This window comes from Podarcis melisellensis (assembly GCF_964234715.1).
Source record: "Podarcis melisellensis genome assembly, chromosome: 14".
NCBI lineage: Eukaryota > Metazoa > Chordata > Lepidosauria > Squamata > Lacertidae > Podarcis > Podarcis melisellensis.
This window is the reverse complement of record NC_138546.1, coordinates 38,411,157-38,697,832: the sequence shown is the minus strand read 5'-3', so window position 1 is coordinate 38,697,832 and position 286,676 is coordinate 38,411,157. Positions and strand designations below refer to the sequence as shown.

At 42.6% G+C, this 286,676-nt stretch overlaps 5 protein-coding genes and 2 long non-coding RNA genes across 17 annotated transcripts; 4 read left to right on the top strand and 3 right to left on the bottom strand.

The window, feature by feature from the left end:
• The first annotated feature begins 58,857 nt into the window (after positions 1-58,857).
• Positions 58,858-96,066, top strand: SPPL2A (signal peptide peptidase like 2A). Of its 3 annotated transcripts, XR_014162895.1 has the most exons (17): positions 58,858-59,465; positions 65,499-65,618; positions 66,398-66,580; positions 67,462-67,545; positions 70,684-70,817; positions 72,414-72,562; positions 75,283-75,379; positions 78,069-78,170; positions 78,546-78,627; positions 79,942-80,016; positions 81,189-81,245; positions 81,574-81,627; positions 82,039-82,138; positions 82,750-82,827; positions 82,929-83,089; positions 89,704-89,802; positions 93,135-96,066. XR_014162895.1 is itself a non-coding variant. In XM_081888597.1 (16 exons), exons 1-16 carry the CDS (start codon positions 59,412-59,414, stop codon positions 93,207-93,209), a joined length of 1,605 nt encoding a protein of 534 aa, XP_081744723.1. In that variant the 5' UTR covers positions 58,862-59,411; the 3' UTR covers positions 93,210-96,066. The 3 variants fall into 3 exon arrangements, 2 of the variants coding, with proteins under 2 accessions (XP_081744723.1, XP_081744724.1); XM_081888597.1 differs by lacking the exon at positions 89,704-89,802 and having other exon boundaries at positions 58,862-59,465; XM_081888598.1 differs by lacking the exons at positions 81,574-81,627; positions 89,704-89,802 and having other exon boundaries at positions 58,862-59,465.
• A 1,113-nt stretch (positions 96,067-97,179) lies between these two features.
• LOC309356942 lies at positions 97,180-113,145 on the bottom strand. The gene is made up of 5 exons (XR_014162938.1): positions 112,975-113,145; positions 106,083-107,142; positions 100,571-101,840; positions 99,706-99,780; positions 97,180-98,411 (listed from the first exon to the last, which is right to left on the bottom strand). It is a non-coding gene; the product is annotated as an uncharacterized lncRNA (long non-coding RNA).
• A 215-nt stretch (positions 113,146-113,360) lies between these two features.
• On the top strand, positions 113,361-189,562 carry TRPM7 (transient receptor potential cation channel subfamily M member 7). Of its 2 annotated transcripts, none has more exons than XM_081888345.1 (40): positions 113,361-113,589; positions 142,028-142,107; positions 143,681-143,719; positions 144,648-144,846; positions 145,639-145,852; positions 146,665-146,789; positions 148,365-148,536; positions 151,327-151,501; positions 151,754-151,877; positions 153,072-153,144; positions 154,523-154,623; positions 155,338-155,472; positions 157,006-157,059; positions 157,597-157,737; positions 159,161-159,295; positions 159,880-160,160; positions 160,762-160,990; positions 162,141-162,296; positions 162,389-162,532; positions 162,627-162,755; positions 163,399-163,683; positions 165,203-165,377; positions 166,162-166,288; positions 167,146-167,330; positions 169,700-169,832; positions 171,265-172,376; positions 174,306-174,382; positions 175,921-175,980; positions 176,169-176,265; positions 177,503-177,570; positions 178,474-178,511; positions 179,395-179,420; positions 179,805-179,855; positions 179,935-180,000; positions 181,943-182,226; positions 183,422-183,504; positions 183,633-183,838; positions 185,278-185,329; positions 185,776-185,882; positions 187,639-189,562. In XM_081888345.1, the coding sequence occupies exons 1-40, from the start codon at positions 113,587-113,589 to the stop codon at positions 187,767-187,769; spliced, it is 6,072 nt and encodes a 2,023-aa protein (XP_081744471.1). In that variant the 5' UTR covers positions 113,361-113,586; the 3' UTR covers positions 187,770-189,562. The 2 variants fall into 2 exon arrangements, with proteins under 2 accessions (XP_081744471.1, XP_081744472.1); XM_081888346.1 differs by having other exon boundaries at positions 113,367-113,589; positions 171,265-171,968.
• A 2,899-nt stretch (positions 189,563-192,461) lies between these two features.
• On the top strand, positions 192,462-203,646 carry USP50 (ubiquitin specific peptidase 50). The gene is made up of 7 exons (XM_081888723.1): positions 192,462-192,725; positions 194,247-194,447; positions 197,155-197,350; positions 199,754-199,960; positions 201,885-202,027; positions 202,189-202,321; positions 203,172-203,646. Exons 1-7 carry the CDS (start codon positions 192,673-192,675, stop codon positions 203,361-203,363), a joined length of 1,125 nt encoding a protein of 374 aa, XP_081744849.1. The 5' UTR covers positions 192,462-192,672; the 3' UTR covers positions 203,364-203,646.
• Positions 203,647-204,210: 564 nt separating this feature from the next.
• On the bottom strand, positions 204,211-241,008 carry USP8 (ubiquitin specific peptidase 8). 4 transcript variants are annotated; one of them, XM_081888445.1, is made up of 20 exons: positions 240,841-241,008; positions 233,984-234,179; positions 233,454-233,598; positions 232,907-232,992; positions 228,668-228,818; positions 227,332-227,383; positions 225,532-225,676; positions 224,067-224,229; positions 223,093-223,237; positions 220,521-220,753; positions 218,596-219,204; positions 216,595-216,681; positions 216,003-216,083; positions 215,417-215,679; positions 213,916-214,128; positions 211,716-211,926; positions 207,278-207,514; positions 206,983-207,125; positions 205,108-205,240; positions 204,211-204,876 (listed from the first exon to the last, which is right to left on the bottom strand). In XM_081888445.1, exons 2-20 carry the CDS (start codon positions 234,085-234,087, stop codon positions 204,691-204,693), a joined length of 3,387 nt encoding a protein of 1,128 aa, XP_081744571.1. In that variant the 5' UTR covers positions 234,088-234,179; positions 240,841-241,008; the 3' UTR covers positions 204,211-204,690. The 4 variants fall into 4 exon arrangements, with proteins under 4 accessions (XP_081744571.1, XP_081744569.1, XP_081744570.1 ...); XM_081888443.1 differs by having other exon boundaries at positions 216,595-216,684; positions 240,841-241,007; XM_081888444.1 differs by having other exon boundaries at positions 216,595-216,684; positions 233,984-234,183; positions 240,842-241,007.
• Positions 241,009-246,545: 5,537 nt separating this feature from the next.
• On the bottom strand, positions 246,546-248,531 carry LOC309356937. Of its 2 annotated transcripts, none has more exons than XR_014162926.1 (2): positions 247,095-248,531; positions 246,546-246,775 (listed from the first exon to the last, which is right to left on the bottom strand). It is a non-coding gene; the product is annotated as an uncharacterized lncRNA (long non-coding RNA). The 2 variants fall into 2 exon arrangements; XR_014162927.1 differs by having other exon boundaries at positions 247,123-248,531.
• Positions 248,532-248,807: 276 nt separating this feature from the next.
• Positions 248,808-274,131, top strand: GABPB1 (GA binding protein transcription factor subunit beta 1). Of its 4 annotated transcripts, XR_014162901.1 has the most exons (10): positions 252,610-253,118; positions 255,519-255,626; positions 256,750-256,917; positions 257,858-258,052; positions 259,292-259,439; positions 259,830-259,943; positions 262,178-262,363; positions 264,484-264,599; positions 271,091-272,111; positions 272,254-274,131. XR_014162901.1 is itself a non-coding variant. In XM_081888699.1 (9 exons), exons 2-9 carry the CDS (start codon positions 255,519-255,521, stop codon positions 271,241-271,243), a joined length of 1,188 nt encoding a protein of 395 aa, XP_081744825.1. In that variant the 5' UTR covers positions 248,808-248,945; the 3' UTR covers positions 271,244-274,131. The 4 variants fall into 4 exon arrangements, 3 of the variants coding, with proteins under 3 accessions (XP_081744825.1, XP_081744823.1, XP_081744824.1); XM_081888699.1 differs by lacking the exon at positions 252,610-253,118 and adding an exon at positions 248,808-248,945 and having other exon boundaries at positions 271,091-274,131; XM_081888697.1 differs by having other exon boundaries at positions 271,091-274,131.
• The last annotated feature ends 12,545 nt before the right edge of the window (positions 274,132-286,676 follow it).

Sequence of the window (286,676 nt, the reverse complement as noted above, 5' to 3'; positions counted from 1 at the left end):
CCCGGGGCTTAGGGATTTTTTCAAAAAATATTTTTCTTCCGGTTACGTTGTCCATGGCTGATTTTCTGTCCTGTGATAAAAAGCCTTCTGTTTCGACCGCCAAACCTTTCAGGGGAGCAATTGCAACCATTTGGCACTATTTTTGAGTGAATTGCCGGAAATCAGATTTTTGATGAAATGGTGACTAGGGGCTTAGGGATTTTTTCAAAAAAATATTTTTCTGCTGGTTAAGTTGTCCATGGCTGATTTCCTCTCCTGTGATAAAAGGCCTTCTGTTTCGACCGCCAAACCTTTCAGGGGAGCATTTGCAACCGTTTGGCACCATTTCTGAGTGAATTGCAGAAAGTCCGATTTTTGATGAAATTGTGACCCCGGGGCTTAGGGATTTTTTCAAAAAAATCTTTTTCTGCCGGTTAAGTTGTCGAGGGCTGATTTCTTGTCCTGTGATAAAAAGCCTTCTGTTTCGGCAGCCAAACATTTCAGGGGAGTATTTGCAACAGTTTGGCACCATTTCTGAGTGAATTGCCGAAAGTCAGATTTTTGTTGAAATGGTGACCCCGGGGCTTAGGGATTTTTTCAAAAAAATATTTTTCTGCCGGTAAGTTGTTGAGGGCTGATTTCTTCTCCTGTGATAAAAGGTCTTGCGTTTCGACCGCCAAACCTTTCAGAGGAGCAATTGCAACCGTTTGGCACCATTTCTGAGTGAGTTGCCGAAAGTCAGATTTTTGATGAAATTGTGACCCCGAGGCTTAGGGATTTTTTCAAAAAAATCTTTTTCTGCCGGTTAAGTTGTCGAGGGCTGATTTCTTTTCGTGTGATAATAAGCCTTCTGTTTCGACCGCCAAACCTTTCAGGGGAGCAATTGCAACCGTTTGGCACCATTTCTGAGTGAATTGCTGAAAGTCAGATTTTTGATGAAATTTGACCCCGGGGCTTAGGGGTTTTTTCAAAAAAATATTTTTCTGCCGGTTAAGTTGTCCATGGCTGATTTCCTGTCCTGTGATAAAAGGCCTTCTGTTTCGACCGCCAAACCTTTCAGGGGAGCATTTGCAACCGTTTGGCACCATTTCTGAGTGAATTGCCGAAAGTCAGATTTTTGAAGAAATTGTGACCCCGGGGCTTACGGATTTTTTTCAAAAAAATCTTTTTCTGCCGGTTAAGTTGTTGAGGGCTGATTTATTCTGCTGTGTTAAAAGGCCTTCTGTTTCGACCGCCAAACCTTTCAGGGGAGCATTTGCAACCGTTTGGCACCATTTTTGAGTGAGTTGCCGAAAGTCAGATTTTTGAAGAAATTGTGACCAGGGGCTTAGCGATTTTTTCAAAAAAATATTTTTCTGCTGGTTAAGTTGTCCATGGCTGATTTCCTGTCCTGTGATAAAAGGCCTTCTGTTTCGATCGCCAAACCTTTCAGGGGAGCATTTGCAACCGTTTGGCACCATTTCTGAGTGAATTGCCGGAAGTCAGATTTTTGATGAAATTGTGACCCCGGGGCTTAGGGATTTTTTCAAAAAAATCTTTTTCTGCCGGTTAAGTTGTCAAGGGCTGATTTCTTGTCCTGTGATAAAAAACCTTCTGTTTCGACCGCCAAACCTTTCAGAGGAGCAATTGCAACCGTTTGGCACGATGTCTGAGTTAGTTGCCGAAAGTCAGATTTTTGATGAAATTGTGACCCCTAGCCTTAGGGATTTTTCCCAAAAAATATTTTTCTTCCGGTTACGTTTTCCATGGCTGATTTCCTGTCCTGTGAAAGAAAAGCCTTCTGTTTCGACCGCCAAACCTTTCAGGGGAGAAATTGCAACCGTTTGGCACCATTTCTGAGTGAGTTGCCGAAAGTCAGATTTTTGATGAAATTGTGACCCCGGGGCTTAGGGATTTTTTCAAAAAAATCTTTTTCTGCCGGTTAAGTTGTCGAGGGCTGATTTCTTTTCGTGTGATAATAAGCCTTCTGCTTCGACCGCCAAACCTTTCAGGGGAGCAATTGCAACCGTTTGGCACCATTTCTGAGTGAATTGCTGAAAGTCAGATTTTTGATGAAATTTGACCCCGGGGCTTAGGGATTTTTTCAAAAAAATATTTTTCTGCCGGTTAAGTTGTTGAGGGCTGATTTCTTCTCCTGTGTTAAAAGGCCTTCTGATTCGACCGCCAAACCTTTCAGAGGAGCAATTGCAACCGTTTGGCACCATTTCTGAGTGAGTTGCCGAAAGTCAGATTTTTGATGAAATTGTGACCCCGGGGCTTAGGGATTTTTTCAAAAAAATCTTTTTCTGCCGGTTAAGTTGTCGAGGGCTGATTTCTTTTCGTGTGATAATAAGCCTTCTGTTTCGACCGCCAAACCTTTCAGGGGAGCAATTGCAAGCGTTTGGCACCATATTTGAGTGAGTTGCCGAAAGTCAGATTTTTGAGGAAATTGTGACCAGGGGCTTAGGGATATTTTCAAAAAAATATTTTTCTGCTGGTTAAGTTGTCCATGGCTGATTTCCTGTCCTGTGATAAAAGGCCTTCTGTTTCGACCGCCAAACCTTTCAGGGGAGCATTTGCAACCGTTTGGCACCATTTCTGAGTGAATTGCCGAAAGTCAGATTTTTGATGAAATTGTGACCCCGGGGCTTAGGGATTTTTTCAAAAAAATCTTTTTCTGCCGGTAAGTTTTTGAGGGCTCATTTCTTGTCCTGTGATAATAAGCCTTCTGTTTCGACCGCCAAACCTTTCAGGGGAGCAATTGCAAGCGTTTGGCACCATTTTTGAGTGAGTTGCCGAAAGTCAGATTTTTGAGGAAATTGTGACCAGGGGCTTAGGGATATTTTCAAAAAAATATTTTTCTGCTGGTTAAGTTGTCCATGGCTGATTTCCTGTCCTGTGATAAAAGGCCTTCTGTTTCGACCGCCAAACCTTTCAGGGGAGCATTTGCAACCGTTTGGCACCATTTCTGAGTGAATTGCCGGAAGTCCGATTTTTGATGAAATTGTGACCCCGGGGCTTAGGGATTTTTTCAAAAAAATCTTTTTCTGCCGGTTAAGTTGTTGAGGGCTGATTTCTTTTCGTGTGATAATAAGCCTTCTGTTTCGACCGCCAAACCTTTCAGGGGAGCAATTGCAACCGTTTGGCACCATTTCTGAGTGAATTGCTGAAAGTCAGATTTTTGATGAAATTTGAACCCGGGGCTTAGGGGTTTTTTCAAAAAAATATTTTTCTGCCGGTTAAGTTGTCCATGGCTGATTTCCTGTCCTGTGATAAAAGGCCTTCTGTTTCGACCGCCAAACCTTTCAGGGGAGCATTTGCAACCGTTTGGCACCATTTCTGAGTGAATTGCCGAAAGTCAGATTTTTGAAGAAATTGTGACCCCGGGGCTTAGGGATTTTTTCAAAAAAATATTTTTCTGCCGGTAAGTTGTTGAGGGCTGATTTCTTCTCCTGTGATAAAAGGCCTTCTGTTTCGACCGCCAAACCTTTCAGGGGAGCAATTGCAACAGTTTGGCACCATTTCTGAGTGAATTGCCGAAAGTCTGATTTTTGAAGAAATTGTGACCCCGGGCTTAGGGATTTTTTCAAAAAAATATTTTTCTGCCGGTTAAGTTGACGAAGGATGATTTCTTCTCCTGTGATAAAAGGCCTTCTGTTTCGACCGCCAAACCTTTCAGGGGAGCATTTGCAACCGTTTGGCACCATTTCTGAGTGAATTGCCGAAAGTCAGATTTTTGAAGAAATTGTGACCCCGGGGCTTAGGGATTTTTTCAAAAAAATATTTTTCTGCCGGTAAGTTGTGGAGGGCTGATTTCTTCTCCTGTGATAAAAGGCCTTGTGTTTCGACCGCCAAACCTTTCAGGGGACCATTTGCAACCGTTTGGCACCATTTTTGAGTGAGTTGCCGAAAGTCAGATTTTTGAGGAAATTGTGACCCCGGGGCTTAGGGATTTTTTCAAAAAAATCTTTTTCTGCCGGTTAAGTTATCCATGGCTGATTTCCTGTCCTGTGATAAAAGGCCTTCTGTTTCGACCGCCAAACCTTTCAGGGGAGCAATTGCAACCGTTTGGCACCATTTCTGAGTGAATTGCCGAAAGTCAGATTTTTGAAGAAATTGTGACCCCGGGCCCGGCTTAGGGATTTTTTCAAAAAAATATTTTTCTGCCGGTAAGTTGTTGAGGGCTGATTTCTTCTCCTGTGATAAAAGGTCTTGTGTTTCGACCGCCAAACCTTGCAGGGGACCATTTGCAACCGTTTGGCACCATTTCTAAGTGAGTTGCCGAAAGTCAGATTTTTGAAGAAATTGTGACCCCGGGGCTTAGGGATTTTTTCAAAAAAATCTTTTTCTGCCGGTTAAGTGGTCGAGGGCTGATTTCTTTTCGTGTGATAATAAGCCTTCTGTTTCGACCGCCAAACCTTTAAGGGGAGCAATTGCAACCAATTGGCACCATTTTTAAGTGAGTTGCCGAAAGTGAGATTTTTGAGGAAATTGTGACCCCGGGGCTTAGGGATTTTTTTAAAAAAATATTTTTCTGCCGGTTAAGTTGTCCATGGCTGATTTCCTGTCCTGTGATAAAAGGCCTTCTGTTTCGACCGCCAAACCTTTCAAGGGAGCAATTGCAACCGTTTGGCACCATTTCTTAGTTAATTGCCGAAAGTCAGATTTTTGATGAAATTTGACACCGGGGCTTAGGGGTTTCTTCATAAAAATCTTTTTTTGCTGGTTAAGTTGTTGAGGGCTGATTTCCTGTCCTGTGATAAAAGGCCTTCTGTTTCGACCGCCAAACCTTTCAGGGGAGCAATTGCAACCGTTTGGCACCATTTCTGAGTGAATTTCTGAAAGTCAGATTTTTGAAGAAATTGTGACCCCGGGGCTTAGGGATTTTTTCAAAAAAATATTTTTCTGCCGGTTAAGTTGACGAAGGATGATTTCCTGTCCTGTGATAAAAGGCCTTCTGTTTCGACCGCCAAACCTTTCAGGGGACCATTTGCAACCGTTTGGCACCATTTTTGAGTGAGTTGCCGAAAGTCAGATTTTTGAGGAAATTGTGACCCCGGGCCTAGGGATTTTTTCAAAAAAATCTTTTTCTGCCGGTTAAGTTGTCCATGGCTGATTTCCTGTCCTGTGATAAAAGGCCTTCTGTTTCGACCGCCAAACCTTTCAGGGGAGCAATTGCAACCGTTTGGCACCATTTCTGAGTGAATTGCCAAAAGTCAGATTTTTGAAGAAATTGTGACCCCGGGCCCGGCTTAGGGATTTTTTCAAAAAAATATTTTTCTGCCGGTAAGTTGTTGGGGGCTGATTTCTTGTCCTGTGATAAAAAGCCTTCTGTTTTGACCGCCAAACCTTTCAGGGGAGCAATTGCAACCAATTGGCACCATTTTTAAGTGAGTTGCCGAAAGTCAGATTTTTGAGGAAATTGTGACCCCGGGGCTTAGGGATTTTTTCAAAAAAATCTTTTTCTGCCGGTTAAGTGGTCGAGGGCTGATTTCTTTTCGTGTGATAATAAGCCTTCTGTTTCGACCGCCAAACCTTTAAGGGGAGCAATTGCAACCAATTGGCACCATTTTTAAGTGAGTTGCCGAAAGTCAGATTTTTGAGGAAATTGTGACCCCGGGGCTTAGGGATTATTTTAAAAAAATATTTTTCTGCCGGTTAAGTTGTCCATGGCTGATTTCCTGTCCTGTGATAAAAGGCCTTCTGTTTCGACCGCCAAACCTTTCAAGGGAGCAATTGCAACCGTTTGGCACCATTTCTGAGTTAATTGCCGAAAGTCAGATTTTTGATGAAATTTGACCCCGGGGCTTAGGGGTTTCTTCATAAAAATCTTTTTTTGCTGGTTAAGTTGTTGAGGGCTGATTTCCTGTCCTGTGATAAAAGGCCTTCTGTTTCGACCGCCAAACCTTTCAGGGGAGCAATTGCAACCGTTTGGCACCATTTCTGAGTGAATTTCTGAAAGTCAGATTTTTGAAGAAATTGTGACCCCGGGGCTTAGGGATTTTTTCAAAAAAATCTTTTTCTGCCGGTAAGTTGTTGAGGGCTCATTTCTTGTCCTGTGTTAAAACGCCTTCTCTTTCGACCGCCAAACCTTTCAGGGGAGCATTTGGAACCGTTTGGCACCATTTCTGAGTGAATTGCCGAAAGTCAGATTTTTGAGGAAATTGTGACCCCGGGGCTTAGGGATTTTTTCAAAAAAATATTTTTCTGCCGGTTAAGTTGACGAAGGATGATTTCCTGTCCTGTGATAAAAGGCCTTCTGTTTCGACCGCCAAACCTTTCAGGGGACCATTTGCAACCGTTTGGCACCATTTTTGAGTGAGTTGCCGAAAGTCAGATTTTTGAGGAAATTGTGACCCCGGGGCTTAGGGATTTTTTCAAAAAAATCTTTTTCTGCCGGTTAAGTTGTCCATGGCTGATTTCCTGTCCTGTGATAAAAGGCCTTCTGTTTCGACCGCCAAACCTTTCAGGGGAGCAATTGCAACCGTTTGGCACCATTTCTGAGTGAATTGCCGAAAGTCAGATTTTTGAAGAAATTGTGACCCGGGGCCCGGCTTAGGGATTTTTTCAAAAAAATATTTTTCTGCCGGTAAGTTGTTGGGGGCTGATTTCTTGTCCTGTGATAAAAAGCCTTCTGTTTTGACCGCCAAACCTTTCAGGGGAGCAATTGCAACCAATTGGCACCATTTTTAAGTGAGTTACCGAAAGTCAGATTTTTGAGGAAATTGTGACCCCGGGGCTTAGGGATTTTTTAAAAAAAATCTTTTTCTGCCGGTTAAGTTGTCCATGGCTGATTTCCTGTCCTGTGATAAAAGGCCTTCTGTTTCGACCGCCAAACCATTCAGGGGAGCAATTGCAACCGTTTGGCACCATTTCTGAGTTAATTGCCGAAAGTCAGATTTTTGAAGAAATTGTGACCCCGGGGCTTACGGATTTTTTCAAAAAAATATTTTTCTGCCGGTAAGTTGTTGAGGGCTGATTTCTTCTCCTGTGATAAAAGGCCTTGTGTTTCGACCGCCAAACCTTGCAGGGGACCATTTGCAACCGTTTGGCACCATTTCTAAGTGAGTTGCCGAAAGTCAGATTTTTGAAGAAATTGTGACCCCGGGGCTTAGGGATTTTTTCAAAAAAATCTTTTTCTCCCGGTTAAGTGGTCGAGGGCTGATTTCTTTTCGTGTGATAATAAGCCTTCTGTTTCGACCGCCAAACCTTTAAGGGGAGCAATTGCAACCAATTGGCACCATTTTTAAGTGAGTTGCCGAAAGTCAGATTTTTGAGGAAATTGTGACCCCGGGGCTTAGGGATTTTTTTAAAAAAATATTTTTCTGCCGGTTAAGTTGTCCATGGCTGATTTCCTGTCCTGTGATAAAAAGCCTTCTGTTTCGACCGCCAAACCTTTCAGGGGAGCAATTGCAACCGTTTGGCACCATTTCTGAGTGAGTTGCCGAAAGTCAGATTTTTGATGAAATTTGACCCCGGGGCTTAGGGGTTTTTTCATAAAAATCTTTTTTTGCCGGTTAAGTTGTTGAGGGCTGATTTCCTGTCCTGTGATAAAAGGCCTTCTGTTTCGACCGCCAAACCATTCAGGGGAGCAATTGCAACCGTTTGGCACCATTTCTGAGTTAATTGCCGAAAGTCAGATTTTTGAAGAAATTGTGACCCCGGGCCCGGCTTAGGGATTTTTTCAAAAAAATATTTTTCTGCCGGTAAGTTGTTGAGGGCTGATTTCTTGTCCTGTGATAAAAAGCCTTCTGTTTTGACCGCCAAAACTTTCAGGGGAGCAATTGCAACCAATTGGCACCATTTTTAAGTGAGTTGCCGAAAGTCAGATTTTTGAGGAAATTGTGACCCCGGGGCTTAGGGATTTTTTTAAAAAAATCTTTTTCTGCCGGTTAAGTTGTCCATGGCTGATTTCCTGTCCTGTGATAAAAGGCCTTCTGTTTCGACCGCCAAACCATTCAGGGGAGCAATTGCAACCGTTTGGCACCATTTCTGAGTTAATTGCCGAAAGTCAGATTTTTGAAGAAATTGTGACCCCGGGGCTTACGGATTTTTTCAAAAAAATATTTTTCTGCCGGTAAGTTGTTGAGGGCTGATTTCTTTTCCTGTGATAAAAGGACTTGTGTTTCGACCGCCAAACCTTGCAGGGGACCATTTGCAACCGTTTGGCACCATTTCTGAGTGAGTTGCCGAAAGTCAGATTTTTGAAGAAATTGTGACCCCGGGGCTTAGGGATATTTTCAAAAAAATCTTTTTCTGCCGATTAAGTTGTCGAGGGCTGATTTCTTTTCGTGTGATAATAAGCCTTCTGTTTCGACCGCCAAACCTTTAAGGGGAACAATTGCAACCGTTTGGCACCATTTCTGAGTGAATTGCCGAAAGTCAGATTTTTGATGAATTTGTGACCCCGGGGCTTAGAGATTTTTTCAAAAAAATATTTTTCTGCCGGTTAAGTTGTTGAGGGCTGATTTCCTGTCCTGTGATAAAAGGCCTTCTGTTTCGACCGCCAAACCTTTCAGGGGAGCAATTGCAACCGTTTGGCACCATTTCTGAGTGAGTTGCCGAAAGTCAGATTTTTGATGAAATTTGACCCCGGGGCTTACGGGTTTTTTCATAAAAATCTTTTTTTGCCGGTTAAGTTGTTGAGGGCTGATTTCCTGTCCTGTGATAAAAGGCCTTCTGTTTCGACCGCCAAACCTTTCAGGGGAGCAATTGCAACGGTTTGGCACCATTTCTGAGTGAATTTCTGAAAGTCAGATTTTTGAAAAAATTGTGACCCCGGGGCTTAGGGATTTTTTCAAAAAAATATTTTTCTGCCGGTAAGTTGTGGAGGGCTGATTTCTTCTCCTGTGATAAAAGGCCTTGTGTTTCGACCGCCAAACCTTTCAGGGGACCATTTGCAACCATTTGGCACCATTTTTGAGTGAATTGCCGAAAGTCAGATTTTTGAGGAAATTGTGACCCCGGGGCTTAGGGATTTTTTCAAAAAAATCTTTTTCTGCCGGTTAAGTTGTCCATGGCTGATTTCCTGTCCTGTGATAAAAGGCCTTCTGTTTCGACCGCCAAACCTTTCAGGGGAGCAATTGCAACCGTTTGGCACCATTTCTGAGTGAGTTGCCGAAAGTCAGATTTTTGATGAAATTGTGACCCCGGGGCTTAGGGATTTTTTTAAAAAAATCTTTTTCTGCCGGTTAAGTTGTCCATGGCTGATTTCCTGTCCTGTGATAAAAGGCCTTCTGTTTCGACCGCCAAACCATTCAGGGGAGCAATTGCAACCGTTTGGCACCATTTCTGAGTGAATTGCCGAAAGTCAGATTTTTGAAGAAATTGTGACCCCGGGGCTTACGGATTTTTTCAAAAAAATATTTTTCTGCCGGTAAGTTGTTGAGGGCTGATTTCTTGTCCTGTGATAAAAAGCCTTCTGTTTTGACCGCCAAAACTTTCAGGGGAGCAATTGCAACCAATTGGCACCATTTTTAAGTGAGTTGCCGAAAGTCAGATTTTTGAGGAAATTGTGACCCCGGGGCTTAGGGATTTTTTTAAAAAAATCTTTTCTGCCGGTTAAGTTGTCCATGGCTGATTTCCTGTCCTGTGATAAAAGGCCTTCTGTTTCGACCGCCAAACCATTCAGGGGAGCAATTGCAACCGTTTGGCACCATTTCTGAGTTAATTGCCGAAAGTCAGATTTTTGAAGAAATTGTGACCCCGGGGCTTACGGATTTTTTCAAAAAAATATTTTTCTGCCGGTAAGTTGTTGAGGGCTGATTTCTTTTCCTGTGATAAAAGGACTTGTGTTTCGACCGCCAAACCTTGCAGGGGACCATTTGCAACCGTTTGGCACCATTTCTGAGTGAGTTGCCGAAAGTCAGATTTTTGATGAAATTTGACCCCGGGGCTTAGGGGTTTTTTCATAAAAATCTTTTTTTGCCGGTTAAGTTGTTGAGGGCTGATTTCCTGTCCTGTGATAAAAGGCCTTCTGTTTCGAACGCCAAACCTTTCAGGGGAGCAATTGCAACCGTTTGGCACCATTTCTGAGTGAATTGCCGAAAGTCAGATTTTTGAAGAAATTGTGACCCCGGGCCCGGCTTAGGGATTTTTTCAAAAAAATATTTTTCTGCCGGTAAGTTGTTGAGGGCTGATTTCTTGTCCTGTGATAAAAAGCCTTCTGTTTTGACCGCCAAACCTTTCAGGGGAGCAATTGCAACCAATTGGCACCATTTTTAAGTGAGTTGCCGAAAGTCAGATTTTTGAGGAAATTGTGACCCCGGGGCTTAGGGATTTTTTTAAAAAAATCTTTTTCTGCCGGTTAAGTTGTCCATGGCTGATTTCCTGTCCTGTGATAAAAGGCCTTCTGTTTCGACCGCCAAACCATTCAGGGGAGCAATTGCAACCGTTTGGCACCATTTCTGAGTTAATTGCCGAAAGTCAGATTTTTGAAGAAATTGTGACCCCGGGGCTTACGGATTTTTTCAAAAAAATATTTTTCTGCCGGTAAGTTGTTGAGGGCTGATTTCTTCTCCTGTGATAAAAGGCCTTGTGTTTCGACCGCCAAACCTTGCAGGGGACCATTTGCAACCGTTTGGCACCATTTCTGAGTGAGTTGCCGAAAGTCAGATTTTTGAAGAAATCGTGACCCCGGGGCTTAGGGATTTTTTCAAAAAAATCTTTTTCTGCCGATTAAGTTGTCGAGGGCTGATTTCTTTTCGTGTGATAATAAGCCTTCTGTTTCGACCGCCAAACCTTTAAGGGGAGCAATTGCAACCGTTTGGCACCATTTCTGAGTGAATTGCCGAAAGTCAGATTTTTGATGAAATTGTGACCCCGGGGCTTAGAGATTTTTTCAAAAAAATATTTTTCTGCCGGTTAAGTTGTTGAGGGCTGATTTCCTGTCCTGTGATAAAAGGCCTTCTGTTTCGACCGCCAAACCTTTCAGGGGAGCAATTGCAACCGTTTGGCACCATTTCTGAGTGAGTTGCCGAAAGTCAGATTTTTGATGAAATTTGACCCCGGGGCTTACGGGTTTTTTCATAAAAATCTTTTTTTGCCGGTTAAGTTGTTGAGGGCTGATTTCCTGTCCTGTGATAAAAGGCCTTCTGTTTCGACCGCCAAACCTTTCAGGGGAGCAATTGCAACGGTTTGGCACCATTTCTGAGTGAATTTCTGAAAGTCAGATTTTTGAAAAAATTGTGACCCCGGGGCTTAGGGATTTTTTCAAAAAAATCTTTTTCTGCCGGTAAGTTGTTGAGGGCTCATTTCTTGTCCTGTGTTAAAACGCCTTCTCTTTCGACCGCCAAACCTTTCAGGGGAGCTTTTGGAACCGTTTGGCACCATTTCTGAGTGAATTGCCGAAAGTCAGATTTTTGAGGAAATTGTGACCCCGGGGCTTAGGGATTTTTGCAAAAAAATATTTTTCTGCCGGTTAAGTTGACGAAGGATGATTTCTTCTCCTGTGATAAAAGGCCTTCTGTTTCGACCGCCAAACCTTTCAGGGGAGCATTTGCAACCGTTTGGCACCATTTCTGAGTGAATTTCTGAAAGTCAGATTTTTGAAAAAATTGTGACCCCGGGGCTTAGGGATTTTTTCAAAAAAATATTTTTCTGCCGGTAAGTTGTGGAGGGCTGATTTCTTCTCCTGTGATAAAAGGCCTTGTGTTTCGACCGCCAAACCTTTCAGGGGACCATTTGCAACCATTTGGCACCATTTTTGAGTGAGTTGCCGAAAGTCAGATTTTTGAGGAAATTGTGACCCCGGGGCTTAGGGATTTTTTCAAAAATATCTTTTTCTGCCGGTTAAGTTGTCCATGGCTGATTTCCTGTCCTGTGATAAAAGGCCTTCTGTTTCGACCGCCAAACCTTTCAGGGGAGCAATTGCAACCGTTTGGCACCATTTCTGAGTGAGTTGCCGAAAGTCAGATTTTTGATGAAATTGTGACCCCGGGGCTTAGGGATTTTTTCAAAAAAAAAATATTTTTCTGCCGGTAAGTTGTTGAGGGCTGATTTCCTGTCCTGTGATAAAAGGCCTTCTGTTTCGACCGCCAAACCTTTCAGGGGAGCAATTGCAACGGTTTGGCACCATTTCTGAGTGAATTTCTGAAAGTCAGATTTTTGAAAAAATTGTGACCCCGGGGCTTAGGGATTTTTTCAAAAAAATCTTTTTCTGCCGGTAAGTTGTTGATGGCTCATTTCTTGTCCTGTGTTAAAACGCCTTCTCTTTCGACCGCCAAACCTTTCAGGGGAGCATTTGGAACCGTTTGGCACCATTTCTGAGTGAATTGCCGAAAGTCAGATTTTTGAGGAAATTGTGACCCCGGGGCTTAGGGATTTTTTCAAAAAAATCTTTTTCTGCCGGTTAAGTTGTCGATGGCTGATTTCCTGTCCTGTGATAAAAGGCCTTCTGTTTCGACCGCTAAACCTTTCAGGGGAGCAATTGCAACCGTTTGGCACCATTTCTGAGTGAGTTGCCGAAAGTCAGATTTTTGATGAAATTGTGACCCCGGGGCTTAGGGATTTTTTTTAAAAAATCTTTTTCTGCCGGTTAAGTTGTCCATGGCTGATTTCCTGTCCTGTGATAAAAGGCCTTCTGTTTCGACCGCCAAACCATTCAGGGGAGCAATTGCAACCGTTTGGCACCATTTCTGAGTGAATTGCCGAAAGTCAGATTTTTGAAGAAATTGTGACCCCGGGGCTTAGGGATTTTTTCAAAAAAATATTTTTCTGCCGGTAAGTTGTGGAGGGCTGATTTCTTCTCCTGTGATAAAAGGCCTTGTGTTTCGACCGCCAAACCTTTCAGGGGACCATTTGCAACCGTTTGGCACCATTTTTGAGTGAGTTGCCGAAAGTCAGATTTTTGAGGAAATTGTGACCCCGGGGCTTAGGGATTTTTTCAAAAAAATCTTTTTCTGCCGGTTAAGTTGTCCATGGCTGATTTCCTGTCCTGTGATAAAAGGCCTTCTGTTTCGACCGCCAAACCTTTCAGGGGAGCAATTGCAACCGTTTGGCACCATTTCTGAGTGAGTTGCCGAAAGTCAGATTTTTGATGAAATTGTGACCCCGGGGCTTAGGGATTTTTTTTAAAAAAAAATATTTTTCTGCCGGTAAGTTGTTGAGGGCTGATTTGTTGTCCTGTGATAAAAAACCTTCTGTTTTGACCGCCGAACCTTTCAGGGGAGCAATTGCAACCGTTTGGCACCATTTCTGAGTGAGTTGCCGAAAGTCAGATTTTTGAAGAAATTGTGACCCCGGGGCTTAGGGATTTTTTCAAAAAAATCTTTTTCTGCCGGTTAAGTTGTCGGGGGCTGATTTCTTTTCGTGTGATAATAAGCCTTCTGTTTCGACCGCCAAACCTTTCAGGGGAGCAATTGCAACCGTTTGGCACCATTTCTGAGTGAATTGCCGAAAGTCAGATTTTTGATGAAATTGTGACCCCGGGGCTTAGGGATTTTTTCAAAAAAATCTTTTTCTGCCGGTTAAGTTGTCCATGGCTGATTTCCTGTCCTGTGATAAAAGGCCTTCTGTTTCGACCGCCAAACCTTTAGGGGAGCAATTGCAACCGTTTGGCACCATTTCTGAGTGAGTTGCCGAAAGTCAGATTTTTGATGAAATTTGACCCCGGGGCTTAGGGGTTTTTTCAAAAAAATCTTTTTTTGCCGGTTAAGTTGTTGAGGGCTGATTTCCTGTCCTGTGATAAAAGGCCTTCTGTTTCGACCGCCAAACCTTTCAGGGGAGCATTTGCAACAGTTTGGTACCATTTCTGAGTGAATTGCCGAAAGTCAGATTTTTGAAGAAATTGTGACCCCGGGGCTTAGGGATTTTTTCAAAAAAATATTTTTCTGCCGGTAAGTTGTTGAGGGCTGATTTCTTCTCCTGTGATAAAAGCCCTTCTGTTTCGACCGCCAAACCTTTCAGGGGAGCAATTGCAACCGTTTGGCACCATTTCTGAGTGAGTTGCCGAAAGTCAGATTTTTGAGGAAATTGTGACCCCGGGGCTTAGGGATTTTTTCAAAAAAATCTTTTTCTGCCGGTTAAGTTGTCCATGGTTGATTTCCTGTCCTGTGATAAAAGGCCTTCTGTTTCGACCGCCAAACCTTTCAGGGGAGCATTTGCAACCGTTTGGCACCATTTCTGAGTGAATTGCCGAAAGTCAGATTTTTGAAGAAATTGTGACCCCAGGGCTTAAGGATTTTTTCAAAAAAATCTTTTTCTGCCGGTAAGTTGTTGAGGGCTGATTTCTTCTCCTGTGATAAAAGGCCTTCTGTTTCGACCGCCAAACCTTTCAGGGGAGCAATTGCAACGGTTTGGCACCATTTCTGAGTGAGTTGCTGAAAGTCAGATTTTTGATGAAATTTGACCCCGGGGCTTAGGGGTTTTTTCAAAAAAATCTTTTTTTGCCGGTTAAGTTGTTGAGGGCTGATTTCCTGTCCTGTGATAAAAGGCCTTCTGTTTCGACCGCCAAACCTTTCAGGGGAGCAATTGCAACCGTTTGGCACCATTTCTGAGTGAATTTCTGAAAGTCAGATTTTTGAAGAAATTGTGACCCCGGGGCTTAGGGATTTTTTCAAAAAAAATATTTTTCTGCCGGTAAGTTGTTGAGGGCTGATTTCTTCTCCTGTGATAAAAGGCCTTCTGTTTCGACCGCCAAACCTTTCAGGGGAGCAATTGCAACCGTTTGGCACCATTTCTGAGTGAGTTGCCGAAAGTCAGATTTTTGAGGAAATTGTGACCCCGGGGCTTAGGGATTTTTTCAAAAAAATCTTTTTCTGCCGGTTAAGTTGTCCATGGCTGATTTCCTGTCCTGTGATAAAAGGCCTTCTGTTTCGACCGCCAAACCTTTCAGGGGAGCAATTGCAACCGTTTGGCACCATTTCTGAGTGAGTTGCCGAAAGTCAGATTTTTGATGAAATTGTGACCCCGGGGCTTAGGGATTTTTTTTTAAAAAAAATATTTTTCTGCCGGTAAGTTGTTGAGGGCTGATTTGTTGTCCTGTGATAAAAAACCTTCTGTTTTGACCGCCGAACCTTTCAGGGGAGCAATTGCAACCGTTTGGCACCATTTCTGAGTTAGTTGCCGAAAGTCAGATTTTTGAAGAAATTGTGACCCCGGGGCTTAGGGATTTTTTCAAAAAAATCTTTTTCTGCCGGTTAAGTTGTCGAGGGCTGATTTCTTTTCGTGTGATAATAAGCCTTCTGTTTCGACCGCCAAACCTTTCAGGGGAGCAATTGCAACCGTTTGGCACCATTTCTGAGTGAATTGCCGAAAGTCAGATTTTTGATGAAATTGTGACCCCGGGGCTTAGGGATTTTTTCAAAAAAATCTTTTTCTGCCGGTTAAGTTGTCCATGGCTGATTTCCTGTCCTGTGATAAAAGGCCTTCTGTTTCGACCGCCAAACCTTTAGGGGAGCAATTGCAACCGTTTGGCACCATTTCTGAGTGAGTTGCCGAAAGTCAGATTTTTGATGAAATTTGACCCCGGGGCTTAGGGGTTTTTTCAAAAAAATCTTTTTTTGCCGGTTAAGTTGTTGAGGGCTGATTTCCTGTCCTGTGATAAAAGGCCTTCTGTTTCGACCGCCAAACCTTTCAGGGGAGCATTTGCAACAGTTTGGTACCATTTCTGAGTGAATTGCCGAAAGTCAGATTTTTGAAGAAATTGTGACCCCGGGGCTTAGGGATTTTTTCAAAAAAATATTTTTCTGCCGGTAAGTTGTTGAGGGCTGATTTCTTCTCCTGTGATAAAAGCCCTTCTGTTTCGACCGCCAAACCTTTCAGGGGAGCAATTGCAACCGTTTGGCACCATTTCTGAGTGAGTTGCCGAAAGTCAGATTTTTGAGGAAATTGTGACCCCGGGGCTTAGGGATTTTTTCAAAAAAATCTTTTTCTGCCGGTTAAGTTGTCCATGGTTGATTTCCTGTCCTGTGATAAAAGGCCTTCTGTTTCGACCGCCAAACCTTTCAGGGGAGCATTTGCAACCGTTTGGCACCATTTCTGAGTGAATTGCCGAAAGTCAGATTTTTGAAGAAATTGTGACCCCAGGGCTTAAGGATTTTTTCAAAAAAATCTTTTTCTGCCGGTAAGTTGTTGAGGGCTGATTTCTTCTCCTGTGATAAAAGGCCTTCTGTTTCGACCGCCAAACCTTTCAGGGGAGCAATTGCAACGGTTTGGCACCATTTCTGAGTGAGTTGCTGAAAGTCAGATTTTTGATGAAATTTGACCCCGGGGCTTAGGGGTTTTTTCAAAAAAATCTTTTTTTGCCGGTTAAGTTGTTGAGGGCTGATTTCCTGTCCTGTGATAAAAGGCCTTCTGTTTCGACCGCCAAACCTTTCAGGGGAGCAATTGCAACCGTTTGGCACCATTTCTGAGTGAATTTCTGAAAGTCAGATTTTTGAAGAAATTGTGACCCCGGGGCTTAGGGATTTTTTCAAAAAAAATATTTTTCTGCCGGTAAGTTGTTGAGGGCTGATTTCTTCTCCTGTGATAAAAGGCCTTCTGTTTCGACCGCCAAACCTTTCAGGGGAGCAATTGCAACCGTTTGGCACCATTTCTGAGTGAGTTGCCGAAAGTCAGATTTTTGAGGAAATTGTGACCCCGGGGCTTAGGGATTTTTTCAAAAAAATCTTTTTCTGCCGGTTAAGTTGTCGAGGGCTGATTTCTTTTCGTGTGATAATAAGCCTTCTGTTTCGACTGCCAAACCTTTCAGGGGAGCATTTGCAACCGTTTGGCACCATTTCTGAGTGAATTGCCGAAAGTCATATTTCTGATGAAATTGTGACCCCGGGGCTTAGGGATTTTTTCAAAAAAATATTTTTCTGCCGGTTAAGTTGTCGAGGGCTGATTTCTTTTCGTGTGATAATAAGCCTTCTGCTTCGACCGCCAAACCTTTCAGGGGAGCAATTGCAACCGTTTGGCACCATTTCTGAGTGAATTGCCGAAAGTCAGATTTTTGATGAAATTGTGACCCCAGGGCTTAGGGATTTTTTCAAAAAAATATTTTTCTGCCGGTTAAGTTGTCCATGGCTGATTTCCTGTCCTGTGATAAAAGGCCTTCTGTTTCGACCGCCAAACCTTTCAGGGGAGCATTTGCAACCGTTTGGCACCATTTCTGAGTGAATTGCCGAAAGTCAGATTTTTGAAGAAATTGTGACCCCGGGGCTTAGGGATTTTTTCAAAAAAATATTTTTCTGCCGGTAAGTTGTTGAGGGCTGATTTCTTCTCCTGTGATAAAAGGCCTTCTGTTTCGACCGCCAAACCTTTAGGGGAGCAATTGCAACCGTTTGGCACCATTTCTGAGTGAGTTGCCGAAAGTCAGATTTTTGATGAAATTGTGACCCCGGGGCTTAGGGATTTTTTTCAAAAAAATCTTTTTCTGCCGGTAAGTTGTTGAGGGCTCATTTCTTGTCCTGTGTTAAAACGCCTTCTGTTTCGACCGCCAAACCTTTCAGGGGAGCATTTGCAACCGTTTGGCACCATTTCTGAGTGAATTGCCGAAAGTCAGATTTTTGATGAAATTGTGACCCCGGGGCTTAGGGATTTTTTCAAAAAAATCTTTTTCTGCCGGTTAAGTTGTCGAGGGCTGATTTCTTTTCGTGTGATAATAAGCCTTCTGTTTCGACCGCCAAACCTTTCAGGGGAGCATTTGCAACCGTTTGGCACCATTTCTGAGTGAATTGCCGAAAGTCAGATTTTTGAAGAAATTGTGACCCCGGGGCTTAGGGATTTTTTTCAAAAAAATATTTTTCTGCCGGTAAGTTGTTGAGGGCTGATTTCTTCTCCTGTGATAAAAGGCCTTGTGTTTCGACCGCCAAACCTTTCAGGGCACCATTTGCAACCGTTTGGCACCATTTTTGAGTGAGTTGCCGAAAGTCAGATTTTTGAGGAAATTGTGACCCCGGGGCTTAGGGATTTTTTCAAAAAAATATTTTTCTGCCGGTAAGTTGTTGAGGGCTCGTTTCTTGTCCTGTGATAAAAAGCCTTCTGTTTCGACTGCCAAACCTTTCAGGGGAGCAATTGCAACCGATTGGCACCATTTTTAAGTGAGTTGCCGAAAGTCAGATTTTTGAGGAAATTGTGACCCCGGGGCTTAGGGATTTTTTCAAAAAAATCTTTTTCTGCTGGTTAAGTTGTCGAGGGCTGATTTCTTTTCGTGTGATAATAAGCCTTCTGTTTCGACCGCCAAACCTTTCAGGGGAGCAATTGCAACCGTTTGGCACCATTTCTGAGTGGGTTGCCAAAAGTCAGATTTCTGAGGAAATTGTGACCCCGGGGCTTAGGGATTTTTTCAAAAAAATTTTTTTCTGCCGGTAAGTTGTTGAGGGCTGATTTCTTCTCCTGTGTTAAAAGGCCTTCTGTTTCGACCGCCAAACCTTTCAGGGGAGCATTTGCAACCGTTTGGCACCATTTCTGAGTGAATTGCCGAAAGTCAGACTTTTGATGTAACTGTGACCCCCCGGGGCTTATGGATTTTTTCCAAAAAATATTTTTCTGCCGGTTAAGTTGTCAATGGCTGATAATCCTGTCCTGTGATAAAAAGCCTTCTGTTTCGACCGCCAAACCTTTCAGGGGAGCAATTGCAACGGTTTGGCACCATTTTTGAGTGAGTTGCCGAAAGTCAGATTTTTGAAGAAATTGTGACCCCGGGGCTTAGGGATTTTTTCAAAAAAATATTTTTCTGCCGGTTAAGTTGTCCATGGCTGATTTCCTGTCCTGTGATAAAAAGCCTTCTGTTTCGACCGCCAAACCTTTCAGGGGAGCAATTGCAACCATTGGGCACCATTTTTGAGTGAATTACCAAAAGTCAGATTTTTGAAGAAATTGTGACCCCGGGGCTTAGGGATTTTTTCAAAAAAATCTTTTTCTGCCGGTTAAGTTGTCGAGGGCTGATTTCTTTTCCTGTGATAATAAGCCTTCTGTTTCGACCGCCAAAACTTTCAGGGGAGCAATTGCAACCGTTTGGCACCATTTTTGAGTGGATTGGCGAAACTCAGATTTTTGATGAAATTGTGACCCCGGGGCTTAGGGATTTTTTCAAAAAAATATTTTTCTGCCGGTTAAGTTGTCCATGGCTAATTTCCTGTCCTGTGATAAAAAGCCTTCTGTTTCGACAGCCAAACCTTTCAGGGGAGCAATTGCAACCATTTGGCACCATTTTTGAGTGAATTACCGAAAGTCAGATTTTTGAAGAAATTGTGACTTCGGGGCTTAGGGATTTTTTCAAAAAAATATTTTTCTGCTGGTTACGTTGTCGAAGGATGATTTTTTCTCCTGTGATAAAAAACCTTCTGTTTCGACCGCCAAACCTTTCAGAGGAGCAATTGCATCCGTTTGGCACCATTTCTGGGTGAGTTGCCGAAAGTCAGATTTTTGATGAAATTGTGACCCCTGGGCTTAGGGATTTTTTCAAAAAAATATTTTTCTGCCCGTTACGTTGTCCATGGCTGATTTTCTGTCCTGTGATAAAAAGCCTTCTGTTTCGACCGCCAAACCTTTCAGGGGAGCATTTGCACCCGTTTGGCACCATTTTTGAGTGGATTGGCGAAACTCAGATTTTTGATGACATTGTGACCCCGGGGGTTTGGGATTTTTTCAAAAAAATATTTTTCTGCCGGTTAAGTTGTCAATGGCTGATAATCCTGTCCTGTGATAAAAAGCCTTCTGTTTCGACCGCCAAACCTTTCAGGGGAGCAATTGCAACCATTTGGCACCATTTTTGAGTGAATTACGAAAAGTCAGATTTTTGAAGAAATTGTGACCCCGGGGCTTAGGGATTTTTTTCAAAAAAATATTTTTCTTCCGGTTAAGTTGTCGAGGGCTGATTTCTTTTCCTGTGATAATAAGCCTTCTGTTTCGACCGCCAAACATTTCAGGGGAGCATTTGCAACCGTTTGGCACCATTTTTGAGTGAGTTGCCGAAAGTCAGATTTTTGAAGAAATTGTGACCCCGGGGCTTAGGGATTTTTTCAAAAAAATATTTTTTTGCCAGTTAAGTTGTCCATGGCTGATTTCCTGTCCTGTGATAAAAAGCCTTCTGTTTCGACAGCCAAACCTTTCAGGGGAGCAATTGCAACCATTTGGCACCATTTCTGAGTGAGTTGCCGAAAGTCAGATTTTTGATGAAATTGTGACCCCGGGGCTTAGGGATTTTTTCAAAAAAAAAATATTTTTCTGCCGGTAAGTTGTTGAGGGCTGATTTCCTGTCCTGTGATAAAAGGCCTTCTGTTTCGACCGCCAAACCTTTCAGGGGAGCAATTGCAACGGTTTGGCACCATTTCTGAGTGAATTTCTGAAAGTCAGATTTTTGAAAAAATTGTGACCCCGGGGCTTAGGGATTTTTTCAAAAAAATCTTTTTCTGCCGGTAAGTTGTTGAGGGCTCATTTCTTGTCCTGTGTTAAAACGCCTTCTCTTTCGACCGCCAAACCTTTCAGGGGAGCATTTGGAACCGTTTGGCACCATTTCTGAGTGAATTGCCGAAAGTCAGATTTTTGAGGAAATTGTGACCCCGGGGCTTAGGGATTTTTTCAAAAAAATATTTTTCTGCCGGTTAAGTTGACGAAGGATGATTTCTTCTCCTGTGATAAAAGGCCTTCTGTTTCGACCGCCAAACCTTTCAGGGGAGCATTTGCAACCGTTTGGCACCATTTCTGAGTGAGTTGCCGAAAGTCAGATTTTTGAAAAAATTGTGACCCCGGGGCTTAGGGATTTTTTCAAAAAAATCTTTTTCTGCCGGTAAGTTGTTGAGGGCTCATTTCTTGTCCTGTGTTAAAACGCCTTCTCTTTCGACCGCCAAACCTTTCAGGGGAGCATTTGGAACCGTTTGGCACCATTTCTGAGTGAATTGCCGAAAGTCAGATTTTTGAGGAAATTGTGACCCCGGGGCTTAGGGATTTTTTCAAAAAAATATTTTTCGGCCGGTTAAGTTGACGAAGGATGATTTCTTCTCCTGTGATAAAAGGCCTTCTGTTTCGACCGCCAAACCTTTCAGGGGAGCATTTGCAACCGTTTGGCACCATTTCTGAGTGAATTGCCGAAAGTCAGATTTTTGAAGAAATTGTGACCCCGGGGCTTAGGGATTTTTTCAAAAAAATATTTTTCTGCCGGTAAGTTGTGGAGGGCTGATTTCTTCTCCTGTGATAAAAGGCCTTGTGTTTCGACCGCCAAACCTTTCAGGGGACCATTTGCAACCGTTTGGCACCATTTTTGAGTGAGTTGCCGAAAGTCAGATTTTTGAGGAAATTGTGACCCCGGGGCTTAGGGATTTTTTCAAAAAAATATTTTTCTGCCGGTAAGTTGTTGAGGGCTGATTTCTTCTCCTGTGATAAAAGCCCTCCTGTTTCGACCGCCAAACCTTTCAGGGGAGCAATTGCAACCGTTTGGCACCATTTCTGAGTGAGTTGCCGAAAGTCAGATTTTTGAGGAAATTGTGACCCCGGGGCTTAGGGATTTTTTTAAAAAAAAAATATTTTTCTGCCGGTAAGTTGTTGAGGGCTGATTTCTTGTCCTGTGATAAAAAACCTTCTGTTTTGACCGCCGAACCTTTCAGGGGAGCAATTGCAACCGTTTGGCACCATTTCTGAGTGAGTTGCCGAAAGTCAGATTTTTGAAGAAATTGTGACCCCGGGGCTTAGGGATTTTTTCAAAAAAATCTTTTTCTGCCGGTTAAGTTGTCGAGGGCTGATTTCTTTTCGTGTGATAATAAGCCTTCTGTTTCGACCGCCAAACCTTTCAGGGGAGCAATTGCAACCGTTTGGCACCATTTCTGAGTGAATTGCCGAAAGTCAGATTTTTGAAGAAATTGTGAGCCCGGGGCTTAGGGATTTTTTCAAAAAAATATTTTTCTGCCGGTAAGTTGTTGAGGGCTGATTTCTTCTCCTGTGATAAAAGCCCTTCTGTTTCGACCGCCAAACCTTTCAGGGGAGCAATTGCAACCGTTTGGCACCATTTCTGAGTGAGTTGCCGAAAGTCAGATTTTTGAGGAAATTGGGACCCCGGGGCTTAGGGATTTTTTCAAAAAAATCTTTTTCTGCCGGTTAAGTTGTCCATGGCTGATTTCCTGTCCTGTGATAAAAGGCCTTCTGTTTCGACCGCCAAACCTTTCAGGGGAGCATTTGCAACCGTTTGGCACCATTTCTGAGTGAATTGCCGAAAGTCAGATTTTTGAAGAAATTGTGACCCCAGGGCTTAAGGATTTTTTCAAAAAAATATTTTTCTGCCGGTAAGTTGTTGAGGGCTCATTTCTTGTCCTGTGTTAAAACGCCTTATGTTTCGACCGCCAAACCTTTCAGGGGAGCATTTGCAACCGTTTGGCACCATTTCTGAGTGAATTTCTGAAAGTCAGATTTTTGAAAAAATTGTGACCCCGGGGCTTAGGGATTTTTTCAAAAAAATCTTTTTCTGCCGGTAAGTTGTTGAGGGCTCATTTCTTGTCCTGTGTTAAAACGCCTTCTGTTTCGACCGCCAAACCTTTCAGGGGAGCATTTGCAACCGTTTGGCACCATTTCTGAGTGAATTTCTGAAAGTCAGATTTTTGAGGAAATTGTGACCCCGGGGCTTAGGGATTTTTTCAAAAAAATATTTTTCTGCCGGTTAAGTTGACGAAGGATGATTTCTTCTCCTGTGATAAAAGGCCTTCTGTTTCGACCGCCAAACCTTTCAGGGGAGCATTTGCAACCGTTTGGCACCATTTCTGAGTGAATTGCCGAAAGTCAGATTTTTGAAGAAATTGTGACCCCGGGGCTTAGGGATTTTTTCAAAAAAAAAATTTTCTGCCGGTAAGTTGTTGAGGGCTGATTTCTTGTCCTGTGATAAAAAACCTTCTGTTTTGACCGCCGAACCTTTCAGGGGAGCAATTGCAACCGTTTGGCACCATTTCTGAGTGAGTTGCCGAAAGTCAGATTTTTGAAGAAATTGTGACCCCGGGGCTTAGGGATTTTTTCAAAAAAATCTTTTTCTGCCGGTTAAGTTGTCGAGGGCTGATTTCTTTTCGTGTGATAATAAGCCTTCTGTTTCGACCGCCAAACCTTTCAGGGGAGCAATTGCAACCGTTTGGCACCATTTCTGAGTGAATTGCCGAAAGTCAGATTTTTGATGAAATTGTGATCCCGGGGCTTAGGGATTTTTTCAAAAAAATATTTTTCTGCCGGTTAAGTTGTCCATGGCTGATTTCCTGTCCTGTGATAAAAGGCCTTCTGTTTTGACCGCCAAAACTTTCAGGGGAGCATTTGCAACTGTTTGGCACCATTTCTGAGTGAATTGCCGAAAGTCAGATTTTTGAAGAAATTGTGAGCCCGGGGCTTAGGGATTTTTTCAAAAAAATATTTTTCTGCCGGTAAGTTGTTGAGGGCTGATTTCTTCTCCTGTGATAAAAGCCCTTCTGTTTCGACCGCCAAACCTTTCAGGGGAGCAATTGCAACGGTTTGGCACCATTTCTGAGTGAGTTGCCGAAAGTCAGATTTTTGAGGAAATTGTGACCCCGGGGCTTAGGGATTTTTTCAAAAAAATCTTTTTCTGCCGGTTAAGTTGTCCATGGCTGATTTCCTGTCCTGTGATAAAAGGCCTTCTGTTTCGACCGCCAAACCTTTCAGGGGAGCATTTGCAACCGTTTGGCACCATTTCTGAGTGAATTGCCGAAAGTCAGATTTTTGAAGAAATTGTGACCCCAGGGCTTAAGGATTTTTTCAAAAAAATATTTTTCTGCCGGTAAGTTGTTGAGGGCTCATTTCTTGTCCTGTGTTAAAACGCCTTATGTTTCGACCGCCAAACCTTTCAGGGGAGCATTTGCAACCGTTTGGCACCATTTCTGAGTGAATTTCTGAAAGTCAGATTTTTGAAAAAATTGTGACCCCGGGGCTTAGGGATTTTTTCAAAAAAATCTTTTTCTGCCGGTAATTTGTTGAGGGCTCATTTCTTGTCCTGTGTTAAAACGCCTTCTGTTTCGACCGCCAAACCTTTCAGGGGAGCATTTGCAACCGTTTGGCACCATTTCTGAGTGAATTGCCGAAAGTCAGATTTTTGAGGAAATTGTGACCCCGGGGCTTAGGGATTTTTTCAAAAAAATATTTTTCTGCCGGTTAAGTTGACGAAGGATGATTTCTTCTCCTGTGATAAAAGGCCTTCTGTTTCGACCGCCAAACCTTTCAGGGGAGCATTTGCAACCGTTTGGCACCATTTCTGAGTGAATTGCCGAAAGTCAGATTTTTGAAGAAATTGTGACCCCGGGGCTTAGGGATTTTTTCAAAAAAAAAATTTTCTGCCGGTAAGTTGTTGAGGCCTGATTTCTTCTCCTGTGATAAAAGGCCTTCTGTTTCGAGCACCAAACCTTTAGGGGAGCAATTGCAACCGTTTGGCACCATTTCTGAGTGAGTTGCCGAAAGTCAGATTTTTGATGAAATTTGACCCCGGGGCTTAGGGGTTTTTTCAAAAAAATCTTTTTTTGCCGGTTAAGTTGTTGAGGGCTGATTTCCTGTCCTGTGATAAAAGGCCTTCTGTTTCGAACGCCAAACCTTTCAGGGGAGCATTTGCAACAGTTTGGCACCATTTCTGAGTGAATTGCCGAAAGTCAGATTTTTGAATAAATTGTGACCCCGGGGCTTAGGGATTTTTTCAAAAAAAATATTTTTCTGCCGGTAAGTTGTTGAGGGCTGATTTCTTCTCCTGTGATAAAAGGCCTTCTGTTTCGACCGCCAAACCTTTCAGGAGAGCAATTGCAACCGTTTGGCACCATTTCTGAGTGAGTTGCCGAAAGACAGATTTTTGAGGAAATTGTGACCCCGGGGCTTAGGGATTTTTTCAAAAAAATCTTTTTCTGCCGGTTAAGTTGTCGAGGGCTGATTTCTTTTCGTGTGATAATAAGCCTTCTGTTTCGACCGCCAAACCTTTCAGGGGAGCATTTGCAACCGTTTGGCACCATTTCTGAGTGAATTGCCGAAAGTCATATTTTTGATGAAATTGTGACCCCGGGGCTTAGGGATTTTTTCAAAAAAATATTTTTCTGCCGGTTAAGTTGTCGAGGGCTGATTTCTTTTCGTGTGATAATAAGCCTTCTGCTTCGACCGCCAAACCTTTCAGGGGAGCAATTGCAACCGTTTGGCACCATTTCTGAGTGAATTGCCAAAAGTCAGATTTTTGATGAAATTGTGACCCCAGGGCTTAGGGATTTTTTCAAAAAAATATTTTTCTGCCGGTTAAGTTGTCCATGGCTGATTTCTTTTCGTGTGATAATAAGCCTTCTGTTTCGACCGCCAAACCTTTCAGGGGAGCAATTGCAACCGTTTGGCACCATTTCTGAGTGAATTGCCGAAAGTCAGATTTTTGATGAAATTGTGATCCCGGGGCTTAGGGATTTTTTCAAAAAAATATTTTTCTGCCGGTTAAGTTGTCCATGGCTGATTTCCTGTCCTGTGATAAAAGGCCTTCTGTTTTGACCGCCAAAACTTTCAGGGGAGCATTTGCAACTGTTTGGCACCATTTCTGAGTGAATTGCCGAAAGTCAGATTTTTGAAGAAATTGTGAGCCCGGGGCTTAGGGATTTTTTCAAAAAAATATTTTTCTGCCGGTAAGTTGTTGAGGGCTGATTTCTTCTCCTGTGATAAAAGCCCTTCTGTTTCGACCGCCAAACCTTTCAGGGGAGCAATTGCAACCGTTTGGCACCATTTCTGAGTGAGTTGCCGAAAGTCAGATTTTTGAGGAAATTGTGACCCCGGGGCTTAGGGATTTTTTCAAAAAAATCTTTTTCTGCCGGTTAAGTTGTCCATGGCTGATTTCCTGTCCTGTGATAAAAGGCCTTCTGTTTCGACCGCCAAACCTTTCAGGGGAGCATTTGCAACCGTTTGGCACCATTTCTGAGTGAATTGCCGAAAGTCAGATTTTTGAAGAAATTGTGACCCCAGGGCTTAAGGATTTTTTCAAAAAAATATTTTTCTGCCGGTAAGTTGTTGAGGGCTCATTTCTTGTCCTGTGTTAAAACGCCTTATGTTTCGACCGCCAAACCTTTCAGGGGAGCATTTGCAACCGTTTGGCACCATTTCTGAGTGAATTTCTGAAAGTCAGATTTTTGAAAAGATTGTGACCCCGGGGCTTAGGGATTTTTTCAAAAAAATCTTTTTCTGCCGGTAAGTTGTTGAGGGCTCATTTCTTGTCCTGTGTTAAAACGCCTTCTGTTTCGACCGCCAAACCTTTCAGGGGAGCATTTGCAACCGTTTGGCACCATTTCTGAGTGAATTGCCGAAAGTCAGATTTTTGAGGAAATTGTGACCCCGGGGCTTAGGGATTTTTTCAAAAAAATATTTTTCTGCCGGTTAAGTTGACGAAGGATGATTTCTTCTCCTGTGATAAAAGGCCTTCTGTTTCGACCGCCAAACCTTTCAGGGGAGCATTTGCAACCGTTTGGCACCATTTCTGAGTGAATTGCTGAAAGTCAGATTTTTGAAGAAATTGTGACCCCGGGGCTTAGGGATTTTTTCAAAAAAAAAATTTTCTGCCGGTAAGTTGTTGAGGGCTGATTTCTTCTCCTGTGATAAAAGGCCTTCTGTTTCGAGCACCAAACCTTTAGGGGAGCAATTGCAACCGTTTGGCACCATTTCTGAGTGAGTTGCCGAAAGTCAGATTTTTGATGAAATTTGACCCCGGGGCTTAGGGGTTTTTTCAAAAAAATCTTTTTTTGCCGGTTAAGTTGTTGAGGGCTGATTTCCTGTCCTGTGATAAAAGGCCTTCTGTTTCGAACGCCAAACCTTTCAGGGGAGCATTTGCAACAGTTTGGCACCATTTCTGAGTGAATTGCCGAAAGTCAGATTTTTGAAGAAATTGTGACCCCGGGGCTTAGGGATTTTTTCAAAAAAAATATTTTTCTGCCGGTAAGTTGTTGAGGGCTGATTTCTTCTCCTGTGATAAAAGGCCTTCTGTTTCGACCGCCAAACCTTTCAGGAGAGCAATTGCAACCGTTTGGCACCATTTCTGAGTGAGTTGCCGAAAGTCAGATTTTTGAGGAAATTGTGACCCCGGGGCTTAGGGATTTTTTCAAAAAAATCTTTTTCTGCCGGTTAAGTTGTCGAGGGCTGATTTCTTTTCGTGTGATAATAAGCCTTCTGTTTCGACCGCCAAACCTTTCAGGGGAGCATTTGCAACCGTTTGGCACCATTTCTGAGTGAATTGCCGAAAGTCATATTTTTGATGAAATTGTGACCCCGGGGCTTAGGGATTTTTTCAAAAAAATATTTTTCTACCGGTTAAGTTGTCGAGGGCTGATTTCTTTTCGTGTGATAATAAGCCTTCTGCTTCGACCGCCAAACCTTTCAGGGGAGCAATTGCAACCGTTTGGCACCATTTCTGAGTGAATTGCCAAAAGTCAGATTTTTGATGAAATTGTGACCCCAGGGCTTAGGGATTTTTTCAAAAAAATATTTTTCTGCCGGTTAAGTTGTCCATGGCTGATTTCCTGTCCTGTGATAAAAGGCCTTCTGTTTCGACCGCCAAACCTTTCAGGGGAGCATTTGCAACCGTTTGGCACCATTTCTGAGTGAATTGCCAAAAGTCAGATTTTTGAAGAAATTGTGACCCCGGGGCTTAGGGATTTTTTCAAAAAAATATTTTTCTGCCGGTAGGTTGTTGAGGGCTGATTTCTTCTCCTGTGATAAAAGGCCTTCTGTTTCGACCGCCAAACCTTTAGGGGAGCAATTGCAACCGTTTGGCACCATTTCTGAGTGAGTTGCCGAAAGTCAGATTTTTGATGAAATTTGACCCCGGGGCTTAGGGGTTTTTTCAAAAAAATCTTTTTTTGCCGGTTAAGTTGTTGAGGGCTGATTTCCTGTCCTGTGATAAAAGGCCTTCTGTTTCGACCGCCAAACCTTTCAGGGGAGCATTTGCAACCGTTTGGCACCATTTCTGAGTGAATTGCCGAAAGTCAGATTTTTGATGAAATTGTGACCCCAGGGCTTAGGGATTTTTTCAAAAAAATCTTTTTCTGCCGGTTAAGTTGTCGAGGGCTGATTTCTTTTCGTGTGATAATAAGCCTTCTGTTTCGACCGCCAAACCTTTCAGGGGAGCATTTGCAACCGTTTGGCACCATTTCTGAGTGAATTGCCGAAAGTCATATTTTTGAAAAAATTGTGACCCCGGGGCTTAGGGATTTTTTCAAAAAAATATTTTTCTGCCGGTTAAGTTGTCGAGGGCTGATTTCTTTTCGTGTGATAATAAGCCTTCTGCTTCGACCGCCAAACCTTTCAGGGGAGCAATTGCAACCGTTTGGCACCATTTCTGAGTCAATTGCCGAAAGTCAGATTTTTGATGAAATTGTGACCCCAGGGCTTAGGGATTTTTTCAAAAAAATATTTTTCTGCCGGTTAAGTTGTCCATGGCTGATTTCCTGTCCTGTGATAAAAGGCCTTCTGTTTCGACCGCCAAACCTTTCAGGGGAGCATTTGCTACCGTTTGGCACCATTTCTGAGTGAATTGCCGAAAGTCAGATTTTTGAAGAAATTGTGACCCCGGGGCTTAGGGGTTTTTTCAAAAAAATCTTTTTTTGCCGGTTAAGTTGTTGAGGGCTGATTTCCTGTCCTGTGATAAAAGGCCTTCTGTTTCGACCGCCAAACCTTTCAGGGGAGCAATTGCAACGGTTTGGCACTATTTCTGAGTGAATTTCTGAAAGTCAGATTTTTGAAAAAATTGTGACCCCGGGGCTTAGGGATTTTTTCAAAAAAATCTTTTTCTGCCGGTAAGTTGTTGAGGGCTCATTTCTTGTCCTGTGTTAAAACGCCTTCTGTTTCGACCGCCAAACCTTTCAGGGGAGCATTTGCAACCGTTTGGCACCATTTCTGAGTGAATTGCCGAAAGTCAGATTTTTGAGGAAATTGTGACCCCGGGGCTTAGGGATTTTTTCAAAAAAATCTTTTTCTGCCGGTTAAGTTGTCGAGGGCTGATTTCTTTTCGTGTGATAATAAGCCTTCTGTTTCGACCGCCAAACCTTTCAGGGGAGCATTTGCAACCGTTTGGCACCATTTCTGAGTGAATTGCCGAAAGTCATATTTTTGATGAAATTGTGACCCCGGGGCTTAGGGATTTTTTCAAAAAAATATTTTTCTGCCGGTTAAGTTGTCGAGGGCTGATTTCTTTTCGTGTGATAATAAGCCTTCTGCTTCGACCGCCAAACCTTTCAGGGGAGCAATTGCAACCGTTTGGCACCATTTCTAAGTGAATTGCCGAAAGTCAGATTTTTGAAGAAATTGTGACCCCGGGGCTTAGGGATTTTTTCAAAAAAAAAATTTTCTGCCGGTAAGTTGTTGAGGGCTGATTTCTTCTCCTGTGATAAAAGGCCTTCTGTTTCGAGCACCAAACCTTTAGGGGAGCAATTGCAACCGTTTGGCACCATTTCTGAGTGAGTTGCCGAAAGTCAGATTTTTGATGAAATTTGACCCCGGGGCTTAGGGGTTTTTTCAAAAAAATCTTTTTTTGCCGGTTAAGTTGTTGAGGGCTGATTTCCTGTCCTGTGATAAAAGGCCTTCTGTTTCGAATGCCAAACCTTTCAGGGGAGCATTTGCAACAGTTTGGCACCATTTCTGAGTGAATTGCCGAAAGTCAGATTTTTGAAGAAATTGTGACCCCGGGGCTTAGGGATTTTTTCAAAAAAAATATTTTTCTGCCGGTAAGTTGTTGAGGGCTGATTTCTTCTCCTGTGATAAAAGGCCTTCTGTTTCGACCGCCAAACCTTTCAGGAGAGCAATTGCAACCGTTTGGCACCATTTCTGAGTGAGTTGCCGAAAGTCAGATTTTTGAGGAAATTGTGACCCCGGGGCTTAGGGGTTTTTTCAAAAAAATCTTTTTTTGCCGGTTAAGTTGTTGAGGGCTGATTTCCTGTCCTGTGATAAAAGGCCTTCTGTTTCGACCGCCAAACCTTTCAGGGGAGCAATTGCAACGGTTTGGCACTATTTCTGAGTGAATTTCTGAAAGTCAGATTTTTGAAAAAATTGTGACCCCGGGGCTTAGGGATTTTTTCAAAAAAATCTTTTTCTGCCGGTAAGTTGTTGAGGGCTCATTTCTTGTCCTGTGTTAAAACGCCTTCTGTTTCGACCGCCAAACCTTTCAGGGGAGCATTTGCAACCGTTTGGCACCATTTCTGAGTGAATTGCCGAAAGTCAGATTTTTGAGGAAATTGTGACCCCGGGGCTTAGGGATTTTTTCAAAAAAATCTTTTTCTGCCGGTTAAGTTGTCGAGGGCTGATTTCTTTTCGTGTGATAATAAGCCTTCTGTTTCGACCGCCAAACCTTTCAGGGGAGCATTTGCAACCGTTTGGCACCATTTCTGAGTGAATTGCCGAAAGTCATATTTTTGATGAAATTGTGACCCCGGGGCTTAGGGATTTTTTCAAAAAAATATTTTTCTGCCGGTTAAGTTGTCGAGGGCTGATTTCTTTTCGTGTGATAATAAGCCTTCTGCTTCGACCGCCAAACCTTTCAGGGGAGCAATTGCAACCGTTTGGCACCATTTCTAAGTGAATTGCCGAAAGTCAGATTTTTGAAGAAATTGTGACCCCGGGGCTTAGGGATTTTTTCAAAAAAAAAATTTTCTGCCGGTAAGTTGTTGAGGGCTGATTTCTTCTCCTGTGATAAAAGGCCTTCTGTTTCGAGCACCAAACCTTTAGGGGAGCAATTGCAACCGTTTGGCACCATTTCTGAGTGAGTTGCCGAAAGTCAGATTTTTGATGAAATTTGACCCCGGGGCTTAGGGGTTTTTTCAAAAAAATCTTTTTTTGCCGGTTAAGTTGTTGAGGGCTGATTTCCTGTCCTGTGATAAAAGGCCTTCTGTTTCGAATGCCAAACCTTTCAGGGGAGCATTTGCAACAGTTTGGCACCATTTCTGAGTGAATTGCCGAAAGTCAGATTTTTGAAGAAATTGTGACCCCGGGGCTTAGGGATTTTTTCAAAAAAAATATTTTTCTGCCGGTAAGTTGTTGAGGGCTGATTTCTTCTCCTGTGATAAAAGGCCTTCTGTTTCGACCGCCAAACCTTTCAGGAGAGCAATTGCAACCGTTTGGCACCATTTCTGAGTGAGTTGCCGAAAGTCAGATTTTTGAGGAAATTGTGACCCCGGGGCTTAGGGATTTTTTCAAAAAAATCTTTTTCTGCCGGTTAAGTTGTCGAGGGCTGATTTCTTTTCGTGTGATAATAAGCCTTCTGTTTCGACCGCCAAACCTTTCAGGGGAGCATTTGCAACCGTTTGGCACCATTTCTGAGTGAATTGCCGAAAGTCATATTTTTGATGAAATTGTGACCCCGGGGCTTAGGGATTTTTTCAAAAAAATATTTTTCTACCGGTTAAGTTGTCGAGGGCTGATTTCTTTTCGTGTGATAATAAGCCTTCTGCTTCGACCGCCAAACCTTTCAGGGGAGCAATTGCAACCGTTTGGCACCATTTCTGAGTGAATTGCCAAAAGTCAGATTTTTGATGAAATTGTGACCCCAGGGCTTAGGGATTTTTTCAAAAAAATATTTTTCTGCCGGTTAAGTTGTCCATGGCTGATTTCCTGTCCTGTGATAAAAGGCCTTCTGTTTCGACCGCCAAACCTTTCAGGGGAGCATTTGCAACCGTTTGGCACCATTTCTGAGTGAATTGCCAAAAGTCAGATTTTTGAAGAAATTGTGACCCCGGGGCTTAGGGATTTTTTCAAAAAAATATTTTTCTGCCGGTAGGTTGTTGAGGGCTGATTTCTTCTCCTGTGATAAAAGGCCTTCTGTTTCGACCGCCAAACCTTTAGGGGAGCAATTGCAACCGTTTGGCACCATTTCTGAGTGAGTTGCCGAAAGTCAGATTTTTGATGAAATTTGACCCCGGGGCTTAGGGGTTTTTTCAAAAAAATCTTTTTTTGCCGGTTAAGTTGTTGAGGGCTGATTTCCTGTCCTGTGATAAAAGGCCTTCTGTTTCGACCGCCAAACCTTTCAGGGGAGCATTTGCAACCGTTTGGCACCATTTCTGAGTGAATTGCCGAAAGTCAGATTTTTGATGAAATTGTGACCCCAGGGCTTAGGGATTTTTTCAAAAAAATCTTTTTCTGCCGGTTAAGTTGTCGAGGGCTGATTTCTTTTCGTGTGATAATAAGCCTTCTGTTTCGACCGCCAAACCTTTCAGGGGAGCATTTGCAACCGTTTGGCACCATTTCTGAGTGAATTGCCGAAAGTCATATTTTTGAAAAAATTGTGACCCCGGGGCTTAGGGATTTTTTCAAAAAAATATTTTTCTGCCGGTTAAGTTGTCCATGGCTGATTTCCTGTCCTGTGATAAAAGGCCTTCTGTTTCGACCGCCAAACCTTTCAGGGGAGCATTTGCTACCGTTTGGCACCATTTCTGAGTGAATTGCCGAAAGTCAGATTTTTGAAGAAATTGTGACCCCGGGGCTTAGGGATTTTTTCAAAAAAATATTTTTCTGCCGGTAAGTTGTTGAGGGCTGATTTCTTCTCCTGTGATAAAAGGCCTTCTGTTTCGACCGCCAAACATTTAGGGGAGCAATTGCAACCGTTTGGCACCATTTCTGAGTGAGTTGCCGAAAGTCAGATTTTTGATGAAATTTGACCCCGGGGCTTAGGGGTTTTTTCAAAAAAATATTTTTTTGCCGGTTAAGTTGTTGAGGGCTGATTTCCTGTCCTGTGATAAAAGGCCTTCTGTTTCGACCGCCAAACCTTTCAGGGGAGCAATTGCAACGGTTTGGCACTATTTCTGAGTGAATTTCTGAAAGTCAGATTTTTGAAAAAATTGTGACCCCGGGGCTTAGGGATTTTTTCAAAAAAATCTTTTTCTGCCGGTAAGTTGTTGAGGGCTCATTTCTTGTCCTGTGTTAAAACGCCTTCTGTTTCGACCGCCAAACCTTTCAGGGGAGCATTTGCAACCGTTTGGCACCATTTCTGAGTGAATTGCCGAAAGTCAGATTTTTGAGGAAATTGTGACCCCGGGGCTTAGGGATTTTTTCAAAAAAATCTTTTTCTGCCGGTTAAGTTGTCGAGGGCTGATTTCTTTTCGTGTGATAATAAGCCTTCTGTTTCGACCGCCAAACCTTTCAGGGGAGCATTTGCAACCGTTTGGCACCATTTCTGAGTGAATTGCCGAAAGTCATATTTTTGATGAAATTGTGACCCCGGGGCTTAGGGATTTTTTCAAAAAAATATTTTTCTGCCGGTTAAGTTGTCGAGGGCTGATTTCTTTTCGTGTGATAATAAGCCTTCTGCTTCGACCGCCAAACCTTTCAGGGGAGCAATTGCAACCGTTTGGCACCATTTCTAAGTGAATTGCCGAAAGTCAGATTTTTGATGAAATTGTGACCCCAGGGCTTAGGGATTTTTTCAAAAAAATATTTTTCTGCCGGTTAAGTTGTCCATGGCTGATTTCCTGTCCTGTGATAAAAGGCCTTCTGTTTCGACCGCCAAACCTTTCAGGGGAGCATTTGCAACCGTTTGGCACCATTTCTGAGTGAATTGCCGAAAGTCAGATTTTTGAAGAAATTGTGACCCCGGGGCTTAGGGATTTTTTCAAAAAAATATTTTTCTGCCGGTAAGTTGTTGAGGGCTGATTTCTTCTACTGTGATAAAAGGCCTTCTGTTTCGACCGCCAAACCTTTAGGGGAGCAATTGCAACCGTTTGGCACCATTTCTGAGTGAGTTGCCGAAAGTCAGATTTTTGATGAAATTTGACCCCGGGGCTTAGGGGTTTTTTCAAAAAAATATTTTTTTGCCGGTTAAGTTGTTGAGGGCTGATTTCCTGTCCTGTGATAAAAGGTCTTCTGTTTCGACCGCCAAACCTTTCAGGGGAGCAATTGCAACAGTTTGGCACTATTTCTGAGTGAATTTCTGAAAGTCAGATTTTTGAAAAAATTGTGACCCCGGGGCTTAGGGATTTTTTCAAAAAAATCTTTTTCTGCCGGTAAGTTGTTGAGGGCTCATTTCTTGTCCTGTGTTAAAACGCCTTCTGTTTCGACCGCCAAACCTTTCAGGGGAGCATTTGCAACCGTTTGGCACCATTTCTGAGTGAATTGCCGAAAGTCAGATTTTTGATGAAATTGTGACCCCGGGGCTTAGGGATTTTTTCAAAAAAATATTTTTCTGCCGGTTAAGTTGACGAAGGATGATTTCTTCTCCTGTGATAAAAGGCCTTCTGTTTCGACCGCCAAACCTTTCAGGGAAGCATTTGCAACCGTTTGGCACCATTTCTGAGTGACTTGCCAAAAGTCAGATTTCTGAGGAAATTGTGACCCCGGGGCTTAGGGATTTTTTCAAAAAAATATTTTTCTGCCGGTAAGTTGTTGAGGGCTGATTTCTTCTCCTGTGTTAAAAGGCCTTCTGTTTCGACCGCCAAACCTTTCAGGGGAGCAATTGCAACCGATTGGCACCATTTCTGAGTGAGTTGCCAAAAGTCAGATTTTTGAGGAAATTGTGACCCCGGGGCTTAGGGATTTTTTCAAAAAAATCTTTTTCTGCCGGTTAAGTTGTCGAGGGCTGATTTCTTTTCGTGTGATAATAAGCCTTCTGTTTCGACCGCCAAACCTTTCAGGGGAGCAATTGCAACCGTTTGGCACCATTTCTGAGTGAGTTGCCAAAAGTCAGATTTCTGAGGAAATTGTGACCCCGGGGCTTAGGGATTTTTTCAAAAAAATATTTTTCTGCCGGTAAGTTGTTGAGGGCTGATTTCTTCTCCTGTGTTAAAAGGCCTTCTGTTTCGACCGCCAAACCTTTCAGGGGAGCATTTGCAACCGTTTGGCACCATTTCTGAGTGAATTGCCGAAAGTCAGACTTTTGATGTAACTGTGACCCCCCGAGGCTTATGGATTTTTTCCAAAAAATATTTTTCTGCCGGTTAAGTTGTCAATGGCTGATAATCCTGTCCTGTGATAAAAATCCTTCTGTTTCGACAGCCAAACCTTTCAGGGGAGCAATTGCAACCATTTGGCACCATTTTTGAGTGAATTACCAAAAGTCAGATTTTTGATGAAATTGTGACCCCGGGGCTTAGGGATTTTTTTCAAAAAAATATTTTTCTGCCGGTTAAGTTGTCGAGGGCTGATTTCTTTTCCTGTGATAATAAGCCTTCTGTTTCGACCGCCAAACCTTTCAGGGGAGCATTTGCAACCGTTTGGCACCATTTTTGAGTGGATTGGCGAAACTCAGATTTTTGATGAAATTGTGACTTCGGGGCTTAGGGATTTTTTCAAAAAAATATTTTTCTGCCAGTTAAGTTGTCCATGGCTAATTTCCTGTCCTGTGATAAAAAGCCTTCTGTTTCGACAGCCAAACCTTTCAGGGGAGCAATTGCAACCATTTGGCACCATTTTTGAGTGAATTACCGAAAGTCAGATTTTTGAAGAAATTGTGACTTCGGGGCTTAGGGATTTTTTCAAAAAAATCTTTTTCTGCCGGTAAGTTGTTGAGGGCTGATTTCTTGTCCTGTGATAAAAAACCTTCTGTTTCGACCGCCAAACCTTTCAGGGGAGCATTTGCAACCGTTTGGCACCATTTCTGAGTGACTTGCCGAAAGTCAGATTTCTGAGGAAATTGTGACCCCGGGGCTTAGGGATTTTTTCAAAAAAATATTTTTCTGCCGGTAAGTTGTTGAGGGCTGATTTCTTCTCCTGTGTTAAAAGGCCTTCTGTTTCGACCGCCAAACCTTTCAGGGGAGCAATTGCAACCGATTGGCACCATTTCTGAGTGAGTTGCCAAAAGTCAGATTTTTGAGGAAATTGTGACCCCGGGGCTTAGGGATTTTTTCAAAAAAATCTTTTTCTGCCGGTTAAGTTGTCGAGGGCTGATTTCTTTTCGTGTGATAATAAGCCTTCTGTTTCGACCGCCAAACCTTTCAGGGGAGCAATTGCAACCGTTTGGCACCATTTCTGAGTGAGTTGCCAAAAGTCAGATTTCTGAGGAAATTGTGACCCCGGGGCTTAGGGATTTTTTCAAAAAAATATTTTTCTGCCGGTAAGTTGTTGAGGGCTGATTTCTTCTCCTGTGTTAAAAGGCCTTCTGTTTCGACCGCCAAACCTTTCAGGGGAGCATTTGCAACCGTTTGGCACCATTTCTGAGTGAATTGCCGAAAGTCAGACTTTTGATGTAACTGTGACCCCCCGAGGCTTATGGATTTTTTCCAAAAAATATTTTTCTGCCGGTTAAGTTGTCAATGGCTGATAATCCTGTCCTGTGATAAAAATCCTTCTGTTTCGACAGCCAAACCTTTCAGGGGAGCAATTGCAACCATTTGGCACCATTTTTGAGTGAATTACCAAAAGTCAGATTTTTGATGAAATTGTGACCCCGGGGCTTAGGGATTTTTTTCAAAAAAATATTTTTCTGCCGGTTAAGTTGTCGAGGGCTGATTTCTTTTCCTGTGATAATAAGCCTTCTGTTTCGACCGCCAAACCTTTCAGGGGAGCATTTGCAACCGTTTGGCACCATTTTTGAGTGGATTGGCGAAACTCAGATTTTTGATGAAATTGTGACTTCGGGGCTTAGGGATTTTTTCAAAAAAATATTTTTCTGCCAGTTAAGTTGTCCATGGCTAATTTCCTGTCCTGTGATAAAAAGCCTTCTGTTTCGACAGCCAAACCTTTCAGGGGAGCAATTGCAACCATTTGGCACCATTTTTGAGTGAATTACCGAAAGTCAGATTTTTGAAGAAATTGTGACTTCGGGGCTTAGGGATTTTTTCAAAAAAATCTTTTTCTGCCGGTAAGTTGTTGAGGGCTGATTTCTTGTCCTGTGATAAAAAACCTTCTGTTTCGACCGCCAAACCTTTCAGGGCACCATTTGCAACCGTTTGGCACCATTTTTGAGTGAGTTGCCGAAAGTCAGATTTTTGAGGAAATTGTGACCCCGGCGCTTAGGGATTTTTTCAAAAAAATATTTTTCTTCCGGTAAGTTGTTGAGGGCTCATTTCTTGTCCTGTGATAAAAAGCCTTCTGTTTCGACCGCCAAACCTTTCAGGGGAGCAATTGCAACCGATTGACACCATTTTTAAGTGAGTTGCCGAAAGTCAGATTTTTGAGGAAATTGTGACCCCGGGGCTTAGGGATTTTTTCAAAAAAATCTTTTTCTGCCGGTTAAGTTGTCGAGGGCTGATTTCTTTTCGTGTGATAATAAGCCTTCTGTTTCGACCGCCAAACCTTTCAGGGGAGCAATTGCAACCGTTTGGCACCATTTCTGAGTGAGTTGCCGAAAGTCAGATTTCTGAGGAAATTGTGACCCCGGGGGCTTAGGGATTTTTTCAAAAAAATATTTTTCTGCCGGTAAGTTGTTGAGGGCTGATTTCTTCTCCTGTGTTAAAAGGCCTTCTGTTTCGACCGCCAAACCTTTCAGGGGAGCATTTGCAACCGTTTGGCACCATTTCTGAGTGAATTGCCGAAACTCAGACTTTTGATGTAACTGTGACCCCCCGGGGCTTATGGATTTTTTCCAAAAAATATTTTTCTGCCAGTTAAGTTGTCAATGGCTGATAATCCTGTCCTGTGATAAAAATCCTTCTGTTTCGACAGCCAAACCTTTCAGGGGAGCAATTGCAACAGTTTGGCACTATTTCTGAGTGAATTTCTGAAAGTCAGATTTTTGAAAAAATTGTGACCCCGGGGCTTAGGGATTTTTTCAAAAAAATCTTTTTCTGCCGGTAAGTTGTTGAGGGCTCATTTCTTGTCCTGTGTTAAAACGCCTTCTGTTTCGACCGCCAAACCTTTCAGGGGAGCATTTGCAACCGTTTGGCACCATTTCTGAGTGAATTGCCGAAAGTCAGATTTTTGATGAAATTGTGACCCCGGGGCTTAGGGATTTTTTCAAAAAAATATTTTTCTGCCGGTTAAGTTGACGAAGGATGATTTCTTCTCCTGTGATAAAAGGCCTTCTGTTTCGACCGCCAAACCTTTCAGGGAAGCATTTGCAACCGTTTGGCACCATTTCTGAGTGAATTGCCGAAAGTCAGAATTTTGAAGAAATTGTGACCCCGGGGCTTAGGGATTTTTTCAAAAAAATATTTTTCTGCCGGTAAGTTGTTGAGGGCTGATTTCTTCTCCTGTGATAAAAGGCTTTGTGTTTCGACCGCCAAACCTTTCAGGGCACCATTTGCAACCGTTTGGCACCATTTTTGAGTGAGTTGCCGAAAGTCAGATTTTTGAGGAAATTGTGACCCCGGGGCTTAGGGATTTTTTCAAAAAAATATTTTTCTGCCGGTAAGTTGTTGAGGGCTCATTTCTTGTCCTGTGATAAAAAGCCTTCTGTTTCGACCGCCAAACCTTTCAGGGGAGCAATTGCAACCGATTGGCACCATTTTTAAGTGAGTTGCCGAAAGTCAGATTTTTGAGGAAATTGTGACCCCGGGGCTTAGGGATTTTTTCAAAAAAATCTTTTTCTGCCGGTTAAGTTGTCGAGGGCTGATTTCTTTTCGTGTGATAATAAGCCTTCTGTTTCGACCGCCAAACCTTTCAGGGGAGCAATTGCAACCGTTTGGCACCATTTCTGAGTGAGTTGCCAAAAGTCAGATTTCTGAGGAAATTGTGACCCCGGGGCTTAGGGATTTTTTCAAAAAAATATTTTTCTGCCGGTAAGTTGTTGAGGGCTGATTTCTTCTCCTGTGTTAAAGGGCCTTCTGTTTCGACCGCCAAACCTTTCAGGGGAGCATTTGCAACCGTTTGGCACCATTTCTGAGTGAATTGCCGAAAGTCAGACTTTTGATGTAACTGTGACCCCCCGGGGCTTATGGATTTTTTCCAAAAAATATTTTTCTGCCGGTTAAGTTGTCAATGGCTGATAATCCTGTCCTGTGATAAAAATCCTTCTGTTTCGACAGCCAAACCTTTCAGGGGAGCAATTGCAACCATTTGGCACCATTTTTGAGTGAATTACCAAAAGTCAGATTTTTGAAGAAATTGTGACCCCGGGGCTTAGGGATTTTTTTCAAAAAAATATTTTTCTGCCGGTTAAGTTGTCGAGGGCTGATTTCTTTTCCTGTGATAATAAGCCTTCTGTTTCGACCGCCAAACCTTTCAGGGGAGCATTTGCAACCGTTTGGCACCATTTTTGAGTGGATTGGCGAAACTCAGATTTTTGATGAAATTGTGACCCCGCGGCTTAGGGATTTTTTCAAAAAAATATTTTTCTGCCGGTAAGTTGTTGAGGGCTGATTTCTTCTCCTGTGTTAAAAGGCCTTCTGTTTCGACCGCCAAACCTTTCAGGGGAGCATTTGCAACCGTTTGGCACCATTTCTGAGTGAATTGCCGAAAGTCAGACTTTTGATGTAACTGTGACCCCCCGGGGCTTATGGATTTTTTCCAAAAAATATTTTTCTGCCGGTTAAGTTGTCAATGGCTGATAATCCTGTCCTGTGATAAAAAGCCTTCTGTTTCGACAGCCAAACCTTTCAGAGGAGCAATTGCATCCGTTTGGCACCATTTCTGAGTGAGTTGCCGAAAGTCAGATTTTTGATGAAATTGTGACCCCTGGGCTTAGGGATTTTTTCAAAAGAATATTTTTCTGCCGGTTACGTTGTCCATGGCTGATTTTCTGTCCTGTGATAAAAAGCCTTCTGTTTCGACCGCCAAACCTTTCAGGGGAGCATTTGCACCCGTTTGGCACCATTTTTGAGTGGATTGGCGAAACTCAGATTTTTTATGACATTGTGACCCCGGGGGTTTGGGATTTTTTCAAAAAAATATTTTTCTGCCGGTTAAGTTGTCAATGGCTGATAATCCTGTCCTGTGATAAAAAGCCTTCTGTTTCGACCGCCAAACCTTTCAGGGGAGCAATTGCAACCATTTGGCACCATTTTTGAGTGAATTACGAAAAGTCAGATTTTTGAAGAAATTGTGACCCCGGGGCTTAGGGATTTTTTTCAAAAAAATATTTTTCTTCCGGTTAAGTTGTCGAGGGCTGATTTCTTTTCCTGTGATAATAAGCCTTCTGTTTCGACCGCCAAACATTTCAGGGGAGCATTTGCAACCGTTTGGCACCATTTTTGAGTGAGTTGCCGAAAGTCAGATTTTTGAAGAAATTGTGACCCCGGGGCTTAGGGATTTTTTCAAAAAAATATTTTTCTGCCGGTTAAGTTGTCCATGGCTGATTTCCTGTCCTGTGATAAAAAGCCTTCTGTTTCGACAGCCAAACCTTTCAGGGGAGCAATTGCAACCATTTGGCACCATTTTTGAGTGAATTACCAAAAGTCAGATTTTTGAAGAAATTGTGACCCCGGGGCTTAGGGATTTTTTCAAAAAAATATTTTTCTGCCGGTTAAGTTGACGAAGGATGATTTCTTCTCCTGTGAAAAAAGGCCTTCTGTTTCGACCGCCAAACCTTTCAGGGGAGCATTTGCAACCGTTTGGCACCATTTCTGAGTGAATTGCCGAAAGTCAGATTTTTGAAGAAATTGTGACCCCGGGGCTTAGGGATTTTTTCAAAAAAATCTTTTTCTGCCGGTAAGTTGTTGAGGGCTGATTTCTTCTCCTGTGATAAAAGGCCTTGTGTTTCGACCGCCAAACTTTTCAGGGCACCATTTGCAACCGTTTGGCACCATTTTTGAGTGAGTTGCCGAAAGTCAGATTTTTGAGGAAATTGTGACCCCGGGGCTTAGGGATTTTTTCAAAAAAATATTTTTCTGCCGGTAAGTTGTTGAGGGCTCATTTCTTGTCCTGTGATAAAAAGCCTTCTGTTTCGACCGCCAAACCTTTCAGGGGAGCAATTGCAACCGATTGGCACCATTTTTAAGTGAGTTGCCGAAAGTCAGATTTTTGAGGAAATTGTGACCCCGGGGCTTAGGGATTTTTTCAAAAAAATCTTTTTCTGCCGGTTAAGTTGTCGAGGGCTGATTTCTTTTCGTGTGATAATAAGCCTTCTGTTTCGACCGCCAAACCTTTCAGGGGAGCAATTGCAACCGTTTGGCACCATTTCTGAGTGAGTTGCCGAAAGTCAGATTTCTGAGGAAATTGTGACCCCGGGGCTTAGGGATTTTTTCAAAAAAATATTTTTCTGCCGGTAAGTTGTTGAGGGCTGATTTCTTCTCCTGTGTTAAAAGGCCTTCTGTTTCGACCGCTAAACCTTTCAGGGGAGCATTTGCAACCGTTTGGCACCATTTCTGAGTGAATTGCCGAAAGTCAGACTTTTGATGTAACTGTGACCCCCCGGGGCTTATGGATTTTTTCCAAAAAATATTTTTCTGCCGGTTAAGTTGTCAATGGCTGATAATCCTGTCCTGTGATAAAAATCCTTCTGTTTCGACAGCCAAACCTTTCAGGGGAGCAATTGCAACCATTTGGCACCATTTTTGAGTGAATTACCAAAAGTCAGATTTTTGAAGAAATTGTGACCCCGGGGCTTAGGGATTTTTTTCAAAAAAATATTTTTCTGCCGGTTAAGTTGTCGAGGGCTGATTTCTTTTCCTGTGATAATAAGCCTTCTGTTTCGACCGCCAAACCTTTCAGGGGAGCATTTGCAACCGTTTGGCACCATTTTTGAGTGGATTGGCGAAACTCATATTTTTGATGAAATTGTGACCCCGGGGCTTAGGGATTTTTTCAAAAAAATATTTTTCTGCCGGTTAAGTTGTCCATGGCTAATTTCCTGTCCTGTGATAAAAAGCCTTCTGTTTCGACAGCCAAACCTTTCAGGGGAGCAATTGCAACCATTTGGCACCATTTTTGAGTGAATTACCGAAAGTCAGATTTTTGAAGAAATTGTGACTTCGGGGCTTAGGGATTTTTTCAAAAAAATATTTTTCTGCTGGTTACGTTGTCGAGGGCTGATTCTTTCTCCTGTGATAAAAGGCCTTCTGTTTCGACCGCCAAACCTTTCAGGGGAGCATTTGCAACCGTTTGGCACCATTTCTGAGTGAATTGCCGAAATTCAGATTTTTGATGAAATTGTGACCCCGGGGCTTAGGGATTTTTTCAAAAAAATATTTTTCTGCCGGTTAAGTTGTCGAGGGCTGATTTCCTGTCCTGTGATAAAAAGCCTTCTGTTTCGACCGCCAAACCTTTCAGGGGAGCATTTGCAACCGTTTGGCACCATTTCTGAGTGAGTTGCCGAAAGTCAGATTTTTGATGAAATTGTGACCCCTGGGCTTAGGGATTTTTTCAAAAAAATATTTTTCTGCCGGTAGGTTGTTGAGGGCTGATTTCTTGTCCTGTGATAAAAAACCTTCTGTTTCGACCGCCAAACCTTTCAGAGGAGCAATTGCATCCGTTTGGCACCATTTCTGAGTGAGTTGCCGAAAGTCAGATTTTTGATGAAATTGTTACCCCTGGGCTTAGGGATTTTTTCAAAAGAATATTTTTCTGCCGGTTACGTTGTCCATGGCTGATTTTCTGTCCTGTGATAAAAAGCCTTCTGTTTCGACCGCCAAACCTTTCAGGGGAGCATTTGCAACCGTTTGGCACCATTTTTGAGTGGATTGGCGAAACTCAGATTTTTTATGACATTGTGACCCCGGGGGTTTGGGATTTTTTCAAAAAAATATTTTTCTGCCGGTTAAGTTGTCAATGGCTGATAATCCTGTCCTGTGATAAAAAGCCTTCTGTTTCGACCGCCAAACCTTTCAGGGGAGCAATTGCAACCATTTGGCACCATTTTTGAGTGAATTACGAAAAGTCAGATTTTTGAAGAAATTGTGACCCCGGGGCTTAGGGATTTTTTTCAAAAAAATATTTTTCTTCCGGTTAAGTTGTCGAGGGCTGATTTCTTTTCCTGTGATAATAAGCCTTCTGTTTCGACCGCCAAACATTTCAGGGGAGCATTTGCAACCGTTTGGCACCATTTTTGAGTGAGTTGCCGAAAGTCTGATTTTTGAAGAAATTGTGACCCCGGGGCTTAGGGATTTTTTCAAAAAAATATTTTTCTGCCGGTTAAGTTGTCCATGGCTGATTTCCTGTCCTGTGATAAAAAGCCTTCTGTTTCGACAGCCAAACCTTTCAGGGGAGCAATTGCAACCATTTGGCACCATTTTTGAGTGAATTACCAAAAGTCAGATTTTTGAAGAAATTGTGACCCCGGGGCTTAGGGATTTTTTCAAAAAAATATTTTTCTGCCGGTTAAGTTGACGAAGGATGATTTCTTCTCCTGTGAAAAAAGGCCTTCTGTTTCGACCGCCAAACCTTTCAGGGGAGCATTTGCAACCGTTTGGCACCATTTCTGAGTGAATTGCCGAAAGTCAGATTTTTGAAGAAATTGTGACCCCGGGGCTTAGGGATTTTTTCAAAAAAATCTTTTTCTGCCGGTAAGTTGTTGAGGGCTGATTTCTTCTCCTGTGATAAAAGGCCTTGTGTTTCGACCGCCAAACTTTTCAGGGCACCATTTGCAACCGTTTGGCACCATTTTTGAGTGAGTTGCCGAAAGTCAGATTTTTGAGGAAATTGTGACCCCGGGGCTTAGGGATTTTTTCCAAAAAAATATTTTTCTGCCGGTAAGTTGTTGAGGGCTCATTTCTTGTCCTGTGATAAAAAGCCTTCTGTTTCGACCGCCAAACCTTTCAGGGGAGCAATTGCAACCGATTGGCACCATTTTTAAGTGAGTTGCCGAAAGTCAGATTTTTGAGGAAATTGTGACCCCGGGGCTTAGGGATTTTTTCAAAAAAATCTTTTTCTGCCGGTTAAGTTGTCGAGGGCTGATTTCTTTTCGTGTGATAATAAGCCTTCTGTTTCGACCGCCAAACCTTTCAGGGGAGTAATTGCAACCGTTTGGCACCATTTCTGAGTGAGTTGCCGAAAGTCAGATTTCTGAGGAAATTGTGACCCCGGGGCTTAGGGATTTTTTCAAAAAAATATTTTTCTGCCGGTAAGTTGTTGAGGGCTGATTTCTTCTCCTGTGTTAAAAGGCCTTCTGTTTCGACCGCCAAACCTTTCAGGGGAGCATTTGCAACCGTTTGGCACCATTTCTGAGTGAATTGCCGAAAGTCAGACTTTTGATGTAACTGTGACCCCCCGGGGCTTATGGATTTTTTCCAGAAAATATTTTTCTGCCGGTTAAGTTTTCAATGGCTGATAATCCTGTCCTGTGATAAAAATCCTTCTGTTTCGACAGCCAAACCTTTCAGGGGAGCAATTGCAACCATTTGGCACCATTTTTGAGTGAATTACCAAAAGTCAGATTTTTGAAGAAATTGTGACCCCGGGGCTTAGGGATTTTTTTCAAAAAAATATTTTTCTGCCGGTTAAGTTGTCGAGGGCTGATTTCTTTTCCTGTGATAATAAGCCTTCTGTTTCGACCGCCAAACCTTTCAGGGGAGCATTTGCAACCGTTTGGCACCATTTTTGAGTGGATTGGCGAAACTCAGATTTTTGATGAAATTGTGACCCCGGGGGTTTGGGATTTTTTCAAAAAAATATTTTTCTGCCGGTTAAGTTGTCCATGGCTAATTTCCTGTCCTGTGATAAAAAGCCTTCTGTTTCGACAGCCAAACCTTTCAGGGGAGCAATTGCAACCATTTGGCACCATTTTTGAGTGAATTACCGAAAGTCAGATTTTTGAAGAAATTGTGACTTCGGGGCTTAGGGATTTTTTCAAAAAAATATTTTTCTGCTGGTTACGTTGTCGAGGGCTGATTCTTTCTCCTGTGATAAAAGGCCTTCTGTTTCGACCGCCAAACCTTTCAGGGGAGCATTTGCAACCGTTTGGCACCATTTCTGAGTGAGTTGCCGAAAGTCAGATTTTTGATGAAATTGTGACCGCTGGGCTTAGGGATTTTTTCAAAAAAATATTTTTCTGCCGGTAGGTTGTTGAGGGCTGATTTCTTGTCCTGTGATAAAAAACCTTCTGTTTCGACCGCCAAACCTTTCAGAGGAGCAATTGCATCCGTTTGGCACCATTTCTGAGTCAGTTGCCGAAAGTCAGATTTTTGATGAAATTGTGACCCCTGGGCTTAGGGATTTTTTCAAAAAAATATTTTTCTGCCCGTTACGTTGTCCATGGCTGATTTTCTGTCCTGTGATAAAAAGCCTTCTGTTTCGACCGCCAAACCTTTCAGGGGAGCATTTGCACCCGTTTGGCACCATTTTTGAGTGGATTGGCGAAACTCAGATTTTTGATGACATTGTGACCCCGGGGGTTTGGGATTTTTTCAAAAAAATATTTTTCTGCCGGTTAAGTTGTCAATGGCTGATAATCCTGTCCTGTGATAAAAAGCCTTCTGTTTCGACCGCCAAACCTTTCAGGGGAGCAATTGCAACCATTTGGCACCATTTTTGAGTGAATTACGAAAAGTCAGATTTTTGAAGAAATTGTGACCCCGGGGCTTAGGGATTTTTTTCAAAAAAATATTTTTCTTCCGGTTAAGTTGTCGAGGGCTGATTACTTTTCCTGTGATAATAAGCCTTCTGTTTCGACCGCCAAACATTTCAGGGGAGCATTTGCAACCGTTTGGCACCATTTTTGAGTGAGTTGCCGAAAGTCTGATTTTTGATGAAATTGTGACCCCGGGGCTTAGGGATTTTTTCAAAAAAAATTTTTCTGCCGGTTAAGTTGTCCATGGCTGATTTCCTGTCCTGTGATAAAAAGCCTTCTGTTTCGACAGCCAAACCTTTCAGGGGAGCAATTGCAACCATTTGGCACCATTTTTGAGTGAATAACCAAAAGTCAGGTTTTTGAAGAAATTGTGACCCCGGGGCTTAGGGATTTTTTCAAAAAAATATTTTTCTGCCGGTTATGTTGTCGAGGGATGATTTCTTCTCCTGTGATAAAAGGCCTTCTGTTTCGACCGCCAAACCTTTCAGGGGAGCATTTGCAACCGTCTGGTACCATTTCTGAGTGAATTGCCGAATGTCAGACTTTTGATGAAATTGTGACCCCGGGGCTTATGGATTTTTTCAAAAAAATCTTTTTCTGCCGGTTAAGTTGTCAAGGGCTGATTTCCTGTCCTGTGATAAAAAGCCTTCTGTTTCATCCGCCAAACCTTTCAGGGGAGCAATTGCATCCGTTTGGCACCATTTCTGAGTGAGTTGCCAAAGTCAGATTTTTGATGAAATTGTGACCCCTGGGCTTAGGGATTTTTTCAAAAAAATATTTTTCTGCCGGTTACGTTGTCCATGGCTGATTTTCTGTCCTGTGATAAAAAGCCTTCTGTTTCGACCGCCAAACCTTTCAGGGGAGCATTTGCAACCGTTTGGTACCATTTCTGAGTGAATTGCCGAATGTCAGACTTTTGATGAAATTGTGACCCCGGGGCTTATGGATTTTTTCAAAAAAATCTTTTTCTGCCGGTTAAGTTGTCAAGGGCTGATTTCCTGTCCTGTGATAAAAAGCCTTCTGTTTCATCCGCCAAACCTTTTAGGGGAGCATTTGCAACCATTTGGCACCATTTTTGAGTGGATTGGCGAAACTCAGATTTTTGATGAAATTGTGACCCCGGGGCTTAGGGATTTTTTCAAAAAAATCTTTTTCTGCCGGTTAAGTTGTCAATGGCTGATTTCCTGTCCTGTGATATAAAGCCTTCTGTTTCATCCGCCAAACCTTTCAGGGGAGCATTTGCAACCGTTTGGCACCATTTCTCAGTGAGTTGCCGAAAGTCAGATTTTTGGTGAAATTGTGACCCCGGGGGTTTGGGATTTTTTCAAAAAATTATTTTTCTTCCGTTAAGTTGTTGAGGGCTGATTTCTTCTCCTGTGATAAAAGGTCTTGTGTTTCGACCGCCAAACCTTTCAGGGGAGCATTTACAACCGTTTGGCACCATTTCTGAGTGAATTGCCGAAAGTCTGATTTTTTATAAAATTGTGACCCCGGGGCTTAGGGATTTTTTCAAAAAAATATTTTTCTGCCGATAAGTTGTTGAGGGCTGATTTCTTGTCCATTGATAAAAAACCTTTTGTTTCGACCGCCAAACTTTTCAGGGGAGCAATTGCAACCGTTTGGCACCATTTCTGAGTGAGTTGCCGAAAGTCTGATTTTTTTTTTAAATAATCTTTATTAATTTTGAGAAAAAAGAAAATTACATTAAATAAACAAGAAAGCATACAACACACAAAGAAATAGAAAAAAAAGAAAAAATTCACCTCTTCACACTTATTTTCAATAACTTCTTTTCAGAACTTCCCCACGTCTCCTCCTATTGTTTTCTAACTCCATTTTATTTGTTCTAACAGGTTTTTCCCCTGAACATCTTATACCTTATTTTGTTAAGATTACTTAACCCTAATTTAGTTAAATTCGTTTTAGTTATAAAATTATACGTTCGTTCATCATTGTGCTTTAACATTTTGTTAGCATATATCCCTTAACCCTCTATATGGAAATGAAAAAACAGACAGAAATATAAGCTTAGATCTGGAACATGAAAAAAGATAACTTTCCTAAAGGTTGCCCCCATTTCCCTCCCACAGATTCCCCATTCTTATAATGCTAATCTTTATTCTATAAAAAAGAAAAAAAAAGAATTTTCAAACCCCTTTCGGACTGTTAAATCCCACCCTTCTCCCCCCGGTTTCAATCCTTAATCATAATGCATTTAGTCCATCTTTTTAACCTGGTGATCTCACGTCCGAGGCACGCAGGTCTCTCACAATTCCTTTCAGCCGGTTTCTTTGAAAGTCTTTCATGCTTGGATCCCAGGATCGAAGAATTATTTTCTCAATGCTGGCGGTGGTTCTTTCAACTGGGCCTGTTTGCTTGTAGATAATATTCCAGCACTTTTTCCTAGGTCTATATGTCCCAAATAGTCCTATTTTCACCTTGGTCAGTTTAGGTTTCTTCTTAGCAGGTCTCAGTCTCTCTTCTCTCTTATGTAGTGTCTCGGCCTTCACTTCCTTCCGCTCCTTTTGCTTAGCAGGTGTCTTTTCCTCCTCAGTCTTGGGTTCTTTTCCTTGTCCAGCTGCCTGTATTTTGAACAGCGAGTCCCTTTCCAAATCAGTTAGTGTGTTTTCAGATAGCTTCGGGTTTGTGGGGCTCGTAGACAAAACAAGGTCTTTCTCATTCATCTGTGACAATTTTCCCACGAGAGAGATCAGCTCCTTCAAGTCAGCACGTATTTCCTGTATTCCTTGTTTTAGTTCCATTCCTGCAGTGTCCAAGAATCCCCTCTAGAGGGATTCTGGTTACTTAGTGATCTTTCCCTCTCCAATCCAAAAGTCAAATTTGTTTGTAACAATCTTTCCTGATTTGTAATATTTTGTAGCAATTTAGTCAGTTAATGTTTCAATTTCCAATTCTTTCAACTTTGACAGTTAATTTGACAGCTGTCAAAAGTATCTATGTCTCAGCAGGCTCTTAACTCTGTTTACTCCCGGGCTTGAGTAGGGTGGTACTTTATCAAACAAAGTAATCTCTTGTCCTCCAGCCCCTTAGCTTAGTTTTAAAATCCGTGAGGTCTGTATCTTTTATCCAATCACACAGGTTTTCCCCGCAACTTTAGTTGACAGGTCCTTGCTTTGCACTGTTAACAATATGGAGGAGGCGGACTTCCCTTTTTTTTCGGCTCCCCCGTTCGTGCCAAATCCAAATCGAAAAATTTATAATCCAATTTTCAAGTTACTCACGGGTTGTTGCTCTTGCTTTTAAGTCCAAATTTAGTAGGAAGAATTCAGCGCTGACTGAAGAATGGCTTGCGGCTTCGCTCGGCAGGGGGAGCAGAAGACTCACAGCACCACGCCGCACCCTGGCTCCCGATCCTTAGCCTTTAAAAAGGCTCTTTCACGAGTCGGGGGGCGCTTACGATGCCTGCCGAATCACCATGTCCACGTCCTCCGTGTCCGTGGTTTATAAGGGTCCCCGTGTCGCCGGCACGGTAAGACCCGAACCCCTGCTGAGCCGATTCCCTCCGGAGCTCGGAGGGAATCCGCCATTAGACAGTCGCGCCAACCCGGAAGTCCGCCGAAACAGAAGGCTTTTTATCACAGGACAGAAAATCAGCCATGGACAACGTAACCAGCAGAAAAATATTTTTTTGAAAAAATCCCTAAGCCCAGGGGTCACAATTTCATCAAAAATCTGACTTTTGGTAATTCACTCAAAAATGGTGCCAAATGGTTGCAATTGCTCCCCTGAAAGGTTTGGCTGTCGAAACAGAAGGATTTTTTATCACAGGACAGGATTATCAGCCATTGACAACTTAACCGGCAGAAAAATATTTTTTTAAAAAAATCCCAAACCCCCGGGGTCACAATGTCATCAAAAATCTGAGTTTCGCCAATCCACTCAAAAATGGTGCCAAACGGCTGAAAATGCTCCCCTGAAAGGTTTGGCGGTCGAAACAGAAGGCTTTTTATCACAGGACAGAAAATCAGCCATGGACAACGTAACCGGCAGAAAAATATTTTTTTGAAAAAATCCCTAAGCCCCGGGGTCACAATTTCATCAAAAATCTGACTTTCGGCAATTCACTCAGAAATAGTGCCAAACGGTTGCAAATGCTCCCCTGAAAGGTTTGGCGGATGAAACAGAAGGCTTTTTATCACAGGAAATCAGCCCTTGACAACTTAACCGGCAGAAAAAGATTTTTTTGAAAAAATCCATAAGCCCCGGGGTCACAATTTCATCAAAAGTCTGACATTCGGCAATTCACTCAGAAATGGTACCAAACGGTTGCAAATGCTCCCCTGAAAGTTTTGGCGGTCGAAACAGAAGGCCTTTTATCACAGGAGAAGAAATCAGCCCTCAACAACTTACCGGCAGAAAAATAATTTTTTGAAAAAATCCCTAAGCCCCGGGGTCACAATTTCACCAAAAATCTGACTTTCGGCAACTCACTCAGAAATGGTGCCAAACGGTTGCAATTGCTCCCCTGAAAGGTTTGACGGTCGAAACAGAAGGTTTTTTATCACAGGACAAGAAATCAGCCCTCAACAACTTACCGGCAGAAAAATATTTTTTTGAAAAAATCCCAAACCCCCGGGGTCACAATTTCATCAAAAATCTGACTTTCGGCAATTCACTCAGAAATGGTGTCAAACGGTTGCAATTGCTCCCCTGAAAGGTTTGGCGGTTGAAACAGAAGGTTTTTTATCACTGGACAAGAAATCAGCCCTCAACAAATTACCGGCAGAAAAATATTTTTTTGAAAAAATCCCTAAGCCCCGGGGTTTCACAATTTCTTCAAAAATCTGACTTTCGGCAATTCACTCAGAAATGGTGCCAAACGGTTGCAAATGCTCCCCTGAAAGGTTTGGCAGTCGAAATAGAAGGCCTTTTATCACAGGACAGGAAATCAGCCATGGACAACTTAACCGGCAGAAAAATATTTTTTTGAAAAAATCCCTAAGCCCCGGGGGCACAATTTCATCAAAAATCTGACTTTCGGCAATTCACTCAGAAATGGTGCCAAACGGTTGCAATTGCTCCCCTGAAAGGTTTGACGGTCGAAACAGAAGGTTTTTTATCACAGGACAAGAAATCAGCCCTCAACAACTTAACCGGCAGAAAAATATTTTTTTGAAAAAATCCCTAAGCCCCGGGGTCACAATTTCATCAAAAATCTGACTTTCGGCAATTCACTCAGAAATGGTGCCAAACGGTTGCAAATGCTCCCCTGAAAGGTTTGGCAGTGGAAACACAAGACCTTTTATCACAGGAGAAGAAATCAGCCCTCAACAACTTACCGGCAGAAAAATAATTTTTTGAAAAAATCCCTAAGCCCCGGGGTCACAATTTCACCAAAAATCTGACTTTCGGCAACTCACTCAGAAATGGTGCCAAACGGTTGCAATTGCTCCCCTGAAAGGTTTGACGGTCGAAACAGAAGGTTTTTTATCACAGGACAAGAAATCAGCCCTCAACAACTTACCGGCAGAAAAATATTTTTTTGAAAAAATCCCAAACCCCCGGGGTCACAATTTCATCAAAAATCTGACTTTCGGCAATTCACTCAGAAATGGTGTCAAACGGTTGCAATTGCTCCCCTGAAAGGTTTGGCGGTTGAAACAGAAGGTTTTTTATCACTGGACAAGAAATCAGCCCTCAACAAATTACCGGCAGAAAAATATTTTTTTGAAAAAATCCCTAAGCCCCGGGGTTTCACAATTTCTTCAAAAATCTGACTTTCGGCAATTCACTCAGAAATGGTGCCAAACGGTTGCAAATGCTCCCCTGAAAGGTTTGGCAGTCGAAATAGAAGGCCTTTTATCACAGGACAGGAAATCAGCCATGGACAACTTAACCGGCAGAAAAATATTTTTTTGAAAAAATCCCTAAGCCCCGGGGTCACAATTTCTTCAAAAATCTGATTTTCGGCAATTCACTCAAAAATGGGGCCAAATGGTTGCAATTGCTCCCCTGAAAGGTTTGGCTGTCGAAATAGAAGGCTTTTTATCACAGGACAGGAAATCAGCCATGGACAACTTAACCGGCAGAAAAATATTTTTTTGAAAAAATCCCAAACCCCGGGGTCACCATTTCATCAAAAATCTGACTTTCGGCAATTCACTCAGAAATGGTGTCAAACGGTTGCAATTGCTCCCCTGAAAGGTTTGGCGGTCGAAACTGAAGGCTTTTTATCACAGGACAGGAAATTAGCCATGGACAACTTAACCGGCAGAAAAATATTTTTTTGAAAAAATCCCTAAGCCCCGGGGTCACAATTTCATCAAAAATCTGAGTTTCGCCAATCCACTCAAAAATTGTGCCAAACGGTTGCAAATGCTCCCCTGAAAGGTTTGGCGGTCGAAACAGAAGGCTTATTATCACAGGAAAAGAAATCAGCCCTCGACAACTTAACCGGCAGAAAAAGATTTTTTTGAAAAAATCCATAAGCCCCGGGGTCAAAATTTCATCAAAAGTCTGACATTCGGCAATTCACTCAGAAATGGTACCAAACGGTTGCAAATGCTCCCCTGAAAGTTTTGGCGGTCGAAACAGAAGGCCTTTTATCACAGGAGAAGAAATCAGCCCTCAACAACTTAACCGGCAGAAAAATATTTTTTTGAAAAAATCCCTAAGCCCGGTGTCACAATTTCATCAAAAATCTGACTTTCGGCAATTCACTCAGAAATGGTGCCAAACGGTTGCAAATGCTCCCCTGAATGGTTTGGCGGTCGAAACACAAGGCCTTTTATCACAGGAGAAGAAATCAGCCCTCAACAACTTACCGGCAGAAAATTTTTTTTTGAAAAAAACCCTAAGCCCCGGGGTCACCATTTCATAAAAAATCTGACTTTCGGCAATTCACTCAGAAATGGTGCCAAACGGTTGCAAATGCTCCCCTGAAAGGTTTGGCGGTCGAAACACAAGACCTTTTATCACAAGAGGAGAAATCAGCCCTCAACAACTTACCGGCAGAAAAATAATTTTTTGAAAAAATCCCTAAGCCCCGGGGTCACAATTTCACCAAAAATCTGACTTTCGGCAACTCACTCAGAAATGGTGCCAAACGGTTGCAATTGCTCCCCTGAAAGGTTTGACGGTCGAAACAGAAGGTTTTTTATCAAAGGACAAGAAATCAGCCCTCAACAACTTACCGGCAGAAAAATATTTTTTTGAAAAAATCCCTAAGCCCCGGGGTCACAATTTCATCAAAAATCTGACTTTCGGCAATTCACTCAGAAATGGTGCCAAACGGTTGCAAATGCTCCCCTGAAAGGTTTGGCAGTCGAAATAGAAGGCCTTTTATCACAGGACAGGAAATCAGCCATGGACAACTTAACCGGCAGAAAAATATTTTTTTGAAAAAATCCCTAAGCCCCGGGGTCACAATTTCATCAAAAATCTGACTTTCGGCAACTCACTCAGAAATGGTGCCAAACGGTTGCAATTGCTCCCCTGAAAGGTTTGACGGTCGAAACAGAAGGTTTTTTTATCACAGGACAAGAAATCAGCCCTCAACAACTTAACCGGCAGAAAAATATTTTTTTGAAAAAATCCCTAAGCCCCGGGGTCACAATTTCCTCAAAAACCTGACTTTCGGCAACTCACTCAGAAATGGTGCCAAACGGTTGCAATTGCTCCCTTGAAAGGTTTGGCGGTCGAAACAGAAGGTTTTTTATCACTGGACAAGAAATCAGCCCTCAACAACTTATCGGCAGAAAAATATTTTGTCGACGGCTCATTAATTGTCCTGTGATAAAAAGCCTTCTGTTTCGACCGCCAAACCTTTTAGGGGAGCAATCGCAACCGTTTGGCACCATTTCGGAGTGAATTGCCGAAAGTCAGATTTTTGAAGAAATTGTGGCTTAGGGATTTTTTTAAAAAAATATTTTTCTGCCGGTTAAGTTGTCCAGGCTGATTTCCTGTCCTGTGATAAAAGTCCTTCTGTTTCGACCGCCAAACCTTTCAGGGGAGCATTTGCAACCGTTTGGCACCATTTCTGAGTGAATTGCCAAAAGTCAGATTTTTTATGAAATTGTGACCCCGGGGCTTCGGGATTTTTTTAAAAAAATATTTTTCTGCCGGTAAGTTGTTGAGGGCTGATTTCTTGTCCTGTGATAAAAAGCCTTCTGTTTCGACCGCCAAACCTTTTAGGGGAGCAATTGCAACCGTTTGGCACCATTTTTGAGTGAGTTGCAGAAACTCAGATTTTTGATGAAATTGTGCCCCGGGGCTTAGGGATTTTTTCAAAAAAATATTTTTCTGCCGGTTACCTTGTCGAGGGCTGATTTCCTGTCCTGTGATAAAAATATATAAAAAAATATTTCTTGTCCTTGCCTTCTGTTTCGACCACCAAACCTTTCAGGGGAGCAATTGCAACCGTTTGGCACCATTTCTGAGTGAATTGCCGAAAGTCATATTTTTGAAGAAATTGTGACCCCGGGGCTTAGGGATTTTTTCCAAAAAATATTTGTATGCCGGTAAGTTGTCGACAGCTCATTAATTGTCCTGTGATAAAAAGCCTTCTGTTTCGACCGCCAAACCTTCCAGGGGAGCAATCGCAACCGTTTGGCACCATTTCGGAGTGAATTGCCGAAAGTCAGATTTTTGATGAAATTGTGACCCCGGGGCTTAGGGATTTTTTCAAAAAAATATTTTTCTGCCGGTTAGGTTGTTGAGGGCTTATTCTTTTTCCTGTATGCCGGTAAGTTGTCGACAGCTCATTAATTGTCCTGTGATAAAAAGCCTTCTGTTTCGACCGCCAAACCTCTCAGGGTAGTATTTGCAACCATTTGGCACCATTTTTAAGTGAGTTGCCGAAAGTCAGATTTTTGATGAAATTGTGACCCCGGGGCTTAGGGATTTTTTCAAAAAAGTCTTTTTCTGCCGGTTAAGTTGTCGAGGGCTGATTTCCTGTCCTGTGATAAAAAGCCATCTATTTCGACTGCCAAACCTTTCAGGGGAGCATTTACAACCGTTTGGCACCATTTCTGAGTAAATTGCCGAAAGTCCGATTTTTTATGAAACTGTGACTCCGGGGTTTAGGGATTTTTTCAAAAAAAACTTTTTCTGCCGGCTAAGTTGTCGAGGGCTGATTTCTTGTCCTGTGATAAAAAGCCTTCTGTTTCGACCGCCAAACCTTTCAGGGGAGCATTTGCAACGGTTTGGCACCATTTCTGAGTGAATTGCTGAAAGTCAGATTTTTGATGAAATTGTGACGCCGGCGCTTAGGGATTTTTTCAAAAAAATCTTTTTTTGCCGGTTAAGTTGTTGAGGGCTGATTTCCTGTCCTGTGCTAAAAAGCCTTCTGTTTCGACCGCCAAACCTTTCAGGGGAGCATTTGCAACCGTTTGGCACCATTTTTGAGTGAATTGCCGAAAGTCAGATTTTTGATGAAATTGTGACCCCGGGGCTTAGGGATTTTTTCAAAAAAATCTATTTCTGCCAGTTAAGTTGTCGAGCGCTCATTTCTTGTCCTGTGATAAAAAGCCTTTTGTTTCGACTGCCAAACCTTTCAGGGGAGCATTTGTGTCATGACCTGGGATTCCGATTCAGAGGCTGAACCAGAGTTATCCCAGCCTGCACAGGAGTCTCCGCCTCCAGTGCCGGCTGACCTGGGGCAAGGCCTAGATTCTGAGGAGCCTGCACCTGTGTCAGATCCTCAGGAGCAGGCACCAGGTGAAACCATTCTGGCCCCAGAGGTGCTTGAGGACTCAGTGTCTACAGGTGAGCCTCCCCCGGGCCCCAGTAACCCTTCGGCCTTTCCTGAACTGCAGAGGCTTAGAGCAGAGAGGCGAAGGGAACTGGTTGCTCCCAGGAGGAGTGCTCGCCTTAAGGCCAGGGGAGGCAGGGCTCCTGGGGGCCGGGACCACCCCTGGCCTTAGAGAAGATAAAGGTCAGTCAGCCCGGTCCCAGGTTGCGGGAGCAACGTCGTTGTTGAGTACCTGCTCTTACCCGGACCTAGACCTGAACCTCGAGTGTTCCTGTTCCTCGCCCGGCTTCCTTCTTCTGACCTTCCATCGTTCCTGTTCCCGCCCGGCTCCCAGCTTCGGACCTTCCAGTGTTTCTGTTCCTCGCCTGGCTTCCTGCTTCTGACCTTCCAGCGTTCCTGTTCCCGCCCGGCTCCCAGCTTCGGACCTTCCAGTGTTCCTGTTCCCTGGCCGGCCTCCTGCTTCTGGTCTTGGAGAGTTCCTGTCCCCGCCTGGCTCCCTGTTTCGGACCTCGCCTCACATCTTGTGAACTCTGACTACGGTAACAGTACCTTCCCCCCGGGACCAGCACAGTTTGCTCCCGCCACACCCGCACTCCCTCTTTGTTGGGGTGCGTTCAGGAAGAGCCAGAAGCCATGGCCGACCAAGCGGCTACGCTGCTGGCAACAGCCCAGGCGAACCAGGCCTTGACTCACACCGTGCAGCAGCTCAGCAACGCGGTTACGGCACTTCAGCAGCGGTTGGACGCCCTACCGGCTTTTTCTGCCGGTTAAGTTGTCCATGGCTGATTTTCTGTCCTGTGATAAAAAGCCTTCTGTTTTGACCACCAAACCTTTCAGGGGAGCATTTGCAACCGTTTGGCACCATTTCTTAGTGAATTGCCGAAAGTCAGATTTTTGATGAAATTGTGATCCCGGGGCTTAGGGATTTTTTCAAAAAAATCTTTTTCTGCCGGTTAAGTTGTCAAGGGCTGATTTCCTGTCCTGTGATAAAAAGCCTTCTGTTTCGACCGCCAAACCTTTCAGGGGAGCATTTGCAACCATTTGGCACCATTTTTGTGTGTATTGCCGAAAATCAGATTTTTTATAAAATTGTGACCCCGGGGTTTAGGGATTTTTTCAAAAAAATCTTTTTCTGCCGGTTAAGTTGTCCAGGGCTGATTTCTTGTCCTGTGATAAAAAGCCTTCTGTTTCGACCGCCAAACCTTTCAGGGGAGCATTTGCAACCGTTACGCACCATTTCTTATTGAATTGCCGAAAGTCAGATTTTTTATGAAATTGTGACCCCGGGGCTTCGGGATTTTTTCAAAAAAATCTTTTTCTGCCAGTTAAGTTGTCCATGGCTGATTTCTTGTACTGTGAAAAAAAGCCTTCTGTTTCGACCGCCAAACCTTTCAGGGGAGCATTTGCAACCGTTTGGCACCATTTTTTTGCACCGTCTAGGTTTGAATAAATATGCCGATCTCACCTCAATTTCCTTTAAGAAGATGGTGCCATTCATTTAACGATTGATATAAAATGCCTCATTTGTTGCTGTTTTAAACATAATTTTTTATTGAAATGTTTGTACATATGTGTAAATGTACTGCTCAAAGACATCTGCAGAGTTGTGACAAAAGGAAATACTGGTAATACTGTTGAAATCACTGTTCTTGAGTACAGGTGCTGCCACAGTTCTGATGTTCATTAATTATCCAGTGCAGTAGTCTTAAATACTTAAGTTAAAAGGGCTGTAGTTCAGTGGCAGAGCGTCTGCCTTGCAAGCAGAATGTCCCAGGTTTCAATCACTGGCGGCATTAGGTAGGGAGAGATTCTTGCCTGAAATCCTGGAGAGCTGCTGCCAGCCAGTGTAGGCAATACTAAGCTAGATAGACCAATGGTCTGACTTTTATGGCAGCTTCTTATGTTGTTCCCAATGGCTGCATTACTGATTGGGTAGTGTTGTAGATCATTAAATGGCACAGCACAAATGAAATTGTACCGATTTAGATCAAACATGACACACATATAGTCATACCTCAGGTTACAGCCGCTTCAGGTTATGCACCGCCGAAACCTGGAAGTACTAGAACGGGTTACTTCCGAGTTTCGACAGTCACACATGTGCAGAAGCGCTAAATCGCACTTTACGCATGCGCAGAAGCACAGAATCGCAATCCGCACGTGCGCAGACATGGGTTCCGAACGTGCATCCCGCACGGATCACGTTCGCAGCACGAGCGTCCACTGTATACTAAAACATTTTTGTTTTGTTTTTTTTAAAGGTATTTATTAAAGTTTTAAGAGGTACAAAAAGAAAAAGCAAAAAACATCATTTTAAACAAAAAACAATACAACACATCCCAATAGATAAAGAAAAAAGGATAAAATACAAAAGAAAAATAAAAAAGAGAAAAAGCAGAGAATTAAAATCCATTCAGCAAAAAAGAAAAAAACAAAGAAAAATACAGCAAATCTTCCCATTACTTATCTTTCATTAGCTTATTTCCCCGACCTCCTCACACCTCCCTTTTTTGCATTCTAGATCGATTATCCATTTCAGCAAATCCCTTCCCTCTTTTCAAATTTTTGTCCTGTAATTTATCTTAATATTAATATAGCTTTACTTTCCCTCCTTTCACCAATTAACAGTCTGTTTTTTCCTAAACCTTTGTAACATTTCTGCTAAAATCACATAAAATCATTCCAACATCATTCTAACATTCATTAATTTTACAATGTTTCTGTAAATAGTCTTTAAATTTCTTCCAATCTTCCTCCACCGACTCTTCTCCCTGGTCTCGAATTCTGCCAGTCATTTCCGCCAGTTCCATGTAGTCCATCACCTTCATCTGCCATTCTTCCCGGGTGGGTAAATCTTGTGTCTTCCAATATTTTGCAATAAGTATTCTTGCTGCTGTTGTGGCATACATAAAGAATTTTCATTTTTGAAAATTAATTTTTGTTTTAAATGTTAAGGCTGCCTCAGAATGAACAATGGTGTTCCATCAATATTACGGTAGATATATCCATGATTATTACTACAGGTAAAGGTAAAAAGTAAAGGACCCCTGGACGGTTAAGTCCAGTCAAAGGCGACTATGGGGTTGGGGCACTTATCTTGCTTTCAGGCCAAGGGAGCCAACGCTTGTCCACAGACAGCAGTTCAAATCCCCGTGACAGAGTGAGTCCCTGTTGCTCTGTCCCAGCTCCTGCCAACCTTGCAGTTTGAAAGCACGCCAGTGCAAGTAGATAAATAGGTACCGCTCCGGTGGGAAGGTAAACGGCATTTCCGTGCGCTCTGGCTTCTGTCACTGTGTCCCATTGCACCAGAAGCAGTTGCCATGCTGGCCACATGACCTGGAAAGCTATCCGTGGACAAACACCAGCTCCCTCGGCCTGAAAGCGGAGATGAGCGCCACAACCCCATAGTCGCCTTTGACTGGACTTAAACATCCAGGGGTCCTTTACCTTTACACCCAGAATCACCTACACAAACATGGGAAATCATAACATTTCTTCTCCTTCCTGTCTCGAAACTCATGCTTGGAGCAGTGATTTCAAATGTAACATTTGACTGTGTAACCTGAGTACCATATAAATCCACTGGATATTAGTAGATTCCAGTAGGGCAGGACCACACCTGGGGCAAATGACAGGCAACCTGGAATGTCACATGCATCCAAAAAGGGCAACATTGAGCGCATGATTACCAAATATTCTGAGTTTTACTAGCCTCAGCAGAAAATGCATTCCTTCTGTCCAATATAAAGATTTGGCAGGGGGCGGGGAATATTACACTATTAAAACAAAGACCAAAAGACTTGTCCTTGGGCCTTCTGAATAATAATAATAAAAACTCTTTAAAATTTAAAAATCTTATGCCCCACTCATACTCCCCAAAGGGAGCTCAGCTGGGCTTGCAACTTAAGAAAATACGGGGAGGTGGGGGGAAAAAAAGAGAATTTCAAGTGTTTTTAAATTGTGAAATTGCTCTGGAGAGGTTTCATATGGAGCCATACACCCTTGTCTCCTTTACAAAGCGAAAGGGAAGAGACACTTCGCTATTAGGCGTGTGTTGTTTTGGCTTTGGGGCAACTCTGAACAGGCGCAGGAACCCGGCGAGGAATTCTGAATATGCTCAGAGAACCGTCGGCCGCTCAAACTCGCCACATTTCCCTACCCGACAGCCGCCAAGCCCCGGGGCCTCAAAAATAAGCAGCCGTCTCTTTCCCCCCGCTGCCCAAAGGCCACGAGGGCTGCCCGAGAGAGACCTTTGAGACATCTTGGGCTTCCCCTCAGGCGGGCCGCCTCTCCCCGCGGCGAAATCCCGCCCAGAAAAAGGCGACCCGTTTGGGACTCGCCGCTTCAAGACGGCCGGCCGAAACGAAAGGAGAAGCGGAGGAGCTCGGCGGCGAGGAGGAGGGCGGCCGGCCTCGCGGATACGACGAGAGAAACCGGGGCGTGATTTCGTTTGGGTCTGTTTGTGAGTGGCGCGGAGGAGAAAGGCCGCAAGGTGCTGCGAGGGAAGAAGACCCGTTTCCAGACCCGGCGAGGAGTCGAGGAAGGAGGATGGGGGCCGCCCGGCTGCTCCGGGCCGCCCTTTGGGGCCTGCTCCTCCCGCTGGTAAGGGGTTTGCCTGGGCCCGGAAGCGGGCCTCCGAAGCACCGGGCGCCCGTCGTGCTACTCCGGCGTGCCCCGGGGTGGCGGTCGGGGCGGCTTCCTGAGGGAAACCTGGGGAAGCTTCCCTAGCGAGGGGCGTTTCTGAGGCGCAAGGGGCTCGGTCCCGTGTGTGTGTTTGTAATACCGGGTTCTTCTCAAATGCTTTGCCACGTAAACAGAATCACAGCCCGGGACTAACGAAACTATGGCTGTGGGTAGATCTGAGGGGTGGGAAGAAAAAAGAAACCTCCATGGCTATTGGTAGGACGGGGTGAGGAGCAAACCGGGACCGTGGCCATTGCCGGCGCTCCCGGCTTGCCTCCCTCCTCCAGGGGCACCGGATTAGGAACTGAATGTAATTAGATGGAATTAGAACCAGTGGTTCCCAACCCTTTAATTTTTTTTTTTCCATGCCCCACCTCAGCACCTCTAAAATCCTGTTATCTCCCCCTCCCGTGACATATTATTCTTATTATCCAAAAAGCGAGCTCCTGTTTGCGTGGAGGACGCCTAGAAGGCCATTCACTGTTAATACTGTAACTCATTCTTGAATTGCCCCCCTTGAAAATCAAATTGCTCCACTGTGGGGCTTGTGCCCATGTTGGGAACCAGGGAGATCTGATGGGAGATGGTGTGGGTTATTATTATCTTTTATCTGGCTGTTCCTATGAATTCACAAAATGCCTCCAGTTCTAGTAGGTAGGGCTTGGTTATGTCAAAGATTCCAGGAGGTAATGATGGGTCTCTGTGTAGACGTGTGCTGTAGGTATGTACAGTCATACCTCCAATGCTGTAAAGAAAAATATTGCATAGGAACCTGGAATGTAAGAACCATGAACCTGGGTAAGTTGGAGGTGGTCAAAAATGAGATGGCAAGAATAAATATTGACATCCTGGGCATCAGTGAACTAAAATGGACGGGAATGGGTGAATTCAGTTCGGATGACCATCATATCTACTACTGTGGGCAAGAAACCCGTAAAAGAAATGGAGTGGCCCTCATAGTCAACAAAAGATGGTTGGATAGTGTTTTCGAGGTTACCAGCATGAGTCTGACCAAACTGCGGGAGGCAGTGGAGGACAGAGGTGCCTGGCGTTCTCTGGTCCATGGGGTCACGAAGAGTCGGACACGACTGAACGACTAAACAACAACAACCTCGGGTTACAGACGCTTTGGGTTGTGCCTTTTCGGGTTGCGCACCACGCCGAACCCAGAAGTACCAGAACAGGTGACTTCCGGGTTTTGCCCTCGTGCATGCGCAGAAGCGCCAAATTGCAACCTGTGCGTGTGCAGACGTGACGCTGCAGGTGGCAAACGCTGCGGGTTGCGAACGTGCCTCCCGCACGGATCACGTTCGCAACCCGAGCGTCCACCGTGTATGTGTGTGTATGTACACACACCCTGGCATGATCTCATTCAGCGACTGTCGGGATAACCGCAAGGATGCAGGCCAAGTTTTATCCTTGCCCTGCCCCAAATGTCCCCGAGTACAGCACCCCCCCCCCAGCTTTCAATTTTGTGAGGGAAAGTCAAAGGGTGCAATTCACACCATTAGGTTTGGGAGCTAAACTTGCTCCCTGCCTTTGGTATCTGCAGGCAGGCATTGAGAATTATGCCTGAGACTTTATCTGCATCACCCCAACCGAGGTTGTGCTATTAATGTGATGCAATGGCTCTTAGATTGTTACCAGGCCTAAGTTTGTATTTGCAATCACTAATGCGGTTTTAAATAAATGATTTATTTGTTAGTTAGTTAGATTTCTGCAGCACCCTTCAACTGAGGATCGCACTGTGGTTTACAGTGTAAAAACACAAACACACATAAGGTAATAACAATAACACCACATGCACTTTAAGATTACTTAGCCAAAGACCTGGGAAGAAGAATGTATTCACCTGGCATCTAAAGATACGTAATAAAGGTGTCAGGCAAGCCTCCCTGGGGAGAGCATTCTACAAGTCAGGAGCCAACACAGAAAAGGCCCGTTCTCATGTTGCCACCAGCCGGACTTATTGTGCAGCACACGAAGAAGGACCTCAGTTGATGATTGTAGGGTCCAGGTTGGTTCATATGGGGAGGAGTGGTCCTTGATGTATTGTGTCCTGAGTCATTTAATGCTTTCTAGGTCAAAAGTAGCACTTTGATTTGGGCCCGGAAATTGGAAGCCAGCGCAGTTGGGCCAGGATTGGTGTTTTATGCTGAAACTATTGCCACTGAAATTTCAGAACCATCTTCAGAGGCAGCCCCACATACAACAAGTTACAGAAATCTAGCCTAGACATTACTAGAGTATAGACGACAGAAGTTAGGTTATCCCTCTCCGGATAGTGCAGCTTGGGCTACCAGCCAAAGCTGATGGAAGGCACTCCATGCTACCGAGGTCACCTGATCTTCAAGGGATCCTGAAATAACCCCAAGCTATGGACTTGCTTCTGCAGAGGGCGTGCAAACCGATCAAGAGCAAGCCACATCCCATTCAAATGGTCTAGGGAACCCCCTACTAACAGTGCCTCTGTCTTATCTGGAATGAGCTTCAGTTTGTTGGCTGTCATTCAGTCCAGGCAAGAAAACGGTCCAGCACATCCCATGCTACACCTACAGATGTAAAAAAAAAAGAGAGAAGTAAAACATCAGGAAGAACTTTCTGTTAGTAAGAGTTGTTTGACAGTGGAACAGCCTTCCATGAGAGGTGGTGGGTTCTCCTTCCTTGGAGGTTTTTGAGAAGAGGTTGGATGGCCATCTGTCATGTATGTTCTGGTTGAGATTCCTGCTTTGCAGATGGGTTGGACTTGTTTGGGAGTGAGAGGTTAGGGGGGAGTTGCAGGTGAAATGTTTCAGGCGTACTACTCTTCTGTTTCTGAGCTGCAGCTTCTAGTGAAAAGTACAATTGGGAGGAATACATTCTCTGAGAAGCAGCAGTTGTTGCTTTTTTATTACACACATTCTTTATTGTAACATGAAATTCTGTCCTTGGATGAGTGTTAGAAATAGGACTTGATTCTGAAGTATTAAATAAGTGTTTGTTGAAGCTTTTTAAATACTCTGCAAATCTGTATGAGGCAATTGATCCTTGATAAGTATTGTTACTATACTGTTACAATCTGAGAAATCTGAACATCCACAAATACCAGGGGTCAGCAAAATTTTTCAGCAAGGGGCCTGTCCACTGTCCCTCAGACCTTGTGGGCGGCCAAACTATATATATCTTTTTTTGGGGGGGGGGGACAAATTCCTATGCTCCACAAATAACCCAGGGATGCATTTTAAATAAAAACACATTCTACTCATGTAAACACCCACTGATTCCCGGACCATCCGCAGGCCGGATTTAGAAGGCGATTGGGCCAGATCTGGCCCCCGGGCCTTAGTTTGCCTACCCATGACTAATACTGTTGGTACTGTTTTCATTTCATCTCTTGTGCAAACTGTGTTTGGCCTATCAAATCCTTGCTTCTTAAACGAGGGTATGTTCAAGTTCTGTGCACCTTTGCGCAAGCCTGGAAGCTGCAGTTGACCATGGTTTCCTGTTATGTTATGTTTGGACCAGGAAACTATAGTTAATGGCTTCTAAACAAGCCAGGATTTCAAAGCATAGCTTAAAGTTATCTTTGTTTGGAAGCCCTTAACAGTAGTTCCTGGTTTACGCGTAATGGGAAGCTCTGGTTATCCTTGTCTTGCTGGTTGGTTTCTCATCTCACACCAAGGCATAGGTGCTTAATAATCCAGGATTTTATGGTCCCAACAAGGAACTACTGCAATGTACTACTGTATGTTGGGCTGCCTTTGAAAATGGTTCAGAAACCGCAGCTGGTGTAGAAACGGTTCAGAAATTGCAGCTGTCCAGTTGTTGACTGGGGCAGAACAATCTGAACATGTAACACTGATTCTGGAACAAATGCGCTGGGCTACCAGTGCTCAATTCAGAGTACTGGATTTGACCTATAAGGCCTATGCAGCTCAGGACTCCAGTGCTTTTCCCAGGAAGACATGCCTGGCACTATCTTTTTCTATTTTAGGCACTAGGAAAGGACTTTTCTCTTTACCCAGGCTTTTGGCTATTAATTAGAATGGTGGGATGGGATCAGTAAGCCCTGATGTGTTTTATCTGTTGAATTGTGCTTTTTATTTTCATTGGATGTTCTTAAATGGTTTTAATATAAGTCACCTTGGGTCACTGTGAGAAAAACTACTAACAAATATAATACAGTGGTGCCCCGCAAGACGAATGCCTCGCAAGACGAAAAACCCGCAAGACGAAAGGGTTTTTCGGTTTTTGCGACGCTTCGCTAGACGATTTTCCCTATGGGCTTGCATCGCAAGACGAAAGCCCATAGGGAAATCTCGGGGACCTTTTTTTAAATGCTGGCGGTGGGGAGCAAAGCCTTCCCCCCCCCCGGACTTCAGAAGAGGTCCAGGAAGGCCGGCGGGGGCGAAAGGTTTTCCTCCCCAACGCCAGCATTTTAAAAGCGGTCCGGGATAGCAGGGAAGCGCTTCCCGCTATCCCGGACGGCTTTTGAAGGCAGGCAGGGGGGGCAAAGACTTTTGCCCCCCCTGCCTGCCTAACCGGGGGCTTTTAAATCGCCCCGGGACTGTCCGGGGCGATTTAAAAGCCCCCGGACGGCTTTTGAAGCCTCCCCCCGCCGCCCGGCATCGGGGCATCGTCCCGATGCCGGGCGGTGGGGCAGGAACGCCTCCCCCAGCCGCCCGGCTTCGGGGCATCGTCCCGATGCCGGGCGGTGGGGCAGGAACGCCTCCCCCCGCCGCCCGGCATCGGGGCATCGTCCCGATGCCGGGCGGTGGGGCAGGAACGCCTCCCCCAGCCGCCCGGCATCGGAACGATGTCCCGAAGCCGGGCGGCCGGGCGAGAAAGCCTCCCCCCGCCGCCCGGCATCGGAACGATGTCCCGAAGCCGGGCGGCCGGGCGAGAAAGCCTCCCCCCGCCGCCCGGCATCGGAACGATGTCCCGAAGCCGAGCGGCGGGGCGAGAAAGCCTTTGTCCCCCCTGCCTGCCTTCCCAGGGGCTTTTAAATCGCCCCGGACAGCGGAGAAGTCCTCCGCTGTCCCGGGCGATTTTAAAATGCCGCCCGCCAGAAGAGGTCGGGGGAAGGCGTTTTCCATAGGAACGCATTAATTGATTTTCAATGCATTCCTATGGAAAACCGTGCATCGCAAGACAAAAAACTCGCAAGACGAAGAGACTTGCGGAACGAATTAATTTCGTCTTGCGAGGCACCACTGTAACTCAATGAAATTAACGTGTATCAGTTTATCAAGTATAGGGATGTGGATTGTTTCACCCTTTTGTTCCTGTCTTTATTTGTTCATGTAGAAAACTTTTAACCTGCCTTTCAATACACACACACACACAATACAGGGAACAGCAATCAAATCAGCAAAATATCCATAATAAAATAAAGAAGCATATACAGTGGTACCTTGGTTTAAGAACATCTTAGTTTATGAACAACTTGGATTAAGAACACTGCAAACCCGGAAGTAGGTGTTTTGGTTTGTGAACTTTGTCTTGGAAGCAGAACATGTTCCGCTTCCTGTTGAGTGTGTTCCCTTTGTAAATTGAGTCCCCCACTGCTATGGGAAAGCATGCCTTGGTTTAAGAACGGACTTACAGAACGGATTAAGTTCGTAAACCAAGGTACCACTGTATCAGTAAATATGTGTTAGGCTTATGCAAATTTCATAGTGCAAATTTCATAGTTTTTAATATGTTGTAGATCAAGCACATGCCAATGTTAGAGTCCCTTTCCCTCATGTTCTTAACATATTAATCTTTCAGTTTTTTGGGGGGTGGGAATCTGAGCTGTATGAAAATGCTCTGAAAGGCCCTGCTGTATTCCTAGTATTGGGATCCTAGTATTATGCTTTTATAAGAAATGATTTGGCATTGCATAATCTAAAACCCTTTCAAAATGATGCTAGTCAGCATTTTCATTCGTATTTTAAAGTGGTTAATGGAAAAAATCTTTTTCAATTATAGGTCAACGCCAGTCAAGGAATCTTGCATGCAATTCAGATCGATAATCCTCTGTTAACAAAGGACTACTGCATATATTATAACTCTGAGTGGACCTCCCTTCCTAGTGCCTTAAATAACGTTGTAAGTAATTATACTCTTGTATTTCCTAAGAATCAAGTGACTTTTCCTTGGGAAAATATGTCACAATCATTCACATCCTAATGGCACAATCTTTCCATCTAGACTATGCCCTGTATGGTATGGGTGTTCCAGAAAAGGCCCTTGAAGTAAGGCTAGATCTATGTGTGCAACAAAATGTAGTGAGAATGAAGTTGTTTTGAGGCCTGAAAAAGTAGAATGGTTTCAGATAATAGTTGCAAATATTCCCATGGTAAAAGAAACTTGCTGCAAACTGATGACTAGTCTGGATGATGGACTAGAGTTCTACATGCAAGGAGTGTTAACGTGGGGAAAACACGTAGAAACAGTATCCCATGCCAGCAGTCTGAGTGGTACAGTAAATACAATATTAAACTAAACCACTAAGGTGTCTGGAAGTACAGTTTCTTTGCCAGTGTGGTGTAGTGGTTAAGAGCGGTAGTCACGTAATCTGGGAAACCGGGTTCGCGTCTCCGCTCCTCCACATGCAGCTGCTGGGTGACCTTGGGCCAGTCACACTTCTGTGAAGTCTCTCAGCCCCACTCACCTCACAGTAGCCGCTTTGAGACTCCTGAAGGGGAGTGAAAGGCGGGATATCAAATCCAAACTCTTCTTCTTCTTCTTCTAACGACTTTTCAGCTTCATAGTGTCATGATCTTTATTCCATCTGTTTTCAGTAAATAATAAGGCTGTTAGATTAACTGCTTCAGCTATATTACAGAATTCTCTTGCACTTCCAATCTTTTCCTTTTGCATCTTAGACGTATACAAGACTGGAGATCTTGACCCCCAAATTGCTTTGCAGTCCCTCGGATGCCACTCATGAAACTGTCAAGGACAAAGCAATCGTTGTGTCGAGAGGAAACTGCACTTTTGTAGAAAAGGCAGAGATCGCTCAGAAACTCGGTGCTAAAATGCTGCTCATCGCCAGTGACACTGGCATAGTAAGTTCTAATAGACATGGCTGCTTTTGCATGAAAAATGTTTTGCTTAAATTGTGGCGGTTGTTTTTGTCTCTTTACTGTGGATTTCATTAAGGTGGCGGTGTTTTTCCCCTTTTTGAATCCAAGATGGCCATCTGACAGTAATCTAGAACTTGCCCAATTTTATTTGGCTCCTGAAGGCCCTACCAAATCTTAATCTAGGGTTAGGATTGAAGGGGCAAGGCTTCGGTCAGTTGCAAAGCAGTTCTATATTTTGGTGGCCATCATCATAAATACCCTTTCCTTCTTGCTGATATTGACGGTGAGAACTGAAGAGGGAAAATATTATATGGGTGATGGCGACAGATAAAAAGCTGGTGTACAAAATGGCACTCATAAAAAGCACTCCTGGCACTGCCAAGCACTTGTGCCTCTCCAGACAGCAGTGAGTCCAGGACTGACCCCAAGCTGCACACCTGATTTTTCAGATGAGTGCCATCCTGGACTGGTTGCATATAGGGCCGTAGCTAGGGGGTGGCGAGGTGGGCCCCAACCAGGGACACAGGTGATGGTAGGGCACAAAATCGGCTTAAAAATATGTCCATAAATTTAGATATTGAATATTGCCTCATAAGAAATGGTTTTAAATAGAGAGTGAATTGAATGGGGAGGAGAGGCAGAAAGAAGAGCTAATTTGTCTGTGGCTAATTTGTCTGGATTGTTCTGCCAGGGGCGCAAGATCACCTAGCTACAGCTCTGGTTGCATACCATGATCCAGATCTGCCATATTAATCTGCAGTAATATGTAGTATAGGCCTAGGGATAAGACAGAATGTTTTGATAGACTTTTAAGCAGAGATTCGTTCAGTAAAGCAGATGCATTATGAGTGTCCTTTTTCTAGGATACTCCTTATGGTAACAAGACTGCAAACATCACCATCCCAATTACACTTGTAAGCAATGAAGATATAATCAATTTGAAAGAGGTAAGTACTTTTCTGGATTGCTTCGGAAAATGGGAGTTGAAACGGGTTTGGAAATGAGATATTTTGATTTCACTTCTGGGCCTCTGTGGCGATCACACAGGGTCCCTGGACGTTTGACAGTCTATTGACCCTGTGCCACCACTGTGACTGCTTTCTTCGCTGCCACCAACCCGTTTCTCACGGGCACACACGGAGTCCAGACAGTTGTTAACATTAACAAATAATCAAGTTTATTTTTATAAGCATGAAAAAGCTTATGGTTTCAGTTAATTTTTCTTGGCAGTTTCTTAATCTTAGTTTCTTTACTGACCCAATGTTACTAACAACTTCAAACTGATTATCCCAACTAACTATCTGACTCCACCTAACAATTCCTCTCACTCTCTCACAACACAGCTCTACCAACCCACAGACCTCCCTCTTCCTTCTCCAACTCCCAACTCTCAACTGACTTTCACACAACTCCCCCTCTAACCCTAACTCCTCCTATCAGTTTCCACTGGCCAATCACATCATACTCATTTTAACCCTTTCCTTATGACCCACCTAGGAGGCAAACGCCACGTACTCCTTCTTCCCTCTTCTCCCCTCTTTCAGTACTTGGTCAGGTGAAATCCAATCAGATAAATACACTTTTTGCAGCATCTCGTTGTATCTCCTTTGCTCTTTTTTCAATTTCTGATTACTAGGATGGAAATTCCATAGATACTTTGAAGCCTCTGAAAATACCTTGCTATGTTGTCTTGACTTCAGTAACTTGTTTTTTATCTGCTCTGTTATGTTCCTAAAAAGGAAGAGAGATGCTGGATGAAACATCTTTTACCAAAACAAAGCACCTTAATAAAGGGCTGTATTCAACTCATTCCTACGCAGAGTTGAAATCAGAGGTCATGACTCACTCATTTCTTTCAATGAGTCTAGGACTTAGTTGGATACAATGACAATATTTGTGCATTATTTTCTTCTCTGACAGTTACTTGACCAATTTCCTCTTTTTTGTTTGTCTTTGTCAGCATTAATTTTTACCACTGTGTGTTCATTTTTCATTAGAACACTTGCAATCAGAATGAAGGAGCATGATGTACTTGGTTTATTAAATGACCATGGTAGATTATGTTTGCAGCTAAAATCCTCTTTTTTGCATCTTATTTTATTCATTTTGTGTTGCGGCTTTTCATACAGTGGTGATAAAGGTAGGAGGCAGTTTCTTAGAAGAATACAGTGGCCTGGTTTGCACATTGCACTAAGTGACCCATGGCTTAGCACAGAACCCTGGAAAGGAGATTGTGGCTACTCCTCCCAGTCATTTTGCTGTTGTGCTGCACTGAGCTACGTTTATGCATGGCTTAGTTTTTCATACAATAGTGACAAAGCATGGTAAGCCATGTTTAGCATGTTGTCCGAACCCTGGTTCATCAGTTACGGTAGTTCTCTTCACACTAACCACAAACTGCAACCAAGCTTTCTCCTATGATTTATGTCTCATGATTTTGTCGTCTGTGTGTGAAGGAAAAAACTTAAACACATTGCAGAGTTCCCAAAAAATAGACCAGAGGCAATTTCATCCAGCAGAGCTTTACTGAGCTCCCGGTGGAGTACAGGATCAGGTTTAAGGTGCTGGTTTTAACCTTTAAAGCCCTATACGGCCAAGGACCCTCATACCTACAGGACCGCCTCTCCTGGTATGTCCCATGGAGGACAGGGAGGTTAGGCTAGCCTCAACCAGAGCCAGGGCTTTTTTGGCTGTGGCTCCAATCTGGTGGAACGCTCTGTCACAAGAGACGAGGGCCCTGCGGGACTTGACATTTTTCTGCAGGGCCTGCAAGGCAGAGCTGTTCCACCAGGCCCTTTCGCCAGGGCACAGCCTGACCCCCTCCTTTGGCAATCCTCGCAGAACTCTAGCCCAATGGTTGCCATTGATCTGATTTGAACTGATTTTATAATGAAATGATTTTAGAATGTTTTATCATTTTACTGTTGTTAGCCGCTCTGAGCCCAGCTTTGGCTGGGGAGGGCGGGATATAAATAAATTTTTTTACTATTATTATTATTACTGCTACTGAAGGCAAATGAGCATAATGGTCACAAATCCAATACATTCAGGACTGGCACAGTCCATAAGAAATGCAGTCGCAACAGACTTATCTTAAACTTAACAATAATTTATAAGACTAAACCTTAACACTATGGCATACAGAACAGAACACCACATAAGAACAATGACATAGAAAAAGAAAGTGAGTTCAGGCTCCTTCTGGCCTTACCATTATAGTCAGCATAACCTTGACAGAAAGGATAACAGAACCAGTTTAAACCAGTTTAAACCCTAACGTCAGAAACCTCCTGCTTTCACATAGACAAGCTTCAAGAACCCTCTTGAATTAAGCAGAACAGGAAAGATCGCTACACATCAGATTCGTCCAGGAGAGCTGAAGCATGAAGCTGGGTTCAGACGACACACTAAACCAAAGTATGGATTAGCTCAATGCAGCACAGCAGCAAAATGATTGGGGATGAGTGCTAGGCATGCCCTCCGAAAGGTCTGGTGGGGCCTGCTGAGGCTGTGACAGACTCCATTGGGCCCTCCTGCTGCTATGATGGGGAGGGCCCGATGGAGCCCACCTAGCTGCGGAATATTGAGGGGGGCCTGACATGCAAACCAGGCCAATGGGTGAAGATTGAGCTGTGAATAGTTTTATTGCTGCAGTCTTCTACATTCACATCATGAATGAGAATTGCTTCTTGGTGGCCAGTGTTTTTGTACATTGGAAAAGGGTTTATTCTCTTTCCTGATTTTTTTTTTTCATGTTCTCCCTGCTTCTCCACTATGTCCTTTCTACAACCTTGTGAGGTTGGTTAGGCTAGCAGGGCTCAAAGTCATCCAGTGATCTTCAGGGGGGTTTGTACTTTCATCTCCTCATTCAAACCTAGAACCACCCTAGCTGTTTTCGTGTTCTGGCTGTTTGATGTGCTACAGATGACTAAAATATGCACCTGTAAGCAGGTGGGTTGGTAAAGGAAAGTGGACTTCCTTGCCAGGCTATGTTTCGGAATATCCCAGAATCGTGGTCAGATATTGAAATGTAAAGCACCTTCTTTCAACAGACATCTCTAATCCGATGCTTTTATAATTTCCAGGATCTTGGAAAGAACGTCAACGTGACATTATATTCACCACCTCACCCAAAATTTGACTTCAGCATGGTGGCTATCTTTCTAATTGCTGTGGTCTCTGTAGCATTGGGAGGCTACTGGAGCGGAATGGCAGAGCTGTAAGTTTCCTTGGTTTAACCTTAATATATGAAAAGTTCCTGTTACTGGACAACACATTTGCTGCTACAGGGACAATTTTGCTTTGTGTGTTTGTTCTCTCTTTCTCTCAAACAGTTCCACTGGAGATCGCTCTTTCTCTCAATCAGTAAATATGTGGGGATCAAGGTCTTGGTCGATAGGTTGTATGGGAAGAGCAAAAGATGGTGAAAAATCCATTGATTTGCAACTGGGCAATAGACAGTAGTTAGAGCATCTTTCAGGTAGAGCTCAGAAAGACCTCCGTCTGAAACCCTGGAGAACTGCTGCCATCCAATGAACAAGATGGACCACACAGATTTCCCAATAAATCCAGTATCCTGTTCATGGATAATTCCATCTGAGCAGGACAACCAGCTGGATACAACCCGGTGGAGTACAGGATCAGGTTTAAGGTGCTGGTTTTAACCTTTAAAGCCCTATACGGCCTAGGACTCTCGTACCTATGGGACCGCCTCTCCTGGTATGTCCCACAGAGGAACTTACGATCTTCAAACAAAAACATCTTGGAGGTCCCAGGCCACAGAGAGGTTAGGCTGGCCTCAACCAGAGCCAGGGCTTTTTCAGCTGTGGCTCCGATCTGCTGGAACGCTCTGCCACAAGAGACCAGGGCCCTGCGGGACTTGACATCTTTCCGCAGGGCCTACAAGACAGAGCTGTTCCACCAAGCCTTTGGCCAGGGCACAGCCTGACTCCCTCCTTTATCAATCTTCACAGAACTCTAGCCCAATGGTTGCCATCAATCTGATTTGAATTAATTTTATAATGAAATGATTTTAGAATGTTGTATTATTTTATTGTTGTTAGCCGCCCTGAGCCCGGCTTCGGCTGGGGAGGGCGGGATATAAATAAATTATTATAATTATTATTATTATGCCAGAAGCATTCCCATGGAGAAGGCCCAGTTTGATGGTAGACTTGTGTGGCTTTGTTAAGGGCCTCCAAAAAGCATTAGGGTCCACACAGTCTGATTGGACCAAATTAGTAACCCTGCCAAGTGCACTGCTTAGAGATGAGCTGAATACAGAAAGGAATCTCATTAAAGGTGATGTTTATTCAATATAAATATGCATCAAATCTATAACTGATAATTACTTGATTTTTAATTTTGTAGTGTTTTCTCCATGGGGACACTTTTGGCACAATGCCTGGAAAATACTGTTGGCATTGAAAAGCCACATGGACTGTTAAGGAATAGGTTTCCTGGAAAACCTGTGCAGAATTTCAAGTCTGATGCTTCTTATGGGCATTTCTCCACCAGAACAACTAGAAAAAGCATTCCTATAGGGAAGTCCTAAGAGCAGGTGTCTTTTGTGACTGAAACGTATTAAGTTCATATTAATACTAATGAATGGACTAATAAATATTAAGCTCTGCATATGCCATAAGATAAATATATATTCATTCTATGAACCATGATGTAATCTTGCTGAATGTTGCTTAATTGAGAAAAGCCAATCCATCACTAAAGCAGAAAGAAACATCCACATATTGACCTATGTTGAAAATGTTAACAAGATGCAGTGAGAACCTATAACTGCTTCTGTTTACCCTCACAGTGAGAGTCTGAAGCGGTCGTCAAATGATGGAAACAGCGACTCATCAGAAAGTGAAGAAAACGTGGTTTTAACTCCTATGACTGCTGTTTTCTTTGTTGCCATCTGTTGTATTATGCTGGTCTTGATGTACTACTTCTACAAATATCTAGGTAAGGAGACATTTGGATTTATTCTGGTCTGACTTTCTGAACTTGCCATGCCTGCTTCCTGCTGAGGTGGTAGGCTTGGGTCCGGGTTGCAAGTGGGGGCTTGATGATGGAATGCCCCATAAAAAAAGAAAGAAAACATTCTGGCGAGACTTTTTCCTGATACGCTTTGTTTCTTATAGGGAGGGATTTTTTATTATTATTTCTTAGTGTTTCTGGAGGAGTCTGGAGTGGTTCAGCCCCAATTTCAAGCTTACAGACTCAGTGAAAACTGGGGCCCTGCCTGAATTCCACACTGAATTTATATAGCTTTATTTAGTTCTACGTGGGATGCACCTTCTGTTCTCCTTCTGTTTGATTTTATATATGCAAGCATATTCTCTACTTTTGCCCACAAGGAGGCTGTAGCTCAGTGGATATTTTTATAATAAATATCCACTAAGCTACAGCCTCCTGGGGTGGGAGAGAGAGATGATAGATAGATAGATAGATAGATAGATAGATAGATAGATAGATAGATAGAGGTAAAGGGACCCCTGACTTAGTGGCTTAGTCATGCTGGTCACATGACCCGGAAGCTATACGCCGACTCCCTCGGCCAATAAAGCGAGGTGAGCGCCGCAACCCCAGAGTCGGCCACGACTGGACCTAATGGTCAGGGATCCCTTTACCTTTACCTTTTAGATTCCAATGTATAGTTAGCAGAGAAAAAAAAGTTGCAGAATTCCCCAAAAATAGACCAGAGGCAATTGTATTTCATCCAGCACAACTTTACTGCTACTGAAGGCAAATGAGCATAATGGTCACAAATCCAATACATCCAGGATTGGCACTGTCCATAAGAAATCCAGTTGCAGCAGACTTAACTTAAACTTACAATAACTTTGTAAGTCTGAACCTTAACACTAAGCATACTCTATACAGAACACCACAACAGAATGAAGAGAGCCCGTGTGGTGTAGTGGTTAAGAGCGGTAGTCTTGTAATCTGGGGAACCGGGTTCGCATCTCCGCTCCTCCACATGCAGCTGCTGGGTGACCTTGGGCCAGTCACACTTCTCTGAAGTCTCTCAGCCCCACTCACCTCACAGAGTGTTTGTTGTGGGGGAGTAAAGGAAAGGAGAATGTTAGCCGCTTTGAGACTCCTTAAAGGGAGTGAAAGGCGGGATATCAAATCCAAATCCAAAGAGAGATAGAAAGAGAAAGTGGTACCCAGGCTCCTTCTGGCCTTTCTTTTATAGTTAGTATGACCTTGACAGAAGAGATAACAGACCCAGTTTAAGCCAGCTGTACTCAGCTTCTCTGAAGGCATAATCCAAACATCACAAAGCTTCTGCTTGTTTCTTTCACACAAAGAAGCTTCCAGAACCCTCTTGAACTAAGTAGAATAGGAAAGATCTCTACACATCAGATCAGTACAGTGGTACCTCGGGTTATATACGCTTCAGGTTACAGACTCTGCTAACCCAGAAATAGTACCTCGGGTTAAGAACTTTGCTTCAGGATGAGAACAGAAATCGCACGGCGGGAGCGGGAGGCCCCATTAGCTAAAGTGCTTCAGGGTAAGAACAGTTTCAGGTTAAGAACGGACCTCTGGAACAAGTTAAGTTCTTAACCGGAGGTACCACTGTACTTTCTGCACTAAGAAATGGAAACTGACAACAGGAAGGAGATAGCAGTATGAGAGAGAAGGGAAGAAGCAACTGTCAGCCCAAAGCAACACCAACCCAGGACTGGCTTCAGGGCAAAGCATATTTCCTCAGGAAAATGCATGAAGACAACAGTGGCTGCAATCCTAGATATACTTACTAGGAACTGAACTCTGTTGACCTCAGTAGCAGCGTTTACTTCTGAGAGAACATGCTCAGGATATTAGCCAGAGAGTGTTTGCGTATGGTAGAATCATAAATCAAAATAGACGGACATAAAAATGTAATAACATCCCGGAGAAGGCAATGTTACATTTCATACGCTACATTCCATATTGCTAAGAATAAAAAAAACAAAATAGTAAGTGATACAAGGGAGGTGAAGAAAATGAGGCAAAGGGAACTGTAAAAGGAAAGTAACATTTGAAAGAGCACAGGCATGAATTCCAGATTTTCATAGATAACTGCTGAAAACCAGTGTTGTGGACTGGTATTGTTAATATAATTAATGAAATTCCACCAAGCCACATAAGGAGGGCTTTGCCCTGTATAACTCTTACATTCAATGTTACCACAATGCAAGGTCCAAAATTTCTAGGTTTTCCATTTTGAGCAATCGAAAGCTACACAGCCATTGGTAAAAAGATTAGAAGTGCCTTAGCTCTGGTGTTCATATTTATGTCTTCAGACATAATTTGCAGTGGTTCGGTCACAATGGCCGTAATTTCTTTACACTTTGTTCCAAAAAGCATTAGCCAATGGACACTCCCACAATCAGGGGCAGTATGCACCCCTGCAATTGCAACCTGACCAGCACATGGGAGTAAAGTTGGGTGATATTTGTGAGATCTGAACAGGTGTCCTGCACTCGCATTATATTTATTTTAGGATATGTTCCCAAACATGATACAGACTTTGCTGGTCTAGTGGTCCACATAGTCTTCCATTGTGCATCATCAATAATTCCATCCAGTTTGGCATGAGCAATCTTTTTTTTTTTTTTTTTGAAAAATTTGTAATGGCATGCTTCTGGCAGCTTGTATACAATGTATCCTTATTTTCCTTTTTTGTCCAGTGTATGCCGTCATCACAGTTTTCTGCCTTGCATCTGCATCAAGCCTGTTCAACTGTCTTCATGCCATAGTTAGAAAAATACCTTATGGGCAATGCAGGTACAGTCCATAACTCCATATGACTTTCCTAAATAGCTTTGCGGCTAAGAAAAAATATGTTATGTGGTCAGGCTTTTGGCTTGTAAAATGAATGCTTTCCTCTTGTGTCTCACTTGATGAGTCGACTACCCAGTTGTCATCCACTCACATCTCCACTTGCTCACCTGATTCCATATCCTTCTGTTTCCCAACCTGCTGTTATTCCCCTCTTTTTCACACAATTAATCTCTATATCTCCCTATCCAACACCTCTTCCTCCTTTCATCCTGCATGCAAATGTGCCCCTGTCTTCCCTATTCCTCAAAAAACCATCCCTTAACCCACCTTTCCTCTCCAGCTGCTATTCTTCTCCCCTTTGCCTCCAAACTCTGGGAGTGTGCTGCTGTTTTAACTTTCTCTCCTTCTCTGCTTGTGACTTCCTCCAATCCAGTTTACACCCTTTTCAGTCCATTGAAGTTGCCCCCAGAAAAATCACTCCTTGCTGCAAAATCTAATAGTCTCTGTCTTTGTTCACTTCTCATTCTTCTTGTCCTTTCCTCTGCCCTTGATACAGATGGTCTGTTTCCACCCCCTCTCTCCTGCTTGACTCCTTTAAGCCAGAAGCCTCTGTGATGTTGTCCTCACTATGTTCTCTTCCTATCTGTCTAATCATTATTTCAATGTTTATGTAGGTGGAAGCTCATTTCCTGTTTTCCTTCTCTTTGCTGTGACTCAGAGAACTGTTCTTGGCTTTTTGCTCTTTTTTCTTAAAATTCTCATCAGTAGTTCCTACATGCACATGACATTTCTCACTCCAATCCTACACCTCAGTCTTACCAGATTTCTGTTTGCATGTCATTGCCCAAAACTCAATATGCCAAAGACTGGATTTCTCGTCTTTCATCCCAAGCCCTTCTCTCCTTATAACATTGCCAGTGTTACCATATGCCTTGTTGATCAGGCATTCAGCCTAGGCTTTATATTATATTCCTCTCATTTTCTCTCCCTGTTCAGTCCGTTACCAAGATTAATAACTTTTCTCTTTATCCCCTCAGCAGAAACTCTGCTTCATCTTTTGGCTGGCTGTCGCTAGACAATCTGCAACCTTCTCTTTTCTTCTGTGGACTTGTCTTGGTCCCTTTAAGACAGGCTTCCTCAACCTTGGCCCTCCAGATGTTTTGAAACTACAGTTCCCATCATCCCTGACCAGCGGTCCTGCTAGCTAGGGATCATGGGAGTTGTAGGCCAAAAACATCTGAAGGGCCAAGGTTGAGGAAGCCTGCTTTATGCTACTCTACTGCCAAACCATTCACCTTTCATGTTACTTTGATCGCATGATGTTTCTCCTTAGACCCCTTCATTGGCTTCCTTTCAATTCCCAGATCCAACATGAGTTCCTTGCCCTTGCTGTCAGAGCCCTCCACCCCCTTATCTTAAATGTTTGGATCTGCCTGCCAGAACACTTACATAATGCCACCTCTTTCTTCTTCCAATTCCTTCTCGGTATGGCTAGAGACTGAGCTACGAATCAGGAAGTTCCTGTTTCACCTCTGCCATGAGTTCACTAGGTGACCTTAGGAAAGCCATTCCGTCAGTTGCTTCTCTTCCTCCCCTCCACCTCCCACCCAAATCTGCAACAATATTTATCGGGTTGCCATGTGGGTTGCAACTTGATAATACACATGAAGTGCTTTGAACACTCTGCAAGTATTAGAAGTTATTACTAGAGGAAGCTGCAATATACCCGTATTTTTCGCTCTATAAGACGCACCCGACCATAAGATGCACCTAGTTTTAGAGGAGGAGAACAAGAAAAAAAATACATTCTCTTCCTCTCTGTGCAGCGCCTCTCCAGCAAAGAGGGAGGAGAAACGGAAGGGGCCATAGTTATCAGCCTTCCCTTTTTTTGCGGGAAATTCCCTTATTCCAGCGCCATTTCCTGCTGCTATCACGGATTGTTAGATATCCTGTAGACTGTCCCCGGGACAGGTGAGGCTGCTGATCCCTTATTTTTGAGGCTGCTGATCCCTTATCCCTATGGAAGGGGCGCTGCGCAGCTTTCCCTCTCTGCGCAGCGCCTCTCCAGTGAAGTGAAGTCAGAACAGCAAGAGGGATCGCTGCGCAGCGAAAGCAGTAATCCCTCTTGCTGTTCTGGCTTCTGGGATAGCCACTTCAAGCCTCTTCAGGGCAGGGGAAGCGTCCCTCCCGTTGCCCTGAAGAGGCTTCGCGCGGCTATCCTAGAAGTCAGAACAGCAAGAAGGATCGCTGCTTTCACTGCACAATGATCCCTCTTGCTGTTCTGGCTTCTGGGATAGCTGCGCAGCCTGCATTCGCTCCATAAGACGCACACACATTTCCCCTTACTTTTTAGGAGGGAAAAGGTGCGTCTTATAGAGTGAAAAATACGGTAGTGACTGAGTCCACCAGCTCACTGATTGTCCAGGGTTTCGGACAATAATCTCTCCCATTCCTACTTAGAGATTCTGGGGACCAAACCTGGGACTTTCTGCGTGGAAAACAGTTGCTCTGCCTCAGAGCTACGGCCCTTCCCCATACAAAAAATATACTTTGACTGGAATGCAAAACCCCCAGAGAAAATTGCTCTGGATGATGCCTGTAGCTGGCAAGCTGCCCTTGTTGGTATCTGTTGGAGAACTAGATGTATTATTTGCTGTATTTATAACTTATTATTGTCCCACTTTATTTTTAGGTTTCCATGCTGGGACAGATTCCTCGAAGTGAGACTCTTTTTTCTCGCTCTAATATGCATAACGACATCTGTTGTTTGGGCAGTGTTTCGTAATGAAAATAGGTATGTGAATAGTTCTCAGATTCAGAATTGAAATGATGAGAAATGCTAGCTTTGTTGCTTTCTAAATCTGTGTTGCCTTCAAAATATTTAGGCCAGGGTCCAAATCCTGCAGAGTCAGACAGGCTTTTCCATTTTCTCTTTCCATTTTCCCCTTCTGCTCTCCCCCGTCCAGAACCATATGATGCTATTGCACGAGCCTCTTTGAATCTTAGCATTACAGCTCAATCCTATACATTTTTGCATCAAAATTAATTGCACTGTTTTCAATTGGGTTTACTCTGTAATAAGTGAGTTGAGGATTTTAGCTTTCACCTATTTGCAATATTTTGTCCCTGTGTTTTACTGCAACAATTTATTTTTTATTTTTTGTTCTAGCTGGGTATGGATTTTGCAAGATATCCTGGGAATTGCTTTCTGCGTGAACTTTATTAAAACACTCAAATTGCCCAACTTTAAGGTACAGTAAGCTTTCCGTCTAGCTAAAATACACAAAGAACACCAATTTCAGAGAGTGTGTGCTGTGTTGGACTGCAGAAAAGGTTGAGTCAATTTTTGCAGCTTAAGCTATGGTTGGCTAGACTGAGCATCTGATGGAAGTAGGCTGTGTCAAATACAGCTCCCAAACCACATCAATTTCTTTTTAAAGTGCTACTGGCTCAGTTTTTCAAATTGTGGTTTGGAGGGCTGGAAATGACCTTGTAGGCTCATGTGTTTATCCTCTTCCTCAGGCGCCATCACTTTCAGTTTCTTGTTTAGTGCTAACCATAGTTTGCCATGATGTTCAGATTGGCCAAGAATGATTTGTGTTTCCATCCAGGCCATAACGGCAAACTGTGGTTAGCACTAAACAAGAAATTAAAAGTGATGAGGGAAGCAAAAGAGAATGAACGAGCTTGCAGTTAGTTTTCAATCCTCTGGACAATATATGTTAAAGACATACGCTGGATTAAAAATCTAGTGGCAGGGTATGCAATGTACAGTATGTGTGGATGCAATTCAAATAATGGGAATACCAACTACTATTTCAAAAATATTTAGTTCTAAGTTGTAGTCCTAAACATAAGTTTAGGAAGTGAAATAAAAAATGTTTTGAAATTACTTCAGATTTTTATTTTATGGATAAAATAATTCTGTTTTCAAAATGAATTGCTAGTGCATGCTGAATATTGTTTCTTGTATTGAATTGTATTTATCCTTTATACTTAAACTTTCTTTGATAACCACACTAAATGGTGGTTAATTCAAATATCAGTGGAAGCTTCCAATTTCCTCCTTGTGGCATGCTAGAGAAGAGGGATCTTTTTGGAGATGCTTGATGCATTCTCTTAACACTAGCTAAACCATTGTTTAGCACTGTGCCCAAACTAAGCCAAAGTCTCAGTGTTATGGGCACAAGTTTAACGTGCCTGACTGAAGGAAAGGAAAGGACTTCTCTAGTGTTTTAATCTTACTTTCACGGGACCCTGACTATTGTTGGGTACCAACCAAACATGATTTAAAATAATCACCTTTCACTTTTGAAATGGCGGGTTATTGAGCTTTCTTGGCAACTAGCCATGAGTTTCTTCTAGCCATACAGTTCATACATAATGCTAAGCCAGCTTTCACTCAGGTTTGTTCTGGTTGATACACATTGCTTTAAACGATGGTTTAGTGTTACAAGCAAATGTTGCCAATTTATTTAAATAGTATGATGTGATTGTGCTATTTTTGTAAGTGTTAATGACTGCTCATGAGCTTTATAAAAATAACTCTTTTTTCTGTTCTCTAGTCATGTGTTATTCTCCTTGGTCTCCTTCTTGTATACGATGTATTTTTTGTCTTCGTCACACCATACCTTACAAAAGTAAGTATGCAGGTTTATAACTATGTTTTTCATTAAAGCACACCAATATTGTACGTATTAAAGTGTATTTTTTATTTATTTTTAGTTTTTATTTATACTTCTCAGGTTTAGACATTTCATTAGTTTTACAATCAATTTAACATTTCAAAGTTTGACTTCCTTCCCCCTCTTTCTGTGGTTCCTTAAATGTATTTTTTAAAATATCTTTTGCATATCCAAATTCATTTAATTTGCTCATTTAATTATTAATTAAATATATACCAGAAGCAGTATAGAGTGTGCATAGAAGGTTTGTTCCATTTCAAAGATCTGGGTAAAAAGAATTGTTTTTACCTTGTGCCTAAATGAGACCAACATGAGGGATAACTGAGCATCACTTGGTAGTTAAATGCACCTGAAGAGAGACCTGACAAAATAGGAGACAAGTACTGTGAATCACTTGCATTTTAATATTTTAGAAATTAAAAAAACTGGATTCTAATAAGAGTGAATCCTAAGATTATTCTGAGCAGTTCTAAAGTAAGCCATGAAGCCTTGGGTCTTGCAGAGTACAGTCTAGAGCCTTTGAGTGGCACTGTGATACCACAAACTTAGAATAACTTCCCAATGTTGTGTTCTGCATAACTCCTGCAAGATAGGCTACAGGACCCCTAATTCTGATTGCCTTAAAGCAACAACCAAATTGCCTTAGTGGCCTTATTGCCGAAACACAGAGAGTAATGTTTGAAAAGAATACAGAGTTAATATCCACGTTTGAAACTACTTCTTTTAACACACTGAAGTTCAAATTGCCTTTTCCATTGTTGGCGTCTGCTTTTGATTCTTCTGTATCTGGTGAAATTTTATTAAATTTGCACGGTTTCAAGCTTATTTGGAAATTAAACCTGCAGCAGGATTTATACCCAATACTTCTACAGAAGTTGACTTTGGGTTAATTCTGCTTTTCAGAAAATTAGATCTCTTTCATGCTGTTCTGTACACTTGGGTTCATGAACCGATTCTGTTTTCTTTTTGTGCATTCTGTTTCACACGGAGTTGCTGAGGAATGTACTGCCAAAATACATTGTAAGAGGATTACATTAGATTCTGAATGTTTAAGAATATAAACAATTAAACCCATGTACTTGCTAGGTGAAGGATTCAGTATCACAATGCTCCATTTAAAATTTCAGAGTGGAGAAAGTATCATGGTTGAAGTGGCAGCAGGTCCTACGGATAGTGGTGAAAAGGTAAGCATATAATCATTTGATAAATACATAATTTATACTCATGCTATGTAAGGAATTATCATATTGTGTTTTCATAGCTGCTACTGCATTGAGTTTGCACTAACGCAGAATCCGGTTAAAGTTTAGCACTTTGCTATCCTTTTGACTTTCGTTGCGTGCGATAATGAAAGATGTGCTTAACTCTTTCAACCAAAGGGAATCTAAAGTGCTGCACTTGGCCTGAATTTTGCCCTAAATATTTACGTGCAACATGTTCACAGAATATAGCCATTTTTTCCCTACCTTCTTTTAAAGTATTAAATGCTTGTTGACTTGGGTTTGATCCTAGAATGATGGAAGCTTGGTGGAAGCCTCTGCTGGGCGGTCAGCTCCTCATGAGAAAGTAAGGATTGTATTTAAGATCCTCTGAAAAAGAATAGCATTTGGGATTGGTGGGAATCTCGAATCTCTGTCTCTCCCTTTCCAAATTTATTTATCCAGGGCCTGGATATCAGTGTTCCCCAACCACCCTTAAAATCAGCACTGTTTTTCTCATTTCACATGGTGCATTTTCTTAACATTCTTGTGCGTAGTGTCTGTTCGTCATCCATATGCATTGTCCTTTTGGTTTAGATGCTTGGTCATCTTTTATACACTCAGTATCTTGGTTGCTGGTTTCTTAGATCAAGTCCTTTATAATCTGAAGTTCTGTGTAAACTAGATGAGTAAATAGTTCTGCTGAATTTTAACGCTTCCTTTCTTCAGTGCCTTTTGGCGTTGACTTATGTGGGATTTTGAAAACACTCTTTTGCAGTTGCCAGTGGTAATCAGGGTGCCAAGGCTGGCATTCTCTGCAATGACGTTATGTTCAAGACCATTTTCATTACTTGGGTACGGTGACATTGCTTTACCAGGTAAGTGTCTTTTTTTCATCAACTAAGATTAACTCAGCATGATGACCAAATGGAAAAAAACAGAGAGTTAAGAAATAATTATGTTAAAAAAGGCTTCTCAAATACCGTAGAATTGAATGTACCAATTTTTTATAACCGCAAAAGAATTTTTTAAAACCCAAATACCTTGATGAATGAAAAGTAAACAAATAAATAATAAACTGCGTGAAAAAGATAATAGTGACTTTGGAAAAGAATGGGAACCTTTTGTAACATATTTGCAGAAGCAATGTAAAAGTATGGATTCTTTGGCAGGGTTTAAATAAACATATATAATGTGATTTCCTGCCAACCTAGCAGTTCGAAAGCACGAAGTGCAAGTAGATAAATAGGTAATTCTAGGACAAGCACCTCCAGATTTTTGGGACTACAACTCCCATCATCCCTAGCTAACAGGAGCAGTGGTCAGGGATGATGGGAATTGTAGTCCAAAAACATCTGGAGGGCCGAGTTTGGGGATGCCAGTTCTATGATTTCCTATTCATTAGTATAAGAAGAGAGGATAGTGATTTTGCTGGCTTCGTTTACTTCCTGATAAATATTTCTGACCTATAATTTTGTGGTTTTTTTAGGTCTCCTGGTGGCCTATTGTCACAGGTTTGATGTTCAGACAAGCTCTTCCTCTGTGTATTTCATTTCTTCCACGATAGGTAAAGAACTCTAACTCTTAATGGGGCTACATCTACACTGAAGCCATGAACATACTAGGTGTATGTTACTCAACAGCTCCCTTGTTCCTCTCTTTCTACAGCTTATGCTATTGGCATGTTGGTCACATTCGCGGGTCTGGCGCTAATGCAGATGGCACAACCAGCCCTTCTCTATTTAGTGCCGTGCACACTAATTATGGCCACGTTAGTTGCTTTGTATCGCAAAGAGATGAAAAAGTTCTGGAATGGCAACAGCTACCAGGTAGGCACAGTGCATTTTGGTCATTATGTGTTTACTTTGTCCATTAAAAAAAAACATACAGATGGCACACAGATGCTGGCATCACACAAATACTTTTGGTTCATACATTTTTAACAGATGGTTGCTTTTGGAAGATGTAGCTCTTGCGTGTTGCATGATACAAAATAGGGAATTGAGACAGTCTTTTTTTGTTCACGTTAGGGTGTTTGAATTTGCATTTATTTGAACACCTGGCCTTTCCCTAGACTAATAATTGTTTAGTAACAATAACAGCTTGCTTTTGTGTCTCTTTCTTTAGGAGTAATATAGCCAGGTGTAAGGAAAAATAGGAAGCGTTTTCCTTCCCTATAGTGAAATTGACAAAGGCCTAGTTCTTATTGAGGAGATAATAATAATAATAATAATAATAATAATAATAATAATAATAATAATAATAATAATAATAATAAATTATTATTATTATTATTATTATTATTATTATTATTATTATTAATTTATACCCCGCCCTCCCCAGCCAAGGCCGGGCTCAGAGCAGCTTACAAGCAATAATAAAAACAAGATGAATGATTACACTTAACTTAAAAACAAGTTAAAAACAAAAATAAAATACAACATTAAAATTATGGAACATTAAAATATTAAAATGTAGCCTCATCACAGGAGAAGGAAAAGAAAAAAGAGAGGGAGGGAGGGAATCAAATTGGCTCCAAGCCAAAGGCCAGGCGGAACAACCCTGTCTTACAGGCCCTGCGGAAAGAAATCAGATCCTGCAGGGCCTTGGTCTCATGAGGCATGGTCTCATGAGTTGAAAAGGCCCTGGCTCTGGTTGAAGCCAATCTAACTTCCTTAGGGCCCGGGACCACTAGGGTGTTGTTATTTATGGACCTTGAGGCTCTCCGTGGGGCATACCAGGAGAGGCGGTCCCGTAGGTACGAGGGTCCCAGGCCGTGAAGGGCTTTAAAGGTCAAAAGCAGCACCTTAAATCTGACCCTGTACTCCACCGGGAGCCAGTGCAGCTTGAAAAGCACTGGGTGAATATGCTCCCATGGCAGAGACCCTGTGAGGAGCCTCGCTGCAGCATTCTGTACCCGCTGGAGTTTCTGGGACAGCTTCAAGGGCATCTGTGTCTGGTCCGTACCATTGCAGACTGCAGGTGGGGGCTCACATGGCTTGAGTGCTCCTTCATTCAGAAATATTCCCTCCAGATAGAAAGGTAATGTGTTAGGGTTCAGGTTTATATAGGTTTCTTCACGGAGGACTTTCTTTTGCTTTTCTTTATTTCTTCTGTTCTGTACTGCCTAATATTGAAAAGTTTCTAGCCAATTTGAAATGCAAAATCCATAGAATAAAACAGCCATGCAATAAGAGCTTTAGAGTAGCAAATAAAATGACAGTCAAAAGTCAAGGGTTTAAAGGAGCCGGGATGTTTAAAATGACTGGTTTGAATAAAAAGATTTTTGCCTGTTGTCTAGAAGGTGTGTCTGTATCCAGCGCTAGTCCTACTCAGAGCAGATCCCAGGGAGTTTTACCCAGCGTCAGCTTTGCTAGGAAAGGTATTTCACAGTTGAGTCACGATTGCTGCAAACGTCCTTTCTCTAGCTACAACATCGCCCCCTTCCATTTTGAAGTGTAGTTGCAGCAGGGTGTTGGCTGATGACCATAATGTGCAGGCAGGTTGGTGTGGGAAGAGGTGTTCCCTTAAGTATTTTGGTTCCAAGCCATTTATGAGTGTGAAGGTAAGCACCAGGGATGCGGGTGGCGCTGTGGTTTAAACCACTGCGCCACTTGGACTTGCCGATCGGAAGGTCGGTGGTTCGAATCCCCGCGACGGGGTGAGCTCCTGTTGCTCAGTCCCTGCTCCTGCCAACCTAGCAGTTCGAAAGCACACAGTGCAAGTAGATAAATAGGTACCACTCTGGTGGGAAGGTAAACGGCATTACCGTGCACTGCTCTGGCTTCGCCAGAAGCGGCTTAGTCATGCTAGCCACATGACCCGGAAAAACTGTCTGCGGAAGTGGACAAATGCCGGCTCCCTCGGCCTGTAAAGCGAGATGAGCGCTGCAACCCCAGAGTCGTTCACGACTGGACTTAACTGTCAGGGGTACCTTTAGATAAGCATCAGAACTTGGTGGGCTTCGAAGGAAATAGGTAGCCAGTGAATTTAGTCTGAACCCCAAGCTGAGCTGTGCGATTAATCTTAACTATGATTTGTTGGAAACCATCCAACTACAAACCATGGATTGTGGAGCTGCCTTATTTCAACAAAGAATACGTTGAAATGCGATTTAGGAGCTAGTTGTCGTGCTAAGCTGTGGATAATTCACATTGGGAGTAAAAGCTTGCAAACTCCTTCCTGCTTCTTGACCTCAAGCCCAAGGCCCACCTAGGCACGTTCCTATCCCAATAAACTATAGTTTATTGTGGTGTCCAAACGCAGCCAATGAATCATAGAATTGTAGAATTGGAAGGGATTCCCCGGGAGACATCTAGTCTAACCCCCTGCAATGCAGGAACTGAAGCATCCATGACAGGTGGCCATCCAACCTCTGTTTTAAAACCTCAAATGAAGGAGAATCTGCCACCTTTCAAGGGAGTCTGTTCCACTGTTGAACAGCTTACTGCCGGAAGGTTTTTCCTGATACAGATCTTTTTGCTAGGGGATATTAAATCCAGAAGCCTCGTCCTACACCTCTAACTGCTGCTTTTAATGGCTTGGTTGCAGTACTGGTGGCTGCCATGTTCTAGGAACGCACAGTACTAAAATATAAGACCACAACATGCTACTAATCATGATGGCTATGTAACCACCATGTTCAAAGGCAATATGCCTCTGAATGAATGAATATCTGTTTGGTTATTGGTTAGTCGGCTGATGAAGCAGAAAAATTGCAAACTATCTAGTGAAAACTGATCCTTCTTTCCATATTTAGAACGTCAACCAAAGAGGTTCAGCTTCATCCAGTGTGTGCTTTATAGGCCTTTTTAAATACAGCTTTTATGACATCCCGTATGAGTTCTGATTCCCAGAGTCTGTGTGAGTCAAGGAAGCTCTGGTTACTGTCTTTTCAGAGAGTACTCAAGCATAAAATTCTTTGGATTTGAATGATGTTTTTGCCTTTGTTCGCTACCGAAGTTTGCTCTAAATACTTCAGCCCTAGTTCCTAGCTAACAAAAGACCACTCATACCTCAATAAGAAGCTTCATTATTTCGAAGTATTATGTTGCCATAGCGATTGTTTCATATGCTTTTCTCGGCTAGCTCCTTTTTGAAGGATTAAAATTGCTCTGAACTTTGGACCTTTGTGTCAGCTTGACTTCCCTTGGAATGAAAAACGCAGACTTAAAATTTGGGAATCTGAGTGCAGTTCAAATATTGTGCACAGATTAATGAGACCGTTGCTCCGGTCTTGATGCACGCAGCTTGAAGAATTGTTCTCATTATATTGTACTCCATCTATCTTGACCTTCAAAAAAAGTGGTGAGGTATATATATTGATTATGTGGCTCAGCAAGCTTCAACATGCTTTCATTATGTCATGAGACTTAAAGGCATTCATGTACATTTTTTTAAAGGGGAAGAGGGACAGCACTTCAATATTGTTTGTGCTCTCTCCAGATGGATTGTAAAGATACTTAGTCCATTTTTTTATTAGGCATATAGGAAGTGTTATACTGAATCTGACCACTGGTTTATCTCACTCACTCACCAGGAGTGGGGGACTTTTTTGGCTCCACAAGCCAGATCCATATCAGGATCTGCCTCCCGGCTCTAATTTGTTGCTATTCACCTGGCAGCTCAAATAACGTCAGATGGCTTGGTACTTTGAAAACCATTTTGCATTGAACCAGCTGATAAAACGAAGGGGAAAAACCTCAGTCACCTGCAAGGTGCTGTGAAGTCCTGACTTCAGAGTGCAGCAAAACTGAACAGGTTTGAGAGACTTCCCTATGGGGAGCTGTTTTGCATGCCCAAATCAAACTGGATGGGCTTCTGCCCACATCAGCTGTTAACACAGGGATGTTACTCCTGCTCAGCACTAGGTTTGGGTACACAAGCAAGCTCTTAGCAAGGAGCTGTTATGTGTATCCAAATCCAAACCTCATATCAGCTGATTGCACTAACCCAGCACTAAGCAGGGCTGACTTCTCTGCCTATTGGCTGATGTGAGGGAAGCTCAATGCTGCTTGATTATATAATAATATAATAATAATTTATTATTTATACCCCGCCCATCTGGCTGAGCTTCCCCAGCCACTCTGGGCGGCTTTCAGTCAAGTGTTAAAAACAATACAGCATCAAATATTAAAAACTTCCCTAAACAGGGCTGCCTTCAGATGTCTTTTAAAGAGAAGATAGCTGCTTATTTCCTTCACATCTGAAGGGAGGGTGTCCCACAGGGTGGGCACCACTACCAGGAAGGCCCTCTGCCTGGTTCCCTGTAGCTTCACTTCTTGCAGTGAGGGAACCGTCAGAAGGCCCTTGGCGCTGGATCTCAGTGTCCGGGTTGAACAATGGGGGGAGACGCTCCTTCAGATATACTGGACCGAGGCCGTTTAGGGCTTTAAAGTTCAGCACCAACACTTTGAATTGTGCTTGGAAACGTACTGGGAGCCAATGCAGATCTCTCAGGCTGCTCCCAGTCACCAGTCTAGCTGCCGCATTCAGCTCTCTTGTGCATCTGGACTAAGTAAGAGTGACCTACCACATCTCTGCCGATGCATGGGAGTACAGTCCTGCTTTGCACAAAATTTCAGAAGCTCCCGGCAAACAGCTGGCCATTGGGCACTTTGGAAGCTGCACAAGGGGGTGTGACGGGTGCTGCCTATTGGCTGAAAGGGACTTTGCAGATGCTGCCAAGGACTGCTCTTACCTGCACCCTGGCTGACATCAGAAAGGCATTGCAGGTCAAATGAAGAAGCTGGCAGTCCAAATTTGTTCACAACTGACAGTGCATGCTGCCTGGCAGCAGCTCTCAAGGTTTTCAGAGGGGGTCTTTCTTCATCCTACCTGGAGATGATGAATAAGAGTTTGAATTTGATATCCCGCTTTATCACTACCCTAAGGAGTCTCAAAGTGGCTAACAATCTCCTTTTCCCTTCCTCTCCCACAACAAACACTCTGTGAGGTGAGGGAGGCTGAGAGACTTCAGAGAAGTGTGACTGGCCCAAGGTCACCCAGCAGCTGCATATGGAGGAGCAGGGAATCAAACCCAGTTCACCAGATTACGAGTCCACTGCTCTTAACCACTACACCACGCTGGCTCGCATTGAACCTGGGGACCTTCCGGATTCTCCACCCCATTCTAAAAAAAGATCCTGATCGAAGTGAATTATTATCGTTATGTGATAGATTTTATTTTTTTGGTTGAAAAGTAGAATACAAATGGAAATAATAACAGAATGGAAACAGTTCCCCGATCTCAAACTGCTGCACGGCAAACATTCTGTGCCATTCACACTCCCAGCGGTGGCACAGCTGAGGCTCATTTAAGGTTCCTCTGCAAGTTCCCTGCAGGGTTGGATCAGGTCCCAAATGCGCAGTGTAAAATGTGACTGTGCTTGAGTTAATACTCACATGACACAAGCTTTCTAGAGTCAGCTGTCCTTAGAGAGCTTTTTACTTGTTTTGCACTGTTCTTCTTGTGTATTAAAAACAAGTGGCTCTCGCCAAGGCAATGAACTCCTCAAGAATATGTTTGTCACAAGGCATAATAAGCAGTAGTATTGTACCTGAGTAAAACTTAGGCTTCTTCTCCCTCTCCATTATCCCCCCACATCAGTTCATAAAGAGAGGTAGTTAGCACATACTATCCTGAAACCTTTGTAGAAAGGTTTGTGTCAGGAAGACCTTGTTCAAATAAGTGTATTGTTGCTTCTAAAACATTGCATACTCCATTTTTTCCATCAGGGCAGAGGTGTATGGAGGCATGAGACTTTCCTTTCTGACAGGATACAGAAATGAACGTCTGGCCCAGGGCCTTAGTTGCCTGTTGACCTTGACTTTTGTTGGGTTTCTCCAAATCAATGTTATTCAAACCTTTCGAGGCCATATCTAAAGCACTATTATACCACTTTAACAGACACGGCTACCTCTCCCCCAAGAATCCTGGGAACCGTAGTTTGAGTGCTGAGTGCTGTTAGGAGACCCCCGTTTTCCTTACAAAGTTACAATTCCCAGAGTGTCTTCACCAGCACTTCCTCTTCCCAGGGAACTCTGGGAATTGCATCTCTGTGGGGGGAACAGGAGGTGTCTCCTAATAACTCTCACTACCCTTTGCAAATTGCATTCTCCAGGACTCTTTGGGGAAGCCATGACTGTTAAAAAGTATGGTGCAGATATGATCACAATATTTTGCAACTGTCCGATCTTGAGGTTACCAGGAACAGCTATACCTCTTCCGGTAGCAGAATGTGGTCCCATCCTGAACAGGTAATGTCTTCAGTTCCCGGTCCAAGGAACTGCCTGTCCAAATTTCCTCCCGTTTTGCTGGAACTCAGCCTTAGCTTACAGACCCTTATTCAGGCACCGGTCCAGGACCTGCACAGCTTCTTCTGACTAGTGCGGTACAGAGAATCAAGAGATTAAATTGTGCATGATTTATGTTTTATTCTAGACTGAGCCGGCATTAATAACAACGCCTCCAGGCGAGAGGGCAGCCTGATAAGTCAGCCTAAGTGCCAGTGAAGGGACTAGTTGAGGACCGCATTTTGAGGCTTGTATTTAATTTGCACTGTTTTCTGTATTTATATATTTGGATTGAATGCACACCTATAGTTGTTAAGAGTGCCCCGTTACTCGCCTCGACAGCATAAAATAGCTATTCTGAACAGTTTCAGTGATGTAAATCAGAACCTATTCAAGATGTGGACTGGTTAGCTTGCTGCTTTGTTCTGCCTCCTATTCAGCCCTGCCTTAACAATGACACCATCATGTGAATCAGCCCAAGAAAGCATAGAACTGTTCAGAAAGCCTTGTGGGAATGATCTATATTCTTAATGGGTTAAAATCCTGAAATGGAAGTGGAGGTGTTGGCCACACTCCAGTCTCACAGCTAGACTTGAACTCGGTTCTGCAGCATGTATAAATTATGCAGCTTTAACATGTCCTTATTTTATACAATTTACTTCCGCTTGGCATGAAAAAAAAGAAAATATGACTATGAAACTATGACCTCTAGAAATGATACCCACAATCCTCTGTGGTATCTTTGAGAAAAGTCACCAATTACCATTTTTTTCAAGCCTGTGTTGAAATTCCTAGAAGGAATTTTGTAACTCAACATAAAAGCTGGTTCATGGGGTGCTGATTTCAGTTCTCAGTACAGTTCTGCATTCTGTGGTTCTGCAGAACTGGGCAATCCATACACATCTGTAGCTCAGTTAAACAAAACATCCCCACCCGCCAATACTACTTGGGTGTGTTTTGTTGATGTGTTTAAGTTTTAGCCATCATCTGATCATCCTCCAGCCTACCTATGTTTATTTTTGGCTGGAGTTGGCAGCGTGACTTCTCAGTCTGCTTTGTGTTTCAGTCCTGCCAGTACGAGAGTCCAGTGACATTAGATTAGATGTCATTGTGCAGCCAAAAATCTGCTCTTCAAATAAGACCAGTGAAGTGCTTATCTCCATAGGCCTGTTTGTACTATCTTCCAAATATGTATGGTATTAGTTCAGAGGGCTGCAGGTACCCAGGCTTCTCAAGCATGATCTTTCTGCACTGTTCCCTGAGGTATGCAAGCAAATGTTTTCCTTCTGAACAACACTCCTTGGCCATCTGTTTGGTAGCGTTCCTTAAAATTGCCACTGTCGATCCTAACTCCCCTGAAATAGCCTGATTGTAGAAAGGAATTTTGCAGATTGCCATAATTTTGAAAGGTAGAACGAAATCCATGAACCACTTGCTTTTGAATTTCATTTTGACAAGCCCATTGAGTTTTTGATCCATGTTGAATGGTGAGCTTCAACATGGGGAAGTCACTAGAAGTGGGATAGAATTATAATTTTGTGTTATGGAAATGGGGTTTTCTGGTTACTTTCGATGGCATTTTTCTTTCTTTCTCCAGCTTGCCCATTGGAGACAGTGGAGGAATCTAAGTCTTTATGACAGCAATGATTGGGACAGCAGTGTGGTCTCTCCCTTGCAAAAAAATAACAAAATTTTAATTAGTAGCAACCAAGCTAGGAGTTCATGAGTGGGTCTTACTTCGTGTGGGAAATGTGATTGATTTTAGTTTTTAAAAACTAAAGGTTTTAGTTTTTAGTTTAGCCTTAAAGTTAAAGGTAAGCCAACTTGTTCCATATGTGACAAAGAGAAGCCACACAATTACTGGCATAGTCCATACTTTTGCTTCCTAAGGCGGCATCATGTAGAAAGAAGCCTCCCAGTTGTTGTAGTGGCTCTGTTTCTAAGGAGCTGTACCTCTGTTACCTGCTTTCCAGCATTCGCCATGCTTTGGACAAGGAGAGATGTTGTTTACACACCCTCAAGGCTGTGTTGTTTTTCACTCTCCCTTTTTTTTCTGGCGGGAACAAGAAAATGAAAAGGGGACAAACTGTGGTTGCCTCTTAGCTAGTTTTGGACCAGCAGCTGCTCAGATGCTTGTTTCCCCACAATATGTTGTTAAGAGGCAAAAGTATGCACTGGACTGAATATTCAAATCCCTCCCCAGTGGCACATGTCTGGATTCTGAGACGATTCTCCTGCAGGTCAACTGCAGACTGAAACTGCTTCACACTTGGCTCTGACCCAGCGTACAATAAATAGCAAATCCTGGCTCTGAACGGGCAACATGACTCAAGTCCACTCCACTTCCGTACCTTTAAAAAAAGTGTTATGAATTACTGCACATAGGAAAATACTTGACTCATTAAAAACACATGGTTTGCTTGCCGAAGTAATTGATGCAAGGCAATATTGCCTTAAGCTCTTCTCTGTTCTTTATTTGCAATGTGAATGACAACCTATGTCACTCATATCACACAAACATAGCTAACCTAAATGTCTTTTATTTTATATTAACACCCAGCTACCAAGTTGGCCCAAATGTGGGGGGATTTTTTGCCTCTTTTGATTGCAGACTTCCTGGCAGATATATTAATAGATAGTGTAAAAGCCCTTTTTGATGAAATCATTCTTAGTTCTTGTTTTTCCAATAGCAGTAGACAGACATTTGCCCACTGCAAGGAAAATAATGACCCATGCTAACTATTTACTTTCTGGGGAGTCATGGGTTTTCAATTCCTCTTTCCACCCCCTGCCCCTCCAACCCAAAACTCTAAATCATTTGCAAACTTTTTAAACTGGACAGCTTTCCCTCCTTTCAGATTCAGTGTGGAACAGTCAGGGGTTAGCATGACAACAAAGATGCATATCTCATAGCTTAGATGATATATTAGGAATCCATTGTGTGATGTTTCGTAGTTGTAGGGAAATATGAAGATTTGCATCACCCTTTTTCTAATTTATGCAGTTATCTGCTAATTTTCTATATACCCAGTGGCTTTGGACATATGAGTAATATGTCCTTTTCCTTTCTGCTGCCTAGCCAAGTTGGTTTTTCAAACACTTCCAACATTTAGAGGGTTTATCTGCACTATCTTAACTTCTGTAGTCCACTCTTTTAGAATATTCATTCATTCATTCAGCCTTTACTAGCACAATCTTTTAGAATATTGTAGTCTGATGAAGGAGCTGCAAATTTTCTGAAGATTTTCATCAACTCAGTCACTCTCATTGAAATGTACTTCTAGGGCGAAGGAGTAGCCGGTTTCCATCTTTATTGCAGAACCTTCCATCAGCACCCTCCTACAGAACAGGTTTTCAAAAACCTATAGGATAATTTCTAATGTGCACTTGTGGGTACATTAGATTGCAGCCCAGGACATAGGATGCATTCTTTAGCTAGATTTTTTTTTATTTCTTTGTTTGCTGCCCAAGCTTGGTTCAGTTAAATACCCTTGAATCTATTACATAATCATTTTAACAGTTGCTTCGAAAGAGTGCGCAAAGATTTTATTGCTAATAGTGTACTTGCTCTATTATCAGGTGATGGATCCCATGGATTTTGCTACAAATGAAGAAAACTCGACGAGAGCCAACGAACAACGTGAAAGACAGTAACAGGGCACCTAAAATAATGTATTAAGATTTTCTAGTCAAATATAATAAGAGACTGGTCTAATTTTTAAATTGGAATATTTCTTACAATTTATTATGAAAAGAATTGCCTTTTTTTACACTTGCACATATATTTTTGTGAAATGTTTACTGTTGATGATGCTATCACATAAAGCTCTTATTTTTTCAAGTGCCAAACTAGATTCAATAAACCCTGTGCCTTGTTTACTTCAAAAGGTAATTGCCTATGAAACAGATAGTATTTTTTACATATTGTCCAACTTGCTGCTGTGTATAAGACTCTCTGACTTAATACTTCTTTAAAGGTGTCTAGCTGCAGAGTGGCAGAATCTAGAAGCATCTTGCACAGATTCTTTCAGTAGCAGTGAATAAAGAATTATAATTTGGTTGGACCATAGGTAACAGTGCAATTGTAATAAGGCATGGATTGCCACAAACACAGTGTGAAATATGAATGGTTGAGGGTTAAAATGAGATGGTCTCATCATAGCCTTTTAACTTAGTTCTTGTTGAAGATGGGCAGTTCTTCCACTTCTATCACAACTGAGTTTTGACTCAGTTTATATTCTATCTTTTCAAGTGGGTTTATTTTCTCTGCATAGTTGTGTGAACAGCAAAACAGTTTAAAATAATAAACATAGAACCAAGAAAACAGAAATGCTCTCCTTTTATTTTAGAACCTAAATTAATGTTTAAAAAGCTTACTTAGCATGCCAGGGATTCAGGATTCTTTTTGAAAATGCCATTAACCCCTTGTTTCAGTAAGGAAGTAGGTCACCAATAATGATTGTTCATTGGCTATTATTCATAAATGGCTATCCTGCTTTAGAGGAAGAAGATGTATGAAAAGCAAATGTATTGTTCATCCTTATTGTCACTTTGGATTTGGAAAATATTTCACAACTATGACAGCATCTTCAAAATCTTTCTTTTTGAAAGCTGTGATGAAGAAAAAGCTCCAAGTTTGAACAGGCACACATTTTGAAACCAAAGATACTTGGAGGATTCTGCAACAGACTGTTGGCAATGCCTTAGCCGCAGTTCAGAAATAGCCAGAAATCATGAACCTAATGAGGAACTTATTCTCTTTTATGAACCAGAAAAGGAGATGGGGATGTTGTGATTTTAAACTAACCGCGGTTTCCTTTGATATCTGAACTTGAGGAACCGTGGTTTGTATAAACTGTGGTGAGAACAAGCCAGGATCTGAAAGCAGGGTTTGATTCTGGCTTCTTTTCACTAATCATAGTTTAAAGAAGGCGCAGTTCCTCTAGTTCCGATGTCTAAGGAAATAGATTTGGCTAAAATCGGAAGCAGGAGCATTCAAGAGGAGGAGAAGGGGAGGAATTTTTTTCAGGACCAAGACTCGCTATGGCTTGTTAATGCAGCAGAATTCTGTGGCTTCGTCTTACATTTGAAGGCCCTATTCTGCAAAGCGGTTTAAATGTCCTGTCTACCCCTTTTCAAAATGATTCAGTGCTTAGAAGGCCTCCCTCTCAGGTGTTTTCCTCCATGTCGTAGTAATCAAATGGAGGGAGAAAAAGGGGCCTTACCAGCTAGCCTCACTTTTGTAGCCTTGGCCTGCTATGTGTGGCCAGTGGAGCTGCAGGATAAGGGCCATGGCCCTGCGTTCCTCCTCTACTGAATTAAAGAATCTAATTTTCTTAACTGCGGGCACAATCTACCAATACCTTTCTCCTACATAAGCTCCGCAGCAATGAACGGAAGCTTGACAGAACTACCTTTGTAATATTCCTCCTTTACCTCCAGGGCATTCCCAGTAGAGAGAGATCTTTAATGATGGACATTTTTCATTATCCGAAGCTCGCCCACAAAAGGACTAATTGATACAGGAGATGCATTTGAAGTAACCATGGCCACAAAGTGGCTTTCAGATTGGTGATTTACCAATCAGGTTTACAAGCCTGGGAAACTTGAAGCGATAGCCGCCGAGCTGTCTCATCCCATCCCAAAATATGAGCCGTCAGTTTTAAGTTATTGTTTAGTCAACTAATTTGAACACCGGCAGATTTAAGATCTTACGCTGATTGTAGTGAACAACAGAATTAGCCTGAAACATCCAGCTACATTGTGGCCACAGAAGGCATTTCTCCCTTAAAATGGTCTCTGACTTGGAGGGGCCGAGCCCAAATCATAGTTAAAACTAACTAGTTTTATTTTGAGTCATGAATGCATGCAGTGAATATGAGAATTTTCTTAACCTGCCTTAAAAAATTGGGAATATAAGAATCTATGTCTTTTTACATTACTTTGATGCTGTGTAGATGTAAAATTAAGATTGAGAATCTTATCTGTAGAGGAATATCTCATTTAATCATTTCTAAACATTTCTTGGATTATATTCTGCAAGACGTACAGTAAATGAATTTTTGGGCAGGATGCTTATCATCAACATATACTTTTGCTTTTTTTAAGGGGTCTGTTTGCTCAAGTCATGATTAATATTCAAGGGGTTCTCATGTGCTGGAATTGATTTCAGGGTGTTAACAATATTTGCTTGGATTATTTAAAAAAAAAGATAGTTTAGCTATCATCTACTGAATAGGATGCTATTAATCTAGTTAAACAGGACTGGTGTTGGAAGCTTTGACTAGAAACATTAAATGTTTAAAAAATTGGTTGATTTTCTACACTTTATGAGCCTTAATAACAATAACATATTGCTTAAATCATAATGCCATTTACGATAACGATCATTTCTGATAACAACCTTCTTTCTTGCTTTACCTCTGAAACATTGTACATTAATGTTTTGAAGAATGTTGTAATTTAGAATATTTGGTATTTAATAAACTTTTCAAACAGGTTGAGTACCATACCATTCTTGTATTTCTTTCCTGGATTAAACATTAAATTAAGGCCTGGTTCACATAAACCACACAAATAAAGCAGTACCATGTTCCCTATTTAGTTGCTTTTTGTTGTTGAGGACTTTTCTGTTCTGGTCAACTTTTAAAATATGGTTATGTTTTAATATGCTGCTGCTGGCTTTGAATGTTTACTTTAAAAAAAAATGTTTTCCTTTTTTTAATGCCTAACTACATACTCTGGTCACTATTGATTTATTTTAATTTTGTTGCCACGCATTGTCTAGTGTTTCGTAAACAGCTTTCAAGAAGCATGGTTAAAAATAATCTACTAAACAGAATCGGATATAAAACTATGCAGACTGCAAATACAGAATTACATGGCCGGATGCATCCTATATGGGAAGAAATATTGGTGCATGTACAAAACCTGGGAGTTACTGAAATGCAGAACAGATTTTGAGAGATATCCTTTCATTTCCTGTTTGTGTGAGCCAAGCCTAATATTCCAGCAGCAGTCAAGGAGTATATGCATGACTGTGTATACACCCTGCATAGCTTCCCTCCAGAGAATCCTGGGAACGGTAGTTTGTTATGGGTGCTGGGAGTTGTAGCTCTGTGAGAGGTACATTACACTTCCCAGCATTTGGGGGGGGGGAGCCAAGTGCTCTATATGTGCTTTGAATGTATGGTTTGCATGCAGCCAGGAAGACTGAAGCCTTGGAGAAGGTGCATACAAACGTACCATTCTGAAAGCAGCAGGAACACTTTAACTGCTCTATAAACATCTGCTCTGCGACAGTATGCTCTTTATAAAATTGTTCTGCAGACTTGAATGGAGAAGATCAGTCTGCGGTGGGTACCAATTGGTTAGTGCCCGTGACAACAAAAATACAAATTCCTTCTCTGGAACAGTTTCACAGATTTATTTTATACTTACTAAGGGCTGTGCCACTGCTTGCACAGGGCCCTGCCATTCCCCCCCACACTAACCCCCTAGAGCTTCCCTTTCCTGCTCCATGCAACCACTCGGCTTACTTTTCACCTTCCCAACCCTGTTTGCGTGACAAGGCCCTGGGCCCCATAGTTCCCTAATATATAATAAACACACATGGACATGATAATTTAGGTTAATGGGCAAAAATAGGCCACAACTTTATTGGTTACAGATGTGAGTGGTTTGACATTGGGTGGAACCAGACTATATCCTAACTCCTGCCTGTCTGCAGGGAGTCACACTAAGAGTAAACCACCAGCAGGGGGAGCCCTATGATATAGGTCCCCTGTGGGTCCTGGCATGGCCCTAGCCCACCACCAGGCTTCAGACAGGATCCACACTCACCTCTCTGTCGCACTCAGATCACCTCCATTTCCATTCCAGCTTCCAATTTATGGCTTGACTCCGCACACATATTCTGAGAGTAACCAGATTGAGGCACCGTATAAAATCCGCTTCACAGCTTTTGCTGTGTTCACTCATATTGCTGCTGGAACGGATTCACCTCCTTTTGTGAAGGGGAAACAAAATCAAAGTAATGCTCTTACCGTTTTGCCTTTGCTAATTCGTCAAGCACAGTCCAATTGTTGACAGTCATGAAACCAGATCCTGAAATAACTGCAGAAATCAACTTCTTTTAATCTGTGGCTATCCGTGGCCCAGGAATACTTGGCCTTTCTTTTTGAAAACACCATTACCTTTGACTTCACAAAGTTAATAGTTATATTTCCTGCAGTCATCTCCAGTAAGCAGAGCCCTAGCTGGCATTGTGAGATTAAGACAGCATCATCTGTGCATAAGAAAATGTAAACTTTGGCAGTGGTGAGTATAGGAGGGTGTGAAGATGTTGAGCCCAAATATGTGGGAAGATCGGCCAAGTATAAATAAAATCAGCAAGGACACATCCTTCCCTAACTGCACAGGTGGAAAAAAGTATGTCAGTTAAATGACCAGAAAACCCCACACCTCGAGTTCTGAATGTTCTGCAAGGTTGTGTGGCTTGCCATCATTTTCTTCAGCCAGCATAGTAATTCTAGTGCTTCCTTTAATCTTGAGCTATGAAACAACTCCACAAGGTGAAGCTGTGGCAGGAACATTCAACTTGGAACATTTCATTATTTGTCTCCACCCAGGACTTCAAACATTCCAGCTTTTAGCGACAATGTGGAACAAGTTAAAATGGAAAAAAACCCAAACTGGTTTCAATGACCTTGTTATCCTGTGCACCACATTTCATGTTGCTATTAAGACAGGGTTTCGTACATGCACTGACTTAACAGTAACAAGAATTTGTGATTAAAATTCAGGTGCTATTTATGCCTGAGTGGTCTGCCTTCAGTGGGAATAGTGTCTTGAGGGCTGTAATTTAAGGACAATAAGGTCAACTAAGAAACAAGAAATTAATGCTTTACCATCTCTCAAACACAATTAATTTGCAATTTGAAAATGTTCTCCTTTAAAGATGCCCATTAGCTTTAAAGATGGAAGCATAAATAGGCAGTAAAATTGGAGAGCTACACAACGTAAAGGTTATTTTCCCACACTCCCAGCAGGCTACATTAAGGAACCCAGTATTTCTTTCGCCAACAGTGTTGTAAAGATTGAAAAATGAAACACTTGACAAGATTAGTGTAGCTTAAAAAAAAAGTTTCCAAAATATAATAAATGAGGATTACTGCAAGTTTTACAGAATGTTTCAGTAGGCATAGGAAGTTTTAAGGCCTAATTGGACGGTCGTTAATAGATGTGAACTATGGATTTTACTGATGGGTAGAACATTTAAAGTATCAGGCAAGGCAAACATTCCAATCCTACAAAAAGTACTTGGAGAAGACCAAACAAAAAGACAAATTAGGAGTGTAAATGTTGAAGGGGGACTTAGCTGGACAGAATTGTGGGACGGCATCTTACAATATGTCAAGAAGGGGAACCTTTGGCCCATCAGATATTGCTGAACTACAATCCCACTGGGAGGGGATGACAGGAGTTCTAGTTCCACCACTTCTGGAGGGCTGAAGGTTCCCAAGTCCTGCAATATATTTGTAAGATCTGGTTCACTGCAGAGTGCAAACCAGTTTTGGAAAAGGTGAGGCTGAAAAGCCATAAACGCAGACGTCGAGAGAGGAATTTACGTGATTGCAATTGCCCATACTATCTTCCTGATTACTGTCTGATTTACACTTCATAAGCGCACACCCTGTGAATTCTTGTTTGAGGCTTGAGCTTAAAAGTGTTTGGCCTATGGCAGGGGTGCCCAAACTTTTCTCAAAGAGGTCCAGATTTGATGAAGCGAACTTTTGAGCTTTTTTTTAGGAGTGAAGTTGTTGAGCTTTTTTTACAATTTTACCCCAAAGTTGTTGAGGTTGTTTAGGATTGACGTTGTTGAGCTTTTGGGGGGGATTTTACCCCAGGAAATAAACTGCCACAGGGGACAGATTAAACTGACCAGCAGGCCAGATTAGGTCCCGAAACAGACTTTGGACATGCCTATAGGAACAAGCTTTTTAAGAGGCATAGTGGATTTGTTCCATTATTTCTTCGGTGGGAGAAATTTGCTGCAATAACAAAGCCACTGTCCTTGTTTTATATTCCCTGTGATTTGGGTGTAAAACTAGGGCTGTGACATGATCTCAAAAGGGCTCCTGCTCCACACCTTGACAGAATGCAGATGGCAGGAACCAAGTGTATCTCCATCCTCATTTTGATGACTTGGCCGCTCCATCAACCCCTGGGAACAAAAAGTGACAAATAAAGGCATTACTTTTGGCACATGGGATAGTTTTTAACTTTTATGACTCTGAACTTGAGCATCTAAAGTGCTCAGATGCTTTATAAGAATTATTCTGAAAATAAAGCCCCCTTTTCCCAACGTAAAGAAAGAAAACCCTTCTGTGTTTCTGGTAAGATTGCCCCTTGTCCCTGTAACACATTTATTTTAGAGGCTTTTCACCGCCTGCAGTAGTTTTATTGCAGCGAGATCAAGTTACAACCGGTTCAGTGAGCTATCAACCCATGAGATAAGAGGTACCCAGGCCAATTTGGTTGAGATCAAACTGATACCGCATATCACCTTCACGAGTAACAGGAATAGAGCAGTGCACAAAATTGCCCGAGATTATGTCCTAATCAGCACGTTTTTCAAATTTTCTATCTCCGGGGAATCAACCCTCTATTGACTTTTCTGCTGAGAACCTCCAGGCCTCTCCCACAGAAAAACCTTTTGCCTATTCTTTGTGATGCCTATTCTTTGATAGAGAGAGAACATCCCTTAAGTACTGTGTAAAGTGTTTTGTGTTTCAAATCTCCCAAGTTCCTCAAGGAATTCTAGAAATCTTCCCTGGGGAGCTAGCTTTCTTGAAGCGGTCATTCCTTTCATGCTTATCTTGGGACAGAAAGGTGGCATCCTCTTTGTTGTCTGACCCTCACAGTTGTTCGCCCACCACACCCTTCTGGCTGCGTATTGCAGGGGATGATTAGGTCACAGTGGGATAAGAGGTCTTGTAGAAAGGCTTGCTCACTTTTACTGATGTTCTCATTGGACCATAGGATTCCTCTGATGACAGTATGAAAGCTGCTGATTCCTTGGTTCCCATACTCACCCCACCTCTTGGACCATGGACCACTGGAATATTGCAGACCACAGTTGTTTTTCTACACGTTACAGCAGTTGGAATTTTATAGAATTAAATTTCCAATACAATACAATAAAATGCAATGTAATAAATAAAAGAAGGAATAAAATACAATTAATATTTAGTGCAATGGATGCACTAAATGGAGTCTTCCAGTGCTTCCCCCCCAAAAAAAATTCATTTTCCTACTCATATTGAAATACTGCCCATCAATGAGGCCAAACTTAGATTCACAAAATGTTTAGGGCATGGTTAGGCAAAATAAGGCCTGAGGGCTGGATCCGGCCCAATCGCCTTCTAAATCTGGCCCGTGGACGGTCTGGGAATCAGCATGTTTTTTACATGAGTAGAATGAGTCCTTTTATTTAAAATGCATCTCTGAGTTATTTGTGGGGCCTGCCTGGTGTTTTTACATGAGCAGAATGTGTGCTTTTATTTAAAATGCATCTCTGGGTTATTTGTGAGGCATAGGAATTTGTTCATTCAACCCCCCCCCCCCCAATATATAGTCCAGCCCTCCACAAGGTCTGAGGGACAGTGGACCAGCCCCCTGCTGAAAATGTTTGCTGACCCCTGGTTTAGGGGTTTGTATACCCCTGCGTCCCCTCCTCAGAAAAAAAGCACCAGATTCTTTCATCCTTCCTATTCAGGTTTGTTCCCCTGCTTTTAGCTCTTTAGTCATCTCTTTTTACAAATAGGCCATGCACACATTAGCAGCCTACAATGTATATCAAGTCGCATTTGCACATTGCTGTACACACCAGATAGCAGAGTGGGGATGTCTTCGCCCGCTGTGCATTAACGTTTTATCTGCAACCTCGCTTCCTAAACTCCTATTAATGAAGCTGTTATCTGTGCATGCACAATGGCTGTCTCGAATGCACACACATCGGCTCAATTGTGGCTTATGTTTTGAAAGTGGATGGAAATTGCTTTGAGGGGAAACACATCAAACAGCAGAATAAACGGTAATGTGTCCATAGTCCCAGAATGTTAGGGCTGGGCATGGTGGTGGAAGGACTCCAAAAAAACATTTAGTCCAAACTCATGTAACTTTAAGATTACATGCTAATAATATATTCCTTCAGGTTGTCCATATAGCTGAGCTATCTAAAATAAAACTTGTTTCCTTCCTTCTCATTCACAGCTGATAGATCTGGAACAAGAAACATCTGGAAACAAAAGACAGATGTCTAGAGTTAGGCTGCCATTAACACAAACAATAGCAGGAAAATATGTAACAGAGACCTATAAGGGAGTTCTGAACTTATTCAGCACCTGAATTATCTCTGCTGGTATAACTACAAAAGGTGGTTGGGGGGGGGACGACAATGCTGGAAACTTTTTGTTGCTGTGAGTGATTGGCTCCAGTTACTTCAAATCGAGAACTTCGATTCCAAGCATCTCATCTCTGTACAAAACAACTGCTTTCCGTAATGCTGAAGAAGCAGGCGTCTTTGTAAGACCATAAGGAAAAGAAGAGTGCAAATGTGTTTTTAGAGCACTTGAGGCTTTGGGGCAAGGGCTGCAGATCTATGGTAGAGTAGCTTTTGAATGCAGAAGGTCCTAGGTTCAAACCCTGGCATCTCCGGGTAGGGCTGGGAAACCCCGGAGACCTGCTGCCAGTGTAGACGATATTGAGCTCAATGGACATTAGTCTGACTCGGTATAAGGCAGCTTCTTAATATTCTCTGTACTTGCTTGTACATGTTTTTATTCATCTGTTCCAGTGGGTTCAATGGGTCTAACTCATAGACGTGCAGGAATTTCAGCCTCAGGAGCGTATGGACCCTCTGAAGAGCAAACTGCACACAAATCAATAACAGAAGTTCAGAGGGAAAACAAACTATTCCCAGGTGACAGTGTGTAAAGGACAGTTCGACCCTGTTTTTGTTATAATCACATCTTGCTGAATGGTTTGGCGATTGCAAATGTTAATCTTCAGACACACACACAGCGTAAAAAAGGGAGGAGGAGCTGGAACGGTGACACTTTATGACAAATGTATTTACAAAAGCACTATGCCAAGTTGACAGTAATTATGACATTTATGAGTGCAAGGATAATACTGGTTTGGGTTATTATATGTTCAAGAGGTCACATTGACATTTCTTGCAGATCACCTGAATATACTCTTGCACTGGGGTGTTGCTTAGGGATTTTGGGGGGGGGGTTGTTGCCATTATTGATATTTTTTATATATCTTTATTTTAGATATTACTGTGATATATGTTGAAATTGTTCAATTTGGTTGTGTGTTTTTTATGTTTTATTTATTGTATATGACTACATTTGTTTGAACTATGGAAGGGTAGCATACAAATAAAGCTATGTATGTATGTATGTATGTATGTATGTATGTATGAAGAAGAGGGTGGGAAATCTCTGGATAAAAATGGTTTTCAAAGCTGAGTGACAAAACACTCTCCTCTTATGTTGTTTTCAGGAACTGGGAGTTCCAACAGTGCAGGTAGAAAATACGTGGCATCCATATGTCACTGGCCAGGCCTCTCTGAGCTCACGGCTGCCCCATTTCAACTGAGCATGGGATCTCAACACTGGTTTTCAACAGATGGGTCAGAAACCACTACCAAGTCACAGCCTGATCTGCAGCAGCAGCACCACAAATACATAAAATATGGGTCTCCAAATGCATGCTTGGGTTCAAGCTGAGTCTGGGTCTGAAAAGGTGGAAGACTACTGCCCTAAAACAAATCCAGTGATTTCCTGCAACATGGGGAGATTGGTGATGATGGTCAGCAAAGTGCCTTTCAGAGAAGTTTGTCTGTCATTAATATTCTTTCCATAAAACAAAAGCCTCAACATGCTGCTGAGAAAACCTATTCTAGCTGTTAGAAGGGAACTGCAAGTCACACAATGGTTTCTGAGATAAAATTGCAACAGCGTGTTAAGACTAAACTACTAGTAGTATTGCCATCATTTGTCATAAACTCCAAGACGCCGAACAGCTACTAGTCTCATAACAAGACTTGTGAATTAAAGTGGGTTGAGTGATAATGGTTTGTCGAATGCCTCTACATGAGATTCCCTATCAAGTATGAATTTAAGTTCAGTAATGGAAATCTATGGGTTGACACGGGTGGCGCTGTGGGTAAAACCTAAGCGCCTAGGACTTGCCGATCGCATGGTCGGCGGTTCGAATCCCTGCGGTGGGATGCACTCCCATCGTTCGGTCCCAGCGCCTGCCAACCTAGCAGTTCGAAAGCACCCCCGGGTGCAAGTAGATAAATAGGGACCGCTTACCAGCAGGAAGGTAAACGGCGTTCCGTGTGCCGCGCTGGCTCGCCAGATGCAGCTTGTCACACTGGCCACGTGACCCGGAAGTGTCTGCGGACAGCGCTGGCTCCCGGCCTATAGAGTGAGATGAGCACACAACCCTAGAGTCTGGCAAGACAGGCCTGTACGGGCAGGGGTACCTTTACCTGTAATGGAAATCTATACCACGTTGTCTAGTGTTATCCTTAGAGCAACCTGCAAAGGACATTAGATTGCCCTAAGGTTATTCAGGGAATTTTGTAGTTGAAGGGAAGACTTGTTACCAAGTTCTTACAGCCACACAACGCTTTGCCTATTGCACCCAGGGGCAGCCCGCCCTGTTTTGCCACCTGAGGCAAAATGGGAAGGTGTTGCTCCCCTGTTGCTTCCACACACACTCCGTCCTTGAAGCCTCACTGTCTGTGATTGCGTGACTGTGGTGGTGGCTTCTGGTGAGATCTCAAGAGGTCCACAAGATCTCACTGGGAATGTGGAAGCCACTGCCGCTTCTTCTTCTCATTTCTCTGGCAGCGTTGGGGGCAAGAAGGGTGCCCACCACCACAACCATGGGAGAAGTGAGAAGAGGTTGTGGCAGCCATGGTGGCTTCCAGTCAAATCTCGCAAGAGTCCTGTGAGATCTTGCCAGAAGCCAAAGCTGCTTCTCCTCGCTTCTATTGGGATGGGCGAGCCCAAGGCAGTGCTGTAGAAGTGAGAAAAAGCGGTGTTGGTTTCCAGTAAGATACCCAGTGGTGGTGTATTGCTTGTGGCGGCGCTGGAGAAGTGAGGAGTCCTGGCGGCAGCAGTGGCTTCTGGTCTTGCAATAGCCCCGTGAGATCCTGTGGAGCTCTTGTGAGATCTCACCAGAACCAGGGAGTTGCTGCCACTTCTCATTTCTCCAGTGGCAACGGAAGTGAGCTCATGGGGTTCTGAGCGGGTGCCGCACCTTGGATTTCCCCACCAGAGGCAGCTGCCTCAGTCCACCTCATGGACGGGCCGGCCCTGATTGCACTTCAGTGCCTGAGTACGATTCTGTTTGAAACAGGGAGGTAACCTCTATGAGGGACACAGAGACTGCACACCATTAGTTTAGGTGATGTGGGGTGGGGAACCAAGCCAAGCCTGAGACATTTGGGCCCCTGAAGCAAACCGCAAAATGGCACACACCTCCCCACCAGGGAAGAATGAAGACGGGGAATAAAGATCTACATTGGGATCTGCTGCCCTTATGGATCCTGCTACCCAAGGCAGGTGCCTCACCTTGCCTTGTGGGTGGGCCAACCCTGTGGGGAACCTATGGCCCTTGAGATATTGTAGGGCTACAACTCCCATCATCCTTGACTGTTGGCCATACTGGCTAGAGCTGATGAGAGTTACGAGTCTAATAACATCCAGAGGGCCGCAGGTTTATATGGTAGAATACTTGTTTTGTTGTGAAGGACAGCTAATTTTTAAACACATTAGCTGCAAATAAACGATGTTGTGTTCATAATTCAACTATTCTGTTTCCTTTCAAGCTCCTTCCTGTTGGATTGGTACCAGATGCTTAAAACATGACAGGTTTGAAGCTATGTGCATATGGAATTCAACCCCTCCCCACCGGACCCTTGTTTTGCTTCGTTAGGGCCCCAACCTTACCAGCTATGTCTCAGCCTGGTCTCAAGCATGCAAACAGCAATTAAATGATCTACCACAAATCCCTGTGGCTTTACTTTATCATATGGTGTTTTATCTGAAGCTGTAAGTTGTGTATGTGCGGTGGGGAATGCCTCAGTCTAATCCAGTGGCATCAGTAGCAGGTGACTCTACTTCTGCAAAACAGAGCCGAGCATACACTTTTGCTATATTCACAACTGTTCTTTAAAGTGTCTGATAATTAATGCAGCATAACGTGGTATGCTGACATGTAATTTCTAAAGTGGCTCCATGGACAGAATGCAGGATCTGCTCCAGGTATGGTTAGTTCTCTTGGTTCCTAGCCTAGCAAAAATAATGTGATTCTAATTCTAACACAATCCATTGTCTCCATCATGGTGATTAGTCACAGCAGTGCTATCATTTATTAGAACAACTTGCTGCTGAGGGAGGGGGAACATTACTATTTTACTAACTGTGCTTTGTAGACAGAGGCTGTATACACACTCCCATTTACTCCGCACCCAGTGCCCTTCCACTGAGCTTCTTGGGCTTGCCAATCGGAAGGTCGGCGGTTCAAATTCCTGCAACAGAGTGAGTCCCCATTGCTCTGTCCCGTGTGCCCTGGCTTCCGTCACAGTGTCCCATTGCACCAGAAGTGGTTTAGTCCTGCTGGCTACATGACTGGGAAAGCTGTCTGTGGACAAACACTGGCTCCCTTGGCCTGAAATGAGATGAGCGCCATAAGCCCATAGTTGCCTTTGACTGGACTTAACCGTCCAGGGGTCCTTTGCCTTTTTTTTTTCTTTTTTTTTGCATGCGACAGCCACAATTCATATTCAAATTGAGAAACAGAATGACCTAGTTGCGTTTTAAGCTGGCAATGTGCACACAGCCTTAAATTTCCTCAAATCAGCAGATCAGTTACAGTGTACCTGATGGCTTATCTCCTGGGAAAATTCCAGGAAAGGTGTTTGTGCTGTATTGGGCATGTGATTCCCTTTCCTCTCACAGCCACCTCCACTTTTACGTTCCCATACTTACACAGTATCTAATTATTATGGAAGGGAAATGTCTGTTGGTTTGGAAGTATTAATCACCAGGAACTGATACTACACAATTTAGTAGGTATGCATAATGATGTATAATGATGCATAATTTATTTTCAAAGGCACAAATTGTATGGGCTGGGTAAAAGTCAATGACGCTTCTGGTATCATTGATATGCAGGTAGATTCCCTGCTATGTTGGCAGACTAGAGGGCAACCATTAAATTTGTTTTCAAGAGGAGTGGCTGAAATGTGTGGATCCCCCAGTCCCCCACATAGTGTATTATCTCAAGTGTATAGTCTGCATTATTCAAGGATATTAAAATGGAAATATTCTGCTTATTAAACTAGTCATCCTCAAGCTGTTTGCTAGCTGCGAACATGCTGTGAGAAATAAATAAATTAAAATCCTGGTCTTGCCTGCTTCCAATCAGTCTCCACTGGAGAGCATGCTATGGTGCAGTTGGATCAAATATAGTTTTCAAACACAGCCCACACAGACTACAAATAAAACAGAATATCAAGTATGTAAGTTCACTGAAAGGTAGAAACAAATAAAAAGCAAAAAGCAGCAACAGACTGTCAGTCAGGGTTTCTTAAACGTTTTATCCCCAGGGCTGAAAATTACTGAGATCTACCAATGAGAATATGGAGCCAGCCTGGAACCAGCCACCAAAGGGAGTAGATGGAGGCTAATTTCGCATAACTAGCTGGCAATTGTTGACATCCTCTTGATATCTAGTATCGATATCTTATTTTGAAATGGCATAATTTTTTGCTACAGCAATTTCGTTGTTGCCTGGACGTGCACTGTTCTACTTTCCTCCAGCCAAATACAGATACAGTACTGGCTTTAGAAATCTCATAACTAAGGCCATACATTTAAAGCACATGATGTTTAGGTGCCCAATGAAGACATTTTCATTCAGGAAGTTTTTCCTTGAGGTGTAACCCAGTCATATATGGAAGATCAATTTTATTTATGATTTTTTAAATAGTTTGAATGGATGGTTTTATTGCTTTAGAGTTTGGTGAATTTATTTTATTGTTCTTAGAGTTTGCGTTTTTGTCCCCACCCACCATATTTACCCTGTAATCTGCTTTAATGGCTTCATGCCAGGAACTGGTCTATACATATAATAATTAGTGTGGTGAGAGCCAGTGTGGTGTAGTGGTTAAGAGCGGTAGTCTCGTAATCTGGGGAACTGGGTTTGCGTCTCCACTCCTCCACATGCAGCTGCTGGGTGACCTTGGGTCAGTCACACTTCTCTGAAGTCTCTCAGCCCCACTCACCTCACAGAGTTTTTGTTGGGGAGGAAGGGAAAGATTGTTAGCCGCTTTGAGACTCCTGAAGGGGAGTGAAAGGCGGGATATCAAATCCAAACTCTTCTTCTTCTATTAGTCCCCCAAATCTTAAAAAATATTTAAGGTCTTTCTGTCTTCTATGAATTTGGTGGTAGAAATGTATTTGATTTATTTTAAATATCACTGGCTGGCCTTTACTGCACAAATGTATTCTATCTGTAAACTGTGAAGAGTTACAAGTGGATTTGAGTAACCTACTTTTTATTTTTTAAATGAGTAATTCTAACTTAGAATATAAACCAAATGCAACTGATTCATTGATCTGTCTGTTGCTGTGGGATCATGTTATAATTTGACTGAAAATGCTCTCTCTCCTTGTCTCCTTGAAAGAAGCTGGTGACTCAATATTCCAGGCTGAGATTTGGGACAACAGAGATGGCACTGGGTTATTACTTTTATCTGTGGCTCTAGATTAATAGTGTTCCAGCTATTTTCCAAACATGAGAGAAGAGAATGTTCTGATCCTGATAAGTTTAAAATAACAAAACAGGGATGAGAACAAATTAGCTACTCTATAATGTATTTTTTGTTCTGGTTGAGTAAGCTCACAACGAAGGCAGTGAAAATAATCATTACCCATAGCCCAGCACAGAGGTATAATGTGCTAGAAATAATGAACTGGTTTTCAATGCATACTATTTTAAACTCACTTTTGAATATAATTAATGCTATAGCTTAATGCACATTTGGAACATATGGATACACCTGAAGGATGTGATTTATTATTATTATTATTATTATTATTTGCAGGTTTATAAGCTTCTTTACAACCATGTTCATAGCTTGTGAACAATGGCAATAATCTCCTAACTTTGACCTTGTAACCACTTGGCCAGTGTTGAAGTGGCAATTTTTTCAGCTTTTAAGTACGACCACTTTTAGCCTATGGTAAATGGTCATGAGAGGCTTCTGCCAAAAGGCCTGATCATTACTGAACATGCGTTTGCAAATCTTTAAAGTAGGTTGAGAAACAAGGCAGTAAACTAGGATGTAAGCAAATGGGGGAAGCTGCTAGGATTGCTTCACCATGGGCAAAATTTTGGAAATGTCATTCAGATTTATTTTTGCTTTTTTTAAAGTATCCCACCATGGTTGGAATTCAAAGAACTAGTTTTCCATGAGGAGCTTGTAGTTAACCTAATGGAATTATGACCTTGAACAACTGACCCTCTAGTAGTGTTGCAAAATGCTTTTAAAACTACCGGTACTTTCTGTTTCAAACTCCAGCTTGACATGCAATGGGGGGGGGGGGGATTTGCTTATTAGCCTATTTAGACTAATAAAACGAGTTTCATTGATCTTTGGATCCAGCCCTATGTATACCATTCTTCATTTCCTATTCCAATTAAGTTTAATGGATGAACTGAAAAAACATTATTCCAGTTAAACAAGTTTATAAGATGGCAAATCCTTCTGCCCATCAAAAGCTTCCTTATACAGTAATTTTAAACATTTATTTGAACTCCTGTCATGTTGTGCAGAAGCAAATTGCTAAATATTGATGCAAAATATTTCCTGCCCTGAGGGGCCGAGTGTGTGACTTTTATAGTACTCTTAATTTATTTTTGTCCATGGACATGGAATCTGAAATCTGATCTCTCTACTGGCAGTGTAAAAAAGAAAATTAGTGGTAAAAACCTTGCAGACTTTATTGTTTCTGAACAAGGAAGTCTGGAAGAGTTGGGCTTAGTGAGCTTCAACAGTCACTGTTCTGAGCATTTGTTTTGAGCACTGGTGGTTAATAATCTGGGTTTATGAGCCATTTTTTGTAAATAAGGTGAATCCTATACACTGAAATAGTCCACTGAGTTCAGTGGGGGGTTACTCCTAAGTAAGTGTGCAGGTTTGATTTCTAGTCTACAGTTCTCTCTCATGCAATGTAATTCTTATGTCTACAAGCCAAATGGCATACACTCCCGTTTGAGGGACACCTATTTCCTTATTTTGTTGCAATGTTAAAATGTCATCATTCATTTGAAGCACGGCAATTTTGATTGAATAACATTTATTGTTAGGATTGAAGGGGGAGTCCCCTCATCACAGATAAATTGTAAATGACTGGTGTATATGGGGTGTGGCATTCATCTCACTTTCAGGCTGAGGAAGCCCGAGTTTGTCCACAGACAACTTTCCGGGTCATGTGGCTAGCATGACTAAACCGCTTCTGGTGCAACGGGACATTGTGGCAAGTGCCAGAGCACACAGAAACATCATTTACCTTCCCGCTGCAGTGGTACCTATTTATCTACTTGCACTAATACTTCGTATCATATCATATACAGTTGTAACTTGGTTCTCGAACATAATCTGTTCTGGAAGTAAATTTGACTCCCCAAACTGTTTGAAAATCAAGGTGCAGCTTCCAATTGGCTGCAGGAGCTTCAGACTTTCGGCTTCCAAAAAATGTTCAAGAACCAGAACACTTCTGGGTTTTCGGTGTTTGGGAGCCAAAATGTAAGAGTACCAAGGTATTCAAGAACCAGGGTACAACTGTATATGATACGATATGTTATATCATAGATACATATGATATAGGGTATCCCATTTATTTTGAGTTTCAGTGTCACATAAATTTACTTTGGAGTCCAGGGACACTTTAACTTTAGTTCTTTTTAAGTGTATTGTTTCAAACAAATTTTGGAAACTTTTAATCAATGCTGGCATCATACCAATCTTCTATTTTCAGCATTTTGAAGCTGCCTTTTCTCAAAAATATTGACAAGGTGGTTTGCAAAAACCAAACACCATAACAAAATGTAGAAGCATACAATAAATCCATAAACATTGTACAAACTCAGCATTGAAGAGGACATTAAAGCCAGCGGTTAAAAATTCTCATCAAGACATCGGGCCCAAAATAGTAATTATAAGAGTAATCATAATAATAATCTGCTATTTCATGCTGACTTATATTTACATTGCTCGCTAAGCATACAAAGTAGCAAAATTTTAATAAAAAGAAAATGAGGAATTTGTGCCTAATTAAAAATTAAAGCAAACTTAATAATGTTCGAGACTGGATTACTAGAATGTGCTGTGTGGAGTTTTCATTATACTAGGTCTGGAAGCTGCAGGTAGTGTAGAATGCTGCAGCACAATTGCTGACAGGAGTTAGCATAGAACACCTCTGCTTAGGGACCTGCACTAGTGGCAGATGTGCTACAGGGCCAAGTTCAAGGTATTACTATTAGTATTTGAAGCCTATAACAGCTTGGGACCAGCTTGCTTGTGATATTACCTTACCCAATTAATTCCCACTCAACTGCTTTGATCTGTCGAACTGATCCTGTTGCAGGTGTCACTTACCGGTAATTCCTGTTCCACATTTCTAAGAAATTGATTTTTTAATGTGGCTGTACCCACGCATTGGCATTCCCTGCCTACTGACACCAGGCAGGTGCCTTCACTATACTTTTCGGCACCGGCTAAAAACATGTTTGAGTGGAACATGTTTTAATCTGGTTTTTAGCTTACAACTGATTTTACTTAGGTTTTAAATAGTTGGTTTCAAGTTTCTTTACTGATAATTTTACTGTTTCATTCTTTTTGTAAAACACTGCGAGGTTTCATTACAATCAAGCATTTTTAGTGTATAATGCATGAAGCAGGCTAAACAGGATTGCTTTGTACTGGGACAAACAACAGGAGAAAGTGAAGCATCACATTTTAAAGGCTCTAAGGGGGCGGGGTGGGGCGTTGCTCTGTACATGTTGTTAAACACCAGAAACTTCTGTAACTTTATCCTCTGCCTAACAGGCAGGCATTTAGCAGGTGAAACTTTTCCTGGCATGTCTATGAATGAGCGTGTGCCATTTCAAACGTATTCCGCACAATGCATTTTTAAAATGTGACTGTGAACCAGTGGCGTAGCGTGGGGGGTGCAGGGGGGCCCGGCCGCACCATCTGGGGGTTAGGGTTAGGATGCGCAAATCCACGGGTTAGGGGTGCAAATTACTTGCCTTGCCCCGGGTGCTGACAACGCACGCTATGCCACTGCTGTGAACTTGCTTTGAACTGTTTTGTTTTACACTGTGTTTTAATAAAGGTATTATTCTACACAACTTTTAGAAGACATCTGAAGGCAGCCTTGTATCGGGAAGTTTTAAATGTTTAATGTTTTATTATGTTTTTATATGTGTTGGAAGCCGCCCGAGTAGCTGGGGAGACCTGGCAGATGGGTGGGGTATAAATATCATCACCATCATTATTTCATTTAAAAAATTGATTTTTTCAAAGTTTAGAAGCGTCAGGTTAGAAAAAAATAAAACATATATTCCTTTGGCTTCCCTCCTTCCCCTTTTGTGGATCCTTGTGTTATAATTATTCCCCCTGCATCTCTTTTAACATTCCAATTTTTACTAATCCTTATTACATCACCCCTGCTAAGGAATTTAGTTGTTTAAAGTAGTTTTCCAGGTAAATTATATACTTTCCCCATTATTATTATTATTTGTTACATTGACTGTTAATTAAGGTCCTGGGATCTTAGGATGAATGGGAGAATAGTAAGTTGAAATGCAAGAAGAGTGAGAATAATAATAATAATAATAATAATAATAATAATATATTGTTAAGCAAATTACTACTACTAACTTCTAGCTTCACTCCTGCCACCCCATCCTAAAAAATCCCCTCAGTTATCATTATTATTTACGAAGGGCCCTTCTAGCTTCACTCCTGCCACCCCATTCCTCCAAAATCCCGTTATTATATTTAACATTATTATTATTTACGAAGGGTCCTTCTAGCTTTGCTCCTACCACCCCCCAAAAAAATCCCGTTATTATTATCATTATTTACGAAGGGCCCTTCTAGCTTCGCTCCTGCCACCCCCAAAAATCCCGTTATTAACATTATTGTTATTGAAGGGCCCTTCTAGCTTCGCTCCTGCCACCCCACCCCAAAAATCCCGTTTATTTCTTCTTCTTCTTCCTCCTCCTACTACTGTACTACTACTACTACTACTACTACTACTACGGAGGGCCCTTCTAGCTTCGCTTTTGACACCCCCCCCCCCCGCCAAAAAAATTCCCCTCAGCGCCCGACCCCTCCTGCTCCCTCTGAGGCGAGCGCGACCGACGCGCAGCTCGTGAGGGAAACGCAGGCCGAGCCAGGAAAAGGCGGGAGGAAGGCCGGGCGGGGCTGCGCGAGCTGACGCGGCCACGCCGCTGCGCTCGAGCCGGGCCAGTCGCACAATTATGAGAAAGAGCCGCCAGGCCGCTCCTGCCGCTGCTGCCGCCGCCGCTGCTGTTGCTGCCTTCGCCGCCGCCGCCCTCCGCTCTGGATCCGCAGCTAGAGCCTCCTACCCCGAGCCTTCGCCGCTGCTCCGGCCGCCTCCTCAGGCAGGACTCCCCGCGGGCCCAGTTCGGAGCGACCACCTCGCGCGGCGGCCTTCTCTCCTTCTCCTTCTTCCCGCCCGGCCCCGCGCAGCAGCCGCCGCCGAGCTCAGCGCCGATAGATGGAGACAGGCCCCGCCACCGCCGAAGCCGAACCACGAGCAGGAGCAGGAGCCGACGCCGCCCGGCGTGAGGAGAGCCAGAGCCGCCGGCGCCGAGACCCCGTTGCCCGACCCTGAGGAGAATGGTGAGGGTGGGGGAGAAGAAAGGAAAGCGAAATGGGGGCCGCTGGGGGGGGGCTGGGTCTCTCTCTCTCTCTCTCTCTCTTGCCTGGAGCTGAGGAGAGTTTCCCCCGAGGAGGGCGCCATAGCCGTCCTTCCCGGCCATGCGAGGCGGCTCGTGGCTGGGAGTCGGGCTTAGCCCCGGAACCTGCCCCTTCGTGGCTCCAATAAATCCGCCGGGAGCCCTTGGAAGGAGCGAGATGGGGGTCGCCGCGCAAGCAGGTGGCTTGGGGGGGGGGGCAAAAGGCTTCTGGCCCCCTGCGCCACGTTCCTTCTCTTAGAAAGCGGACGATCCGTGGCGCTCACGGCACTTTTAACATGAGTAACGGTAGCAGAGAGAGAGAGAAGAAATTATGGGTTCCTGCCCCGAGGAGCATACAGAAGAAAGCAGGGGTAGCAGCCCCAACGTGGTGCTCTCCATATGTTCTTGGACACCTGGCTCCATGGCTAGTGGTCGAGGTGATGGTGGGAATTGTAGTTTAGAGTATTATTTTCGTTGGCTGGATGGTGCCAAAGGGTGTGAATGGAAGGCACTTAAGGCCCTTAAGGAAATCTTCAAACGCCTCCCTGATCCTACCTCCATGATGGGAATTGTAGTTTAGAATATTATTTTCGTTGGCTGGATGGTGTCAGAGTGTATGAATGGAAGGCACTTAGGGCCCTTAAGGAAATCCACAAATGCCTCACAATCTCAGACAAATCCTGCACCCCAAGGCTTCAGAAAACAGTAGCAAAGGGACATAACAAAAGGTAACAAGGCTGGGGATTCTCCCCCCCCCCCAAATAGTGCAAAAGGATAGGTTGGTCTATCGTGCCCATTAGGCACGATAGCCTTGGTTGGGTTCAGAGGGAGAACGCCATTAAATGCCATTTACTGACCACTCTCTGCCAAACCTACCTCACAGGGTTGTTGTGAAGTTAAAATGGGGAGGAGGAGGAGGAAGAAGAAAAACATTGTGTTAAAAAAAGTTGGTTACTGAGAGGCAAGGGCAGGAGAGTTAGACTTCTTTGGCTTGTCGCTTGGAATGAGATGCTGGACAAGAAGGACCTTTGGTCTGACCTGACAGAGAGTCTCTTATGTTAACAAGTCCCTCCCCTCTTAAAAAAACATTTGATTTTCAAACTGAACGCTTCCCACATTAAGAAGATCTGCATAGCATATTGAGCCATGGGCTCATGGGTATGGGCAGGAGGGGCAGCTGTCTCTGCTCAAGTAAATAAATAAAAATATTTGACTAAAAGTAGAAATTGTAGAAAGATTTTAACAGATTTTTCTGAGCACTTAGGGTCAAAAAGAAAGTAATTTAAAACAGCTGTTGTTCAGACATTTCATTCTGAATATGCTAGACAGAGGGTGTTGACAGGTGGATGTCCCACCCCCCTAACATAAATCCTTGCAACATCCAGGCTATTGTTACTCCTGGGGTTTTCGTTTGTTTTTTAGTTAAGCAGTTCCTGGAAGTGACACCTTACTACAGTATTTCCATAGGATGTGACTCCTATGGTGTCTTAATAAATCAGAAAGAGGCTAGCATGCAGCCTTTTTTGTAATGCCCATAGATAACTATCACAAAACTATGCAAAGCAGATAAGCTTTATCTCACTTCACCATCACTATGCCTGCCAATCCCACAGTCTACCCATTCAGATGCCTCTAGCATGTAAGGTAGCTAATTTGATATGGGGAGGAGAAAGGAGGCCACTGGGCAGGACTTCTTAAATATTGTGTACTGCAGCCCCCTCCCCCCTCGCAGACAGTAGACCACCTTTGCTGTTTGCATGTAATGCTCTTTGATATATCAAGATAACAATTTAAGGTACCATATAAAGCAGGGGTGTGGAATGAGATCTTGTTGGAACCCAACACCCATTAACAATAGCCAGCGTAGCCAAAATCTGAAGGTTCCCCACCCTTGACATAAGGGATGGGGAGAATGATGCTCATAGACACACTCTTAGTTCTGCAGAAGACAAACCTGTAGACATGATACCCATTATTTCCTCAACGAAGTGTTCTCTATCTCCCTGGCTTCCATATTACTCCAGACAGCAGTGACATACTGATCCTCTTACCCCCACAACTTCCTACCGTGTACAGAGATTCATTAAAAACATCTCTTCTGCCACTTCCGCTCCCTTTCACATGTTTGCAGCTGGGCTTCAGCAGGTGTGCATAAAGTGGGAGTGTGGGAGTTGGGTGGATTCTTTGGCATCCCTTTTTCCTGGCACCTGTGATAGCTGTATCCACAACAGTTTGCGGGGGGGGGGGGGAACAGGCACATTTTGAAAAACAAGGCCACCCAGATTCGAACACACACCTAATTGTACATCACAGCTCAAATTAGGATTTCTTGCGAATCTTAATGCACCACAAAATTGCGCATTTGGAATAGTCTTGAATAGCAACTGTGGATACTGGACAGCTCTTGGAGATTCATAAAAATTGATCACCCAGCTTTTGTAGGGTGCCTATCTAGGCCCCTTCACTTATCATCCCATCACTGGAACTAGTACAATCTTAAGGTCCTAAGATCAGCTCTTCATGTGCCAAAATATGTTTCAAATACTACGCTATGTCTTGAAACAAGTTTTGTAAGAGCAGAGGCTAGGGTGTGAATGGCCACACAACTTCTGGCCTTGCTTCCCTAACATTAAAGGATGACTTTCAAACAACATGGAAATGAGCAGTGGTAGACTAAATGCTAACTCTAGGTCTTACCCCACAGCTTTTACTAGGCATGGGCTTTAAACAGGCAGGAAAAACCCCATTAAACAGTGTGTGGTTCAGATTGAACATCAGTCAGATCTAGCCAGATTCCCAGATTTCATCATTAGTGAAACCAGTAGGTATCTCATCACCTCAATGGCATATTTAACTAATTTGAAATACCAAAACAGTGAAGAGCGTTCACTCTGGCTCATTGCCAGGCTCTCCCTTCAGCCGTCCAGGAAGGCCATTTTAGGAAGACGCCTTATGAGGTGAGAAAATGCCCCTGCAGCTCTGAGCACATAGAAACAATTGAACATGTTTTTATCCAGTATTACACAAACATACGTGCTAGGTTTATCCTGCCGATAATACACAAATTTCCAGGACACATAGGACAATTCTATATCTCCTTACTGCTCCCAAGATATAAATCCTGATATAACATATTCAGTTGCCAGGTATTGTGCTGCTATGATTGACATACGTCAGGCAGCAGGTCTAAAACTGAAGGTTTGATTTACATGTTTTACATGTTTTTATCTTATGCTGGTCTACTGTAACTGAGAGTATGAGTACGTGCTGCCCTATTGCCTATCTAGCATGTTTTGTTTATGTATGGAGGTGCTTTTATCTTATGCTGGTCTATGACCATAATAAAAATTTGGGTTGGATATCTGTGACAACAGCTCCAAGCTTATGCTGAAGTGGTGTTTCTGTCCAAGCAGATTGGCTGTGAATATAATGCTTCATGCTTTAAGCAAAACATTTAAGCAATTACTAGCAATATTTTGTAAATACCTATTCTCAGTTGAGCTTGAAAGGAAATTTGGAGGTTTCGTTCACTCCTTGGTAAGTTCAGGCCTCTTTTTATACTTTCCTAGGACTTGTTTACACAGTTAAGGTTTAGAGGTAGTTGGACTGCCTCAGGATTGTCAGCAGAAAGGGCATTTCAGCCGTGTAACCTTTCTGTCAGGTCATTCATAGGTCATTGTGCTTCTCTCTGAAGCTATCACTCCCCCACTAGAAAAAAACAACCTGTCTGTTGCTTTCATGATCACTAACCCTAAGAGGAAAGAGAAATGAAATGAAGAGTCCTTGATGTTACCAGGGGTGGTTTACTCTCTTCAGTCTCTGATTTACCCCTTGAGAGTAAATGTTTATACATGTTTATGGGAAACTTAATTCAATAGGCCTTACTCCCAAAACATGGCGATTGCACTGCAGCCTAGAATAAATGAATAATTTTAAGTAGGGGAGGTTTCTCCGGATTAAGTGACCATGCAAATAGGAGTTGCAAATTATTACTCTCCTTAATTCAGATTTCTGGTTATGTTAAATGATCATGTGTTAACTTGGATAGCTCATTCCTTACCAACGGTTTGTTATCATTCTATTTAGGTGAGTTTATTTAAATGTATGCTAAGACATGTGATACAAAACGTACCTTTAAGCTATGTAAATATTAATTATGTCTTTCTATTGCCAGTAGCTCAAGAAAACAACAATTCTAGAACTAGAAATCATATTCTTATAGATGTCTGCTGCAGTCATATGTGACCTGTAGTAGGTAGTGGATTGTATAATTTTAATTAGGCACTTCAGCAATAAAACTGGCAAACTGAAAATATTGTTTGAGGTGACTTTAAAATGTTACATTTTATTTACATTTATTTATTTATCTGTGGAAATTGAATTTCTTGGGTGTGTTTCTTTAAGAATTTCAGAAAAACGAATCTTGGTTTTTACTGTGCAGATACTAAGATTAGTTACTTGTATTGTGTCAACTATCTGTCAAAGTTAGTACAACTGTTACATAATGCTTCTTTAAGTTTTTGATGCGTATCTTGTTCTGATTCTCAAAACAGTTACAAAGTTACTGTTCTATTTTTAGAGTTTTACAGTCTCTAGTATAGGCAGCAGGTGTTTTAAGTGCATTCAATATGTGCGCAACTGCACGCACACACATTGCGCCAAATCTGGAAGTGACCCCAAAACGGGACAGGGCAGCCTTATGGGGGTCCCCCCTGAGATACGTGGGGGTCTGGAACGTAACCCCCGTGCAAATCAGTCACTGCCTGTAGTTGATTTTTTGTTCTCTGTTCTCATGTTATTGGAAACAAATTAAAAAATAACCTGTTTGTGCTCTGTATAGACAGTTGCTTCTGGTACAGTCTGATAAAAGACTGCGCAGCAGACAGCTTTAACTGTAACTCATTTCAGCTCTTCCTAGTTTACATCAGATGTACTGCACTCTGCTAGGCCTATTTCATATTGTGGAAAGAAATAAGTTATGGGAAAAGTGAAGATTCCTAAAACAAACATAAAGGGTTGTTTGGTTTAAAACAAACCAAATGGTGTTCCTTGGAGTAGTGGCACTTTTAAGATATAACTAAGCAGATACTGTAGTTGCTTTGTTTGTTTTAAAAGGCATCAGCAGGTTTGATTATTGCAGTTTGCATAAAATATCTATGTTTCTATTAAGTTTGTATTGCATGAATGGGTTGTGTTTGCATCAATCCAGGGAGTCGCAAAACCCATAGTAAGCAGTCCACGACTATCTTAAGAGCATGCACATTTCTTCAGTGTGATTACAAGTGTTTAACTTGTAAGTGAGAATTGGACTGAAGCCACTTTTTACAGTTTGTTTGTAAGTTGCTATACTTGGCAAATAACATGTTTCCCTGTTTCCTTAATAGTATTGGGGACAATGCAAGAGAGAGAGAGAGAGACAGCACCTGACGGCCCCCCCCTAAGTACAGTCATGGGAAAAAGAAATTCTTTGAATTCTGTGATTTTACATATGAGAACATAATAACAATCACCTGTTCCTTAACAGGTCTTAAAATTAGGTAAATACAACCTGACATATGACACCGTGTCATGATTTATTTAACAGAAATAAAGCTGAAATGGAGAAGGCATGTGTGAAAAAGCAACTACACCTTGTGATTCAGTAGCTTGTAGAACCACCTTTAGCAGCAATAACTTGAAGTGATCATTTTCCGTATGATTTTCAGTCTCTCACATAGTTGTGGAGGAATTGTGACCCACTCTTCTTTATAGAGTTGCTTCAGTTCGTTGAAGTTTGCTGGCTGTTTATGCACAGCTCTCTTAAGGTCCTGCCACAGCATTTCAATTGGGTCGAGGTTTGGACTTTGACTCGGCCATTGCAATACCTTGATTATTTTCTTTTTTAGCAACTCTGTCATAGATTTGCTGGTGTGCTTGGGATCATTGTCCTGTTGCATAATCCAATTTCAGCCAAGCTTTAGCTGTCAGGTGGATGGCCCTATATTTGCCCCCAGAATACTTTGGTATATGGAAGAGTTAATGGTCGACCCAATGACTGAAAGGTTCCTAGGTCCTGTGGCTGCAAAACAAGCCCAAATAATCACCATCATGCTTAACAGTTGGTATGCGGTGTTTGTTTGTGCTGATAAGCTGTGTTTGGTTTTCACCAAACATGGTGATGTGCATTATGGCCAGCATCTCCACTTTGGTCTTGTCTGTTCAAAGGACATTGTTCCAGAAGTATTGTGGTTTGTTCAAATGCAGTTTTGCAAACCTAAGTCATGCTGCCACGTTCTTTTTAGAGAGAAGAGGCTTTCTCCTGGCAACCCTTCCAAACAAACTACACTTGTTCCATCTTTTTCTAATTGCACTGTCATGAACTTTAACATTCCACATCCTGACTGAGATGTAACTCTTGGGTTTCTTGCAATTTCTCTGAACATTGCACTGTCTGACCTTGGGGTGAATTTGCTGGGATGTCCACTCCTGGGAAGATTGGCAACTGTCTTGAATGCTTTCCATTTCCTCACTGTAGAATGATGAACTTTAAATTGGTTGGAGATGACCTTATTAACCTTACCATGGTTTCATGCGTAGCAACACTTGCTTATCTAAGAGCATTGCTGCTGTCTTTCCTCCTTGGCATTGTGTTAAAACACACCTGAAAGCTCCAGACCAGCAAACTGCTGAAATTTAAGCTTTTATAGAGGTGGGCACACTTGCTGATGATCAATTAAGCAAGGGCATTTGATTAGCTGTACCTGTCTGCTACTTAGCCACTTAATTCTTATGGAAGCAGTAAGGGGATGTACTTAGTTTTTCACCCATGGCTTCCCCATTTTTGTTTTATTTTTGTTAAATAAATCATGACACGGTGTAATATGTCATGCATTGTTGTTCATCTGAGATCGTATAGGTGTTTCCGTGCGCTGCTCTGGTTTGCCAGAAGCGGCTTAGTCATGCAGGCCACATGACTGTATGTTCTATGCTGGCTCCCTCGGCCAGTAATGCGAGATGAGCGCCGCAACCCCAGAGTCGGTCACGACTGGACCTAATTGGTTAGGGGTCCCTTTACCTTTACCTTTTAAGACCTGCTAGGGAACAAATTACTATTATGCCCTCATATGTAAAACTATAGCATTCAAAGAGGGTGTCCTTTCTTTTTCCCACGACAATAGATACAACCCGAAGAAGAGCTTTGTGCAGTTCAAATGTTTCTTTTCAAATTTTCAGATGACATGACTTTGGGAGTGATGGCTAACACAGTCTAGATGAAACAGAATCTAGATGAAAAACCATTTTGACATACTGAAACACTGGGCCAAAAACCGACATGATGAAATTCAACAGGAATAAATGTTAAATATTGCATTTGGGTACCAAATCAGTCAATAAGTTAATTAAAGGATGAGAGAGGCCTGCTTCATAACAGTACATGTGAATAGGATCTATGTCTCTTAGCTGATCACAAACTAACCATTAGCCAGTAGAGTGATATGACTGCAAAAAGAGCTAATGCAGTCTTAAAGGTAAAGGGACCCCTGACTGTTAAGTCCAGTCGTGAATGACTCTCGGGTTGTGGCACTCATCTTGCTTTACTGGTCGAGGGAGCTTCCGGGTCATGTGGGCAGCATGACTAAGGCGCTTCTGGCGAACCAGAGCAGCGCACAGAAATGTCGTTTACCTTCCCGCCAGAACAGTACCTATTTACCTACTTGCACTTTGACGTGCTTTCGAACTGCTAGGTTGGCAGGAGCTGGGACCGAGCAACGGGAGCAACCCCATTGCGGGGATTTGAACCGCCAGCCTTCTGATCGGCAAGCCCTAGGCTCTGTGGTTTAGGTTACATTATTAGAAGCATTGTGTCCAGATCACAAGAAGTAATATTTTCAACTTTTACCATTTTATGTGCTGGTCAAGCTGCATCTGAAGTCTATGTCTGCTTCTGGGAGCCATCTTTTAAGAATAACATTGGCAAATCAGAATGTGTCAAGAGAAGGATGACCTGGATACTGAAGGGTCTGGAAACCAAGTCCTATGAGCAACTGTTGAAAGAGTTGGGTATGCTTAGCCTGGAGGAGAGAGGGTTGTCTGAAGGGTTGCCATTCAGAAGTTGAAGCTGGCTTTGTCTGTGTTGTTCAAGCAGCCTTCTTAATTATTGGGTCCCGTATATTGTTGGACCAACTCTCATTATCCCTTATATTTGTCTAAGTTGGTTGTGGATAATGGGAGTTGTGGTCGAACAACAAATAGGGACCAAAGGTTGAAGAACTCTGTTCTATAAGTCAGGACTATAACTAGTAGGTTGAGATTACAAGGAAGATTTCAGTTAAACATGGAAGTTTCCAAATGATAAGAAGAGCTATTTGGCAGTGGATATTTCTGGCTTGGGAGGTGGTGGGTTCTCCTTTTTCGGAAGGCAGTAGCAGAGGTTGAATGGCCATCTTTCATCAGTGTTAGGAATTCAGATATACAGTGGTACCTCGGGTTAAGTGCTTAATTCGTTCCGGAGGTACGTTCTTAACCTGAAACTGTTCTTAACCTGAAGCACCACTTAAGCTAATGGGGCCTCCTGCTGCTGACGCACTGCCGGAGCACGATTTCTGTTCTCATGCTGAAGCAAAGTTCTTAATCTGAGGTACTATTTCTGGGTTAGTGGAATCTGGTATTTTTCACTCCCTTTGATCCTCCCCCCCCCCCCCCATGGACCAATGTAGATACCTTCTTTTCATCAGGGAGATGTTGAATGTTAATCAGAATTCTTTTTCAAGAGCAGTTGTATGCAGTGGCAAGAGATAAGGAAGTTTAAATATTTTGTTTATGTGAAACTGAGAGTGAGTAGTATTGATTGCCTAGTGTGAAGTGCTGAGTGTTTTGCAAACTTTTCCTTCCAAACAACAGTTCTGTGGGTAGGGCAGTATTATGGTATTTCCTTTGTCCCTCAGATAGGGGCAGTGAGATGGTGCTATGTTCACAGTCACCCTTCAGTGGTTTTGATTCAGCAGAGATTAGAACCTACCTCCTGGTCTGCATGTGTTATTCTGTCCATTAGATCATACTTGCTGTCTGTATTTGATCTACCAAACTATATCTGCTTGGTTTTTTTTGTTTTTTTGGGGGGGAGGGGGGAGTCATTTCTAACTACTTTGGCTGTAGCATATGCATTTTGCTTTGGCTTAATGGAACTAATATTTGGCCTGATGAAGACATTTAATAATGAAAGCAGGCAGTGAAATCGACTCATTGCAGATTAAGTAACAGTCATCACTTAACAACTTCTTCTTGAAAGAGGCTTGAGCTAAGGAGTAGATGTTAGGTTAGAAGTAAAGTTGTGGGTAGCACATTTTAAGAAAGCTGTTGCATGTTTCTAGTCTAGAACAATTAAACTTTAGTATTGCATTTGAACAGTTTTGTCAGTCACTGTTTGGATTTGAAACTGCTTTCTTATTCTGAAAACAAGTCTCTGCAGGTTTCCTAAAGTCCTTTTACTTAGCCCTCATTGTGGGGTGTAGGGAATCAAGCTATAAAAATTGAGCTATGTCACCTTAGTAAATTCACTAAGAGCTTAACTGCAGAGCGTAACAATCCACTTTAGAATAACCAAACAGATTCAAATGTAGAAATGGCAAATGGTTCCTGAATTGTATCACTTACTAGTGTGTTGTGCATTGGGTGGGGTACCGTATGTTGAAATGCTCTGCATTACAAAACAAAGAACACTACGTGCTCATGGATAGCTGTATTCCAGGAAAAAGCATTGGCCCCAACAAAATGTTTTGAATGATGTGAGTAGAAACTAATAATTGTTGCTCTCCTTCTTCCTTTACAATTGCTGAGCTACTGTGCACTGTCTTCTCCCTTCTTCCCCATACTTGTATATCACAGTGTTCAGGGCAAGAAGTACAGCATTTCTAGTTTATTTTTTCATAGACTTGTTGTTGTTGTTGTTGTTGTTGTTTAGTCGTTTAGTCGTGTCCAACTCTTTGTGACCCCATGGACCAGAGCACGCCAGGCATTCCTGTCTTCCACTGCCTCCCGCAGTTTGGTCAGACTCATGTTGGTAGCTTCGAGAACATTGTCCAACCATCTCATCCTCTGTGGTCCCCTTCTCCTTGTGCCCTCCATCTTTCCCAACATCAGGGTCTTTTCCAGGGAGTCTTCTCTTCTATAAGCATGCTTTAGGAAGCCAAGCCTGCCTTCCACCCTCCCTAAATTCCCCCTGTGCCAGGATGTGTCTGCACTAGTGGAAGTTCACACTATTTGTTTCCCACATAAACTGCTTCAACTGTGTTACCTATTTATAATTGCACAAAGGACCAAATTCTTCAGAAATTTATTTTTTTTAAAAAAATCTTTTCCAAGATTGTCAGAAGTCTTTGAACCTGCCCTTAAAAGGAGATGAACTAATTATTTCTTCCTTTCTTCTCAAGCTGGGTTATCAAGTTCACTCCACTGTTTCTCAGAACTCATTCGGAAGGTTTCTGTAATTTACTCAGCACCACACCTTAACTAGGTAAGGTTATACCCAAAGAATTTGACCTAGGCACTTCCTGCAACAACTTTCATACCCAACAAAAGTTTAACCCAGAGTAATTTTTAACCCAAAGTTTAATATTAGGTTTTGTTTTATCATAATTCATAAATACTTTTCATAAATAATACAAAAACCATACATATTATGGCTGCATTCCCTATTCCATGCAATTGGGCAATTTATAACAGAAATATTACTGGACTGTTACCTACTTTATTAGTGTCTGTCAGTGCTTTGTCTCATTAGCTTTTCACTGAAAAGTGCCCCATGATAGCAGTTTCTAACTTTTGTTCAAGTATTAAATTTTGACTAAAATAAGTATGTGTTTCTTTTATTTGAGTCACACAAATTGCTCTCTTTTAAGGAATAATGTGTTGTGCCTAGAATGTATGCAAATTCTAGAGGTTGTGGGTGAGCTCCGTCATGAAGACATGCCGGTATCAGTTATGCCGGATGTGCTGATCTATCTTGCTTTGTTCGTGCTTTCCTTTTTTCACGATGATCTACATACCTGTTGTAGGTAACTCTAATAATATTTAACTTCATGGTAAATTAGTTGATTTATGAATGAATAGGATATTATTTAGGGACGTGGGTGGCTCTGTGGGTAAAACCTCAGTGCCTAGGACTTGCCGATCATATGGTCGGCGGTTTGAATCCCCGTGGCGGGGTGAGCTCCCGTCTTTCGGTCCCAGCTCCTGCCCACCTAGCAGTTTGAAAGCACCCTTAAGCGCAAGTAGATAAATAGGTACCGCTTTATAGCGGGAAGGTAAACGGTGTTTCCATGTGCTGCGCTGGTGCTGTTGCTGGCTCGCCAGAGGAGCTTCGTCACGCTGGCCACGTGACCCGGAAGTGTCTTCAGACAGCGCTGGCTCCTGGCCTCTTAAGTGAGATGAGCGCACAACCCTAGAGTCGGACACGACTGGCCCGTACGGGCAGGGGTACCTTTACCTAGGATATCATTTTAATGGTGATTACTGTTTTACCTCTTCTATATGTTGATATATTGTACAAAACAAACAGTCCATCCGGTCACACTAGCGTTATCATGTCATAGGGAGCTTCTGGACTTTTTTCCTGAGTTCATGTATACCCATGCATACCTAGTGTCAGGACAAGGCCCGGTCTTGACTCAAGACATTCTGCTACTAGAAACATAAAATTGGTGTCCCTTCCTCATTCCACATACAAAAGTCAACTCAGCTGGCAGTGGAATCTTACTTCAACTCTGATGACTTGATATCTATCTTCTGGGATTGCTTGGAAATGTCGCCTTTCACTCCCCTTGCATTTGTTGTCATAACAATATGGGGGGGGGGAGGCTGGTTCATGTCATTGACTTGATTGGAGTGATTTGCCATTGACTACCGTATTTTTCTATGTATAAGACGATGCTTTTTGCTAAAAAAAGTTAGGCACAAATTGGGTGTCGACTAATACACGAATAGTGAATGCAGAGGGGGGGGGAGGTGCGATTAATTGGCAGCAGTGATTGGGCAGGTGATTGGTGGCTGCGGCAAGGCCTGCTGGCAATTGGTGGCTGTGATGAGGCAGGCTGTGGCAAGTGGGCGGGTGGGCTGTTGGTGAGCGGGCAGACAATTGGCAGCTGTGTCGAGGTGTGTGATCGGCAGTGGCTGTGGCATGTGATTGGCAGAAGCAAGCAGGCAGGTGAGTGATTGGCAGAAGTGACCTCCGTCCCCCAAGCTAAACAATTTAATTTCTTAATTTTGGGTTAAAAAAAATAAGGGGCGTCTTGTGCACGGAAAAATACGGTAATTGTTGATGCTGGCATCTGTCTGTCACAGGAGACAATGGAAGAGTTCACCTTTGGGGGTAAAGGCAAACTGTTGGACGGTTACAGCACCTGCTGTGGCTGTAGAGACTGATATGGGAGAGATATTTAATTGCAGGTGGGTCAGATGAAGGTGTCTGGTTTTACTGCTGCGTTTGCAGACATCTTTGTAAGACAGAGTTAGTCTGCCAACAGGCCAAGTGCCTGATAGCACTTTTGCAAGCCAGTTGACTTTTGCTGAGGAGTCCTATAGAAGTGATCATGCATACTCCTTTATTCAAGCTTTGTACTTTGGTTTTAAAAAGTGCTTTTGTGAACTATTTAGTTTACTTTGCATTTGTTTTTGGTGTTTGCCTTTGGCATCTAATCCTGTGCTATATTTCTGTTGTTAATAAAATAATTTAGTTAATAATCTGATTTTAGCCTAGAACAAAGCCCTTCTAAGTCTTAAAGTGGTACCTCGGGTTAAGTACTTAATTCGTTCCGGAGGTCCATTCATAACCTGAAACTGTTCTTAACCTGAAGCACCACTTTAGCTAATGGGGCCTCCTGCCGCCGCCGCACAGTTCTGTTCTTATCCTGAAGCAAAGTTCTTAACCTGAAGCACTATTTCTGGGTTAGCAGAGTCTGTAACCTGAAGTGTATGTAACCTGAAGTGTATGTAACCCGAGGTACCACTGTATTACTAAACTCCTCTCCTAACATGGAAAATTTCATATTTGAGTATTGTAGCCTTTGCTGTTGCTTCATTGTATGCAGCACTCTTCCCTCTCATTTCTAAAAAGCATCTGCTGGGATTGATTTTTCATTTCACATCAGTTCTGGAATTTCCCAATTTTCTTTTCCTAGTGAATCTTTCTAGTGAGCTCACAATTTGCATTTCCTCAAATGCAAACTAATGACATCTCAGTTGAAATCATTGGGGTTTTTGAAGAGCCCTGCTAGATCAGGCTGGCGGTCTACTATCCTGGTTTACACAGTGGTGTGGGAAGCCCGGGTGGCACCCATGACAGACCTTCAACATTCCAAATATTCCCACCAGTGCCTAAAGTTAAAGGTCTGTTGTCTCTATTGTCCTATCTTAATCTCATCATATTGCTGCTCAAAAGTTTTTTCTTGCCTAGTAACTTCACCCCTTTTAGCTTTAATCACCTGTGTTTACCCCACTTTTTTTGTAATGACATCTTCCAAAGTTTGGGGGGGGGGTGGAATCTAAATAGCAGTCCATAAAGTCTTCACGTATCCTCTTGGAAAGTCAGCTGTGCTTTCCTACTTCAAGAAACTGACACATGATGATTGTCCAGTAGGTGGCTGAATTCATGTTTAGTTCACATTTTGTACTATTCCAACCAAGAGAGTACTTTTCTTATCTAACATGTTTATATTGGGAAATGTGCAGTTTTGTAGCAATTGACTTCAAAGTAAACATGCTTCATATTGTACTACTAGACCGTAATCCTAAGTATGTTTATCTGGGAGTAAGTCCTGTTGAATTGCATGAAGCTTTCTTCTGAGTAAATATGCAAAGAATAAGGCTGGAAATTATATAATATGTACACTGTATATTATACAATACTATATGATATATATGTCATATATATATACATGATATATATGTGGGTGGGTGGGTGTGACCACAGAGAGACAATAATTACAAATGTGGGCTAATGTGAAAACAGCTTTTAAAAACACTTTGGAGGACTTTCAAAACAGCCAATACAGTTAGTCAAGCTATTTTAGTCTGCTGGTAATTTACTAGGAAAAATATCACATACTTTTCACCTACCTTGTAGTCTAAGGGTAGAGTTTCATGGTATTTTATCATCCTCATGGCCTGTTTTTATTCTGGCACTGTGAAGCTAACAATAAAAACAAAGCCAGAATAAAAATATCATATACATTTTGTATTGGTTGTGGCAGCAGAACAGGATATATCTCTATCTGTCTGTCTGTCTGTCTGTCTGTCTATCTATCTATGAATATATACGTGAATTACACTCAATTTGAGAAAGTCATTGTCAGGTCTTAGTAATACAGGTCAGATCTGCCTCCTCATCCACAATCAAGTCATGGATGAGCGAGGTCTTATTCCGAGCAAACTGGGTATTCAGCAGCAGTTCCCCAGGTTGGAGGAGGGGTTGACACACAGCACAGTCACCAACTGCCTGTGACATGTGCCCCTTACTTGGCCTGCTCCACCTCACACCTCCCCCTACCCTGAACCACTGTGTTTGCCCACCTCCCAACCGCTCTCCCCAGTTCTCCTCTTCCCAGGCATGTCCCACAAAAACTGAACTTAAAAGCATACCTATGCGCGCATATATATATATATATATATATATATATATATATATATATATATACACACACACACACACACACATATATATATATATATATATACACACACATACATACACACATTCATTTGCACCAGCTGTTTCGTTCTGTCTCTAATGTAGACACACACAGTCTCTCACTGTAACCGCTCGCTCATTGCTATCAGGCTTGGAAAAGACCATAGGAAGCTTTTCCAAAGCTAATTACAGCTCAGGGGCAAGGGACAAGGAGGAGAGACTTTAGGCTTGAATGGGAGACCCCCATGGGCCATATCAGGCCCATAGGCTGCCAGTTCCCTATCCATGATATTTTCTAAACGAGGCATTGCCAGGAATAAAAAACCTCAGGACACAGGCCCATCACCCAAATTTGCGTCTATTTGAATATGCTAATTTGTGGGCCTGGATTCAAATTTAGGCAAACTTTCAGAGGGAGAAAACAGAGTTTTTCTGAGAGTTATGAGGTATGGTACTAGCAGGATTTTCTGGACTCGGTGTGCTGTATGTGGATTGTAGCCCCCCAATCTGTTTGCAAGAACTGATGCTTAAGTACATATTAAAAGTAACTCTAACTCTTTCTGACACAGTCCTTTCTCACCCAAGCTATCCGTTGTGTGTACTTCAAGTCCTCTGTTATCCACACTTGATATGCAGCAACTACAGATCAACAAAACTGGAAAGCAGGAAAATGCCCTATGTGCAGAGTTGATATTCAAGCAAGTTAGACAAGTTACACATGCATATTATATAACTGAGCAATCAAGTATGCAAAAAGCTTCCCAGAAAAATCCTACCATTTTGGAGATGGGAACATAACACTTAAGCCTGAGAGATGAGTAATGTAAAAATTAAAAAATCCACACCTCACTTTTTGAATTCCATATGGTGGTGACAAACATCAGGGGAATGCTATTATCTTTATATCACACATGTAAATTTCCCATATAGGGCAGTTGGATGCTCTTTTATCTGGCCCATTTCTCAAATGAGTTCAGGGTAGTGTTCATGTCCCCCCCTCCACCCCCATGCTCATTTTGTCAACTTTGTTAAAACCCAAGGGGTGAAACTACCTGACCCATGATCGCTCACTAAGTTTCATGGCCCCACAGTAAGCTTCACCATCATCACTGTGCTGCCCTCCCCATCTATACAGTCACTCAACTTCCTCACCCCCCCCCCATGGCTAACAAGTATGGGCTGAGAGGGCCCCCCCCCCCACTTCACTTACAGAGCAGATGGTGCTGCTGGGAAAATTAAGATGTTTCTTAATAAAGGGCAGGAGATCCGGGCTCTTGGGGCTCAAGCCTTTTGGGCTCCCCACTAGCAATGGGTTGCATCCAGCTAAGTACTATAGAAAGTAAGCTTATTGGAATAAACCGAAGTTAGTCATGTTCATCAATTTCAGTGGATCTTCTCTGAGTAGGACTAATGTTGTGTTGAAAAGTGCGTTTTACAAATGTGATACTAGATGGTGATGGTGAACTATGGCAAATTCAATATATATTCCAAAACGTTTTTTTAAAAGCATTTTCAAAACTTTTTTTTATATGTGTCTAGATTTCACCTTAGCCTCTCTCCTGTTTGTTGTATGTAAGAGCTTAGCAGACAACAGTTGAAGCTGTCTGGAGATGGGAAAGAAATGTAGTGACCCTTGCTTTCAAATTTGACACCTGCCAAGATATATGGTGTGGTATGGTAGGGTATGGTAATCTGGGAAATGTGCAGAAATATTTGAAGTTTCTTTTGCTGTCCATTTAGCTGGATGATAAGTCTGTCTTGGTACAGGTGATATAGAATGATAGTTAAAAAGGTATTTGCCCAAACAGAGTTAATTCAGCTGCCTTGTGTCTTCAGCAAATGAACATATTACTTTGTGTGAAGCTGATTTGTTTCAAATAAACAAGAGTTCAATAAAATGAATATCCTACTTTAAAAATGCATGCTTTCCGTTGGTTGCATATTCATTTTAATTCCTGTGTCAGACAAAATGATTCAGAGGTGAGTAGGAAGCAAAGGTATGACTCAGGCTTTTAAAGCTGGTCATGGCTCATTCAGTGAATCAGGAAGATTTTAAAACCCCTTTAGGCCTTTGAAAGAGGATTTGTATTCTTTGAGATGGGAATTCACTACTTGGAATAGAAATTTTTACAGTTGCCATAGCAGTGAGCAAGAGTAAGCAGGAGTAGTAGTATTTCTAAAACTGACACTAATGAGGATTATTTTACTTGAGAGTAAATTACAGCTGATCAAGTCTCAAATTAAATCAACAGTGAAGGATTAATGCCGATGACCTTTTTATGCTAAAGAAGTAAAGATAGCCCTGCTGGCCCATAAGAAAAGTTCCAAAATTTATAGTAGGACAATGGTTGAGATTCAGTTTAATGTTGTCATTGTTGTGCAGGATATTTTTGCTGCACAGGCAGTTAGTACAATCTGAACAGAACAGCACTAAACAGTATGTTCTGCTGCCCAAGGCTGCCCAATGGATTTGACTGCTTCTCTGTGTTAAAAATGTGGTTCCCATCAAATGAATGGCTATTGTACTAGAGGTCTACCACAATTGGATCGCACCCATTACTTTTGTTAGGCCAACCAAAATGTCTCAGAAGTTTTTGCTGTAATGTTAATCAAAATAGTTCTTGAGTGGTAAGAGTTTTCAGGTTTCCAGCAGTTTGCAAAGTTGATTTTTGGCTCTTGGGTTTTGGGAAGTTAGAATTTTTAATTGCTATATCTCAGATACTATTGTTTAAATGTGTAGACGTTTCCTTTTTCCAATTTTTAATTTGTACACCGCCTTCTATATTACAATACACAAGGTGCTTTACAAGTTGAAGAAAGAACAAAAGATATAGCCAAGATCACACACCTTAGAACCATGGGATCCAATACAAAAAAAGTTGTAATAAAAACATAACTTTAAAATAAGCAACTTATATCAAATATAATATATCCATTAGAATATAATAGTACACAATAAAATTAGCCCAAAATATAACTCAAATTATTAAACAGAAATGGACTCTTAACAAACAAATAATTACTAAACTATTATCAATAAATATAACATCAGGTCACAATGCATAAAATTCCACAGTGCATACAAAAACATGTAAAAGGTTCAAATTGAGAAACAAAGACACACAACTTATAAAATTGTTAAATAAATAAATCTGTGAACTCTTTCTCTCTTCCCAGCTACTTCGGCTGTTCTTAAAGTCATGGTCTGGGAGAGGCCATGGTTCAGCTGGACTTGATTGAGGGTGTGGGAAGTGAGGCTCTTTTGCCCTTCACTGCTCTTCATAATACATAAGGTCTGTGGTAGAAAGTAAACAAGACCCATATTTTATTTACCAGACTGATTGAATGAAGGGGTGCTGATTCACTAGCGGCCAAAAAGATTGTGAAAATCTTTAGGAAAAGTTGTATTTCTGAGGTTTGATGGCTCATAACATCAGCCTTTTTAAGAATAAGACCATAAAAAACAATATAATTACCGGTACTTATCATTAGAAAGACAATGTAATGCAGAATAATGCAACAAAGTGTTGAATTATCTTTATTCTATCAAATGTTACAGCCAAATAAAATGAATTCTACACAGAAAACCAAGATAACTTTTCACCATTTCTGTTAGTACTTGGTGTGGAGCTAGTTCATGTTTTATTTCATGGAAATAATAAAAATAAAAATAAAAATCAGAAAAATGTGATAAGGCATCAGATGCAAGCAGGGTTAATAAAGATATGGGACTCTTTAGGAATTAAGAATACTATACTAATATAGTATACTATATATTAATCGGCAGTTTGTTTTTAAATGAAAGGATGCATTATAAAGCCTAATACATAAATTATTTTGTGCAGCTGGTAGAAAAAAGAAGCGCAAGTTAACAGTGGAGACATTGTGTCTAGTAATTCAATTAGTATTTATTCTCATGTGTCTGACAGCAATTCAAGTAACTAAAGAAGCATAGTTATTAACTCTGATTTTTTATTCAGTGAAAACAAGTACAGTATAGTAGCCCTAGGAATGTCCTTGAGCCTGACATATTTAAGCTCAAAGTCCAACTTTGTTATGGACTCATAGTAATATGTTTTGCTTATATGTTGTGTCATATTTTTCTCATCCTCCATTTTCCATTCATAAAATGAAAAGAATATAAAGTCCTGCACAGAGGAGTTGTGGCTAAGAGGATTCTTTCCCTCCACCCCCATTGTTGATTCTTTATGGTAGGGTGAGGGAGAACATACATCAGGCATGGGCAAACTCGGCCCTCCAGATGTTTTGGGCCTACAACTCCCATCATCCTTAGCTAACAGGACCAGTGGTCAGGGGTGATGGGAATTGTAGTCTCAAAACATCTGGAGGGCTGAGTTTGCCCATGCCTGACATAAAAAGGTAAAGGGACCCCTGACTATTAGGTCCAGTCGTGACCGACTCTGAGGTTGCGGCACTCATCTCGCTTTATTGGCCGAGAGAGCTGGTGTACAGCTTCCGGGTCATGTGGCCAGCATGACTAAGCCGCTTCTGGCGAACCAGAGCAGTGCACGGAAACGCCATTTACCCTCCCGCCGGAGCGGTACCTATTTGTCTACTTGCACTTTGACATGCTTTTGAACTGCTAGGTTGGTAGGAGCAGGGACCGAGCAACAGGAGCTCACCCTGTCACGGGGATTTGAACCGCCAACCTTCTGATCGGCAAGTCCTAGGCTCTGTGATTTAACCCACAGCGCCACCCCATGCCTGACATACATACTAATAAAAATAGGACTTCCCTTGTTTGAACAGTGAGGGAGGAGTGCAGACATAGATGTGAGGGGTGAGAAGAATCACCCAAACATAGAATACTTAATTGATACTGTATCAGTTTTGGATTATTAACTCATTGTGTACTTTTAGCTAGCTGTTTATGGGTAATGGTTCTGGGGTAAACTTGGGTAATGGTTCTGGGGTAAACATGCCAGACCTGCTGCTTCAGCTAACCACAGGAAATCATGGGGCAAGCCAATGAAAAAAAAATTGGGGGGGGGGGTATAGTTATAAAAATAAGCTGACTTATTATTGTCAATTTTGTGAAAAAAGTTTAACTGACATTCCCTCTGCGTCTTATTGTGCTTCACAACGTCTTAGATCTTACTGTTTGGAGAAGAGCTTTAAATATAGCATGCTGCATGAGCTGGCTAGCTAGTCCTTCTTTGTCCTGTTTAAGACTTAGTAATTATAGAAATAGGTAACTTTAAAATTGCAATGAGCAAGGGAGTGAGACGTCTGTTGGGGTTTGTTGGAGTCTAAATGTTTAAACAATTCTAGGAAAAAATATAACGTACCTTTATCCTTCCATCATTTTTTGTATTACAAAATGAAGTAAAGCTGTTTTGAAAACAGGACCAATCTTCAATACTCCTTCTAAAGGTGTCCGTTTTAGTTTTAGTTTTTAAATAAAACTGGGAGTTTCTTATGAAACATACTTCTAAAAACGTAAGTTATTCCTGGGAAGCTTGTACATGCAACCTTTCATAAGATAACCTCTCAGATAAGATCTCTTGCATTAAGGGGCAAACTTTTGAGATACCAAAACTCCATTCTGTGAGCAGAACTCTTCTCATGACCATTGAGAGGGACCCAAGCCAATAAGGCATAAGCTAAGTACCGTATTTTTCGCACCATAGGACGCACCGGACAATAGGACGCACCTTGTTTTAGAGGGGGGAGAACAAGGGAAAAAAATTCTTCTGCTCTCTGCCCAGCGCCCCTTCAGCGAAGCGGCAGGAGGCTCTGCGCAGAGAGTGGGAGAATTTTCCCCCTTTTGTTTTCCCGTTCTAAAACAAGGTGCCGTTTAAGGTGCGTTCAGGCGGCTACCTTGGAAGCCTGGAGAGCGAGAGGGGTCGGTGCGCACCGACCCCTCTCGCTCTCCAGGCTTCAGGTTCCTTTCGACCTGCTCTTTGGGGCTGGCGGGGGAAGCCCACCACCAGCCCCAAAGAGCAGGTCAGGGAGCAGCGGCCATAGGCGCGCGTCACCTCTCCAGCCGGGAGAGGGTCGCGGGGGGCTGCTTTAGCCCCGTGCGTGCTCTCCCGGCTGGAGAGGTGACGCGCGCCTATGGAGGCTCCTGCCATAGGCGCGCGTCACCTCTCCAGCCGGGAGAGGGTCGCGGGGGGCTGCTTTAGCCCCGTGCGTGCTCTCCCGGCTGGAGAGGTGACGCGCGCCTATGGAGGCTCCTGCCATAGGCGCGCGTCACCTCTCCAGCCGGGAGCTGCTTTAGCCCCGTGCGTGCTCTCCTGGCTGGAGAGGTGACGCGCGCCTATGGAGGCTCCTGCCATAGGCGCGCGTCACCTCTCCAGCCGGGAGAGGGTCGCGGGGGGCTGCGCGCGTCACCTCTCCAGCCAGGAGAGGGTTGCGGGGGGCTGCTTTAGCCCCGTGCGTGCTCTCCCGGCTGGAGAGGTGACGCGCGCCTATGGAGGCTCCTGCCATAGGCGCGCGTCACTTCTCCAGCTGGGAGAGGGTCGCGGGGGGCTGCTTTAGCCCCGTGCGTGCTCTCCCGGCTGGAGAGGTGACGCGCGCCTATGGAGGCTCCTGCCATAGGCGCGCGTCACCTCTCAGGCCAGGAGAGGGTCGCGGGGGGCTGCTTTAGCCCCGTGCGTGCTCTCCTGGCTGGAGAGGTGACGCGCGCCTATGGAGGCTCCTGCCATAGGCGCGGGTCACTTCTCCAGCTGGGAGAGGGTCGCGGGGGGCTGCTTTAGCCCCGTGCGTGCTCTCCCGGCTGGAGAGGTGACGCGCGCCTATGGCAGGAGCCTCCATAGCCGAGCGTCACCTCTCCAGCCGGGAGAGCACGCGCGGGGCTAAAGCAGCCCCCCGCAACCGTCTCCCGGCTGGAGACGCGGGGCTGGGGCGGGGGAAGCCCGAGCTTCCCCCTCCCCAGAACGGGACCCAGAGCCATGCCGAAGCTGCGCGCAGCTTTGGCATCGCTCTGGGAGCTTTCGGGGCTGGGGGAGGAGGAAGCCCTCCGCCAGCCTCCAAACCAGGTCGGGAGACAGCGGGAGGGCGCGCTGCGCCTCTCCCGCTGTCTCCCAAGTTTGCGGGGCTGGCGACGGGGAGGAGCAGGTTTCTCCCCCCCCGCCAGCCTTCTAGCCAAGTCAGGGGGCAGCGGGAAGGGCGCTCTGCGCCTCTCCCGCTGTCCCCCGAGTTTGCGGGGCTGGCGACGGGGAGAAGCGCTCTTCTCCCCGCGGCCCGCCTGCAGATCAGGTCCGGGGACAGAGGGAGGACGCGCTGCACCTCCCAGCTGTCCCCGGAGCTTGTGGGGCAGGCAGCGGGGAGAAGCGCTCTTCTCCCCGCGGCCCACCTGCCGATCAGGTCCGGGGACAGAGGGAGGACGCGCTGCGCCTCCCAGCTGTCCCTGGAGCTTGCGGGGCAGGCAGTGGGGAGAAGCGCTCTTCTCCCCGTCTCCCGCCTGCAGATCAGGTCCGGGGACAGAGGGAGGACGCGCTGCGCCTCCCAGCTGTCCCCGGAGCTTGCGGGGCAGGCAGCGGGGAGAAGCGCTCTTCTCCCCGTCGCCCGCCTGCAGATCAGGTCCGGGGACAGAGGGAGGACGCGCTGCGCCTCCCAGCTGTCCCCGGAGCTTGCGGGGCAGGCAGCGGGGAGAAGCGCTCTTCTCCCCGTTGCCCGCCTGCAGATCAGGTCCGGGGACAGAGGGAGGACACGCTGCGCCTCCCAGCTGTCCCCGGAGCTTGCGGGGCAGGCGGCGGGGAGAAGTGCTCTTCTCCCCGTCGCCCGCCTGCAGATCAGGTCCGGGGACAGAGGGAGGACGCGCTGCGCCTCCCAGCTGTCCCCGGAGCTTGCGGGGCAGGCAGCGGGGAGAAGCGCTCTTCTCCCCGTCGCCCGCCTGCAGATCAGGTCCGGGGACTGAGGGAGGACGCGCGGCGCCTCCCAGCTGTCCCTGGAGCTTGCGGGGCTGGCGGCCGGGAGAAGCACGCGTCTCCCCGCCGTCAGCCTCCAAACCACATCGGAAGACAGCGGGATGGCGGTGTTCCGCCTCCCCGCTGTCCCCCGACCTTGTGGGACTGGCGCTGCGGCTCTCCTGAAGCCTGGAGAGTGAGAGTGGTCCGTGCGCACCGACCCCTCTCGCTCTCCAGCTTCAGCGAAAGCCTGTATTCGCACCATAGGACGCACACACATTTCCCCTTCATTTTTGGAGGGGAAAAAGTGCGTCCTATGGTGCGAAAAATACGGTAATTCTAAGGCAAACCTTAGCTTTATGGTTAGCTAGGCTTAATGTGGACTGGAGTTCCCTATTAACCACAAAGCTTGTTCCAGAACTCTCGTTAAAAGCAGTTCATGTGCCCTGACATAACCAAGTCAGTTGCTACAGTAGTTTTTACACTGATATATGATACATACATTCTATTTTCAGAAGAATAGCTTTCTGGAGAAAGGTGCACTTTGAATCAGGAGCACAACACACCGGGAGAAGTATGCCTGATAAACATAATGCATTCTTGAGGCATCCTCGTAGGTGTTTTAGGTGTGCCTTTTTATATATTATTCAGATCTAGTTGAGAACAAAAGTAACTTGCAATCAGTGTTGTAAATTTATGTATGGACAGGAAAGAAAGAAAGAAATGCAGCTGGCGGACTAATTTGTATGTGTGAACTTGGTGTGCTATAATGTCTACCCCAGGTGCACAATTTCTAAAATGAGATTCATTGGCTGGAAGTGATGATAGGAAGATAAGGAGAGCTATGCTTGGAATTTTGGCCTTCCAGCTATTGCTCTTGTACTGTGAGGTGTTACAGTCAACTAGGCATGGGTCACAGTTTAGTCCCATGATCACCATGTGCTTGGTTAATAAAAGTATTTCTTTCAAGTGAGTAATTTATTGTAAATAGTCGAAATTTGCGGATTTATAGTAAATGCTTAGTAACAGTTTGTTGTAAAGATCTGTATATCACGATAACTTTTGTAGTTTGTTTTAAAACATTGCAGGCAGAGCTGTTACATATTGTCATGCCATAGTAAGCTTTAAATTAAGAAAATTAACAAAAGATTGTGTCATACTTGCATTGCAGTGCTTTGTATTTTAAATTTCTGTTTTAGATGTACTTACTGGTTGGGTTTGGGATATATGTTTTTTGCCTATAGTACACATAGGAAACAAAGTTAAAACAAAATTTTTATGTGCATATCATATTTATGTTTGTGCATGCCTCCAATAGATGAGGAAATAGCTTTAATATACTGGGAATATTTTCTAGCATGTTTGGGATCTACATTCACATCATACTTTTTAAGGTTCAAGTTGGTGTGGAACTGGAGTAATTTACTGTTGTGTGTCTGAAATACAGTATATGATTGAGACTCAGCTGCAAAGTGCCTGCTCAGTCTGTGTCTTTATGTAAGCCCAATTTTAATCCCACAATGCACCCCTAAACCCTTTTCCCTCTGTGTTTCTGAACAACGACCTCTGAGGTCACAATCCTGTTAATTGGCACCAGAAACGAGGGGTGTGTGAGGAGAAATTGGAAGGAGCTGTTGCATTCAGAGGAACTGGTGAATACAGATGTTGTACTACAGTGCCTTGTATATTCTGGATTGCAGGGTCAAGGAAACCTAAATTCATATAAACATGACATTGCCTCAGTGAACTCACAGTCTCCTCCCCATTGGGAGGAGAATAATTGGAAAGGCAGTGTGAGCTTGAGGCCTGATCCTGTCTTGCCATGTGTAGAGGTTTGGGTGGGGCTCTGTGTGAATGGAAATTAGTGCCTCACCCCTGCTTTGAATCCATGGTGAGAAAAGGAAGTCCAGATAGTGTTTGTTTCTTTTGCAATACTTTGGGTCCTTGTTTTCCTGCAATCACAGCTTCTGTTCATGGGTTCAGGGGAGTAATAAATTCTCTTTTGCGCTTGATGAAGGGTAGTATGGGGATCAGTAATGCTGGCACTTACTAAGTAAGTACAGCGAAGATTTACCGTATTATAGAGTATAGATTTACTCTATAAGACGCACCAGACCATAAGACGCACCTAGTTTTTGGAGGAGGAAAACAATAAAAAAAATTCTGAATCTCAGAAGCCAGAACAGCAAGAGGGATCGCTGTGCAGTGAAAGCAGCAATCCCTCTTGCTGTTCTGGCTTCTGAGATAGCTGCACAGCTTGCATTCGCTCCATAAGACGCACACACATTTCCCCTTATTTTTTAGGAGGAAAAAAGTGAGTCTTATATAGAGCAAAAAATACGGTACTTAGTGGGATTTATTTCTGCATAAACATAATAGGATTTCACTGACTGCAGGAGGAGAGAGAAACTACTTTGCCCAGTGATGCCCTTTTGGTTCTTTCTCTTAAGCATAATCTGGCTACTGGAAACCTCTTGCAGTTACTTCTGCTTTTTTTGCTGAGTTGCCCACTGTTTCGCTACATGTATATAGCAGTAGTCATTGCTGCTCTTCTAACACACAAAAGCAGTGTGCCATCACACAACAGTGGGGACGCGGGTGGCGCTGTGGGTAAAACCTCAGTGCCTAGGACTTGCCGATCACATGGTCAGCGGTTCGAATCCCCGCGGCGGGGTGAGCTCCCGTCTTTCAGTCCCACCTCCTGCCCACCTAGCAGTTTGAAAGCACCCTTAAGTGCAAGTAGATAAATAGGTACCGCTTTATAGCGGGAAGGTAAACGGCGTTTCCTTGTGCTGCGCTGGTGCTGGCTCGCCAGAGCAGCTTCGTCACGCTGGCCATGTGACTCGGAAGTGTCTTCAGACAGCGCTGGCCCCCGGCCTCTTAAGTGAGATGGGCGCATAACCCTAGAGTCGGACACGACTGGCCCGTACGGGCAGGGGTACCTTTACATTTACCTTTATCACACAACAGTGCTTAATATGTGCTACTCAAATTAGTTGGACTTTGTTACAGAAAGTGGAAAGGGCAGTACACTTATGGGAATAGCTTCACCTAAATGCTTCAGGATCAAACATCTACTCAGATTGCACTATTCAATTATTGTCCTACAGCCTGGGTGGGCTCTAGCTGGCTAGCCAGCCATGACAAATCTTCAGTTGCTGTTCTTGGCAGCTACTTTACAGACTCATTAAGTGTCTACCATGATTCATGAATAGTGAATATTTTGGAATGGTTGTACAGTTGTACCTCGGGTTAAGTACTTAATTCGTTCCGGAGGTCCGTACTTAACCTGAAACTGTTCTTAACCTGAAGCACCACTTTAGCTAATGGGGCCTCCTGCTGCTGCCGCGCTGCCGGAACACAATTTCTGTTCTCATCCTGAAGCAAAGTTCTTAACCTGAAGCACTATTTCTGGGTTAGCAGAGTCTGTAACCTGAAGCGTATGTAACCTGAAGCGTATGTAACCCGAGGTACCACTGTATATTAAATATTCAAACACGGCTCACCAGAACATAATACTTTGGTTAAATATGGCAGAATGTGCGTATTAATTTTGATGGATTCTGAAGAATCCCATTTTCTCTTACAGAAGGCTTTCAAATTTCTAAAAGTTTTGGAGGAGAATAGAATACTTGCTTAGAAGAAAAACACCTGAAAACATTCACTTTATTCAAATGTGATAATAGGATGGTACCTGTAATGCTATGTTGAATTATTTTAAGGGCTGATCTCATCCGGCACTTTAGCAGCATATAACCTGTCATCTGCAAAACCTTAAATTAAAGTGAACTGAGCGGTATAAGATTGTTTCTCAAAGGAAACTGCTGGTAGTTGTTCACCATGAATTTCTGCAAAGAAAAAATAAGATGGACCCTGTATCTTGAGCAGGTACTTTTTAAAAAAATCGCTAACTGGTTTTTAAAATTGTAAAATTTTAGCTTAATACAGTTTAAACAAATAAGGTGCCTTTACATAGAACAAAATAATGATAATAAGGGATACAGTTTTATAGACCTTTGTTAGCTGAGTTTGAAATATCAGAAATTATGCTCATTATTTAAATCTACTATTCTAAATAATTTTCTTGAGGAAAATTAACTACTGTAATTGTTTTAAGGACTAATACAAACATATCTTCAATTGCTGATCTACCAAATGTTCTCTACTATTGTATTACATTACCTCTTACTTTAAATGAATTGAAGGCACTGAAGTCCATTTAATGCTTATACTTTTGTTTGTCACCTTCAAATGCTTGAAGTCAGCAGGCATGTATCTATAAAGATAGTTTGAAAAGTCTTTCTTACCATTAACGCTATGGTATATACTTATTACTTGTCTTGTATTACCTAATTAACAATATCTTGCTTTGAAAGTTTGGCCGAAGAGAAAGGAACCTGTCCGAGGCATAGATCAAAAAGAAAAGCATAGATATGAAGAAGAAGGTTCTTGAATAAAACTGCAGTGTTACTGGCTTGAAACTAGTTGTAGCATTACTTGGGTCCAAAAACATCTCATGGAAGACATGTTTTACATCTTGTGTTGGAGTATGGAGGGCATGAAACTAAATCCACAGATTTTCTTTTGCATGTGCAAGAGCTTATAGAAGCAGAATAATGAGAACTGTTCTAGAGCTTGCTTATTATAATATTGGACAAACTCTTAGAATTCATTTGGTTGTACATCTGTTCATTATACACTCCTCAGCGCAAGACTTTCAGGGCAGCTTTTATCTACCCAGAGGTAAAGTTGATAAATTCAATGATGCAGATTATTATTATTATTATTTATTTTAAATTGCAGTTCTAAACTTTGAGTAAGCTCAGGAGATTTTATATGTGGTTGGCATCCACATGTTTCTCTGTTCAAGGATTGGTGGCAACTCTAAAATAGATATTTATGGACCTTATTCTTTGATAGATATTCCAAAAACTATTTTTTCGCATGGTCGCAGCAGCTAAATAGTGTATGTTTGTTGTCCTTTTGTTTATTCCAACTCATAAACAGCTTAATCAAAACTATTTGTTTATACATTTTATGGGGGTGTTGTCTAGAGTTAATGCTGTAATCCTGTACTCACTCACATAGGATATTGAAAAAGATTAATGGAACATGCATTTCATAGAGGATTTGAAAGCAAATAAAGATTTAGCCTGAAAATTCAAAATGAGTAATATTTTCAAGAATACTTACTAAATATTTATTGGAAAGCTGTGCAATTGCACTTTTCCTTTCTGAAGTAAAGCTTAGCCATTTATGTATATTATAAATCCTTTGCTTGCAGGCAGTGTCCCAAACAATTCAGTAGACTTCTTCCAAAATAAAGAAATCACGCCAGCTTTCTCATGAAAGCACTCACACCTGGAGGTTCAATTACTTTATCACTAGGCTGGGAGAATCTTTGATAAACTCATATCTCAGTTCTTTGCCTCTCCTCTACAATGACATTGTCCTTTTATCGTATTTTTCACGGAGGAGTCCCTTATACAGCTGTAGTTGTAAAGTTGGTGAGTTCTGTAATCAAAGCAAGCAGAGCTCTCCTCTCACACTTATGAATAAACCCAGCTTCAAAACCTTATAGCAATATAACTCTATAAGAGAGCAATGAGTTAATTAACATTTTGACTGTGGTTTGATGGGGCTTGATTTCTGTTATCCCAAAGACAGACCTGCATAATGGATAGAATCTAGGTATGTTTGAAAATATATTGGAGGGGGGGAAAGGGAGTCAGGGAGGCGTTGTTTACTGTTAAACATGGGTGGTAGATCCCATGAGAAATAGCTCTCTGCAAACTGTATAATATCTGACATTGTTTTTTGCATGATCCTGAAAATTCCTTGTTTTACAGTCCCAGAAATCTTGGATAGAAAATACTTTCAACAAACGGGAATGTGTCTACATTATACCAAGTTCAAAGGATCCTCACAGGTAAACTAAAAACGATGGAAGCGGAAGGTTTAACTTTCAAGTATAAATTATGTGCTGGGACCATAAGGATCGTGCTCAGAAAACGAATGTTCTGCTCTCCAGTGCAGCCCGCTGCACCTGCCTCAAGCTTCTCTCGAGGAATTGGGGAAAACATGAGCAGAGGAATCTGCAGGTGATTTTTGGGAGGTGCAAGGGACTGCAGTGGAAAGAGGACTGGAGGAGTTGACCTTCAGTTTGTTCTGAATTCAGTACAAATTCTGAGTAAAAGTAAAATTTAGCTTTTAAAGTTTTGTTATAATTGAACAGGAGATAGCTAACCTTTGTTTTTGTTTGTGAAATATGTTGAAATATATATTTTGCATTCTTTGAAGCCAAAGGACTCTGCACAGGTTTTGCTTTGATCAAACTGAAACACATGAAAAATTTGTTGATATCAAGAACATAAACCGGGAATCCGTTTTGTTTTGTTTTTGTTTTTTAATTGATTTACAAATATAACAAAACTAAGAAAACAGCAATAACAATACTTCTGACCCACCCTTGTTAATTTGGGACATTTCCCAAATAACAAACCATTTTGTTTTCTTCATTTGTAGCACATATCCCATCTGGCATGATTATGCTCAGTTGTCTGCTGCCTTACATATATTTTACTGCTGCGGCTGATCTCTGTGTTAAGCAGACCTGGGGTTAAACATAAATTTTTCAAAAATGCATTTCAACACAGTGCAATTTGATGTATCTTCTGAAAGTGCCATTGATATTTTTAACAGTGAGCGCTGGATTGCAGCTTCAAACAACTGGAATCTAGTTATTCTTTTCCCAGGGTTTATAATTATATCTGGGCATTCTTAGTGGCAGTAGTCTCTTCCAAGGAAATCAGGCAGTCCCTCTCTTTACCTAAATTTTGGAAATGCATAAATACTTTTTAAAAAAACAAACAAACAGGCTTTTGGATAATAGTTTTATGAAGATTTTATGCTCTTGTTTGTAACTCTTTTCTGCAATAAGTTATTGTGCTGCTTTAAATTGTGGTTTATTCACTTACATTATTGTGAGCTGCTCTGAGCTCCCTTTGGGGAAGAAGGGCAGGTTATAAATTAAAAATAAAGAATAATTATAACTAAAAAAGGTATTAAACATATTTTAGAAATTATTTTTAATTTTTTCATAGCTGTCAAAAGATCTCCAAGTATTGAGGGATTTGTCCCAACAGTGAATTTCTGTAGACAGTAAAATCTTGCACTTTTATCATATGTGCATCATATCTGTATTCTGTTCTGTGTAACATTACAATGATATATCTTGCGTACAACTATAAGCAGTCATTTTTCTATTATTCTCTAGACCACCTTCATGCAAACAAAATTGCCCTCATAAACAGTTACAGTGCTTTCTTCTTAAGAGGCATATCCCAGAATACATGACAGGACAGTAAATAATTTGTGGTGTGAATTTCAGAAAGTAATGACAAATATATTAAGAATAATCTCAGTCATATTTAGTCATAAATTGGATTTAATAAAAAATACAAGAAAAATTCTAACTTACTTTATTGTATTCTTAATCATAGATGCCTTCCAGGATGTCAGATTTGTCAGCAACTTGTCAGGTATGATTATGTAAGATGAAGCAATTATGTGTTTCTTTTGAAAATACTGTTTTAATTATTTGACATAAGTAAAACATCAGAAAGCTGATGGTTCTGTAATTTGTTTAGAAATGACTGGAAGCAAAAGACAAGTAAAAATGTAAAGAAGATTTAATTAAAACATGGAAGGATGTGGGTAGACAAGGGAAACTGGATATAGGTAGACCTTTCACCAGTGCTGGTAGTGAAAGGTATGTTGACCCTTAGCCATGGCTTTCTAGTTCTTGGGTGTTTTATATTTTCTACATTACTATTATAAGTCATCCTATATACCTTTGCTCTGACTTTTCTTATGTGAACTGCTTATCAGATAATGTCAAAGCCTTCCAGCAACTAAGAAACACACACAAAAATATGACCAAACATTAAGTTTCCCCCGTTCTGCCCCTCTCCCCCTGAAACAGAAGATTAATGTATAAAATTTGCCACAAGCCTATGTGCAAAGCCAGTGGGTGCCAGTAATCAGAGTCTTCTTTTGAATACCATATTTTGATAAAAATTGATATTTTGATAAAAATTCAAGGCATGCACACTTTTTGTCAGTTTTTCAGATAAGACATTTGTCCATACGTTCTGTTGCTGTTTCATTGTGTGAAAATGTGCGAAAAGTGATTAGTTCCTTGTAAAGTAAATTGAGTTGATCTTCTATTTTTCTATGCTCTGGCAATATTTAAAGGATTTAAAGACAACTGGTTCAGAAATTTTGCCAGAATCGTGCAAATCAGCCTGGATAATTCCTTTTAAAAAAAACCACAAAGTGCACAAAACTATTAATAGGTATTTTCATCCTAAATTGATGCATATCCAGTACTGTGAGAATGGACAACAGCTTATGCAATTACCTCTTGTGTGTTTCCCCAATTCCCCAAATTGCGATGATTATCTGCAGGTGCTGTTGTGGTCGCTTGGTCCGCCAACATGCTTGCTTTACTGCCAGCCTTGCCATGAAATATTCAGATGTGAAACTGGGTGAAAATTTTAATCAGGAGGTAGAAGAGTGGTCTGTAGAAAAACATACTGAGCAGAGTTCCACAGATGCTTATGGTATCATAAACTTTCAAGGAGGCTCTCATTCGTATCGAGCTAAGGTCAGTATCAAATGTTCCATATATTGCTTAATGGTAGAGTGGAATAATATTGAAATGAATTTACAAGTGACTATGAAAACATATATCTAAACATGAAGGTAGTAGCATGTAAAGAGATGAGTGAAGTCAAGGTTCCAAATGACTTATTTGCACTTTACATTTTAAATTTATGTTTATGTCCCCCACGCCAAATTGAAGTAATTAGTACATTCTATTATTGTTATTATTAATATTATTATTACAATTTTCACCTTTCATCCAAACACAAAAATACATAACATAATTTTTAAATTAATAAGTTACAGAAAACAAGTTACAGATAGATTATTGAGGTTGCAAAGTTGTTATATCAGTCACATCTTTTAAAACACAATAAAAAGAGAACATTTGTGCTATACCTGTGCTATACTGCTTGATTATTTTTTATGGGAAGATCAAACCAATCAACACACAAATAGCTTAATGTTAATTGGAGTTAAATAATATTGACTAAGACACAAAATATTAACAAAGTGTCTATGTTACAGTGTTCACTATGGAATCACCCTTTTGACAAAATGTTCAATGCTTTTGCAGTGTTTACAAATAAAATAAATCATGTAGTGATTAGGTTTTTAAATTCCATTATTGTGACATATTCAGAATCCTCTGGCAGTTCTCTAATTCCCATTAGAAATTTTCATGCATTTGGAATGACCTGTGAAATGCCTATTTACCCTTGCATAAGTATGGTTATAATTTCCTGGTTGCATTATTAAAAAAGTTTAACCCTTCCCAACTCTTTTTTGTTAGTATGTGCGGTTGTCATATGACACCAGACCTGAAGCCATCCTACAGCTTATGCTTAAAGAATGGCAGATGGAACTGCCCAAGCTTGTTGTTTCAGTTCATGGAGGGATGCAAAAATTTGAGCTTCATCCACGCATCAAACAATTGCTTGGTAAAGGCCTTATTAAAGCTGCAGTGACAACAGGAGCCTGGATTATAACTGGAGGAGTGAATACAGGTGAAGTCTTGACTCTAAATATACTTTCCACTTCACATGCACTTGAGACACCTGGATATCATCTCTATATGACTATTTTGATGTCAAATTGGCATCAGTATGATTGCAGTCAGCATGGCCATGGGGACAGCAGGCTTGGAATCATCAGGTGTCATGTTGGAAATGACATACATCCACATTGCCAGAAACTACCCTATATTTTCTGCCAACTAAAGTGGAGCTGCTTATGCTACAGATTCACAGAGAATAAAGCTACTGAAGGTGGTACCCATAATTGGCTTGGAAACTTGTGCTCCAGCTCAAAAATGTAGGAGTTGAAAAGGTGCCCTTCATGATGATCTGATTGATAATTGAATTTTGGATAAGCAAGCTATCATGTGACACATTGGAACTGTTTCATAAGAAATGCCTTGTTTCAATCCTGCAAGCTTTTGAACTCGGGCATTGTTGAGGGTGTAAAATGCTTACTTTAAGAGTGTGGGTTATAGAAGCACTTGCACACATTGACATCACAGATACACATTATAGGCTCAGTTTCTTTTGGCGAGCCCATTCATGTCATTAGGATTTGTTTGTAATTAGGAAGGCTCAAAACTTAACCTTAATGTTTACACATTTTTACAAGTCTTTCTATAACACAGTGAACATCGGTCTTAAATGTATTTCAGTGCTAGTTGCCTTCTACGTTGAGCAAAGTGGTTCTTGCTTTTTTGCTAAAGCATGATGTGAACTGAGTCATTGGGTTCAGTAGATATTTGCCACCAGTAGAACATACATTTAGTAACACTACAATATTCTTTGATCCTGAACAGGAGTTGCAAAGCATGTTGGTGATGCCCTCAAGGAACATGCCTCTCGATCATCTCGAAAGATTTGCACTATTGGAATAGCTCCATGGGGAGTAATTGAAAACAGAAATGACCTCGTTGGGAGAGATGTAAGTTTGCCCATTTATTATTGTTGTGCTCTCAACTGTTTATGAAAAGAAGAAAATTCGTAAGTACATTAAGGCTTTGATCAGAGTTATTCAATTCATGAAGTAAGGTTGGTTGTGATGCAAATAGGAAACTCTTTTTGTGAAATGGATGTCACTTCGCCATCCCAGAACCATGTACACGCAGGCCCCGCTTTGTGAACACGTTATGTGAAAACTCAACTACCTAAACATGAGGAAATTGTGCCCAAACCTAGCTATATAACTGTACAAACGTATACAAACAGTTGGGTGTGTTCTGAAAGAATCTCAGTGAAATTAAAATAACAGCTTTAAAGAAACTCATTTAGTCCTCTTGTTTGTTTTTTGCTGGTTGAGGACAGCCATTTAGTGTGCCATGTTCCCTGTCTCTTTTCCTCATTTCAGTTCCAGCTACATCTCCCTGCAAGCGGCACCATCTCTTCCCTTCCCTCCTTTGTCTGCAGAGAAGCTTCTTGTGAGGGAGCAGCGCCATGCAGCATCAGATCTCAGTGCTTAACAGCTGTTAAGTGGAAGGATCGGATCCTGCATGGTGCTTCTTCACGAGCAGCTTCCCTTGTGTGCAGAGAACTGTGATCTCCCCGCCAGCCACACCAACTCTCTGCCTTGCCTCTTAAGTTTTTTTGCCGCTGCCTTCCTACCCTAGTGTAGTTCTTACTGTGCTGCTGCTTCATGAGCAGCTTATATGCACACAAGTTAAGGGGAGGATCTGGTCCTACACAATGTGAGGCAAAAAGAAAGAAAAAGGAAGGAAGGAAGGAAGGAAGGAAGGAAGGAAGGAAGGAAGGAAGGAAGGAAGGAAGGAAGGAAGGAGAGAGAAGGGGAGGGCTGGGGGGGCGGGGGGGGGGGAGATGCTGGGCTGAGGAAAGGAGCCAGAATGACTGAACTCAACCAGCAAAAAAACAAGAAAATAGCTAAATGACTTTCTTTAAAGCTGTTACTATATTTTATTTTTGCTGAGATCATTAAGGAAAGTAATTCTCTCAGAGGTGAGGGGGCGGTTATGAGCCATGGATTTTTTTGTCATTTCTTCTTGGTCAGGAAAACACTGGGGTTTTCCTTTTAGGAACAATTGAAATCAGTGGTTTGCTATGTGAATGCTCACCTAATGAACCAATTCTGGAGAGCAGATTGTGTTTGCAAAATGGGACCTGCGTACATAGGCATGCCAGAATCAATGCAGTCTACTTAAAAACAACCCTGTCTGGAAACTTTGAAAACCTCAGTCTTCCAATGAGATATATTAGAGTAAAAACCATCCTAGCAATGATCTTTGGTTGCTTTTTTTCTTGCCGTGCGCTTACCTCATTGTGATTTTAAAGAATAAAGAATCCCAATTATGAATAAGATTAATGTGTTGATACTTCCTGGTATTACAACTTGTTTCATATGGGAATGAAGCAGAAATCTGCAGCTGATGGATAAACAGATCGTTGGCAATTGGCAAATGAAAAGGGAATTTTGAAGCCTGCCACATTTTGGAGGGAGGGAATCAGGTTTATATCCATGCGAAGGTCTTTTTGTTTGTTTTATGTTTAGGTTGTTGCTCCATATCAAACCCTGCTGAATCCTTTGAGCAAACTTAATGTCTTGAATAATCTTCATTCCCATTTCATACTGGTGGATGATGGAACAGTTGGAAAATATGGAGCAGAAGTGAAACTACGAAGAGAACTGGAAAAAACAATTAACCTGCAAAGGATCCATGCACGTATGTGTGGACCATGATTAACTAATTATGTGGTGTTGGCCCTTTTTGTTCTATATGCAGTGTGGGGGTTGGAACTTAAGCTGGTAAAAAGTTGCCTTGACTTGCGTTATTTAGGAAGGGAGCTGGGATTGCAGGTTTCACAGCTTCCCCATATAGAAAATTAACTGCCGCTGGAAAAATAGCAAGTCAGGGAGTGCTGATTTTCTTGTTACCGGGGCTTGGATTATTAAGGATAATTGCAAGAGGCACTCTCCACCCTGCCACTAGAAGTAGTACCTTCCAGGAAAAGCTTTACTACTTCATTTGATTCTCCTGGATGCATTTTTTTATTATTATGATTGACTTCCCATCATTCTGCATTGCCACTATCATGGTAGTTTAATGAAATCTAGAGTAATCCCAATATAACCAATGCTTGAAAAACAGTTAAAAACAGTAGAATAGTGTAAGCATATAGTAGTAAGAAAATAATTTCAACCAATGTAGACTTGGGTAAATAAAAATATATACTTGCCTAGTGCCGAAAAAGGCATAATAGCACCAGATGGGACTCTTGAGAAGAATTCAGGAATTGGAGTTAGACATTGAAGGGGAGTAGGTGATCTTTTAGAAATCTGAGTCTTAAGATAAGATATGTTCCCTCTGGCTTGTTCTGGCCAGTGGTCTATCAGTGGTATTTTTGGCCAGTAATTTTTTTTCAGAAATTCTCAGAGGCAGGCCCCTGAACAATATGTTGCAGTAGTCTTAAGCTGGATATGTCTTGGAAATATATAATTGCTTAGGCCTAGGGGTAGGGAAATATGTGACCTTCCAGATCCCATCAGCCCCAGCCAGCAAGGCCAATGGTCAAGACTGATGGCAGTTTAGTCCAGCAACATCTGGAGAGCCGCAGGTTCTCAATCTGTGGCCTAGACTGTCTTTGCCCAAGAGGAGTCAAAGCTGGTTGACCAGCCTTAACTATTGAAAGAGGCTTCATGCCACAGATGCCATCAAGATTCGGGGCCAGATATAACAACACCTGCAGGCTGTGAGTCTGATCCTTTAGGATGCAGTCTTGTCAGGAATACCCGCCCCCATCCAATGCATCACACACCAATATCTCTGCTTAAACTGTATTTCATTCCTTTTGAGATTGAATCCTCTAATTGGTTTCAGACATAATAAAGGTGCACAGCAAATAATAAGTGTGAGTGATTTGCACTTCTAGTCTTACTTGCACTCTATAACAACAGAAATTCTTCTCTCTTTGGGGGCAAAAGTTATTGTGAGCATGAAACGCTTAGATCTGTGTGTGAATAATATAAGGAAACCCTGACCTTTTTGTACTAATCTGTGTTGCGTCAGTCACAGATTAGCTGTTAAGCATCATTTGTACAAGCTGGCTTCTGGGGAATATAGTACATCTACTCCCAAAATGTTTTTAAAACCAATGATCCTGTTTTGACTAGGAGTTGGTAAAGAGAAGCTTTATAGTGCTTCCGTATTCTGTATTTGTTGTAACTATGGGCTACATTTTTACTGTGTACAGTTATTATGTGTTTACAGCTTCTCTTCCATTTGTGTTTATGCTGACACAGTTGGCTGCAGTTTAATTAGGCCTTTGAAATGTGTAAACCACACTTTAGCCCTTGCGTATGATTAACAGTATTAAAATGTGTGCTACTCAGCCTCTTAACTTGTTTGTGCAATAGAAGGAATAAGGTGAGTCTAATATTATGTTAGAGGGACGTGGGTGGCGCTGTGGGTTAAACCACAGAGCCTAGGACTTGCCGATCAGAAGGTTGGCAGTTCGAATCCCCGCAACGGGGTGAGCTCCCGTTGCTCGGTCCCAGCTCCTGCCAACCTAGCAGTTTGAAAGCACATCAAAGTGAAAGTAGATAAATAGGTACCGCTCTGGTGCGAAGGTAAACGGCGTTTCCGTGCGCTGCTCTGGTTTGCCAGAAGCGGCTTAGTCATGCTGGCCACATGACCCGGAAGCTGTACCCCGGCTCCCTCGGCCAATAAAGCGAGATGAGTGCCGCAACCCCAGAGTTGGTCACAACTGGACCTAATGGTCAGGGGTCCCTTTACCTTTTTAATATTATGTTAGAAATTTTGAGCAGTATTTATGCTTACCGCTGCTGAGGAAGATTAGTTTTTGGTGAAGATTTGTATGCATAGTTAAAATGTATTGCCCTTGTACTGCAGAGAATGACTTTTTTGTATATTTTGTATTCACATTTTTAGTTCCCCAAAAGACCTTTCCAATTCCTTTACTTTGGTAGGGCTGTCAGACCTGAAGCATTTAGTTTCTGCAGTGTGACTGTGTGTGCCTTCAAACCATCACCCTAGGCATATGCTGAACAAATGTTTGATAAAGTGTGGTCAAATGTTTGATGAGTTCTTGGACTCATGGAGAGTTGCTGAATGAGATTTTCACGTGAACAGAGTGAGGAGCTTCAGTGCTTTGTATAGTCCATATCCCCTTCCCATGACTTGGACGAGTAGAAAAACTGTGCAAAACAGTCAAAACCATGAAATAAATTGTATAAAATAACAAATCCTGCAATTCTGCTTAATTTATACAGGCTGCATAATTGAGCCTTTCACTGCAGGGCTTAGCTTAGCATTTTTAAAGAATAACACTTCTGTTCTAGATATACAAAGCCCTGTGAGTAGCTCCAGTTCTTTATAAACATTCTTTGAGTATGTCATTTTTTCTGAGTTGAGTTTTAATGAACTGTGCTGTGCTTATTCTGAAAAAGACATAATGAAAAAAGAACTGCATTTTTTTTTACCTCTTTTGTCTAGGAATTGGCCAGGGTGTCCCTGTGGTTGCACTCATATTTGAAGGTGGCCCTAATGTTATCCTCACAGTTTTGGAATACCTTCAGGAAAACCCACCTGTGCCAGTGGTGGTTTGTGAGGGAACTGGCAGAGCTGCAGACATCCTAGCTTATGTATATAAACAAACAGAAGAGGGAGGGTAAGTATAGGAAGCTGCCTTCTGCTGAGTCAGAACATTGGTCCATGTAGCCCAGTATTGTCTTCTCAAAGTAGATTCTGTCCAAGGTTGTTTTCCCTGCCCCCCTCTTGCTACTTGAGATCTTTTCAACTGGAGTTGCTGGGGATTAAACCTGAAACTTTGCCCTCTAACTCCTGAGTCACACCCCCTCCCCTTGATGGGAAGAATACTTCACATGGTTGCCTGTTTCAATTGATTCTTGTTTCGTCTCAGGAATATCCCTGATGGAGCAGAACCTGAAGTCATTTCAACCATCAAAAAGACATTTAATTTTGGTCAGAGCGAGGCAGTTCATTTGTTCCAGACCTTGCTGGAGTGCATGAAAAAAAGAGAACTTGTGAGTAAATCGCTGCATACTATACCATGACAATAAGGTCATCTTTAGTATTGTACTTTTCTGAATAAATGTTTGATTAATTTACACCAGCTATGAAAAATTAAAATAGACCAGCCTTCCCCATTCCTCCACACCTTCCTCCAGAGTCTGCCATCCTAGGGCCAAGCTCCAAGGTTCCAAAGCAGCAATGACAATAACTTAGTTGGATGCAACCCCACAAGTTGATGCCATGTCTGAGCTGAGCCTCGTTTCTTTCTAAAAAATATGTTTACGCTTTCCTTTTTTCCATTGGGTTGATATTTATTTTTTTCTTTCAGTCAAGATCCAGAGATCTGTGTTGTACCTGCAGATCTTGAATAAGTGTATTATCAAAACCAATGAAGGTTTTCAAAAACCAAACATAATGCCAATCCATTTTGTGATGATAGCATATTGTGAACCCTGGAGTAGGTTTCGGCTTTCAGACTCCCTATTTGTCTTATGTGTTACAATTCCCTCTCTTCTTGGTTTATGAAAAGCTGTCATTTGCTGATACATCTGAATTAGCAAATTAAAATTTGTGCTTGCTGTGCAATTGCTATTTGATTCTGTGATGCTGATTTCTAACACTGGCTTGCAAGGCAAACACAAACCATGTCCTGTGATTCATTTGAAACAGCAAAGTATTGTGTTTTCTTGTTTCAAACAAAGAAAGGATGTCTTTGACTGGACTTAACCATGCAGGGTCTTTTACCTTAAATGCTTGTCAATGTGTGTAAATTTTAATTATATTGATGTGTTGTGAGGCACATGGCATTAACGTGGTGTTTCCTGCTTGGCAGGGGGTTGGACTCGATGGCCCTTGTGGTCTCTTCCAACTCTATGATTCTATGAACTTTTCTTTTAATTGGAATTTGCTAAGCTTTAAATGGTGGTCTCTGAATTACATGTGTAATAGTACTATATTACTAGTACTATTCTGCAGTTGTTAACTGTAGAATAGTACTGCTGGTTATTAACTGCAGTTAATTATTCTGCAGTTTCCTTATATGGTTTTGGAATTCTGTATATACAACAGCAGATTATTTTAATGCATTTTCTTCAGTTTTGTTATGGTCTATGGCTAGACAAATGAACTGTTACAAATCAACCATATGTAAAGGAACTATTATGAGATTGAAAACTGCCCCTCTCCCAATATAATTTTCAAAACAGATCACTGTGTTCCATATTGGATCTGATGAGCATCAAGATATTGATGTTGCAATCCTTACAGCGCTGCTAAAAGGTGAGTTTTTGACTTTAAAAGCATATCATAATTAAGCATGCACTGATTGTTTTTGGGGTGGGGGCGATGGGCTTTCTGATTGGACTGATGGGAGTTGTAATCACTCAGCATCCTTGGAGCACCAGGTTGGCTACCACTGGTTTGCATAGTGTCATCTCATCCTACATAGCCATTTCAGTATAGCTTTGTGATAACTTCATAAACTCTTCCAAAGTGAGTGCATTGCTTTCTGGATCTGAATAGGCAAACACTTTCTCCCCTTTTCACAGTACCATCCAAAATATTACTGGGGACATTGTTGTGGTTATTTATTATTATTATTATTTATTTGATTTATATACCACCATTTATCAGAAGATCTCAGGGCGGTGTGCAACATTAAGAACATATTTTAATGAAGCATAATAATAAAAACACAGTACAAACCATAATAATAGACAGCATGATAATAAAATAATCATAATAACAGTCCTGCCTCACACACACATTTAACAGGCCGTAGTTTATTTAATAGATGAAGGGATGTTTTTGCCTGGCACCTAAAGTCATGTAATGATGGCTGCCGGTGAGCCTCTCTGGGGAGAGTATTCCATAGTTGGGAAGCCACCACAGAAAAGGCCTGTTCTTGTGTTGCCAGCCTCTGAATCTCTCGGGAAGAGGAGGACATAGAGAAAGGCCTTGGTTGACAAGCAGAGTCCAGGTCAGGTAGCATGGTGAGAGGTGGTTCTTAAAGTATTGAGGTCCTGAGCGATTTAAGGCTTTATGGGTCAACACCAGCACTTTGAATTGGGCCCAGAAACTGACTGGCAGCCAGTGCAGTTGGGCCAGGATCAGTGTTGTATCCCCAAAACATTTTGTTCTGGTGAGCAGTCTGGCCACGGAATTTTGCACCAGCTGAAGTTTCCAAACTGTCTTCAGAGGCAGCCCCATGTATTTACTCATTGCAGTAATCCAACCTAGTGGATTTGGCCACAGAAGTTAGACTATTCCTGTTCAGATAGAGGCATCTCTGGCCACCAGCCAAAGTTGACAGAAGGTACTCCACACCACTGGGTGTTACTTCCTCCTTCTTAAGAGGGAGTGTAACTCCTTCAAGAACAGGCAATCCCCTGTCCATCCAGTCTAGGGAGCTACCTACTAACAATTGACATAAGCTTTCACAAATTCTGCCCATTTTCAGCTCTGCTTTAGTAATAAGCCACAATCTGTAGCACTCTAAAAGAGGGCATATCTTTTTTCCAGCAGATATGTTCTGTTTTACCATGAATTGTATAGGCTATGCATTATTTCCCTAGCATAAGGTAAGGCATAAAATCAGCAGAAAACAAGATTTTTATGGTGAACGGGTTTGAATCTGTTTTCTGTGTTTGTTTTCTAGGCACAAATGCTTCTGCGTTTGACCAGCTTGTCCTAACTCTTGCGTGGGACAGAGTTGACATTGCCAAAAATCATGTTTTTGTTTATGGACAGCAGTGGCTGGTATGTAGACATGGTTGTTCATAGCGGTGACTTATTAATAAGATGTTGAATTATTGTTAAGGAATCGTCTGTCAAAACCATAATGCTCTGGTGTAGACAGAAAGCTTCCTGATCACCTAATCATACAGTCTCAGACACTCTTTGCCTTTCCCTCTTCTGTGCAAATTGCCCCCTTTCCCTGTTTGGAGCAAATTATATTTTGCAGACAACTGTACTTAGTGCGAAGATGAGTACTAAGAGCATAATGTGAACCAGCAAGGTGCTCAACAATCACGTTGCAAGGTGATTGAGCAGGTGTGGTTGCCGTGCAACTTCAGACACTCTTGGATCTCACTAGTAATTTAGGCCCATTTCAATCTGGTTTCTGATCTGGATTTGGCACTAACACTGCTTTCGTTGGGGAGAAGAACAAGGAAGTGCAACCCTGTTAGCTCTTCTGGATTTCTCTGTGCTGTTTGTTATGATTAGTAGTGGTATCCATTTAAACTAAGTGTCTGTGGTGGGGATCATGAGCATTTCACTGCAGATACAACTTTCAGACTTCAGTTGGCACAAAATAAAGTTCCTTGCTGCAGAATTTGACTTCAATCTCTTAAGAGGTGTCCAGATGCATAAGGCACAAAACAACTTTCCAAAATATATAGTAGACTTTGGTATACTAGTCTTCTCATTTCTCATATTATTTCAATTTAAGGATTGTCTTTATTTCTTCAGGTTGGGTCTTTGGAACAAGCTATGTTAGATGCCCTTGTGATGGATAGAGTTGCCTTTGTGAAACTTCTTATTGAAAATGGAGTGAGCATGCACAAATTCCTTACAATTCCCAGACTGGAAGAACTTTACAACACTGTAAGTGGATGTTAATTCTTAGTCTTATTATTGTTATTAATTACACCCATTAGTTACTTTTTTGCCATGTCAACAGAGTGATTTGCAGTATTTTAAAAGCAAGAAACCCCATATACATACATTAAAACCAACATTTTTAAAAAACTACAATGACATATCCCACCTACATGAAAAGGCAATAGATAATTAAAAGCCAAGTGCCCAATTAAAAAGGAATTGGTTTTGCCTGGCACCTAAAGATATTTAATGATGGCACCAGATGAGCCTTTCTGGGAAGAACATTCCGCAAGCAGGCAGCCACCTGTTTTCATGTTGCCACCCTCCAGATCTCCATGGAGAGGGCACACAAAGATGATGATCACAGGGTTCAGGTCGGTTTATATGTAGAATAAATATAGCAACAACAATTCTCTTAAGATTCCCAAGTTGTATTTCTATTTCATTTATAATTTTCATATAAAAACATGCATTCAAAGTGAAATACTGTTTGAGATTGGGTAACAATTGAGGGAGGTGTTTAATGGAAGGTTGTCATTTTTATATCAGTAACGGTACAGAATTTTAGGTGTAAAACATGAGCCTTCATTCTGATGATTGTGCAAGCTTTTGGAGCACGCATTGAAGAAAATAATATTATTATCCTGCATTCAAGAGCTGATCTCAACCAGCTTATGATGATGGCATTGAATTTACCTGTGGAAATGGAAATGCCGATTGCATCTTTTGGATATAAATAAGTTTATAGGGAATTTTTAATTACGTCCGCCTCTTGATGCTGTTGAAGCGTATGCTGCTGTTGCTAATTTTGCTGTCTGGTATTTGACCACAATAAAGATTTATTGATTGCATCTTTTGGAAGGGCCAGATAGTTGACATTTCTTTCACAAGGCTAATAAGTGATAAAATCTAGCTCAAGAGAAATGAGTGTGTTTTGAAACAGCAGAGGACTGAGAAATTGGATTCAAGGGATGCTAGACAAATTAAGGAAGGGGCCAGTACTTGCAAACCCTCCTCACACTTTAGATGATTAGCCCCAAAATTATTGAGGAGAAAGGCTAGGAGGGAAATTACAGCTGCTACTAAAGCTTTCCTCTGCCAGTTACTGCCTTATTTTGGGTTACGGATTAAACCCTTAGGGAAGGCTGGGCATCTCTTACTGACTCACAGGATTCTTCTAAGTGAAAAATACAAAACAGCTGTTAATTATCAAAAGATCAGTTTTTATTTTCATGTTTGCAGGGAAGCATAGACTTTATGCCTGGTGAAAGCTTTGGTTAGGTAGAGCTGTTCTAGAAGTATAGCAAATTAAATTGTTATAGTGCTTCTCTTGGTGTGTTTTTAAAACAGCAGTCAAATTATTTAGTCATGTAGAAGATAGTGCTTCTGTTATAATTTTTAAAAATACTGAGTTATGTAGAACCTGGATAATTGAAAAAAACAACAACACAATTTTGCAATCTGTCATTCTACTACTTTGTTTTGTCACATGCCTCAGTGTATCTAAAAGTCTGCATTCTTCTCTTCTACATCAAGAAACAAGGCCCAACAAATCCAGCACTGCTTCATCTTGTTCGAGATGTCAAACAGGTAGGGCTCTTGCTAAAATACACAAAGAAGAAACTATGTTTTAATTCCCCTTCTCATATAGTCATTTTACTAATAACATTTTAAGCACTTACTGTGGTGTGTATAGTGGAGAACTTGCTTTCGGGTAATTTAAGAATTTTAGAACGTCATTTGCAAAAAAATGCACTTTGCTTCATGTTCAAATGGCTGCTTGTCCATAGCTACATATTGCTTCATGTCCTTTCTGTGTTTGAAGGAAACCAAGGACCTCATACACAGAAGGAGGAACGGCATGCATCTGAGCTGCTCCAGATACTCCAGCCATAGTTTGGTGTTGCATCTAAATTGAGATGTGGAGTCACTTTGTTAGTCCATGTTGCCCACCTGGCAGTGAGCCTGCATTAGATGCCCAGGTGTCATTTCCTGGGGGGTGCTTGGGGCTGAACACAGAACCACTTTCATGCAAAACATCCCTCACTCTCTTTTTGCAGAATGACATCATGTGATACAGAGATTGCAGCATGTATTAGTGCTAAGTTAATACTGTCTTGTCCTCAGGGAAACCTTCCTCCCGGATATAAACTCACTTTGATTGATGTGGGGCTTGTTGTGGAATATTTGATGGGAGGAACCTACAGATGCACCTACACACGAAAACGCTTCAGAGTGATATACAACAGTCTCAGTGGCAGCAATCGGGTATGTGGTTTCTTTTTTCTTTTTGAAATAATGCATAAAAGGTAGTACAGTGGTACCTCAGGTTACATACGCTTCAGGTTACAGACTCAGCTAACCCAGAAATAGTACCACGGGTTAAGAACTTTGCTTCAGGATGAGAACAGAAATCGTGCTCCGGCGGCATGGCTGCAGCGGGAGGCCCCATTAGCTAAAGTGGTGCTTCAGGTTAAGAACAGTTTCAGGTTAAGAACGGACCTCCGGAACAAATTAAGTACCCGAGGTACCACTGTATTTAACCTTTTTAAACAATTCAGTTAATGTAAAATAACAGCAGCTCATTTCTTAGACGGGTGTTTCTCCTAAGATCTCTAGAGTGTTTTGTATACTTGGAACTGTACCAATGTATGTATGTTTGCATCTGTCTCGAGACAATGGAGTAGACTGCCTGGGGCTGCAGGTGTACTAAAATGCATAGTAGTTGGTTAGACACAGGAACGGTGGTAGGAACCAGCTTGAGAACCACCAAGGGAAGAAGGCTCAGAATACAGGGAGTGGTGGTGGAACGACGATGAGTGGTCAGAGAGAGAAGACAGTGAAGAGGAGGTGTCGGAAGCTGAAGATGTAACAGGGCTTAGTGAGCTAGGAGAGTCTGTGAAACAGAGAAGTCAGGAATCAGAGGCAGAAGCTGAAGCAGATGAGTGGAAGAAGGGAGGTCAAGAGGCAGAGATGAATCACGCTTGCTAAGAGTCTCGGGTTTCTTCTCCTGCTGCGACAAGCTCCCCCCCCCCCATGACTCCTAGAACCAGGAGAGACATGAAATGGGAGGAGCCCTCGAGAGAAGGAGACATAGATGGCTGTGGGGCGGTAGGGACCTTTAGTCTTGGTAACTGATTTCATGGAATATGACCTACAGCGGAATGAGCTGCTCTGCTCCTTAGGTCTGTTACTCAGCCAAGTCTGTGGAGATAATGTTTTTTTCTAATAAAGAGTTAGCTCTGACTTTGAACTGTGCAATTTACTGGTCTGCTTTCTCTGTGACAGTATCAATAGTAATATACTGGACATGATCCAGCTGCACTTAAGTGCTTCGATTTTTGCTGGATTGTGCCCAAAGCATTTTGCATTATTATCTCAACAAATATTAAAATAATATTGCAAGCTGTGCCACTATCATTCCAACATTGTAGATGGGGACTGAGTCCAAGAGACCTTGAACTGCCCTAGAGGCTTCTAGGAAGCTTGTAATCGACATGAGAGTCGAACTGAGACTCTTCACAGTTTGTATTCTCACCACTATGCAAAAATAAGCTACTTTGTCTTGGCTATATACAAATATTTATGGTTTTGTCCTTCAGATAATGAGTTACTGTGTGTTTCAACGATTTCACATAATTCAGGCACTGTACTACATTATAATCATGTTTTTCTGTTTCCCCACCACCAGCGGTCTGGGCGAAATGCTTCAGGCAGCACCCCTCAATTGCGTAAAAGCCACGAACCTTTTGGTAACAGGGTGGATAAGAAAGAGAAAATGCGGCATAATCACTTCATCAAAACTGCCCAGCCTTACAAACCAAAGGTATGAGGCACACAGCTGCCCTTGAAGGAGATGAAGTTGGAACAGGGCTCTTGTTTTTGTGATGTGATCTTGGCATGTACGGAGGTGTATATAAATAGTGCATTGTACTGTACTTCTTGTAACGGCCTTTAAAGCACACATGCCATAATTGAAATTGGAGTTGCAGAAGTGATACAGATAATCACTATAATTGTAGCAATTCCTTTTCTGACACATGCAAATGATCTGAGAAATTTCGAAAGCTAAATGAAAGTTCCTTATCTCTGATTTTGTGGCCGTGGAACCTTGCTTGTATTTTCCCCTTTTGCTTCGGAGATGCTCGCATAGCATTTCTTTGTAGCAAGGTTCTATCACAGGCTAAAATTATCTTATTTGTGGGTGGAGCTGCTAATTTATGATATATTTACTTCGGTTATTTTGGTGCCTTTCTTTGAACAATTCTCACCTGAAATAATATCTTACTGGCGAGTTTTTAAGAAATATCTGATGTCTGAGTACCACATTTCACTGTTGTATTTTCTCTTTAAACCTTATAATTCTAGCTGCCCTTGTAAAACCTTTAAATTACTACCTTTTTTTTAAAGGCCGATAACACTTCAGAAGAAGGAAAAAAGAAGCAAACCAAAGATGACATAGTAGATATTGATGATCCAGAAACGAGACGCTTTCCTTACCCTCTGAATGAGTTGTTACTGTGGGCAGTACTAATGAAGAGGCAAAAAATGGCTCTTTTTTTCTGGCAACATGGTGAAGAATCCATGGCAAAAGCCTTAGTGGCCTGCAAGCTATATCGTTCAATGGCCTATGAATCAAAACAAAGTGACCTTGTTGACGATACCTCGGAAGAACTGAAACAGTATTCAAAGTAAACATTCTACTTTGTTAAAATCCTTAAGACAAATTTCAGCTTCTTGTTTCATAGTAGTTGCTAGAAGCTAATGCTGAAGATGCAGAAATCGAAGAATGTCAGGTTGGGCTTTTGTAGATGATGGAGTTTAACCACAGTGCCAGATGCATTTTTTTTCTGTTCATTTCCCATAGCTATTATCCACTCGCCCTTTTTGTCTATTCTGGCTGCTTAATTACAATCTCTTACTAGCTTTTCTAAAATTGCAAATCCTTTTTAAAAGCCTGAATTATTTTTGTTCTGGTTAGATGTCACTTCCTGAAATCCAGCAATAGATAACTGGTCCAGGGAAATCTTGGGTATAGATGCAGAAGGATGCATCAGGTACGCCTTTTAACTCACTCAGAGTAACAGGGCAGTGCTGAGATGAAACCAATTTTCTTTTTGGCCATACAGAGTTGTATCCACGGGTGTCTCTCTTACAACAGTACTAAGCAGGTGCTTCCATTCAGTTCAGGAAGTTCAGTGTTTGAAGTCTAGTATGGGTGAAAGAATTGGCATCTTTAATATGTTTGTGCATCTTTAACATTGTATGTCTTGTGATTTTTGCCCCCCACAGTGAGTTTGGGCAGCTGGCAGTTGAGCTATTAGAGCAGTCATTCCGACAAGATGAAACTATGGCTATGAAGTTGCTAACTTACGAGCTAAAAAACTGGAGTAATGCCACCTGCCTTAAACTAGCAGTGTCTTCACGGCTTCGCCCTTTCGTAGCTCATACTTGTACACAAATGTTGTTGTCTGATATGTGGATGGGAAGGCTAAACATGAGGAAGAATTCATGGTACAAGGTAACTATAGATAATACCTTCCTTGGAATCCATTTTTGCTGTTATTTTAGTAATACTTAAGTGAAAGGGATATGTTGAAAGCATAGTCATGCAAAGTTTTCTTCACTGTAATCTTTATGTAGGCTAAGCAAAACAGCTCTTTAACATAATCAAAGTGAGAGGTGATACTGGAATGAACAATAACTTTTTTTTGATGCTTTATTATCTTTTTTAAAAAAGGTACAGAAATGTAGAAGGCAGAAACCAGGCAAGTAGCCCTTAACCAGAGGTGGATACTTAGATCATCATGAGAACTAATCTACTACTAAAAATGTAGTGGTGAAACATTAACAGACTGAAACCCCCTTTTAAAATTGAAATGTCATTATGCTTTCTACGGGTAGTAAAGTAAAATTTGATGTAGAAACTTCATATTTATATTTTAGTAGCTGAAGCTGAGCAAGTGAGAAGGCTTAACAGAATTCAGACAAATCAGCAGGATGTGAGTGGGTGTAACTTTTCAGAATGGCATATGTCAAGTAAGCCATATAGTCTGGATTAACAATAAGAGGTGTGTTTCTCTTTGTATACTGCACTGAAAATTTGCCCCACTACGTTAGAATATAATAAGAAAATGATTATGTAAAAGTACAGTGTTGATACAGACCATCCTCAAGCATCATTTTAAAGTATGATGTGCTGTTGTCTGTCTTGTGTTCCAAGTTGTCATCTCTAACTTGCTTTGCTAGTCAACTAAGAGTAACACTCATTTTATGAAGGTGGGTGGGTGGGTATGCTTCAGAATCTATGATTCTTCAATGGCATCAGGGAGATATGCCTTCTGCAGCCTCTACATAGTCTAATACTGATAAAAGCATTAGGATGAGGGGTAGAAATCTATTTCAGCACATTTTGTCTAACAACTTTTTAGAAATTGCAGATATTTTCCCCTCAAGAATATTATGGAATGTTCTATGTGTATCTGTAGTAGTTAAGTTTTTTTTAAAAACCTAATCATTCTTCTACATCTTTTACTTGCTACCTGACAGATTTTGCTGAAATGTGGGAGGGGGGGAGAGGGGACTTCTGTGTGCTGGATAGTTCTGATTTTTTTATTATTAGAAAAACGGGAAGTACTTTGTCTTAATAACTTGATGTTCACATCTTACAGGTAATATTGAGCATCTTACTTCCCCCTACCATACTAATGCTAGAATACAAAACCAAGGCAGAAATGTCCCATATTCCACAGTCTCAAGATGCACATCAAATGACTATGGAAGACAGTGAAAACAACTTTCAAAACATAGCAGAAGAGATACCAATGGTAATTCTACACACAAACACTAACACGTTTTTAACAACGAAGACTAACTTTACTCTCATACATGATTTTAAAATGTGTTATTTTAATGTTAGGAAGTGTTTAAAGAAGTAAGGGTCTTGGACAGTACAGAAGGAAAGCATGACACAGAGGCAACAGTAAAACCCAAGAGGCTTCCCATTACGCGAAAGTTTTATGCCTTCTATCATGCACCAATAGTGAAATTCTGGTTTAACACGGTGAGTTTTTTGTTTCTATGTTTTGTTAAAAGAACTCTTTTGGAAAAAAACCTACTTTTCTTAATATTTATTTTCAACATTTTACTTTTTATAGTTGGCCTACTTAGGATTTCTGATGCTTTATACATTTGTGATTCTTGTGAAAATGGAAGAGCTGCCCTCAATTCAAGAATGGATTGTCATTGCATATATTTTCACGTTGGCTGTTGAGAAGATTCGTGAGGTATATTTGCATTTGTAATGTGCTCTTTAATGCAGAAGAGGATTTAAATATACTTTCAAGAGTCAGCATAAATATGCTGTGCAAAACTTGTTGTCCTCCAGATGTTTTTGGCCTACAACTCCCATCATCCCCAGCTAACAGGACCAATGGTCAGGGATGATGGGAATTGTAGTCTCAAAACATCTGGAGGGCTGATGTTGACGAAGCCTGTGGTAGGGTATTGATGCAGTACTTGTTTTCTGCAAGTCATACATTGTAAATTGGGGGCTTGCCACAGAAACATGCTCCTTCCTCTTCCATTTTGTTGGATTCAAATTTCTTTCTCCGTTTATTAGCTTTAAGCATGATGAATGCAAGCCAGAGTCCCTCATTACTGTAATTCAGGCATAGGCAAACTCTGTTTGGGACTACAATTCCCATCATCCCTGACCACTGGGTCCTGTTAGCTAGGAATGATGGGAGGGCTGGAGTTTGCCTATGCCTGCTGTAGTTCATGGAACCACTTCCTACCATGGCTTCAGTCTTTGATTTACGTTAAACTTTTTTTGTATCGATGTATGTACATAACTGGTACCTGCTTTTTAATGCCCTTTGATGTAAGACAAAATGAACTGTGCCCAATTTCTCATTATTTTTACAACAGATCTTTATGTCAGAGGCGGGCAAGATCAGTCAAAAGACTAAAGTGTGGTTTAATGATTACTTCAATGTCAGTGATACTGTAGCCATTATCACATTCTTCATTGGTTTTGGACTAAGATTCGGAGCACAGGGAAACTTCAGTGAAGATACTTACAATTCAAATTACGTTTTCGTTGCTGGAAGGCTAACTTACTGCCTGAATATAATCTTTTGGTATGTGAGATTACTGGATTTTTTGGCTGTAAACCAACATGCTGGACCTTACGTCATGATGATTGGGAAAATGGTAAGCTTTTTTCCTACCAAAATTGAAATTGTGGTGTATGGGATGATGATGATGATTATAATTATTTATATTCCACCCGATACTCAGAGGTCTCAGGGTGGCTCACAGAATAAAATCAAAATATAAAACCACAAAATACATAATCAGAATAAAAACAACAACCCAATAAACCCCCTCTCCCCCAAAAACCCATATTTTAAAAGGGCATAGGATATCAATCAGTTCAACCAAAGGCCTGGTTAAAAAGGAATGTTTTTGCCTAGCACCTAAAGGTATATAATGAAGGTGCCAGGCGAACTTCCCTGGGGAAAGCATTCCATAGATGGGGAGCCACTGCAGATAAGGCCCTGTTCTCATGTTGCCACCCTCCAGACCTCTTGAGGAGGAGGCACATAAAGAAGGGCCTCAGAAGATGAACTCAGGGTCCAGGTAGGTTTCATAAGTGTTGTATTTTACAGTCATGTGAAACAGGTATTCCACCAATAAAGATGGACAGCTGTGTATTGGTTTTTCTAAGGTAGTTTGCTGTATGTGTAGAAGGAGGACAAGTGGAGTAAAACAAGAAGCCACAATGTTGGCATGTGGAGTATTTCACACCATATGATCAGTTTGAAATATTGTAGCAGGAAGTTCCACAAGTTCCCCAGTACTCCACTGCTGTAGGCACTCAGAAATTTACACAAAAGTTTCTCTAAGTTTATTGGGAACTTAGCAGTTGAACACTGAAGTCACAGATACATGCTGCTGTTTCAAAGACAGGCCTGTCCCTAGGTGCTTGCAAAAAGGGGGAAATTAGCTGTGCCTCAGAGAAGAGCAGGGATATTGCAGATGCATGCATCCGATTGGCTCAGATTGAAATGCATGCATCTGATTGGGGTGGGATGCTCTTCACAGTCTTGCCCTAATTCTTATGGACGTTACAGTGTATTTCTGAGGAACTCAGAAGGGAAATAAAGTCAAAATGGAAGTTCAGAGTGGCCACTTGCCCTCCCTAAGCCACTCTTCTTGGAATTATTATTTACATTATTATATTATATTATATTATATTATATTATATTATATTATATTATATTATATTATATTATATTATATTATATTTAAAAGTTACCCCTTGGGATGGGTGGAATGTAGAGATTATTGTGATTGGCTGTGCTGATGAATACTTGAGGTTCCCAACCCCTATGGTTGTAATTCATGGGAAGTCATTTAATTTTATCCTGATTCTAATTTTTAAGCTGTATTTTAATCAATTGTTTGATAGTGCTTTAATGTATTTGATATTTGATGTTAGCCACCCTGAGCCCGTTATTGGCCTGGGAGGGCAGGGTATAAATAAAAAATTACTTACTTACTGTCCAAAGGTGATTGACCAGTGGAGATGGACAAAAACAAGTCCAGAGTGCTTCTAAATGTGTTGAATATGAATGTCAACAACAAAGAAGGGACTGGGCTGTAGTTTGGAGGGCTTAAGTGAGGGCTCTCCACTGTTTTAACTGTCTCTTAACTCTGTTTTAAACAGGTGGCCAACATGTTTTACATTGTAGTAATTATGGCACTTGTGCTGCTTAGTTTTGGAGTCCCCAGAAAGGCAATACTTTATCCTAATGAAAAACCATCCTGGGTTTTAGCAAGAGATATTGTCTTTCGGCCTTATTGGATGATCTTTGGTGAAGTTTATGCCTATGAAATTGATGGTAAGATATTTTTATTCCTTCTATTTATTAGCAGGCAAGGGGAACTTTTTCTTGTGTCTAAAGAGCACAGAGATGGGAGGGCTAATCTAGAATCTATATTTAATTCATAATGATTTTATTGCTTTATTGATATATTTTTTAAAGTTTTTGGAGTTCAGCTGTGTTTTATCTAGATTGTTGTATTGTATGCCCCACAGAGTGTGATGAAGTGTTTCATAAACCTTTCTAAATAAATAAAAATGAAAGGATTATTCTAATGTATGTAATATTAAGGTATTATTTTAAACCCGGGGGGGGGGACCTAAAATAAAAAACATGTTACAACAAATTTAAAATCTCTTTTGATTTTTAAAATTTTAGTTTTTCATCTACAGTGATGCATGTATTTGTTCAGAATATGAAAACAAAATTATTTTGGTAAACATGATAATATTATGGAAAAGTGGAATATACATTTAATAAATATGGAGGAATTTTATTTTATTGAAAAGCTTTATTTCTTTTTCATTTTGAAGGGCATGAACTGAAAGACAGCTCTTAACTGATTTAAATAAACTTTCCAGTTGCTGAGGTTGGAAGTTTGGGTATTTAATGCCCACAGACCTGTTTTATTCATAAATTTTCTGTTTAGGGCTAAGCTGTGCAGCAGCTTCTGCAACTTGTGTGTTGAAAAAGTATAGGTGATAATATTTTGTTGATGTGCTATAAAGAGCTTTGCTTCTAAGTAACAAGTAAACTGCTAAATCTTGTCAAAAATTTCCTTTTCTTTTCTTAATCTGCGAAGTATGTGCAAATGATTCCCAAACAATCATACCATGTATTACTGGAGCATGGCTGACACCCTTCCTTCAGGCCGTCTACCTTTTCGTGCAGTACATTATTATGGTCAATCTTCTCATCGCCTTTTTCAAGTATGTTTTTCATATTTTAAGTTGATATTAAATCAGTGCTTTAAAAAGTAACTTGGTGATTATACGGCCATGTGGTACTCACTGCATGCATCTTCATCACCAGAGGACCAAATAGGCTCTGTAGCTAGGAGTACCTTTTACCAGCTTTGTCCAGTTTGCCAGCTGTGGCCATTCCTGTACAGCGATAACTGACTACCATAGTACATACATTGGTAACCTCAAGGTTGGATTACAGCAATATGCTCTTTGTGGTTTGGAAGCTCCCCCAGTGCAAAATATGGAGGCCAAATGGCTGGTGGGGGCACATGACCAATAACATGTGACACCATCGTTAAAACATACACACCAGCTGCCCTTCTATGACCAAGCCTTGTTGAAGGTCCTTGTATTAATTTACAAAGCCCTGAACAACTTTGGTCTACGGTACCATAGGGACAATAGCTGAGATCATTTGCAAGAGTGTCAGAAGAATATGTAATGTTCTGCCAGCAGAAATTTAGCAGGTGCCTCTTTTTTGAACCTTTAAATGCCTGCTGAAATTTTTTTCTCTGCTGAAAGTCTTATGCAGGAAATAAAGAAAACATACTCCCGTAATAGTTAGTTGATGGTCTCTGATTTTTTTAAGAATCCATGTTTTTATTAAATATATATATGTTATAGTAAACTGCTTATTTTATGACATAGTGGTGTATTTTTAATAAATAAAATAAATGTGATAGAAGTTATGCTGTTTGTTTGTTTTGTTTGTACTCTCTTTTAATATTTGTACAGAGCAGAATGTAAGATCATTGCTGCTAGTTTCTAAGATGATCAAACTAAAATGTTTGCCTTCTTTATTCTCTTCTCTTTTTGTTTAGCAATGTATATTTACAGGTGAAAGCAATTTCCAACATTGTATGGAAATACCAGCGTTATCATTTTGTTATGGCATATCACGAGAAGCCTATCCTGCCGCCTCCTCTTATTATTCTTAGTCATATGGCTTCCCTATTCTGCTGTGTATGCAAGCAGAGAAAGAAAGACAAAACTTCTGATGGGCCAAGTAAGAACAAACAAAAATATGCAAAGTTAGGTTGTTCTTTGCATTATGTGAAATCCAGGGATTGATAGGAGCCTGGTTTGTGTGTAGGGCTTATGCAAAATCCCACCCCTCAGTTCACTGTCCCATTAGTGGATGGCAAAGTGGGAGTGGAGGCTCAACAATTTGGGTGTGGGTGTGTGGACAGAACATTTTGCCTTGTTTTCAGGATTGGGGCGAACAGGATGCTTAAGAGAACTTAGGGTGACAGCACATTTTTTTATCTCTGCCCAACCACTGCTACGAAAATGCTTTCATTATACAGTGGTGCCTCGGGTTACAGACACTTCAGGTTACATACACTTCAGGTTACAGACTCCGCTAACCCAGAAATAGTGCTTCAGGTTAAGAACTTTGCTTCAGGATTAGAACAGAAATTGTGCTCCGGTGGCGCAGCGGCAGCAGGAGGCCCCATTAGCTAAAGTGGTGCTTCAGGTTAAGAACAGTTTCAGGTTAAGAACGGACATCCGGAACGAATTAAGTACTTAACCCGAGGTACCACTATAAGTGGAATTCTTAAAAAGCTGAACAAGGACTTGTTCTCACCATCACTGCGGACTTCTTTGATAATTGGGAATGACCTTGCACATCCATGTCAATCGCCTGACAATACCAAAACAAAACCAGCTGCCCCTACAGAGGAAGATCTTTTGCATTTCAACTTTCAATTCAAGCCAGCATTGCAAAGGGACAATTGCACTTATGGCAAGACCCTCTTGCGGGTTTGCTGTAAGTGCAGATCCCAGCACTGTGCAAGTTCCTGATGGGCAACTCTGTAGCGCAGCAGATTTACGCAGAGTTGCTGACAGCACCAGTCTGCTTATTAGCACCAACATCAAAGCTCCCTTGCCAGGAACTATCAGGAACAATTTAAAGATCCCCATTGTTTCCTGGTAGCTGCTTTCCCACTTGTCAGACATCTGATATCACATTGGGACTTGAGCCAGACCTCCTGTGGCCAGAGGATCCCCAGCCTGATTTTGTGAGCCAGTAATAGATATGTGGGGAAGGGGGTTTGAAAGTGGTACCTTGGTTTCCAAACTAAATCTGTTCTAAAACCAAAGCGTTCTAAAACCAAGGTGCACTTTCCAATAGAAAGTAATGCAAAATGGATTAATCCGTTCCAGACTTTTAAAAAGAACCCCTAAAACAGTAAATTAACATGAATTTTACTATCTAACAAAACCGTTTCTGGGTTAGGGTAATTTTAGGATTGGGTTAGTGTTAGGGTAAGGATTAGAATTAGGGTTAAGGTCAGTGTTGTTTTATGTTTTCTTGTGATTTTGATTCATTTGCGGGTGGTTTGCTTTTTTCAATTTGTTGTGTTGCTGCTTTTTCGTGAGTTTTTCAAGTTTGTTGGCTTCTCAGCTGGAGAGGTGCGGGCTCTGTCACACTTTTCCATTGAGGGGTGCATGGCTGCATTCACCTCGAATAGAGAAGTTTAAAGGAGCATCGCGTGGCAATGCGGAGACAGCCATCCCAGGAGCCACCAGCCGCGAACCCCTCAATGGAAAGTGTGACGGAGCCTGCACCTCCCCAGCTGAGCAGCCCAATCTAATTCCTGCTCCTGTGCAAGCAGGAACGGGGGCGGGGATCTCTCAGCTGGGAAACAGAGGCTTCGCGCTCCCTAGTTGAGCTGCCACGATTCAGCTCCTACTCCTGTGCAAGCAGGAGCAGGGGCACTCAAAACCGAAGTGTGGCACTGAAAAAGGAAGTATAACACTCAAAGCGGAACAGTTTGGATTCTGAAAAAAGTTCACAAACCGGAACACCTACTTCCGGGTTTGCGCCGTTCGATTTCCAAGTTGTTCGTTAACTAAGCTGTTCAAAAACCGAGGTACCACTGTACTTTAAAAGTATATGAATAGATGTGTTAGTAACCCAACAAACAACCATTTTTGGAGGTGCATTATAGTCTAGCGTACCTAATTTGGGGGAAGGGAAAAAAAACCCTGATACAGTGGTACCTTGGGTTACAGACACCTTGGGTTACAGACACTTCAGGTTACAGACGCCGCTAACCTGGAAGTAGTACCTCAGGTTGAGAACTTTACCTCAGGATGAAAACAGAAATTGCGGCACAGCGGCAGCGGGAGGCCCCATTAGCTAAAGTGGTACCTCAGGTTAAGAACAGTTTCAGGTTAAGAACAGACCTCCAGAACGAATTATGTTCTTAACCAGAGGTACCACTGTATACTTAAAATCCAACACTCATGATGTGAGGTCCTTGGCTAAGGGAATACTCATTTCCTTGGTTTTTCACTGTTTTTACTTCTTTTCTGCAGTGGTTCATTAGCAAGCTTCTGAAATGGATTGTTTCTTTCATTCTCTAGAACTGTTTCTAACAGAAGAAGATCAAAAGAAGCTTCATGATTTTGAAGAGTTGTGTGTTGAGATGTATTTCAATGAAAAAGATGATAAATTCCATTCTGGAAGTGAAGAGAGAATTAGAGTTACTTCTGAACGGTATGAAATAATAAGGAACGACTGTTTCAACCTTGTTCTTTTCAGTTTTTCCAGGAATGATTGGAACAGCTAATTGAATAGCACATTTTCAGTTACTTTAAAATCAAACTCCAATTTACATTTATCACAGCAGATGTTGACCAACAGCAGCCTGTTTTAACATGTGGACCTTTGATTGGCAGGGTCCATTATATAATTATCTAATTGCAGACCAGTAGCCATTTTAGTCTTTGCATCAAAAGCAACACAGAGGCCACATTTGAACACAAGCTTTCATGAACTAGAGCATACATAATCAGGCACATGAAGCATTATCCTCATTTAGCAGTTCAGTGGCGTAGGGTGGGTTGTCAGCACCCGGGGCAAGGCAAGTAATTTGCGCCCCCTAACCCGTGGATTTGCGCCCCCTAACCCTAACCCCCAGATGTTGCGGCCGGTGCGGCCGGCCCCCCCTGCACCCCTCACGCTACGCCACTGTCTCTGTTGCATACTTACAGTAATCTCCCTGGTCTGGTTCACAGGTCGCTCTAAGCCAAACCACGGGTTGGTACAGAATGCATGAGCTCAGGGAGAGGAAATCACTTCGCTCTTCCCTGGTCATTCTGCTGCTGAGCCAACCCATAGTCAGGCTTAGTATGTTGTCGGGACATGGGCTTGTCGTTTAACTATTCTGGGCAAACTACTGGGCAAACCTTGCTGATTATACAAATTGTCTTCAAGACTGATTCAGTGATCTGATCATGCCTGATGCAGGGACAGAACACAATTTCTTGGTGGGAGTTGATTTGGAAGGATGTAAGGATGGGATGCGGGTGGCGCTGTTGGTTAAACCACAGAGCCTAGGACTTGCCGATCAGAGGGTCGGCAGTTCGAATCCCCACGACGGGGTGAGCTCCCATTCTTCGGTCCCTGCTCCTGCCAACCTAGCAGTTCGAAAGCACATCAAAGTGCAAGTAGATAAATAGGTACCGCTCCAGCGGGAAGGTAAACGGCATTTCCGTGCGCTGCTCTGGTTCGCCAGAAGCGGCTTAGTCATGCTGGCCACATGACCCAGAAGCTGTACGCCGGCTCCCTCGGCCAATAAAGCGAGATGAGCGCCACAACCCCAGAGTCGGCCTCGACTGGACCTAATGGTCAGGGGTCCCTTTACCTTTACTTTAAGACCAGAGCAGAAGACCAGGCCAGTAAGGCAGAAACACAGTACACAACCTTCTGTATGGGTGGGTTGTTACCAAAGAATCATAGAATTGCAGAGTTAGAAGGGACCCTGAGGGTCATCTAGTCCAACCCCTTGTTTTATGCTAACAGACCTGTAATTATTTCACATGGCCTACTTGTGATCTTCGGTGTTTTGAGAATTCCTTGCGTTCAGTGAAAAGTCTGATTCTCCTTTTTCTCTCTCCCCATGGTATCTTCTCCCTTCCCCTTCCAGCGTTGAGCAAATGTGCATCCAAATCAAGGAGGTTAGTGACAGAGTCAACTACATCAAGCGTTCATTGCACTCTCTCGATACACAGATTGGCCACTTGCAAGACCTCTCTGCTCTTACGGTGGACACTTTGAAAACATTAACTGCCCAGAAGGCTTCAGAAGCTAGCAAGGTCCATAATGAAATTACACGAGAACTGAGTATCTCAAAGCATTTGGCACAAAACCCCATTGATGACGGTCCTTTAAGATCTTCCATGTGGAGAAAGCACAGCATTGGCAATGTATTTGGTTCTTCTTTTCCTCAAGGAGGCCTTGAGAGTAATAATGCTTTACTGTGCAACATTTCTATGCAAGATGAAAGAGATTCTGGACATAAGATGACTGGGCCCTCCAAGAGGGATGAATTCAACTTTCCAGAGGCAGGTTCCTCGGGCAGTGCCTTAATTCCAGGAGCTCTATCACCCCCAGAACTTCGTCAAAGAATACAGGGTACAGACTCATCGAAATGCATTCAAAAGAATAAAAAGACGGGCACTTCGCTAAACAGCATGCCACATCTAACATCTTCGACAGCTAAATTTTTCGTTAGCACTCCTTCTCAGCCCAGCTGTAAAAGCCAGTTAGAAAGTACCACAAAGGATGACCAGGTTATAGTCCTTAAGGCTGCTGATGGAGAGAATGCTGTTGAATTTGGGGCATTTGTGGGTAAGTATAACACACCAAAATCTGTACTTCCAAAACTTGCTATTGGTTGCCATGACTCTCCTGCTTCTTGCTCTGTTAGCCTTGCTACCACCTCCCAGCCTTGTATTGAACCTGGAGGATGTGTTAATCATGGATTTATTTGTGATGAAAGTTATACTAGTGCTGAGAGCTACCCAGCCAAATGGAATCCTCAGTCCTCTTTGAAGCTGAAGAAGAAGGACGCCAAAAATAAATTACAGTTGACATCTGCTGATGAGGTCAGAAGTGACCCCAGTAATGATCTGAATGGGACACTGAATACTGAAGAACCTCCTGGAAGCATTCCAGAAACAGCACAAAAGGGTCATGATTTAAGTTCCAACACCACTGTACGTCTTCAGAAACTGTGGATCAAATCTAAATCTCAAGGTTTGATTTATCAAAAATTGTATGGGAACTTTAGCGGAATTTGGTTGCAGGTGGTGCACTTTGCTTTTAACCTCTTCACTTCCGCAAACTATCAAAATGTTTCTTTACTTTGTAAATCAGCACTTAACCATTTTGGTGTAGATTCTGTTGTTTATTCAAGTGGTGTTTTAACTGGAAATTTTTTTGCAAAATGGTGGCAGATTTTCTGTTTGTCAAGACAATGGAAGGAGAGGTGTGCTAACAAAATACTTTGAGTTCAGTTTATTCTGGACCAGGCATGCACAACCTGCAGCCCTTCTGTTGTTTCTGGACTACAACTCCCATCAGTCCCAACCAGCATAGCCAGTGATCAGGGATGATGGGAGGTGTAGTCCAACAACATCTGGAGGGCTGCAGGTTGTGCACACTTGATCTAGACCATTTCTAAGGTAAGAGTTTTTTTGCCTCAGTGGCTCAAAGTGAGCATGAATTTTTTTTTATCTTGCAACATGATTTGTTATGATAACTTTTTAAAGATTACATTTAGTTTAAACTTGTCAATGTTACCAGAAAATTCATTTCAGAGTACTCCAAAAGTGCCTTTAGCCATGTAAAGCCAATTAAATTTGGTAGATTGTGTTCACGCCATCCTGGTTTATTTCTGGGACCCCTGATGTTTGTGCAGTGGAAGCCTTTAAATAGGACCTTAAGCATGTAGACTCCTGATATGCCCCATTGCAATAAGCATGTAAGCCTCTATTCAAATATGAATAGAGGCTTCAGGAAGATCTGAGAATGGGCTATGCATGTGATTAAAATCTTTTACTACAAGTTTGAGTAACATCTGCCTGAGGCCCAGATCTATTCTGAATGGACTTGTAATATTTTTATCTAACTTTTGCTAGTGCTTTTAAGCTACCAGATTTGTGTGTTTAATAGTTGATTCCCCATTCACGTTTTGAAAATGGCTGTAATAATTGTAAATGTATGCTTTTAATTAAAAAATGGGAGTGGGGAGAAGTTAGATACAAAGGCTCAAGATCAGGCTGTTTATATTTACTTCACTAACCACACAGCTGAATAATGGCACTTCTTTTTTTTTTACTGTGGCAAAAGGTTTGGTGCCGGGGTGCCTTCTCGTTTATAATATAATCTTCATCCTTAATGTTCAGTCCTGTAGAATTTTGGAGACAGAGGAGTGATAGCCCTGTGAAGACATTCAGCATATATGTGCAGTGCATGATCTCTATGATCCCCAAGCTCCGTCCTGGCTCTACCTGCCACGCACTCATTGGTTTCACCTTTGCATAATGTTTTACATATGAAATGACAATGTGCATAAACCTGAAATCATGATTTGTGCACCTCAGTTCCATGTAATTTACAGATTCCATGATTCAAGCCTATAGGCTTTGGCCCCCACGTATGTATGTTTCTATGCAAATATAATCTAGTGTAAAAATGGCAGGCAAGGAAAGCTCTGCTCACTACACAGGCATTCTGAATGTTGACATAGGTTAATTATTTTGAATGGGTGTGAGAAAGGGTGAGAAAGAGAACACCATAGGCCATGTCATTGTTGTTTTCTTACATTTTGAGGGTGAAGTTTATATTTTTAAAATCTATTGTGTTGAACTGTGCTTTTTCTACTAATAGCTACATTTTGTAAAAATACCGATATCCACGCTAAATGGTTCTGAAAGCAAATAACACGCTCACGGCTTTGAAACCAGGGTAGTGGTATGAAATATTTCCTCTGAAATTGTTTCGTATGTCATCACTTATATGTAGGAAAAGCAATAGTTCCTCAACCTACCATTAAAAATGTCAACTGTCCTTCTATGTACTTTTCTGATCTCAGCAGTATCCTTAATCAAATTTGCATCTGTTTGGTGCTTCCCCTCTAAAATCTGCCGTTTTATTTCTGTTCATATAATGGTGTCGCCAAAGGTCACAGGGACAGCATGGAATTGCAACGATTTAAAGAGACTGTGGCTAAGAGCAAAGAAAAAAGTGATGATATTGAGGTAAGAGGGAGATTGCTGCGGAAGTTGAGCAGTAGCCCAAGCCAGGGTGAGAAACCTTTTTTCAGCCAAGGGCCACATTCCTCACAGGCAGCCTTATCAGGGCCACGTGTCAGTGGTGGGTGTGGCAAAAGTGTGTCTGGCTAGCCACACAGCATCCAGGCAAGCGAGAGGTACTTATCGTACCCCAAGGGCACATTCCAGCCAGATGAAACAACTAGAGGGAGGCACAGAGCAGGGTTAAGTGAGCTGTGTGGCTTGGGAGGAGGGGAGAATGATCTGGGCGGTGTCCTGAGGTCCTAGTCCTAAGCTGATACAGGGAGTTCACTTAAACTCAAATGTCAAATACATGTGCATTCACTCATGTTACAGGATGGTTTTCAGTGGTGTTAACTAAGCAGGCGCCTGTTCTACTTTGTCATTATAAGTTTGAGCTCCTAGCTGAGTAGTCCCAGGTTCAAAGACTTAGGTGGTGGGGGAATTATATCTCAGAAGTAGTGTATATATCCTGTACAGAGAAGGCCTCAGGGTCTGATCCTGTCACCACCCGTTAAAGAAATCCAAGACTGCCTGAGTAGGTAAAGGTAAAGGGACCCCTGACCATTAGGTCCAGTCGTGACTGACTCTGGGGTTGCGGCGCTCATCTCGCTTTATTGGCTGAGGGAGCCGGCGTACAGCTTCCGGGTCATGTGACCAGCATGACTAAGCCGCTTCTGGCGAACCAGAGCAGTGCATGGAAACGCCGTTTACCTTCCCGCCAGAGCGGTACCTATTTATCTACTTGCTTTGATGTGCTTTCGAGCTGCTAGGTTGGCAGGAGCAGGGACCAAGCAACAGGAGCTCACCCCGTCGCGGGGATTCAAACTGCCGACCTTCTGATTGGCAAGTCCTAGGCTCTCTGGTTTAACCCACAGCGCCACCTGCATCCCAGCCTGAGTAGTCAGAGCTGGGTTAAATGGATATCCCTGAGTAGTCAGGGATGGGTTAGCGCTGGGAAAAGGCAGCTTCCTATGCTTCAAGTTGCTAGGAAGCACAGCATTTTGGAGAGCATCAGTACTGTACTCAGTTTTAACTTCATGATAGATCTGGCCCAGACAGCATGGTGCAATCACAGTGTGTACCCAGAACTCCTAATGTCCTCCCCTGTTCTCTAAAGCATTCTTTTGTGCAGTCTTATAGCACAAAGTACTTGAATGTTTGCTGTAAGCAGCTTTGGGCACAGATCATTGTGGGAAAGTGGCATATAAGTTAACTCAATCAAACAAACATGACAGTGTGCAGAAAACTTTGACTCGTGTGAGCATGCATGGACATCAGAACACAAATATGAAATTTTAGACCAGGACTAAAACCTGCAGATGCCAGGCCTGAAGTGTTTCAGCTTTGAAGTAAGAGCTCTAAAATAACACTTGTAGGAAAACGGTCTCCCCAAACCCTAATTTCTTGTTTCTGGCCCAGAGTTTATGAAAAGTTTGAGACTTATTAAAGCCACTTCACTACTAACCTAAGTTTAAAAAGTCATTTATTGTTACCTTCTACAGGAGCAACAGGAAGATTTCAAAAAAGCAATTTTGGAAGGCATCGAGACAACAAAGCAACAGGTATAACTTTGCCATTTGTATTCCATCTCTTCATTGTTGCATCAAATAGCCAGTAACATTTGAATATTCCTTCAAAAAGCAAGTGTGTCACTTCTTAAGTACTGTATAGCAACTTTCAAGTGGTGACACAAATAAGATTATTTGAGTAGAGTTGTGAATTATAACATTGTTATTTGTTGAATACACAGGGTGGTAGTAATGCAGAAGGCAACCTGAGGCCTGTCAGTTCATGTGGTGGTTTTACCGACTACCATAGAAGCTCATTAGCAGCACTATCAGAGCAAAGTAAGTAAACACATTAGTTTCTGATCTCTGAATTTTCTGAACTAATACTAGCATACAGCATTTTTTCCTTTGTGCCATTTCCTGTATTTTCAAAACTGCTTTATTTTACAAAACACAGCCATTGTGGCTAAAATTTGACTGAGGGAACTGGCATTGGAGAGAGAGGGGCTTCTTGGTTCTTTCTTTCTCATTTCTTTCCCTACTGAAAATTGTCCTCCTACTGACTTTATCCCTTCTGGCTAAAAGCTGCCGCTGCTCATGTTTTTTCCTGCGAGTGCAGCTTGGTGGGAGTGAGTTTTGGTGGGGAAAAGAACAGGGGCGTGAGTGGTTGAGGCCTTATTACCCAGCCGTCAGCGCCTACTTCAGATTGCAGCCTCAGTGATTGGATTCTGTAAACAAGCCATCCCTAAAAATGTGGAATTACATAAATGCATAGTTGCTCCATCATCAGTCAATTAAACTTTGATTGATTGGGGAGCAATGTGAACTGGCAATACTGAGAGGTGAGAGTGGCACCCATCTTTGCTATTTAAAAAACTTGTCTTCCTTCTAACAGTAGCTTTTGACTGATATCCAGACAGCTTCTTTGAGCATGTTAAAGGTTCTAATGTCCACGGCAGATTTTTTTTAAAAAAATTGCGCAACACATAAACTTACGATTCTGTGCCCCAAACAAACCTTTGAAGGTCCTTTAACGCACTCGGGTGGTGCTGTGGGTTAAACCACAGAGCCTAGGACTTGCCGATCAGAAGGTCGGTGGTTTGAATCCCCGCGACGGGGTGAGCTCCTGTTGCTCAGTCCCTGCTCCTGCTAACCTAGCCGTTCAAAAGCACATCAAAGTGCAAGTAGATAAATAGGTGGGAAGGTAAACGGCATTTCCGTGCGCTGCTCTGGTTTGCCAGAAGCGGCTTAGTCATTCTGGCCACATGACCCGGAAGCTGTACACCGGCTCCTTCGGCCAATAAAGCGAGATGAGCACCACAACCCCAGAGTCGGTCACGACTGGACCTAACGGTCAGGGGTCCCTTTACCTTAGTTTCAAATGAGTTTTGCCCTGTGCCCAATATGTGCGTCTGAAGCATAGTCTTATGATTCTCTGTATCCAAGCCCATGTATGTGTATGAAAGCAAGTGTATCTTGCTTTCCCTGCAGGATCTTGGACACATATGTTGAAGAATTGGTAGTATATGTTGACATGTCAAAAGGTGGCCGTTCTAATTGCAAAATCATTTTCCAGTGCACAAGAGCAGAAGACCATCGGTTGAGGAGCCTCATCAGGCAGATTCCAAGGCGGCCTTACTCACAGTGAGTAAAACATAATAACAATGCATACAATGTTTCCCCTGGGTGTCTATGAAAAGAACCCAGGAAATACAAAAATTGAATCATAGTAGCAATTGATAGAACGCAGTACAAGGCAACACAGTTCACTGTCCATCACAATTTAGTGTGACCTGCTATGGTAGTACAGGTAACTCACAACTTATGTGCATTGAACTTGTGCACATTCAGCTTTCTATACTTGGCAGCTAAAAAAAAAAATAGAAACAAAAGGGGACAGGCATTCAGGAAAAGGAGTCTTTGGAAACCCCACCGGCCATTGAACCCAATGTGTTTTGACTATACACGATTTTGACTTTACACCCCATAATCTCCACATAAGTTGAGAGTTCCCTGAGGCCTCTAAAGTGGCAGTTTTTTCTTCTCTTGAAATGTGCTGGGCAAATTTGTCCTCTCTAGCTCTCATGCTTAAGAGTAGGGGTTGGAGGTCGACGAGAGCGAATTGTAATAGGTCTTCAAGGAGAATGTCCATATGGCATTTGATTGCACCTTCACACCACCTTTTTGAGTGCTGGCGGAATGTTCATGCCATTTCTGCCTGCACAGCTAATAGAGCCTGCTCAAGTAAGCAATTTACATCACCAAAATATCTCAAGATCAGGCAGTTAACCTGTCAGGCTATGGCTGCATTTGCTACATAGTTGCATTCCTAGTCTCTTCATCCAGGCACTTCTGCTGAACAGATTGTACAATTTCTTTTGACCAGCAGACTTAGCAATGCTTCAGAAGCATATTGAGGCTGAAAACATCTTCACAATTAATTTTTTTGAGGGAGCCTTGTAGTGCTCTTACAAAAGTCTGATATATTGCTTCTAAAACCATCAATTATGTACGAAATAGGTGCATCTCTCTCTTTTTTTCTTGCAGGATTGGTTACAAGGTCGACCGTCGTATAGCAATCAAATGTAAGTAAAGTCTAAATGGCAATACTCAGAACTGTCCAGGTATCTCCAAACTCCCCAGGAGTTGGGGAGGCATTGAGTGAGCTGCAGTTTTCTCCCTGTGTGCCAGCACACTGCACATTCACTTTTAAGCCTGTCTGATTGTTGCTGGGCAGTTAGACCACGAGAGGAGTCATCTAATCTATCTGCCCACCTGTTCCTAAGCAACCCTGATGACCTGGGCATTTATCTTGTGGTTGTTCTTGAAGGGGTATAATTGAACCTGCTGTGGCCAGTTTGAAACACCTGGCTCGTAGCCTCGTTAAAGAGCACCGCTGCAGCACCCATCGCCTTCACAGTAGTTTTAAGTCTTCAGAGTTGTTTTCTCTCCCCTCCCCTGCTCTGTTTGCTGTTCATTTGTTTTGAAGGCATAGAGGTTGCAGTATTGGGTCTGATGGGTGATTGGGCTTACAAGCAGGGACAGCAGGTGGCGCTGTGGGTTAAACCACAGAGCCTAGGACTTGCCAATCAGAAGGCTGGCGGTTCAAATCCCCGCCATGGGGTGAGCTCCCGTTGCTCGGTCCCTGCTCCTGCCAACCTAGCAGTTCGAAAGCACAAAAGTGCAAGTAGATAAATAGGTACCGCTCTGGCGGGAAGGTAAACGGTGTTTACATGTGCTGCTCTGGTTCACCAGAAGCGGCTTATTCATGCTGGCCACATGACCCGGAAGCTGTACACCGGCTCCCTCGGCCAATAAAGCGAGATGAGCACCGCAACCCCAGAGTCGGTCCTTTTACCTTTACCTATTACAAGCAGAGCAAAGTGACCAGAGCAATGAAGTTGAGTAGTAAAAAAACCAAGAAGTACATACAGAATTTGGGTTGAGTGCAATTTCTGTCTCTTGCAGGTCTTCTGAGGAAGATGCACTGAATGGTAAGCTGCTGATAACTTCGGTTTTGCCATAAATTTAACATGTTGTGGGAAACTAATGTATGGTTGCCAAAGATGATGTTGATGGAGGTTTGTTATGCATTTTAGTGGCAACAGCCCTTATTTATGGTTGTAATCATTACATGACTCAATTTAGGGAAAACCCCCTTGGTGCTTGTGCTCTTCTCCAGTCTTAGAGCATCTCATCATCATTTTCCTCATCTAAAATACCCCACGGTGGGAAGAATCACCATAAATGATCAAGGTCTTTCCTGTGAGCCTAGAGTGCTTTTTGTTCTTTGTCATAACCCTTTTTTAAAAAACCAGGATGCATTAAATCACGAGTTTTATGTAAAAATATAACACTCCCTTCCTTTTTTTCCAAAGGAATTGCCTCTCCTTTTAAACCCATCATGGATACCACCTACTACTATTCAGGTAAGTGTCCAAAACTAGGTTGCAAAATAATAAAAAGTAGAAGCGTCATCTTCTTCAATGAATTTCTCTGTCTTTTCAGCTGTTGAAAGAAATAATTTGATGAGGTTATCGCAAAGCATACCGTTCACTCCTGTGCCTCCAAGAGGTAGGAAAACTTATTGTAGCCTCTGGAATGATTTTCAGATTTTAATAATATTATTCCTTAATCGTCAAGCTTAATAGTGATAGATCTGTTTTTCACAGCACAGGAAAATAGGCAATAGTTCACCATCAAAATTCTGGGGATAGATTGGGGAAATGTATACTGAAGCTGACTCCTAAAAAGCTAGAGTCCCAAGCCTTTGTTGCTAGTTTTTAGCAGTAAATGGAAAAAGGTCTCCAAGTCAACACAGAGGATTCTATTGTATCAAAAGCTTAATACAGTGGTGCCTCGCAAGACGAAATAAATTCGTTCCGCAAGTCTCTTCGTCTTGCGAGTTTTTCGTCTTGCGATGCACGGTTTTCCATAGGAATGCATTGAAAATCAATTAATGCGTTCCTATGGAAACCGCCTTCCCCCGACCTCTTCTGGCGGGTGGCATTTTAAAATCGCCCGGGACAGCGGAGGACTTCTCCGCTGTCCGGGGCGATTTAAAAGCCCCTGGGAAGGCAGGCAGGGGGGACAAAGACTTTTGCCCCCCGCCTGCCTTCAGAAGAGGTCCAGGACAGGCTTCGCGGACCTCTCCGCAAGCAGCGGGAGCGCTCCTTGTGGAGAGTTGCCAGCGCGCCCAGGCTTCGCGGCCCCGCCGCCCGGCTTCGGGACATTGTTCCGAAGCCAGGCGGCGGGGGGAGGCTTTCCCGCCCCGCCGCCCGGCTTCGGGACATCGTTCCGATGCTGGGCGGCGGGGGGAGGTGTTCCTGCCCCGCCGCCCGGCATCGGGACGATGCCCCGAAGCCGGGCGGCGGGGGGAGGCTTTCTCGCCCCGCCGCCCGGCATCGGGGCGATTCCCCGAAGCCGGGCGGCGGGGGGAGGCTTTCCCGCCCCGCCGCCCAGCTTCGGGACATCGTTCCGATGCCGGACGGCGGGGGGAGGCTTTCTCGCCCCGCCGCCCGGCATCGGGACGATGCCCCGAAGCCGGGCGGCGGGGGGAGGCGTTCCTGCCCCGAAGCCGGGCGGCGGGGGGAGGCTTTCCCGCCCCGCCACCCAGCTTCGGGACATCGTCCCGATGCCGGGCGGCGGGGCAAGAAAGCCTCCCCCCGCCGCCCGGCATCGGGACGATGCCCCGATGCCGGGCGGCGGGGGGAGGCTTCAAAAGCCGTCCGGGGGCTTTTAAATCGCCCCGGACAGTCCCGGGGCGATTTAAAAGCCCCCGGTTAGGCTGGCAGGGGGGGCAAAGACTTTTGCCCCCCGCCCGCCTTGGGAAGAGGTCCTGGACCTCTTCCGAAGGCGGGCGGGGGGCAAAAGTCTTTGCTCCCCCCTGCCTGCCTTTCCGGGAGAGCGGAAAAGGCAGCGCTGCCTTCCCGCTCTCCCGGAAAGGCAGGCAGGGGGGAGCAAAGACTTTTGCCCCCTCCCGCCCGCCTTCGGAAGAGGTCCAGGACCTCTTCTGAAGGTGGGCGGGGTTTTGCCCCCCCCTGCCTGCCTTCAAAAGCCGTCCGGGATAGCGGGAAGCGCTTCCCTGCTATCCCAGACCGCTTTTAAAATGCTGGCGGTGGGGAGCAAAGCCTTTCGCCCCCGCCAGCCTTCCTGGACCTCTTCTGAAGTCCGGAGGGGGGGGGAGGCTTTGCTCCCCACCGCCAGCATTTAAAAAAAGGTCCCCGAGATTTCCCTATGGGCTTTCGTCTTGCGATGCAAGCCCATAGGGAAAATCGTCTAGCGAAGCGTCGCAAAAACCGAAAAACCCTTTCGTCTTGCGGGTTTTTCGTCTTGCGAGGCATTCGTCTTGCGGGGCACCACTGTAATTGGTTAGATAATTGATTATGCAAAAGTCTGGCTATATCTTCTCTCCATTGTCCGAAAAAGGTGTTCACCAGTACAGTATAAATAGACATTAAGTCAACGTTACCCCAGGCTTAACTGCATTTCACTTCTTTGTGCTGTGACGTTACAGGTGAACCAGTTACTGTGTATCGTCTTGAAGAAAGCTCTCCCAACATCTTGAACAACAGCATGTCTTCCTGGTCTCAGTTGGGTCTCTGTGCCAAAATAGAATTCCTAAGCAAGGAGGAGATGGGAGGAGGCTTGCGACGAGCCCTCAAGGTGGCCTGCACCTGGTCCGAGTATGATATTCTGAAATCAGGCCACCTTTATATCATCAAATCTTTTCTTCCGGAAGTTGTCAATACTTGGTCAAGCATTTACAAAGAAGACACAGTGTTACATCTCTGTTTAAGAGTAAGTTGTTGTTCTTGCTCATCTAGTTCATATCCACCAGATGCTTAAACATGTTTAGCAGTTGGATACTGTTGGGACAACCAAGATATATCCCTTCTTTCCTTCACTGTCCTCCATTGGCAACACTGCCATCTACCCTCTTGCCCAACTTTTGGTCATTGGCTTTTTTTTTCACTCCTCACTCCATCTCTCTTACTCTGCATATTCAGTTCATCTCCAGTTATGTTGCTTCTCCCTTTAAAAATTTAGAAAAATACATTGGTCACATCAGCAAAACTTCCGGTCATCTGTCACTTTGACTGCTACAACATTCTGCTCTCTAGTTTTCCATTCACACCTTCATCACCTCACTTCTTCCCAGCACTCTGCTGCCAAAACCACCCATCTTTTTATCACTCCTAAACATATGGCACCCTTCCATAAATCCTTACGCTCATCCATAGCCTTGTCACCCCATCTCTTGTTTTTATATTCCAACGCATCCCTGCATACAGCCTTCACTGTCCAAAGGTTGCTGTCCAAAGATTTTCTGCTCACTCCAACAGCGTTGTCCTTTATCCCTTATACATGGGGCTGCATCCCAGAATACTTCCATGATACTACCTCTCTTACTTCTTTAAAAACCCTCCTCCAAATTCACATTTTTCTGTTATGTCTTTGACACTGTCCCTAGTCTCTATATCCCTATGTCACTAAGCCTAACTATGAGTAATTGCAAAAATTACATTTGCTTCACTGTTTTCTCTGCTTCCGTTTGCCTCCCTCTTTCTCCTTTGTGTTGATTTCTAAATTGTAAAGGACCTGTGCTCTCATTCTTTGAAAAGCACTGTGTAGTTTCATCGTACTGTATAAAGCAATAATGGACCACAAAGGTAGGAATTTTCTGCCTATTGTCTTAACTACTTTGTATGAATATAACAACACAAAAATGTACCGTATTTTTTCGTGTATAAGACTAGGTTTTCCCCCTTAAAAATAATGTGAAAAATTTGAGGGGGTGGGTGTCTTATACAAGGATAGTAAAATACACAATATTTTCTTAAATTGGAGTCCCTCAAAATAGGGGGCATCTTATAGACGGAAAAATACGGTAATTAGAAGGGAAAAAATGTAACACAGTTCCTTGTGTTTCTTCTCCATGCTAGAGGTTTATCTTGAGTAAAGTCTTTGGTGTGTCTGTTTTTTAAATCCATAGGAAATTCAGCAACAGAGGGCTGCTCAGAAACTCACGTTTGCATTCAATCAGATGAAGCCAAAATCTATTCCCTATTCTCCAAGGTAGGCATTATTACATCTTCAAATGTAGCATGAAATAATGGAACAAAAAGGAATTTCCACACCAGAGTGCGAGGCTAATGAATCAGTTGTTCACGCAGTGTTCTCGTTCCTATGTGTTTTCTTACAAGGTTCTTGGAAGCATTCCTCTTATATTGTCACTCAGCTGGCCAGTGGTTTGCAGTTGAGGAGTGCATGACAGGAGAATTCAGAAAGTACAACAACAACAATGGAGATGAAATAATTCCAACCAACATGCTAGAGGAGGTCATGTTAGCCTTCAGCCACTGGACATACGAATATACTCGAGGAGAGCTGTTGGTCCTTGACCTGCAAGGTAAATGGATGTGTGTGTGGATGTGACACAGAGGTGTATGCTGTAGTAATTGCACCAGAAGCTTGTGACTTGCACAATATGGATCGTCATCAAATTTCATTGTTGCCACATGAAAAGACTCATTTTTAAAAAATTATTTTTTATTATTAAAATAATTCAGCATTAATACATATTACAAATATACAAACAAACATACATTTCATACAATCCTTAAAAATATTCATACATACCCACACTCAGTCCCACAGATACTTCCTTTTCCCACCACCATCCTTCACCCTTCACCCTCCCTTGTGTTAGACTTTCAATCTACTCAATTGCAATTTCTCTCCATCCATACTCATACTTGCATGTCTCTCTTCAATCTCCTGTAACCAACTCCACTTACCATTTTCTCTCCTGTATTTAGAATACCTTGTTCTTCTTGGGGGGGGGGGCATTCTGCAAACAGTATGATAATGATGATGTATTATTCATTTACTTACTCACTCACCTTTCACCCTAAGGCCCCAGGATAGGTTACATCACTTTAAAATACATCATTAAAAGCAGATTAAAGCAAATTATAATCACAGAAGTAGGGTGAGTACTAAAACTACACATCTCAGATGTAAAAGGCTGGGGTAAAGAGGTAGGTCTTCAGTATTCACCCAAAACTGTACAGTGAAGGTACAGACATAGCTCTGTAGGGAGGGACTTAGGGACTGCCACAGAGAATGCCATCTCCTGGATCACCCCCCCCCCCCGAGATGGTCACCTGTGCTGTTCTTAAGATGCAAGAGGGTCTGTCGGGATGGATGCAGTCTTTCAGATACAGGCATCCCCCCGCTTAACGCACAATCGATTTGCATGTGACTGTGTATACATGCAGCGTTTGGAGATAGATAGATGGCTAGATAGATGGATGGATAGATGATAGATAGATAGATAGATAGATAGATAGATAGATAGATAGATAGATAGAGTGATAGATTCAGACCAGGAAATGTTGGGAGAGAGGTGGCAAGTCCTTGTGGCTCGTGAGGAGACCCTTCACGGAGCCTGAGGAGAACTTCAGTGAGGGAGGAGGGAGCCCCAAAGAGACTAGAGGTTCAGCGATGCTTTGTTTAGGCTGCTCAGCCTCCCTGCCTAACAGCTGATGCATGCAGTCGCACAGCAGCAGCTGCTGCATTTCTGCACATCCTCTAGCCATCCCCAGAACTTCAACTCTAGTTGAAGAGAGAGTTGTCTGGAGAGAGAGCTGGACAGCAGAGGAAAATGGCTTTTTAGAGGATGCTCCCCACTTACACAAGGCACAAAATGTAACCCCCGCGTAAGTAGGGGGCACCTGTATTTCAGCTGTTCAAATTGTTCATCTGCTATAATTTCTCTTTTTATGTTAAAATTACTCTTGTGCTACTTGGCTAACAGGATAATAACTTCCTTTGCTTCTTGTGAAGGTGTTGGAGAAAATTTGACAGATCCTTCTGTGATAAAAGCTGAAGAAAAGAGGTAAGCAGTGCAAAATTCCTTTTTCCTATGGCCACATGTGGCAAGCGTGGAGGGCTGCCCTTCTGCTTTAGGTGTACCAATTAACAGATACCAAGGACAGATTTATGATGAAACTTTAAGTTAGCTTACTGCTGTGATTTTTAAGGACACTATCAGCAGCAAACTTTCTGCTGGGAATTGCCGGTGTGATACTATGGGAGAGCATTCCTATCTTACCTGCATAATTAGGATTGTATTCAGTGCTAGTCCTATTCCGAATAGAACCATTGAAATGAATGAACCTAAGGTTTCCAATGTTCACCAATGTCAGTGGATATACTTTGAGTAGGACCAACAATGGATACAACCCAAAACCTCCCCCATATCTAGCCAGGGGGTGATGACCACACACAAAAAAAATCATGTTTGGCTGTAGGTATTTTTTTAATGTGTGCTTTCTTTTAAAGGTCAAACGATATGGTATTTGGTCCTGCAAATCTGGGAGAAGATGCCATCAAAAATTTCAGAGCTAAGCACCACTGCAACTCATGCTGCAGGAAACTTAAGCTTCCAGGTAAATAGCAGCCCCCGATTTATGAAAGAGAACTTCTCTCTTGTAGCTTCTACCTATGATAAATTGAATTTTACATTGTTATGGGGGTAAGGCATTCTCTCCACATAAAATGGATGAATTGCTGGAACCAAGCTGAGCTTCATTGATCAGTTGGACCTCACTGGCTTGCTCTTGAAACCTCATGAGGAAACACTTATTTTTCTCTCCCAAAAGAAAATCTGCCCCGAAAACTAATTCTTTCACCTTTTCAATGGGCCTGAACTCAATACCTATAACAAATGCCCTAAATATATTGTTGCAAGGAAGAGAAAAAATGGCTTTATTGACCCTTTTTTTGGGGGGGGGGGAGGAACGCCTTCTGCCCTGTCAGCTAGAAGCCTCTGTATGCATCTCAGTGGCTTTTATTAATTCTGTGAACGATCAACTCCAAGAACCCAATTTCCTTTCCATGGATCTGACGAGCCCTAAAAAATTGTGGTAGGTAGTCAGGCACAAATTGTCCTGAAATTACCAACCTAGGCCTAAAGTCACTTGATAGATTGATATCATATGCAAGTTGTGCCACACCCAGAGGCCATAGTTCAGGCTGAACCAGAGCAGAGCAATTTATAATTCAAATATTTATTTTCTTGAAAAAGTTTTGGTACTTGGCAAAGTGACTAATACAGGTCTTTTGAAGAGAGGAACAAACCACACATCAGCAAGGGCTTCTTTTCTGCCACTATATTATTATTATTATTATTGTTGTTGTTGTTGTTGTTGTTGTTGTTGTTGTTGTTGTTGTTGTTGTTGTTATACATATTTATTAAGAGGAATTGCCTTGGAAGTGTGCTTACAAAGGGACCGTTGTTCTCCCCTTTTTCTTTCAACAATGCTGAAGCCTATACACTCTGCTAGAGCAACATTTCCCCAACCTGGTGCCCTCCTGTTACGTTGGGCTGCAGTTCTCATCAGTCCCAACCAGCATATCTGTGTTGGCCAGGACTGATGGGAGCTGGAGTGCAAAAAATTTGGAGAACACCAGATTGGGAAAGCTGCTGTAGACACTTGACCTTCTCTACAGCCTGGATAACTCAGCTGGTCAGAGATGGTGTTGATAATGCCAAAGTTGCAGGTTTGATCCCTGTATGGGACAGCTGCAAATTCCTGCATTGCAGAGGGATGGACTAGATCAGTGTTTCCCAACCTTGTGCCTCCAGATGTTTTTGGCCTACAACTCCCATCATCCCTAGCTAGCAAGACCAGTGGTCAGGGATGATGGGAATTGTAGTTCAAAAACAGCTGGAGGCACAAGGTTGGGAAACACTGGACTAGATGATGAATATAACAACACAAAAATGTCCCTTCCAACTTTACAGTTCTATGATTCTGCCTGTTGGGAAATCTGACTGTGGCCCAGCCAGGCACGAGATGGCCAGCATCATAAGGGCAAGTCTGTGGGACAACCTACCCGCACATCCTTTGATATCAGACACCTTGCCTCCACCACCCAATAATGCCCACTGGACAACTGTGGGCCAGTCTTCAAAGCTCAGAGTTTTGCACTGGGAAGAACCTGAAGGCCTACCTTGCCTGCATAACTCTGGCAGGACATTAATTCGCCTTCTCTCCTTATTTTAGAGAGGAGCTCTAATTTGAATCAGAAGTAAGGCTGCTAATTTGTATATTCTCTCTCCCTCTCCCTCTCCATCTCCCTCTCCCCCTCTTCAACCCAACTGTATCTGTGGGATTTCGGGTGGTTGCTCTTTCCCCGTAGACTTGAAGAGAAACGACTACACACCCGATAAAATCCTACTGCCTCAAGATGATTCTCCAGAACTGACCATTCGGCCTGGGAGCTGCACCAAAGAATCGGACTCTGCCAGTTCCAGTCACCTCATGCTGTAAAGATACGCACAGCTCTCTGGCTCTAACCAAACCCTCGCAGAAGTCACGGGGTTCGTTTGCCCTTCATCAAAACAAAGGCCGCATGAAAAAGGACCAAACTGTTTTGATGACGCTGGTACAGTTAACTGTCCACCGTTGAGTGGCCTAGCATAATGTGGGAATCACCTCTGAAGGAGTAGCTGGCAGCTGCTGGTTTTTTTATATAAAAAAAGGTTGAATGAAATTAAGTATTTATGAAATAGCTTTTTAAAGAGGCGTTTTAGCAGAAGGATAACTTAACATTTTACCTTGGTCCATGAGAGGGGGCCTTTCCTCCCCTTCATCCGGTAGTGCAATATGCCCTTGACCAAATGATGTTTTTCTTTTTGTGCTGATGGTTTTTAAGGCAGATGGTTTGGGGGCTTTGTGGCAGCTGGTTTCTGTCATCTGGCTAGAGAAACGGGAGGGAGCAACCCCCCCCCCCACCTTCCCACAGACACCGAAGGATTCCTTTGACACTTCTCAGGGTGTCTCAGATAATTGCTCTCTCTGCTCAGTGCCATGTATGTTTTATGTGGCTCAATGGAACGAGGCTGCTCCTAAGGATCTGTCCATATTTAGTTAACGCCAGTAAGCTGAGCTGCAGGGAGTGGGAACGCCTGGTTCCAAACAAGAAGTGATGGCTTGTCTCCTGCATCAGGATTCATCCTCAAGTGTGGAGCCAGTTCTCTCGGGATGGATGGGATGGATTGCGCATAGTGAAATCCCTCCCCCTCCTGTGTCGTTGGTTGTTGTTTTTTTTAACGATACATTTCAGTTTTATCTAATCACTGTCCAATAGTAGTAAAGTCGCAAGACAAGTCTGATCACATTTGTATAACAGAACAAAGCAGCTGCTCTTGGGTAAGACGCTGCCTTGTAAAATGAGCAGGTGTGTTGGGGAAGTGGCTATTACTTGTTATATATAATGGCCGCTTCAGAAGTGTTGCCTTCCAAAGATCTCCTAAAACCAGTAAAAGAAAGCTGAATGTATGCATCAACCTTTGGGGGCCTCTTCTGATCTTATCACAGCAGTGTTGGAGCTGCTGCAGTCTGGTACCTTCTCACGCCATTTGGGTAACTTTGGAAGCCCTGGGCCATGGGGCAAGAGTCCTGGTTGGGGCTGCTCATCTTGCCAGCGCTGCCGCGGTTTCCGGCGGGAGCAACGCGGGCGTAGAAGTGAGCTGCAGAGTGGACTTGTCCCCTGGCACCAGTGCTTTCCAACCTCAGCTTTTGCGGTGCTGTAAGGACCAGGCCTGTTGTGGGCTCCACACCACCGCAGGGACGTAAGGAGCAGCCCCTTAGTTGTATTTAATATTGTGTGAAGACACCTTTTAATGTAATATTATATATGGTACTTATTTAAAAGAAAAGGAACTAGGATGAATTTACATTATGTAATGTGTGGGAGATTGCAATGCAAACTTTATGCCAATAAAATGTCATTTTCCTGTCCCAAATTTGTTGAATATTCAACAAGAAGAACCTGTTGTCCAACTGAATTTTCATGCTGCAACTTTTGTTTGTTTGTTACATAGGTACTAATTGTAAATTTTAATTGAACGGCATCATAACGCCCAGTAATTATTCTTTTTTAAAATTCTGTAGTGTATCTTATAGATACAGACATTAAGGCACGAACACAATAGCTGTTTAAATGGTGGTTTATGTTGCTGGGGGAGGAAAGGTATAGTGTATTAAAGATAAAAAACTGTATACATTTTGTATATCAATAAATCTTTAAACAATCCCAAATAAATTTATTCTTGTTTAGACTGGTGAGCTTCTACCTTTATTTGATTTGATTGATCCGGGGAGGGAGGGTCAGAGGGAGGAAAGGAACAGGTAAAAACTAATCTGTTGATTTGAGAATAATTTGGACTGCAAGAATGGCCCACCAATAGAAGTATATTTTAGTAAGTAATGTGCAAGTAGTGTGACTAGCCAGCTGGAGCTACTTTGAGAATCAGGTGGAGGTCAGTGAGTCATCAAGTCTTAATACTACTGAGTAGCTTTTGTTAGACAGCAAAATGACTTGGGTTAGCCTCGCAGAAGCATTGAACTATTGACAAGCTGGAATGTGTGCAGAGGAGGGCAACCATGATGATCAAGGATCTGGAAACCAAGCTGTATGATGAATTGTTGAAGGAATTTGGTATGTTTAGCCTGGGAAAGAGGAGACTGAGAGGAGATAGGCTAGCTATCTTCAGATATCTCAAGGGCTGTCACATGGAAGAGGGAACAAGCTTGTTTTCTCCTGCTCTGGAGGGAAGGGCGCAAACCAATGGATTCAAGTTACAAGAAAGGAGATTCTGATGAAACATCAGGAAGAACGTTCTGACAGTGAGAGCTGTTTGAAAGTGGAATGGTCTCCCTCGGGAGGCTGTGGACTCTCCTTCTTTGGAGGTTTATAAGCAGAGGTTGGATGGCCGGCTGTCATGGATGCTTTAACTGAGATTCCTGCATTGCAGGAGTGTTGGGACTTGGTGAGCCTTGGGGTCCCTTCAAACTATGATTCTATGATAATGTAACCAATACTCTACCAAAATAATCTTCTCTTCGAAGCACCTTCAGTGCACTCTGGAATTTATGACCTGGGAGGCGAACGTGCCAGATATTGGTGCTGTTCTTTTTCTCGATCGATCATTTATTATTGTGATGCTTTTAACTTTCTTTCATGGACTTCTTTTCAAAGACAGAATATCTTTCTGCCTATATTTTTGTCATCTGCTGTGTTCTTGGGTTTAGCCAACTTGACCTGCAGTGGAGCTTAATCCTAAATGAGCATATGGTTTCAATTCCATTCACAACTACTATAGTTTAGCCAAAGAAGACTATGCCTACAAAAAGATAGAAAGGATATGGTGTAGATGTCATTTTGTTTTATTGTAATTTTGATGGAAAGACACCAGTTCCACATTCCCATAAATGTTATCTCAGCTTATTTTTTTCTTGGCTTTATCCCCGTTTCAATTTTTAAAGAGACTCCTCCCTTTTGAGCATCAAAACACTGGGTCACCTCAACTGTAATACTTCTGTTTCTCTATTGCAGGCTTCTTCAACCTCAGCCCTCCAGATGTTTTGAGACTACAATTCCCATCATCCCTGACCACTGGTCCTGCTAGCTAGGGATCATGGGAGTTGTAGGCCAAAAACATCTGGAGAGCTGAGGAGGTTGAGGAAGTCTGCTCTATTGTTTGTTTTCCATTCCAGATTAGTTTCTCTTCCAGCCTATAATAAAGAGGTAAACGTTTAAACCAGTGAGGGGTCCTGGTTTGGAGCTCCTCACCCCAATTTTGGAATCCCACCTTCCATCAACATCTGCCAACATAGCCAATGGCCAGGAGTGACTTGTAGTATTCAGTCAAGCAACATTCTGAAAGAGCATCCTTGCATTAAGCCAAGGGTTCCAAAACAAGCTGTAAAAAGTGCTAAGCAGACACACTGAGCTTGGGTGTGGCAAATTTCACCAGCCGATTTAGGTTTTCAACTTTAAACTGGTTCTTGTCCTTGTGTCTTCCTTCAACATCTGCAAATATTACCCATTGGATCTCTTTGTAGGGTGGGAATAATGAGTTCAAGGGTCTATAGTTTTTGTTTGCCTGTTTTTAACCTGCTCCTCTGCCTTTAACAGCCTTCAGATTTGCTCCTGCTGATCTCTTAACTGCGCCTGATAATTGTTGACCAATCTGCTCTTAAAGGCACAGGTACAAGTAGGCTGTTAATTGTCTGGTCAGTCAGAAAAAACCTGTTTCTGCTCATCAAGGAACTTGGGAGAGTGCTTGCAGGTATTCAAGGAAGAAAATAACTGTCTAGGAAGAGAGCTTACACCAAGCCAGAAATCTAGACCAGGGTGGATATAATTTCAATCAAATCAGTTTAAATCACTAGTAAGTAAGACTTGATTTGAATCAATTTTTTAACAGAAAGACTCATTCTTGCTGGTATAATCTTAATATTTACAACCAGATGCAGATTTCATTTTTGGAATAATAAATTTTCAGAGTAGTTTTTACAGTTACCGGTATATTAAAAATTACTGATTTGGTTATACTATTAGAAATACATAGATAATTATGAAATTATTGTGAGGTTTAATAAGTTAACTGTTTATATTTGGACAACATTTCTGCTGTACTTTATTAGAAGTAGAAAAACAATAATTTTTCTTTTTTTAAAACTTAGACTGAGTTTTAGCACACATGAAAAACTTAAAACAAATCCTTATTTCCTGTTGGATAGCCTTTGGACTATAATGTAATTTAAATAGAAAACGATCTTTAGAAAGATTCGTCCTCCAAAAGCATTTTATTTTTAAAAATCCAATTTAAATTTTAAAAAATGATTTAAATTTTAAAAATCTGATTTTTTAAAATTATTTTTAAAAAATAATTTATTTTTATCCACCCTGAGCTAAACCCAACTTGGTTATGGTCCTGTGCTGTCAAACCTGAGCATCATGAAGAATTAGAAGGCTCTCACAACCCCAAACAACTTCATTAATAAAATCTGTTGCCCAGGTATCCTGCAGGAGCTGACTCACCCTGGGAAGGCAACTGACTAGAGTCCTCTCTGAAGCAGTTTATGGTTCTAGAACCGCTTGGCCCTTCTATCTTGTTAGGAAGGTCCCCAACACAATCCCCTAGCAACAAGGGAGCGTGTATTTATGATGCTGGAAGAATCCGTTTTGGAACACTGGGGAGCAGTGCAAAGAGTCATCAGGATAAGCCCATGTATTTTGGGTCCTCTGAACAGGCGTAAGATGAAGCAACGTGATTGCACAAGGAAGCAGACCATCCAAGTGTCAAAATGAAAAAGGGGTGGTGAACGGGCCGCCAACCCAACTCCATTGAGAGCACCACTTAGTCTTCTTGCAAGCCTGCAAATGGCTTCTAGGTCAACAAAGATGCCTGACAACTTCAATATATACCATCTACTGTGAGTTTCTGTTTTATACAAACCAATTGCTAATTAATTACCATCTAACGACTGGGGAGAAATCCCTGCATTTTCTCCGTTCCTCGGAGAACTGAATGTTGCGACCAGCAAATAAGCTTCAGGACAGGGAAATTGTTTCCCTGTTTTTTATCTAGAAAGTTTGCTTGGACATTAAACATTTACTCATGGTGCTGGAAAGACTCTAACATTGACCTTTGCGATGTGGACCAAGCCTATTTCCAACTTCTTTCCCCACCCAGTGCTTTACTGCTTGAACAGTCCGTCAAAAATGAGCATCATCTGTGAAGATCATGTTCTTGTGTTTTGCTGGGCATATACTCAGGGATGTCCTGACAACTGACACCATTCCAGAGGGTGTACAATCTGACCAAACAGTTGTTGTTGTTGTTGTTTAGTCATTTAGTCATGTCCAACTCTTCATGACCCCATGGACCAGAGCACGCCAGGCATTCCTGTCTTCTACTGCCTCCCACAGTTTGGTCAAACTCATGCTGGTAGCTTCGAGAACACTGTCCAACCATCTCGTCCTCTGTTGTCCCCTTCTCCTTGTGCCCTCCATCTTTCCCAACATCAGGGTCTTTTCCAGGTAGTCTTCTCTTCTCATGAGGTGGCCAAAGTATTGCCGCCTCAGCTTCAGGATCTGTCCTTCCAGTGAGCACTCAGGGCTGATTTCCTTAAGAATGGGTAGGTTTGATCTTCTTGCAGTCCATGGGACTCTCAAGAGTCTCCTCCAGCACCATAATTCAAAAGCATCAATTCTTCGGCGATCAGCCTTCTTTATGGTCCAGCTCTCACTTCCATGCATCACTACTGGGGAAACCATAGCTTTAACTATACGGACCTTTGTCGGCAAGGTGATGTCTCTGCTTTTTAAGATGCTGTCTAGGTTTGTCATTGCTTTTCTCCCAAAAAGCAGGCGTCTTTTAATTTCGTGACTGCTATCACCATCTGCAGTGATCATGGAGCCCAAGAAAGTAAAATCTTTCACTGCCTCCATTTCTTCCCCTTCTATTTGCCAGGAGGTGATGGGACCAGTGGCCATGATCTTAGTTTTTTTGATGTTGAGCTTCAGACTACATTTTACCCTCCAGCCTTTCGCATGATGAATTCTGCATACAGTGGTACCTCGGGTTACATACGCTTCAGGTTACAGACTCCGCTAATCCAGAAATAGTGCTTCAGGTTAAGAACTTTGCTTCAGGATAAGAACAGAAATCGTGCTCTGGTGGCACAGCGGCAGCAGGAGGCCCCATTAGCTAAAGTGGTGCTTCATGTTAAGAACAGTTTCAGGTTAAGAACAGACCTCTGGAACGAATTAAGTACTTAACCTGAGGTACCACTGTATAAGTTAAATTAACAGGGAGACAATGTACAGCACAGAGACATAGTCGGGTATATATGGAAAGCAATGTCTGAATGCACTTGATAAATGTAAAGTCTTTGCTTTTGTCACAATGTGAACGAGGCTTGTTTGACTATAGTTTGGCTTTGGGAATACAGCAAGGGTGCCCTTCCCTTGGAGAGTTCGGACGAGGCAATGGACAGATCCGACGACGAGACAAACCCCCAATACCAAGGACTAACTGGTCTGCGGAACTTGGGCAACACCTGCTACATGAATGCTGTCATACAGTGCCTCTGCAGTGTTTCCCCGCTGGTGGAATATTTCCTCTCTGGAAGGTATACAGCATCGCTAAACAAGTAAGTTAATGGCCTTGCTCTGCTTAATTTTGGTTGTCCGAAGATCAGAGCCTGGACTGGCTCTGGGATTGAAGGGCTTGTTGGCAAGGTGTCTCTGGAGAGCACCCTCCTTTCTGACCCACTTCCACTCTGGGAATTAGGGGGAAGTCTATGGCTACAGCACTTCCTCCTAGAGATGCCTCATTGATTCCTTACTTTATCTCAGTATCGGCATGGGCGTTTTAGTCAGTGAGGACAAGAGTATGTCCCCAGTACTGAAGTATTATTGGGGGCCGTTCTGTGGAGGAGCCCTGCCCTTGGAGGATTTCTAGCTTGTTAGAATCCTAAGTCAGGGGTCAGCAAACCTTTTCAGCAGAGGGCCGGTCCACTGTCCCTCAGACCTTGTGGTGGGCCGAACTATATTTTGGGGAGGAAATATGAACAAAATTTCTATGCCTCACAAATAACCCAGAGATGCATTTTAAATAAAAGCACACATTCTACTCATGTAAAAACACGCTGATTCCCAGACCATATGCGGACCAGATTTAGAAGGTGATTGGGCTGGATCCGGCCTCCAGGCCTAGTTTGCCTACCCATGTCCTAAGTCCTCACTGATATACAGAGTGACACCACCCTTACCTGTCCTATAGAGTTTATGTGCGAAAGTAACTGTGCCCCACTGACTCCTCCCATTTCACCAGGTTTCGGTTATGCATTCTAGACCTACCCTCTTCTCCAAAGAACAAGCACCCCAGCTCACCTATTTTGGCTCAGAAGCTTCTACTGTTGGTATAACATAAAACTGTAGAGTTTGAAGGGACCCCAAGGCTCACCAAGTCCCAACACCCAGGCAATGCAGGAATCTCAGCTAAAGCATCTATGACAGACAGCCTTCCATCCAACCTCTGCTTATAAACCTCCAAGGAAGGAGAGAAAGTCCACAACCTCCCAAGGGAGACTTCCACTTTCAAACAGCTCTTCCTGAATCTCCTTTCTTGTAACTTGAATCCATTGGTTCGAGTCCCACCCTCCAGAGCAGGAGAAAACAAGCTTGTTCCCTCTTTCATGTGACAGCCCTTGAGATATTTGTGTGGGGATGTTTAGGGATGCAGGGGAGGATATATTGTCTAAGATATCCTATCCCAACTTGTCTTTACAAGTTCAACAAAATCAGCAGAGTTAACATTCCCCTTTTTTTGAAACATACACACAGCAGATAGCTTGCTCAGACTGTAAATATTTCCTGGTATTTCCCCTGTTTAATCCCTCCTAAAATAAGACGCTACGCAGTCTTCTGTAAAGTATAAAATGTTGATTCACAAGTAATCATCTGTTCACACAAACGTTCCCAGAAGGCAGACTTAAAAGGTTAGAACATAGTTTAAATGTGGTGACTATCTCCTTGAGGGAGAAAGCCCCTCTATTCTTCTCTTGGCCTGGAGCCAAGGGTGAACCCTTGTTTTTAAGTAGTGCTATTGTTAAGATGGCATCAATAGAGGCAAGAGAGACAAGATGGTAGCCAGCCTGTGGTTCTGGTTCTTTCTACTTCAGGAGAGGCCATGCCCATCTCAAGTTACACATAGGAAGTTTCGTCTCAGTTGGAAAGCAGGAGGTTCTGGCTGGAGGACTGAGACAACCTTCATGTCTACTCTAGCAATGTTGTGTTTGACTGCACCTGATTCTGACATCCCACAATTTGAACATAGCTATCCTATCTCCTCTCAGTCTCCTCTTTCCCAGGCTAAACATACCAAATTCCTTCAACTATTCCTCAAAAGGCTTGGTTTCCAGCCCCTTGATCATCTTGGTTGCCCTCCTCTGCTCACTTTCGTACGCATGGTGTGTCTCCTCCAAATGTCTTTGATACCTCTCTGAAGGCTCATCGATACTTCCATTTGCCCTGCCGCTTCCCTCAGTAAAAGCTCCAACCACATGCCCACAACTTTTCTCCAGCAGGCAGATAGTTGTACCCATGACATTCTGCACTGGAGACTGTATCCTTGCTGGTTTTCTCCCTGCAAATCTCTCATTGTAGGTTATGTTTACTTTTTTTTTTAAGAATATTTATTAAAGTTTTCAATAGTAATACAATAAAATCAAAAAGAAAAAATAACAAAAATACAAAAATGAAAATAATTAAAAACACATAAAGTTTCCATTACTTATTTTCCATTAACTTATTTCCCAGACCTCCTCGTACCTCCCTTTTTTGTATTCCAATTCAAATTGTTAGTTCAGCAAATCCTTATCAATAAATTTTAACCTATTTCTAAACCTTTTTTTCCATATTCTCTTAAAGCATTACAGCTGGAAACCACTTAATTTCTATCCGACATCATTCTAACATTCATTAATTTTGCAATATTTCTAGGTTATGTTTACTTTTAAGCTTGGGCTTCAATAGGTCAAAAAGGGAAGGGGCAGAGCAAAAAAAGGCTTTGCACAGCTTAAAAGCAATAATGAAAAAGACATTTCCCCAATCTAGCAAACAATAGATGGAGGCTGATCAAGGGGAGCTACTACCCAAAGGCAAAGGCTGCATAGACTTCAAGCTTTACTCAGTGTAGCAAGTGAGATGTACACGTTTTGCTAAGATGCTTTGAGCCGTTGGGTTGCCTACTGAATTCTAGGAGCCATTGGGGAATCGTACTTTTTGTCAGTGTTAACCATGATGGATGATTATCTTGTTCAAAATGATCCTGCACTGCCCTGTTAATCTCTTAAGGGAGGATGGAGAGATAGCGACTGCTTTTGCTTATTTGATGAATGATATGTGGCTGGGGGACTTTGACTGCGTGTCCCCAGAGGTGTTCCGATTGGTCATTGGTGAGCGATACCCAGCTTTCATCAAGAAGACCCAGCAGGATGCCCAGGAGTTTCTCATTTATGTCTTGAATGAGCTGCATGAAGCTCTCAAGAAGGTGAGTCATGGAGTCGAATTCAATTAACTGAGGCAAGGAAGAAGGGCTACCCCTATGCTATCCATATAATCAGTTATCAGTAATCAATATATTCATATATGCTCACACATCATCAGGGCTTACAGTATTTTATGATCCATTTTGAATCAAAGAGAAGCTGTGCCTTAGCTAATTGCATACTGCTTGAAACAGCAAAATTAGGACCTTTCCCCTACAAACATTTGTGTACCCTGGACAAGGGGAAGACGTGAATCAGAGATTCTGGTACAAAATCCCCTCCGATACAGGCTAAATTAATCCACAGAACAGGAAGAGCAAAACCACAAAATCTCCAAACTCCCTGTCCTGTCATAACTAGGGGAGAGGTTAGACAGAGCGTCACTGCGAGCATCGGAAAGCAGAACTAGAACTCCGTGCTTGACCAGTGCTTGACCAGGAGCTGGTAGCATGGCAAGAAGCTTGCTAATTGGCTAATTTTCGCTGACAATATCGTGACTGCCTCACGATCTATGATTTGCTGTGATCTGCTCAGGTATAAAGACCTCTGGATTTCTGTCAATCAGGGTCCCAGTTCCTTTTGGAAGAGATTCTAAACTGGGTCCTTTTTGCCTAGCAATAAACTTCACCTTCTTATTCTCCATTGCTGAGTCTGCCTGATCCCTATTTAACACCAAGCGAGTACCTGCTTACGTTCACGTGCTACAAACCAGCCCCACTGGCACCGAAGCCTGTGCAAGGACTTCCACAAGCAGACTAGGGCTTTCCCCCTTTCCCTCCACCTGCACCCCTTAAAATCGGCTCTGGCAGGTCAGGAAAATCCCCAGAACATCACCTGGGGGAAAGGAGATCGTTCCACCTGGCAATGTGAAAAGCTTGCACTGACAGAATGATTGCCAGAGTGCTACGTTGAATTCCTCTCCGTCTTTATAACTTGCCACTCTAGCCGTCCACTGAATTCTCATCTTTTGCAACACCTTGTGGCAATGAGTTCCACAGTCAGATTAAGACGGTGGGAATAGTATTTTTTATTTAAGCAGTTTGTCTTGTACTTCATTTAGAGCTGGTTCACAAATGCTGCTCTGTGTGTGCTTGTCTGCAAATCACCCTCTCAATATCATCCTTTTCAGTGTAACAACTATGAGACGCTAAATGCTCTCAGTCAAGTGTTACATAAGCGTGTGTGAATGTTTCACTGGGTAAACTATGATCTGGGATGCTTTGGATGAGGTTTGAGGAGCCCTGAGCTTTTCCCCTCATGCACCACAATTCCCATATTTACTTCCTGAGTGGGTTGGGATTTTGGGGTTTTTTTGCAACCCAGAGTTTGCCTGTCTCCTCTGAACTAGATGAATATGATTATAAATCCACATTCAATCTTTGGCTTGCAAGCCTGGTTTGTGGACATAACAATTTTTCATTGCATTGCACTTTTAATTTGTATATGGGTGACTCTCGGCTTACGGTTGGGTTGCATTTTGGGGATAGTGTTTAAAGCCAAAATTGTGTATAGTCAAAACACATTAGGTTCAGTGGTGGGTGGGATTGCCAAAGTCTTTTTCTCCACCCCATTTTTAATATTTTTTTTGCCAAGTGCATAAAGCTGAATGCACACAAGTTGAATGCATGTAACTTGCGAGTTAACCCGTACTGCCTATACACACATGCTGAAGAAACAACAGAAATACAACGAAGAGCACACATCTTATAACAATCTGATCCAATATAAGTCATAATAAAAAAAGACTTAAAATAAGCACCTACTATTCAATAAAGCAATAGTCAATAGTTTATTTTATTTATGCCACATTGACTCTTCACTCTCAACAATTGCAAAATAAATAAATAAATAAATTATAATCAATTAAAAAGAGTAGGAAGTCATAAAATGTCAAGAGCCAGGAATTAAATGTTGGGAGGGACCACCCCATAGCCCAGGCTCCTATGGCCTCCTTATGTAATGCCAAATAATTTCCTTCCCTTAAAGAGGAAAAACAATACAGGAATCTATACTCAACATTATTTTGGGATGCAGCCAGAAGCTTAGCAATAAATCATTAAGTTCCAGCTGAGACTTCAATGAGCAAATTTATAGTGGAGACTTTATGCATATAGGAAATGGTAGAGGAGAATGGAGGGAGTAATTACCTGCAGCCAAGCACTTGTTTTTAATGCATATGGGAATAAATGTAATTTAAAAATCTGAGCCATCATTAAAAAAACCCGAAATAAAGGAATCGAGGCCTAGCCCTGAGACTCTGATACGGAATCCAAACGGGATTGTTATGCTTTTAACGGCAATTTCTTGCTGTGACCGAGGATGATTTTGAAGAAGACTTTTAGTTACAATAGCAAGCGGGAGGGTGGAAATATAGTCTGTGACACGGCACATCTCTTCCCTTGCAGACAAGTAGGAGAAGAAACCAGGGGACCTCATCGTCTGCTTGGGAATCCAGGGGCTGCGTCGGCGAGTCCTCCATAATCACCCGGCTTTTTGAAGGACATCTCAGTTATGACATCATGTGTTTGGAATGCCAAACGACGACATACAAAAATGAGATCTTCACCGTATTATCTCTTCCCATCCCTTACGAAACTGAATGCTCGCTAGAGGTATTAGTTTCTCCCTTGCTGAGCAAAGCTGCCCAAGCTTAAGCCCAGCTTAAATTGTTGCTGCAATGTTGATTTTAACCCTCTTTAGGCAACTTGCCTGTAGGGCTGGAAACAGCCAACCTCCATTTGTCAGAATGCAAGCCCATCGGTCCATAGAGAATCTATCTGCCTTGCAAGCAGAAGGTCCCAGATTTAATCCTAGGCATCTGCAAGTAGGGTTGAAATCCTGGAGAGATGCTGTTGGTTAGTGTAGACCAGGGTTTCCCAGACTTGGGTCTTCAGCTGTTTGGGGACTACAACTGCTATCATCCCTAGCTAGCATGACCAGTGGTCAGGAATGATGGAAATTGTAGTAAAACAAACAAACAAAAACAGTTGGAGACCCAAGCTTGGGAAACTTTGGGGGAGACAATGTACCAATGGTCTGACTCAGTACAGTAGACGTTTGGGTTGCGAACGTGATCCGTGCGGGAGGCACGTTCGCAACCCGCTGCGCCATGTCTGCACATGCACGGGTTGCGATTCGATGCTTCTGCGCATGCGCAAAGCGCGATTTAGTGCTTGTGCGCATGTGTGACCACCAAAACTTGGAAGTAACCCATTCCGGTACTTCAGGGTTTTGTTGCATCCGTAACCTAAAAAAACGTAACCTGAAGCGTCTGTAACCCGAGGTATGACTGTATAAGGCAGTTTCCTATGCATAGCTGTCAATTTGCAGATTTGAAAATAAGGGACCAGCAGCCAAAATAAGGGACCTGCAGCCTCACCTGTTCCAGGCACTCCAGTCTTCCTGTCCTTCTGCAGTCTGGTCAAACTCATGCTGGTAGCTTCGAGAACACTGTCCAACCAACTTTGTAACCAGAGGTTCAACTGAATAGAATCTGAATCACATGCACCGCAAGGCCTATGCAGCCTCAACTTAAGATGGCTCCCCGGCCAGATGCACTGCAAAGTTTGCAGCAGCACGTGCAACAACATGGCGCCCAGCATTCAAAAACCCCCTCAGCTTGCATTAACTAGCCACACACGAGGCATGCAAGCTCCACCCCCCAGTCGTTCTTAGACTTATTGGGTGAGCAACACAGCCAAGCAACACAGTTGGAGCCTCCCTCCTCCCTGGCCGGCAGGGAGGGAGGGAGAGGAGCTGCTGCCTTTGAAATTTAAGGGACATTTAAGGGACATCCATCAGTAAGGGACAGCAGCGGGACATGGCCCTGGAATAAGGGACTGTCCCTTCAAATAAGGGACACTTGACAGCTATGTTCCTATGTGTTCTTCCTATGCGTTCTTACATGGTAAACGTGAACATGACTATGGATCATGCTTGTCCTGAGATGTTGATCGCAGGTAGAAGGTCTCTCTCACTGCAGTGATGGGTTGTAGCGTTAAATAGCTCTGCAGCTACACAAAGACAAATCTTTGGGTAGCTAACCTTCACAAGTTAGATAATTTGTATGCCTCTCTTCAGCAAGAGTGACTCACAATCAATCCGTTAACACAAGACAGTCCCTGCCTCCTGACCGGCAATCTGAAAAACATGATGCACAAGCGGAAAGGGACAGGGAGGGGACGGTGGGGGAGAAGCAAACTCAGGTACCAAATCTTAAATGGTAGATCTCATAATGACTAGGTGGCATAGGAACAGCTCAGGGCAAGGAGGTGCCTGATCGAGCTTGGCTTATGATGCAAGTTGGTGGAAGGAACCCAGCTTCCCACCTCTCCTATTGAAGCAGCTTGATGGAATGGCTATTGCCATGTGACAGAGCCTAATGGAGCTAGTCTTTCAGCAGAGCCGATGGAGGAGTTCTGCTTTTCTGCAATTACAGAGTACAGTCTGCAGGTAAGTTAGTTATAGTGGTTTGACATGTTGACTAATAATTCCACCTCTTCCCCCCCAAAAATTCCCCACTTTTGGGGGCCCCAGGAATGCCTCGAATGCTTCTTTCAGCAAGACATCTTGACTTGGAACAACCAAATTAACTGCTCCTGCTGTGGGATAAAGACAGATGCCGCTGTGAAAGCCAGCATAGCGAAGGCGCCCAAAATAGTTATCTTCCATCTAAAGAGGTACCATTCTTCTTATTTACAGCATCTCATGTGCTCTCCAGGTGGCTGTGGTGCAGGTCACAAAGAAACAGTTGCTGAAGATGGGAAAGGGGGAATAATTTGCCAAGTAGATTGGGTAAACTATTTGAAAGTGATTTCTGATTATGATCATTTATTTTCAGGTTTGACTGTCAAGGCAGTTACAAAAAGAAACTGAAAACCGACATCTACTATCCGTTAAATAACCTGGATTTGTCCTCTTACATATATCCACTCTTTCGGAAAAACCCAAAATACAGCTTATTTGCTGTGGTGGTAAGTGACATAGAAGACTCTATTCTAGTGCATATACGTCTGTTGGTCCAACACACTCCTGAATCACAACAAAGCTGGAGAGTGATATGGTAAGAAAAGGTGAGAGGGATAGGAAGATATGGCGATCACACACAGGGCCCCCGGACATTTGACAGTCCATTGACCCTGTGCCGCCACTGCGATTGCTTTTTCCGCTGCCACCACCCCGTATCTCACAGGGACACACAGAGTCCAGTCAGTAGTTAACATTAATAAATAATCAAGTTTATTTTTAAATGCAGGAACAAGCTTATGGTTTCAGTTAGTTTTTCTTGACAGTTTCTTATTCTTAGTTCCTAACAACTCCAAACTGATTATTCCAACTATCTATCTGACTCCACCTAACAATTCCTCTCGCTCTCTCACAATACAACTCTACCAACCCACACCTAAACCTCCCTCTTCCTTCTTCAACTCCCAAACCTCAACTCTCAACTCAACTAGCTTTCAAAACCTCCCACTCTAACTTTTATTCCCCCTTTGCATTCTCACTGGCCAATCACATCACACCTATTTTAACCCTTTCCTTATGACCCATCCTAGAAGGCAGAAGGTGATGACACTGTCTTGGGAAATGGGGGTACTTTGGGCTCTTCAAAACACATCTCTCTAGCCTATGATCAGGGAGACAGGTTGAAATTGCCACCAGCCTGCTGGCTAAGTGACCATAGTCAGATTACAATTTCTTAATGTGCTGGTTGCAGGGGGAAAGGGGTGGTAGTCATGAAACCATGCCTACCAGGCTTAGCTCCTCGGAACAAATGAAATGCTCTTTTGGTTACCTTTTGATTTATTGCCATCATTGTTGCAGAACCATTTTGGAGATCTGGATGGTGGCCACTACACTGCGTACTGCAAACACCCTCCCACCCAAAGCTGGTACAACTTTGACGACTCTCAGATCAGCGAGATCCCAGACCCTTCTGTGCAAACGTCTGCAGCTTATCTGCTGTTTTACAGCAGTCAAACTTTCTCTGTGCCGGTAAAAAACCAAAATGGCTAGGAAACGCACTGAAAACCATCGCGTACATAGGAAGCAGTGGTACTCTTAGCAAACGTTTCCTGACCCGGGCCGGCCAGGTTTCGAGTCATCCTTAAGGAAGAGGAACCACATTTCCTAATGCCTGTGTTCAGGCTGTAAGGTGGTATTTAAAAATGGGATTGTGAACAGCTTCTCCCTTCAGCGAAAAGACAGGTGCCAGACATGAACTCATTTTCAGTAAGCTTTCGGAGAAAGCAACAAACCGCTAGATAAATAAAGTCTTCCTGGGCAGCCAGAGTCTAAAGGAGTGTTGTTTTTTATTATTATTACAGAATCCAAGATGAAATATAATTTTAAATGGATTATATACATATGCATATATGTAGCAGACCTTTGAGACCCAGGGGCACAGATCCACAAGCCTTAAAAGGGGGAACAGACACTCAAGACAAGTTATTAATAAGCTGGACCAGTTATGACCCTGTCAAGAGGAGAACTAATGACAGCAGGCAGTGACCGCCTTTATCCACTCAAGTTGTACCCAGTAAGGCTCACGCAGGGCAACACTGCCTGCCCTCGCATCATAATACCACTCTTTGGGATCTAGATGGGATTATTTTCACAAGGAGTAAGGGAAAGCCGGAAATCCAAACTTGTCAAGTGTCCAAAACAGGCAAATAAGTTCTTTAACAGGCCATTGTATTTTCAAATAATTGCTTCAATAAGTTATTAAAAAGGAAAATAATCAATTCTGTAATATATACATTTTAGGGTGTGCAGATATCAATGCCATAGCTCAAACAAAAAAATACAGCTGTGCTCTTATCTGTAAGAATGAAGATATTCTAGACAAAACAAAAGCAACCCCTTTTCTGTTCTAGTGGTTCTCAAAGGGCCACATACCTTTATTATATACATACTTCGCATGTGCAAGTCTGCAATCAATATGTACACATACATTCCTACCTGTTTACATCATTCTAAGATATTCACAGTAGAATCAAGCTTAAGGTTAGTGTGAAAAGGCATAAATGTGGGAGACGAAAAAAGATATTGTTGGGTTCAGGGGCATTTTAAACCCATATATTAATGACTTTTAAAAAGGGCTAAGCTAGATTTATCATTTTGGAGCATTACTAAAAATAAGTGCTTTCAAAACTAATTGTTCCATATTATTAAACGGCAGAGTTAACAATTTCTGGACTAAGCAATAGCACTAACAGACACCTCAGCTGAGAAACCGCTGCAAACATCTTCTTCCTCAGCAACGGACCTTTTACTCATCACAGCTCAGCTCATTATAGGATGCATTTACAAAAAAAGACACCAATATTCTTCAAATGTTTCTTTATGTGGCTATATCGGCGGTTCGCTGTTCAAAAGAAGTGTAAAGGAGGATATAAGCAGCTGAGGATTTCACAGAGGACGCAGAGATGTCCGAGACTTCATGATCATCAAACTTAAACCATCGCTGTTTGGCAGCATTTTTGCAGTAGGCTGTGTAATGTCCTCCATCCAGCCCTCCGTAATGATTCTAGACAGAACAGGAATGAAATTAGGGGACCCCAAAATGTTATTTGGTCCGAATACTTCCCAGTACTCAAAAATCAAGGCATAAACTACTCCCAAGTGCTACTGAAAAGAATAAAGCCTTCATGGGGGAAATGTTAATAAACAACACTACATTGCACATGGTTGCTTAACAGGTGATGTTATATACAGATTAACTGGCAGGTAAGATTCATAGCTACACAAAATTACTTACAGATACTGCAAACAGGTTATATCTCTTCAAGTTACTCTTTGGGCCAATAACATATTGCGATAAGTCAAGGTTTTCCAATGGGAAGTCCACTGATGACTGAAGCTTTTGTTTCCACCGTCCATCGTAAGAAAACCTAGGCATGAAAAGCATGAAGAATTACATTAAAAGTTGAAAAGATATTATGGAAAAAACTAAAGCAAGGATTTCCACACTGCTATCCATTGCACATGTTATGCCACCATAGTTTCGTTGCTTCTGTTTTGTGTTTTAATCTCGTGAACCGCTCTGAGATCTTCTGATGACGGGCAGTATATAAATCTTATAAATAAAATTAAAATAAAGTAAAATTTCCCAAAGTGTCACCTCACAGACCAATTAGTTGCTTATGTGACCAAATAGCAGGATGGCTTAGGATGAATTGCAATTCTGCAATTCTGGGCTGCATCAATAGGAGTAGAGCATCTAGATCAAGGGAAGTAATAGTGCCACTGTATTCTGCTCTGGTCAGACCTCACCTGGAGTACTGTGTCCAGTTCTGGGCACCACAGTTCAAGAAGGACACTGACAAACTGGAATGTGTCCAGAGGAAGGCAACCAAAATGGTCAAAGGCCTGGAAACGATGCCTTATGAGGAACGGCTAAGGGAGCTGGGCATGTTTAGCCTGGAGAAGAGGAGGTTAAGGGGTGATATGATAGCCATGTTCAAATATATAAAAGGATGTCACATAGAGGAGGGAGAAAGGTTGTTTTCTGCTGCTCCAGAGAAGCGGACACGGAGCAATGGATCCAAACTACAAGAAAGAAGATTCCACCTAAACATTAGGAAGAACTTCCTGACAGTAAGAGCTGTTTGACAGTGGAATTTGCTGCCAAGGAGTGTGGTGGAGTCTCCTTCTTTGGAGGTCTTTAAGCAGAGGCTTGACAACCATATGTCAGGAGTGCTCTGATGGTGTTTCCTGCTTGGCAGGGGGTTGGACTTGATGGCCCTTGTGGTCTCTTCCAACTCTATGATTCTATGAATCTCACATCCTGAAAATCTCTTGCTTTTGTTTAAGGAGTTCCCTGGGTATAATTAAACCTACTCCTTGGTTTAATTAATGTGGTCAGCAGGAAACCAGGCCATATTGCCAATGTAACATGCAAAGCAGGGGCAAGGAATGTTTTCTGGCTGGCAGGCCAAATATTTATCTCCCCACCAGTGCTGGGCGAAATTTGACAAGTGGGTGGAGCTGCCCATCAGTCAATCACCCAACACCACTATGATTCTGTGCATTGAAGCTCCAGTTTACTTTAAAATGTAGACTAGTTGAAAGTCTTTTTGCAAGAAGCCCTGTGGGAGTTTTAAAGAGCAATGCAAAACTGTTTGCAAAAGAGCTTTCAAATAGCCCTGCACTGTGCTTTGGCTGCATGTGCCTGTTCCCAGGAGAGCAGCCAAGACAGAAATCACCCCTGCCCATTAGTTGTCATCACCATAGGAGGGATGTCAGATGACTAGGTGTGGGTTTTGAGAAATGGCATTCTGGGTTGAATTTGACCCCCTGGCAGACAAGACTGGCCTGCGAACCAGAGTTATCCACCAAAATGTAAAATAAGCCCATAAGAGACTCTGAACGCATTACATTTCTCACCTCAAAATACGTATGTTATGCATTCTCCAACACTACCCCATGCAAATATATATTTCAGAGACTACATTTCTGAACATGAAACAGAAGCAGCACCAGGTAGGGCCTGAAATGTCTCTGACATTCCAGAGAGCTGCAACTGAACCAAATGGACAATATGAAGCAGCTTCCTATGTTATATTAAACAAAAAAATCACCTTAGAGCTTTTAGGAAGGCTAAATAATCTGTACAGTTACTTTTGAGTCTTACCGCTTCAAGTGCACTAACAAAACAGGAGGCAGCTTCCAGATTTCTAATTTTTTCAAAGAATCTCTTCGGGTTTTGCAATGACTACAATGAAATCTATTGTTATCCGTCAGTTTTTCTTCTTTGGAGAATAATCTAAGGCATTCCTGGGGGGAGGGGGGGAAGCAAAAACAAAACACAACCTGAATTCAAAGGTTTATAGCAGAGGTGAGGATTTATAGGAACAGTTTTGTTGAAAGAAAAACTGGGAAAGTTAAACATTGTTAACTAGTGACCTAAAGTCACTCATTTGACTAACCTGTAGGGTACATTTACTGGTAGATGCAAGTGGCAAGGACAAATGCATAAAAGCCTCAAAGGTCCGAGACTTTTTGTGACACGTAAGACACTGAACTGTGGATTTGAACTGGCCTTGGAAGAGAGCAACAATAATCGATTCATTGAGCAGTTTGTGTTTGTGCCAGGCAAGTTCTGCCGCTTTGAAGTCATCCAGATTATCATTATTTTCTTCTTTGTAACGTTTTCTGTTGTCAGCCTGGAAAGTTGGGAAGTAAAAAAAAAAAAATGCTTAAAGCATAACTGAAACATATGAAGGTAAGTTTTACAGACAGGAACATCATCAGGTGGAGCTATGGAAAGACAGAAGGAAGGTGATAATGCTAAACATGCAAACATTGAAACAGATTCTTTGAGCACCCTGGCTACGTTGTGCTATTGCATTTTTTCTTGGCCAGAAGAATGGAAACCTTCTGCCGAGAGTCACAGACTGAAAGCAATTATTTGTACATGCGAGAACAGATGGATAGTTTTCTTTGAATCCTTTCGTTTGCTTTTCTTACCACTATTCTCCTTTTCTCTCATGTGTTTGGCTTATTTTGCTACTGTTGTTTTATCATTACAGTACCTAACTATCGAAGCCTTTTCACCAAGGCCAGACTGAATGTCTTCCCCTCTGCAGTGCTGGATGGTAGGTTGAGAGGAGTTCCCTACCAGGACAGACTTTGCTCATGTGCTCAAGACATCGAGTCCATAAATCATATTTTGTTACATTGTGCGAAGTATGAGCAGGCCAGGGCTGAACTGATACTACCCTTGCTGGTGCCTTTCCCGGGAAAGTCAGAGGCTCACTATGTCAGGTTCCTACTGGAAGACCGGACAAAAGCTAGAACTTTGGCAGTGGCAAAGTTTTTATCGGTGGTTGAAAGAACAAATGAGCCCAATATTCCAAACAAAGTGCTTGATTAACCTGGAGGTAGGCTGTATGAACTCTGTATTGATTTGTAATGTTTTGTTGGTCTCTGGACCGTAATAAATTAAAAAAAAAAAAATCATTACAAATATATGCTTTACCTAATGTGTATGTAAACAAAAAACCCCAGCAAATGCATATTTTTAAAAAAGAGTCACATTTCTTTAAGGGCCACATACCAGCAGTGAATAGGACCCTGCTTCCCCTCTTTCTCCTCCCTCCACCCCTAAGGGAGCAGCTGCCAGGCAAGTGACAAGATTGCTCTTGATAGAGATCTGAACAAATAACTTGCAAATACTCTTAACTTTCTCTCCCGTCACTTGTTTGATTCTTGCCCCTTTGCCCTCCTCCTCAACCTCCGACTGCCCTGCCCGCTACAACAAGCCTCCAAGGCTTACAGCGAGCTTTTAAAGCAGGTGAGTACCACCAAACCCCATACTGAAGATGGCATGGAAAGCTAGGGCTGAGCAATTGGGGTTGGGGGTAAAGGCCATCTGGAGAGAACATGGCAAAAGCAAGATTCAAACTGGCGATTCAAATCTGTAGCTCAGCTTTTTAGCTACATTCCACACCAGTTTGTACACTATCTATCTACAGTTGTACCTTGGTAGTCAAACGCCTTGCGACTCGAACGTTTTGGCTCCCCAACGCTGCAAACCCGGAAGTGAGTGTTCTGGTTTGCGAACGTTCTTTGGAACCCAAACGTCCAATGCTGCTTCCGATTGAGTGCAGGAAGCTCCTGCAGCCAATCAGAAGCCGCGCCTTGGTTTTCAAATGTTTTCGGAAGTCGAACGGACTTCCGGAACGGATTCCGTTCAAGAACGAAGGTACGTGTGTGTGTGTGTGTGTGTGTGTGTGTGTGTGTGTGTAAGATCAACTGAATCATGCCATCCCTGCTTGTGATCTAAAGGAAGTTCTCAAGCTTGGGTAGCTACAGGCTTCCTAACTGAAGTTGGGGAAAAGGGAAGATGGAGAATTCAGTTGGCAACATTCTCTTGTGTCTTCTCTAGTCTACGTGCGCAGGGAGGTCCAGCTCAAAAGCTTGCGAAATGTTGAATAGAGTCTACACATACAGCGGAATATGGCAGACTGGACCGTAGCACTTAATTGCTGCTGGGATATCATGTTTCTTAACGATCCCTTTAACACATTTTAAGCAGAATATGAGCCCAAAAGGCAAAGGGATTTCTTATTATACTAACTTTCTATTTGAAGTAAGGTGTTTTTTTTGGGGGGGGTGGTTAAGTGAGGGAGTGCTTCAGAATGGTGTTCCCCCATCTGCAGTCTGAAGTAGCACAGTCCATTCTGCAATTTAATTCTGCTGTTTGTGTAACCTAACTAAGAAATGGTAGTTGCAATGGATTGGAGAAACGAGACACACTCAAATAAGGTTATAACCATAACCTCCTTTTTGCGGAACTTTTGTGTTTTAGGAACAGAACACTGAATAGTTGCAGTGGCATCCAAGAGTGAAATGAAGAACAGGTTTTTTTTTCCTATCACACTCATGACATGGCAAAACAAACAATAAATCTATGTACTAGACAGAAGATGGATAATAAAGTTTTGGTTTACTTACTCTCTAAGAGGACATCATAGTTTTTGTAAAAATAGGAAGGAAAAAAAAGACTGAAAAACAGATCTTGCAAAAAAATATATATCCAGTTATTACATGGCTAATTTCAGGAAAGGTAAGCTAGATGAGGATAACATGATGGACAAACCTTTTAAAACTGAACTTAGTTAATAAGAAAATAAATCCTTCAAATTCAAAAGGAAACTAGTATAGTTGTCTTTGACAGACTGTGCCCAATTCCTTGATCGTTACAAACTGGATATTGCAAAGCAGTTTTATACTAAATTTCTTGGCTATATTTATAGATGCTTTCTCCTAAAGTAATTCTGATTAGAGATCAGTTAAGCTGCACACATCTGCCTCTGCATTAAGAGTTTCTCATTCTTTACGTGGGCATTTTAGCAGAAAGAAACAATGATGAACTCGATGGGGAAAAGAGTGAATATTTTGCTGTAATTAAGGATCTTAGGGCTAGCATCAGTTTGATTAAATAGAAAGGCAACCTTTCTGTTAATCATCTCAACCAGGAGTTCCTAGAATTTGTCCTCATCAGTACATAAAGAATGGTGCTTAAATACCCCTAGTATTTGTCTTCATGCTACTTGGCACATGCAACATAGGAGTGGGGCTACTCTGCACAGTCCCACTTCCTTATTTACATGTTTATTTTACACATAAGTATAATGCCTGAGTAGGGCTACATTCTCTATAAAAAGCATGAACGATCTCGTGATTTCTGCACCAGGTTTCCGCTTTTAGGAAACTGCTTAATGAACACAGACATTGTTCTGCTGCTTCAGGTCAAAAAGTATCATCTGATTTTGTATATTCGCCTATCAACTGTATCCCAGCTAGATAACCCTGTGAAGCTCAAAAGCAAAGCATCCTCCATTGTTTCTTTACAGCACCTGGTTCTAAAGAGCTATATGGAGTCAATATGGCAAACTGTCCCTCCAAGGGGGGGTAAAGACACAAAAGCAGAATCCAGAACAGCCAAACAAGGACTGATCATGCTCAGTGGCTACATAATTTTGAGTGTGTTAAACTATGGCTAGGCAGCAAAACAAGACTTTGTTAGAATGTCGCTGAAGATTAGGTTGGGAAGTCTGTAAAAAAAACCACTGTAAGATAAAATGTATATGGTGCGCTGTTAAAACTGAAAATGCATTGGGGGGGGGAACCAACAACAGAATGTTGAGTGTCTGTTGGAATTAAAAATGGAAAATGGGTGTTTGTAGAATAGAATGGAGCAATCTAAAAGGCAGCTGGTTGGTTGGCATGCTAAAGAAAAGTACTCAGCACTTTGACATCTCGTTGGAGGTCTCACTTGCTCATTGGTCTATGTTAATAAACATCAAAAATCCCATGGCAAATATAATTATGCAATGAGTGAAGAAATACTTATTAAAAATTTACAGCCAAAGCAGTAACAACTGCCCACTTTAGATTTTAGGTCAAACTAAGTGTGATGTTTGTCATGTAGTACTTCCTTACTCTCTTAAACAATATATATCCCATTTTTCACCATCTAGGCAACTTCACATCTGAAGGCAGCCCTGTTTAGGGAAGTTTTTAATATTTTATGGTGTTTTTAATACTCTGCTGTGAGCCGCCAGAGTGGCTGTGGCAACCCAGTCAGATGGGCGGCATACAAATATTATTATTGGTCTCAAAGTGACTTACAACAATAAAACATGCAGAATTAAAAACCTAAAGAATTTAAATTCTATTTAAAAAGCAAAACAAAACCCAAACACTTCAAATAGCTTGTAAAGGCAGAAGTGCAACCCCCCCTTTGCCCTCATGGTTCAAACAAAAGAGTAAATACAAAACCTTTTGGTTGGGGGTCGGGTGGTTAGCATGTTAAATTCTGAAACGAAATGCTTAATTTTCACCAAAAATCAAACTTACTTTATTTAAATCTTCATGTAGACCATCCATTAAGAACAGAAGCAATTCTTGAGAGTCTTGCTGGCTGTACCCTGCAAATTGGTCATTGATCTTCCCAATAGTAAATTTAAAGTCTTTTGGACTGATATATCTGTATTGTCCGGTCCAAAGAGCTTTCACGATAATGCCAAACTCCTCAGCAATTTCACCTTTGTGCCCTAAGAAATTTGACCTGCAAATAACAAGAGAGTTTAATGGCTGACACCATTTTTAGAGACATAATTATCTGAAACAAACAGAATGCTGTCACTTGCATGTTTATCCTTATTCCCCGAGTGGAGCAATATATACATCAATAGTAAAACACTAAGTGAATATATTTTGCCTACTGTATGCTGTATGGCCTCTCGCCTTCAAAGAGGCCGGGCTGGCTGGAACATTGAAGAGGGTATTAAGAACATAAGAAGAGCAGTTCAGTTCAGTTCAACATCCAGCTAGTTCAGAGCTTTGAGGACTTAGTCACTTGATCCAGGGACATATCTATTGGCCTATTGCGACCTCTTTTTCTTAACGGTGTCTGCTCCTGCTCAGGCTGCACAGGAAAAGCAATTTGGTTCCAGAAATTCATTCTGATTGTGCAAATAAAATATGACTGATAGAATTCTACAGGATGGGGTAGAAGGTAAAGGGACCCCTGACCATTAGGTCCAGTTGTGGCTGACTCTGGGGTTGCGACACTCATCTCGCTTTATTGGCCGAGGCAGCCGGCATACAGCTTCCGGGTCATGTGGCCAGCGTGACTAAGCCACTTCTGGTGAACCAGAGCAGCACACGGAAACACTGTTTACCTTCCTGCCGGAGTGGTACCTATTTATCTACTTGCACTTTGAAGTGCTTTCGAACTGCTAGGTTGGCAGGAGCAGGGACCAAGCAACGGGAGCTCACCCTGTTGTAGGGATTCGAACCACCTTCTGATTGGCAAGTCCTAGGCTCTGTGGTTTAACCCACAGCGCCACCTGCGTCCCTACAGGATGGGGTATTAGGGTGCAAAAAACAGTCCAGATCCAATGATCCCCAGATGGTGGAGATGTCAGGTCCCATCCTGGTGCCCAGGCATCTTCACTTGGTCGCAAGCGGCTGAAAGCCAGGTTCAAAATGTGCCTGGGGCCTGGCTAATTTCGAACACTGCTCACACTGATCAAACCGCATGACTACGGAAAGCCCACCACAGAAAGCTCTCTCCTCCCTTGTGACTCCGAGAAACTCTTCTTCTTTGGTGATCACTCGTAGCCAAGTAAGATTGTCTTCCATAAACACAGTTTTAACAATGAGTCCTTAAGTGACTGCGGAGGCCAATTCTGGATCCACACGTCCTTCCACTGTGGGGACATTGGTTTTCAGGCGGGAGTTGGTCACGGTGTGGATTTGCCAAGTGTGCCTTCCTCTTAGCACGTTTCTCCCTTGCATCCTGAGTTCGAGTGTCTTCAAAGCCCATGACACCTTTGGTAATGGCTGTTCTCCAACTGGAGCACTTGCAGGCCAGTGTTTCCCAGTTGTCAGTGTTTATACTACATTTTAAATGATTTGCCTTTAAAGCTCTTTTGTTGACCACCAGCATTATGCTTTCCATTTTTAAGTTCGGAATAGAGTAGCTGCTTTGGAAGACGATCATCAGGCATCCGCACAACATTGCCTCAGGCAGCGGAAGCAGAACAAACCATTCTCCACTACAGGGCCCAAGATGTGGAACTACCTGCCCCATGAGATCTGCTTAGCTATCACTTGGTCACACTGTCCAGAAAAGGGCTTTGCCTTGTTTGGCTGATGTTATTTATTTTTTAGAGCTGATGCACTTTAATCTGCTGTATTCCGTTTGATGTTTTGTTGTTTTCATGTTTTGTTTCGTACTTGCCTTGGCCGCTTTTGAGATAAAAGGAGCAAGGCGGTAGATGTAAGATTAAATAAACCAAACCTAGATTAAAGATAAATCATGTCTATGGCTATTCAGTTCCTGGATGGGAGATGCTCTGGAAAGACTATGCCTACTGCCTTAAGTTCCGAGATAAATGTGCTAAAGAAAATAAACGACACTACGATTTCACTAAAGCAGCATATCTAAACAGATGAAACAAGTTTCGCACTCAGCTGTGTGTTAATGGGAGCAGTCAAACAAACAAGCAAATAAATAAATAAATAAATAAATAAATAAATAAATAAATACCGGTTGATATCATCTTGATACAAGTTCCTGTTGAAATAATCAGCCAGGTGCGGTGCATTACACAGGCACTGTAACACAGAGTTCATATAGCAAGTGTTTCCCAAATTACGGAGGCCGGTCAGAGCTGGTCCCATTCCGCCGAATACAGGGTTGAGATTACGAATCTGAGACGCAGAGAGCCTTGAGATTTCAGTTTTAGGATAGCTTACTGGTCTGTAAGGAAAGAGGTAATATTAAAGAGTGAAATGTATTTTCATGCTTTTTTAAAAAAACTGAGCCGAATCCGTCTCTAAGGTGTCACTAGCATGTCTCTCATGAATCAATGGAACAAAAGTGAGTTTCCAGAAATCTGTAGGAATAGACAAGTATGTGCTATATAATATTAACTGCAGCCTTTTTCATTTTAGTGAAATGGGAATGACATTTTTTTTAAAAAAAGGTTTAAGTGCTTTTGTTACATATGCTACTGCAAAATTTTACTTTGTAGAGTAGAATATTAATACAGATTAATACAGATTTAACCTTCTCTGTCTGCTTGACTCTCTTATGAGACTTTAAAGTGCTTAACTTTGTCTTGATCATGCCCAAACTCATTCAGATTATAAATACTAAAGGATACTTGAGAGTCTTTGTGATACTTTGCTCCTTTCAGATAACAAGGTATCCTTGCCCTAGCAAGCTATAAGTTTTAAAATAGAAACATCAGGCTTTCGAAGGATGGAAATGAAATGCTGAACCAATAGTTTGTGTGTGTGCTAGGACTGAGTGATATCACCAGCTAAACATCACGATATACTGATATACATCACAATGTCTGAAATAACGATGTAACTACGTAGCAACTGCTACTACTTAGGGGTCAAAAACTGATATGTTTTTACTTACTGTTGCCATATTGTTACAACTGTTATTTTATAGTACAGAGCAACAGGGGTGGCAAGAATCAGGAGAGAAGTGATGACTGGCTTTCCCCATATCACAATTTTTTACATAGCGCACACACACACACACACACACCGTGATTCACGATGTATCCCCATGTCAGATATTATGAAACCGATATCATGATGTGGACTTCAAACTTATTCTGGACAATATATTGAAACTACAGCTAGTTGTATGTGGGTGGGCATGTATATGTGTGTGTTCATACACACACTTAAAAGGCTTGCATAAGATTTGTTCTAACAAGCTTTTATGGGAATAAACACGTCTCTGCAATATCCACATTGCGCATGTGTGGGGGAACCTTTGCCCCCCCCCCAGATAAAGAGAAACTCCCATCAGCTCCAACAATCATCGCTAAGGATGATGGGAGTTGTAGATCAGCAACATCTATATAGCCAAAAGTCCCCCACACCGGACATGGTGGAACATAATCACACAAATGGCAAACATTTCTAATCCTTCACATATTTCAGTAACTGTAAAAGACATTTTTAGCAGGTACCCTAGAAAATCAAGTCTTATAACACTGTTTGTGAGTTTCCAGCAGACGTACTTGTTCTCACGGTTGATAGTAGGCTTGACGGTGATTTTCTTTGTCTCTTCCTCTTGAATGGCCTGGGTTATGTCTGGCGAGGAGTAAGAGCGCTTCAATTTGGAATGTTCCCTTTCCCGCTGATCAACAGCCTGAATCTTTGGTTTATGTGTTGGCGGGGTCGATGGTGGAGTGGCTGACTGAGTCATTTCTGGTGGATACATGTGAACTGTATTTGTTGGAGTGTGGTAGTAACGAAAAGTTCCCGTGACTGGCTCCAGAAACTTCACGTGACATGTGCACAAAGAGAAAAGGGAGCAAGTTATATGACAACTGCAAAGATTGCACAGTCACTTTTGAAATTCGTATTTCTTTCCTAGCATAACCCAGATGGAAAAGTATTATAATGGCCTCTAGAGTGACGTAATATTGGCATATTATTGGCTTGTGCCACTCTTCTCAGTCTTACAGGTTTAACTTCTGGGTCCAATTATATGGCAATTACCATATTTTTCTCAACATCCAAACAGCAAATGTAAAAATGGGTTCAGCGCAAGAGTGTTCACAAGCAGAAAAAACCCAGAACATCAGAAGACATTCTACTCACCTTGACCCAACCAAGTGGCAGTCCTGGTATTATCCTCCCCATCTCCTCACTCCGTGCCCTTGTTAGTGGCTCCCGCTGAGACTGAAAAGAACAACACAGATCAAAACTGTGGGTCTTAAAAGATACATACCTACTTTGGCTGTCCTCAGCATTTTGCAGGCTTTCTGCATAAAGGAGATTATGTGCTTTAAAAATTCAAAAAGTTCAAGTTATCAATCAATGTTTCGGGCTAGTGCAAAACACCATCCTGTTGCACATTCAAAAATCCAAGCACAGACATGATGGTTACTTCACACTACGTAAGATACAAGCCACTGTATCTATTGTATTCCACTAAGTCCTACTCAGAGCTGACCAACTGAAATTACTAAACCTAGGTTAGACATGTCCATCAATTTCTATAGGTCTACTCTGAGAAGGACTACCACTGGCTGCAACCCATTATTATTATTTATGAAAAATAAAATGTTGAAATGCATTTTATGAAATGTAACACAAACAGTTACATGACAACGAATGTAAATTGAGGCCATGTTATGACATCGGCACTAGGTTTCAGCGGCTAGACACAGACACCTCACAATGAATTTACTTTATTTTTTTCAGAGTCTTGTTCAGTATCATCTCTAATGGCTTCTGGCTTTTGGGTGTCTCTTTCTGGTTGTCCTGTAACCCCAGTCTGCTGTAAAAGATTTTGAAAGAGAAACTTTCAGTTTTCATTAATTAATTTATCAAGCTCCAAAACGCCTCAATGTTAGTATAACATGACTGCAATACACAACAGAATCACATAAAATAGCACTTTACTCTGGATGAATTGCTACGGAGTACAAAGACACCCAAAACAAAACACTGACGAATGTGAAGATGTATTTCAAAGTGAAAATTGCTAGCTGCGTTGTATACAGTGGTACCTTGGGTTACATACGCTTCAGGTTACAGACTCCGCTAACCCAGAAATAGTGCTTCAAGGTTAAGAACTTTGCTTCAGTATGAGAACAGAAATTGTGCTCCGGCGGTGCGGCAGCAGCAGGAAGCCCCATTAGCTAAAGTGGTGCTTCAGGTTAAGAACAGTTTCAGGTTAAGTACAGACCTACGGAACGAATTAAGTACTTAACCCGAGGTACCACTATATAAGGAATATAACTTTCTAAGACTCACATGCAACTAGCCAAAACTGCCCTGTAAGAAAATTGCTCCAAAACCTCTGGATTCTCAGCCCTTGAAAAACTCTGCTGAACATGCTTGGTATCGCTGCTAGTGAGCAGTTCATGTTTCAGTCAGATATTTGTGGGGGTTTTCTCCCCAACGAACATTATGTCCAAGGAGAACCCTGAACATGCCAGCGCTTGCCAATCTTAGATCTTCTCATCTGAAACACCTCTTAGTTCCTCAGGGATTTTTTCTCTTCCAAGAAAGCAGCAAGTCATGATCAGTAAAAGCGATCAGTAAAAACAGCAACAACAATGGCAAGCCATTTCTATATGTATCTGCTTTTGTGGGGGTGGGGAGGAAGAGCAAAACTCCTTAATCAGCAAATCCTGTAAATGAATTGGTATTCCACCCATGTTTTAGTTTAAGAAAGGGTGGTAAAGCTGTGGCCAGTGGGCCTTACAGCTTCCAGGAGGGTTTTTGTGGCCTGTAGAGACCACCAATGTTTTATTGTGGCAAGGATTAAAAAATAAAACCCTCTGAATCACCACTGCCTTCCTTTTTAAAAAAACAACAACCCCTCTGCTGTGTTTTCAGCATCTGCTGCCTCCTGCTCTACAAAACACCTAGCAATCACTTCTGTGCTACTCTAACCTTATGCAGATGCTTGAAAATGTGGAAAGGTGGGTGGCTTAGTGCCTTTCCAGGAGCCATGAGTGACATGGAAGGTTTACTCACCCCTCTACCACATGCAGCAGAGTAGTGGGGATGGGTGTGTGGGAAGCCCACTCTTCCTGCTGTGTGAAAGGTTCGCAGGAAGGTTTCCTGTGTGAGATAACGGAATCTATGGGAGCTTCATTAAAACCTCTCAAGCCCTTTCCCTATTAAGGTAAAGGTAAAGGGACCCCTGACCATTAGGTCCAGACTCTGGGGTTGCAGCGCTCATCTCGCTTTACTAGCTGAGAGAGCTGGCATACAGCTTCCGGGTCATGTGGCCAGCATGACTAAGCCGCTTCTGGCGAACCAGAGCAGTGCACGGAAACGCCATTTACCTTCCCACCAGGGCGGTACCTATTTATCTACTTACATTTTGACATGCTTTCGAACTGCTAGGTTGGCAGAAGCAGGGACCGAGCAACGGGAGCTCACCCCGTCACGGGGATTCAAACTGCCAACCTTCTGATTGGCAAGCCCTAGGCTCTGTGGTTTAACCCACAGAGCCACCCGCGTCCCTTTCCCTATTAGGAATGTGCAAATTCACTAGTCTGCCTTTCTCCCTCCACGATTCACCTCAGTTGGGAACTTGCCTCCTGATAGGGCTGGAGCTGAAACAGTAAAGGTGCCTCTCTGGCTTTGATAGAATTACTCATTTTCAGGGGGTAAAGGGAAGACTCTTTAGACAAAGCAGGATGCTTGCCTTTTATGCCCATGAATTGCTCACCTTGCCTGAGCCAGAATCCACCCTCATGGACGCCCGGGACTCCTCTGCAAATCTGCGCCTCTGCATTTCTGGTGTCCAGGTAACCTTGTCTTTTTCACCCACAACAATTTTGTCAGTGTCCGGTTTTCTGACTTCAGGGGATTCATTTTCGGTTCTGCTTCCTTTTTTCATGTCTGTGAGCTCCTTGGGCGCATTCTCCACCTCTTGCTTCTCAGCTGCCCCTTTGTTGGCTGGCTGGTCTTTTTCTCCCTTCTCTTTCTCTTTTGCTTTCTGGAGGTGCTCCCTGCCTTCCTTCTCCCTCTGCTCCTCTCTCGCTCTCTGCTCTTCTTCTTGCTTCTCCTGCCTCAGCTTCTCCCTCTGTTCTTCCTGTTGCTTCTCTTGCAGTTCTTTTTCTTGCTTGCTTTTCTCCAACTGGGAAGCCTTTTCCGCTGGTAGGTGGCCTTTCTCCTCCTCTCTCAGACTGGCCTTAGCATCCAAGGGAGGCTTTGTGGAACGATCTGGAACCACTCTGCCATTTGAAATGAGCTGCTTGCCAATGGTTGGGCTTTCAGCTCTTGGCCTGTTATCAGCGTCTGGTATTTTTGCTGAAGGCTTTTTTGTACGATCAATCTGAAAGGGCAAAAAAGTTAAATAGACATATTTTGGTAAGATTTGCAAGCTACGTTCCCTCATAGATCACTCAGTGCCAACATTCTCTACTACTCACTTTTATGGTTTTACAAAGGTATTTCAGTCTGGGCAAAAGTATTTATTTATTCATATCCTGCCTTTTCTCCTGAAGTAACCCAGGGCAGCAAACACGTCAATGATAATATACAATTTATAAAAACAGTTTAAAATTTCTTTAAAAACCCACACGATCAACTACTTTCATAGCTAAGAATTTCAGGGTTGCCAACAACAGATCTTTCAGCCACAAAACGCACTGATAAATAGGAATGTTTTTAGACCCTTCCTAAAAATTAGTAATGAGGGAGAATATGCTACAACCCTAATGCAAACCTGCACACAAGGGGGGGGGGGAGGAATTATGCTTGTATGGCCTAGCCAGTTTTATTTGAACATGGGTTTTCTCCTCATCCTGGGAGATTAAATCCTCAGTTGCCCAGACTCAGGTCTTGCTGTAGTAAGAAAGTGAGAAAGCCCCATCCTCTTCCCAGGGAGAACCTACAGGGGTGGTTAGGTGAGAAATACCTGAACACGTATTTGTAGTTGCGGACCATTTACATTTCTAGGATGAGCAATTCTCCTCCCCTAAATGTTATTCATTAAATTTATTAAATACTTCCTATATAACTCCCCAAAGCAATTTAACAGTAGGAAAAATCCCCATACATAAATTTCAATCCAGCACTGATAAAATCTGAGACAAAAATCTCCACTCAAACAACTTGTCTTCAGCTGTCACTGGTGTGATTTTTATGATCATATGGCTCTGCTGCTTATTATTATTGCTTTTCTGAGTATTTGTTTTACTGTTTTAATGGTCTTGTTATCTGCCTTGGAAGCGATAATGCTGAAAAGAGCATTGGAAATTTCCAAACAGAAGCCAATTTTGAATGCTTCCAAAGTCTCTTGTAGTGCGACTCAAGTATGTTTGCTTTGCCAGTTAAAGACAATCACCCAGCAGGTTACACAGGCCTAAGGTTTATGATTTTTGTCCATGGAGAACAAGGTCTTTTCTTCCCCAACCAGTTACCAGGGTCTTTCCTTCATATTTCTTAGCAAGGCAGCTGGAAACATTTACAGGATAGCTATTTCACCTTGCATTTATTGTATTACAGTGCAGGTCTTTCCTCTCTCTTAGCATTTCAGAAAAAGCAGGCTCATCCTCCCTGTAGCAATTCTATAAAATAAGGCAAAAAGGTGGCCCTGTTATGTCACAGTCCAAGCAGAAAGTTTTTTTCTTGCTAAGAATCACTCACCTGAGGAATAATCTTTACTGCAGACACTGGTTGGACTATGGCAGGTAGGTTTTCAGACTTAGCAGGAGTAGCAATTGATCCACAAGGAGCTGGTGGTTGAAACGTGTCCACTCTCTCCTCTTGATCATTTGCAATATTAGGTCTTTCGGTAACTTCCACCACAGAAGGTTTTACATGGACAACAGGTACTGCAGATGGAGCTGGTTCTTCCAAAGATGGATAAGTAAAATCCACTGAAACATGAAAAGAAGGTTATGTTTTTGTTTTCAGATTTTTTTGTAGGAGAAATAATGTACGTTTAAATGAACTGTTACCCAAATGTGTCTCCTCCTCTGCCACAGTCAATATCCGTTTTGGAGGAGCACTTCTTGGTTCTGCCCTTTTGAGAGATTACACCAGGGATGGAGAAACTCCAGCATGCAAATTTATCCTGGCCCTGCCAAGGGCGTTTCCCAAACTATGCCCGCCTGCTGATGTCACTGGGGATGTCGGTTGATGGGTGGGAAAACAGGGGTTTTCTCTCCCAATAGAGATCAGGATCGCCCAGCCTAGGGAGCAGGATTTCATCTCCACTCATTGTCTGATGAGTGCAGATTAAAGATGGGAGGCAGATTGGTGCAAGATTGGATACTGCCCCTGCGGCGCGATAGAGGTGGAAACCGTCCTGCTACGATGCCGTTTTTACAGGGATATACACTTGGTTTTTATCACCCCTGTTATACAGAAAATTCCAAGTGGGAATTTAAAATCTCTGATAGAGGACAAGGATCCAGAGATCATGTTAAAGGTGCCCAAATTTTGTGCGGTTGCCATAAAACATAGGGAACAAGCTGTGCTATTATAAAAACTAAGGTCTTAGAAGCAAATAATAGATAATATTGTAGAGATTAAGACTTAAACCATATTCTAACTGTGGCCATAATTGTATTGTTTATCGTTACATTGATTCTTAATTTAAATTTAATTTTATTGTTTCTGATTTGTATAGTACGGTATGTGAGTCTAGTCTGGGACCGTAATAAATTCAATTCAAATTCAAGATTGGGTACTTAAAAGGGAAGGGGGAAGGCTTTTACAAATCTCCTCCCTCATCCCATCTTAAGTCCATGATCTCAAGCAAAGACAGTGCTGGAGAAGCCCCCTCACTGCCTTTTTTGCAAAACCCACCTCAAACAACAGAGAAGGGAGAAAAAGAGCCACGTTTCACAAGCAAAGCATACCCTCCAACATTCCCCTGATGAAAATTGGGAGGCAAGAGCACAGCACCAAAAAAGTGCATCTTTTGGGGCTGCACTCTCTCCCAAGTCAGCTGACTTGTGCAAGAGCACGGCACCAACTGCAAGTGCTGGCTCGTCCCCGGGACATTCTGGAATCAAATCAGAAGCCATGGTTTCTGTAAGTCTGGGAATAGCCCGTTAAAATAGGGATGACTAGAGGGGATGGCAAAGGCAGAGTGCTGGAGAAGTTCTCCCCATTGTCTTTGCTTGCGAAACCCATGGGAGGCATTTTGGCAGGTGGATAGCCTCACCCACCTGTCAATTACATGACATCACAATGACGCCATGTGACTGTCAGGTCAGCAGCCCCGCCCACCTGTCAAATTTGGCCTGCAAGGACCTGACGAGGATCTGGCTCCTAAAGCCAAAAAGGTTCCCCAATCGTAGATTAGACAGACAAGTACCCAAGGCAGGACCTTTGTGGTGATGGCAATGAGATTGCTATAAACCCTCCAAAGGAGATCCACCAGGATTTTTTTTAGTTTTTAGATATCTGTCCAGGGCCATTTTTATTCAGCTTGCTTTTAATCTATTGCTTCAGTCATAGCCTGCTGTTTTACATTTTCAGTTTGTTTGGTTTTTTTTTGTAACTTTGCACCTCTATGATTTATTGCTTTCATATTTTTTTTAATCTGGTCAACTGCTATGTATGTTTTCTGGAGGAAAAGCTGAGCAATAAATAATCCCCTTAAAGAGGATTAAAGATATGTCAGTGTAACAACCATTAGGATCTACTATTTAAACTTAATGAAATACCAACTGACCACAGAGTGAAACCAGTTGCAGATTTATCATGTGTTCAATGTGTAATACCGTGGCCGTTTGGTCTTATTTCAATTTGGATTATTTCCTCCAAAAGCTCCAAGTAGGTAGGACATTTAGGCAGCAATTCACTCTCCTACAAGCAATCACCTGAAAGTGATCCATATGAACAATGACAAGCCAAGCCCCCAAGAAGCAGAGCTGTAGTCAGATTATTGATATCCAAATTATGCTAAGTATAATCTTTTCGTCTCTGAAGCAGGTGGCAAGATCATCATAGGTCATGAAATATATTCCCACCCTGACTTTTAAAAGGCAGTTCACCCACAATAACAGTTCTGCGCAATAGTCTGAAGATCTACAAATAAATAGGTAGGCTTAGGAACGCAATCTGTGCAGCTCAATCTTACAGGAGCTTACTTGGGAGCAAGCCCCGCTGATTTCAGTAGGATGTACTCCTGAGTAAGTTGTGGACAGAACTGCAGTATTAGGAAAGCTTTTTCTTTAAATCAGAAAGTGTTTTTAATACATACGAGAGACAGAAACGGCTTCATTCCTGTCATGTTGCGGTGGAGTTACTTTGGCATTTGTTGTATACTGGGGATAGCAAAGGAGCCAGTTCTCATAGCCCCCTTCCAAGACCAAGGGCTCATTCTTCAGTACAGCTTTACTTTCCCACTGGAAGTGAAAGACAAAACATTTTACAATAAGTAACAGAACTTTCAAAGCGAAGCTCGTATTTCTCAAAATCAGGTCATGTGGCTAGATAATGCACTCTGTGAAATGGAAAGAGATGGATTGTCTTTTCCTTGTTTTTACAACAAATATACATTTAACATATAAAAATGGCAGATAAAACTACATTGTTCTGACATTTGTTTATTATGGGGAAGTTTATTCTAAATATTTAGACATTTCAGTACACCACCTCAAAAACCTCAGTATCTCTTTAGAAATTGTATACGTGAAGCCATTTTTGCCCATCTAGATTTATTGCCATAACATTTTGCTTTCTATTTGAGGAAGGCTAAAGTCATGCCTGTCTGTATCTTTCACTTTAGAAAAAGAATATATTATACATTTATTGAAAGAATCATATATCTCACTCTTTCTTAGCAATATAAAACTACGAAATAAATACTAAATGTTTAACTGAGCTCCATCTCCAAAAGGCATGAAAGCTCCTTTGCCAATGTTTTATTGAGCCACAGTTAATTGCCTTAAAAGTACAGGTTCACATTCTGGTTTGTGCTCAATTTTTAATCACTGTTTAGCTATTCAGAGATAACATTTAACTATTGTTAAGGGGGAAAAAACCATCAGCAAATGCTATGTCTACATTGGAAAGTATCACTTATGGAAATTTATGCAGACTTAAGTTAAATAGTAAAAGATTGTGTCTGCTGACAGAGCTACCAAAGCACAGCCCTCTAAGATACAGAATTACATCTACTGGGAATCTCATTTATCAAGGTAACTAGAAAAAAATAAACCCGAGCATGTTCACCTTGAAAAGGGCATCTTTGAGGCTCCGCAGAGGTGTTCCTAATTGCAAGTCTTTGGCTGAACTAAACCAGTCAAGCAGAACAACATAATCAACTTGTCCTCTCTCCTTCCATGGTTCTTTAGATGTATCTGGGAGTTTAGCCTCAATCCTGTTAGCAGTGATTCTAAAGTTTGAAGCAGTAACATAAAAGATAAGGGTGGGGGGGGGGGGAGAAGAAAGGGGAAAGTAATAATTCACAAAGTGCAATCTGTCATTCAACTGAAGGAGGAGCTGTGGCAGCAATCAATTGCCGTCCAGGGGGACAATGGTGACTACACAATAAAATGCAGAGTAGGCCCAGGTCGCCAAGCCTGACATCACTCCATTACATCTTAACAAGCAGGGCCGGCCCTCCCATTAGGCAGAGTGAGGCAGCCATCTCAGGCACTAATTTGGGGTGTCATAAAGAGAAATTAAATGTTTATTTACTGATTTATTGCATTTCTATTCCCAAGGAGAGACATGTGGGATTTTCTGTCTCAGATACAAAAATGTTGGCTATTTTACGTTACTATGTACCTTGATGATTTTTTTTGGCAGGGGGCATATTTGCTGTTATTGCCTCAGGCAGCAAAATGTCTTGGGATGGCCCTGGTAAAGCCTGGAGACTTCAGTTCTGGAAGTGACACTTAGTGCCACCTGGTCTAGTAGGCTTCTCACATAAACCAAGTGTGCAACCAGAAACATGCACATTTCCATTTCACATTGATCTCTGGTGACCAGCTGTTGGATATTTGATTGAATGCAGGGTTCAGCTGAGCTGAGGCAGGCTCTTTCAAACGGTCCAAAAAGCACAGTAGTGAAAACAATAAGGGGAGACAGAGGAGCCCAAGCAGTGACTTGGCACATACTTTCCTCCTCATGGACTGCTTGATGCCAAACTCCCTTCCCTAACACCTACTTATCTTCACAAGCTTATTGCCAACAGTCACTGTCACCATGGCATTATTGCTCCAACCATGCTTAGTACCGTATATTACAGAGGGCTGTAACCAGCTAGGTCCTACTCGGCCCACTGAAATTAATGGACCTCAGTTAGTCATGCCCATTAATCTCAATGGGTCTACTCCGATTAGGAACAGTACTGGATACAACCATTCTCGATTGTCTACTCCTAAGGTTCCAAGACCAAGCCTGAGTATTGCCTCACAACCATTTTATACAAGTGCTGTCAATATTGCTAAGGCCTTTTAAAGGTCCATTAAACTAGGGACCATCAGCATATCCCATGTCCTAAAGTTCCGTAGACCAACTAAGCACCTTTACAAAAAAGAAGTAGTCGTCAAGACTACTGTGTGTACTTTAGGCCTTTTATTGTAGCTGGACAAACAGGTGTTCCATATTTTCTCCATTCTACTCCTGATAAATGGTAAGCGCTTAATCGGTACACAGTCTTAAGACTCTGCAAAGAAAGTTTATTCCATACCCAGGACTGATAGCTTCTTCTGGAACGCAGACCGAGTTTGCAATGCAGGACTCCTGGTAATCCTTCAAGCACCGAGCATCCATAATCATCAACTTAATGCTTTTGTCCATCATCATTTTAAACAATTCCTCTGCTGTGATTGTTCCTTGGGAGAGAGAAATTGTTTTTTTAAAAAGCTGATACAGTGGTGCCCCGCAAGACGAATGCCTCGCAAGACAGAAAACCCGCTAGACGAAAGGGTTTTCCGTTTTGGAGGTACTTCGCAAAACAAATTTCCTATGGGCTTGCTTCGCAAGACGAAAATGTATTGCGAGTTCCTGCGGGATTTCCCCCCCCCCTTTTTCCCAAGCCGCTAAGCCCCTTATCAGCTGATCCGCTAAGCTGCTAATCAGCTGATCCGCTAAGACCGCTAATAGCGCTAATCCGCTAATGGGCTTGCTTTGCAAGACGAAAAAAACGCAAGACGAAGAGACTCGCGGAACGGATTCTTTTCGTCTTGCGAGGCACCACTGTAGATCAGAATACAAACGCTTGTTAAAGTTCTTTTTAAAAAAATAACTCTATTAATGTTTTAAAGAGATGATTCTCACTGAATTATGCTTGTGAACAAGTATAATGCCAGTAGGGACTGCCAGGGAAACAATGCATGAGGAAGTTTGGCAATAACAACAACAACAATAATAATAATAATAATGATGTGGGCGCAACTTTAAAAGCATTGGTTTTGGGAGCATCTGTCATGCTGAGAATCTACTTGAGATTCTTACATTGCAGGGGGTTGGACTGGATGACCTTTGGGGTCCCTTCCAACTCTACAATTCTTTGATTCTATGGATTGGTTTCCCCAATGCACCTGCACCAGGCCAGGTTTTCCGCTGCCTTGTCCCTCACTCTTAGCAAGTGACAGCAATGAGCTGCACTGTGTTAGCCAGGAGAGCAACGCAGCCCCACCATTGCTGCCCTGTCGTCTGCAATCACTTACTTAGTGAAGCCACTTATTTCATATCAAGGGAAATCCGGACAAGAAGGAGCTGAGAAAAATCTATTCCCAGCAAGGCAGTCAAAAGAGCTGCAGGCAGAGCCTTTTTACATCCCTATTGTCACATGACTTGCCTATCCCTACGAGGGGGCGGGGCTTCACTCCTGGTTGTACTGGAGGCCTCCGACACACCTCCAGAGAACAGCTGTTGTTAAAATGGGTGAAGATGCCCATAAAGAAATTGCAGAATGGAGGTGCACAGATTTCTGAGTGGTATCTTACAACTTTCAAGCTTGTTGCTTAGGATCGCCTACAGCCATACCACCTTGAACAAGCCCAATCCCGCCTGATCTCGGTGGTTGGTTAGGAACAACCATGCATTATAGCCCCATTTTCAAATCATAGTATCTTCTTATCGTTACCCTACGGAACACAAACTGCGAACAGGGTGAAGATAGCACATACAGATCTTATGTAAAGTATCCATTGCAAATGCTTAGAAAATTACTTGAACCAAGATAGGGAGGAGCATTCCGGCAGACACTTCACCATGGGGAGCATTTATGAGATATATTTTGCTCTCACCTCTGGGTCAAATTCCATACTTAAGTGATAGAAAGGAATTCCCTCCTAGGTCTATCTAGGCAGCCCCACATGAATGGGAGTAGTTGGTGAGGAGGAACAGCTGCCTTTCTTGTAGTCCCTATGAATTAACTTATTTGAGTCATTTAGACAAGAGTGATCTACAGATAAATTCCTGTTCTGTTTGTAGTCTCTACTATGGAGAGCAGAACTGAGGATAATGGAGAGATGTCACTTACCGGTTTCAGGTTGATTCTTTATTTCTGTTGAACTCTTCTTCTCACCATTGATCTATATTACGTTAGCATTTTAGAAAAAAAGGATTTTCAGCAATTAAAAATGCATTAAAAGCAGCTGTTTTTATATTCTTAATTCACACATACACATCTTTCTGAAGTCAGTAAGGCTGCAGTCCTGTTCCCACTTACCTGAATGTAAGCCCTATTAAATTCAACAGGATTTACACCTGTGATTAAACCAGGCCTTTCTGAAGCAACCACTCTTTGTCAAAATGGCAAAACAGAAGTGGCTGCATAGATTTATGCAGACCAATCATAACATAGTACAAGATAGCCTTCTGCCAGAGTTGAAGTTAGTAAGAATTCCCCCCCCCCCCCCAAATTCAGACTGGGGATTTTTCCTTTCACCTAGCTCTATTTTTTAGTTGCCTGGAGTCGACTGGTCTCCAGGCATGTATACGCACTGCTAAAAATCCATTATCTGAATTAAGTGCCTTAACAGGGACAGGATTTGGTGATCATATGGTATTTTCCAGCCTTTAGCATCAGTCTAAAGAAATTCAATATTAAAGGTCCATCTCAACTTCACAGCTCAAGGTAGGTAAAGGTAAAGGTACCCCTGCCCGTACGGGCCAGTCTTGACAGACTCTGGGGTTGTGCGCCCATCTCACTTAAGAGGCCAGGGGCCAGCGCTGTCCGGAGACACTTCCGGGTCACGTGGCCAGCGTGACATCGCTGCTCTGGCGAGCCAGAGCCGCACACGGAAACGCCGTTTACCTTCCCGCTGGTAAGCGGTCCCTATTTATCTACTTGCACCCGGAGGTGCTTTCGAACTGCTAGGTTGGCAGGCGCTGGGACCGAGCAGCGGGAGCGCACCCCGCCGCAGGGATTCGAACCGCCGACCTTTCAATCGGCAAGTCCTAGGCACTGAGGCTTTAACCCACAGCGCCACCTGCGTCCCATTACAGCTCAAGGTAGACCAATGATATACCCACTTGCAACATGAACAAAGAGCCACACATCAGATCGCTCAGTTTAGCAGTTACAAGCTAGAATGGTGATGGCCTTTTAGGGCCTGAGTAGGATTTAAAATAGACAACCTTCAGAATTATTCAACAGGATAAGCCTGTTGAATATATGAAATATTAAGCACAATGTATTTAATGAACAGTACACTTTAACCCTAAATAACCGCTAAGTTTTATTTTCAAACTTAAATAATCTAATTTTAGGTGCTGCCAGATATAAGCCAACTCCCCCCACCTCCAATATTCTAGACTAGATTTTAAAAATGTTTACAACAGATAACATTTTAAGGATTAAGTGTCCCAATTACCATTTGATTTTTTCCTTTGGGATCTGATGAATCTTCTGAAGAGGTTTTGGTTAAAACTTTTGCATCATCTTTCAATTCCTGCTTTTTCAACTGTTGCTCCTCTTGCCTTTCCTTTTCTTCCAGTTTCTTCCGCACTTCGGCTTCTTCATATCTAGTTTAAAAAAGAATTACAATTTACCATTTGCTTTTTTCATTGCAAGAGATTGTTTTGTTGGCACTTTCTGTTAAGATGCCCGAGTCGCTGGTGGATGAAGAAAGCCAGTCATTGCTGGGTTAATGCCTCCAACAAGCCTAGGCAGGAAACTCATTACGTAACTTGCATGTGTTCCTCATCCTCTTTCCCAGGAGACATCAGTAACACTTTTGACCAAGGCTTTGAAGGTCCTGTTCAGTGACTGGCTCTCTTCATCCACCAAAGAAGGCAAAGTGAACCATTCTCCTGGAGGACTTGGGAGCCAGTCACTGCTGAGACCTACCAGAGCCTGCCTCTAGGTGGGGAAGACTGTAAGTGCTCACTAAACACATCAGCCAAAGCCTGATAATCCTTAAATCTTTACCATCTGATTGCCATTTGGTTTTCTGGACAATAGCCCCAAAACATCATGCATCCTTTTACATGCTTCTTACTCTGATGGATCCAAGAATGGTTTGAAGCCTTAATATTCTACTAGAAATGCAGAGCAAGGGCTATTCTGAAGTCGACAAAAATGTAAGATCTGTATTGTTTTAAATATATTAAACAAACACAAAATCACAGTTTATAGGACGGTTTGGCGGAATAGCGTATGTATGTGAGCATTCCAAATGTGGTGAGTAAACAAATGTGACTAATATTCTCACTTGGCTACAGAACAAGAATAGCATACTAAATTCTAAAAGAAGACTTCAGAAACTGATGTCTGAGTAATGAAAATTCTAAATTTTTTATTTAAAGGAAGTCAGGTAAAAGATTTCATCTGGTTTCATCAAGGCAGAAGTCAACCACTCTTCCTCCTTCTTGTAGATACCATTTAATCACCACCTGCACATTAATTAATTTCTAAATTCAGTTATTAACTGCTCTTGTACCACAGGAGAACAGAAAAAACAAAACATGGTACTACTAGAGCTTGACTTGGAGTCTGTTGTAGAAGCGTCGAAGAAAGAATTTGGATTATTCCCAAAGTATTTAATTCATGAATATCTTGGAAGCATTCCAAATACTTTATCGTACTGTTGCCCTTGAAAAACAAGGGCACCTTGTTTCTTTGGAGGAGTGGGGGACGCCTGACTGATATCTGAGCACTGGATGGTAGTTATGCCACTACATTCGGGGGTCTGGAAAACAGGAAATACTATTAAAAAGATTTCTTAAGGAAAAGCACCACACTATCAAAGGCCCAGATGAAATGCCATAGCTCTCCTACAAAATTGTGTGGGGAACATAAGAAGCTACATGTGTTTTCCTACACATATCAGGTCACATTTTCATCATATTTATAAAAATAAGGAAAAATGCACTCTTACAAGGTTATAGTTGTATTAAAGGATAATGGAATTATTGAGACAAAACGAAACAGAAGTAGTCAATAGTTTGGTATGAGCTGCAGCTTAGTGGTAGAACACATGCTTTGCATCTAGAAGGCCCCTGATTCAACCTACGCCATATCTAGGTGAGAAAGATTTGATTGGAGAGCTGCTGCCAGTCAAGAATACTTAGCGAGATGGGTAATGGTCTGATTCTTGTGTAAAGGCAGCTTCTTACGCTTTTATGGCAAGCATGCTAAAAGTTCTAAATAATATGAGCCTGGATACTTCTCATTTGCACATTTAAGATCTTCCTCTTAGGTCTTCCTCTGTGTGCCCCCTATGTCTGAATTACAATGGTTGGCCACACAGATCAGGATGTTTACCAGGGAAAGAACAAATAGGTTTCTCCAAAGGTTGCTCTACACTAGACCACTGTCTTATACTTATGCACTTGGTTGAAAAATACAGATTCCAAAGGCAATCTAAGATATATGCTGCTTTTGTAGATTTTCGTGGTGCATTCGACTCAATTGACCGCCCAAAGTTGTGGAGGAAACTCGCAGAATTAAAAATTGATCAGCGCTTACTGATTCTAATGCAAAATCTACACTCTTCCAATACCTGTCAAGTCAAACTTAACACCAAAGGTCACCTTTCATCAGACATCCCTAACTCGAAAGGGGTAAAACAAGGGTGTATCCTTGCCCCCTTTCTATTTAATTTATTTCTATCAGACTTGCCAGATTACCTTCAAAAAATAGAATCACATGCCCCTAAACTTAATCAGAAACCAGTTCCTCTCTTATTATACGCAGACGATGCTGTCCTACTATCATTAACGAGCTTGGGTCTGAAACGTCTTATATCTTCACTGATCCTTTACTGCGAATGCAACAAACTCTCTATAAATTATGAGAAGACAAAAATTTTGGTCTTCTCGAATGGTTGGAAATTAGAGAAATGGAAAATAAGAGGGCAAGAAATCCAACAAGTGAAAATCTATAGGTATCTGGGAATCTTATTCCAGAGCAATTTAGGGTGGGCAACCCATCGCACAAACGCCATAAAACAGGCAAAGTGCACCTCATCAGCAGTTGCCCGTTTTTACTATCAGAAAGGTAATCAATTTATTCCTGCGGCCAATCAGATATTTCAAACAAAAGTGCAATCCCAGATATTCTATGGAATCCCGCTATGGGTCCAAGCATATAACAGTGATTTAAAAAAGATTCACTCCAGCTTTCTGAGACGTATTCTTGGACTCCCAGCTATGATCAAATATGAAACAATGTGTGCAGAAATAGGCATACACACAATGGAATATTGGGCATGGTCCACCTCAATAAAGTACTGGTTACGCTGCCATTTTCGCTGCCTTCCATCAAGTCTGCTCGCTGATTTGCTCAATGACTCCTATAAATCAAGATGGTATCAGCACCTCGAAAAAAAGATTGAATCTTTAGGCATCGAGCTGGAGCCCCTGTACAATTCTAATGAGCAATACATTTTCCATAATATCCTAACTAGACTAAAGGATGTCGAGAGACAAAATATTATGGCAGCTGTAAACAAAATTTGCTCCCCCATATTCTATGATTTAAATATCTTAGATAGCAGAGCCAATTACGTCACTAAATTAATAATCCCAGCCCAACGTAGGGCTTTTATGCTGGCCCGTTTGAATGTTTTTCCCTCAGCATTTGCCAGGGGAAGATATCAAAACATTCCTAGAAACAAGAGATTCTGCAGATGCTCTATGAATGTCCCGGACACTGTAGAGCATATTCTCTTTCATTGCCCATTGTACAGTACGCTCCGTCAACGCGTGCTGTCCCCTCTCTCGGGTGGTCTGGAACCCCAGCAAGGTGAATGTGTGGGACTCTACCTATCCGACGTTGACCAAAGGGTAACGGCGGGGGTAGCCGAGTTTTTGGTAGCAGTCCTCCAAGGAGCAGGTTAACAAAGAAAACCATTGACTCTATATGTATATATATATATATATGTATGTAGCCAACTGCTGCTCTTTTATATATATTTCAAGGCCTTTATATGTTATTTTCTCTTTTATGGTTTTATTCGCATAATGCCTAATAAAGGTTTGATAAGTAAGTAAGATCAGGATGTTTTCAACTGCAGCAGCAACGTTGCCAAGCCACTCCTCTAGGGATGCACATCTCCCTTCCTTCCTGTTATTTTTAAGGCAGCTGGCCAAGATTGTCATGTTCCAGAGTGCTTTTGGATTTGTTTAATATTGGATATGGCTTTATATCAATTGCTGCTGCTCATGCTTTCATTATTATTGTGATGAACTGCTGCTGATTATTCCAACTTCCCCAATCTTCACCAATTGCTGGGGGGTGGGGAGAGCGAGAGAGAGAGAGAGAGAGCGAGAGAGAGAGAGTGTGTTTGGGAATAGCATCCTGAATGAGGTGGTCTAGGACTCCAAGTTTCTGCTACGTGTCTAAAAGCCAAGGGCTAAGACTATAGCAAGCCATGAATGCAGCACTGTCATTTATAAAGATAATAGGAGATTCAAGTTCCACTGCAATCGTTCTCTCGTTCACTTACAGAGGTACTCTATGCTGAAACATTTTTAGCCTCTTATTGAGCTCTCAATTAATGGCAAATGTTGCAGGAGGACTGCTTCTCTGTGCTTAATAAGGAAAAATACGGTAGAAGATAACAAAAAACCAAGCACACGTATTAACATTTAATGCTATTTAAGCATACCTGAGTTTAAGGCTTTCTGAAAGTCTTTCAGCTTCTTCAATTGCCTTTTTTATGTTTGTAGGTCCAAGCATTGAATGAAAGTAATCCTGAAATTACAAGAGGCATAAAACCATTTCAATCAGTGTACCATTGTCCAATGTATACAGAAAAAATCCATTAGTCATGATTTTTCTGGCACTATATCATAGATGAATAATTGACAGTTTCAAATGGAGATTGCAATGAGTGGCTGCTCTCCCTCTTGAGATTCCAGGTCTGAATTTATAGGAAATGAGTAGTCTCATTTCTGACATCAGAGCATTATTCTGAATTTACAGATCTTACAGAGCGAAGGAGCAGAGACAACTACACCTCCAATGTCCATCACAATAGTGGATTATTGCCATGCGCTTTGGTGCCTAGTGCCCAATGCAAGTTTTCACCTATGGTGTCCCTGACGGAAGTGTTTTACTTTCTCCAATCAGTTGTTTATTATCTTGAATTTTCAGAGGCAATATTTAACTTTACACCAAAATATACATACAACTACTCATAACTGGATACCTACTTGTTGCTGTTTGAAATCTGTCCTCTTCTTAATAAGATTATACACAGTCACATACTTCATGTAAAGTACATAGGCCTTCTCTTCATCTCTGTCCAACCGGCACTCCTCAGCTGCTTTGAAGATCTTGAGGGCACTCTGTACATAACTTGAAATGGAGGCAAAGAATTCAAAATCACAAAAGTTACTGGATTGTCATGAAAGCAGACTACATAAAAGCAGAACTTCCACCTACAATGATAAGCTGCTTTAAAGAACAAACGTATGAACAAGCAATTTTCTTTCTCAAAAGACAAGTCAGTGTTATTTTATGATCTACCTTTAAATTATTTTCTGCAAAAAGTGCTCAGCTTCCTTAAACATTAACTCACCTCCTGGAACTTTACAACCAGGAAAGTGAATGATACAGCACTCTTTTAAAGTGTGAATGTTGTTTTAGCTATGTGTATGAAGCACAATATCTATTAGAACGTATTTTCCATTAATTCCAAGAAACAAGATGAAGACTAAGTCAACTAAGCAAATATCCATACCTCTTAGTACTTGTTTTATCAGCTTTTACTTCTGTCTTTTTGTTAAGATCTTTCAATGAAGTGCAGAGGTATAGGTCTTTAGGTACAGATGCCACCGCAGGCATGTTAGTATATAGATATGTCTCCTCAGGAGGATGCTAAAGGCTTCAAAGGGATGTTATAGGTCTTTGAATTACTCAGCAACCCTGGCTGTTTCCTGAAAGAAAAAGAAAAAGATTTCAAATGGATCTTATTAACAAATACAAAGACACATCCTTTGACCATTTTATGAATGCTTGCCTACAGAAACTTTAAAAACACGAACACAAGCGTGAAACGACTTTTGAAACAGTTCAAGTAAAACCAGGGCCTTTTGCCCTAGAAAAAGAGGTGTTGGTACTCTAGGGTAATTGAGCACCCCTTGCAAAAAAAACCTCACTGAATAGAACTCTATTCAACCCTACTGCTTTCTCAAAAAACACCAGGTTATCTGTTTCAGCTTCCAGGCATGCATTTCATGTGGTGCAAAATTATCTGTGAGAAAATGTACTCAGACACACACAAAAAAAGGATGAGCAGAAAATACTGGCAACAAGCTCTTTTCTACAACCCTCACTATGAAGACATAGTCCATTTTCACTCCTTCCAGTAATATACATATGTACCTTGTTCAATTAGTCTCAAGCAGGTAATCTTAGCTGTTTTTTCTCCCACTCTGTGGATTACCAATAACAAAGGCTTCATATCCTGGAAACTTGAAGCCTTTTCTAAATATAACTTCAAGGTTCAACACGTCATGTCATTATTTTTTCTCCACCACCTAAGCAACACATTGTGATTAGGTTTTGCTGAGATTCAATGCAGTATTGCATTAGGTATTATCCAAACAGAGAGACAAAACTCTTATAACATTACTATTACTAAAGGCTACCAACATCTGCAAGGTCATAAAAATACAGCCAGCTTGCTCACTGTTGCACAGATAACAGGCACATGAAAACAATTCCCATGGCGACCGTGCATCCAGTGTTCATGGGAAGAGACTTTAAATGAAGACATTGGTAATATCATAAATATCCCCCCCCCAAAAAAAATATAGACAATAGTTGCATTTGAACATCTGCACGTATGTGTGAATTGGGGAAACATATATTTTGTGTTTAACTTCCCCCTTTTAAATTATCAATTTACTTCATGTGAGAGCAAGATGAAGTCATGCACTTAAAAAAGCTTTTTGTTTTCATTTGATTTAATAAGTATATACTAATTACATTCCATTAGTATTCCAGTAACTTTTGTTTTAGATTGTTTTAGTATCTGGATCATATGATTACTTCCACTGACTGCACCAATATTATGTGGAAACCTGATCATAGCCTGTTTTAAGTAACTATCAACAGACAAGTACCATGAACTGGGTCTCAGTAATTGTTCATACAGTGGTACCTCTGGCTGCGAACGCCTCTGGTTGCGTACGCTGTGGGTTATGAGCTCCGGTAACCCGGAAGTAGCTGCTCCGGGTTGCAAACTTAGCCCCAGGATGCGAGTGGAAACTGCATGCCGGAGGTCCGTGCGCAGAGGGAGGCGCACTTTTGCTAATGGCGCCTCAGGTTATGGTTAGTTTTCGGTTACGAACGGACCTCCAGAATGGATTCCGTTCTTAACCAGAGGTACCACTGTATTTGCAAAACAGATATCACAGAATTGTGGAGTTGGGAGGGATTCCAAGGGTCATCTAGTCCAACCCCCTGCAATGCAGGAATCTCAACTAAAGCATCCATGACAGATGGCCATCCAACCTCTGCTTAAAAACCTCCAAGGAAGGAGAAAGTACAACCTTCTGAGGTAGTTGATTCCGCTGTTGAACAGTTCTTACCATCAGCAAGTTCTTCCTGATGTTCAGTCAGAATCTCCTTTCTTGTAACTTAAAGCCATTAGTTTGGGAGGTACTCCCCGGTGCAGGAGGAAAAAAAAACTTGCTCCATCTTCTATTTGACAGTCCTTTAGATCTTTGAAGATGGCTATCATATTTCCTCTCAGTCCCCTTTTTTCCAGGCTAAGCATACCCAATTCCCTCAACTGTTCCTCATAAGGCTTGATTTCCAGACCTTTGATCATCTTGGTTGCCCTTCTCTGCACATGTTCCAGCTTGTCAATATTCTTCTTAAAATGTGGCTCCCAGATCTGGATGTGGTATTCCAGGTATGGTCTGACCAAGGCAGAATAAAGCGGGACTGTTGCTTCCCTTGATCAGGATACTATATTTCTGTTGAGGCAGTCTAGAATAGCATTAGATTTTCTGCTGCCGTATCACACTGTTGACTCATCCTAACCTTGTAGTCTAAATCCCCTAAATCCTTTTCAGATGTACTACTGGCAATCCAGGCGTCCCTCATCTTATATTGGTGTAGCAGGTTCTTCCTGCCCAAGTGCAGAACCAGACATTTGTCCCTATTGAAATTCCTTTTACAGTGGTACCTCGGGTTACATACGCTTCAGGTTACAAACTCCGCTAACCCAGAAATAGTACCTCGGGTAAAGAACTTTGCTTCAGGATGAGAACAGAAATTGTGCTCTGGCGGCGCGACAGCAGCGGGAGGCCCCATTAGCTAAAGTGGTGCTTCAGGTTAAGAACAGTTTCATGTTAAGAACGGACCTCCGGAACAAATTACCGAGGTACCACTGTGTTAGTTTTGGCCCAGTTCTGTCTTCTGCTACACTAGCTAACCCTCCCAGCTTGGTGTCTTCCACAAATTTGATGAGCATCCTCTCAATTCCTTCGTCCAAGTCGTTTAGAAAGATGGTGAACAACAACAGGCCCAGGACAGAACCATGTGGTACACCACTTGTCACTTTTTTCCAGGATGATGAGGAACTATTAGTGAACACTGTCTGGGTTAGGTCAGTCAACCAGCTACAAATCCACCTAATAGCTACCTTGTCCAGCCCACATTTTGCCAGCTTCTCCACGAGAATTTCATGGGACTTTGTCAAAAGCCTTATTGAAATCAACATACATGAAGTCTACAGCATTCCCCTGATCCACCAACTTGTAACTCTATCCAAAAGAAAAAAAGAAAAGAAAAAGAAATGAGATTTGTCTGGCATGACTTATTTTTGAGAAACCCCTGCTAGGTTTTAGTAATCACAGCATCCTTTTCTAAGTGCTCATAGACTGACTGTTGAATTATCTGTTCTAGGGCCTTACCTGGTATCAATGTCAAGCTCAGCTGATCAGTCGGTAGTTACCTGGGTCTTCTTTTTCCTCGTTTTTGAAGATGGGGACATTTGCTTGCCTCCAGTCCACATGTTCTCCAAAAATTCTAAAGCATTATAAACAGAGGCTCTGAGATTGCATCCACAAGCTCCTTTAGTACCCTTGGGTGCAGTTTACCAGGCCCTGGAGATTTGAATTCATTTAAAGTAGCTAAGTGTTCCCTTAGCACCTCTTGTCTTATATTGAGCTGCGGTTCCCTCCTTAAATCATTTATTCTGTTATCACCAGGTTGGGCACTGCTTTCCTTTTGGGTGAAGAGGCAAAGTAGGTGTTGAGCAGTTCTTCCTTCTCTGTCCCCAAATGGCATTTCTCCATCTTCTCCACACACAGGACCTACTACTTGCTTGTTCTTCCTCCTGCTTTGAACATAGCCAAAGAAAGCTTTAAAACACATTTTTAACTTCTCTTGTAAGCCTGGTCCACCTGCCATTTGCCCTGCAACCATTGGCCACCTATGTATACTCTTCCTTTGTGATTTCCCCTTCCATTTCTTATACATGCCCTTCTTAAATCTCAGGTCATCTGTAAGCTCCTTATGCAGCCACACCGGTTTCCTTAGATGCCTCCAACTTTTCTTTCTTGTTGGAATTGTCTGCCTTTGTGACTTCAATGTATCATCTTAGAGAAACGCCCATCCATTTTGGAGTCCCTTCCCTTTGAGTACGTATTTCTGACCATGGTATCACTTAGTTCCTTAAGTTTTTTGAAATCAGTCTTCTTAAAATCCAGAGTGTTTTTACAATTACGCCCAGCTTTCCATTGGTTCTATTTCATGAATCCCAAGAGACCATGATCACTTCCTCTCAAGTTTCCCAGTACTTCCACTTTGTCAAGTTAGTTCCTCCCTGTTAGTGAGGACCAGGTCTAAGTTGTTGCTTCTTCCACCTTCTGGTAAATGAACTGTCAGCGAGGCAATTGAGGAATTTGTTGGACCTTACGTTCTTGGCAGAGTTTGAGTTCCCATAGATATTGGGGTAGTTGAAGCCTCCCATGACTACTGTATCTCTCATTTTTGAATGTCTGGTAATATGCTGTAGGAAGGCATCATCCAAGTCTTCAGTCTGGCTTGGAAGTCTATAGCAAACAGCCACAGTAAGGTCACTGTTGCCTCCCTTTCCTACACTTTTTACCCATATACTCTCAATTGGCCTTCCTTCATTATGCCCTTTCCTTCAAGTGTGTAGAAGCTGGTGTTAAAAGTAATAAGCAGTACTACAATGTTCTTACCATTTATTGCTTGCATTTACACATGAACTGTCATTAACACATAAGCACAGGAAGAGGAAACAAGGATACACTTCCTACATTCCCCACATATATACCGTGTTGTAAGACTGAGGAAGAGTCAGCTAGCAAAACCAATACCTCTACTATAACCAGCCACGAACATAATCAGACAGTCAACAAGGTAGGTAGAGTATCAACCAGTCAACAATCAGCTCTGGCAGAGTATAAATATAACAAATTCAACATCCATCTTTCTCCTGGCTACTTTATCCTTCGGTATTTACACAGTTGCTGATATATATGTTTTAAAGTCCATGATATTCCTATAACTTCACTGACTATAGTCTCCCATGTGAACACACCACCATGTACTCATGCTCCTAGAACCTGTATGTCAGAGCTTTCCAAACTTTTCATGTTGGTGACACACTTTTTAGAAATGCATCATTTCGTGACACAGTCATTCAGTTTTACTAGCAAGGTAAAAGTAAAGGGACCCCTGACCGTTAGGTCCAGTGGCGAATGACTCTAGGGTTGTGGCGCTTATCTTACTTTATTTGCTTAGCATGACCAAGCCGCTTCTGGCGAACCAGAGCAGCGCACGGAAATGTCGTTTACCTTCCTGCTGGAGCAGTACAGTGGTACCTCGGGTTAAGTACTTAATTCGTTCCGGAAGTCCGTTCTTAACCTGAAACTGTTCTTAATCTGAAGCACCACTTTAGCTAATGGGGCCTCCTGCTGCCACCGCACCACCGGAGCCCGATTTCTGTTCTTATCCTGAAGCAAAGTTCTTAACCTGAAGCACTATTTCTGGGTTAGCGGAGTGTGTAACCTGAAGCGTATGTAACCCGAGGTACTACTGTACCTATTTATCTACTTGCACTTGACATGCTTTTGAACTGCTAGATGGGCAGGAGCAGGGCAATGGGAGCTCACCCCGTTGCGGGGATTCGAACCGCTGGCCTTCTGATCGGCAAGCCCTAGGCTCTGCAGTTTAGACCACAGCGCCACCCGCGTCCCATTTTACTAGCAAACCGGAGGTTAAACTACCCATTTTCCAGGCCCGGGAGGAGCACAGGAAGCATTCGCACAACACAGCTACATACGGCAGCTGACACACTTAACGTGTCGCGACATAAAGTTTGGAAAGATCTGCTGTATGTTCTCGTGCTCCTAGAACATGTACAGACATCCCAAGAACGCTCCCTCTTGGCACATCTTATTGGCACAATTATCCAATGGTGTTGGCTTCTGCTTAAATTCAGTCTCAACACATGGAAAGGTTTGGGAGGCGTTACTCACTGTAAATCCACAACACGCAAGTTAAAACTGTGAGCACATACCGCTTACTTCACAGAACGACTTCCGCACTTGAATTTCCATTACTCATGTAAGACAATTCTGCATCACTACAAATGCATGTGAGGAAGAGGAGCCAAATACTGGAACGTGACACACACTCACCTACAGGTCAGATCCTCCATGTGTGAATTTCATCATGGGTAAAGTCACCCCAATGACATTTTGCAGGCTTCCTACTGGCCTTGTTTGATGTTTTATTGTGTTTTTAATATTCTGTTGGGAGCCGCCCAGAGTGGCTGGGGAAACCCAGCCAGATGGGCAGGGTATGTATGTATGTATAAATATTATTATTATTACTATTATTAATAACAATAGTAATAATTATTACTATAGTATTACTATAGTATAATTATTACTATTCTATAGTATTATTATTATTATGTGTACACCCATTTTTGTTTAAGCATATGCTTAGAAGGGCATATATACAGCGTGGATGGGCCAAACCGGCATTTGAAAACACGCCTGTCACATAAAGGCTCCAGGAAAAGGGCCAGGGTTGGCTGCGGTTCCCTGCTGATCACGCGGGGGAGGGGTGTTTTAAACTCGAGTAACGTGTGAATGCAACCTCCCAGGTCACTCACCAAGGTGACATTTTAATGGACATCGGTGTGTGTGGGGGGGGGGAGATGACTCCCGCGGTTCCCCCCTTTATTTCCCCTTTTTCTGCTCAGAATGGACTTTTTCTCAATTCCTTATTCCTTATGCCTCCCGTCATGTCGCGGCCTCCGCCCATTCCCACCTCACAACCCGAGTCTCCCCAACACCGCCACCCCGGGCTCCTCCTTGCGGGCCCACAGAAGGGCCCCTCCACGGCCAACACGGACCCCGCCGTCTCGTGTGAGCCGAGCCCCACAGACGCGTGTCGGGTCTCCCCTCCCCCCGCCAGCAAGCCTCGTTCTCCGGGCTCCAGACCAGCTTGCCCACCCGGGGTCCTTCCTGAGGTAAAAGAGGGCAGGCCGCTCCGCCTCCAGGAGGCCTTTCCCGGCCCTCTCGTCTCCAGCGCACTCACCGCTTCGGGGGTCTCGCAGCAGCCGCAGCCACCACCTCTTCCTCCTCCCTTCGACCCGGCCCAGGCCCATGTCCCAGAGGCGAAACGGCGGAGGGAAGATGGGCTGGAGGACGGCCTTCGCTTCCGAGGCGGAACTGGGCTGAGGCGGCGGAGAGGCGGCCCGTGGGCGGGGATAGGCTCGGGCCCAGCCTCCCTGGCGAAGGGGAATGGCTTACTTACTCGTAAGGGAAGCGTGTGTTGGGGTAGCCGACTGATGAACAGCAGCCACCAAATCTTTATTTTTTATTTTTATTCAGGGTTTCAAGAGCCTTATATATGAGGTGCGGAACTTTTCTCTGAAGAATTCCTCGCCTGCCAAAAATTTAGTCCTCTGGGAAAGCAGAGCTGCTTTCTTTTGTGAATTAGGGACAGGACTATCGGTTTTTATCATATGTGGTGGTCTTGTAATAAGGATCAGTGCCGGATTTACGTAGTATAAGCTAAACAAGCTATAGCTTAGGGCCCCACTTTCTTGGGGGGCCGAAAAAAAATTAAAGGGGAAAAAAACCTAGATGAACATTTCCAAAATATAAAAAACAAAATAAAACCTACATACAGCAACAGTGTTTTGTGTTGTGTAGACTCCGATGATATAAGTAATGGGCCCCGCCTGCTAGCCCGCTCACTAAAATATCACTGGTTTGCTAATTTCTATCTATAGAAATTATGGACTTTGCATTCTGCATGGACTTTTCAACAATTACTTTGATAAAATACATATTTTGTTATGTGCAGATGGCTTTAGATACCTATTAGGTACATAACTTACCATATATAGCATATATTCAACACAAAAAAGCAGCAATTTGTTGTTGACAAAGGACAGCTGGACATATAAAGGGCCCCATTACCTTCAGTAGCTTAGGGCCTCATCAAACCTAAATCCAGCCCTGAGTAAGGTTAAAGCTTACTGGGAAATGATACACAATGAATTGAAAAGGATGTTCAAAATAACATTTGTAAAAAAACAAAACCAACAGCTTTTTGGGGGGAATTATAGGGACAGAATTACCAAAAATGTATAGAAACATATTCTTGTACGCTATTACAGTGGCAAGAATGTTACTCGCCCCAAAATTTTAAGCAGCAGCAAAGAATGGATGCAAAAACTTATGGAATATGCAGAAATGGCAAAACTTGCAGGAAGAATAAGGAATAAAGATAACCAACTCTTTATAAAAGAATGGAAATGGTTTATTGAATATTTACAGATAAATTGTAAACAGATGAGAACACTGGCAGGATTGTTGTAATAATGTGCAGTTTCAGAAGAGCATATATTTTAAAGATGAATAAAGGAGCAAATTAAGGTAACTTGGAGTATGCAGAAGATATTAAAAATACATTTAAGGAACCACAGAAAGGGGGTAGGAAGTCAAGTTTTGAAATGTTAAAATGATTGTAAAATTAGTGAAATGTATAAACCTGAAAAGCATAAAATTTAAAAAGCAGACAGAGCTGCTTCAAGCTGCAAAGGGCAACCATCAGATACAGTGTGATGTACCGTAGGTTTTTTTTGTTTTTATGCTTTTTATGTTGTTGTAAAGCACCCTGATGTTTTATGAGGAAGGTAGATGAGTTCTTTGAGAACTTCTAAAATGTTGCTTTTCGCTTTCCAGTTCTCCAATAATTAAAGCAGTTGCTGGATTCCTGTGAAATAATGAACCCACAAGCTTTTGGTAATGCCCCGTTGGGTGTAGATGGCTGAACTATCCATGCTGTGCAACTTTTAAGGTGGCAAACTTTGTTTCCCCTATTGCAAAATAACAACAAACTCAAAGAGCTGAGCTTCTTGGAAATAACCAATACATTGCATTTTTTCTACTCCAGAAAGTCTGCCCAGTCATTTTGCTAGTGAATCGCCATCTCATAGATGTTGGGAAGAACAGACAAAATAAAACTTATAAAACATTTTGCAAGCCCCAGCATACTTTATAGTTACTGAAGTTAGTTGGACTAGTTTTTGAGCAAACGTATTTAGATTGGAGGCTTACTAATTCTCTTTGGTTCCACAGTAGGCTTCTGCACTCGGGATTGCTCTGTAAAATGGGTGAAAAGGGTTACTTTGAATTGCAAACTCCACAGGAGAACTGGGTGGAGAGGTTGAGTCAACAAGAGGGATATAGTGGAATTTTTAAGTGGAGGTACAAGCTTTGTGCTATTTTGATTATAGGAATTTGCTTTCAGTCTTATCTTTGGGACTACAGTACAATGGTAGGGTGTCCTAAACTCATATTCGCTGCAAAGCTACATAAGCAAAGTCCATAATCTGACCCCAAATAAAAATAGCAGAGAAGTGTTAGGAACAGTTTGGGAATGGAGAAGGCATCCCACATTGAAATTTTATTTGCACCCAGCAACGCTAAGACATCATTAGGGTGAAGCAGTTAGTGGCCCAGAGTTCATCATATGATCCCTCTCATTTAAGAAATTAATACCACTTTACCAGCCTTCTCAAATATTTCCATAATTATTCATACTGTAAAAGTAAAACCTGAACTAGAGAGAAACTACGTTCAGGTTTTATCAGATAAAAACACACCAGTCTTGCTTATACAAGCAGCAGCAGCAAAGCACATTATAGATTCCTTTCTCCTTATGAAATGTTACCACACAGGATGCTCCATGGTATTATAAAACAGCAGTTATAAAACAAGTGATCAATCTGTAGCATGCCTAATATAGATATGGCATGCATAAAGATAAAAAAGGTAAAGGACCCCTGACAGTTAAGTCCAGTCCAGTCGCAGACGACTCTGGGGTTGCGGAGTTCATCTCGCTTTACAGGCCGAGGGAGCCGGCGTTTGTCCGCAGAGTTTTCCCGGGTCATGTGGCCAGCATGATTAAGCTGCTTCTGGTGCAACGGAACACCAAAACCAGAGCAGCACACGGAAACGCCGTTTACCTTCCCGCCAGAGTGGTACCTATTTACCTACTTGCACTTTTGGGCGTGTTTTCGAACTGCTAGGTTGGCGGGAGCTGGGACTCGAACCGCCGACCTTCTGATCTGCAAGCCCAAGAGGCTCAGTGGTTTAGACCACTGCACCACCTGCGTCCCCATGGCATGCATAGTGTTATTCAAATAACTGGCACTCTGCAGCACAGTATAAAAAACTGGATAGCATTATCTAGATTTGGCAAGCTACATCGCAGGTTAAAACAAACAAAAGTGCTCTGTACGTATAAAAATGCTACAGAAATAAATAAAAATAAGTGTAACAATGCTTACCAGTCGCATTCCTAATAAAAATGACTCAAAGCAACTTGCAAACACAACAGAAATACTAAAACCAGGCATAGGCAAACTCGGCCCTCCAGATAATTTAGAACTACAACTCCCATGATCCCTAGCTAACAGGACAAGTGGTCAGGGATGATGGGAACTGTAGTCCCAAAAACATCTGGAGGTCTGAGGTTGCCTATGCCTGACTAAAACCAATTCCAATAAACACCATCAATAAAAACCTGAAAAACGGGATATTTTGCTAACAAGTGTGTTGCCAAAGCTTCAAATTGATGTTATGGGGTTTTGTGCTTGTGCACGTAATGAACTGAATGTGATTTATATAGATCTGTTAATGGAAAAATATATATTTGTTTTTAAATGTGTTGTAATTCATTTGGAGATCTTTGTCGCAAGTGACCAAGAAGTCTAATAAATAATAGAATCAAATGAAAAAATAAATAAATGAGATAAATGGCTGCAAAGATGTTGTTTATCCCTCCCTGACTTTTCAAAAAGCTACCCAAGACTGTCAAGCCCATAGTCTTTAATGTAATCAATCTTTTATAATTTACAGCTAATCTTGTTTAGGAATCAGTAATTCTATTGTCAAGCAGAAGCTCCCTTATTGTACAGTATTAGTTCCATTTGGCCAGGTTAGAAGCACCAGTAATTGGAGAACAAAGCTTCAAACTCCATGAGCAAACATTTTGTCCTGCACTCAACTACCGGTAGTTTCCAATACCAGAAACACTTGTTCCATTTGCAGAAATATCTGTAGGAACAATGAAGTTGAAGAAACAATACTAAACTGTCCCTTCGATGTTTGGCAGGTGTCTGCAAGATCTACACTGCATTTGAAAGAGCTATCTCATCTAGGCAATGAAATCTCTTCCTTGACACTGATGCCCCATGGAACAGCCCCTGCAAATTTACTTATGGCACATTGTTTTGTCATTTCACATTTAATGTGTATATGAAACCAGTTAAGAAATTTACAGCTCTTAGTGTGTGGGTAGAACCTATCTCCTTCCACCTCTCTCTCCAGACCTGCCCTCTCATTTCTTTCACCGCTAATATAATGGATAGTGTCAGACTGAACCCAAATCCTACTTAGCCATGGGCCAAGCCTACCTCACAGGATAAGTGGAGAAGAGAAATATCATGTGAGACCCTGAGCTCCTTGGAAGACAAAAACTGCAATAAAACTTATGGAGAAAGAATGAAATACAGAGTATCATATCAGGTAAAGGTAAAAGTATCCCATGACCATTAGGTCCAGTTGCGGACAATTCTGGGGTTGCTCATCTCGCTTTACTGGCCGAGGGAGCCGGCGTACAGCTTCCGGGTCATGTGGCCAGAATGACTAAGCCGCTTCTGGCGAACCAGAGCAGTGCACGGAAACGCCATTTACCGTATTTTCCGCTCTATAGGGCGCATCGGACCATAGGGCGCACCTAGTTTTTTGGGGGGAGAAATAAATTTTTTTTATTCCCCCCCAGCCCCAAAGAAGCCAAGACAGCCAGCGGGATCCATTCCGCTGGCTGTCTTGGCTTCTGCCAAAGCCACGCGCAGCCTCTCCCGGCTGGAGAGATTTTGCGTGGCTAAAGAGGAAGCCAAGACAGCCAGCGGGATGGATTCCGCTGGCTGTCTTGGCTTCTTTGCTCTTTGGGGCTGGGGGGGGGGGGGCAATAAAAAAATGTCTTTATTTCTCCCCCCCAAAAAACTAGGTGCTTCCCTATGGAAGCAGGAGAGCCTTTTGGATATTTCACAAGTTGGCCAAGGCTTCTTGTCAGGTGTAAAATCTCCCCAAGCTGTCTGGAACTCAACTGAATCCATCAGCTTCTGAGTGCAGACCATCCTGCACATTCATCATTCATCTTGTTTTTTGTTGACAATTGTTAATTTCTTGTGGGAAGACTGATGATAAAATTGCACTGCTGCAACTATGTCCCAGTTACCAACTCACAATACAGTCGTACCTTGGTTTTCGAACAGAATGTGCTCCAGGAGTCCATTCAACACCTGGAACAGTTCGAAAACCAAGGCACAGCTCCCAATTGGCTGCAGGAGCGTCCTGCAGCCAATCAGAAGCCACGCTGGATGTTCAGTTTTCAAAATAATTCGAAAACCGGAACTCACTTTCAGTTTTCAATCGTTTGGGAGCCAAAATATACAAATACCAAGGCATTTGGCAACCAAGGTATGACTGAAGTCAGAATCTCTTTTTTTAGTGCACACTCATTTTTTGGATTGGCTCCTATCTGTACAGCCATTATAAACATAACTTTTTATGTTTCATTTTTCATAACAGAAAACAGAGACAGGTTCATAAACCTCTTGGCCTCCGTAATCACTGCTTCAATCCCAATCACTCAAGCTCTCTTCTGCTTTCAACTCCAGTAACTTCCCCCCAGTGATCATGGCTCTACAACCTCTATGATACAGTAAATCAGGTATTTCCATTATTTCTAATGTGTGTTTTTCTACTGAGCAATGAAGTACATTTTTGCACAGAAGCAGTTTCATCCAAAGTTACTCAGAATTCACAGATTTGTATGCTGACTAGTTGGTTTGCAGACTGTGTCCTTGATGGCCCATGCTGAATGATACACCTTTTTTGTGTGTTGAAGAGAAAGGTGATCTTCAAATTGTTCCATTGTTTTGTTATCTCTAAAGGGAAAAAAGAGTACTAATCAGTAATGTAACCCGTATACTTGGTACAGCCTTATTAATTAATTGCATCAAATAATGCAGCTACATCACCCACTGTAGTGGGTTGGGATAAACAAGCATCTGCATTGTTGTAACTCACATGGATATACTCATGTCAGCCTTAATAAAGATGTTGAATTCAAGATCCCCTACATAGCCTTCAATCTCTGGATCTCTGCCTGAATCCTTGGAAACTGACATTACCATGCCATATCACATAATGGTTTGGGTCTTATCTGAGAACAGCTAAACCTCTGAAAGCAGTCATTATTTTTACCTGCACTAGCTACTGCAACAGAAGATACCATTTGGATTAAAGGTCCATTCCATTCAGTAACCTGTTCATCAAAATGCAGGGTTTCAGACTTAAGGTCCTACACCAGACAGAAATGAGGACCTGGTTTGCAAGTGGAAATGTAGGGGAAGAGAGAACTAGAAGAACAGGACAAATGTGAGGGGGCACAGTTTATGCAGTAAGCACCTGGTTTTTTCACAGAACAGCATCAGGTTAGTTACATTGGATGAACAATGGAAGCACAGCTGTGCTGATGATACTGCAAGAATGACAAAAACATGTTCATAGGCCTGGAATCAAGATACCAACAGATACATTATGAGATCAGAAAGGAGTAGAAAGGCTCCTCATTTCTGGGAGTCTGTCTGCACTTGGCTTGCAGCCTGCATTCACTACTGACCCTGCAGGAATATTCTGTTCAGTTACAAAGCACGGTGGAAGCTGTCATGTGGCCAACATAAAGCACTCTGAATCTTATGGGAAACTTACTAAATACAAATTATATTTTATTAAATTTACAATATATTTTGAAACGTTGTTTTGTTCCGAGATGCCCTGAGCACAATGATTGCAGTGAATTGACAGGGCATGGTTTCTTCATAAAACACACATACAATGCTCCCCACCCCATTCACCAGGCTTGATGAAGACCGCTCATTTTGTGGGGTCCTAGTAATGGTATTGGCCCACTATTCCTTTTTTGGATTTTCCCTAATTACAGAAAGGCTGTGCACACACCATACATCCAAAGTACACTCCAGCCTCTGTCGAAGAATTCTGGCAAGTTATTAAAGGTATTGGGAATTTCAGTGTGTGTGTGTGCGCGCGCGCAAACTTTTCCCATGATTTTTTTTTGGGGGGGGGCGTGCTTTGCTTGAAATGCATGGCTGTGCACACTGCCCAACAGAGCTACCCTACTTATTTTCTAATTTAAGTTTATGAAGTGGCTTTCTTCCACCTACAATCCTATGCAAACCTACTTGCGAGTAAGCCATACTGCACCGAGCAGCATACAGACACAAGCATGCTTTTTTAAAATTTTGCACTCTCATATACGTTGCCCTGGAAACGAAACACACTGAAACATATTGAGGTTTGCACAGGATCACACGGCCCACTCCTACACGTGTCTCCTCAGCAGGAAGACCTACGAAGCTACTCCTAGGTAGGTGGCATGGGACTGCAACCTGAACATTACTACTCCTCGCTGGCACCTCTTGACTTACTATCCTAGAGCTGAAAAAGACCTAATGCCCTCAGTGAAGCCCCTGTTGAGGAGTCTAAACACGCCTCCACTACTGAACCCGTCCCCACCCCCTCCGCCGTTCAGGCGGGAAAAGAAAACCCCCAACGGCAGAAGATGGCGGCTCCCTTTCTCGCCTCGTCTCCCCCTCCCTTCTTCCGGGCTCTGCGCGTGCGCCGTGCGCCTCCTCCGACGGCCGTATCCCTCCGCCGCTTCCCCCCTCTTTTGTCCACCGACCGTTTGTGCGGTAAAATAATCCCGCGCCCCGATGAGGGCGAAAGCGCCCCCTCCGGTTCGCAAGCTCGGGGGCGCGGCCCCCTCCCCGTTTCCACAAGGGGAGGGTGTTCCTCAGGAGAGGCGCCTCAGCGCGGCCAAAGTGGGTCCGCCGCGCTGGCTCCCCCGCCCCCTCGGGCCTCTCCTCCTTCCTCGCTCGCCTCACTCCTCACCAGAGCGGCCGCCTGTGTCCTTCCGCCGAGCGCGCGCGGGGACTTTTTTGTGGGGCTTTTGGGCGCCTATGAGAAGCGGCGGCGGCCTTGGGCGCCCCTGCTCGTCGTGCTCGTGGGCGGCGGCGGCCGGGCGCGGGCAGCACGGTAAGCGAGGCCTGCTCCCTTCCTCTTCCCTTCCTTTCCCCCCACCTCCAATGGCCGGGCCGGCCAAGCTTTTCCAGGTCAGTCTGCGCCTTTTTGTATAGGGCCCTTGTTACCGGATGTGGAAGTTGATCTCTTCTTCGCTGGTAAAAAATAATTCCACTTCCCCCGGAACCCGGCGCTTACCGCGGCTCCCTCCGCTCCCTTCAAGCGCCCAACCCAGCCAGGATTTCCTGTCGGGGAAAAGCGGGGACGGGAGAGGCCTTCCGGGGATCTGGCGCTGAGGGGGGCTCCGCCTGAGGGAAATGGAGCCGGCGGGAAGCCGAGCCTCCCTGCGTGAGGGCAAAGGCAGGAGACGGGGCGAGCTGGCGAGCAAGGCCTTGGCCGAAGCTGAGGCGCGCGAGCGACTGCCCTTCGCGTCCACACTCGCGTTCAGCTGCCGTTCACACGTTCCTTCGAATCCCGACCCGTGTTTATTCTCGAGCATGCGCTGTTCCGCGCGTTTGGGCTAAAGAAGCCTCGGCCCCGGGGAGCTGACTGTGAGCGGGGAGGCCTGCCCTTCCCGCCCGACGCGAGTTGCATTTTGAGGCAGGGTTTGCTCCTGCTGAGAAGGGAGCGCCTCTCTGGGCGGCCCCGTCGTGGCCTCGGGCCCGCCGGTGCGCCTGTTGCTTGGGAACCCGGGCTCGTTAAACACACCCACCCCAGGGAACGTTGGGTTGTGCGTAAGCGTGCGTGAAGTCGGGGCGCGCGCTTACTCGGGAGTAAGACTCTAGTCCTGGGGAGCGAGCCCCATTGAAGGCAGCGGGGGCTCTGTTTGAGTAGATATGCAGTTGGGATCGGGCTGCTCAAGATCCACTCTCTCGTCCTTTGGTCTCCTCTGGAGCAAGCGGGCTTCCCGTTGTGTGACAAAAGTCCTCCCTTGCACCTTTTTGAGTAGTGGATTCAAACACTCCCGAGGGCGAATGGGTGGCTGTTTTTGGGGAATGGCCAACAAAACATAACATCTAGTCGCCTTGGAGTTTCATTTTTTGGACATCCCCCTGGTTCTGCCTCTTAGGATGAATTTGCCTCTGTTCCATGGGGCAAATGGTGTTGATACAGTCAGTGTTTTTTTCTGGGGGTACACATACCCCTGAAGATTTTGTGAATCTATGTTTGGCCTCGTTGAGAGTCAGTATTTCAATATGAGTAGGAAAAAGAGTACTGCTAAACATTTTTTTTTTTAAAAAAAGCATTGTATACATTGACTGCTGCATAAGAAGAGTAGCCTTCCTCTTCCCATTGAGCCCTGCCAGATGCCACCGCTCCCTGAAGTGGTAGGCTTCGCTGTGTAAAAGCATGTAAAATTACCGTTGGATCTTTCCTGTAATTTTGTAGAAATCTCTCATTCTGAAGTGACATGTTTATTTCCGTATCTTGTATCCGAGCTGCGTATTCACTCCATTTGTGCTGATCGCTACGATGAAACACAGCGAACAATGATGTTTTAAACCTGATGTATTCATCTGGAGTAAGGCCAGTGTTTCCTCGGTACTTTGAAACCTTAAAATAAAGTTCTTAATCTGAATTGAAGCTGATGTCTGCTTTTATTAAGGATAACAGGAAAGCAAAGCGAATCCATTCAAGCCTGATGGATAATTTCTGATGAGTTATAACTAGGACAGTTGTAGCTCAGGGAATACCATAGTTGTAATGAATTCCATCTGTTGGCACCGTCTTTTAAGACGCTGCCAAAACAAGAAATATGTATCATCTAAAAGAAAACTTTAAAAATGTGTGCTGATTGTAGCACTTAAGCAATACCAGCCTTATATTTAAGTGCCTGCCTGGTCGCCACGGGAGACAAAGAATTGCATGCAGGTGAGTGCATGAAATTGCACCCAAGTGAATGTGTGGGCTGGCAGAGGCGGCAAAGGAAATTCTGCTCCTCTGTGCCCAGCACAGAAAGCAAGTGGGCTTCCAGAAGAGAAAAGCCAGCTCCTCCACTCCTAGCACAGAAATGCAGCAGGTTGCTGGAGACATGGAGCACCCCAATTCTTTTCTGCTAGTCCCCAACCAGGACCTTCCTGCTTGCAGGTTTGTAGCTTTTGTGCCCTTCCTTACGAGGCCAAAGTAACATGGCTGTTGATGAAAACAAACTATTCTCAAAATAATTGTTCTATTGCCATAGATATCTTAAACAAACAAACAACCAGAGTTGAGATCCAGACAACTTGGCATACAAACAGACCTAGGTTTAACTCTTTGCCTAAGCATTTAAAAGGGTTTCAGGTAGTTTTGCTTAGGTGAGCCTTGCCTCTTGCAGGAGACACAGAAATAGGCTGAAGGGCCAACGGTCCATGCAGGTTCATGCCCATTTATTTTGGGGATGGAAAAGTCCTTGCTTTTTGAAGGAACAAGGCAATGGATTCCATATGCTTTTTAGAATTCCAGGCACATGTTTGGGGAAGGTGCTGTATATCATGAGTTTGGACTCCCCCTCCGCCCCTTCCTCCAAATTCACATACTACATTTTTGTAATTTCCCCATCATATTCTTGTTCCTTGTCTGATATAAAATCCAGTTCCACAGCTTAAGAAATCTTGCATATAGGCTGTGGCTATTTGAAAGCTGCTTTGAATGGCAACAGGTTTCTTATAAGTAGCTCATAGATTGCACATTGCCAAACAGGAAAATAAGTAGTTTCTCATATGCTCTTGATGCTGATGTTACGCTCCTAGATTTAATATTTTCAGTGAGATAAAAGGTTCTGTTTCATATACAGTGGTGCCTCGCAAGACGAAATTAATTCGTCTTGCGAGTTTTTCGTCTTGAGAAGCACGGTTTCCCATAGGAATGCATTGAAAATCAATCAATGCGTTCCTATAGAAACCGCCTTCAGACCAGGTCCGGGGACAGTCTGTCCCCCGACCTCTTCTGAAGGCTGGCGGGGGGGGGGGCAAAAGTCTTTGTCCCCCCTGCCTGCCTTCCCGGGGGCTTTTATATCGTCCCGGGACAGCGGAGAATTCCTCCAGGACCTCTTCTGAAGGCGGGCGGGGGGCAAAAGTCTTTGCTCCCCCCCCCCGCCTGCCTTCAAAAGCCATCTGGGATAGCGGGAAGCGCTTCCCTGCTATCCCGGACTGCTTTTAAAATGCTGGCGGTGGGGAGCAAAGCCTTTCGGCCCCCGCCGGCCTATGGGCGAAGGAAGCCCATAGGGAAATTCGTTTTGCAAAGCGCCTCCAAAACGGAAAACCCTTTCGTCTAGCGGGTTTTTCGTCTTGCGAGGCGTTCGTCTTGCGGGGCACCACTGTACTCTTTTAGTGACAGGAAGTACTGACTTCATTTTGTCAAATTTAGCTTATGAATTCTTTCACATGGGGGAATACGTCCTTGTATTATGCACAAATTATAGGCAAAAACTCTGTAGACTACCTTGTAAGAAGTGCATAGACAGCATTTAAATACATAGAGAAGTCTGTTCCGGTGTATTATGCCTGCTCAGAAGAATGTAAACTAAAGGCTACTTTTGAACTCATACGAATTGTAGATACTAAAAGTTGACATAAATTAATACAGCATACAAATTAAAAGGAGGGACCATATTCTGTGATAAGTCTAAAAGAGCTGTTGAATAAAACAAAATTACTAATCCAATTCCATAGACAAAATCATGTACATTTAAAATGGAACGTTATGGAGGTGAAGAATCTTGTCAGTTGCTATGGTGTTAATATAATATGGTACAGTACGATACAGTTATAACATAATTTGGTAAGGTGGCAGTTCTCCACTAGATGGCCCCAAACCATTTCTTTTGATTGTCTGTAACAAAAGACTAATTCTAATAAAGTCAATTAGAACTTAGTCCCCAATTATTCGCTAGCAAAATCAGATATTAGCTATTGACTACTGTGAGAAGAGGAATCAGGGTTAAGGATTATTGGGATTTCTAGTCTGCTTCCTCTCTGTTGATGTAGGTCACAATTTCAGGGGGGAAATGCATGCATACAATAACAAAGCAAATATATACACAAAAGCATGCCAACCTCTACTGCATTTACAGCTGCTACCCTGGTTATCTAAATCCAGCTCTCAAAGTTAGGCTGTTTTGAAAGAATGCAGGAAAGTCTGCAAGGGAATGAGGTTTCATGGAACGGAATGGTGATTGCCCTGGGATCAAGGACAGGAACCTCTAAAGTACATAGGGCTGAAACCATTCGTGACTTTGTAAATAAATTCACCTTTGTGCTTGGATTATTATAGTGGCTAATGTAGATGTTGGAGGGCCACTGTAACATGCTCCATCACTGCATTTCGTTTCAGCTTAACCTTTCAGACAGTTTTCAAGCACAGTTTCACTAATTGTGGCCTAGCTTTGAGGTATTAAGTAATTTACGACAGCCAATTGATCTGAATTGGAAAGAAAAGGCCTCAAACTTTGCACCCATTAGAATAATAATTTATCATGGTCGTCATTATTTAACCTTCCATACACAGGTTTCAAGGTGATGTACAAAATTTAGTAAAATTGGTGCAAGGCTCTCCTTGTCACTGCAACTGTCTCAATATTCAGGAGCCGAACCGGCACGAGACATTGTTCCACTTGAGATGGGAACCCACCTCCTTCCCAGTTTGCCTTTTGAAATTATGTTGATGCTATGTTAGCAGCGGGATGCAGGTGGCGCTGTGGGTTAAACCACAGAGCCTAGGACTTGCCAATCAGAAGGTTGGCGGTTCGAATTCCCGCGACGGGGTGAGCTCCCGTTGCTCGGTCCCTGCTCCTGCCCACCTAGCAGTTCGAAAGCACGTCAAAGTGCAAGTAGATAAATAGGTACCGCTCCAGCGGGAAGGTAAACGGCGTTTCCATGTGCTGCTCTGGTTTGCCAGGAGCGGCTTAGTCATGCTGGCCACATGACCTGGAAGCTGTACGCCGGCTCCCTCGGCCAATAAAGCGAGATGAGCGCCGCAACCCCAGAGTCGGCCACGACTGGACCTAATGGTCAGGGGTCCCTTTATCTTTACCTATATTAGCAGCAGCAGTGGCAATCTGGGGCTTTGGGGGCTCTGAAGAAGCCTCACCAGCTGCTTTTTTGCACCAGTTGGCTATGGTGATGATGGTAGCAGGTGGCCCTAAAAGCAGTGGCTTGGGTGGGTGCACATGGCTCATGATTAGCACAGTTAAGGAGCATCCCAAACTTCTATGAACCTTAAAGATGAGGTGCCTCTGAATGATCAAGAGCAATGGAAGTTCCTAAAAACTTAGGTGGATTCAGTTGGTTCAACTGGCCTTACTGTTGTTTAATTTTGTACCTGATTGTAAGCTGGACGGTAACTTGAATCTGGTGGAAGGAAAAACAAAAGTTGAGTGCTCTCGGCATAATGATAATTTTGTCAGTGATTAGTGGAAGTTGGGTTTATTTCTGGTATTGCATTAGGACAGGCATAGGCAAACTCGGCCCTCCAGATGTTTTGGGACTACAATTCCCATCATCCCTAGCTAACAGGACCAGTGGTCAGGGATGATGGGAATTGTAGTCTCAAAACATCTGGAGGGCCAAGTTTACCTATGCCTGCATTAGGAGATTTTTTTCTGTTCTTTAAGACAGTGTGTAACCTTCATTCATTCATTTTATGTGTATGCCGCTTTCCCGCAAAAAATCCTGCTCAAAGCAGCTTACAACAGGAATACATTTCAAACAAGCGCTACAAAAACAATTTCACAATAACATAGCCAAACAATAGCAAATATAACAACATACCAAAAACCACATTTCAGTACTATAAATATAACAAGATTACTTAAACATGCAGCGTCCAGTAGAAAAAATAACAAGGGAGCTTCACCATTTTGCCTTAGTCCTAGAAACACCACTCCCATGATTTTGCTCACAGTTATACCGGTAAGTCCTTCCATTTAATTTGCATATGAGAGAGTTTGGAGTAGGCATGCTGCTATTGTTGTTTTTATAGCATTTATGAAGCCAAATACAATGCATATTTACTTGAAAATAAATCTTTTATGAGTTTAGTTGGATTTTGCCCTAAGTAAGTTTAGGATTTCTTTGATATTCTTAGTTAATTTCATCCCTTTGGATCTGATCAATTTTGTTTTAAACCATGTTTTCATTCTAAGCTGCTATGCATGGTTTTTTTAAAAAAAGAAAAGTATATTAAATGTTTTAAACATTTAAAAACTCTTTTTCCAAAAAAAACCTTACCCCAAAACCACTCAAAGCAATTTAGAGTAAAAATATATTAAAAACCCAACAAAGGGATAAAAATAGCAATTAGAATAAACACCTCCCAAAATAGTACGCTAATTAAAAGCCACCATCAACTCACCACAAAACCCGGGTAGAGAGGATCACCCCCTTTCTTCTATAGCTAAAAGATTCCAAGACTCCTTGTCTCAGCTTCTTAAGACAGGATTTGTTTGTGCCAACACAACAGCCACCATCTATTCAGCCTGCACCTCTGTTTTCAAGAATTTTTCAATGATACCTGCCACATTTTTTGATATATGTCCATTTATTTCATAACTGTGGCATGTTGAATGAACCTTACGGTAATTCTTTTTCATCTGAAATCTTTCACCAGATGTCCCTGGTAGATTTAGGAAAGAAGCTTTTAGAAGCTGCACGAGCAGGACAAGATGACGAAGTTCGCATTTTGATGGCCAATGGTGCACCTTTTACTACAGACTGGGTAACGAAAACATCTTTTATTTGTTTGTTTGAATTGCATGTTTTGCTTTTCTGTTGGTCTTTTGTATATATTTCTGAGAGAATCACTGGATGAGTGACATTTGAAATATGTGCGTTACATCTGGATCCAAATGGTGTGACGAGAGCAGGTCCTGCTCAATTTCATGTTGGTATGACATTGAATCCCACCTAAAGGGCGGGATTCAACTAATGAGTCCCACCAGTGGAAACCCATGCAAGGACCTCTGTTTGTGAAACAGGGCTATGCCCTCTCTCCCCACCTCTTCGTGCCCCCTAAAATTGATTTGGGGGGTGGGAATGAGGAGAATCCTGAGAACAGCATACAGGGGGAGGAAGTTCATTCCAAGCTGGAATGAACAAGCTGGAATGTTTGTGCTGACAGAACGTTCAACAGCATACTCTTGAATTCCTCCCAAAGACCCTGAAGTTCCAAACCAGCCCAGGACGGGCAGCCCTCAGTATGAATATTGAACTTCTCCATGACCGCTGTCCTGGAGTTCTCCAACACCAGGGTATCTTGACCAGCTCAGTCAGTAATGATGGTGGTATTAATTGACTGCAATACTACAGCATTATTATTATTATTATTATTATTATTATTATTCCCATTTATTCAAAGCAAGAAAAAAGCACAAATAGTAATTTAGAAAATGTAGTTTTCTGACTGATTGTCTATGTATTGGATTGGATATTTATGAATCATGAAATGTAGGAGAAACTATATGAGTAAGCAGGGCACAGATTAGTCACTTCAACATCAAAAGTTGAGAAGAGCTAACAAATCTGTGTGAGTTTAATGAAAGCAGCCTCTTCCAGCAGCATTTCTATAGGATCGCAGGAACTCGTAGAAAACATTGCCCTTAAAAGTAAATAAATAAATAAGAAAACCTCACCCTAAATCATTTATGCACTTTAAAAATAATAAGAAGTCATGGCACTCAAAATTAAATATGTTAAAGAAGGGATGCCGTTAAATTAGAAGAGTATAAATATCCTGTGTGTTCACAACTAGAAGATAGATGGAAGTTAATTCTTAGCTTGATGTTTGTTTGTTTGTTTGTTTGTTTGTTTGTTTGTTAACTGTGCTATATATTGTGTTGCAGTTGGGAACGTCTCCTCTTCATCTAGCAGCACAATATGGGCACTATTCCACCACTGAAGTGTTGCTTCGAGCGGGTGTAAGTCGGGATGCCAGGACCAAAGTGGACAGAACTCCATTACATATGGCAGCTTCTGAAGGCCATGCAAGCATAGTAGAAGTGTTACTTAAGGTAAATATATAGATATATGCACATTTTGTGATAACTGTTCAGAAGCTGAAAAATGCTCATTTGCTAGTTGATGCGAATATGACTTTTCACTATCAGTGGCATGCAAAGAAGCCTTCTAAAAATATTGCTTGGGCTCAAAGCATGCCACAAAGGTTGTTCTTGTGCAAGCTGGGGTTTTGGAACCTCCACCTTGGAGTTCCTCTCCCCCTGCCCTCCTCCAAAGCCATAGGGTTGGAGGATGTGGTGTACAGACGCAGAGCAAACTGCCTTGCACTAAATCAGGCCATTGGTCCATCTAGCTCACTGACCTGGGCCAAAGTTTCAGTAAGTTTCCCCTGCCCTATCTGGAAAAGCTGGGGATTTAATGCTGCGTTTAAATTCTGTGCTGCGCCATTAAGCTACTTCAGTGGAAAGCATGCACACTGCTTTCCACATATTGCACCCAGCCATAAGCAACAATGGTGCATTGTTTGTACAGAGATGGTACAATTTAGTTAACAAGTGACTATATTTATTGCCATTTTTTAAAAAAGTCCATGTTATGTATGCTTTGCTTGATTGTGACTGACCATGAAATACTGTAGAAGGCTGCAAGACTGGAAATAACTATTAAATGGGCTGTGTCTTTCAGTTTTTCAACTCTTGATGGAAATTTGAAGTAGTTTGGGTGTTATGTACTGAAGTTCTCACCCTGGCCAGCAGGGGGATACTGTAGATAGTTATGCAAATGAAGGATAGAAAGTAACGTTCAGTGATTGGATAGTTTTAGAAAGTTGCTACAGTAACGTTGTACCGGAGCTCTATATAAGCAGGCTGACTGAGCCCTTCAGTTCAGTTCTGTTGTGGCCTCTGAATAAAGAAGAGCTGTTTGAAGAATCGCTGTGTCATCTGATATGTTCACCCACAACTTAACATCGGGGGTTTTCTGTTTTATTTGTAGCATGGCGCTGACGTAAATGCAAAGGACATGCTGAAGATGACTGCTCTTCATTGGGCTACTGAACACAATCACCAAGAAGTAGTGGAACTCTTAGTAAAATATGGAGCAGATGTCCATACGCAGAGTAAATTTTGCAAAACAGCATTTGACATCGCTGTGGACAATGGGTTTGAAGACCTGGCAGAAATATTACAGGTAACTCAAAACCGTCTTCAACAAAGTCTTTCCTGGACCTCTGTAAGACTGTAAGAGCCTGCTAGATCAGGCTAATGGCCCATCTAGTCCAGCATTCTCACAGTGGCCCCCTTAAGTAGGAGCTGAGCATATGAGCATTCTCCTCACTCCCCCCCGTGGCTTTCAGCAGCTGATAATCAGAAGCATTCTTCCCTCCAACCGATCAGTTTGCTGACTGATAGCCACTTCTATCACAGCAGGTGGCACTGTGGGTTAAACCACTGTGCTGCTTAGGCTTGCCAATAAAATGGTCGGCGGTTCGAATCTCCGCAACGGGGTGAGCTCCTATTGTTCCGTCCCAGCTCCTGCCAACCTAGCAGTTCGAAAGCACGACAGTGCAAGTAGATAAATAGGTACCGCTCTGGCGGGAAGGTGAACGGTGATTCCGTGCACTGCTCTGGTTTTGCCAGAAGCGGCTTAGTCATGCTGGCCACATGACCCAGAAGCTGTATGCTGGCTCCCTTGGCCTTTAAAGCGAGATGAGCGCCGCAACCCCAGAGTCGTTCGTGACTGGACTTACTGTATTTTTCGCTCTATATGACGCACCAGACCACAAGACGCACCTAGTTTTTGGAGGAGGAAAACAAGAAAAAAAAATTCTGAATCCCAGAAGCCAGAACAGCAAGAGGGATTGTTGCGCCGCGAAAGCAGCGATCCCTTTTGCTGTTCTGGCTTCTGGGATAGCTGCACAGCCTGCATTCGCTTCATAAGACGTACACACATTTCCCCTTACTTTTTAGGAGGGAAAAAGTGAGTCTTATAGAGCAAAAAATACGGTAATTGTCAGGGGTCCCTTTACCTTTTTAGCCACTTCATCCACTTGGTCACCTTCCTTTACTGACGTTCTCACCATATTGATTCTACCTAACGTTAATCTGGTGCATGTCCACAAAGTTATTTGAATTTACCTGAGTTTAGGTATCAGTTTCATTTCTAAATGTCTCCTTTGTTTGCTGTGAACTATACTGACACCTCCTCCTCCTCCTCCTCTTAATTCATTATCTGCCTTTCATTCTAAGATCCCAGGGCAATTTAAAAGCAGTTCACATTTTCTTTAAAAAAAGAATAAAATATCAAAATACAGTATAAAATAAAATATCAAAATACAGTAGTACAATAACTATACAAAATCTGAGTGTGATGGCTTTCCCCCCTAATGAAGGTGGAAATAAGATGTTCTTGTTGCCTGTTCTGTCATAGATTGCAATGCAGAACCAAATCAACACAAACCCAGAAAGTCCCGACACTGTGACGATACATGCAGCAACGCCTCAGTTCATCATTGGACCTGGCGGGGTAGTGAACCTAACAGGTCTGGTATCTTCTGCAAATACATCATATACATCAGGTATTCAGGTGTACAGGGGGTTGGGAATGATTTGTTCACCATATTAAGCAAAATGCTTAGGAATAAAATGATGGTAAGGTTTCAGCAAGTGCATCATTTGCCCTTTAGTTTTTTCCATCATCCCCCAGTTCAGACTTTTTTAATTGCTTAAAGTTTGGCGTTGGAATCGCCCTCTTTTCTTGTCCCCATTCGTTCCAGTGGAATGTGTACAGGAAACTAAGTCAGCTACTAAAATGGATGGGAAGTTTGCTTGTGTATGAGTTATTCAAGCACATGTCAGGCTCTGGATTTGCAGACAAGATGATGTCTTTGCACATTACATTTGAAAGGAATATTTATGCAACCTGCTGACGTCGTTTGTGGTTTGACTTTTGTATTACCTCCTTGTAGATGATACAGGAGTGTCTGCTGTCCAGTTCGGTAATTCCTCAACTTCAGTACTAGCAACTTTGGCTGCCTTAGCAGAAGCTTCAGCTCCATTGTCCAACTCTTCAGAAACACCAGGTGAGGAAACAATATTTGGATGTTAAAACAGGGATTCACATTGTTATTCATTCATTCATTCATTCATTCATTTATTAAAAAGAAAGAAAACGGACAAAATTTCATCTCCTTCACAAAATCCTGAATTTTTTAAAACATTCTTCTTATAATAATTCCATTTCTATGAAGGCAATAATGGCAGTCACGATTTGAGCAGGAAAATCATTATAAATAGGATTGCAATTAATGGCAAAGATGAAAGCTTCTGACTGCGTCTCCATTGTATTTGATGTCTGATCTTTCTGACATAAATCATGCTCTACAGATTTTGATAGAAAGCCTTCTGGTGTACATCCCATCTTTTGTGAACTTCAAAGCTGATTTTAATATAACTGCTTGAATGTAAATGTAGCTGCTTGAATTGCTGCTATTTGTGGTTCAGCATTGGCTTTTAATGATCTTTCTCCTGTTAAAACCTAAAAAAGGTAGTATGACCAATGTTAGTTTGAGACTAATAAGTACCCAGAAACAGGATTTTGTTTAATTCTGAGTGTTAAAATAATTTCTAAATATTAAAATTTGCATTTCTCAGTATAATAAGGTTACCCATGTATCAAACTCCAACTTTCTACCCATTGAGAAAGTACCTGGAAATGCCAAAACATTTTTATACTAGTAAATCCGCTTTGCTTTATGTCAGGTACTAATATGAAACAGCAAATAAATGTATTTCCTTGTATCAATTGTGCTAGGCATTCAGGTTTAGAAAACTGTAATCTCCATCTTTCGTCTTCGCCCCCCTCTTAGCCCAAATTGCGGTCATTTTTATTATCTTTTGGTACTGACATGATGGGTTTACAAAACTTGGGCATGCCTTGGATATGAAAGAGTGCTTTAGCTGCTCCTGCACTGAAGTTAGCTGTAAGTATAAAGTGTGATGAAGGGGGGAAGCCCCCCAAAGAGCCTTTCTCAGCCTTTTCTTCACACAAAGGTATTGGAGAGAGAGGTTTGGAAGAGAGATATCTTACTCTCTTTTAACTGAGTTAAGCACAATGACACTTGCTCCTAGCACATTAAACCTTGGGTAGATTTGCATCTGCCCTCATCCACCTTTAAATAAATGTTCCCCACAAAAATACTTAGGCTAGAATAAATCACAGACACTTGACTTTCCAAATAATTGAAGATTTTATTTACAGTTTCCAGAAGTTACAACAAACAAGCAAAATAAAGATGAAAAAAGCTTCCAAATGCCATAAAGGAAAGCACTTGGTTTCCTTACAAAAAGGATTGTGCAATTTTTGGGTTAGCAAAGATAAAGGCTATAAAATCTCATTTTTCAGAGACTCAGTTCACTTGGTTTTTCTTGGAGTTGGGAGCCATAGCCACATGGCTCCTTGCTTATTCTAGGAAGCACAAAGAAAAAATGACTGTGAGCAGGGAGCTGAAAACCTGCTAAGCCATACCCACTTGCAACCTGAGCTCAGGTTAACCCTTTCATGCATGCAATTGTAAGTCAGTAACACGGGTGGCACTGTGGTCTAAACCACAGAGCCTAGGACTTGCTGATCAGAAGGTCGGCAGTTTGAATCCCCACGACGGGGTGAGCTCCCGTTGCTCGGTCCCTGCTCCTGCCAACCTAGCAGTTTGAAAGCACGTCAAAGTGCAAGTAGATAAATAGGTACCGCTCTGGCGGGAAGGTAAACGGCGTTTCTGTGCGCTGCTCTGGTTTGCCAGAAGCGGCTTAGTCATGCTGGCCACATGACCCGGAAGCTGTACGCCTGCTCCCTCAGCCTATAAAGCAAGATGAGCGCCATAACCCCAGAGTCGGCCACAACTGGACCTAATGGTCAGGGGTCCCTTTACCTTTAACAGAAGGAACATATTACAACAGAAGGAACATAGGAAGCTGCTTTATATGAGTAAGACCATTGATTCATCTAGCTCAGCATTGTCTACAATCACAGGATTTCTCCAGTGTTTCAGGCAGGAGGCTCTCCCAGGGGATGCTGGGAATTGAACCTGGGAACCTCTACACACAAAGCAGATGTTCTCTCTCAGACCTACAGCCCCTTCCCATAACAACACAGCCATAGTGCAAGTTGTATTTGTAAGAAAGCTAATAGGATTTAATAAATCTAATAAATAATAAAGGCCAGCAGAATGGTTTCTGCAAACGGTAGGTATTTAACTTTTTAAAAGCAAGTTTGTTGATAAACCTCCTGATTACTCTTATCCTTTTTGTTATTTAACAGTTGTGGCTACAGAAGAAGTAGTGACTGCAGAATCTGTGGATGGTGCAATTCAGCAAGTTGTCAGTTCCGGAGGTCAACAGGTTATTACCATAGTAACTGATGGGATTCAGCTTGGAAACCTCCATTCCATTCCAACTAGTGGAATGGGTCAGCCCATTATTGTGACCATGCCAGATGGGCAGCAAGGTGAGCTGAAAGGAAATGTAAAATGAGGACTTCAGATCCTCTTCTGAACAATGCATATAAATATTTTTGTTTAGTTTTTGCATTCAACTCAATAGTCACTCGAGGCCACAATTTATTTTTGAAGGGGCAAAACGGGAATACAAATGGCTCAGGAAAAAAGTAGCTTTTAAGGGAGCAACTAGCAAGTATTTAACATTAGGGGTGTGCTATAAATCAATATATAGTCTGATAACAAATAATAGATCAAATCATGATAACCATTTTTTAAAAAAACGACCTTGCAGTTTATTGCAGATTGTGTGTGTGGTATTTAAAAAAGCACAATATTGTGTGTGCAGCCCTTGCTAACTGTACCTCAGTCAGTTCTTCCCTGCCTCTTGCAGGGGCAAGAAATCGCTACAGTAGGCTGGCTCAAATACAGTGACTTGGTTTTCAAATGTAATCTGTTCCATAAGAACGTTCATATTCCAAAACGTTTGAAAACTCAGTACGGAAGCTTCAAAATGGAAAACTGAATAAGGAAGCCATGTTTCCTGTTTGACTTCCGAGGCGCATTTGAAAACATTTACTTCCGGGTTTACAGCATTTGAAAACCAAAATGTTCGTCAACGGCAGGGGTCAGCAAACTTTTTCTACAGGGGGCCAGTTCACTGTCCCTCAAAATTTGTGGCACACACCTTGCCTCCCTCCCTCAGAGACAGTGCAGCTGAGATACCTCCACTCACTGCGTTCAGACAGAGAGGGCTGGGGAGGGGGCGCCCCACCGGTGCTGGGTCTCAACTTGCGCAGAGGGGGCGCAGCCACCCCGCCAGGAAGGGCCCCTACCCCAGGGTGTCCATGGCCATGCTGCTAATGTGCCACTACCGAGCAGCACAGAAGAGTCTTCCTCCTCTCTCCTCGCAGGCTCTCTGCTCCCGCTTCTTCCTGCGCCTTCGCTTCTTCTCCCTTCTTGGAGCTAGACATCAACAAGGCGCCCTTCCCTGCACCTCGCCCTGATTGGAGCAGCGAGTCCCGGGAAGGGTCGCCATTGGCCGCCGTCTCGCGTCAAACCAGCCAATGGAGGGGTGGCCTGAGGTTGCTAAGGCTTCAGATTGGCCAGTGTTGTGGAAGTCTGAGCAACCTCAGAGCATGCTGGGAGTTGTAGTTTGGGGAGGGGTCACAAAAAATGTCCCCCCAATGGGAAAAATGGTGATCATGCCGATCCAAGCGGCGATTGCAGAACCATTTGCGGGCCAGATCCAGAGGGCAATTGGGCCAGATCCGGCCCTCAGACCGTAGTTTGTCGACCCCAGGTCAATGGAAACATTCGAAAACTGAGGTACAGTGCTACCTCGAGTTACAGATGCTTCGGGTTACAAACTCCGCTAACCAGGAAGTGGTTGCTCCAGGTTAAGAACTTTGCCCCAGGATAAGAACGGAAATCGCATGCCAGCAGTGCAGCGGCAGCAGGAGGCCCCATTAGCGAAAGCACGCTTTGGGTTAAGAACCGTGTCAGGTTAAGAACGGACCTCTGGAACGAATTAAGTTCTTAACCCAAGGTACCACTGTATCTCCAAGCTCTCTGAGAAACAGAGCTCAGAGCACCAGTTAGCCCTCACTGTCAGTCTCTCCTGCAAATAGCTACAAGTCGCTACAGCAAGCTGACTAAAAATCGCCAAGCAGGCTGACTCAAATATGGCCAAGCACATCGCCAAAGAGAGCTTTGAGAAACAGCTCTCCATCTCCCCAGCCGGCTTCCCCCAAGGCTTAAAAGCTCACAAGATGTTTCTTTAGCTCAGTCTGCTCTGCAATGCTTCTCTCTATCTCTATCTCAGAATGAAGGAGTGCTCAAGGAATCACTCAAATCTATTGTGGTTTAGCAAAGCATCTGAATTTAAACGGCATTTCCATGCACTCTGGCACTCGTCACTGTCTTCCATGTGCCAGTAGCGGTTTAGTCATGCTGGCCCCATGACCTGGAAAGCTGTCTGTGGACAAACGCCGGCTCCCTCAGCCTGAAAAGTAGATGAGCACCGCACCCCATAGTTGCCTTTGCCTCAACTTAACCCCCAGGGGTTATTTTACCTGAATGTAGCTTGTGTAATCTCCATATTTCTGATACAAATGTATTTTAATTCAAGTCCTTACAGTACCAGCGACTGACATTGCTGAAGAAACAGTGATCAGTGAAGAGCCTCCAGTCAAGAGACAGTGTATTGAGATAGTTGAAAATCGGGTGGAGTCTGCAGAAATAGAAGTAAGGAATCTGTTAGCTGAGTTGTTTTATTCAAATTTTCTAAACTGAGTGTTTATTTTCATCTTGCTTAATACTTCTTTTGTATTACCACAAAATAAGGTATTTATAACTGCATTATGCGTTTGTCTCTGATATATTTGTAATAAATGTTTAATATAAATGTCCCATTGCATGTGGTTTGATGGTCTTAAATATAATAGCAGTTTTTCAATAACAAACAAAGATTTGGTGTAAATGGAGACGCCAAGAAGAAATATTTTATTTAGATTCCCCCCCCCCCCAAGATGATATTATCCGACCAAACTTAAAATATTTATACTATTATGCATAGTATACTAAAGTTTTGGTATAAAATGTCATAGATTTTCTCCCTGAAATTCTTCTTGTTTACATTTTGTATAAAATGAGGCCACTCTTGAACCCATGTGTACATTTATATCAGCAGCTTTACCTGTTTGTGGTCAAAAGTCTACATACATCACAATTGTGATGATGTTAATGTTAAGTAACTGTATTTTCAAAATTATGTATCATAAAGATTTTGTTCCTTGTATACAGTCTGAAAAGTTGCTTAATGCAAATTCAGTAAATAAGTTTAGTAATCATCTCAATTCCATTATTTCTACTCATATTGTGGTGTCGGATAAAATACCTTCATCGTTCCAAGGTTTGGGCTTTAGTGCAGAATTTTATTGCTTTTCTTTGTGATACAGGCAAAAATGTATTCCTACAATAAAAAACCCATCAACAGTCTATTTCCACATTATCACCCTGATTTTCTTTTCATTAAAAGGTTTCTCACTGAGAATGTATAATGGACTCTGTTGTCATGCTACAGGAATGAATTAGATATTAAGAATACAGCTGTCCATTTAGATTTCATCTGAAAGGTACCGTATTGGCCCGAATATAAGCCACTTTCCCCCCCAAATTCTGTCAGTGAAAAGTTAAAGTGTGGCTTATATTTGTGACCTTATGCCACCAGCGCGCCTCATCCCCCAGAGAGCAGCCCGGGAGGGGGTTTGGGAGCAGTGGGCAGGCTGGGCACCATTGCCCCAGGCTCTCGGGCTGCCCTTGGGGGGGGCGGAACCGCTCCCCTTTGCCAGCGACCTCCCCCCTTCCTTCCTCTTCCCAGCGGCTCAGGAGAGGCTTGGGAGTGGCGGGCAAGCTGCATGCCGTTGCCCCGTTCTGGGGGTGGGGGAGCCGCATTACTTGGATGGCAGCCAACCGCCCCCCCCCCAGCAGTCTGGCAGAACGGGGGAATATCTTTTTTCTCCCACCCCCCTGAATTTTGAAGGTGCAGCTTATTTGTGGGTGCGGCTTATATTCGGGCCAATATGGTACATTTTGACTGTTTAATTGAGGTGGAGCATTCCTAGACTAAGTAAAATAAACCTCTGCTTGTGTGGTGCTCTGCATTGCTACAGGAGAAGATGCCTGCTTTAGAAAATTGTTATTGATTTTCTTCTTGTTCTCCCACTCAAATCATGTGTCCCACTTCACTATGGGAAAAATGGCATTCTGCTTTTAGGTATACATAGCATAGTTTAGTTATACTATTATTTTTAGAGTTATAAGCTACCATCAGTGTACAGGGCACGTTACAGAGTTTTGACAGTGGTGAAGACAATATGGAGAGAGAAGGGATGGCAAAGCAAGGGTCACTTGGAATGGCACTGAGCAGCTCTGCATTTAGGTTTCATTTTAGTGAGGGATGCAGATTAACATATTCAGACAAAGGTTCGCCAGGGAAAGTGAGGACCGAGGAAGGATTTCACCACATATTTGTCCTCAAGGAGGAATGTCTAAGCAAGAACAAATGGGCAGAATTGTTGGAGAGCAAGAGACCTTTGAGCAATCAGAATAATAGGCTGACCAACAGTTATCAGGTACCTGAATTGTACGTTTTTGAGTGCTGGAGCACAACTCAACTGGATGATGCAAAAATTGACAGTAACAGGAAAAGAATTTGGAACACAAACCGTAGGATGGACTTGTGCCTCAGTCCCAAATATATTTACCGGGGACTAAATAAAGTTAAGATTAATGAAGCTTACTTCCCAGAAAGTATGATTGGGATCATTCTGTAAGGGAAAAGGGGATATCATCAGAAGGAAGAAGAGGAAGGTTGTTATTTTTTACCCTGCTATTTTATTTCAACAAAACAGTGTTTACAGATGGACCTTCTTGGTCCCTTTTATATTGTACTACCTAGTGATTAAAGTGGAAACCATGGCTGAAATTAGCTTATTTAAATTTAAAAAAAAACATGGAGTCCTTTAAAGAGGGAGGGAAAGGCTTTTGCTTGTGTACGGATCAGAACAAAGCTATTTCCTAGGCAATTATTCTTAATAATAGAAATGCTGCTTTTGGGCTCATGTAAGATCGCAGCATGTCATGAGCTGGTCATTTGGGTTCACCAAAATTCCAAGCTGCCTATTTTGTAGGATGGAGAAAATGTCTTTTGCTTTTGAGCTCAAGTGCTTTTTCTTGATCATGAAACTGTTCTCTGTCATCAAATGAAAATGGAATAGGTGGGTTGGCTCAACACTTGACTTTGTTGAATTACTTGTCAAATTAAGCAGGGTGGGGGGAGTCAGTCAATCCAGTCACTATTTAAAGAGCAGTACCCTTTGTGGGGGGGGGGGATGGAAACAGCCTTAGAATAGAAGTCCAAAGTAAAAATTCATGACAGATGTGTTCTTCAAGAGAATAAGAATGTTGGCAAGGAATAGCATTATGTTATCCATCTGCACAGAAAACCCTCACATAATAATTGCATTGGGTGACTGCTGTATCATGTTGAAATGGGAAAATAATTTTGCCTTCGGTGGGAAGAGAATCAAGCCTGATTTTTTTTTTTTAGTGCAAACCCCTGCAGCAGTACTATCCTATCGTTTGGCCCCTGTTTTCTGTCTCTCAAATGCCTTGCATAGTGTTCTGGTTCAGGAGGCAGCCCACTTGGTCCATAGAACCTCTGCAGTTAGCCTTCTGAGATATTGGCTTTGCTTCTCCCTGTGTAATTTCATCTCTCTGGTTCTCAGTGGCTGTTGCCAGTCAATTTCCAGGCGCAACATTTCCTTACCCTGCACATGTAATAAAGAAGACGAGGTACCAGCTCTAATTGCTGAGAAAGGCAGATGAGAGCTCCCTGGGGGATGGGGTGGACAGACTGGTACATGGCAGTGAACTCAGTGCAGTTCTGGTACAGTGGTACCTCGGGTTAAGAACTTAATTCGTTTCAGAGGTCTGTTCTTAATCTGAAACGGGTTCTTAACCTGAGGCGCACTTTTCTAATGGGGCCTCCTGCTGCCGCTGCACTGCTGGTGCGCAATTTCCGTTCTTATCCTGGGGCAAAGTTCTTAACCTGGAACAACCACTTCTTGGTTAGTGGAGTTTGTAACCCAAAGCATCTGTAACCCGAGGTACCACTGTACTCAGAGCAAATCCCTAGGCTTGAAATTCTTAAATTGCAAATGTGTGTCTTTTGCATCAGTCGACAGATATGGGGGTTCTAATAAAAAAAACACAGAATTGATCCTGCAATATCCAGGCCTGTCTGCCAAAGCTAGCAACTAGTTTTACTTGTGGGCCACTTTGGAGAAGTCAAGGTATGAAAGGAAGAAGAGCATCTTCCAAGTCAGTCACCCTTAGTTTGCAACCTGGAGAACAAGACTTGGAGTACTTGTCTCATGCCTGGTCTCAGTCTCTCTTCCCACTGCTTTTCCTCTGGAAAGAATGGAGGGAAAGAGGAGGTTTGGGTGAGGGACTGAATAGATAGCACCCTTCGAAATCAAATTCAGGCACTAGTTACCTATTTCATAGTGGTTGTGATAACGGAATGAGAGAACAACATATTTTAACTATCATGTTAGAATAGCCCTTAGATGGTATCATTGGGCAACCAGCTGATGTCATAATGGGGACTCAGCAGGCAGAGGAGTCATGAATTTTCTGGTTGCTGGATATTGCAGTGTAGTAGTGCACAACATCCTTGTGCAAGGCGGTGGGAACTTGGGAGACCTTAGAAATTTAGTCAACTAAATTCTACTCCGAGTAAACCCATTGAAATCAATGTATCTGAGTTAGTTGTGGTCATTAATATCAATGGATCTGAGTAGGACTTGGTTGGATAGAATGTGTAGTGATTTTATGTTATAACCGTCCTAAGACCTATGGGTATAGTGCAGTATACAAATTTAATAATAATAGTAACCCAGGGTTCTGAGTTCCTTCTCCATTCCTACATGAAATGACACAATATATTGTGTGTTCTCCATGGACTTCTTTCATGCAAGTTGTTTGAGTGGTTTTGGAAGGTTGTTGGCCACAAATAAAGGGCATGTGATACAATAGAGTGGAAAGAAATCTAAAGAAGTATAACTTTGAATAAAGAGAGGAAAATGGTGTTTAATTTCTCCTGGTACATTTTAGCATTCTTACGCACTTGCCGCTAAGTTTCAGTGTGCCGGTACAGGTCTGTGGGGTCAGCAAGCTGACGTGAGTGCAAGAATTCAGACTTTTGGTTTGTAGACTGTAGACATCTATCTTAATCCAAAACACGGTGAGATAGCACACACAATTCTAATCATGTGATGGACAGAGGGGATGTTCCTGATCGCTCCATGCTGCCTTTCCCATCACCATCCTTGTTGCCTCCCAGAGATTGGGGGCAAACATCTGCAGCAGGGAGCTTCTTCTGTCAGGGTAGCCTCCCCACATGACTTGTGACTCCAGAAGATCAGGTTTCTCAATTGTACAGGAAGCCTATACACATAAGAAAGTCTCATGGCTAAAGTTATCCCCAAGTTAGCTCAGACCCTTGCCTTATATCCACCAGCAGTCATGCTTTCACTGTTGTGGATCAAAGAGACTAACAATTACCAGACTTTTAGAAGACATCTGAAGGCAGCCCTCTTTAGGGAAGCTTTTAATGTCTGATACATTACAGTATTTTAATATTTTTTTGGAAGCCACCCAGAGTGGCTGGGGAAGCCCAGCCAGATGGGCGGGGTATAAAAAATATTTTATTTTATTATTTTATTTTATTATTTTATGCTACTCTACTCTACTCTACTCCACTCCACTCCACTCCACTCCACTCCACTCCACTCCACTCCACTCCCGCCTGGCTGAGATCAGGCAGGCCACGCTCCCTGTTGAGCTTCTGGCGTTTAATTTTGGCAGGCATTTTAAGTAACCTTTCTAGATTTCAACTGGCTTGACTTTCTTGTATGTTTTGTAACCTTTCTGTACGCAACTACAGACATGTGTTAGAATGCCCGAATAGGACTTGCTAATCCCATTGATTTCACAACATTTCCAGGAATAGAATAGAATAGAATTTACACTTTTCTCCACTCCGTTGTCCTTCTAACACCCATCTCCATTTGCCATGTTACAACATTATTGGAAAATAAAAAGGGAAGGGACATAGGACCAGGCATATGCAGCCCTTAGTTCCTTGGAGAATAGGCATTTAAAGATGTTTTATTCTGTTTGATATTCTGTTGGGAGCTGCCCAGAGGGGCATGGTATAATTAAAAATTAATAATAATAATAATAATAATAATAATAATAATAATAATAATAATTATATACAGTGGTACCTGGTTTCTCAAATTTAATTCATTCTGGGAGTCTGTTCAACGCCTGAAACGGTTCAAAAACGAAGGTGCCGCACTCAATTGAAAGCCGCAGAATCTGTGTCGGATGTTTGGCTTCTGAAAAACGTTCACAAACGTTCACTCACTTCCAGGTTTGCAGCTTTTGGGAGCTTATTTGTTTGGGAGCCAAGCCGTTCCAAAACCAAGGTACCACTGTAGATGTAACAAAATAAATGTGTAGTTTGCTAACTCAGGAGAGAATTGAGGAAGAGGCATAATATTTGGATGATGAAATAATATGCATTTGAAAAGGTTTATAATCAGACACATGGAAGGGAAGGTGGGAAGTCTAGAGATTCAGAGAAATATCCAAATATGGATATGTATTTTGTATTGTCATAACTCTGTACTTGTAAAATCAAATAAAAATTATTTCAAAAAAAGCAGAGCTGTTTGTAGGCAGAATTTGTAACAGAAGAATTAAAAGTAGCTGTTAAAACTATGAAGTGGGAAGCTAGATTAACTTCCTTCTTCTCCAGACCTAAATATTCTGTTGCTAAAATTAATTGCAAGGCTATGTTTGTTAACAGCTAGCCAATTGGTTATATAAGGGATCTTTTAAAATTAGCCTGTTCTGATATTTTATGCCACATACGTCAAATTGTCTGACTTTTTGTGATACCATGATCCCTTATGTAGAATATTTTAAAATTAACTATTTCCCCTCTCCCCCCACTTCAAAGAATAAGCTCAATGAACATGCCGGAATTCCTGTATATTTGTTCTTCAGGTACAATGAAGTGGCGCTTTCAAACAAGTGCAAACCAGCCATTGATTCATTTTTCACACAATTTACCTATACCTTTCTGTGTTCTGTTTTAACAGGAAAGAGAAACTTTACAGAAGCAGCTGGATGAGGCAAATCGGGAAGCGCAGAAGTACCGCCAGCAGCTTCTGAAGAAGGAGCAGGAGGCGGAAGCCTATAGGCAGAAGTTGGAGGCAATGACCCGCCTCCAGACTAACAAAGAAGCTGTCTGAATGGTTGAAGCGAGCATTCTGTCAAGCCAGTTTAAGAAAACAGCAGTACAATCTGGACCTGCGTGTCGCATCAGCCGCAGCCCCGGGATTATATGCTAGAGAAGATGCTACAGGTTTGAAACTGGACTTAAGCCATGAGTTCTGGTGAATTTCTTGTATAATAAGTAAACTCAGAATTTAGACATTTTGTGCAAAAAAGAAAAAAAATATTTAAAAAGAAATACTGTAAATAGTTGTTTTTTTACAGTTCCAAAATTAGTTGCTGAATCTTTTTGAAGGGATCCACAAACATGCAAAGGCAATGTTTTTGAGACCTTTTTGATTTTAGTACAAAACTGCTGAAATACAGAACAGTTTTAAGGGTGATAACTGTTGATTTGAACTGACGGTGTGAAAATGAATTATGTGATGGAACCAGTCCCGAAGGCTAGCAACTTAGACTTCTGAGTTCATACATCTCCTCATGGAAATCCTTTGTACAGCTTTAAGTAGTTGTCCAGAGTCTCTGAACCCTGCCCCTCCCTTTTTTATTTAGAAAAAGTGTAATTTTTTATATTTAATTACTGTTATATTCAAGTAGATTGACATGTATATGAAGCTGATATTTTTTAAACTTTTCAGTTTGTACATATGCTGCATGTTTATATCTATATATATATCTATATATAGGTATATAGATATATAATTTCTACATACAACTTACAGAAGTATTTTTCAGGAAAGAAGAGCGAAAATTATGAGAAAAAATGTCTAATCTATAGGTCATGGGTGGGGAGACAGAAGCAAGCTGGTGGTTTGTTGTTGTTTTATGCGAGTCCCATTTCTTGATGAAATGTAACTTGAGAGAAGAGAAAGAAAACCAAGACAGGTTTGTATGTAAACCAGCCTTCGCGCCAACCTGGTGCCTTCGGATTGTTTTGGGATCACAACTCCTATCACTGCCAGCCAGCTTGACTGTGCTGCTTGGGGCTGATGGGAATTGTAGTTCAGAAACATACTGAGGTCACCAGGTTGGCGCGAAGGCTGATGTAATATATGGATTATTTGAAATGTATTCTACGCGGAGCATGAAATCACATTTCTAGCGTGTCTAGCAAATCTGGGCCACAAATCCACAGGTGGAGACCAAGTTGCAAAGCAGTCCAGTTAACTTTCCCTCTCTTCCTATGCTGCCACCTTAACTTTGCAGGCTCTTCACTTTGCTTCACTTCCAAGCATTACAAAGAAGGTGGCTGCGATTGTTCTTTGTGATGGGTGGAGAGGGGTTGCAGAGTCCACTTTAAAGAACCTATAGGTGAATGACACAGAGCTGTACAGTATAACATGATTCTTATTGACCAAAAGCAAACGCGAACGAGCTGAGCTCATTGAAAACATTTGACGATATCTATGCATGCAGGTGTCTCTATAGCAAAAGGTGGTATCGCATGAGCTGCACAAATTTCCGAAGAGGGTGGAGTTATTTGACAGGAAGGAGTCCAGATTTACAACAGCATATAGCAATTCACTTATTTGTGTGTAACACGGGCACAGAAGGAACTTGGCTCAAGCTGAACTCGAGCTATTGCCTATCTGGTTCAGCAAGAGCATAGAGGTTGCACAGTGGAGGAGAAAAGGTTAAACTGGAACCATAGAAGGAGCTGCTGCCCACACTGCAACCTCTCCTCGCTCCGCTCTCGTCTTTCAGGACCGTGACTTTCTTGTAATAACAGTATAAAGAAATATAGGAACACTGGGTGCAATAGCAGTGCTCTTCTCCTCTGCAAGCCTCTTCAAATTAACGCAAGAATGCAGAAGATGGAACTCTTGAGCAGCTTGGATTCATTTTCCGTAGAAACCACACAGGTGAAGCCCGCAAATTCTTTCATTCCCTCTGCTCCACCACTCTTGCGATCTCTGCTCTTGCTTGTTTCAGTGGAGCTTGCAAAGGGAAACTTTTGAATTTGGATTTCTTCACTTAAGATCTACAGTTGAGCAGCAACATAAATATATACGATGAGTTGATACTGTTGTTGCTTACCGTTGTTTCTGATGGCTAGGATTATGTTTGAATTTGTGCGGTCATCAAAGATAAGATACATAGCACTTCCAGTGTACAACATTGTATCTTTTTGAAGCTTTGTAATATCAAGAAATAGGTGGCAGCCCTAAATCACTATTATGTTTGAGAATATCGGAGTGTTGTCACATCCTGGGGAAGGAGTCAGCACTTGGTCCCAGGAACTGGGATTGAAGGGGAAATAGATGTAATCTCACATACCAAGGACCTCACAACTCAAGTCTGCTTTACACATGCAGCAAGAATGAGAGGTAGAACAGACTGTACCACTTCTGGTTGCAGGTGGAGACTGTCATTTTTAAATGTTCCCTCGTGCTTTTTTTTTTTTTTAAAGAAAACTTGCAAGAAGAAAGCTAGGACATTGGAGGGAATGGTGCTGATCCAGCCTTCTGCCTTGTGTGCTAGTTTTCTACTTGCAGGAGGCTTTTTCAAATTTATTTTTACACAGTGGAATGTTCAGAAACAGGACTGACTTTCTCGGGCAGTACAGCCTTTTCTATCGCGTCGTCCTGCTGCAAGTGTAGAGCCAGCCAGAGTGCTTCAGAACCAAGAGCAACATTCAGATACCTGTGGCTTTTAGACCTTCACTTAGACCATACTGCCTTAAAGATTACTGAGTCTACATTGCGTTACACTTCAAACTACTGTGCAGCTCCTTTATTTCAGAGTATACTTTGTATTTGATTTGTGCTTTGCTGTGTCTGTTTCAGTGCTTTTATGAAAATGTATAACTTTATAAAATCATCTAGATGACCTATACAAAATAATTGCCCTTAAAACTGTACTCTGGCCTACTTTTTCTATTTACAATTAAATATCTTTTCCACAAGTGAAGTGTCAGTTTACTTTTTAAAAAAGAAGAAGACGATGACAACGTTAAAATGACATCCAGTGGTGTTGATGGTTGCACTTTGTTAGGCAAGCATTACCCCCTCAGCTATTCATCAGAGGTCTGGTGTTAGAATTATATAGGTGGCTGTCAACCCCTGACACAGGTAAGCTTTCAAAGCCTGGGAAAATGCTGGGAGGAAGATTTTTAGGATAACGTATGTCACTGGCTACAATGGCTGGAACAAGCTCTAAGATGACTTTGTGAACGTCATTTCTGCAAGGAACAAATGAGGTTTTGCTTATAATTGTGTACTGATGGCACTATACTCTGTTGCAACCATCCCATGTCTCTAGAACAGAGCTTCCCAAGCTTTTCATGTTGGTGACACACTTTTTAGACATGCACCATTTCATGACACAGTAATTCAGTTTTACTAGCAAACTGGAGGTTAAACTAGCCCCGGGAGGAGTGTTCGTATGACACACCTGCACACTGCAGCCAACACACTTAGCGTGTCGCGACACACAGTTTGGAAAGCTGTCTTATCTGTTGGCAAGGTAGGACGAGCAAGAGAAATTATTTTCCCTTGGGGCGGGAATGCTCTCTGATTGCCACCTTTGGAGAAACAACATTTCTTGTAATCAATCAAATAGTATACATTGATTAAGGCTTTACTTCTTTATAAGAACAGAAGGCAGAGAAAGACTCTTGGGGGAAAAAAGGGAACTGACAACACCCCTCGGGTCCTGCTAGTCTTTGTTAGACCCGTTGGCCTCAAGTGAAAGCAGAGTTTCTGTTATTTAGAATTGACTTAGGGAAGTTACAATGGACACTGCAAAATGTGCAATTACTGTATGTTATTCTAGTGATACAAGTTGTATCAGGTGACAGTGAAAATTGCAAGGTTTTTAGCGGGGGCAATTAGAATAAGATCTATTACTTGATTATTGATGTAAACTCCCAAAACGTATTTTCTATAGTTAAGTTTTTACCTCTATCTTCAGTACATTTAATTTTATTTTATTGCTATGGCTAGTGGCTGATGCAAATAAAGATTCTGCTGCTGCTACAAGATGTTGTGATGGGCAATAGCTTTGACATGAGAATTAGACAAAATTCTTGGAGGATGGATTGATGATTACTGCCACTTACCAAAACATAGGACACGGTCTTGCACAAAGTCCATTTAACTCAGGTGTAGGGAACCTTTGGTCCTCCAGGTGTTTCTGAACTACCACTCCCATCAGCTGCAGCAAGCATGGCCAATGGCCAGGGGTGATGGGAGTTGTAGTCTAGCAACAGCTAAAGGACCAAAACTTCTCCATGTCTCATCTAGCTTAATATTATCCACACTGCTCTTCAGGATTTCAGACAAGGACACTGGTCGCTTCCAGGTGACCTATTTATTAAGCATGTGTTCTGATTAGTTTGCAAGGAGGTTTTATGATGCATCGAGCAACTGTTGCCCTACACTTTCCAATGCATTTTCTTGTCACTTTTCTTACTACAAAAGAAAAAAGGGCAGAAGCAGGTTTGCTGTGCAAGATCACTTGTATTTGCTTAACCTGAATGTGGTAGTATGAAATGGAATCCTTCATGAAAATAGCAATCTCAAAGCCCCCTGTTGCCTCTGAATCCCAGTTTCTGGTTGGCAACAGTGCAGTAGAACTATTGCCTTCAAGCCCTGTGTTCTGTCTTTATTTTGCTAAGATACAATATAAAATAATATGTTGAGGTCTGAAAGCCTCCAACCACATAAAATAAAAACCAGCAGAAAAGTGGACAGCTTCATCTCAGAGGAAATCCTTTGGGAGGTATATAACTCACACAATTCTTATGTAGTCATAACGCTTTTGAAGGCAACTAGCATGGGTCTTTCATTGATAGACTTATTTGTATGTTATGAACATCCGCCAACATGCTTAAAACGTCTCTCTCTCTTTTTGCCAATCCAGACACGTTGCTTGAGCTTCAGTGTAAAGTGCATTTCCCAAACCTTCATATATCATTTTTGAAGGCTTATTCCCCTTAAGCCCTTCCAGAATCTGGCGGTTCATGTTCTTCCTCCAGACATTGTATACTAGATCTTAATTATTGTGGTTCGAGGACCCGACCCCTGCAATGTGAAATGAATACACAAGGACACGTGATATAAGGTTAATGGGCAAGGAAAGGCCACAACTTTATTGATTACAGCAGTGAAAAGGTATTGGCTTAGGCAATGGATCTCTAAAACAAGTGGGTTTATTCACCAGTAGGTGGAGCCTGTTGATGCTAATCCAACTATAGGCTCTCCCCTGATGTCACCGAGGGTCGTGCCATGGCCTGCCGCCAAGCAGGCATCGGACAGAATACACGACCGCCAGATTCCTTTAACGGAATACCCAAAAATTAAAGGCATAGGCGATGGCCACACCTAGACCTTCGACACACCACAACACATTATTCCAATGCCTAACCTACCCACCAATACCACAAAAGTTGTGATGATTGCTACGAGGTAGGCGAAAAAACCAAAAGGCCTAATGCCAAATGGAAAAACTCCTACCAGGCCCCCTGGACAACCAGGGCGACCAACCTAAGGTCCATAGCAAGGCCAATGACCTAAGCCCTAACTCAAAGGGAGTGGAGGGTGGGTGACTCGCGACGAGACGACGGCGAAGAATGAGGCCGGGGAGAGGCTGGCGCTGCAGCAAAAGGCTGCTGAGCACGCCCCCTCGGAGGCACCTGGTTGGGTGCCTGCCGAGGGGCGTGGGCACCAGCCAGGAGAGGTGGAGGCAGGGGGCTAATGCCCCCTGCTAGGGGCGGTGCTCGGGCTCCCGCCCACAACCACTCCCCTCTCTTCCAGGGAGGAGAGTCTTTCCCACTAAATAAGTTCAATAGAGCTAGCTTTCATAGTCCCCACCTCCCTGTTTGCCTACTATCTTTGAAATTTCAATGAAAACAGAACCTCAGTGTTTAGAATCTTCTATGTAATCCTACCATGTGGGGGAAAATACCCTTTCTCTCTTCATCCCTATCTGGCAAGTAAGTAAGTAAGTACTTTTTGTCCCTTTGTGCTACATAAATAGGTGTAAAATACAATTTTTTGCTTGATTTTTAAGGATGTTTTTCTAAAGAGTGCTAATGTTGTTTGGGAATTTTTCCTACACAGGCTATTGTTCTTCTTTTGCAAGTCCCTATTAGTTTCCCATATACAAACAATTTCAAACCCATATCCTCTTTAATTAATACGGTGGTTATGAAAAATCCAAGTAAACGTAAAATCATTTCAACTCAGCAAAGCCCAATGAATTACACACAAGACCCAAAGACAGAGGCAACAATGAGCAGCGGAATACCTTTATCTCTGTTGATGGCTTTTTCTGAGAAATGAAATGGAGGTTGATTTATTTTTTTTAAACCAGATCATGACAAAAAATCAGAAATGGAGGGAGCAGATAAAAATTGCAATACATGTTAAAATTGGCCTACAACCGCCAGTGGGCCATCATTGATGTCAGATGACAGTTGTGACTTTTTTGGTCCTTCAGCTTATTTATTTAAAAGCATTTTTAAACCACTTAATGTTTTTAAAAACTCTTAAGCAATGCATGATATAAAGCACTATGCAATACTGTATAAAAAAATACAACAGAGAGCCAGTGAAACAGTTTTTAAAAGCATATAAGATCATATAAAAATTAATAAAAGGAATTTGTGGAGAATACAGAATCACAAAACAGGGCCTGGTCATATGGAGGGCGAAAAACCTGGGCATAAAGATCTGTCTTTACAAGATGTCAGAAGGAAGTGATGGTTGCTTATAAGGTAAAGGTAAAGGACTCCTGGACGGTTAAGTCCAGTCAAAGGCGACTATGAGGTTGCTGTACTCATCTTGCTTTCAAGCCAAGGGAGCTGGCGTTTGTCCACAGACAGCTTTCTGGGTCATGTGGCCAGCAGGACTAAACCGCTTCGGGCGCAACGGGACACTGTGACGGAAACCAGAGTGCACGGAAACGCCATTTAACTTCCCACCGCAGCAGTACCTATTTTTCTACTTGCACTGGAGTGCTTTCAAATGGCTAGTTTGGGAGGAGCTGGGACAGAGCAAAGGGAGCTCACTCCATCGTGGGAATTTGAACCAGCAACCTTCTGATCAGCAAGCCCAAGAGGCTCAGTTGTTTAGACCACAGCGCCACCCTCCAGGAAGCACTGGCCGTTTCTCCTGATACATGTGTATGGCAGCAGGAAGAGCATTCCATGGTACGGCAGCAGGAGCGGAAAATGTCTATTCTGATACCTCAGGTTACATACGCTTCAGGTTACAGACTCCGCTAACCCAGAAATGGTACCTCGGGCAGTGGCGTAGCGTGGGGGGTGCAGGGGGGCCCGGCCGCACCGGGCGCAACATCTGAGGGTTAGGGTTAGGGGGCGCAAATCCACGGGTTAGGGGGCACAAATTGCTCGCCTTGCCCCGGGTGCTGACAACCCACGCTACGCCACTGACCTCGGGTTAAGAACTTTGCTTCAGGATGAAAACAGAAATCGTGGTCTAGCAGCGTGGCAGCAGCAGCGGGAGGCCCCATTAGCGAAAGTGGTGCTTCAGGTTAAGAACAGTTTCAGGTTAAGAACAGATCTCCAGAACGAATTAAGTACTTAACCCGAGGTACCACTGTATTCCTATGGGCAGAATACCATAGACAGAATTTCCCTGGCTGACTGCAACATCGCAACCATTTGACGGTGACTCCAACAGTGTGACTGGTCGGCCACTACCCTTTTTGAAACAAGGCATAAATCGCATCCGGCGTGGTTGGGTTGAAAGGACTAGATCACTGACGGTCTATGCCAGAGGTTTTCAACCTTTTTGTGTTCATGGCTCCCTAGACGAGGGGTCTGCAACCTAAGGGCCATGGGCCAAAAGTGGCCCATGGAAGTCGTTTGACCGGCCCACAAGCCAGCCCCAAACCGAGTTGCCCGCTCACGCGCTGCGCTAAACTGGGCGGGGCAGGTACTCGCTTCCGTGGCGCTGAAAATCGTGTCTGCACACTCACAGACGCTGAAAATCACACACACACACACAATCTGGCCCAGGCAAGATAAACCTTGCCGACCCCTGCCCTAGACCAACCACATTCTTTTTGTGGCACCCCGTGGGGCTCAGGAGCCAAGTTACAGGGAACCAGGCAGAGGGCCTTCTCGGTAGTGGCACCCGCCCTGTGGAACGTCCTCCCAGCAGATATCAAAGAGAGGAACAACTACCAGACTTTTAGAAGACATCTGAAGGCAGCCCTGTTTAGGGAAGCTTTTAATGTTTGACGCACTATTGTATTTTAATACTTTGTTGGAAGCCGCCCAGAGTGGCTTGGGAAACCCAGCCAGATGGGCGGGGTATAAATAATAAATTATTATTATTATTATTATTATTATTATTACTCCTTGCCTGCAGGGCTGGCAGCCCCTCACCCTTTTTCAAACATCCTCCCTCAGCCTCCTCTCTTTTTCCCTCGCCTAGGGAGTCCTCTGGGCAGCTGATGCCGCCGCCCTGGTCTCTGAGCTGTTTCTGGCTCCCACCCCATAGAGAGGCATCATTTGCCTGCAGAGCTTATAGTCAGGGCTGCTGCAATAAACAGCTGTGCAAGCCTTTGGGAGGCAGAGACACATGAGGGCATCAGAGGAGGGAGGGAAGGAAAGAGGGGCAGAGGCCAGTTGCCCGCAGCACCCTTGACCATCATTCAAGGCACCTTGGGGTGCCATGGCACGCTGCTTGAAAACCACCGGTCTATGCTAACAACAGGAAGCCAATCGATTCACAGGCAGAGCGGAAGCCATTCAAGAGCATATGCTAGCTTCCCAAGGCTTTGAGTGCACAAAGCTTCTTAGCAATTAACCAAAAGACTATTTCCATTCATGGAGCTGCCTTTGAGCAAACACGCCCTGAAACCGTAGTTTGCGGCCCATTCCACCCAGAGGCAGGGTAACTATAACAAAACTGTTGCTTGCAGCATGTAATATTTGCCAGGGGTGCATTCTGACCCCCTCATTTCCTTTGTTCCTTTTCTGCTTCTGTTTGTTCATTCCTCCAATGAATGAAAAGCTCTTGGCTCACAGTGAAATGGTTTTGGGACTAGAGATACAAAATAAATGTCACGTCCAGGGTTTATGACGTGAGATCTGAAAACATTTTGGAATAAACGGTTGCTTCCTATTTATTCTTCCAAATTGGAATCGGAATCGCTCTTTTCCACGGTTTTGTAATCTTGCCGTTTATATACAATCTGACAGTTTTTTAAATAGCTTATGTTTTTCTCAATGGCACACTTTCTGGGAGCCTATTTTACCAAACTCTTCAAATAGGGGAATATCCGTGAGACTATGTGGAGCGTATGGCATAGATCACATCTTTGTTACCATTTCAAGAGTCTTCAGGGACCTGTGAAAATGTGGAGAAATGGCTTATTATTATAATTTTTTTTTAAAAAAAACATGCTTAAAAGTATAGCGTACAGAGACTACAACAAGAGAAAGTCAAGATATAACTGGATATATAGATCTTTAAGTTATATGATTTGGTTATGTTAAAGATTTTGTCTTGGAAGGAGGTAGAGAGATAGTAATAACAGCTGCCCAGATGACCATCAGCTATAACTGAAGAAAACAGAAACCAGCCCATGTTGGAGGACTGGATTTTAAGGATGTGGGAAGTGGTTCAAGCAGTAAAGCTGACAGAGTAAGATTGATTGAGAAATTGAGTTTGCTTGTAACAAAACAAAACAACATTGAACCATATGCACTGTTAGGAACACTGGTTAGCCATAGAGAAGACTACAGTGGTACCTCAGGTTAAGTACTTAATTCGTTCCGGAGGTCTGTTCTTAACCTGAAACTGCTCTTAACCTGAAGCACCACTTTAGCTAATGGGGCCTCCTGCTGCTGCCGCGCCGCCAGAACACGATTTCTGTTCTCATCCTGAAGCAAAGTTCTTAACCCGAGGTACTATTTCTGGGTTAGCAGAGTCTGTAACCTGAAGCGTATGTAACTGAAGCTTATGTAACCTGAGGTACCACTGTACTGAAACAATATTTGCATAGTAGCATTCTGCAGATGTGTTTCCTGCTTGGCAGGGGGTTGGACTCGATGGCCCTTGTGGTTTCCTCCAACTCTATGATTCTATGATTCTATATGTATTTTACCCCATATATAATGATGATGATAAAAGTTACTAAAATCAAATAAAACAAACCAACAAACAAATAGAGACATACCAGAATTTGTCATGGCTGCCTGACCAGCTCCAACTTTTGCAGAATCTGACTGTGTTCCCACATCATGAGAAACTGGGATTCCTGACATTATAAATGAGCCATTTGCTGGTGCAAACAATAGCTTCTTCTTTCTTTGTGCGAGTGAGAAGATCTTTCTAGAAAGGGTTAGGTTGTTATGATACCTGAGCCAGGATCCTGGTTTGTTGCTCCCAAACCAGCCAGGATCATGTCAGGACAGACTGAGGGAGATCTGCCTTCAAGGTTGGTCCACAAACTGTGGCTTATGCAGGACGCAGCAGGTAGTACTGAAAAGGCCCTGGCCCTAACCACCTTGTGACTTGGAACCTCCAAAATGTTGTCATTTGTGGACCTTAAAGTCCTCCGTGGGGCATACCAGGAGAGGCGGTCCCGTAGGTACGTGGGTCCTAGGCCGCATAGGGATTTAAAGGTCAAAACCAGCACCTTAAACCTGACCCTGTACACCACCGGGAGCCAAGGCAGTTAGAAAAGCACTGGATGAATGTGATCCTGCAGCAAGGACCCTGTAAGGAGCCTTGCTGCGGCATTCTGCACCCGCTGGAATTTCTGGGTCAGCTTCAAGGGTAGAGCGAGTTACAATAATCAGACTTGGAGGTGACGGTCGCATGGATCACTGTGCCCAGATCAGGGCGAGAAAGGTGGGGAACCTTTGGTCCTCTGGAAGTTGCTGGACACCAGTTCCTATCAGTCTCCCAGTCAGCATGGCCAGTGCTCGGGGATGATGGGAATCGTAGTCCCACAACATGTGGAATGACACAGGCTCCCATTGCTGCCCTAAACAATTTGGGATTATTGGGAAACAACTGGGTTATCTGAATGTCTCCCGTCTCCTGTATGGACCTGCCCTGTTCCCAATGCTATTTAGCATCTATGTCCGGAATGGGAAAAACAAGGGCCACATTCTCTTTTAAGTAACCTCCTGGAGGCCACATCCTGGTGGTTGGGGCCAGGTGCAAAAATGAGCTGAGCAACAAGCGAGAACTTCACCTTTGTACTGTAGGCAAGTTTCTATTTCCAAGCTCAACAAACATTGTAAGTTAATAAATGAAAGCAAATAAGTAAAACCAGGACTTTTTTTGAGCCGGAACTTGCCAGAACTCAGTTCCGGCACTTTTCCAGTGGTTCCCATTGCCATTCTAAGAGAACAAGGGAGGCGTTCATGGTGAATTCCAGCAGCTCTTTTTCTAGAAAAAAAGCACAGAGTAAAACCAAAAGGAAAGAAAAAAGCTAAATGGAAAATAAAACACAATGTATCTCCTTGTACTTTTATCCTCACTCTTTGGTTCTTGGTGTCTTTCTTATCAATACTTCCGTCTTCCCTGTATCAAAGTATCACAACTATATGATATGGCCTATCAGCTGTGCTTCTTCAAGTATCTAAAGAAAACAGAAGCATACCTCTCAACTGCTCTGATTGAATCAGGACATCCTGTTTTTGGGCGCCGTAATTTCACATGGGTCATGTGACTCACACGGGAGTGTGTCCCTGAAGATGCGCGTCCCGGTTTTTCGCTGTGACATGTTGGAGGGTATGCAGAAAGTATAAATAATAAGGGGAGTTGCAATACAAAGAGCTTTATTGCCTGGAAATCTCCCTTTTAACTCACTCTTCATATACTGCCCCCCAAGGGTATTAGGTTTAGAACAGCCTTTCCTAAGCTAGGTCCCTCCAGAAGCTGTTGTCTTCCACTTATTTCAGCTCCAGGTAAGTGAGTGTGTGCAGAAACTAGCTTATTGCAGAAATAATAATAACAACAACAACAACAACAACAACAATAATAATTTATTATTTATACCCCGCCCATCTGTCTGGGTTTCCCCAGCCACTCTGGGCAGCTCCCAACAGATTATTAAAAACACAATAAAACATCAAACATTAAAAACTTTCCTAAACCGGGTTGCCTTCAGATGTCTTCTAAAAGCCAGATAGTTGTTTATTTCCTTGACATCTGATGGGAGGGCGTTCCACAGGGCGGGAGCCACCACTGAGAAGGCCCTCTGCCTGGTTCCCTGTAGCTTCACTTCTCGCAGGGAGGGAACTGCCAGTGTCTGGGCTGAATAATGAGGGTGGAGATGCTCCTTCAGGTATACTGGGATGAGGCCGTTCAGGGCTTTAAAGGTCAGCACCAACACTTTGAATTGTGCTCAGAAACGTACTGGGAGCCAAAAAAAACCCCTTATTACCCACACTCCTTAAACCCACTTGCAAGGAGGACAGAAGGACCATATCATTGGCATATAGCAGGAGAGAGGTTGGAATACTATTTGATAAAGAAGTTGGAATGCTATTTGATAATTTCCTACCTGAGGTTTGGGTATGAAGCCTTCTAGTGAGACAAAGCAATCTGCCCCCAATATGTGTGTATTGTGGGAAATCTCTCGTAAACAAAAAAGTGCTGTGATGCCCATGTGCCACTCATATTAATGATGCAAACTTTTCCAGAGAATGCCCCCATTACTTCATAATTCATTGCAGTCGTGCAAGAAAGTACAAAGGCAGAAATGATCTGCTTTACAAAGAAAATCTAGGCAAAAAGCTCCATCAGCAAAATACAGTGGGGAAGTCTGAGGATTTCCACACTCCTCCAAAACAAATGTGAGCTTTAGAGAAGTGATTTTTCTCTGGGTTCACAGAATTATGGAGTTGGAAGGGACCTTGAGGATCATCTAGTCCAACGCCCCATATGCAGCTGTCCCATAGCAGAGATCGAACCTGCAACCTTGGTTTTATAAGCACCATGCTCTAACCAACTGAGCTATACAGCAATGGAATATAATGGGACAAACGGTTACATTTCACCTTTGCATCTTTTGTAGTCTCCTTCTACCAGCTGATACTACTGACATTAAAAAAAACCTCCTGCAGGTTAAATGCAAATACCATTTAAGATCATATCTTGCCCTGTAACTGACAATGGCAAAGCTGATATTAAGCTAGTCTACTACGCCATCCACCAATTTGCACACCAGGAGAAGAGACATTTGGAAGAATTTGGTGCTGTGGTTTAAACCACAGAGCCTAGGGCTTGCTGATCAGAAGGTCGGTGGTTCGAATCCCTGCAACGGGGTGAGCTCCTGTTGCTCGGTCCCTTTTCCTGCCCACCTAGCAGTCCGCAAGCATGTCAAAGTGCAAGTAGATAAATAGGTACCGCTCTGGCGGGAAGGTAAACGGTGTTTTCATGCACTGCTCTGGTTCGCCAGAAGCAGCTTAGTCATGCTGGCCACATGACCCGGAAGCTGTCTGCAGACAAACGCTGGCTCCCTCGGTCAGTAAAGCGAGATGAGCGCCGCAACCCCAGAGTCGTCCGCGACTGGACTTAACGGTCAGGGGTCCCTTTACCCTTTACCAACAACATTCTTAACCCATTTTACATATTATAGGAAACCAAGAGAAGAGTTACAACCAAACACATTAGATATATACAGTTAAGTGCTTAATTCGTTCCGGAGGAATGTTCTTAACCTGAAACTGTTCTTAACCTGAAGCACCACTTTAGCTAATGGGGCCTCCTGCTGCTGCCGCGCCGCCAGAGCACGATTTCTGTTCTCATCCTGAAGCAAAGTTCTTAACCCAAGGTACTATTTCTGGGTTAGCGGAGTCTGTAATCTGAAGTGTATGTAACCTGAGGTACCACTGTATATATATTTATAGACAGAGACAGACAGACAGACAGACAGAGAGCTTACTGTTATAAAAAGTTTTGAGTCTGCGTGCAACCTTACAAGTTGTTTTGTCTTTTGTAAACTGAAAGCATGATAGTCCTTTCAGGCAGCAGCTGTTGTGAAAAGAACAAAGTGTCTTATAGCAACTAGCGTTACTGAGACTGGATTACTGCAATGCACTTTCTGTGGGCTGCCCTTGATCCTGCTCTAGTGCTCCAACTTGTGCAGAATGCAACAGCTAGACTTCTGATGGGGGCACATAGCTGCCAACATGCAACACCATTCTTAAAGCATCTACACAGGTTGCTTATCCAATACTGAGCCAGCTTCCACATCCTTGTATTAATTTACAAATCCCTGAATAACTTGAGTCCAGAATGTCTTAGGGATAGCCTGAACCTTTCAATGTCAGCTCAGCCACTGAGATCATCTGTAGGAGCGTTGCTGGTTGTCCCCTGAGTTGGGGAGGCTCCTTTGACATGGACAGGGCCTGCGAATGCTTTGCCAGTAGGGATTCAGCAGGTGCCTTCTATCAGAATCTTAACTTTCAAATGTTTGCTGCAAACATATTTTTGCTGCTAGCCTTATGCAGACAGGAGGAACATTTTCTGTTAATAGTCAGCTGGTGATCTGCTTTTGTAGTCTGCTGCTAAAACAGTTGAGCGCATATTTGTGGGGTAACCAATCTCATATAACCAAGATGCTTAAGTCTAATTTATGCACAAAGGGGTTAAGACCATAGAGTGAGCTGTCCTGCCAGGTAAGTTCACTTCCCCTCATCTTGGGAGGAACTAGGTAATCAAGTCTTTGTTCCCTCCCCAGGTTACCAGATGAACTCAACCTGTGAAGAGGCTAAACCAGTTGTTCTGCTTAGCCACTTGGCTCTCACAAGCCATTATTGAGTTCCCAGAGTTCCCATAACAGTAATTTAGGAACTTTAACCACTTTGGAACTAAATCAAATTTTACTGCACGTGCAACCTTTCTGACTGATGTATAAAAAAGCACATGAACTTGACCTTTGGGGAGTTTGTAAGTAAACCATTTTTAGCCTACAGATTGTGTGGTCTTTTCCTATGATGGGAGAAGAGGGGACAATTTTTGGAACCCACTTGGAAAGACATATTTTTAAAATCTAATAACCTACATTTTCACACTTTGCTGCATGTTTCGTGATGTTAAATCACTGTCGGGGTTTGCTCACCATGGAGTACTTGCCCCAAACCAGAATTTGGCATCTTTTCTACTTATTTTTCCTTGAACTATCAGCATTACTATATTGCTAATACTACTTTGAAGTCATCCCCTTTTCTGTCACCCTCGCTCCAGCAGACACCCAGCTTTTACTCTACCAGCCCAGCTTTTGTTGTTGTTGTTTAGTCGTTTAGTCATGTCCGACTCTTCGTGACCCCATGGACCAGAGCACTCCAGGCACTCCTGTCTTCCACTGCCTCCCACAGTTTGGTCAAACTCATGCTGGTAGCTTCGAGAACACTATCCAACCATCTCGTCCTCTGTCGTCCCCTTCTCCTTGTGCCCTCCATCTTTCTCAACACCAGGGTCTTTTCCAGGGAGTCTTCTCTTCTCATGAGGT

Bases quoted from the DNA above. Each gene is read 5' to 3' on its own strand.
- SPPL2A (XM_081888597.1), top strand. From the start codon at position 59,412: ATGGGGGCCGCCCGGCTGCTCCGGGCCGCCCTTTGGGGCCTGCTCCTC. The intron at 66,581-67,461 runs GTAAGTTCTAAT...TCCTTTTTCTAG, and splicing joins TCGCCAGTGACACTGGCATA to GATACTCCTTATGGTAACAA. The intron at 72,563-75,282 runs GTAAGGAGACAT...TTTTTTGTCCAG, and splicing joins CTACTTCTACAAATATCTAG to TGTATGCCGTCATCACAGTT.
- TRPM7 (XM_081888345.1), top strand. The intron at 154,624-155,337 runs GTATGTAGACAT...TTATTTCTTCAG, and splicing joins TTTATGGACAGCAGTGGCTG to GTTGGGTCTTTGGAACAAGC. The intron at 179,856-179,934 runs GTAAGTGTCCAA...CTGTCTTTTCAG, and splicing joins TACCACCTACTACTATTCAG to CTGTTGAAAGAAATAATTTG.
- USP50 (XM_081888723.1), top strand. From the start codon at position 192,673: ATGGCTTCTAGGTCAACAAAGATGCCTGACAACTTCAATATATACCAT. The intron at 192,726-194,246 runs GTGAGTTTCTGT...TTGGGAATACAG, and splicing joins TTCAATATATACCATCTACT to CAAGGGTGCCCTTCCCTTGG. The intron at 194,448-197,154 runs GTAAGTTAATGG...TAATCTCTTAAG, and splicing joins TATACAGCATCGCTAAACAA to GGAGGATGGAGAGATAGCGA.
- USP8 (XM_081888443.1), bottom strand. From the start codon at position 234,087: ATGCCTGCGGTGGCATCTGTACCTAAAGACCTATACCTCTGCACTTCA. The intron at 220,754-223,092 runs GTATGTATTAAA...TTCATGTTTCAG, and splicing joins TGAAGCCGTTTCTGTCTCTC to TGGATTTTACTTATCCATCT. The intron at 204,877-205,107 runs GTAAGTAATTTT...TGTTCTGTCTAG, and splicing joins ATAACCTGTTTGCAGTATCT to AATCATTACGGAGGGCTGGA.
- GABPB1 (XM_081888697.1), top strand. From the start codon at position 253,038: ATGCAGGAAAGTCTGCAAGGGAATGAGGTTTCATGGAACGGAATGGTG. The intron at 258,053-259,291 runs GTAACTCAAAAC...GTTCTGTCATAG, and splicing joins ACCTGGCAGAAATATTACAG to ATTGCAATGCAGAACCAAAT. The intron at 264,600-271,090 runs GTAAGGAATCTG...CTGTTTTAACAG, and splicing joins TGGAGTCTGCAGAAATAGAA to GAAAGAGAAACTTTACAGAA.